This window comes from Notechis scutatus, chromosome 4 (genome assembly GCF_049901735.1).
Source record: "Notechis scutatus isolate UNSWTSFEM ecotype Mainland chromosome 4, rNotScu1.2, whole genome shotgun sequence".
In the NCBI taxonomy this organism is placed as follows: domain Eukaryota; kingdom Metazoa; phylum Chordata; class Lepidosauria; order Squamata; family Elapidae; genus Notechis; species Notechis scutatus.
In genome coordinates, this window is record NC_142012.1 from 23209015 (window position 1) to 23445166 (window position 236152).

Here is a 236152-nt window from a genome sequence, read left to right on the forward strand (position 1 = left end):
GTATCTCATCATGCCTCCACTTTTAAAATTTGCAAGGCAGCAGATTCTTAATTATTCACCTGAAAGTTTGGTGATATTGGCTCCAGACACAAATGCTACAGTAGTTTTTCCCAATCTGGTGCCAAGATATGATGGGCTAAAAATTACAATTATTATGGCGGTTGGAGATAATTCAAGATATTATACAGTATATCCTGAGGAGTCCAGTTTAAGTTGCCAAAAAAGGGAAAAAACTGAAAAATCGGTATGCTTGATTGTCATGAAACCAAGGGAATGAAGTGAAACTGAAACACATAGAACAAATGGCAACTTCAAATCTCAACAAATAAATGCTCTGTCCTACTGTACATATTGGCAAAAAAATCAGAAAATAAAATACAGGCTGAATAGTCAAGACCTTGTTGATGATCCAAACTCTGTCAAGGACCTTGGAATACTCATCTCTAATGATCTAAGTGCTAGAGCCCACTGTAACTACACAGCCAAAAAGGCATTAAGAGTTGTTAACCTAGTCTTACGTTGCTTTTTCTCTGGTAATATTACACTAATAACTAGAGCATAGAAAACATTTGCTAGACCAATACTCAAATACAGCTCATCAGTCTGGAACCCACATTACGTATCTGATATTAACACAGTTGAGAAAGTCCAGAAATATTTCACAAGAAGAGTTCTCCACTCCTCTACTCATTGCAGAATACCTTATGCCACCAGACTTGAAAATCTAGACCTAGAAAACCTAGAACTACGTCGCCTTCGGTCCAATCTAAGTATAGTATATAAAATCATACATTGCAATGTTCTACCTGTCAATGAATACTTCAGCTTCAACCATAACAATACAAGAGCAAACAATAGATACAAACTCAAGGTTAATCGCACAAAACTTGATTGCAGGAAATACGACTTCAGCAACAGTGGTCAATGTCTGGAATACTCTACCTGACTCTGTGGTTTCTTCCCCAAACCCCAAAAACTTTAACCTTAGACTGTCTACTATTGACTCACCCCTTTCCTAAGAGGTCTGTAGGGACCATGCATAAGTGCACCAATGTGCCTATCGTCCCTGTCCTATTGTTTCTTTTATTTTTCTTATATGTATCCATGTATTCATAACTATGTTTTTACTTATACCTATTATCTTGTAAGCAATTGACAAACCAAATAAAATAAATAAATAAAAAAGAAAAAGAAAAAAAGAGCGAAGGAATTATATTTGTGTGCTACACCATGATTTATAACTATAGTTTGTAGAATATGTTGGGTTTAATATAATATTAAGTCATAACTCATGGTTCATAAATTCAAGTGTCTAAATTTGTATCAATTATTAATTGCTGAAACAAAAAAAATGACCCATGGAATCTCTGCATACAATATACAATTTAGAAGCTGTACAACTACAATCTCCTCTTCTTTCTTCTATTTATTTACTGCATTTATTTACTTTTTTAATTGCTCAATGCAGTTTACAAGACTTCTTCCTTTTAATACAAATAATAGAATAGAGAAAACTTTATTGGCCAAGTATGATTGTACACATAAGGAATTTGTCTCCGATGCATAAGCTCTCAGTGTACATACCATCAAAAATGATAAATCATGACCATAATCATAATACAATTATCTTTTTATTACATAGCAACTTTTAATAAGTGCGTGTTGAGTCTGGTCTCTGGGTGTTATGTGAATTTTGTATGTGTATACTGTGTATATATGTACAATGACAACAAAGTAGTGTTATTATTATTTATAGAGATTGACCAGCAATAAATCACAAAGTAATCTGCAGCCCAACATTGTAAGTGGATCATAAGCTTCCTAACAGACAGGAAGCAGCAGGTGAAGCTAGGCAGAATCACATCCGATACCTGTACAATCAACACAGGGGCCCCTCAAGGCTGTGTGCTATCTCCACTTCTCTTCTCCCTATATACCAATGACCATATCTCAAACGATCCATCTGTTAAAATAGTGAAGTTTGCTGATGACACAACAGTGATTGGTCTCATTCAAGACAACGATGAATCTGCATACAGACAGGAGGTTATACGACTTGCCTCCTGGTGTAACCGGAACAATCTGGAACTGAACACACTCAAAACTGTAGAAATGGTGGTAGACTTTAGAAGAAACCCTCCCATACTACCACCTCTTACAATACTAGACAACACAGTATCAACAGTAGAGACCTTCACATTTCTAGGTTCTACTATATCACATGACCTAAAATGGACACCTAACATCAAAAACATCATCAAAAAAGCACAACAAAGAATGTTCTTTCTGTGCCAACTCAGAAAGCTCAAACTGGCCAAGGAGCTGCTAATACAGTTCTACAGAGGAATTATTGAGTCTATCATCTGCACCTCTATAACTGTCTGGTTTGGTTCTGCAACCCAACAGGACAGACACAGACTTCAGTGGATAATTAGGACTGCAGAAAAAACAATTACTACCCACCTGCCTTCAATTGAGGACCTGTATACTGCACGAGTCAAAAAGAGGGCTGTGAAAATATTTAGACCCCTCACATCCCAGACATAAACTGTTTCAACTCCTTCCCTCAAAATGACGCTATAGAGCACTGCACACCAGAACAACTAGACACAAGAACAGTTTTCCCCCCGAAAGCCACCACTCTGCTAAACAAATAATTCCCTCAACACTGTTCAACTATTTACAAAATGTACACTACTATTACTGTTAATCTTCTCATCACTCCTTATCACCCATCCCCTCCCACTTGTAATTGTAGGACTGTAACTTTGTTGCTTGTATCCTTATGATTTATATTGATTGTTTGCTAGTATGATTTGATTGCTTATTGTACCCTATGACTATTATTAAGTGTTGTACGTTACGATTCTTGATTCTTAACGAATGTACATTTTCTTTATGTATACTGAGAGTATTTACACCAAGATAAATTCCTTGTGTGTCCAATTACACATGGCCAATAAAGTATTCTATTCTATTCTATTCTATTCTATTCTATTCTATTCTATTCTATTCTATAAAGGTGGATACGCCTATCCTATAATATTATTTCAGTATTGGAATATTTGGTGATTTGGCCTTTGCTACACTGTATTGTCAACTCTGTACGTTTCATTACTGTGTGTGTATGACAGCCATCTTCGTAAGCCACCTAGAGCTAGAATTCACAAGTTGAGAAGCCACATAAGTTATTAAAATGTATATAATACAAATAAAAAAAGCACTTTCTAAAATCCTTCAGCTCTAGGAATTTCAAGTTAAAATATGGAGGCTGTCAAATTGGAGAAAAAATTGGCTAAAATTAATGTAAATTTAAAATAGACAGTTGTTAAAATTTACACCAGTTCCGATCATCCTTGAATATCTAGATTTTGGACCCATGACAGATGTCTCCAAAATGCCAGAAAATAAGTAGGCTAATTACAGACTACAAAGAATTAACTAAAGATTATTTTGAGGGGTGGAAGCAAGCAATTCCATCTAGTAATAGTAAGGTAAGGTAAATCTTCTTAATACCCTGGGTTTTATAATAACCATTGCCTCTGATTCCCCAGATAGTAACAAGTTGGTTATTGTAGCTAATATTAACAATTACCCACTAGAAGAAAGATTTATTATGCTACTTTTGTGCTCAGTGGCGCCAGAGTTATGTTCTAAAACTAGAAAAAAAAAAGATAAAATTTTTCCCTAAGAGAAAGGTGGAATCAGTGACTCATGCTGGAATCAGCTTACAGTGTCACTTCCAGGTAACTACATATTCACTAGAAAAACACGTCCTTTGATAGTTGAGGGAACATGCTTTGGAATTCCTGGAGGATAAAAGGGATATCCATTTCTGTTTTGCCTAATAATTATTTTTAATCTTACTTTTATATTTAGAAAATAAAAAGAATCAGAGGTATTGAGGTAAGATGCATTGTATGTTTTGGGTTATCTAAGTACAGCCAGCACCATTTATCTTTTGTATTGTTTAAGCAGCAGGAATGAAATCACAGATTTTCCAGCTGCCTATGTTTTAAACTTTTTAGGTCATTTAGAGTTAGGATGACATTATATTTAGAGTAGACCTATTAAACTAATATACTTCATTTAGCAAATTTCAGTAGATTTATTTTAATAATGATAACGTCTGAATCCTGCTCTGTATGTTTTTCTCCCCAGATCTGTCTGGAGATGTGATAGCATCTATACTTGCTTAGGCTTAGAAGAGGCCTAAGCAGTAAGTCAACATTCAGTCAACAGCAGTAATAAAATATGCTGAAACTTTTCCCGAACAGCTTTGCATTTTCTAAGCATGTTTCTGCTTAAAATGAACTATTGAATGGGCATTTTCTTGTCTTCATCCTATCATAGCTTCCACTGGGATGGGATGTTGGTTGATACAGGGGTCTGAATAATGAAATCTGTTTGTTTTTTCCTCTCCATTTTTTTTTGAAAATTTTATTTGGGTTTTCACAAAAACAAAATACAAATAAAACATCTTTTTTGAAAATAGCATGGTCCCAGGTTATCACTTCTTCATACAGACACAAAACTCAATTTCATGCTCATTTTTATATTCTATTCCATATCTTATTACCATTTTATATTTTCTACATAGTTTTTCCCTTCTTCTAATTTTCTCAACTTTGTTTTGATTATCTCAATTCAAATCATTATATTTATACTTTTGTCTGTCCTGTTACAATTTCACATTATCTTTTCTTATTAAACAAATTTTTCCCTGTAGTTACCAATTAGAGTATGAAACCTTTATATCCTTTAATTTTATCCATTCAAGCTCTTATTTAAGCTTCAATGTATAGCTTTAAGATTATAGCATTCAATATAATACATAACTTCTAATCGAATTCTGCTTGGTACATTCTTAAAATAGACACTATATTCTTAAAAAGAAATATATATATATATATATATATATATATATATATATATATATATATATATATATATATATATATATATATATATATATATATTTATATATATAAAACACATTCCATTCCAATTCAATGTCTATCATTAATATGCATTAAAATCTTAACATATATTAACATTTTTCAATTGAATATCATATCCTTGAGAACACTTATAAACATTAAAATCTTAACATCCATTTTAGTTAATTCTTTTTTTTCCATATTTCTCACTTATATTTTTTATAAATCATTACTAATAATTAAAATGTTCCCTTTTAATTCTCTCAATCATTTTAATTCATTTATTTATTAACAAACATCCCACTGCATTACAATAAATATTTTATCCATCATCATATTTTCTAAAGTTATTTCTATTTGTAATATAACAAAGCTATCTTATGTACCTTTGCAGAATCCCTTTTACAATTAAATTTTCACACATTGCCTCTAAACAAACTTAGGTTACAATCCTTATATCTTTTCCCTGTTTCTCCATTTCTTGTTTCTGTCTTTTACAACTTCTTTTCCTGGTTCGGGGTGCTCCAGCGGCGAGCACGGATCGAAGCCTCGGAGAGACGAGGTTTCGGTTTGTCACCGAAGAAGCTCAAACCGGAAGTCCCTATTTTTCATACATAACTGACTTAGTGAAACATTCTGAAGTTCCTTGTGAAGATTATTTTCTATTTAATTTTTATGAACCTGACCGGAGGTAAAAAAGAAGTCAAAATGGTAGTTGAGGCAGTTTTATTTATGCATTTATAATCCCACCATTATTATATTGACAAATAACTCAAGACGGTGAACATATTTTACACATCTTCCCCTCACATTTTCGTCGAAAACAACCCTGTGAGGTGGATTGGATTGAGAATGAGTGACTGGCCGAAAGTCACCCAGCTTTCATGGCTAAGGCTGGACCTGAACTCATGGTTTTCATCTTTCTAGACTTGTATCTTAACCTTTACATTAAACTGGGTCAAACCCCAAACACTCTGGAAGTGGACACATCCAAGTCAAATATATTTATGATGCAATAAGACAATTTACTACTTACATGTCTTTTATGGATAATCTGAAAACTTCCAATATTCAACTTCTCTTCTGAAACAGAGTATTGACTATCAAAGTCTCAATTAAAAAAAAGTAAAATCAGATTCAATTTATGGTAAATATTTGACATTTTATTTTAATCTTATTTTTTTCATGAAATATTTAAACATAAGTAAGTAATTTACTTATGTTGGGAAATAATGTTCACCATATCCAATGGTATTCTTACATAAGTGTCCCAAATTAATAAAATGAAAAGTAACACCTGAAAAACAACAACACCTGATGACTCTGTGGGAGAAATAAATCAATATAATGATCTTGCATGAACTCTATTGTTTACACTGCCATTTAGGTTTTTCAAATCATACACTGTTCTGGATTGTAAAGGCATTCCAATCTATTTATTACTAAGCACTGAAACATTGATTCTTTCATACTTTCCATAAAATAAATAAAAAACCACAATTTAAAATGGTTAAACACTTTTTAAAGGCAGTCTCTTAGTGAGAAAATTATCAGGTCAATTTCAATTTTTTGCAATGATGAGGATTCACAAAAATTCACACACACACACACACACACACATATGGTTTCCTCTGTTCTTGATTAGCAATGCTAATATTTACAGAAACAATATTTCAAATGTAATAGTTAAAAGTTTATTCTTTTACAGATAATTTTCAAATCACAATATATTTAAATTTAACAGAATTAAGACTATTTCATGACAACTGCTGCACTATTACAGCTGTAACAAACAAGAGATGGTAAGTTGTTTGGACAAATTTCTATAAAAATATTCTGTTTAAAGATTCAATAAGTCGGTTCTGAAAGCAATTTCTAGTCCCCCCCAACTTGATTTTAAATATTCCATGGTCCAGAAAAACTAGTAAGTCAAATTAATTCTTGAACTGAAATAATTATATTTTAAATGTATCAGCAACTCAAATGATATTGTTCATCCATATAATTTCAAACTCATAATTTGAGTTAATAAGTGCAGATTTTATATATACAACAGCTTTTTTTCTCTTGCTGGATAGACAAAGCTCAATTGACAATTCTTAGAATTACATCATTTTAATGCTTTATAGCTTCTTCCAGTCAAGGTAAAGTTCTGTAAAAAATGATAAATTGAAAAAAACTACTTAACTGAAAAAAATGCCGTAAACAGATACAATATTTGGGGCATGAGCAGAATTAAAATGTTGCTGTACTCTTAAGAGAAGGGTGTTTGGAGATACTTCAAGCTTTTCTGGTCATATTTGTGGAGAAGGAACTGTTAGAAGACCTGTTGGTTTGATTTTGTTTATACCACCATCCAGAATGCAAATTCTTGGATATTTATTTTTCACCAGATGAGCTGTGAACTGAAGTAGAAATATTTTACGTTAGAATGATGCATATATATTGTTTCAATACCTGACTTAGGACTACATTTTTTGTTGCTAAGTGAGACAGTTCAATGAATTTTGCTCTATTTTACAACTTTTCTTGCCACAGTTCTTAAGTGAATTGCTGAACTTATGAAGTTAATAATACGCTTGTTAAGTGAATCTGGCTATACATTGAGGACTACCTATATGCAACTATATAAGAAAAACTAAGGTCTAAGATTAAACTTACTACAGCTTTTGCATACTCCTATTATCAAAGAACAATCTTTACTTACTAAATTATTCCTAAGTAATCTTTATGTTTGTTTTATACAGGAAGTACTACAGAACCTTTACATACTTTTTTCAAGCTGAAGTGATTCAGTTTTAATGAGTCTTCTACCACCATCCTATTATCACCCACTTTATCCATACATAGTACTTGTAGAGCAAATGTGTTGACTCACTTCCCACTTGAAAATTATCCTGAATGTTTAACGTTTGCATGCTTAGATCTGGAGAACTGAATTTGAAGATACATAATTTTTTTTTAATTTGACTGATTTCAATTTATTCTATTGGAACAGGAGTGTCAAACTGATGTCATGGTGGCGTCAACATGATGTATTGGGATTTTTTACCCCTTTGCTAAACTGGGTGTGGGCGTGGCCAGCACATGATGCATCCGGCCCATGATCTGGGAGTTTGACAGCCCTGTATTAGAATATGTTAATGCTTTATTATATTTATTTAATATTTATATATGTATTTCATTAATTTATACCCCATCTTTATTATTTTTTTAAATCTCAAGACAGTGAACATACTGTACCCATGAACATTGTGTACTGTACCTTCCTCCTCCTACTTTCCTCACAACAATTCTGTGAGGTGAGTTGTACTGTGAGAGATTGATCCAAAGTCACCCACCTGCTTTCATGTTTAAGTGGGATCTCTACATTCAGTTAAAAGCAGACCAACATGTTTGTTTTCAGTGATAAATGTGTAAATTCAGAAACAATACAAATATTTTCCAAAGCAATGGGAAATGTTGTTGACTTTCAGATTTCACTATGAATCTTATAATTCTTATAACCAATATTCAATTGGTAGACAACATGTGTTATTACAGCTTTTATGGTTTTCTTTTTTATATAATTTTCATTAAGTATTTTTATAAAGTTAAAAGATGAACACCAAGCAGTACAAAAAGAAAGAAATTAAGAAAAAAGTGTTGAAAGCAACAGAAAGAAAAACAAAACAAAAATACTTAAGTGATTTCCAATATTCTCTTTTTTTTTAAACAAATTTTATTCAGTTTTTCACATTAAAAACAAAAATCTCTTTTTAGTGGACAACATATTTCCGGGTCATCACCTTTACATACAAATATGACAGCAATTATACATTCATATATGCATACTTAATTCTATTATTACCTTTTCTATTCCTAATTTTCAGTAAGGAGAGAAACAAACACATTAATTCTAGCCTCTTTCATTAATCTCAATCGAAACATCTTTTTGTTTCATTTCAATTATTTCAAATATAATCCTTTAATATTTATTTTAAAAATAAAGATAAACAATATGTGTTTGTCTAATAATAATAATAATAATAATAGTTACCAATGTCTCTCCTTGCTTTTAATAGTCTATATTAACTTATTTAGTTGATTCTTTAGTCTGTCATATTCCCTTTCAATTACACATTCTTTTTATAAATTCTAGATTAATATAAATTTTAACACTAAAGAAAAAAAAACAAGTATAGGTTTCCCCTCTTTTACTGCTTTGAGTGTGACACCTCAATGATTAAAATATACCTTTATTCCCTTATCTTGATTCCCAATAAACCATTATTTTTAAGAAGTTACAATAATAATTACATCTTTTCATTTGGATTCCGCAGCATATTTCCCCCCCTTAATTTTTAATAAAAGTTATCAGTATCTATATTACCCTATGCTTCTCCTCCCCTTCTTTTCCCCATATCTTTTCTCATTCCAGTTTATATCCCTCTCTTTCTTAATATCTTCCTTTCCCCTTTTCTGCTGGGTCTTTCTGCCTTTCCCGACTTCACAGGTATTCCCCCTTTTGATTGCCTTCTTTTTAACCTTCCTTCTTTCTCCACTTCTTTGTAGTGTTCTTTGTGTTAATTGTCTATTTAAAATGTCTTCTCCTTGAATCGACTCTTCCTCCTCTGAAGCTCTTTCTTCTTGTTCTTCAATCGCCATTTCCATTTTTTCTAACACAGAGCAAAGTGATTCGCCTCTTTCCTGTAGTAATTCTCTCATATTTTTAAGTTCCATTTTTAATTCACGAAGAGATATCATCATTACACACTCTTGTATTTTATGATCGTTAAAGTCCACAAAAAAACCACTTTTACTTTTCTTCTTTCAATTTTCTAAAGTTCTCAATTATTCCAGCCAAGGGTCTATACCAAAAACACCAATCAATCCCACAGTCAGTCTTTCCTTGCTTTTTTCTTTATTCTGGTTCTGCTTTTACTTTCTAAGATTCTTACTTTGTTTCAATATTTCTTTAGTGTTATATCTCAAGTTTTTGTCAAAAGGTGGCACTCTCCATTATACAAAGTCTTCACCTTTTCCCCCTATTTTTTTGTTTAGGGTTTTTTGAACCTCAATATTCCAGCACAGTCCAGTCTCCAATTTGTAAACTTTATTATTATTATTATTTGACAATCTTAAGTCCAGCTTTATTTTATGCCTGTTTATTCCCAAAATATTTTAGTCCAATTTAGTTAAATCTTTAGTTCCAGCCTCTTCCTTTCCCGGTTCGAAGCCCCGCTTAGCTGTCAAAAATATTTTCTTTTTTCTTTTCCTGTCCCTTTATAATTTCGCCGCTCACTTTTCTTTTCTTAAAAATTCCATGTTACCTTAATCCCGGGGTACTTTTGTTTATTTATATTGCCCAGTTGTCCCGGTTCAGATGTTATCCACCTCTTTCTTCCCTCCTGCACAAAGCTTAGTCCAGCTGAGTCCTCCTCTTCGGGGTGGCCATTTTAAACCACCGCTGCAGTCGTCTTTGGGGGGAAAAAGACCAAGCCCAGGAGGGGAGATGTGGCTCCCCTCAACCTGGCTTGCGGCTTCCCCTTATTCTGCCGCCCCTCCAAGGCAGCTTCAGCCCCTAATCGTAATAATCGGGGCTCTCCAACAAAAGAGCTCGGACCATAGCCGCAGTCGCGATCTACGGTCCGTCAGCGAGGAGGCTCTGCCTTCTTCGTGATTTCCAATATTCTTTAAAGCAGTTATACACATATTTGAAATAGTTTTCCCCCTTCTAATTTACATAACATGGTTTTATTTTTGCCATATTAACCCCTCCCCTATTATAGTTTTCAAGAAAATAGTCTTAGTTTTTGCCTGAAAATAGTAGGAAAATCCTTCATTTGCTTAATGAAAGTAATGGAACCCCAATTCATTATAATTCTAGAATAAGCTCATGAGGGAGTATCTCCCATATCTATTTATAGTTGCATCACAGAGGAAGCTTTATGCCTCCTCTGTGATGCAACTATATGGATAATCATTTTAGAATTGATCACATAATTCAGCTATGATGTTAACTCATGTTAAACCATATTCTATAATATTTGTAGTATATAATATTAAACAAAATCCCTATGCAGAGCTGACAAAAGCAATACATGCCTATTTAAACTAACAACAAAAATATTTTGACCTCAGCTGACAATTAAAAAGGAAAAGCAGTACAAAAACTACTGTAAATCTATGGTTTCTCGATCTGAAAACTAGGGATTAGTTTGCCTTAAACAATAAAGATATAATTTTGTTATGTTTCATAATAAATATTTTTGTGTTGAACAAATACAAGATAATATCTATTGGTACTTGATGAAAGCTAAAAGAAAAATCCTTTCAAAGGTTTTCATGTAAGTCTTTGGGGACTGGAGATATAGTACCATGATCTATATCTAGCTGTTACTTGTATAGGCAAGTAATACAGCTGATAACAGTCAGAGGTAATTGTTCTTAAAAGCTTTAGTGAAGAAGAAAGCCAAGGAATTTTGGCATCACTCTTCTTATTTAACTGGGGCCAAATCAGTACAGGATAAACACAGCAGGACTTTGTGGCCAATAGCAAGAAGAGCTTCAGAAGATCACATTTGTGGGGTAGGGGTACAAGATGAACAGGCCAACCTTGGAGCTCTTTTCTCGTTCTTTTCATGAGAAAGTCATTCCTGTCCCCAAACCCTAAAACTATCTATGAAGGGTCTATTTATATATACTGAGCATCAACATGTTAGGTCTATGATGTTAAACTATGCAATTAGCAAGTTACATTAAGCCATAAATTGTCATTGCAGAGATAAGCAAGAAAGGCACCCAGTCATAAGGAATGAGAGATAAATCACAGTGCATATTTAATTCAGCAAATTTATTTTGCTATAAGCAATTCTGTTTGTTAATGGATGAACTATATTCCAATCTTTTGCTGTTTTTGTGAGTCATTCAGTTAGAATTTAGCCACAATCTCTGTGTTCTGCATGTGTAATGCTGTAGTGAAACTGAATTTGGGGTTCTTCTTCCTTCTCCTAGATGCTTAGGAGAAGAGAGGAAGGGAAGGCACTTAGATCAACATATCCCTGATCATTCATATATATCAGAGGTGTCAAACTCAAGGCCTGCGGGCTGGATCTGGCTGATGATTTTGGTTGGATCTAGCCCATGTGGCCATCCTGGAAACTGTAAGGGGCTGGCCTGCGTCACTTCGGCCCAGCCCACGCCATCCCGGCATGCATGTGTGTTTCCCACCCCCTGCCTCACCTCACTTCATGCTGTGGGACGAGCCTCCCATCCACTGCCCCACCCAACAGAGACCCCAGATTCAGGGGTGGGATTCTACAGGTTCGCACCTATTCGCTAGAACCGGTTGTTAACATTCTAAGCAGTTCAGAGAACCGGTTGTTAGAAGAAATTACTGGCCTAATCCTGTAAGGAAGGCAGGAAGGAAACATTCTGGTGTTGCTTAAAGAAACTGCCTCTCCGTTAACCCTTATTACATTCTTGGCAAGACTAGACTTCCTGTCTCTGGAACTTCTCTGGAGTTTTTTTGCCTCCTTTGCTGGTACTTTGCTTGTGTGGAGTGACCATTCAAAGTTACAATGGCACTGAAAAAAGTGACTTATGATCATTTTTCACACTTACGACTGTTGCAGCATCTCCACAGTCTTGAGAGGCCAGGAGAGGAGATGCGTGCCTCAATGTGAGTGATGTTGAGTTGGCCACACCCAGCCAGTCAAATGACCACTAAGCCACACCTACCAACTAAGCCACGCCCACAGAACCGGTTGTTAAAAAAATTGAATCCCACCCCTGCCCAGATTCCCTTCTCAACCCTGCCTGGCCCCCACAATCACCAGCCATGTGAGCGATGTCAAGCTGGCCACACCCAGTCAGCTGCAACCATCCCAGCCCCGCCCCTCCTCTCCCCTCCGACCACCAGAGGACAACCACAATGTTGATCCAACCCTCAATGAAATTGAGTTTGACACTGATATATATCATGGTTTAGCACAGCCTGTCCAATCCAAGGCCTACAGGCTCCATGAGGGCCTGAACAGCTAGTAAGGTGGCACCACAAGATCGCAAACTTTTAACACTGTATGATTTTTAGTGATTGTTATCATATTACATATATTTATATGCAGCCCAAGACAATTCCTCTTCACTTGATGTGACCCAGGCAAACCAAAAGTTCGACATGCCTGGCATAGCATATCCCCCAAATACTAAGTTCTATTTTTCCAAAAGGCAACTGCAATTGCCGATGTCTCATAAAATCTAATGAATCTTGTGCTGTGTGGTTGTTCTTTTGCAATGCCTAAGTAATTGATGGAGCTTTGACAAATGACCCTTTTAGAACTCCTGAAGAGATGATGAGCTCAAACTGCCATCATGCTGGGAGACACATAGCAACAAAGCAGATGAGAATCTGTGACAACTGGTCAAATACGGTGTTTGCTAGCTGGGTGGTCTGGGGTAGGAAGAAGAAATACTAAAGGCTTGATTTGAAAAAAGAAACGTAATTGAACATTTTGACAAAAAAAAAAAAAAGACAGATCTTGCAAAAACAATTCAGAAAACTATGAACTGGGATGAACAGACATGAAAGAAAGAGTTTTGTATACCTGCAGCTTTTTCATATTTTCATCTGGAAATAGAAAAAAAAACTACCACTAGTACATATTAACGTAAATACCATTCCATAAAATAGGAAATATAATAAATCAGATCTAGGCTTGATCTAAAATACTACTGAAAAAACAAAAAGAGAAGAATTGAGACCTTTATGCATATGTAACATTTCCTATTCAGTTTTTGAGGGTGGGGGTGGGTAGGAAATCAGTTGCATTTTTCTATCACCTAGCTTGCACATGGATGAAGGGATATATGCTTAAACAAGAGAAACTGTCATCATAGGATTGCATTTTTCACATTAAGGTATTATTGAATCAGTATGTTATTATTGCTAATTTATTTTTACAATCTTTAATACAGGGTCTGATTTAAACAATATAGAACCTAAGGAACATAAGGAAAGCAACAGCAATGAACAATATGACTTTATTTCAATTCTATATTGAAAGGTAAATTAAAAACCAAAAAGTTAAATGAAAACTAGGGTCAAAGGTGAATGTTCTCTAATTACTGTTGCTAAGATAATCTGTGAATGTGATCAGCAGCCAAATTTCTGACAAGTTAAACAGCAACAGAGCATGTGAATAATCAAAGAGACTAAAATCAGAATAGTGATAGGTCATTTTCCAGTACTGTTTGATTTCTTACCTCCAAGGTCAGAACATAACTCTTACATTGATTCTTTAACAAAACAAAAACTTAAAGGGTTATTTCTGGCATGTATTACCTCTGGCTGGAGGGGAAGAAAGAATCATTCCAAATATTTACATTTTAAGTTTCATATATACCTCCTTTAGAGGGAAGAACCTTAGTTTTCCATTGCAAAATTATAGTAGTAAAATAGGAAAACTTTCCATTATAGGTGTGCTTCAGAGCAGAGGAATTTAAGTTTTGCATAAATAAAAGGATTTCCCCAAACCCATATTTAAATCATACCATCTTTGTAGACACAAAGAGACATAAAATTATATATTTCTCTTCAAACCCTCTAGATAAGCTAAATTACAGGTGGAAAAGGGAGGGAGAATTTTATCACCAAGTATTCTAGCTTCTTCTTACAGTTAATTCTTTTTAATGAGCCCCTCCAATCATGTAGCTTTGGGGGAGAAATGTTGAAATAATATATTGCTTGCTAGGTGTTTTTTTTTCTGTAGATGGGAGACAATATAAGTATCTTATGGCAATCTATGAGACTACACTACAGGATTTAATAACTCTGCATTCTGTGATTAGCAGCACAATTCAAATGCCTTAAATTAGTTTTCACTTGTAATTCATTAAATCCTGCACTTATTCCTTGTCTTGGGATTTATCTTGCAAGCTACCATGACATCCAAGCCTACCATGATAAGTTAAGCTGAATAGAGAAAAATGAGTTGGTAGTTGCTGGGGAGGGAGTATATAGCTACTACTCCAGCCTTCTAGTGTCATAGATAGAACCAGAAAAGATATCAAAAAGGTGCCCTTTCTTACAATTCTGTGAAAAAGGATGTACCCCTTTTGGCTTTTTTAAACTTTTGCATTATCTTTGGCACTGAATGTTACTAAACCTTCATGCGGGTTGTATTGATGCATAAGGGAACTGCACCAAAGTTTGGCCTTTGATTCGTATTTTGATAGACAAAGTAGTAGTCCGTTTATTTTAATGTTGCAGGGTTTATTAGTTTTTGTAAGTCATGTTGAGCAGTATTGAGTGATGTTGAATTCAACTGAAGTGAATACTTTATTTGGCCAAATGTGATTAGACACACAAGGAATTTGTCTCCTGTGCAGAAGCTTCAGTGTACATCCAAAGCAACAGAGTAATGTACTGTAATCATCATGATCATCATATCATTAGGATGGAGTAAAGAAGATAATACATCCATGTTACATGTATAAATATACATGGACAATAGACAGCACTATGAGAATTAGGTGTTTGGCAGAATGAGGGCATGAGGGAAAAAACTGTTCCTATGTCTAGTTGTTTTGTCATGCAATGCCCTGTCCCAAAGGAAGAAGTTGTAACAATTTCTCCAAGATGTGAGGGGTCTACAGATATCTTCTCAGCCCTCCTTCTGACCTGTGCAATATAAAGGTTTTCTATGGAAGGCAGGCTGGTTGCAATTTTTTTTTTTTTTTTGCAGTCTTAACTATCTGTTGGAGTCTGTACCTGTCCTCTTTGGTTGCTGTACCATACCAGACATTTATTGATGTGGCCAATAAATTGAAGTAAACAGAAATTTTATTTATTTAATATCATTATGTGTGTCTATATGTTTTCAAGTCAGGGTTGAGTCCTGGTGACTGCCTGGACTAGTTCTTGCAGTTTTCTTGGCAAAATTTATGAGAAGTTATCATTGCCATCTTCTTGGGGTTTAGAGCAGAGGTCTCCAAATTTGGCAATTTTAAAACTTGTGGACTTCAACTCCCAGAATTCTCCAGCCAGCATAGATTTAACACAATGTTAAAGCATAGCTAGCTGGAGAATTCTGGGAGTTGAAGTCTACAAGTCTTAAAGTTGCCAAGTTTGGAGAGCCCTGGTTTAGAGAGAGAGAGAGAGAGAGTAATTGGCCCAAGGTCACTCAGCTGGCTTTTGTGTCTAATGTGGAACTATAATTCACGTCTCCTGGTTTCTACCTTGGAGCCTTGACTTCCTACATCAATTTGGTTCTTGCAACAGCATTTATACTTTGACCCAAAATTAACTGATTCTGTGAGGTGCACAGAGCAAACCAAAAGTAGACCAGCTCAGAGTTAAAACAATGAGCATAACGTAATAGATGGACACTCCAAGTGGACTAGAACTATAAGCTGTAGCTGTGTTGCATTTATAATGTAACTGCTATTCAGTCTTTCTTAGTCCTGTCCTGGGTTGTTGTTTTTTTGGTGTCCATCATTACACTTACACAATAGTTTAGCTTTCCTACACCATAAAGATGACTGGAAAACTGGTTTCACTGCTTTTCCCCATCTGAGGGTGGGGGTGGGGATAATGCAAGTTTTAAGGCTGAATGTAGACAACTATATGGCTTCCAATTGCTTCCACAAGTTTTCAGCTTTTGTTTTTACAAGTGAACTTGTAGGGGGAAAAGAAGCAAAAAAAAAAAAAATTAAATAGAGTTGACTGTATGTTACATATTTATTTTTACATACATACGTAGTCAATAAGATGCTTCCAAATTGGACTTTCATTCTTCAATTATTCTGCCTCATGGATATTTTATAGAACAATCTCTTCTATTTTAACCCTTCCCTTCTTACCACTTCTATTTCCACCCTCTCTCTGCCCCCAAAAAGAAAAGGTCACGAGAACACAGTAATCCTCTGTTTAGAAACATCCATAAAAAGAGGACGGTAGAATGAGAACGACACAATGTTAAAATAATTCAATAAATTAATAACTTTTGCAATTGCAACTCTCCTCTTCTTAAAATCCAATTAATTTAAATATAAAGTTCCAAAATATGAAATTAATCTAAGGAAATGGGGAAAGCTTGCAAGAACACTGTTATATACATTTATTTGTCTTTCCTGAATATGCCAATATGGTTTTTCATATATAATTCACTTCAAAATATTTCTATAGGTGGTCTTAACTTATAACAATTCATTTAGTGACCATTTGAAGTTACAATGGCACTGAAAAAAGTGAGTTATGACTATTTTTCACACTTACGACTGTTACAGCACCCCATGGCCATGTGATCAAAATTCAGACACTTGGCAATTGATTTATATTTATGATTTTTGCAGTGTCTTGGGATTATGTGATCACCTTTTACAAAACAGAAAGCATTAAAAAAGTTTCTCAGATGTGGCTTGGAATTTAAAACAAGTAAAAGCAATCTAAAGGAGTTCAACTCTACAAACATCAAGGTAATGAGTGAGATAAGTAGTAAGGAACAAACTATGACAAAAATGCACTATTTGTTCACTCGAGATAAAAGAAACATTCCCTAAATTCTCAACTGGTAAGGAATGTACCCCTTCCACTCCATAATTTCAAGTAGAAACGGCAGGTTAAAAAAAAGACTTCAGCTCACAAGCATTTTAAAGTTCCTATTAATCTAGGTAGATAGAAAATATGATAAGAAAGAAACCTACCATACAGTAAAATCAAGTATATTATTTTAGATTTGAGATCTACTTTATGGATTTATTTTTTAACAAAGTAGACACATTTTCAAAATAATCACTCCACTCTTGCAAAGCACAAAAATCTCAACATTATCGAAGATTGTAATAAGTGAATTTTGTAACATTCATGCTATTTAGTTAGAATGAAAAAGTCTATGAGTCTTTTCTTAACAGGCTAAAAACACATCATCACTATTGTCAGAGGAGAGGGTCAACATATACCTTATCTCCTTGTTATCATTCGGCATTCACTTATAATATACTTATGATGCTTGTATGATTATAATTGTAATACATATTAAACTATGGGAAAAAATGAAGTACCTGCTGTTTATATACTGTTTCTCATCTTAGCTTTCCATGATTTATGTTAACTTATGCAAATAATCAGACAAATATAATTTTCAAAAATCTCCGAACCTTTTAAAACCTTTTACAGATGTTTCAAGTTTCTTATCTTAGTAATAATGTTTTGTTATCTGCTTTAACTAATTGATCTGGCCAACTGACAAGATTCATGACTTCACCTTGACTATTTATGCTTCAACAGATAACCTATGTCTGAAACTTTACAAAGCTGTTTATCCCCATGGGGACTTCTGTAATTCTATAAAAATAAACGTTCCCAAACAACTAAGTTATGTATAATTGGAAAACAAGAAGACAACACATTTTGTGGAAGAAGTGTGGCTTCAAAAAGTCTGCACCATATTTACAAATTTTGAAATATTTCAATTTCTTGTAGCATGTTCTTTTCCACCCTTTAGTGGATTTCACTTACTGGTTAAAAAACAAAACAAAAATAATTGTTTTGGTTTTCCCATGCTCAGCTATGAGAGTATGTTGTTCTATTTTCTGTTCTAACTCTGGGTTATCTCCACAATAACCTCAATGAGATTGACTTGGTTCCAGAGTTGGATTAGCTGATTTGGCACACACTAATGAATGCTGCTATGTGTGTCTACTGTGTAGTATTGTTATTTTGGGCCACTGACCCAATAATTTTCCACTGAAAATGTGCTTTAAAGTTAATTTCCCAGTACTTATGATGCTATGAAACAAATGATTTTCTTTAGTTATCAGCTAAATGAATAGTTCCCACATGGAAAGGTCACCAAACATATTTAAAAATCAATCAGTTTTATAGAAGGAAGAGATGCATTTTTAGGCCAGGAATGTGTCATCCTGCCTTATTTCATCATCAGAATTTTTTAAAAAAACAACCGACACACATTTTTGGGGAGATGAAATCCCATCAATTACACTTCTAAAAATATACTAGCAACCATTCTAATGGAATTATAAAATAATATATTAATTATTTAAAAATGACTCCAGCTAATGACTTAGAAACAGGTAATTAATTTTTACAGGGCAAAATAAATGAATGGTGATAAAAAGTTCACACTCCCTAAGCGCCAGTGGTTATAAAAACAGGGTAAAATTCATTTGTTTAATCTTCACTATATCTGGAATGGGCTTGAATTCAAGAACCTGTTGTTTCTAGAATCACAGAACAAAATTTCTAAATGTTACTGTCACCAGATTAAAAAAGTTAAAAACTGGCTATCTCTTTTAAAAGAAGAACACTTCTTATTAACAATCTTATCAGTTCAAATCAGAGTCCCCTTATTTGTTGATTTAGTCTTAATACTCAGAAAATAATTAATGTCATAAATCACATCACATAAAGCAAGTAACTTACGTGTATATCCAGTCAATCAGTTCCTGATACTGCTCTGATGGACAGTCTCAAAGGTAAAACTGCTGTGACACTGGACAACTTTCTTTGCTAATTTTGTAATTTGTACATCAGGGTCCCCAACCCCCCATTCCATGGCCCAGTACCAGTCCACGGCCTGTGGAACTGGGCCACACAAGTGGCAGATGAGTGCGTGAACCTCCATTTTTGAAAGCGGTGGATACGCACAGGGGTGGGATTCAAATTTTTTAACAACTGGTTCTGTGGGCGTGTCTTAGTTGGTGGTGTGGCTTGGTGGTCATGTGATTGGGTGGACATGGCTTGGTGGTCATGTTATTGGCTGGGTCATGTTATTGGCTGGGTCATGTTATTGGCTGGGTTTTTTCTCTGTTACCTCATGAATATTACATTGTGTTTTTACTATATTACTTATTATACCCATGTTTTCCTGAAAATAAGATCCTTTATTGTATTTTTTTGCCACCAAAAAAGGCACCACGTCTTATTTTGGGTGGGGTATGTGTTCCACTGACTCACCTCACTTGCGTGCCCCCAACCTCTTTTTCGCTGTCAGAGGCTTTCAGGAATTTCTTCTACGCTGGCAAGACTTTCCTGAAAGCTTCTGCAGCTGATAACAGAGCTCCGGATCAATCTGGAACTCTGTTATCGGCTGCAGAGGCCTTCAGGAAAGGCCTTGCCATATGCAGAAGAAATGGGCCGGCAGGGCAGGTGTCGGAGTATGCAAGGTCTGGCTGCAACACATTTTTACATTTGTAAATTGTCTGTAAAACTGCAATCCAGGTACTGTACTATTTACCAACCCTTGTTCTGAACAATAAACATACTTTCTCCCCAAGCAACTTACCTGTGCTGCATTCTTTGACACGTGTCCTACTATCACCACAACTCTCCCTTTAAAGCTCTGAAGTGTGGAAGTCGCAGGGCACTGGATGAATTCTCCTTCAGCAGTAAAAGCTGAACCAAATGGGATATTAATACTTCCTGGTATATGTCCACGATTAAAACTAGACAAAACATTTTAGTTAAGGAAACAGGAGGAGGAGGAGGAGGAGCACAAGAGCAAAACATTACAACTGTTGCCATATATTTTATTTATTCAATTTCTATAGCCTCCCATCTTAGCAAGTGACTTTGGGTGGCTCACAATTCAAAAGCATATATTACAGTTAAAAATCTTAAAAACATTTTAAAACAATAAAAACCATTAAAACACTAAAAAAACATACCCAGCATTAGACTGTAGCATTCTCCTGACAACTAATGACCTGGAAAAACTCTGGGAGGAACCCTGTCTCGTTGTGATTCTCCCCTTAAAAGCAGCATTTACGTGTATACTGGTTAATCAACATAAAGATAGGAAACTAAGCTACTGTATTCCGTGCCAGAGTTATTTTGCAGCTATCACTTATGGTTTTCATAGAACACCAGATAAAGGAAGCCCCAACAAGAGAAGTTCAACCAAATTCTGCTTCAACCAGAAACTGTTTTTCTACAAATGATAACTAGAACAAAGGAAATTGTTACGCTAAAACAGGAGTAAGCAACTCTATTAGAAACCTGGTGCTTTGGATTTCTTATAGGACTATGTAACTTAGACATCCACCTGCCAAAGGGACCCAAAGGTATTTAACCTCATCATATCTAGGAATACGTGATTCCCCCCGTTTTCTCTTTCCTCCTAATGACTCTGCATGCAACTCACTGGTTTTTGCTTCAGCAGATTTGCTCTGTCTTGCATAGTTTTTACTGATTTTCAATTTGTAAAAATTCTGACGCAGGCCCCCTTTCTTTAAAATACATAGCTTCCTATAACCAAGTAAAGTTATTATGGAGTTCAAGGTGACTTTTCAGAGCAAGGGAGATGAAGTGAGATCCTTAGTAACTGATGAAGACTCTGGGCCATAACTTTCCAACTTCTGTGTTAGGATCTTTAAGATGTAATCATAGAAATACTGGCTGACAATAAATTCCATGGGTAATAATGGAGGTTCCTTTTCAATATTCATGTATAATATTCACCATTAATATTGTTAGGATCTTTTTCATTCTTATGTTAAGTGTAACAATCATGCTCTCCTCTGCACTTGTACAAGGAATATATTTGTAATACATGTTACTAAATCTGATGTGTTTCTAAGGTTTTTTTTTTTAAAAAAAAATACCTACAGTTCAGCTTCATATTGAATGGATATTAATACAGGTTTTAATATTTTAAATTGCATGTCATTTTGCATTACTATTCCTATCTGACTATAAAATATTACAAACAAGAGTACATTAATAATGCTTGATATTCCAATTTCACCTACTGAGCACAGATGGTTTATGTGTTAAAAATCAAGGTAATGACTTTTCATTCAAGTTATTGCAACACTATGATAAATTCTAAAATCCCTTAGGAAGGCTTACAGCTAATCTAGGATTAATACTAGTTTGAATACCTCTTAAAACAACTTGTGTAAGCAGTTCCATTTGGATGACTGTCAAGATTATAACCATGAGGAGCGTAACAGCAACATTTGCTTGAGATCAACAAAAAGCTGACCCATCCCACTAGTTAAAATAATTCATTAATTTCATCTAGCTCAGGGCTGTCAAACTCACGGCTCGCAGACCAGATGCGTCACGCGCTGTTTAGCAATGGGGGAAAAAGTCCCGATATGTCACATGACTCTGCCGTGACGCCATGAGTTTGACACCCCTGATCTAGTTGGAGGGAATAATTCTTTTACTTTGGAGAACTACAGCAAAATTTTCAAATAAATCTACATCTTTATCATTGATAGTATAATAGTGATTAAAAATAGGAGAGCCCTTTCTGACAACTGTATCAATACATCCTTGATAAAAAGAAAATCATTTATGTTCTGTTTCTGCAATTATTTTAGCACGTCACTGTGCATGCTTTTGAAATGTTCACTCCAATCTTATACGGCATCTTAACCATTCTAGGAGTGAGCTGACTATAAGTAGCAGAAATAGACCCAACAGAACTAAAGGACTGTTAAGAATTTCACTGAGATCCTCAACAAAAGCAATGAAATACCACTGTCACTTTTGTAACATAATTAGCAAACTCTATTTTTTAAAAAATGCTGACTACTGCAAAAGAAATCACTTAAATGCTATGCTCTTATTTCACTTACATTATCCTACACCATGCCACCTTTTAACATGAAGAAAAAAAATAATTCTCTATAGCTTATACCTGCAATACAAATCAGATTATTTTTAGCTTAGCTTCCAAATATTTTATATGGCAACCACAACTAAAATAAGAATAGAAGCTCCAGCTTGTTAGGTTTGGCCTGATTTTCCAATCATTTTGTTATTAATTATACTATTTCTAAATGTGCTGGATGAAAATTATTAGGCGTGAATACAGGTGTAATCAAAGTACGAGATGATGACCACAATTAAACTTTAATCACGAAAGTCAGTAACACTGACTCAAAAATAATGGCTAAATTATTTGACTGTGTGGTTTGGGTAGAAGCACACCATATCTGGGTTCCAAATCTCTATATGAGCACTGATATAATAGTATGTTGGAAAGATGTTTGGAGATAGGAGGAAGAGCTGTAAAGTAGGCAACAGTCAAGTAAGAGCACCTGAGACTGCAGAAGAAATGGGGAAGTGGCAAACATCTCAGAGACCGAGTTTTTTTGGATTACAAAAGTAAGGTGGGGGAAGGGATGTACTTTCGGACTTGTAAGATTATTTTAATGACACTTTACAATAAAGATAGACTGAGCATTCCTCTTCCTGCTTCTTTTTGTAATACCTCAAAGGGCTGAGATGAAAACATAGACATATAGGACAATGAGACTCCCATCTAGTGGTTGACTAGATGTGTGCAGTTTACATATGGTATCCAATAAAAACAAGTTTATGAGCTTTGGAAATTGAATCTCGTTCTTATTTTCCAAGCAATTGCCTAAAGTTTCATAATGCTTCATCAAGCTGAGTACTATTTAAACTGCCTGGAGACTGTATGGATTGACCTTTTGCCTTCTGTTGTAGGTAAGCTTTTCATTTTAGCTGAAAAAGCTTCCAGATAAAGCTTTTATTGTGAAATGACCTGCTTTTCCTTAATAGAATTTTATTCCAAAATGTTTTCCTATTGCTTCTTCCAACTTTTCCCTATTTACATAAAAAAAACTTTTTAGATAGGAAGAGAAATAGCTGCACAATACTTTTATACTGGTAAAATTAAATTATTCCTAAATCAGGAAATGTTTTTAATTTTTTTAGACTGTACTAAGACATGCAAAATTATAAGTAGGATTCTGGGCCTGAGAAATCTGTAAGACAGTTCTATTGTTGAGAATAAATCATCTTTTGCCTTACACCACAGAAGCAATTTTTTTCACTACTGTGAAAACAGCACTTGGCTTTCAAATGAATTCCAGGGAGTACATCCCAAAAAGTGGGAAGAGCTGGGAAAATTAATTAACATTTAATTTGGGTTAACCGAACACTGCTGGTGTGATTATTCCTTATGTCTAATTAAATATAATTCATCAGAAAATGGGGAACTCTTAGGGTTCCCAAGGATTGCAAGTTGTAGGTTCTTGTTATAAGTAGAACAAACAGATTCACAGTTAATGAGAGAAAAACAAAGTGGTCTCTGTGAACTGAGAAATGCCTTCTGTGCTTGGGACATAGTTCTCCGCTGTCTATGGAATTAAACTCCCTCAAGATACTGCTTCTTTTTGTAGTACTTCCTATTTTGGGTATATTTCACTGATCTATTAAAAGCCTACCTCTGGGTTTAACAGCAAATCTTACAGATGAAATGTTATTAACTATACACACCCGCTATCTTGGCAAGAAAAGCTGCCTGTTAATTTCAACAAAGAGTTATTAGAACTGCTCAAGTTTCTGTGAGATTTTCTTTTTTCTTTTTTAAGTTTTTATTGGTTTTTAAAAACAAACATAAACAAACAAAACATAAAAACATCAAACCATCTTCTATATATGTACATACAGTGTGCCGGTTGGTTTACAAATTGTTTTGTGCTTCCATTTCGTAGTCTGAGATTTTCTTAACATGTCGTGCAGGCAAAATTAAAAGCTTTCCTTATAAATGAATCTGGCTTAAAAAGATTAAACTACTGCCAGAGAAAAAGCTTCAGAAAACTAAATAATGAACAGCCAATAGACTAACACAGTGAAGCTTGGCCTTGCAAACCTCAACAAGCACATGAATACATATACAGAAAGAATAGTTATACGTGATCACTGTTGTTTTAGTAAGATAATAAAACATACTGAGGGTTGGGTTTTGGCTTGTTTTCAAGTCATGGCAATAAAGGTGTGACTAAGAAAAGGGTGTTTCAATTTAAAAGTAATTCAGTTCTAAATGTTTCTAAGTCTCTAGCACTAAAAATAAAATTATCAGTTCTAATTAATAATACCTGCCACAAGAAAGAACACAGGATTTCTCATTGGGTCTTACTGAAAAGCAGACATGTAGGGTCTGAGAAGATATGCTGAGTAATGGAAGCTGTGTGGAATGAAGGAAAACTAAGTAACTGATAGAAAGATAATAGATAATCCAGAACCTAGGGGAGAAATGAGAAAAAATAGGATCATAGTTTTTCTTAATCCTTTCTTGGATAATATGAATTGCCCAAGAGTTTCAGTAACCATTGTTGCAGTGAGTGAAGGAAAGTAGATTTGTTAGCTATTTATACCTGACATAGAAGGGAGCATAAAGTCTATTGGTAGTATTGTATGGACCTTGTCTTGAAACTTCCAAAATAGTCCAGTTGTTAGACTTAGGGATGGAAAAGACATTCTACATTCAGCCAAGGATTTCTATATTAATTTTTGCAAGCCACTATTTATGTATTTATTTCTCTATCACGTTTACATAGAGTTTACACCAGCGGTGGTATTCAGCAGGTACTGACCAGTTCTGGAGAACCGGTAGTGGAAATTTTGAGTAGTTTAAATACCACCTCTGATCAGGGGTGGGATTTTACCAGTTTGGACTGGTTACAGCTGGTTTGCCGAAGTGGTATTTCAACTGACAGGCTGACCCCTCCCCTCCCCTCCCTCCCCTCCCAGGAGTCTCCATGCGGCCCATTTTCGATGGAGGTAAGTGCAGGGTCTGCGCAGAGGCTCTGGGAGGGGGGGAAAACCAGGCTTTCTGGAAATCTGGAAATGAGCCTGTTTCCGACTTCTGGAGGGCCTCCAGAGGCCGGGGGAGGCTATTTCTGCCCTCCCAGGGCCTGGGGGAGGCCTCTGGACCCTTGGGAGGGCAAAAACGGCCTCCCCTGGTCTCTGGAGACCCACCGGAAGAAGGAAACAGGAAGTTCCAGTAGGTCCCGCCCACCATGGCCCCACCCACCCAGCAACCAGGCAGCGAACCAGTTGCTGGGATTTTTGAATCCCATCCCTGCCTCTAACTGGAGATTTTACAGTATCTTTCCCCTGTCACACCCACCAAGCCACACCCACAGAACCAGTAGTAAAAAAAATTGAATCCTACTACTGGTTTACACATGACTCTGGGATACTGCTCATCTCAATGTATCACACAAGGTTAATAGTATGGAGATAAAAAACCAAGAAATACTTAATTTGGAGTTGTTCTTGCTGTGGTCTGTTATGTTTTACTCTGTTACAACTCTCTAGCATCACTGATACTAGGATAATTAATTCTGTTTCAGGCTGGTATGTTTGTTTGTATTTTTGTTGTTGTTAAAAATGAACATAGAAAAGAGAAAGTAAAGGTAGATTGTCTTCTCCTTGATGTCTGATTTTCTAAGTATTGATGCCCCTCCCCCCCCCAATAATGGATTAAACATAGTTCAGTCCGATGACTCCCGATCAGTGATTCCTCCAATTAGTGGGAAGTTTTTCTCCCATTTCTCATAAAATACTTTTTCGACCAGAAACTGTGACAATGACAAAAACAGTGAGAAATGATTAAGCCACGACTTTCAGCATAGAAGGATACTCATCACTGTTCCGAATGTCAACAATAAGCAACTTTGGTTTGGTCGACTTTGTCTTCTTTGTTGGCGTTTTAGAATGGCCAGGTCCTGTCAGGTCACAGAGGTCGATCAAATCTTCAGCCGAGATTCGTGGTGACACTTCAGATTTCAGATCATTTAATTTGATAGAATCTCTAGACTTTTCAACGAAGAAATGAAGTACAACAAAAGTTATTATTTGCATTGACCATTTCTGTGAGTTTGTGAACATTCTGTAAGGAAATTTATTTCCCCAACTATCTGGCAAGCTATGTGTCATGACTGCCACTCTTCTCCAATAGCCTTTTTCTGGAGGGGAGGCATGTCATGGCCACCATTCTGCTTCTTGCTTCGCATCGGATCTTGCCAGCCTGACATTTGCAACAGGGGAGGGGAGAGATTGGAATGTGGGTAGTTAAGGCGGGGTTGGGATTGGAGCCATGCGGGCCCAGAGTATGTGTTGCAGTAATCCAGTACAAAGTCAGCAAAAGGAATGTGGAGGTAGGAAAGGCGTGAACACAGGGTCAGTGTCCAAACAACCTGAGAACTTTAAATTGGACATTGACTGATAACAGGAGGGTGCCCAGGGAAAAGGGGAACTTAATTGCATTTTTTTCATGCCAAGCCAACAGATTCTACCTGCTCATCTAATCTGTAACCACTTTGTTCTCAGTAAAGTATACTCTTGGGGAAAAAAATAAACCAGGAGTCTTGTGTTAATTAAAATAAGTGGGATGGATGAGATTATGACTGTTCTATCTTTCAATTTTATGTCACAATTTTCCTCCAAAGCCCATGGAGACTTAATAAATCCAGTATCTCCAACTTTTAAAAACAATGTTAGGCAACTTTCATTTAAACTATAGCTTTTAATTGCTTAATAGCATCTAATCAATATTACTTCTACACTGTATCTACATTATATTACTGATACTTTGTAGATACCCTGCAGCAGATTTGTTAGTTTGGTCAGTCAATAAAAGTGGCTTAACCAAGACTTGAGCATGTTTTTTAAGTTGGTTCCTTCATAAATAATATTAACCACATCTTAAGCAAGAAAACAATTCAAAGCAATAGTATCTTTTTAAAATTCTATTTGCTCTATCATTCTGACATTCAATATACATATCCAAATAAATTAATTCTAGATGATTCTTTTTCTTTTAGAAATACAGCTTATTATATATTGTATTGTCCTAGATACTTTGGTGGAGAGAAAAAAAATTATGGCTTTGCACATGGAATTTGTTTAAACTATACATACAAAGAATATGGCTTGACCTGACTATGAATTTTAAAAACATAACCTTGGGCCATGTCCCTCAAGGAGAAGGAGAAAGTGAACAATCTGGTGAAAACAATTATTAAAGATGGCTTTGTGGGTACAATTCGGGTTTCTTGTATTCCTTTAGTTCATGGGGCTCACAGGGCACATGGAGTCTACAATACTCCCAAATTAAAATGCTACTTAGAAATATTTAACAAAGTAGAAATACAATAAAACCAGGCATGATATTCCCCTCTGAAAAAGAGGCCAAAAGAGACCCCCCCACCTCGCGCCAAGAAATCGCTGCCCAGCTCCCCTTTCCTGCCGCTTAGCGGCCTCCGCCGCACCACCTGCCCGGGCGCCGCCGCCGCACCGCCCGCCCGGCTCCGCGCCCGCCGCCCGCCCTCCACTCACGCCCGCCGCCCTCGCACCGCCCGCCTGGCTCCGCGCCCGCCCGCACCGCCCGGGCTCCGCTCAGGTATCCGGCTGGGGCTGTCAGGAGTTGCTACCGCTGGCGCGCTCAGCGCGGCTCCAGTCCCGCGTTGCCTCGGGAAGGGAAAGGCAAAACCAGGAGCCGCTGCTGCCGTTGCAAAGCGCCGCCGCGACTCTTCCTTTTTGCCTTTCCCTTCCTGAGGCAACGCGGGACTGGAGCCACCCAGAGCTGCGCCAGCGGTAGCAACTCCTGACTCGGGGCCTCCGAGGGGAGGGGAAGGAGGAGAAGAAGGGGGGGAAGGGGGGGCGATTCCCCAAAAAATCAGAATTCCGATTTTAATCGGAAGAATATCATGTCTGTAAAACATGGATATTAGTAAATAATAATATATTTATTTACCAACCACCATGAAGTTTGTGATGAATCTTGCACAAGTTTGGTCCTTTGGTTTAACTCAGGAGTCTCCAAACTTGGCAATATTAAGACTTGTGGATTTTAATTCCCAGAATTCTGTAGCCAGCAGGAGTTGAAGTGCACAAGTTATAAAATTGCTAAGCAGTGAGGATTGTTTGGCACTGTGGTGGAGCAAGCTAAAGTGATATCAGCTATTAGAGGCAGCATTCAGGGAAGTGATAAGTAAGAGTAAGATGTGAGATACTGCTTTGTGTATTAATTTGATGGTAGGCCAGGAGGAAGCTCAGAAAAAGATGATGGACACACCCACCTACCCCGCCCCCTACGTATATACACAGCCCATCCACACCTTCACATAAATACTCATTCTCACACAGACATACATAAATACTGAAAAGAAATGAACAAATTCATGACAATGTTTTTATACACTGTTATATCTAGTTCCTATTTGACCTTAACATGTTGATGTATTAATAAAAAGTGTGGTTTTCTAAATCAATATATAGTCCGCAAGGTTTCTTATGTATGGTTTAGTGGTCTCCATTTCTATTTGAGTTTGACACCACTGCTAATTGTCTATATTTGGGGAAAGAACAATAGTTCAGTAGAAGGAGACACCACTGAACAATAAAATTCTCAGATTAAGTTCTTGGCATTTCAAAGTGAAAACGTAACAAATTTTAAGTTCATTGGTGATGCTAAAAATAGCAGGAAGACAATTGAAAACAACGGGTTAGTTGGCCAAATATATTGGAACAAATGTTATCTAAAACTCTATGCAGAAGATTCCGAGAGTGACTTTATTCTGCATTCTTTACTGCAATTGTATAGAGGTAGATACACAGAAAACAAAACTTTGTTCACAAAAAATATTCATAACTCTGAAAAACCCTTATTTTTTGCTATAAGCAAATTTTGCAATAGTTACCTGAAAAATTGCAGCTATTTTAAGTGCACTAAGCCCTAATTATTTCCCACTTAATAAGAAAGGAAACCACTTCAAACATTTCTCATGAAGTATGGTGTGTGTTAAGATGGAGAAAGCCACATAAAGAAACAAATATAAGAGAGTCCTGCTGCTGAAGCAGTATTTATTTTTCATCTGTATAACACCATCCACATTTGCTTTTTCTCTGTGGTGGTGAGTCCAGGAGTCTACTTTAGGAAGTGATTAGCACACCGAGGGAAAATTCTGCTCATGGCAAGAAAGGAATTACAAATAATAAATCTAATACTACATTAGCAAAATTCAGAAGGTATTCTGAAGGTATTCACTGAAGGTATTCTGCTGATAAGAATGTTATGTGCTAAAATCTCATTGCCTGTGGGCTTTGTTTAATAATTCTGAGCATTTTGCTGGACTTGGAACTGCATGACTGGCAAATGTGTATTTGCTTATGAGAAGAATATGCAACAAAACTTTCAGATTTTTTTCCCAGTAATAAAGTATATCTATCTCCTTTTAAAAATGAAATTATTGCATATACTCAAAAGAAGTAAGGCAGATTTTTATGAGAAAATAAGGGGCAGGGGACATGGAGATATTTCAGTGATTCTGAAAGATTTAGGGATACACACACACACACACAAATATACATACATACATATTATGCAATATTTGCTATGTAATTTCTATCGATATTATAAAGTACGTTCCTCAGGCAAATCAAAAATTTTAAACCACCGTTAAATGCTGATTAAAGTTAGTCTCTTAATACTGAATAAATAAAATAGGTAGGAAATCAGTTCTAAATTGAAAAAAATGCACTACTTGGCACAATTTCTTTGTTTAAACTTAACTAAACTAGATTAGACTAGACTAAAATTAAACTAAACCTAAACTAAATTATTGATACAAAGGTGGAAAGAATGTTCAAGTCTTGTTAACAGAATCAAAACAAAGGCAAAGGAAATTAGCATATTTCTAAATGGAAAGAGACAAAATTGACAAAACTGTTTCCATGAGATGCTTAAGTCATTCCCATGACAATATTTTTTTTCAAAGTGTATTTCCATCGGTTAAAGAAGATAACAAATATACCACTTCATAGTACCAGTGGTAAGCCGACTGGAATGACAAATGATGGATTGACAGTAATAAATTATACTGAAAATAAAATGTAGCCTTAAAAAAAACATTTTTCAAATTCTTCAGGAGGGGGGAATTAGTTCTTTGAGGGACGAAAAACATACTTAGAAGCTCCATGATGAGACCAATATAATCTTGAACAACAAAAGCAGTAGAAAAATAAGGGATGGGGAGAAAACCTGGCACTAGATGAAATACTAACACTGGCACTTTCTTCAGAGAACATTTAGGATCAAAATGATAGTGAAATATAAATAAAGTTCACATGACTATAAGTCAAAAAATAGCTCAACCGTTCAAAGTGCTTAGTGAGTCAGGGAAAGCAAAGTATTACTTCCTAAAGCTATAGTTTATTAAAATAGTTTGCTCATATAAACAGAGCTTTCCTTCAATTTGTAAACAATTAGAAGCTAACATGAATAATTACCAGTATGTGAAAAAAAGTGAATGTGTATTAAAAACATGCTTGGCTATTGATTAATTCAAACAATTTCCCCATTTCTCATTACTATTTTATTTCAGGGAAATGGAATATGCATTATTATAGTCATAGGCCATGTTGTCCTACATAGGCTGCTAGAAATCAGTGTGACAAAACCATGGGGACAGGGAAAAACACTACAATTGCTTAATTAAATGCAATTAGTTTTACTATTCCCATATATTTAATATTTTGTTTATATTTCATTGAAGCCACAATTTGGTAACAATTTTAGAGTTGCCCTGAAAGTTGGACTCAAGATTCTAGATGGTTGCATGACCTTAAGTTCTCAAATTATCCACTCCTGGTTTAAATTGATTCTCCTCGTCACAGGAGTTAATTAATTAACCAGACTGTGGGAATTAATTAGCCAGATTGTGCTATGTTTATTAGAATTTAGTACCTTTGTTGCTATATAATTCCATATAAAGCAAAACAAGTGATGAGATGCTGCATGACACAAAGAATATGAATTAAGCTCCTTTAATTGTCAGTTTTTGAACTGTGAATTCACAGTTAGAGGATTGGCACTACACAATAACTCAGACTAGAATGTTCCAGAACTTAAGATTTTTGAGCAAAAGTCTTGCTCATGCTGTGACATGGCATATGAAAAGGGTGAGATCTTTCCACCTGCCATAGCAGATCAAAATTGAGGCACTATCCTTAAATTCAAGCAGGCAAAATGAATAGTGGAGAGCTGAATTCAGAGATCCCTCATCAATCACATGACAGTAACCAGCTGTTCTTCACGATAATTTACATGGTTCATCTATGGGTGATTAACCATATAGTATCTGTTACCCAAATGCAGGTAGCCTTGGATAATATAAGAATATACTGCACTTCAGAGACAATATTCTGTCAATCAAAATCTTGGCAGAATCATGCCAATAATGCCTAATGTTTGCAACCAGGACGATGGCTTAGTGAATCTATGAAAGAACTATATGTTTAAAAAATGCTATTCATACTACTACTGCTTGAATGGAATGTTCTGAAAGCTGAAATTGTTTTGCCAAATCATAGACAATGTTATCTAATTGAATAGACACTGCAGTGAAATTGGAACGTTCTGCTTCTGTCTAGCATATACAGTGAAGAAGTGTGTCTATGAAAAAAAAAAGACGGAAAACAATCACCTTTTGATGTCAAGAGCATTTAGAAAGTCCTGTAGATGGATCCTGAAAGAAAATGGGAGGGACCAGTTCCTGGTACTCATAGAGCAGAGGTGTCAAACTCAAGGCCGGGGGGCTGGATATGGTCTGCAGGGTGCTTAGATCTGGCCCATGAGGCCACCCTGGAAATAGCAAAGGACCGCGGTGCCTCTGCCAGTGAAAACGGAGCTCGGGAGCCTGTTTTCACTGGCAAAGCGCTCGGGCCCCACAGTCGAACCTGACTGACATCAAGCTGGCCACACCCAACCTGGCCATGCTCCTGTCCCCCTGAGGTCAAACACAACCCTGATGAGGCCCAAAATGAAATCAAGTTTGACACCCCTGACATGGAGAATTCTGGAGATAAATAAAACTATTTTCCTCTAAAAAGTGGTAATGATTATTAGCAGAAGAAATGAAAATTCACTCACCAACATTGATTGTTACCAATAATGCTAGTGTCTTCAAAGGGAGAAGATGGTTTGCATAGCTGCCCAGTAGTTCATAAAGTGCTCCAAGCAGCAGAGAGACGATGAAAAGTTTCAACTTGAAACTGTGTGGTTGGCACATTCAGAAACAACTGAGGCTATTCAAAAACTGTTAATAGTTGGATAAAAGACCGAGTGGGAGGGAGACACAGAGGTGGGGGGGAGAGATTGATAGAATTGTGAAAAAAAAAGTTGCTGAAAGATAATACTTTGAAGGCAAGAAGAAAAGTTCCTTCTACCTTGTCAACAAGAACATGGGAAGATAAGCAAAGAAAAAAGATATGGTAAGCAAAATAGAGAACGTAATTGCTGCTGCTTAGGCTTTCTGTGCTGGGCATTGTACTTACTAAAGAGGAAAAGGTCAGATATAAATAACACATAATAAATCTAAGAATGAGTAAATGTGGATGGAAAACTAAAATAGGAGGCTCCACCTGGCCAAAGACAAAAAGAAAAACGCATGGCAGAACAGGAATACTGCCAGGATCATCAAACAATCAATGTACATTTCATCATGGCAATTAATCTTGGAAATGACCCTGGTGGTCAGCAGCTGTAGAGGCCAAGGGTATATAAATGTGTACTTTTGCACAATTGGAAAGTATCTCCCAATGAGTTGGCACCAAGACCGCTTTTAATATAATATTGGAAACATGAAGCGTTTTGTATTTTAATCTGATATTGGAAACATGAAGATATTTAATTGTTGAATGGGATAGTATAGAAATTATTTTATAAATGAACAAACAAATAAAGTCCCACCATTAACAGATGGGGGTCAGTATGTTACATCTTCACAGAGTAAAAATTAGTAGTAGAACAGATCGGCAAAATATGGTTTTTATCACCAAATGAACAGACATCAGTAAATACATCAATCCCACAGTTCTGTAAGAAGGTTGAATTTTGTGCTATTCGGTTTCTGAATTATGATGTCACTATTAGAATGTTAATGAGGACCCTGACCTGCTATAACTGGAAGAAGGTACCCAGCATATTAAACACTGCTGAGAATTCTAGCTGGTTAATATGATGCTTGTGAACCATGGAATAATGTAGTTTCTATAGCTTAACAATGTTCCTCACTCATACTGCATGCTTTTGCAATCAGTGAAATAGATGGGGGCAAAGAAAAAAAAAAGAAAGAAGAAAAGAAACGGAACAAGAAAAGGTAAGATAGCAGTGCAATACTAGGTCTTGAGAGACTTCACATGATGACTGGAAAATAGGCTAATGCCCAATTGACAAGAAGATGTACAATAAGCCTGGAATTAGTAGATAAATGATATGACATGAACATGTACCAAAGTTAACTAAAAGACAAAACTATTGACCAGTCATCTAAATACAGGTATATTGTAATTTACCGTAAATACAAATGAATAGTCATGACTTCTGGAAAGTTTGTAAATATTCTGGTGTCATAGCAAGGCTTATTGGGATAATACAGATTTACCCAACCAGAAACAAAGGTACTATCTATAATCAAGCAGAGTGGGAAAAAAAAAAAGTCAGGAGAATTTGGTAAGTCCCATCAATGAAACCAGTATTCTTCAATTAAACAGAAATACTGAGGCCAGTGAGATAAACTAAATTTTAGAAAATGACATATCTCAGAGATCTAAAATAACTTGAAAGCCTCTAGTTTTTGGAGACAATAGTCTCTATGATATAACCTAGGCAGTTGTTTTTTTTTTAAAACAAGTTTTATTAATTTTTAAAACACACAAATCATCATTATTCATTACATGTTTAAACCTTTTTTCATTGTAAATTTAACAAGTCAGATAAATTATGATTCTGTTTTAAACCATTTTCACATAACATACAAAAACCTCTTATTCAATTTCTCTTTACTTCTCTTTACTCTTATTCAATATCATTATTATTATTTCATCTATTTCTTTCTGACTTAGTTACCATTATTCTCATTCTATATTTCTGCAAGTTTTTACTAATTCTCCCCCCCAAAAAAACATATACACACAACACACAAAACATAAAAAAAATCTTTTTGGAAAGTAACTTGGACCCAGGTATCTCTCTCTTCATGGACTTCAATTATATTCATGCTCATCTTACATATCATTACTTATTTTATTTGCCATTCTAAGTCTTCTATATTAACTTCTCCACATATTTCACTCTTCTTAATTCTATCTTAATTAATCATCTTAGTTTGAATCATTATATTTGTATCTTTTGTCCATTCTTTATCATCCCTTTGTCTCATTCCTTATAAAAAGAAGAAAAGAAGTTTCTCCTGAAATCATTAATCAGAGTATGATGCCTTTCTATCTCCCCCTAAATTAATCAAATTAACCTTTAAAATAACATCCAATACCCAATCCGATTTTGCTTGGTACATTCTATCTAACTAGTACATCCAGAATAATTAAATACATAATTAGACAATAAATCCAGATATTAAAAACAAATACTATAATAAAAATTTTATAATAACATCAATACCATAATCTTATTAAACTCTTTAATTAAAACAGTATTCTAAACCTCCCCTATTATTAAATTTTAAAACCAATCATTATTAAACATTTTAACATTTTAATCTCTTATCAACTCTTAAACCATTACAATATTACCATCTCATCTTATGTACCTTGCAAAATCTTTTTGAAGAAATTATACTTTATCTATTATCCCTAAAAAAAAATTGCTTTTTTCCATTTAATTTCAAAACATTGTAGCTTTTCTCCACCTTTTCCCTTTCTTTCTTCTCCCAACAAGCCTTTCTACCCCCCCTTCTTCTAGCCTCTGCCTTACTGGCTTCCCTTCTCTGTCGTGTTCCTTTTCCATTTTGTTTACTATCATCATATTGATTTTGCACCTTATTTTTCCCTTTCTTAAATGTTTTTTTAGATCTTAAGTCCTTTAGTTCTCTTCTTTTCTCTCTTCCTTCTTTCTTGATCAAATTCTGAGATTCATTAAAAATGGCTTCTTCCTTTCTTTCTTGTTCCTCTGCTGTCTTCATCTGTTGTAATGTTTGTTGATAGTTAGTAAGCGCCATTTCTAAAAAGAGGAAAGCTTCTTCCACACCATCTTTACCATTTTTTTTTGCTTGCTCATATTCTTTTCTCAGTTCCTCAACAGAAAAAGCCATTATAAATCTTTTCTTTTCTTTTCCCCTTCTTTCTTCTTACAACAACCAGAATATTCCAAAGAAAATAAAAAAAATAAAGCAGTCCCAAAGTTATCAGTCAGTCCAAACCAAGGCAGAGTTCTCACTTTCTCCTTCTGGGGTAATATCAATCAAAGAAAAAGAAAGTCCAAATCTGTTTAAAATCTTATTACAATATATTCTAGTCTTCAAATCCTTAAGGCATCTCCTCCAACAAAGTCTTAGCATACAAATATTTTCTTTTAATCCTCTCTCTTCCCACTCATCGCTTAAAACCAATTTTCACCTAAAAAAATAGGTTTCTTAATATCCAGTTATTTATTCCGTGAGGAAAAGAGGGTAAGCTATCCTTTCAGCACCATCAAACTGCCGCTTTTTTCCTCTTCTGGCAGGTATTATTCAGAAAGTCATACTTTTCAGGAATTTTATTAAATATGTCTTAGAGTCCTAGGAGCCAAGAAAAACTTTCTCCTTTCAAGCACTTTCTCCACTTCCTCCTGCGCATTCTTACCCGGCTGCCAGCTTCTTTGTGGCGGCCATTACGGACCGCCGCTGCACCGTCCTGGGAAAAGGGGTTCTACCGGTCGGGGAGGGGGTCTGCAACACCCCCACACCCCTCTCCGGATCCCCCCTACCTTCAGCTGCCCCTGCAGGGCAGCCTAGCTCTGTACCCGTCTGGGTCGGAGCCCCAAAAGCGGCTAGCGCGGCAGGGATCGCGCAGCTTCGCAAATCCCTGCCGCTCGCGAAGCCGACAAACCGGAAGTCCCAACCTAGGCAGTTTTGACAAAGATATGGGTTTGATGGTCCCCTAGATAGGAGAAGCAGAAAATGAATTGGATAACAAAATAATATCGAAAAGAGGGAAATGACCATTATATGATAACAAAAAGTTATTATTTAAAGAACCTTAATGCCTATTTTAAATGTGTTCTACCCATTAAGATAGGAACTTGATCACTCTTAGAACTAGATTTTTGGAATAATTGTTAATTGGATGGTCTGGATCGCAACTGATGAAAAGAATAATTTAATGGGACACAATGGAAAGATGGAATGTAATTTACTTCTGCTGTAGGAAACTGTTGCTAGATTTGCCAGCAGTTCTCTTTGTGACTAGTTGTTGCTACATAATGCCAATATGTTTGGCTATTGAATGTAACTTTTGCAAATTAATCTTCAGTATCATTGGTTTTAGAGCATACTAAGTAATAAATCTTCTGTTGTAGGCTAATGTGTGAGCTGGCATGCCAACTTTGAGATATTGAATTTATTTATCAGAAGTACAGGCTCCTGCCAAATACTCCACATACAGAATCTATTTAAAAAACTATTTTCCATTTGAAATGCAGAAGCAAACTAAAGAAGGGCTAGGCCTTTCCCTTACTCAAGCAGACCTGATATAATAGGATTTGGAGATGGGTGAGGAATCAAACTCCTTCCTATACATTGTAAAGAATCTCTGTCTGACTCAAGGCAGTAACATTGACAAGAACTTTGACCATGAATCCTTAGCCATTTTCTAAGAAACTCTGGGATGTGAATTGACATTGCTGTCGAACCTTGTACCACCTTGATCTTCAGATAGGAAAAAGGGACTGTTTTGATTTTTCTGCCCTGTAAAGACCAAATATCCTCTGAAGGTAGAAGTTGGCTTGACCCAAACTTTTATTTCCTCAACAGTCACTACAAAAATGTGCTTGCAAACTTATTCAGAATGTGTTTGCTTTTGAAATCTTTCTTGTCATAGCCTTCTTATGATATAATATCTATTCATAATTTTACAAGGAAATGATGTCTAACAAAAAATTGAGAGAGCTAACATTTCCCCCTTCATTTGTATATAATTCAATCAAGAATGGAATAGTGTTTAAATAAATAATGTATAAGTTACACATATTTGTCACAGGGTAGTTACACATATTTGTCACAGGGTAGTTATACATAATATGAATCATTATGACACTGCTAACTCATTAAGTTTTGGAAGCATACAAACTATTTCAAATTCTAAATATTTTGGGTTTGGAGCAAATAGTTCCAGTGCTGATGTTCTTCCAACCTTCCTGAAATGTTCCAACCTTGATATGGACCAGCTGTTTCAAACTCAAAGCAGGTATGTTGAACTTGAATCCTTTCACATTCCAAATGTTCTTCACACCACTATTTGGTTCCTTAAGTTTACATTTTGGTTCATTTTATCACACCCACTCACTACGATTAAGTGCATCAACTCAACTCAACTCACTCAATGTTTGTATTTTTATTTCATTTTTTTAGTTTTAAAAATGTTTGTTTAACTTTGTATATTTTATATTTTTAGGTTTTAAAATTAATTGTATTTGACCCTTCTTATGCTGATCTATGAGGGAAGATTTGATTTGATTTCACTATAAAGTGTTAGTATTTTATTATACTACTTACCCATCCACAGTTCTTCAAGGTTTTTTGATGCATGAGGCAAAGTACAAATGTAATTCCAACATTCTTGAAAATATGACATATATAGATAGTGCCAACACTTTATACACTTACTGGTTGAGACTCTTAGCCACACCCACTCATTTTTCTTGTATAGTATGATATCAAAACGTATAGGAATTAATTATTAAGCTCTTAGATTAGGAACATAATGTAATTAAGGTTCAAATCCATCTGTAGCAATGAAAATTTCATGGACAACGTAAATCATCACTATCTTTCAGGCTTGTGATTTGGAAGAAAGGGAGGATTTAAACTCAATGAATGAATAAATAAATTGAATTCTAAACAGCCCTAAAACATTTAAATGTTTTATTCTGTTCTAATGAAAGACAACTAAATAACTCACAAGGTCACTCCTCGATGCATCCTGATAGTCTGATGAGAAACAAGATATTAGACTTCTTGTAGAGTTGCCTTCACTGGTTTGTTTGGGATGTTGTGCATATTGTCTGTATGTAGCACTCTTGGGAGTCCAGCAGAAAAGATTAATTGATTCATGGACACACCGTTCAATGTCAATTTCTGGAAAGAAGACACCAATGAAAAAATGAAAGACAAGAAGTGAGTATTTGAGTAATAAGAAGAAAAACTGAAGTTGACAAGCACTTAAAAAAAACACATTCTAAAATAATTTTTTTTAAACATACCTATGTAAATATGATAAAATAAAGATGAAACATTTCTCTTCTACTGGAATGTAGCAAAAAAAACAACAACACCAAGACTTAAGACACAAATCAGATGAAGTATAGAGTTTAAACCACAGTATGTAATTACAGTTTGTGGGCATTCTGCAATGTAATTAGGGTAAAATGTGGCAAAATCAGAAAAAAAGGTTAGAGGAACTAAGACAACTAAGAAATTGACAAAAAATGAAGCAAATTAAAGCAAAGTCTCTGAATTTTTAAGTCACCTAGGATCACTTCCAGGAAGCACATAAATTGAATAAAGAAATACAATTTGCAATCAAGGTGGCTGGTTTTCACCACTTGTCAAAACTGCATAATAAAATTGGAAAATAAAAACTAGAAAACTGTAAACAATGTGGTACAATTAGCAACAAAGTTTTTATAATAATAATAGGCCAATATAAAAAGAAGCGCTGTGAGTATGAATGGTTAGAATAATCTCTTATTGACCTTTTGAAAATATTTATATAAATTGTATAACCATGTTTATATGTCTATTAATATTAACTTTTTTTCAACTTATGAAAATTTGTTTCTTCTATTTTGGAGTAGTGTCCTATCTTTCTACAAAATCACTGTAGTCTTAACAATATGCCCGGTGTGTCTGAAATCAGAACAAAGATATATTGGAAGGACACCACTTTTTGTGGTTGGTTGGGAGAAGAAAGCCTAAAAATGCTTAATAACATAATAATAAACTTTCAATAAAATTCAAATTCTCTCCTTTACCAGATTCAGAATTCATAGCAATCTAACCTTGAAATTATCTACATTATCTATAAAAATTAAGGAAGTCTGTTTAATAAATTTACTCACTGGAGATTTAATAATTTTCACTAAAAAAACCAAACCTACTGAGTTTTCCAAAAACAGAACTTGTATTTGTACTTAATATTTCTCATTTGATACACTTCTCATACTTCTCGTACGAAGTTATCAGAGATAGGAAAAACTTGAACTGCACATAGCAATCCATATTGTATTAATTTATAGAGGCTTTTCAAAGATAGTTGATAACACAAGGCAAACACAGAAAACAAAGAACACTTTTTTGAGGGAAAACAATCTTTCTGCAAAGGCTGATCACAGGAAAAAAGTAATTTAAAAATAGCAAAATGTTATATGAATAGCACTGGAAAAAATGAACCATGCAGTCTCACATAACTTGGAGTTCTTTTAGTCCACTTTAAAGCCTGCTCCTTTGAAATGAATTGCCAAGCAAGGGGAAATTTAGGAATGATCAATGGTTTGCCCATCTCAAAATTGGCTTTAAAAACTGGACTGATCTCTCAGCCTCAAACAGTTTATTTCCCATGGATAACCCAGATATAAACCAATCTACCATCTAACCAAATTCAGGCTTGACACCTAGGTTAAGTTACTCTGTGTAGAACACAAATAATCTAGTGCTCCAGAATAATACCGTGTTTCTCATATAATAAGGCCAGGTCTTTTTTTTTTTTTTTGAGCCCCGAAGAAATGGTTAGGCCGTCTTTTCGTGTGTGTGTGTGTGTGACTTAATTCCCCCCCCCCCCCTTGCATCTTCAGGCGGGCGGGCGGCGATGGCTTGGATGTTGACCTCGGCGTTGGTGGGGCACTTCGTATCGGGGTCAACGCAGGCAGCACCATATCCGGATATGCAACAAAAGTACTTCCTAATGGCAAGCCCCCCCACCATTCTCCCCATTTCACATGTTTTAATATAGGCCTTAATTTGGGGGGAGGGGCTTAATTTCATTTTGTGCCTATAAAACATGCTGGGACTTCCTATTGGGGGAGAAACAGGGTATTGTTGGAGAAACAGGGTAATAAAAAAGGAACATAGATATGACCTGCAGAAATTCTTCCCCTGTGTATTTTGTTTTGGGATATATAATTCATAATTTATCTGATTTTAAGCAGTGATCTGCCTGAAGAGATCCCATCATATGCTCCATTATAAATCCAAAATGCTTTTCCAGCTTTGCAATTACTGCAAATACCTATTTCTTTGGATATATCTGTTTCTTTGGATGTGATGCAAAGAAAAAGAAGTTTGTAAAGCACTTTTCCCTTTGAAAATGATTATGATATCCTCTGGATCAGAGGCTGCACACCAGACAGTCTGAGGAGCCAACTGGCAAACAGCCACTGGAATAGAACTGGAAGGCAACGAGGCTGAGCAGGAAGGGCTGACTAAGATAATGAGGGACTAAGCACTGGCAGGATGCCTACCAGAGGAACATACTGGCAGCTACAGAAACCAAAACAAAGATGAGCAGCATGTTTTGTTGGGAGCAGACGACAACAAAAACCTCTAATCCAGTCTATTGGACTGGATTTATAGAATAACTGAGTTTAGGTAGTTCAAAATTAGCCATTACTAATCAAATGATCTGTATGAAATACAATTCAAAGCATGACTCAATGTGAAGGGCTGAAGAAATCCCTCTCTCTCTCTCCCCCCCCTCTCCCTCTCCCTCTCTCTCACAGCCTTCCAGTTTGCAGAGAGAAAGCGTTTAAGAAATTCATTAGAAATTGAGGTATAAGAAGTAACGGTACTGCTGCCAAAAGATTCTTAACCAAGCACAGATGAAGAACCCATCAAACTATTTAAAGAAATAGTTTAAATGCTGCTTTGTGTCAACACCTATAAAACTGTGGCGTAGAGATTGGGAAAGATCCCTATTCCTATTCTAAAAAAGCGAAATATTTGCAAGATGATATGCAAACTATCAAACCATTGTAATAATTAAGAAAGAACAGATACATATATAAACACAGAAATGACAGATGAACAAGCCAGTTTCAGGAAAAAAAATAAGGGGCATGAGATTGTTTAACTAATATAAGATGGATAATCGAGAGCAAGAGAACATAAGAAGGATCTTTATCTATGCATTATTGATTACAGGAGCTTTGATTGGCAAGATCATACCAGGATGCAAAATATATTAAGGCATGGATGTATTCTGATTCTTCTTCTTAGGAATCATTATAATGGACAGAATGAAAGAACTGGATTTGAAAAAACAGACTGGAAAACTAACTAAGGGAATGAGACACAATCTGGATTACTACCCATATCTGTTTAGTTTGTAAAGATTTTACAGACACAATACAATGGCTGTAATGAAAGAGATTGCAGCTGAAATAAAAATTGAAGGACAAAACATCAACTGCCCGAAATTCTGTAGAGATTCTCAGTCATCCAGGTCATAGTTGTCCCAACGTGCTTTTTTAAGGAGTCTACTGGACTTTCTTATTTTTTCTTTTTCTTTGAGGATGTTTTGCTTCTCATCCAAGAAGCTTCTTCAGCTCTGACAGGACATGGGGAATGGAAGGATTTATATTCCTTGCAGATAGCTGGTCATTTGCATCCTTTTAGAGCAGGGGTCCCCAACCGCCGGTCCGTGGACCGGTACCGGTCCGTGGAACAAGTCTTACCGGGCCGCTGGTTGCTGGGCGCCGCCATCTTTTTTTGGTAAAAAGTGCTTCCGGTGAGCTTTTCCGGGTAGAAAGCTCACCGGAAGCACTTTTTCATCAAAAAAAGATGGCAGCGCCAGCGCTTCCGGTGAGCTTTTCCGGGTAGAAAGCCATTTCTACCCAAAAAAGCTCACCGGAAGCGCTGGCGCCATCTTTTTCGTCAAAAAAAGATGGCGGCACCCAGCTGATGCCGGTACCGGGCCGCGGCGTCAAAAAGGTTGGGGATCACTGTTTTAGAGGGTCACTGAAGCACTTAGAGGTCATCTGAATAGTGCGCTCCTGGTTCCTATAGTCTACAATTTTTTCCCCTCTGTAAATACATTCTACACCATTCAAAGGGTGTTCATCCCAAATTGTATAGCTAAAAGTCTGTAGAGATTCTCTGCAATCCAGGTCATCCACAATCCTGTCAGAGCAGAAGCAGCTTCTTGGATAAGAAATGAAACGTCCTCAAAGAAAAAGAAAAAACAAGGGAGTCTAGCTGCCTCCTAAAAAAGCACCTTTGAGACAACCATGATCTGGATGACTGACTAAAACATTAATCAGCATTGTTTTATAAACATCATGCAGATCAGGTGGAAAACATGAATAATTACAAGAATGATCAGCCTTAAGTTAAATGGCATCTATTTTGCAGTTCATGGCATTACAGAATGTTTTTGATAAACAGGTGTGTGGAAACAAATCACTTTCCTTCTCTACCAAAACCAGGTTTTCTACCTCATACTTGGCTGCAAGCTATTCAGTATTGGCAGCTGTGAATAGCTTTCGTTTCATAATTTCATTATACACCTTTGATGAAGTTTTGCGATCTGTTGTATAAACATATCTGCTTCTTGCTGCTGGTCAAAGCCATCAGACATACGTAATTCAAAAATTCATAAAGATAAACAAAACTCTTGTACAAACATCCAATTCTTATGTCTATCTGTGGAACAGAAATTGTAAAAAAAAACCACAACCTAATGTTCTGTGTCTAGTTCCTCCATGAAACACTGAGCTAGCTATTTGATACTTATTCAGAAAAAGTTAGCTCCATTACCACTTGCTACTGGAACTGTTTACATATTTGAGCTATTTTTAGTATCTGTACATTTCTTGATACTTCATGATGCAGTTGCTGCAAACTAAGTATGTTTTAGAACACATGGAGGCACACATGTAGCACCTTTCTACAAAGCACCCATATATTTTCATTGAATGTTGCTACAGCTATGGAAGAGAGCTTCAGGTTTCTGGGAAAATATGAGCCACCCAGAGTTGGTTATAAAATGAGGATGGGGTATAAATGTTTAAATCAATCAGTCAGTGCCTTAAGGACATGTAAAAATCTGCTAAATGCTTCAAATTACTCTTTTGAGTCTTTAAATTGTAAGTGTGCCACTGTCCTATTCTACATTGTCTAGATTCAAGAAACAAATAATTTTAATCATCAATATTAGAAAGAAATACTTAATATTCAAAGGAAACCTCTTATTCCCTCTCTTTAAATCGAATGAGCCATGGCAGGGCTTTCTTTTTCACAGGAAGCACCTGTGAAAAAAGTGACATTGGGGAAAAAATGTGTAAATGTGTAAAAAAATGTGCAAGTGAGATTTGCTAAAACGTCTCTCTTTACTGGCCAATATCTACAACACAAACAAAAGTATGAATAGAGAATTTTAAACTGGCAGTGACATTTTGGGGAAGATCAGGTAACATGCTAATTAAGAAGTATGGTTAGGATTAAATTATGCATGCTATAAGTAAAATATCTGCTGTTTTGGCTAAAGAATTCCAAGGGGAAATAGTTGATTCTTGAAAATGTCCTTCTGTAACTCTGTTTTGAGAAATATAAACTACATTTTATTAAATTCTGGGCTTTCTATGGAAATAACAGCTTGAAACTTAAAGCTTCATTTCATATTTATGTGTGTACAGGTGAGTGTTGTGGCTCCGGGCTTGGATTCAGCTCCTGTGGCTGATATGAGTTCAAGTGAGGAGGACATGGCAGAAAAATATGAGCCGGCAGGGCTCAGTGATGGGAATAGTAACCAGGATGAGGAGATGGATGTGACAAAGGAAGACAGACCTGAAGTATTAGAATTGTCAGGACCTTTGACCTCCTCTGGTTCCTTATCTGATCAACAGCCGGGAATGGCTGATAGGGAAGTTTTGAGAGAGTCTTCTAGTGGAGATGAGAACTTGGAAAACTTGTGGTTAAATGTAAGGAACAGAAGGCGATTAAGGAGGCAAACCCAGTTAGAACGAAGGAGGAGGGCGAGTCAATAATTAAGGAAATTAGCACGTTGCCTCAATGAGTATAAAAGGACACAGCTGGGCTGGTAAAATTTGCCAGGAACAAAGTGACTTATTGCGTGAAGACGTTACAGCAGAAGCTCTGAGGCTTGAGATTTTTGCCAGGACTGGTTTGCCGAACAGAGCAAAGATTGTTGCTGTGGATTGTGATTTATGACAGCCGTTATCTTGTGAGACTTCTTTCTGTTTGATTTACTTTTGAAACGGCTGCTTTCTGTTTTGCTCGCTTGAATTTTGAAGGGGAGTCATAACAGGTGAGTATGTCTGTGTACATGTCACTACAACCATACAAGGTGAATACGAGTTTTCAATTCCAGGATTACATCAAATGCTGATGCAGAATACAGTTCATGTGAATACTTCCCTTCCATGAAGCCTGTCTTTTCCTCACACCAAAGGAGAATCAGATTGAATGGCAATGAAACCATTTTGACTGCAGTGTGCAACTGAATTAATTTACCCTAGCTGCTGAACTTTGGTGACACGAGACACTGAGGACCTGCACAAAAGCCTTCTTGGAGTGTTCTCACCCAAACCTTGTTCCAAGGAAACAAACACGAAACAGAAGTAACAGAACACCTTTTAATGATTCTTTACGAATTCCGTTCCTTCACGGTTAAATGGCTATTTCAAACTAATTGTCTTGGATAAGAACAAGCCTTGCCAAGCTGTGCAAGGCTTCCAAGAACACTAGATAAAGTTACTAAGAAATATTTCAAACACAAAAAGTCTCCAAACACCAACCAAGATATTCCGAACGTCCTCCAGGCTTGAGTACAAAAACTTCTTTGCTTCCTGCAAAGAACTCCAGTTTCTCAGCTGGCTTTTATCTCTTAAGGGAGGGGCCATTACCTTGCAGCCTTACTCCCAAGTCGCTTTGCTGCTGCAGCTGCTCTTTCCTTTGATCAGCCCTGCGCGCATGTGCACTGGGCACAGGCTCCTCGGGGACCTCTTCATCACTGCTGCCAGCCTCCACAAGCTCCAAAACAGTATTCCACTCCCTGATGGTCCTGGCCCCATACCTTCATCACACACAGGCCCCTCATATGAGTCCTCGCACTCTGAGACCTCAGCCATCCGCACCTGTTGCCGGTGAACCACAACACGGGGCCTTTTGCAGACCACCAAATTCATATGGTCAGTCCTGGTTCAAATTGTCTTTTTCATCTGGCCTTGCCAATGTCTACGGTAAGTAGGAATTCTGAAAATTATATTTATGCACACCAGTTTGGCAGCAGTTATTCTACACTGTGATCTCAAGTGTATGGCACATCTCCTTTGAAGAGAGACTTGATGTAAACTCTTAGGTATTTTTTTGAATGACAGTTAAGGAGAAATCACTACAGCATACCAATGACTACAACGTCAATTCAGTTACACATAAATTCACAGAATGAACTATTTCAGAACTCTAGTTCAACTAAGAATGGCTCTTTAAAATCTTAGTTAGGAGCCAGTCCCAATCATTTAACAAAGATCCTTAGTTCTTAGATGGTTTTAAAAGCTTTAGTTGGGATGCCAAGATTATTTAAATAAGATGTTAAAAAGCAAACCAGGGCTCACTGGAATTCTGGTTCTTTACCAAAAATAGAATTATTCCTAAAAGAGGCCCCTTAATGCCGTAATTCCCCCCCCCTTACTATTATCTAGGGCATACTTCTTACCCAGGAATTTTCTCATGTAGTAATTTCAACTTGTCTTGCATCTTTCTTAGAAATAAATCCCAGAACCTTTGAGATTATAGTCTATGTTCAGAAATTTCATAAGAAATTTGCAATCTAGTATGAGTCTAGTATTACCCCAAAACATTGTACAAACACTTCAGTTTGATGCTAAGTTAGATTTGTTTTGGCTTGAGTGCCCTTCATATATGTCTGGGAATGACCAGGAGAGATAGGAGGTAGAACTACATTCAACAGGTAAAAGATGTAGTCTGGACATTCAACAGGTAAAAGATGTTTCGGCCCACAGAAGGGAAGATGGCATGGGAAACATTTTAGAAAAGAAAGCTCAGAATCTCCTTAGATTTACAAAGAGTAAAAAGAAAGAACGAGAGGTTTACTTTCAGTCTTGCAAGGTTCTTAATCATACAATAAAGCTAGTTAGTATTCCTGGTTGTGCTTCTTGTCTGCACTGCTTTGCAGAGCTAACAATTCTCATAGCAACTTAGAGCCCCAGGATTATAGGCAGAGATGGTATTCAGGAGGTTCTGACCAGTTCTGGAGAACCAGTAGCGGAAATTTTGAGTAGTTTGGAGAAGCGGCAAATACCAGGATACATGGCCTTATATATTAGCATAGCCACAATTAATTCAGGTACCTCATATTATTAACATATACACATAAAAGTGCATAAAAAAGAACTGAAGTACACTTACATAACTTACCTCTTTCAATTTAAAAAAGGCTACCTGCAGCCAAGTAAAAATCTATTCAGTACAATGTAATTACCTGTTCACACTAATTCTTTCCTATTCAAATTTTAGAAATTAGGAATATATATCAAGCAGAACAAAGGAGAGCCAAGGAAGATATAAGACTGATAAAGATAATACTGTACCTGGTAAATCAGAAAACAGCAAAATGCACTCGTTGAATCCATTGGAGAGAAGACGATCCCTCAGCTGCTGTAGAATAGCCACCCCAATGCAGAATGGGAAGGAAGAATTTCCCAGTAGTAACGTATCCCACAGATGAAAGATTTTGTGCAAAGGAAAGACATCTGCAAGGCAGCCAGCAAAGAAATATCAATTGGGGAAGAATAAGCTTTCAGGTTTGTTTCTTTGTTTCTGTAATGCTAAAAAGGTAATCAGGCAACAAGCACAAGAGAGTACAAAAGATTTAGAGAGATTTCTTTTTCCCTCCTAGAATGCAGATAGCAAGGGAAGATTCCCCAATCCACAATAAATATAAATGAGAAGAGCCTCTAAACCAGTTTCTATTGTGTATCTTATCTTAGATAGCAATGTATGGCATTATGCAAAAGAAAGGCCAAAGCACGAGGGTTTTAACAGTGATCATTCATGAAACCCAATCATATCTGGATTGCAAAATGTACTAAGGGACAGTGTCTTGAAACCAATTAATATATTTCACCAGGCAGCAATGAAAATAGCACTGAAGAAATAGAACTTGGGTAAAAATTAAAAGAACACGAGCAAAAGATGAAGAAGACAACATACTTTAAGAATGAAAGCAAACATACATATCCCAGGAAAATGTTGCAGGATCCAATAGGTCACCGGAACTGGAGATTTTGTCTTCTGAGTTTTCAGATTCATGATGGAGACCATCCTCAGGGAATTTCTCTCTACCAGAATGGTTACAGAAGACTAAACCTCTGGTCCCAATGACCAACCCAGATTGGATCCTGCAACATACATTTCACCTATTCACCAAGGTTGAGTTTCAGTACAGTTTCATCAATGGCCCAAAATAAGTAGTTCATCTAAATATTTGGGAGGTAGGCAAAAGCACATTAGTCCGATCTTTTCCTAGTAATTCTTAATATGATAATACCAAAGAGTGTTGACAAGTAGGGTTGGCAACTCATCATCAGTAATTTGGAAATACTCCTTTAGGAACGGTCACAAGAATGTGACAACAGTATCCATCCAGGACCATTTAGAACTACCACATCTTCTCATGGGATCATGCAATGTTTTCTAAGGATATCACATTATCTTAAGAGAAGTCCTAGCTGCTTTAAAGAGTTTTGTTCACATCTATTTAAGCTTCAGAGCATCCTTATGGAATCTGGATTCAGAAACACTGCACAACCCATGTCACACTCAATTTAGGCATGGCTATCAGTATCAGAAAATACCTGAAGTACTATTTTTGGAATACTGAAGATTGTTAGATGGTCCTGCTGTCTTCTTCCAATCCAGATACCTTGTTTAAAGTCAGTGCTGCATTCAACTAATGAGACTGTATATGTTTATTATTCTTTTTAATTTAAACTGATGCAAGGTTCTATCATTTCCTGATCTGGGCAATGTAATTATAATAAAGTGGAACAGAGAAATCACTTGGAGGAACTAAATGTTTCATTAGTTCACATGTTACGCAAATAAGAATTTAACGTGAAGGACTTCCTTCTTAGTCCTCTCATATAGCTGGAATGAATTGTAAACCCCATCTGCCCATTTTATCTAAACTAGGGACTTGTGATGTAACGGTAGTTTTTATCAGTTTTAAAACTAGTCAATCTTGATTCTGTTTGCCTATTTCAGATGAAATCACAGCATTGATGAAGAAAAAAGCAGAAATACTAGCTTCTAAAATTCTTCTTTGGATAAAAATAAAGGGGAAAGTAGGATTCATGGTCACAAGTCTTGTTGAAGCCTGATGTTAAAATCAAGCAGTATTCTTAAATCTGGCACCCTTGGAATTTGATGGACTGGGCAAAACTGTAAGTTGAAGCACAACATTTCTTGAGAACAGGTTTTAGGGAAGTTGCATACATCGTAGTTTATCTTGAAATACTGTTATGTCCATTGGTAAAATGTAATTTCATAATATTGGATTAGATTAGATTACACATACAAACACACACACACATACAAGGGGTCCTTGGTGCTCTCTGAGTTTGCTTGTTTTCTTGCAGAGGTTTCATTACCCTTAACTAGTTAACATCATCAGTGCTACCATAGTAAGGAGTGCTGTTTGCTGTCAGTTTATATTCTGGTGATTTGCCCTGTCAGTGTTGGTAGGGACAGTCTTCGAGATTCTTTGGTTGGACTGTTTACCGATGGCTCTTTGGCCATTTCTTAATTGGGGTATTGCTTACTTGATTGTTGTCCTGAAGTTAACCTTAGACTTAATCTATGCTGATCTGAGTGCTGATTGCTGGTGGAGAGGTGCTACAGTCTTTTCCTCTTTGGGGCTGATTGATTGCCTCTTTTGCATGGTCTATAGATTTTATTAATGCCTATGTGTCTATTAATGGCTGTTTTATCAGAGTGCCAGGCTTCTAGAAATTCCTTGGCATTTTTGGACTTGGCCTGATCTAGGATTGTTATATTTTCCCAATTGAAACTATGATTAAATCTGTCTATATGTTGTAAAATTAAAGAATTTTCTTCATGTCTTCTGACCAGTTCTGAAGAACCGGTAGCAGAAATTTTGAGTAGTTCAGAATACCACCTCTGACTGGCCCCGCCCCCAATCTATTCTCTGCCTCCTAAGTCCCAGCTGATTGGCTGGGTCTTCTTTTATTGTCCTGCATAGGAGAACGGGGTTGGAAAGCAGGTTAGTGGGGTGGGGAACGAATGGGATTTTGCAGTATCCTTCCCCTGCCACGGCCACCAAGCCATGCCCACAGAACCAGCAGTAAAAATTTTTGAATCCCACCACTGCTTCTGACTGCCAGTTGGGTGTTCATGGATATGTTCTGCCAGTCTTCTGCCTATACATGTACTCTGTGTGTGTGTGTGTGTGTGTGTGTGTGTGTGTGTGTGTGTGTATAACATCAATAACACTCCAAGTCCTTTATAAATTAGAACAGTAGCTTGTACTGCTGAAGATATTTCTTTTTGTAACATGTTGATTTACAACTCTCCAAGGCAACAAAATATCCACTTTAATATTATTAATGAAATATATACTGCCACATTCATTGATTTGATGCCACATACAGGAGGAGATGTAGTGTGATCTTATAATCGCTCCACAGTTACTGGTTGACATTAACATAACAAGGAAATAGGGCCAAATAATGTTGCATTTATTTAAAAGATGATGTTCTATAATATGAACCTCAATTCCTAGAGGAAGCCAAGATCCAGAGGTTAATGCAGCACTTTTCCTCTACAGCTGGCATTTTCTGAATTTAACTACACCATGTTAGGCTAATTGTGATCAAGCCTTTGGGTAATGGTTACTTTATAATTAGATATTTTAAATTTGAAATCACACCAGAATTCACAGTATGTAACAGTACTGTGTCATTTATAACAGTAGGTGTTATAAAATCCACTTTTTCTTTAGAAAAATCATTTACTGTTTATAATTTGTAGACATACTGCAAATCTCATGTTAAGTATGAGTCTTATTCCACACATTTGGAGATGTCTATAGAATAATTTCTGGAGAATTATGCACAATTCATTTACTAAAATGAGTGCAACATATTGATATAGTTTTTCAACATACTAATATATTTCTGAAGAACAAATTGAAAATTTAACTGAACATAAAAGTGAGAATTTCGTGGAACATGTAAATGGCAGATAGAGCAGCAAGGGGAGATATTCAGGATGAAAATATATCATCTTGAAATATATATGATGAAATAATTCTATTTTGCACTAATATTGCTTGATATGCAAAGTTATACCCATATTGCTTAAAATGCACAGTTATATTTATTCACTGGGTATATATAAACATCAATGAGTATTTAGTGTTTAATGATAATTATTGCCCTAAATTGGAGACTGCCAAATAAAAATATTAAAACGTGCCTATGATAAAGAATGAAAAATGAGAAAAGATACTTACGTGTGAACATTGTAAGAAACCAAGGAATAGCATATAGCTATAACAACAACAAGGGAGAAAAAAATATGTTGTTAAGAGTAGATCATTGTTAATTTTCAATCACATCAGTGCTGGAATATCTGTAAGCCTAACTGATAACATACAGGAGAAGTTTAAATCAGGATTGTAGTTTTAAATCTTTATTATGACATCCTACCCAATCTAGAATTCAAAATATTTGAACCAGAGTCTGATTATATTTTAGTGCTGCATATAAGACAGCCCTCACATAATGATCACTCAATCTGCAACTGTTTAAACTTAACGATGGTGCTGAATTGATAATAGTGTATTATTATATATATTTTTTCACAAATATTGTAATTATGATTTTAAAACCTATTTGCTTGAATTCAGGGTTTTTAAAATAAGCTTAAGCTTCAGAAAATCCATCCTAGTGTGCACTATCTCTAGATAGCCATTAACCGAGGAGGTAATTCTGCTTCTTCCATCTACGGTTTCTACTTTCATCAACAACTACTTTAATATTCTTTGGTGTGGGGAGGACTTCCTGAACTTTTCTTAGTGCACACTGCCCCCTACTGGTCTCACCAGGTATAAGCAAATTAACAGCACAGCTCCCTTTCTTGCCAAGCAATTATAAGATAACAGGTATAAGTATAAACATAGTTATGGATACATGAAATGGATACATACAAGAAAAATTAAAAAAGAAACAATAGGACAGGGACGGTAGGCATGTTGGTGTGCTTATGCACGCCCCCTACAGACCTCTTAGGAAAGGGGTGAGGTCAATAGTATCCCTTTATTGTTCTTCACTATACAATGGGCAGTAATAAAGTGTGATCCATAATTAACAGAATAGTTATATGTTTCTGCATTAGGATGTTCCGTCCAAAATAATCCTTTGAATATTCCCCTTTTTAAGGATTTTTTTTTTCAAATTGCTCAACAGAGAACAATTTGGGAATACAGAATAAAAATCAATCTCATTTTATACCACTGTTTTCCTTCTGTATTTTTAATCGGTATATTTGATTTTTATTTTCAGGTGCAATGAAATCTCATAAAAATCAAGAGGTAGTGCCTGCCTGATCCTTCTTATAATTTCCATATCATTTCTTTAAGAAGAGATTGGACAACCTTTTGTCTGAAAGAGTTTCCCGCAAGAGCAGGGGATTGGACTAGAAGACTTTCAAAGTCTCTTCCAACTCTGTTATTATATTATTCATAGACAAAATTAAGGTAAGGGAGCATACATGGAACATCCTCTTCAAGCAGGAGGAACCCTAGGAGGAGGGTTGATTAATCAATGATCTGACAGGATTAATTCTCAAGCATGAAAATAGTATTGCTAAGTGTATATACTTCACTGTGATGCATTCTGGAAATATTTTGTTGAAAATCATATCAAATGGCACATCTTGCAGAATTTGACTGCTTGATAGCTGCTATCAAGAATTTGATTGATCCTTGCATTGAATTTGTTTTGGACCACAGTATGTGGATATAGATGATTCAACATTCTGCTTTTTCTGCCTGTATTAAAATATATAGGCCGCGGTGGCGCAATGAGCCGTGGTGGCGCGGTGGTTAGATTGCAACACTGCAGGCTATTTCTGCTGCCTGCTGGCTACCTGCAATTTGGCAGTTCAAATCTCACCAGGCTCAAGGTTGACTCAGCCTTCTGTTCTTCTGAGGTGGGTAAAATGAGGACCCAGATTGTTGGGGGCAATAGGCTGACTCTGTAAACCGCTTAAAGAGGGCTTTAAAGCACTGTAAAGCGGTATATAAGTTTAAGTGCTACTGCTAAGTGGTATAAGAAGCATTTGCACTTACATCTGGGATAAAACCAATTTCATTGAGGTGGTTACTCAGTTCAGGATCATGGAATGCAATCATCTGGGAGAATACTGTAAGATATTCTGGAAGAAAGATAAAACAGTAAGATTATTCAGAAATGATTTCAGCAAAAATTCAGCCTCGTGGATTTTGCTTTATGGAATCACCATTGCAACAGAATTCCAGGAAAGAGTTAATAAACTCAAAATATTTACTCCTAAAATAATTCACAGCAGAAAAGCAAAATCACAGCAACACCACCAGGAACACTATAAAAACTATGAATAGAATCAAAATAAGAAATCAATGCGTTGCTTTATTATGGATTTCAAAACAAACTGCATACTGCAATTCAGCAACTGCAGCTGTTTCAAGTTAGTAGTAGCTGCAGCTTTGCTGTTTTTAAAAAAAATTGTGGTATGGTATTTTCCAATTGATCTCAAAGCAGATTATAAATTTAAAACTATAAAAGATAAATCATGTATGTAGGCTTTTAAATGCTTGTTTTAAATGAGATTTATAGCAGAAAACCTACCTTGAATAACATGAGAATTATCCTTTAGAAAGAAATTATAGAGATATTTTGGTATAAAAGCAGACATGCAGGAATAGGCCAAAGCTAAAAAAAAAAAAAAAGAAGAGAGCTTTTTATCCAACCATTACAATTGTTAGAACAAAATGAAAACAATCTTACACTGTTCCTATTAAATAATTCTGTAAAACTTAAAAATACAGGTAGTCCTTGACTTACAACTGATTCATTTAGTGAACATTCAAAGTTACAACATTGCTGAAAAAAGTGACCGATGACCATTTGTCACAGTTGCAACTGTTTAAGCAGTCAGGTGATCAAAATTCCGATGCTTGGCAACTTGCATGCATTTGTGACCGTTGCAATGTACTGGGACCATGTGATCACCTTTTGTGACCTTCTGACACACAACATCAATGAGGAAGTCATATTCCTTAACAATTGGGTTACAATCAATTAATCAATCAAACAGAAGAGAGCTGGAAGGGACTTTGGAGATCTTTTAGTCCAACCCACTACTCAAGCAGGATATCCTATACCATTTCGCACAAATGATTACCCAGTCTCTTCTTCAAGATCGCCAGTGATGAAGCAACTACAACCTCTGTTCTATGCAAGCTGTTCCACTGATTAATTATCCTCACTGTTAGGAAGTTTCTCCTTAATTCCAGGTTGCTAACGCTGTAAGGTTTCTAACTTAACACCTGCAGTGATTTCACTTAATAATTGTGGCAAGAAATGCTGTAAAATGGGACAAAAAAAATCTTTCAAAGATTAAGCAAACTTATAAATACACTACAGTTGGTCCAGATTTAAATATGTATAAAAGAACATTTATACTCTTAACAGTGGAATTCAGCTAATATGCCTTAGTCTAAATCCAAATGAGGGTGAAGTTTCGTTCTCCAAGATTGTAGGTTTACTTTCCAAATGTTTCATTACCAGGCTAGGTAACATCTTCAGTTGAGTTTAGGGGATGTCAGTGTTAGTGTTCTGCTGTTTACCTCAAGGTGTGAGTGTGTCAAGTGATCATCCTACACCTAAGTTACAGATATTCGCCACTATTGCTAGATCCAAGTCTCAGAAATCTTATTGGAAATGCAACAAACAGAATTCTTCATTAACATTTATATCCCACAAAAAGGTGAAAAATTACATAAACCCCCATGCATAGACCAAGTATGACAAAACAGCTATTAGCTGAAGTTCTATAATTTATCTGATTTCACTATCTAACTTATTTCTTTCTTTCTTCAATATGGTCGCCTATTATTCACTGAGTGATTCTGGGTAGCTAATTCAGAGTAAAAACACTTGACTAAACTAAAGCTATTTAAAACATTCCATGCTAGAGGCAAATCACACCTCACATGGTCAAAGGGCATAAAATAATATCCTGGTCCAATACTGGGAGAAGAAGCAGGGGTCTTTCTAAAAGTAACCCAGATTGGGGCAATCTGAATCTCAAGGGATGTGATCCCATAGGGTAGACAGAAATGTCCTATTTCCTGACTGCCATAAGGTGACCCTAGTTCAGTGATCCCCAACCTTTTTTATGCCGCGGCCCGGTACCGGCATCAGCTGGGCGCCACGGCCCGGTACCGGCATCAGCTGGGCGCCGCCATCTTTTTTTGATGAAAAAGTGCTTCTGGTGACCTCACCGGAAGCACTTTTTCATCAAAAGATGGCGGCGCCAGCTGCTCGGTGAGCTTTTCCGGGTAGAAATGGCTTTCTACCCGGAAAAGCTCACCGAAGCGCTGGCGCCGCCATCTTTTTGATGAAAAAGTGCTTCCGGTGAGCTTTCTACCCGGAAAAGCTCACCGGAAGCACTTTTTCATCAAAAAAAGATGGCGGTGCCCAGCAACCAGCGGCCCGGTAGGACTTGTTCCGCGGACCGGTACCGATCCGCGGACCGGTGGTTGGGGATCCCTGCCCTAGTTAACTAGTTAACTAACTAACCCAGAGTATGCCAATAACTGCAGTTATCCCAGCCTCATGCCATGTATTGTGAGCAAACTCATGAACTGCTCTGTAATATGCATGAACCTTGTGAAACCGAGACATAGAGCTAATCTGGGTTTCATACACTGCATGCATGAATTCAACATTCATAAAGACAAAGCTTACCTTCATTGTTGAAATTCAGATACAGGAAAGGTGCACAAAGGGAATCAAGACCTACAGGGAGATACTAATATTATCAAAAATACTGCTATCAAAAATAAACAATCAACAGAGTTTGAGAATATCCAGAAGAGAAAGATGCACATTGTTATACAGTCAAATATTCTGCAGAAGGTATACAGTAGGCCACTTGCAAAACTATCATATGTGAGGCAGTCACCAAGTAAATTGTTACATAAATCCATGGATTTGGAGGGGTGGCCATTTATGACTATCTTCTGAAAAGCTTCATATATTAAACAAATCTAAAATCAGAAATTTGGAGCTTAATCCTACCACACTTATAAGAAGACTCAATGCTTTCAGTCATAAATACTAGAGTAGCTTCTCTGAAAAAATATGATCCATCCCAATAATCTGGATCATTCTTAGCTCTAAGCCAAAATGTGAGATATGGGGCCCTAGCCATCGGCTTGAGAACAGTTCTTCTCAGATATGCATAGTTATATTCAGGATATGTGGATAGAGTTATATTTGAATATTACTCTCTTTAGCTATTAAAATAACACTACAGTTCTAACTAAGAAAGAATACCTGCCAAAGGTCCCCACTTATCAAGACATATGACTGAAACTGAGCATTCTCTGGAATGGCTGGTTTCCCCTTTCCATAAGGGCACCCAACTCTCCCTGGGCACTCTTCCACCTGGGCACTCTTCCGCTCTTCTTCAAGGCCTTTAAGATTTGATTGATGTGGAGCTTCTATCCCTCAGAAATGATCTTATTATTCCTTAACTTGATTGCATTCTTAACTGCAGTTATATTCTATAATAGTTTTATTATACATTATTATTTTACTTTGAATGTTATATTGACTTTGACTGTTCGTCTTGTATTCTGTCTGTCTATCTATCTATCATCTATCTATCTATCTATCTATCTATCTATCTATCTATCTATCTATCTATCTATCTATCTATCTATATGGAGCCTCGGTGGCACAGCCTTCCATCCTTCTGAGGTGGGTAAAATGAGGACTCAAATTGTTGGGGGCAATATGCTGACTCTGTAAACTGCTTTGAGAGGGCTGTAAAGCACTATAAAGCGGTATATAAGTCTAAGTGCTATTGCTATAGTGCTTAGAGTTAATTGACCAAAGTGGTGTATAATTCTATAAATCAATTATTAAACTTACTCATTGAAAGCAATGCAAGAACCAACTGTTTATACTGCAAGTATACATACATACATATATGCATACATACATACAAACACACTAGACACACACGCGCGCACACACACACACAGAGTTTTAAAAAGAGCCGATAGAAGGAACTAAGACTAATTACCACATCATTTGTACATTTTAGCTTATTTACTAGGCAAAATGTATAAGGAAAAATATATTAAAAACTTGAAAAAGGTAATTGCTAGTCACAAGAGCCAGCTGGACTAACCTTGCCAGTATACAAGATCAGGATGAGAAACTACCCAGGCTTTCAAAACCCGCCTAAATTTTGCATGGCCTTCTGGCGACGACAGTAGTTCATCATACTGATGACAGCGAGGGATGTCAACTTCAATCTATAATGTAAGCCACAAGAAGAAGCATAGGACAAGCCATAAAAGAAGACTAGGTGCCCAATGCATCTGAATTTCTACAGTTCAAATTGAGGAAAAAGAAGGCTTATTCTAGGCTCCAAATATCAGGCCTGGGAATATTTGGGAATGCATTTTCTAATGAGTATAAATAGCTTGAATAGAAAGACAAGATAGGAAAACATAGAGAGAAACAATGTAAAGACTCACTATGTGTTCCTTAGATGCTAATTGAATGCCAGTGTTTCATACTTTACCTTGCAATAGTGCTCAAATCTTATTTTCCAATCAAGATCAATTTGTATTTCTATTCCTTGTAGCAATGGACTTACAAAGGACCTAAAAATGCTGACCCAAACTCTCCAAAAACTTGAAATATAATTACTAGGACTTTTCCCTTGACCCCAATTACAGATTGAACTGAAACAAGAGCATCTGAAGTAATAAAATCCTATTCTATGCACTTGAGAAAAGATCAAAAGGCAGAGTTCTGTCATAGGAGAAATATGGGGGTTTATTTGCCCTTTATGCATAATATTCAATTTCAAGAAGATTAAAGCCATTAAAGCCAAAGAAAGGCAGAATGAAACCAAGTTTTTGTTTTCTTTATGATCTTACATATGGGGATGCATATGGGGATAAACTAGAAATGGGTATAATGGGTATAATTTCATGGCCATCACCACCATTAGTTTTATTATAGTCTTTCAACTAAAAAGCTCAAGAATAAAACTTTGTAAATATATAATACATTGCAGGCATAAAGAAATAGAAGTTCTGCTTAACTTTAACAAAAATCTGTCCTATTAATTCTATTCCTATAGGCTACAGATGATCTTCCATAGCTAAATATTTAAAAAGTTACTGAATAAATGATACAACTCCAACGATTTGACTACATGTGATACTGCATTATAGAATTGGCTCTTACACAAAACATAAGAACTCTATAAGATGTGTCAACCTTCTGATTGCTTAAGAGGCGGTTATGGGTGCTTCTCATTTGACACATTTTACACTTTGTTATGTAAGCTTCATTGATTACCACTATGCCTCTTGGTTCAGTTCTTACAAAGTTGTTCATGGCTTGGGACCTGGTTAGTTTTACTATTATCTCTCTATATTTGTATCTCTGGCCTATTAGATTTGACAGGACAAAGTCCTGTTCATCAGGGAGTATCATCTGGCAGGACCCAGGAAGGGTTTCTTTTCAGTTTTATCATCCATCTCTGGAACAATATTCCACCTAGAGACTAGACTTCTCCTGACCGTGCTAACTTTTCATAAATCCTTGAAGATTTGGTATTGTTATGGAGTCTTGGGAGATGGTTGAGCCTGTATAATGGTTTATTCTTAGGTTGGCTATCCTTTCATTTTGGCTGCTGTATAAGTTGTTTATAAGTTATGGTTGGCTATATTAATTTGGAAAGAAAGAAAGAAAGAAAGAAAGAAAGAAAGAAAGAAAGAAAGAAAGAAAGAAAGAAAGAAAGAAAGAAAGAAAGAAAGAAAGAAAGAAAGAAAGAAAGAAAGAAAGAAAGAAAGAAAGAAAGAAAGAAAGAAAAAAAATCCAAACTGTACCCAAGGTTTCATTCCAAATATGCTAAACAGAGTAATGATAGTTCCATTGTGATGGAATTTCTATAGTAGCAATGCTATTTTATTAATAAATAGTAGTAAGTAGTATTTGGAAATAATTCAATGTGTCGGGCACAAAAAAAATCAGAAAGCAAGATGGTTCACGTAACACTCTCTACAAGAATCTGAACTACCAATGGTCAGAGTAAATTGGCGGTAGATAAAGAGGCAACGGAATTCAAGGTGGACTGGACTTACATCTCTCATGGGAGTGAAAAGACTTGAGACTGATGATGCACTTGATGCCTCCCTTGGGCTCAGCCTGGTCATCTTGTACATAATCATTCCAAAGGCTTATGGCACTTAAAAGTAACAAAAATCTTACCTGTCTGTCTGTAGGAATAGGAGTGTCCTTATCAATAGAATCATATTTTGCTTGAATATCTCCCTAAAATGAAGACACTGTAAGTTTTAGTGTAACACTGCCAAACAACAGAAACATATCAGAAACAACCAACAGACTATTAAACTAGATAGCATCACTGCAACATACAAACCTACCAAAGCTCCACAGAACATCTTAATTAAACAACAATAACAAAAAACCCTTGTAGCAGTTCAAGAAGAAAAAACAGGAGTCATCTACAACATATAGTGTAAAGACTACTATACAACCACTACAGGACAAACAGAAGGCTAGTAGTGTGTGTCCATCAGCACAACTAGCAGTCAGACGACATGATGAAAACCTCCTTAATTTCAAAATACATGGACCGAGTTAGCATATTTCAACTGACAAACTATGGGCAACCTAGATCAATATAAATTTTAAAATGCTAGGGAATTCCTTGAAGCTTGGCACTCAAGATAAACCAGCTACCCACAGGCACATAGGGATAAACAATATTTACACATCATTCAAAATAGACAATTAAAAATGCTAAAAAAAAACAGAACACTTCCACTTTGCAATCAACACCCATATAAGATGGGATTAACACCAGGATTAACACCCAATAAATACAGTAGCAATAGCCTAATCAAAGAATTACCAACTGAGACAATCAAGCAATAACCATCTACTCAAAGAGATACTAAGGAGAAAACAATTTGCCACCATCACTGACAGGGCAAGCTATTGTGACCTATGTTACCTAGTCAGGTAATGAAATGTCTGCAAGCAAAGCACCAAACCCAGAGACCACCAAGAACTCTACTGAAAGTATTAGTTAAGACTCTACTAAGAAATTATTCATCCAGAGCTCAGATACTACCTCAAAGAAGAGGTGATAATCAGGAATGGCAAACTGTAAATGTAGTTTACTTAAAAATTCAAAATGTCAGCTATTATCCCTACCTATCTACTCCTCTGACTCAACCTTTATCTATTTTCATGATGCACCTTCATAGATTGGGTCCAAAAAAGTTGTCCTGTCGTATCATTACTACAGTTTAGGTCAAAATTATAGATTCTGCTTTTTCATTAATATTTTGTAGTCACTTGTGATTTTATGTGCACAGCCAATTTCCAATGCTTTGTGGAAGGTAGGGTTGGCATATTGCATATACAGTACAAGAGAAAACAATTCTTGTGTCTTTCTTACTCTTACCTCTACTCCAAGTAACGCTGCCCAGGTTAAACCTCTCATTAGAGGTGGAATGTCAACTCTGGCTTCTTTCCAAATTTGATTTTTTTTATAAGGATAGGCCTAGAAACAACACATCAATCTGGTATTGGTAATACTTCCATATTTTTAATAGGACCTAACATTTCTATGCTGTTAACCTTTTGTATTTTGTAATAATTTATATACATGCACTGAAAGATGCTATAGACCAAATGCACTGACGAATATAAAAAGAAATATGAATACAGCTAAAATTCATGGCAAAATTCATCAAGGGAAATTAGATAAAACCAAGATTATGATAGCATTTGAAGTTTTATTAAACTATACACCTTCAGTAGTCTGTCAAATAGGACAATCCTGTTTAGCTGATATTCAGTATCCCGCTCTCGAATAATAAGAGGAAGTTTGGCAGCAGCAGATAATTCATTGTTACTATTTGAATGGGGTATATTTGACTGGCTGAAAAAAACCCAGAGAAAATAGTTCTTGAAGTATTATGTCTTAAACAGTAGAAATAATCATAAAATAAACTAGGAAATGAAATAACTGAAACTATCACTTTGTGTATATAGTAGAAAACAAATCCAATTTCCTTTTTATGAATTAAAGCTTGACTAATTTATGATAAAATACCTTTGTATAAGAATAGAATACAAATACTTTGTACTATATATCAGGAAACATAATACAACTACTATTAATCACTGCTCATGGTTGACCTATAAGGATCAATAGATGGTTTAATAAACTTTCAGAATTTCAATATCTTCTAATCAGATTCAGTCAAAAGCAGATGTGATATTCAGCAGGTTCTGACCAGTTCTGGAGAACTGGTAGCAGAAATTTTGACTAGTTCAGAGAACCGGCAAGTATCACCTCTGACTGAGGTTTTTTCCCCTGCCACACCCACCAAGCCACGCCCACAGAACTGGTAGTTAAAAAAATTGAATCCCACCACTGGTCAAAAGCAGTAATGGATCAAGCTCTACTATAAAATATTTTACTGCTTCACAAGTCTGATTCTGGGAATAATATTAAGATACTTCTAGATTTCACATGAGTAAATGTGTATGATGAAATTAACAAATTAATCTACACTAATTGCAGTAGATCTACTTTAAACAACTCTGGAACCACTAAAGACTCTTACGCTAGTATTTTGCTTCCAAAGATCAACCAGTCAATTTCCAGGGAATCTGAAAGATTCCTATCCTCTCAAACATAAAATGTGTTTTATATACTTACTCATCTTCAAGCAATGGATAAAATGCTTCTCCACCAACATCTTTTAATCTCTATAAAAAGAATACACATTTTCAGTTAGAAAAATACCCATTTAATATAGACAACCATTAACAAAATAATGCTTTATTATTTATTTATTAAATTTATTTACTGCTTGTCTTGTTTTGAAACTACTCTTTCAATACATTAATCTGATCTTGGTTCAAAATGACTGGATTATTTGTGGCAAACAGAGCCAGCATGTTTATGCAGTCTAGGTGGTTGAAGATGACACCAGCACGTTCCCCAAAATTCTGGAGCTCATGCAAGGATCAGTGCAGCATATTTATTCCATGATCCATATTATCTGTGACAAAGGAAGAGAATTTGAATGGGAAGAAAAGGCATGAATGTAGAAGGCAGGCTGGTTAGTTCGATGTTGTTTATGAATAGTAAGAGATTGAGGGTTAGGTTGGAGAGTAATACTTTTAGAAGGACTAGAATTTCAGCAGGCCCTCCATCCACTCTGTAAATATGCTGTGGGTAAAATATAGATAAGATCTCAGGTCTACGAAAGGTATGCAATGTAAAGATGAGTCTCATTGTGCAAGGCAAAGACCATTCTGGTAATAATGGTTATAGAGCTTAGTCAAACATATTTAAAATATATAAATGATCCATATTCTACTTCAAGGAATCATAACATCTTACATTCCTGAGCTGACACAGTGATAGTGTCACAGTTGTATCATCCAAAAGGAAACTTCTATCACGCCCTTGTCCAAAGCTCTCCCCATCTTCAAACAAAAAACTAGAAGTAAAAAAAAAGTTTCAACAAAACAACAAGCAGTAGCTTATGTAGGTTTTTCCTCCCCTCCTTTTTCAATAAAACTGTACTTTCATTGTATTTGAAAGACTTGATCATTCTTCAGTTTCAATATATTTAGGGACATAATCTTATTCTGTTTCTGCTTGTCAGTTAACATAATTTACAAATAAAAATAGTATATTTGAGAAGTTGAGACACTAATCAAAATAAGTACAGTTAATTTTGCAAATGCAAACAATGAAAAAGTAATTCTGATATGCAAACCATTTTAAAGTGAAAAACTCTTGATTTTCACATCATCAGAAATCAGCTTTTGCTGTTGTCTGTCATCAAATACATAGGCAGGCATTTCTATTTCAAGTTGTTAGCTACCTACAGGCACCTATCCCTTAATTTTAATCAAATTGTTTAGCTGCATGATCTTAAACATGCAGCTAAGTCATTGACTGGGATGGGCGGCTATAAAAGTGGAATTAAATAAATAAATAAAATTAATACAATTACATGTTTAGCTGAGAAATATTTGAACTGAACCTGTGTGTGTGCAAAGAGCGCCTCTGAAGACCTTTCTATAAATTCCCATTCAATTTGAAAGAAATAGAAAGTGAAAATATAGTGAATAATATGACTAGACTTTCAAACTATTGGCTTTTTTTCCAATTTAGAAGCCAGTTTCATTTTACCATTGCTATATTTCTTTCTTGCTTTTATTCCCAAAAGCAGAGTGTTCTCCCTCCCCTTCCCCCTGTATATCTTACATAGGAAGTGTACAGATGGGAGGCTTGGAATGAATGATATCCTTGTTGACAAGCTCCTTCTCCAAATCACCTCCAGCCAAGCACCAGAGATAATACACTTCTTCAATTGTCCTTTCTGCTAGGTAATCAGAACTTTCCTCTATTAATAGAATTCAACAAAGACATCTATTAAAGACAATTATTGTATCAATTGTCCAGCAACTTTCTTTTCCCTTTATTCAAAAACATGTATTTTATATTTCCCCCCCTAAAATCTGAACGAAAATTTTGTAGATAAAATCTTCCCTTCTGTTATCAAATAAAAATAATATTTTATCTACAAAGCAGTAGGGAAAATTTATAACAAAAGGATCGTTTCCGTAACAATTCGTTAGCTATTCAATAAATACAAGAGAAAGAACTCTGTTAATATTTCATTTGTTCATGAAATGAGTTTTATCGTCAGTCTCGTGTTCTATAAGGCAATAACAAAATAGAATGGAGAATGAGTATTAAATTAATCCAAAATGTTTATGTCTGTTCCATAAACTATACTAAGAATACTATCACCCCCTTCTCTAAGCCAGTGTCTTCAGAAAAATTCAACTTAAATCATCATTATCTTGAATCTAATGGCTAATGCCCATGATAGACGGGGACAGTAAGAACTATAGATTTCTGTGGAGGATACCTGCCTAGCCACGCTTTAAGCATGTATGCATGACAAAAAAATTTCTACTGAATGCATCTGAAAATCTATTAAAAAGTAACAATAACTTATCAAACAGAATAGCAATAGCAATAGATTTATATACCACTTTACAGTGCTTTACCTCTCTAAATGGTTTTATAGAGCCAGCATATTGCCCCCAACAATTTAAGTCCTTCTTTTACCCACCTCAAAAGGATGGGAGGCTGAGTTCAACCTTGGTACTGGTGAGATTTGAACTGCCAAATTGCAGGTAGCTGGCAGTCAGCAGAAGTAGCCTGCAGTACTGCACTCTAACCACTGTGCCGAATAATGTAATTAACCATTAATTCATCCAAAGTAGCACTATTTAAAAAGTCACAACTCTTTCAGGTCTCATTCACTATCTACTATATATTTAATTGAAAAGGCTGGGGACTGAACATATCACTCTTGGATCTGTTGGATCTGTTGGTAGTTAATGTTTTTTTCTTGTATGCTACCAAGTGATCATTTTCCTTACAGTTGGCTGTAGTCTAACTGCATAGCAAATATTTAATTAAAATTTATAGCCTGGGATTGAGTCGACATAACTACCGTAGGAATGAAACATTCATGTGAGCATCTGAAACCTGCAAATTATCAGGATGCAAAAGAATTATTAGTTATAAAGAGTTATAGGTCAAAGAACTTTAAAATTAAACAAGTATATATTCTATCCTTTGGTTTCAGAAGAAAGAGGACAATACTAATAAACATGGATAAAAATTATTTATTGTATCCTGACTATTATTTTTACAAATAATTCAAGGCAGGGAACATATCCACCACTCTTTCCTCATACTTTCCCTACAACAGCAACCCTATGAGGTAAATTGGGCTGAGAGGGAGTAACCGGCCTACAGTCACCCAGCTGGATTCATGGCTAAGGTGGGACTCACCATCTCCTGCTTTCTAGTCTGGTAACACTAATACTAGGGAAATAGCTGGGATCTGGTGTCTTACCTTGAAATAGCTGATTAATATCCTCAGGAAGAGATAAATTAGCACATCTTAGATTAGGTGAGAAAAAACTGACAGGTGTATGGAAGGTTGGATATAAAGGTGAGATTTCACTGAACACTGAATCATTCAATAGTTTTCCAGGAGTAGGCCTGGTAAAACAGAAAAAGGAAGCAAAGGCAAAAATATAACAAAAATTCCAACAATGTATATTTTATATACATATTCATTCATATGGTCCTATGCACTTTTCCTCAGATGTAATACATATAAACTTATTTTTCACAAACTGCACTTTCTGTTTTCATTGCATGTATTTTAATTAGCAATGAAAGCAAATCCCCCAGCGATATATTTTGCAAACTCATAGTCAATACTCAAGGCCACTTATTTATCCATTTAACCGCTCCCGCTCACAAGAATAATCCATTTGTGCATGCAGCATGGATCAAAAGTAGACACATGACTCCTGCCTCAATGTCTCATTAAATTAAAATTGATGGTATAATTTTACAACCCACCCTCACCCCTAAGTCATGCTTTGCTGCCTCGTCATGGTTTGGCGTATATGTGTGCATTGCTGCTGAGAGCAATGACTAAAAAAATGCCAGGAGCACATTCCAAGTATATATAATCCCAAAAGGGTCAGCCATAATGTGAAAGTCAGTCAGGCTCCTCAGCTAAACCAGGCAGACATTTATACTGGTCAGCAGTGATACAGGAAGAATTTGGAGGAAGAAGATTACTTTATGAGAACAGCAAAGGAATTTCATACTGTTTAAGAGAAGGCAGTGGTAAACTATTCCTGTATACTACAAAAGCCACCCAGGAATAAAATATAAAATGGCTGATGATCCAGGGGCAGATGTCACTGGATGGCACTTCGCATACTACTGAGGAAAGCTGAGGATCTTTTGGAACACTAATGTATTTATGATGTGGCTAGATTAAAGGCTTTAGCATACTACAGACAGGTAGTCCTCAAGTTACGACCACAATTGAGCCCAACATTTATATCGCTAAGTGAAACATATTTAAAGTGACTTTGCCCAATTTTACAACTTTTCTTACCACAGTTGTTAAGTGAATCATTGCATTTGTTAAGTTAGTAATATGATTGTTAAGTGAATCCGGATTCCCCATTGACTTTGCTCGTCAGAAGGTCGCAAAAGCTGATCACACCACCCTGACACGGCAACCGTCATAAATATGAACCAGTTGCCAAGCATCTGAATTTTGATCACATGACCATGGGGATGCTGCAACAGTCAAAAGTGTGAAAAATAGTCATGTCACTTTTTTCAGTGCTGTTGTAACTTTGAATGGTGACTAAATGAACTGTTGTAAGTTGAGGACTGCCTGTATAGTTGATAATGTTATCCATGTGGAAAAAGAAAAATCAAATCGCTAAGACAGAATAACAATTTTGCATGAATGCAGGGAAACTCAACACAGTGAAAGATGAAATGAATTGAGTACACATTGATATGTCAGGCATCATCAATTTGAGATGGACCAGGCCTGGACATTTTCAATCAGAGATCTCACTGTTTTGTTATTGAGCACTGCTTGCATAGTTACGAGAAGTATAGTAGGAATGCTTCTGGAATATAATATAATCAAAGATCAAACAATATCAATTAGCAATAAAGGAAACTATTTGTAGTTTAGGGCTGAAATGGGATCCTTGCTGCTTTCTGAGCTTGGTTATTATTCTTTCTGGGTTGTTTATTGTTTATGTTGGCCATACAACTTGCAAATCTACAATATATTTCTAGATGTTAACTAGAATTATTAAATGTTACTGAAGTTTTTTGTTTAAAAAAAGTCACAAGTCATGGTTGCTTGATATTTATTATTTGTTTTTGGTCTACCCAAGACAAAAAACCTCCTAAACATAATGGACATACAGTTTTCAAAGCAGACTTGTATCTCTACAATTTTCATTTTATAAAATACAGACAAACAAATTTTATATGTAACACTTGTAGTTTTGCTCATTTTGAGTCTAATTACTTAATATATTTGTAAGGTCGCATACCGTTTGGAAGGTTGGAATGTAAGGCACTTCTTAAGTAGAGCTAAAATATTTTCAGGAACTTCCTAAAATATAAATTTCAATTTAGTTAACTCAATTATTTAGATCAAATCAATACAGATGGGTTATATGGTTTAACCAAAAAATGGGCATCTTATAATAGCCATAAACACACACAGTAAATATAAATAAATTGAAACCAATAACTAATCGAAGTTGCAAAACCGGGAGAAATTGTAATAGCCATGATGAAAAATATATAAATAATAGATTAAAAACTTAATAAAGTAAGATCAATAAATGAACCAATATGACTAATTAAAAGTTAAATAAATTAAGGATGGCAAATATCCAACTATATGCTCTTTGAAAAGGTTTCACGTTCAGTCACACCCAGATCGAGTTGGAGCAAATCTTAATTCTAAAGAGACAGTTTCAACCAGGCTGGAGCAACATCTGAGAAATGTGCCTCTGGCCTACAATTCAAATAGGGTATATTTGCATGTTATATACAAAGACTAAGCAAAACATGCCAAAATATAGGCACTTTCTTTCAAAATGAATTAAAGATAAATATCATTCTGATTTACAACCAAGAAGAGGGGTATAAATTGTATCTGCTACACTTTAGGGCTGAACAAAATCGACTAAATATACTGCAGCAGATTTTCAATCAATCTCTATTATGCACACGGGCCATTACCCAGCAGATTTTTTAGATTACATGCCAATTCAGAAAAAGCAGAAACAGTTTAATATAGCAGATAGGAATGAATATCCAGTAACTGTGTATATTCAGAGAGTAATCAAGCTGAGGATCAAGGAGTTTCTTTAAAGACATTGTTACTAAATCTTTTGGTTTAGGCTTCCAGAAAAAATCCACTATGAATGATAATTAGTCATTGTGGGTATAAGTAAGCAATTCTAACCTTCAGAATGTCCAAGCATCCATGTTCCTCAGCTAGCACTGTTATGATGTCATCAACAGATCCTGTATGTATGAATGAGTTATTAATAATTCTCAAGAAAACAGCAAATACTTTTCACGTTTTTCAAGATTTATTACCACAGCATGAAATCTTGAACTTAAAAGCTTCTTCTTACATTCATAAAAATAGTTTTTTCCTCTTTTATGTGCGTGCACACATTGTTTCTCTTCTATCTGGTCTCTTAAAAGCAAAACACCCATATCAGAAATGTGTGGAATATATGTACAAAGTGGATAATCTAGCAAATAGAAGGGTGAGTTTTGCTAGATCTTGTTCAGATTTCAATATTTGATGATAAGGGGCATTATTCAAAACTCCAGGTAGGCACACTTACCAGCACACCAAACTGGCTCTCATGTATACAAAGAAATAACATTATTGCAATTATTCTATACTAATCAAAAAAATACAACCCAGTAATTTTGAAAGTGTCCTCATTTTATATCTCAAAGGAATTTCAAAATATTTTCTCTTAGAAAATGTCCTTCTCTATGGTGAAAGCTGATATTCTGGATGCCACCAATCCACATTATAAATTCCATTCTGGTATCTGAGATTAAAATTATTTGAGCATCTTAAGCACAACAATGAAAATCAACTTGTGGTTTTGTTTATATAGTACACCAGGAATAGACAACTTTTTCAATTTGTCAGCAAATTCATAACTTTGAGAGAATGTCATGGATTTTCAAACAACATGACTGCTTTATGAAGTCTTCTGTACTTATAAGATGACTTTAGGGAATAACCAATAGCCAATATCAGTAAAAGGTATTGAACAAAAGGCAAAATGATAACATTATTTTCTATTACCTCCTCTTTGCCCATGGTATACTCTCTACTATGTTTGTTTTTATATATTTTTTCAGGATAAGTTGGCAAACTTACAAACAAAGCATTGGCGGCTGCTACTCATTATTTTTACTTTTTTTCTGGGGGCCTAGTTTCATTCTTGAAAATAAAGATGCTAGAAGTTGGCATTTTGCTCAGATGCACAACAGCTTCCCACATCTTTTTTTTTAAATTAAAATCCTGGGGTGAGTAGAAATCTGGGTAAAGTTGCTTATACAGTATTAAATATACAAGATATAAATATGTTCCATAATATGGATGGTCTGATAAGCCCAAAAAACTGTAGGGTGGCTCCTCTTTGTTCAAAACAGTACAAAAATAAATCAATTGTAGCAAATTCAAGAAAAGATTAATAAATATTACATGTGGTTTCATTTCAGATGTCAGGGTTCAGAAGGATGCCCTAATTCATGAGCCTCAAACCAGGTTTCAAAAGACATCCAATTATTTATTAGGGGCAACATGTCGGCACTTTTCCCAAGTGCAGTTGGCTCTGCCCTACGTAATTTACTGCCCACCTATGACCCTGTTTCCTCTCTCTTCCCAGGGCGTGTCATAAATCACATTCTCCAATGAAGCACTTTCACAGGCTGTAGAAAACACGCCTCTCTGGCTGGCTCTGGTAACCTGGGACACAATCTGGACAAAGATATGCATGGAATGTGCTTTGGTCATAGCAACAGAACTGCTTCATCCGATCTTCCCACCACCACCTTCTTATGGCAACTCAAGAGCAAGCCAGGAATGCTTTATGAGTTGACAACAGATATTTCTTCACAGATATGAAATGTAGCTATTACATACAGGCCCAGTGTTTGCAAAAGAGATGATACAACATCAACCACAGTCCAGAAATAAGGTTACAATACATAAAAGAAATACTGAAACTATTTTATAGGTAGTCAACACTTATTTCATTCCAGGACCAGTGAAATTTGTTTTTCATATATCATCGTATAAAATGCCCTAACAACCTGAAGTTAAGAGCAATGATACTCCACTGCTTTTATGAGTAGAGCTGACTAAATGCATTTCCAATTTTCAGATACACTAAAAAATTCCAGAGCTTGAATAATGACTTGGTGCTCATTTGGGATTTTATGAAGCCTTCAATGATCTGCGGTTATTTGTACATTACTCACCAAGATTAAGTATCAGTTTTAGTCTCTCAGCTACATCCAAACTCTGAAACAGTTTTCTGCCCTAAAGCCAACAATAAAGAGGGTGATTAATGAAGCATTATTATGAACCGCACAGCCATTGTGTGTACTTAAATCATGTATTAACTGAGACATCCGTGAGGATAATTATTTTTAAATAGACCTCAGTTAAAAACGTGCATAGTCCTAGAAGATTTGTATGCCTATCTCAAGGTTATGCTGAATTATGCTGAACAGCTTCTATCCCAGGGCAGCAGTTCTTTTGAATTCTGCTGTATAGTGAGTGCAGTGTGGGTGTAGTGTCGGGATTTTCGGTTCAATGTGTGAAGGGTGAAGGATGTGTGTTTGTGTTTATTTTCATGGTCATGGTTATGATGTGCACTGAAGATGGTGTTTGATTTCGTTGTACAAGGTACAATGACAATGACAATAACAGTAAACTAAACTAAACTAATTTCCTCTGGACCATACCATAGGAGAAAGGGGAAAGGGCAATGCAACATTGCAGTGTTTTCTAAACATTAATTTTTGTCTTAAATTAAATGATTCAAAAAAAGTTCATTGCTAGAACAAAAATATACCAAGCATGGTTCTCAAATATTTGAATATTTCTCAAATATTTGAAAAAAAGAGAGCATTTCTGAAGCTGGGGCTTTATCATTATCATCACTATTGCTTAACGACTTTGAAAGTTCTGATGAAGTTGAAAGTTGTGGTCCAACTATGGTTCTCCTCAAAAGCATAAAAACACATGTTACATACCATGCAAAGTTCAAATAATATAATACCAAGAGACCACACATCTGATTTAGGACCAGAACGCAGGAACTTTTCACTCTGCATGTGATCACTGCATTTAATAATTCCTTGTGCAATTACTTCAGGGGCCAGATACGATGGGTACCTAAAAATGAGTATCATCTTATTAAAATATTAAAAAACAAATAAATAGAAAGGTGATGCTAAGACATTCCTGGTCACACCTTGAAAAGAAACATTATTTATGTACCATATGGAGATTGATTTTATAATTTCTTAGTCCCACAACACTATTGTTTACTGAACCAGACAATGGGATAAATTAACTTATGCTTCAAACTTTGTTAAACTTTGTTTAAAAATTTATTATTCAGGAGAGGTAATGACAAACAAACTTCACAATTCACTTGCCAATGCCTATCTTTTTCTTTAATGAACAGTCATAATGACAGAACTTTAAAAAAAAACATAGTCTGTCATTAAAGTCAATTTGTAGGTCCAATAGGTTTTACAGGTAGGCCATGGAAATTGAGAATTGACGTGGTCAAAGCATGCTTTTAAAGGTCCAGTCTAAAGGACAACAAATAGGTTTTTTTTCCAAACTACTCATAGTTTTCAGAGTGTTCTTTCTATTATACAATTCCCTAAGTTGCTATTTTCTCCTTTTTTATCCCATAAATATTATTTCATCATTGTTAACATGATTTCATTAATGCAATAACGTATGCGAGTGTCAGGGTCTATCTGCCTCTCTCTCACACTCTCATTCTCATTGATGGCCCCATCAGAAGCTGGTTTGGAAGAGGAACATGAGCCAGAACTGGGGCCATTAGACAGGAGTGACATGAATCCTCAGGAGTGTCCAGCAGGGCTGGGCTTCAAAAATTTTAGCAAAGGGTTCTCTGCCTGGTTGCTGGGTGCCCATGGCCATGGCGTGGCCTAGTTGGCCTCCTGCACCATGGCGGGGGGGGGCATTTTTGCCCTTCCTGGGCTCCGGAAGCTTTCCTTGAGCTTCTGGGAGGGTGAAAATGGCCTCCCTGGGCTCCGGGGGATCTCTGGAAGCTGGAAACGGGCCTGTTTCTGGCCTTCCTGAACTTCTGGGAGGCCTGTTTCTGCCTTCCTTGAGCATCCGTGTGCTCCCTGCACTTACCTGCATCCAAAACGAGCTGTGTGGGGACTTCTGGGAGGACAGGCAGGGCCAGCCAGGAGTGGGATTTCTCCAAACTGCACAGAATCTTAGCTAAGGGCTCTCCCGAACCCCTGCAAAACCCCAGCAGCCCACTCCTGGTGACCAGAGAGCCCAGGAGGTAAGGAGGACACAGTCATGGGGTCTGTTTGGCATCAGGAGGAGCAGTCAACTGGACTGTCAACCTCCTGCACTAACCAGAGCAGGGGAGAATTGGCTGCTGATGTTTAGCATCAATGAGTGGCAACAGACTGCCTCCAATGAGGAACAGCTGCCATCATAATAGAAAGTGATGTTTTTATGATTCTAATGAGAAAAGACTTTACTAAGTGATTTTATTCTATGCATACACAGTATTTCTTGAATATTGGAAGAGCAATAAATAATTAGTCAAATGTACTAGAAAGTTACGCTTCTAATGTTCTTATATGATTTATGGTTGTTTTAAAACAACTTACCCTATTGGAAAGTCAACATCTGCACCATAAGCAGTCATATGATAAAGGCCAAATTTTGACAGTTTAGTATGCCCCTGTTAAAAGAAAATAAACCATTTAACTACTCGACAAAGTTTTCTGCCTTGTACATTAGAAATAAACATCAATACAAATCTTTGAAGTTCCAATTCCTATGGACAGAATTGGAAAAAAGACTTCCTGTGGTTTAAAATTATCTTCTTTTGTAAAAAGAAATACTTTTCGCACATGCAAAACATTTGTTTTTTAACAATCCACTATATCAAAATGTACCAAAACATACTATGATGTTTCGTCCTTATTTATACACATGTTTATCCAGAGTTTGTGACCTTCACTAAGAAATAAATTGTGATTAATCAAAACTGAAGGTAACATTTTGAACTCCTCACTTGAGGATAGAAAAATGTTATTTGTGACAATGTCCAAGCAGAGCCGTTATTGCTTGAGTGAGTGAACAATTGTTTGTTTCATTGGCACATTCCAGCATAAGGCACACATACAACTTTTATACCCATGATATATGAGAAAACAAATTATCCTAAGGAAGGTATTATTATATAGATTAGGAATGGATCGCCTTTATGGAAAAACACTACTTTAGGAGAAATTGAAAACATCTCTTTTGGGCTAGACAGATTTATTGGAAAGAAAATGGAAAAGGGTGAATCCTTTTAATATGCCTATTTCCCAGGCACACTTTTCACTCTAATAGTCAAACACACCTTTTGTCTTCCTCTCTTTCTCCTCCAAATCCATCTACACACATACACATACATGCTCAAACACATGCATTCAGCCACTTAATTGCACTTAGTCAGATGTGCCATTCATCTTTCCTTCCATGCTGAATGGCTGGGAACAGGCATCATTTTCTTCCAGTCCTAAAAATACAGGTAGTCCCTGTTTTACAACAATTCATTTCGTGACTGTTCAAAGTTACAATGGCACTGAAAAAAGTGACTTATGCCCACTTTTCACAGTTACAACCTTTGCAGCATCCCCATGGTCATGTGATCAAAATTCAGATATTTGACAACTGATTCATATTTATGATCATTGCTGTGGTCCAAGGTCATGTGATCACCTTCTGTGAACTTCTGACAAGCAAAGTCAATGAGGAAGCTAGGTTCATTTAACAACCGGGTTACTAATTTATCAACTGCAGTGATTCCCTTAACAATAGTGGCAAGAAAAATTGTAAAATGGGACAAAACTCACATAACAAATGTGTCACTTAACAACAGAAAATTTGGGCTCAGTTGTGGTCATAAATTGAGGACTACCTGTAAAGGAGCGAATGGGGTGGTGGTGAAATTAGAATTGCTCACATACGCCTTTTCCTCAGGCCTCTGACCTCCATGTATAAATATATAATAGAAGACTAATAGACAAAGACTCACCTCTCCGTCCATGAGGATATTATGAGGTGAGAGAGCTCGGTGGACTATTCCATGCTCATTAAGATACTGCAAGCCTTGTAGCACTTCAAAGGCGATGGATAAAGTTCTAAAAGGACTGCAATGAAAGATTGCCAGGTTAGAATACTTCTGAGGCAACAATATTGTTGGCTGATGTTTTCATACCACGTTCTAAAAGATTTTGTAATCTGTTATATTTAATACATTGTGAGTTAGTTTGAGGAGGCGTTTGACAACCAGGAGGCCTTTCATTAAGAAAACAAATAAAAGCAAGGATTGTGATAGGTGATAGATTTAAAAATCTAAGATTTCTTTCTCGCTTGAAGACTTCATTGTCTCTGTAACTCAGAGTGACATCAATAGCACAATTTTATTTCTGCAAGTCAAAATTCAAGCTAAGTTCAGTGATTTATTCCAAAGTAAGTATTGCCAAAACAAGCAACTACATTTCACACAAAAAATGATGGCTAACTTCTTAAAATAGGTGGTTAATGGTCCCATAGAGCATGGAGCATCTTCTCCAAACCCATTTATTCATATTACAAGAAGCAAGAATCATACTTTACACATTAGTTTTAGCTGCCAGGAGTACACGGTAATACAAAAAGCATTTCATCCTCCCACTGCCCTCTATAACAATCAACCTAGATATGTCAGAGACTAATCCAAAGGATGATATGACCTGATCAAAACATTGGTAGAAAATGCCCAGCTAAAACGTAGAAATTTTATATGCTGGGGCATATAAATCCGTACATGTAGTTGGCAGGTGAACTACACCATGCCTGAGGTCCTTTCTAACACTTTACTGCAGGGGTCTTCAAACTTGACAGCTTTAAGACTTGTGGACTTTAACTCCCAGAATTCCTCCTCCAGTCATGTTAGCTCAGGAATTCTGGGAGTTGAAGTCCACAAGTCTTAAACTTGCCAAGTTTGAAGACCTTTTCTCTACTGAGAGCATTATTACACACTTGGGATGCTTTATTTGATCCCCAGATTTATGAAATGTGTAAATGGGAAACTGTACATCTCCAAGACACTAGAGGGCCTCCTTTGCATATATATTGTCCACAAAAGATAACTGTGAAAGGCCTTTCCCAAGTCATTTCAGGAGTCAATATAGGCTTAATTTCATACTCCCCACAGCTTAAATTATAAACATGACATGAACTGTTAAGTAAAAGTTGTAATGGATTAACTGAGGATTTCATTATGAGCCAATAAAGGCATTATTAACGTTCCCCTGGATCTGCCAAATCTTCTATGGGCGTCTAGATCTACCTTATGCTAGAACATGTGCAGGTTATGGGAAGAAATCACATTTTTTCATATTGTTTTGCCCATGAGTCAAGAACTCTATCAATAATTACTTAAAGGAAAATAGGGAATGACATAAGCAGACAAGACGACTCTAAAGTTTCTTTTTTTTAAAGTGCATCTGTTTGTTTGCATAAGATCCAAAGCTTAAAACAACTCTAATTAGATGCAGAGATATTGCAGAGTTTACAAGTAAGCTTAAAATCATACTACTTGTGTAATGAATGTATTCACATACATCAATAGGCAATTTCTGGATACAAAGACTCAAAAAATAGATCTTTTTAATTATCAGCCCTAAGTCTTATTTTACACAAATACACTGAAGGTTTTGTCTCACTCTTATCTCAAAAATATAGATTTAATTCAATTCTATGTATAAAAACCAGTTAGTGGTCAGCACAAAACATGAAAATACAGAATTTGCCACCCAATTCTATAACAGAAAGTTAATTTATCTTTCTTTTCACCAATAAGAAATTTCAATAATGTGGGAAAATAGTAGGCTGCCTGTTTAAAAAAAAAAGATTAATATGCTAAATAATTTCCTACTGCTTCTGGCTATTTAAAATTAATGTGGGTTTCTGAGCCTCACTTCCTAATTCCTGTAGCAAGAACATAAAGACAAAAAAGAAGCTAAAATTGTTTTACATGCTATTATTTATCCATCAAACTCAGTACTTCTAGTTTTCATGTCAAAGGTCTTTTCTCAGATTTAATTGGAATTTTCTATTTGTAAAGGATCTATTTATTATATGTGCCTTTCAGGTTATTTCCTTTGAGAGTATGAATTTGCAAAGAACAGAAAATTAAAGAAATGAAAGGCACAAGGTAAGAAAACACAACAAAAATAAATCTAAGCTTGATTGATCCTATATGGAATTGACAAACACTCAGGCTGCCATTTAATATTCAAGGTCTAATTTGCCCGGTCCACCCTGTGGTGGAAGTGTGTAAAGAGATCCATTTTGAGTGGGGAAAAAAGTAGACTTCAGAAACTGGATTAGCAACAGACATTTCTCTATGTCTGTTAGGGATATCATTTAGGGATAATTTTTACTTATTTCCTACCCCCACTTTAATCTTTCAGAATAAAAAATTACATGAGTGCAATTTTAAATATACGTTGTTTAAACAAAATATACCTTTATGAGATGGAAATATATCCTGTGTCCATCTGAAACTAACAGCCAATGCAAAGAAGCAGAACATTACAGGAAGAATAATTCATGCTTTCAAAACATGACCTCAAATGACCTAGGTAGGAGGACTGGTAATAACACCTCATTCACTGAAGGAAATGTTAGTAAAGAAAAACAAAACTGGCTATAAAGGAAAGCAAAATTTTCTAATGTTAAAGATTCAGCAGTGACTATTTCACCAGCATTGTACAAATGTTGTGTGTAATGGGGGTTGACTTCTTGAATCCCTATGGTAGTTCACAGTGAGCCTGTGTTTATTGGATTATTAATACAAAATTGTAATAGTGAGAACATTTTAAAGGTATTCATACCTGCTTCTTACTAACTTTAAACTTTCGTTGTAGAATATAGATGTATTTAATTTCTATAATCCAAAATTGATCAGGAATTTAGAATATGCAAAAATGCCAAAGAATGGATATTTTGTACTGGAATCTAGATTTGGATCTGTATTTTAGTTTAGAATACAAAGAGGCTTTTTTATAAAGCCATTCATATTTTAAATTTATTTTGTCCTCTTTTCTATTTGTGCATTGCAGGATTTTATAATTATGTGTTCCTGTACTAGCAATTAGAATAGAATTCTTTATTCTTTATTGGCCAAGTGTGATTGGACACACAAGGAATTTGTCTTGATGCAAATAATCTCAGTGTACATAAAAGAAAAGATACATTCCTCAAGGACCAACAATTACTTGAAGTAAACAAGCAATTATATTAATCAATAATAACTTGTCCATCTCATTTTTGTTGTACTTGTTTGCCTGGATTTTAAACAGATGTTTCTCCAGTAATTCTTGAAGAAAGGAATCATTGAACCAGTGACATTTCATAGACCAGGAAAACACTTTTTTATTTGTTTTTCTTTCTGATTACAACCCTTTGAATTCCAAGAATCCTTTAAAAACTTTTTCCAACAGAAATGAAGACCTACTTGACAATAAAAATTACTCTCTAGAAAGTGCTTCCAGATACTTAAAATACTTGGAACTGAATCATTTTGAGTTTGGAATTGAGTTTCTTTGTGCTTTTTCAGCTGCAATTATTTTTAAAATAGCAATCCATTCATACTATTAGCTATGTTTTAATGTATATCCCCCCCTAAATAATTCCTAACAGGAAATTTCTAATTCATCATAGTTTTTTTCTTTCCTTAGAACTACATTTGATGTTGCATAAAATGACCCTGTGTACTATGCTCTAGCTTAAAATTGCACAAAACAACAAATTTGTCCGAGGGTATCCTGGACTGCTTCTTGTACTTTATCCTTTAATGTGAATCCAAATGTATTACATCAATTTAATAACATTTAAAGCCATGGATTAATGAAAAAGTGTTGATACAGCAGACTGATAGGGTTATACTCTCAGTTTTCAACACAACACTATTATAACAGAAGAAAAAAGTGAGTATAAAGCCTGCCTAACCTTTTGTAACAAACACAATATGATATGATCAAGAAAAACAGATGTCGAGTAGGAAGATCTAAGGTAGGGCAGTGGTTAAATATTTTGTTTTTCATTATTAGCCAACCTAGTTCAAGAGAGACATTAACAACCACATAAGTTCCCTAGTTTCCTAGCAGTGCTGAGTTACAACTCCCATCACATTCAGCAAGAAGCATATGAGGCTATATGAGGCCAAGCAACATCAATATCTTTTTCATCTTTTGCAAAGACGAAATTACACAATGTCATAGTAGTCCTAGGCTGAATGGGAGGACAGCATTTATTTTACCCAATTTCTTGCATATAAGTGCCCATAAAACCAGATAACAGTCAGTTGACAGAGGCAGTGAATACATACCATTAGAAACTAAGAACACTGAATAAAATTAGAATAAAAACACTTATTTTTTAGAGTTAAAAATAAGGAAGATTGGGAATATTATACAGTTTGGGAAAAATGGTATCAGTGGATAAACAATAAGAATCAGAAATGTACAGATTAGAAAGAGATAGGTATTGTTAGGTATAACATTGATACCAAATATGGTTTGGGTGAATAAATATATAAAACTTAGATATCATGGTTTAAGTGCTTATCACTTTAAGCACAATGCAGCAGGCAATTAGCCGATTAAGGGTGCGGTTAGAAGTTACTATATAAGGAAGCATTAGAAGCTGGAAAGCTTGCTGCTACTGACTGTCTGGCTGTAACTGTGTGCTGCTGCGACTAACTGTGATTACTGACTGTGAGTGCCTGTGACTGAACTGTTTTTGTTTGCTACTGTTTGCTGATTTACTGCGTAATTCTACTGATTATCCAGCGTTTGTTTCTCTGAAGAGTGAAACCGGAGGAGGAGAAGATATCTTTATCGGCTGATAAAGATATTGCAAGGACTCTTAACTTGGACTATACTAGTGAGTCTTACTGGATGGAAATACTGTGAATGACTTAATGGACTGAATGAAAATGCTTTAAACTCTAACTGGATTAAAAACTATTTAAACTACAAACAGTGTTTGTGTTCAGTGTGTGTATACTCTGGGGCCCTTCCGCTCTCCTTTGGTTGCCTGGTTTGACTACTGCTGCAATACTCTTCTAGGGGTTAATTTCCAAACCCTAACATTGGTTATGGGCCCAGCAGCATAGTCTAACTAACCAGGATATAGCAGAGAGAGTTGGTGTGAGTTGCACATTACTGTAAAAACAAACTGTTTTAATTAGTTTAAAATAGTCAAAATATCTGAGAGTAATGGCACAAGTAAATTTGTCACAACTGTCCATGATATCCAGGCTGGATGGAACAAACTATGTTTCATGGTCAATGAAATGTAGTTTACTTCTACGCAGAGAAGGTTTGTGGGACATTATAGCAAACCCACCAGATGTGAGTAGCTGGGATCCTGCTAATGATGATGATAAAGAAAAGTTACAAGACTTTAAACTGAAGAATGAGCAGGCTTTATGCATCATAGGACTGACTCTCTGTGATCAGCAGCTTGTCCATATTCGTGGAGAAGAAAATGCTGCAAACTGCTGGGAGAACCTCAGGAAGATTTATGTTCGGGACAGTGTAGGAGCACATATAAATCTTACACGGAAGCTTTTTCGAACGCATCTTCAGAGGAATGGAGATATGTTAGTTCATTTAAACTGTATGAAGAGCATTTTTCAAGATTTGCAAGAAAAAGAGCTTATATTTAATGAACTGCAACAAGTCTACATAATATTATCTTCATTAGATCAAAGCTATGATGACTATGTGACTTCGTTAGAGGTATTGCCAAAAGAAAGCCTCTCATTAACCGAGATTACAGGCAGGCTACTAGAAGAAGCCAGAAGAAGGCGTGAGCGTGACGAGATGAGAGAAGATAAGAAAGAAGAGAAATTATCTTCAAAGCCTGTAAGAAACCAGCTAAGCAAAGTACAGCACCTGGAAGAAGAGAATTTATTTTCGACGGCATACACAATTAAAAAATGTTTTAATTGTGGAGGCAGAGGACATTTGGCAAGATTCTGAAAAAGAGAAAAAGCCAGAATGTAAAAAGCCAAAGAAAGCATTTGAACTAGCCACGTTTAGCAACTCTGATGTGAAGAATAATTTATGGGTGGTTGACAGTGGCGCATCCCACTGCATCACAAGAGATAAGACAAAATTTATAAAAATGTCTACAAGTTCTCAACATATATCTCTTGCCAATGGCTGGAACCTGAAAGCGAAAGGTCAAGGTTTTGCACGTTGTCCGTACATAAACCAGGATATAAAAATGTTGTATGTACCGCAACTAAAGTTTAATTTGCTTTCAGTAAGGGTATTAGATAAATTAGGTTATGTAATTACTTTTAAAGATAATAATTGCATAATTGAAAAAGATAACAAAAGGGTAACTGCAGCTTTAAATGGAACATTATATGTCTTAGATAATAGTAAGAAAGGGGAGGCTCAAACTGTATTTAATAATATAAAGCCTCATGAAGAATGTATCCATTTATTGCATAGGCGTTTGGGGCATGTAAATTTTAAAATGCTAAAACGTACAGTTGAGTTATCTGAAGGAATAAGGTTAAAACCTTGTGATAAATATTTGCGTTGTAATGTTTGCTGTGAAGATAAGAGCAAGGTATTGCCTGCAAATAGGCTAAATGGTTTCAAAACAAAAGAACCTTTAGAAGTAGTATTTGCAGACATCATAGGTCCAAAGAAACCCAGTATGGGGGTGCTAGATATATACTGAGCATTATGGACCATTATTCTAGATATGGGTTTTGCTATTTAATGAAAAGCAAAACTGAAACATATCAACATTTTTCAATTGGCTTAGGTTTGCTGAAAGAAAGTCTAAAAGGCAACTGATAACCCTGGTGACAGATAATGGCACGGAATTTATTAATAACAAATTCCAGAACAGACTTAAGGTAGCTGGAATAGAGCATAAGAAGTCTGCTCCATACAGGCCAGAACATAACGCTTTTATTGAAAGAAGAGGCCAAACACTACAGGCAATGGTTAGAACAATGTTAAATGATTCTGGGTTACCTGATTCTTTGTGGGGGAGGCTACAATGTGTGCTAATAACATATTGAACAACGTTGTTAATATAACAACAGGTGAAATACCATTCACCAGATGGCATGGCAGGAAACCTGATCTAAGTTACCTGCACACATTTGGTGCACCAGCATGGGTGCATATTCCTGCACAACTCAGAAAAAAAGGGCAACATAGAGCTAAAAGATTTTTCTTCGTTGGTTATCAGGCAAACCATAGGGCATATAGATTTTGGGAGAAAGGCACATCTAAAGTGTTATGTAGTGCTAGTGCCCAATTTCTAGAACATGAAGGATGGGAGAAATTAGAACAGGATGCCAATAAAGATGTAATTATTGAATCCTATAGAAATCCCATTAGTTATCCCTGTAACTTTAAAAATAAAGTAAAGAGACAAATACAGGATGAAATAGTGCCCATAAAGGAAGAAACAGATTCAATAGCTGAACAGGATGAGGAAGATGAACAGGTAGTAGTTCAACAAAGTCCTCCTGTAAGCCCTGTAATTCCCAGAAGAACTACACGTGTATCTAGACCGCCTGATAGGTACCAGGCTAACACAGTGTGTCAGATTAAAAAAGTATCCTAATAAGGAAAAAGAAAAATGGTATGCAGCAATGAATAAGGAACTAAATTCATTAAGAGATATGAAGGTGTATGAAAATGCCAAATTACCTGCAGGAAAGAAATCCATTGGCTGCAAATGGATATTTAAGGTAAAAATAGATAAAGATGGTAATTTAATTCATAAGGCAAGGTTAGTAGCCCAAGGTTTTAGGCAGAATGCTAATGACTACGATGAGGTGTTTGCACCTAGTCTTAAGGCAGCAACCTTGAGGGCAACTTTAGTGTGGGCAGCTAGTAAAAACTATATAGTTAACCATCTAGATGTGGAAACTGCTTACTTGCACGCCCCATTAAAACATATTATTTATATGAAAAAACCTGTTGGTATTAAAAGTGAAAATAAGGATAATAATGATTGTTGGTTGTTAAAGAAAAGTCTCTATGGTCTTAAACAATCAGGCTATGAATGGAACCAGTATATTGTAAAGGAACTAAACAATATAGGATTTAAAGCTGGTTTAGCCGATCCATGTCTGTTTAAGAGGGAGACAAATGGGAACGTATCATTATTATTACTATTCACAGATGACATTGCATTGATAACTGAAACTAATGATGAAGCAAATAAAATAATAACATCATTAGGAAAGAGAATAAAGATCAAGCAATTAGGGGAGATAAAGAAGTATCTCGGTTTGAATATAAAGAAAACACGGAAAGGTTTTAAGATATCTCAGGAAGATAAGATAAGCAAATTGCTAAAAGATTACAAGATGGAGCTTTGTAAGCCAGCTAAGACTCCAATGAGTCAGGAGTTTAGCAACACTGATGTACAAAGCCCTGAGTTTGATAAGGTGATTTATCAATCTTTAATTGGTAGTTTGAGTTATATTAGTAATTGGTCTAGACCAGATATATCGTACTGCGTGAATCAGTTGGCTAGATTCAATTCTGCACCATGTGAAAGACACTGGAATGCAGCTAAGAGGATATTAAGATATCTTAAAAAGACAATGAATTATTCATTGTATTTAGAACCAAAGGGTGATTTAATTTTGAGTGCTTATGCAGATGCTAGCTTTGCATCAGAAAGAGACACTAGAAAGTCGACTTCAGGAACAGCCATAATGCTGGGTAAGACATTAATAGGCTGGAAGTCAATAAGACAACAGCATATAAGTTTGTCTACTATGGAGGCAGAATTCTCCTGTTTATCATTGTTATGTACAGAGTTAATAATGTATAAACAAATGTTAATTGATATAGGTATAACTGTAGATTATCCTATAATTATACATGAAGATAATCAGGCAGCAATTCAAATGGCCACAAATATTGGAGTAAAAACAAGGAGCAAGCATACAGATCTAAGATACCTAAACGTGAGACAATCTGTAAGAAGTAAGATGATTCAGCTAGAGTACTGTATGTCGGAGGACAATTTAGCTGATAATTTTACTAAAGCCCAAGGTGCCAGTAAGCACCAGGAGTGTTGTGAAAAATATGGGGTTAGATTGTAAGGTATTATATATTTATTTCACCCAAAAGGGGAGTATGTTAGGTATAACATTGATACCAAATATGGTTTGGGTGAATAAATATATAAAACTTAGATATCATGGTTTAAGTGCTTATCACTTTAAGCACAATGCAGCAGGCAATTAGCCGATTAAGGGTGCGGTTAGAAGTTACTATATAAGGAAGCATTAGAAGCTGGAAAGCTTGCTGCTACTGACTGTCTGGCTGTAACTGTGTGCTGCTGCGACTAACTGTGATTACTGACTGTGAGTGCCTGTGACTGAACTGTTTTTGTTTGCTACTGTTTGCTGATTTACTGCGTAATTCTACTGATTATCCAGCGTTTGTTTCTCTGAAGAGTGAAACCGGAGGAGGAGAAGATATCTTTATCGGCTGATAAAGATATTGCAAGGACTCTTAACTTGGACTATACTAGTGAGTCTTACTGGATGGAAATACTGTGAATGACTTAATGGACTGAATGAAAATGCTTTAAACTCTAACTGGATTAAAAACTATTTAAACTACAAACAGTGTTTGTGTTCAGTGTGTGTATACTCTGGGGCCCTTCCGCTCTCCTTTGGTTGCCTGGTTTGACTACTGCTGCAATACTCTTCTAGGGGTTAATTTCCAAACCCTAACAGGTATATATGTATAGGAGAAATTAGAAATGTACTTAAATGTATTTGAAAAACAAATTGATACGTTTGTACTGTCAAAGACGATCAAGTTTCATACAAAGTTATTTTTTTAAATTTATTTGTATTTTAATGTTTTAAAGTTTCAATAAAGGGTTTTTTTGGAAAAAAGAAAAATAAACTAAGAACACTGAGTTATAACAGTGTACTACAGCAGGTGAAAGATTTTTCCAAAGAAGCCTATAAATCCAACTGAAAGAATGCCTATCTCAAATTTAAGACAACCTCCTGCCCCTAAGGAAAGATAAAATAAAAAAATACACTACAGCTATAATGCTTGCACTATAGACATAGTGAATACACTATAGAACAAGTGAAGAACTACTATAGAACCAGTTCAAGACAACCTCTATTCAACTTCAGCCATAGCAATCTGTAGAATAATGCAATCTATTTCATTATGGTGTAAGTGGTGATAGACAGTGCTGCAGCTGCCAACAAAGTCCATGCAGTCCTTAGGCTGCATCTATAGAGCATTAATATCAAGATCACAGGAAGTGAAAGTACCACACTATACTGTACCAGCAAGTCACACTTGGAGTACTGATGCGGTTCTGGTTACCATGATACAAAAGGCACCAGAAAGAGTGCAGGGAAGAGCAATAAAAATGATAAAGGGTCTGGAAGCTAAATTGTACGACAGACAGCTAAGACAACCAGGTACGTTTAGCTTAATAAAGAAAAGGCTTAGGGGTGACATGATAGCCATCTTCCAATACCCAAAGGGCTGTAATAGAGAAGAGGGAGTTGATTTGTTCTCCAAAGCATTGAAGGCAGGACAAAAAGTAATGGGTAGGTAGAATCTCATCAGAGGAAGATCCAATCTGGAACTAAGGAGACATTTCCTGACAGTGAGAACAATTAATCACTCGAAAAGCTTCCTTCCCGGAGTTGTGGGAACTCTATCGCTGGAGGTTTTTAAGAAAAGATTGGACATCTATTTGGGACTAAGGACTCCTGTTTTGGATTAGAAGACCTCCAACATTCCTTCCAGCCCTATGTTTCTATGATTCCTAGGTTTGCAGTAACTTATTTATTTATTAATTTTACACACTACTCATGACATGTTACACTAAAAAATAAACAATGTTAAAACCAGAAACAATTATATAAAAATACAGTAACAGAGATGGCAGTCACTCATCATCTCCCAAATGTTCTCTACTCAATGTCTATTTTTACCAGCTTTTTGAAGAGCAGTAGTGAGCATACTGACCTGACCTCAAGAGGAAACTGTTTGATAAAGTTAACTGATCCACATTCCTAAATCAACTATTCTCTCTCATACTATCATTCTTATCTCAAAAAACAAAACAACAACATAGTATCATGTAAACAGAGGTGTGGGGAGGAGTTGTTGTTGGTATCTATAGTTGGGTGTAAAACCAGCTCAAACAACATGTTCCTAAAGCAAGAAATGGCTGTTTGGCACATTGAATAGGTACATCTTACTCCCCAACATTTTGTTACAAGGCAATGCAATGCTTATAAAAATGCAATAAGCGAAGCCATCGTTAAAACATAATATTCAAACCAGCATCAAACAGTGAATTCAGATCTTTCTCAAGATTAAAGAAACCATAGCTTCTGACACTAAACCTAGGTTAACTATGATCCTTTTTTCCAGATATTTAAGATCATAGATCAGCTCAGAGCACTTGTAACACAATAGATGTGCTATCCCAATACAATATTTTCTGCTTTAGTTTTGAATTTTTTGTAATTCTATTTCAGTTCCAAATTTGTATTTATTAAAAAAATAAAATAATTAAGAAAAGGAGAGTTGGATTCTATATAAACAAATCATGACTAATGGGTTGGGTTTTTTCCCATTTCCTTTTCTATATTATGACCTCACTACAACAAATACTGTTTTGGAAATGAATTTCTGGAAAAGGAGTAAAAAGAAATAAATTCTAAAAAGATTACATACCCCAAAATGTGATTTGTCATACTTGGTGAGATTTAAATGGTTTACTTTCTTCCTGCATGTAGGCAGGTAACTTGTTACTCTTTTTCATTACATCATATTGTCTTGAACTTTAATTTATTCTCAGACTTTGATCATATTTCTCCATGTCCATGTATTCAACACTTAACTCGAGATTTTATTAAGACAAATAACATGGATCCATGACTGAGAATGAAAACAAAAACAACACATTTGTTTTGTAAAGAGAGAATAGATGTTTTTGATCTGTATGTTGATCAACCAAGTTCTCTCTGACAAGATTAATTTCTCTCTTTCAATTATTAAAAACAAAATCATTCTTCCTCTTTCAATGAAGAGCATAAACAGACTTTTTAATAAATAAAAATGATCAATTTTTCTGACTGCTCCCCTCTAGTGCTTGTTCATTTTCAGTAACACAACTTAGGGTACCAGTCTCAAGTGTGAGCATTACTTAGGGGTTCAATGCTCTAAATAAAATCACCATAAAGACAACCCTTGAATCCACATTAGTTTCTGCTCCTGAATACAAGAGTATTCAATTGCTCAAAAATATAATATAGATGTTCTCGACTTACAGTTCTTCATTTAGTGACAGTGAAAGAAGTGACTTATGACCATTTTTCACACTTATCACCATTGTTGCATCCCCATGGTAATGTGACTTACATTTGGATGCTTGACTCACATTTATGATTGTTGCAGTATCCCGGAATCATGAGATTTTCCTTTTGCGAACTTCTGACAAGCAAAGTCAATGTGGAAATCAGATTCACTTAACAATTGTGTTACTAATTTAAGAACTTAACAAATGTGATGAGAAAAGTCGTAAAATGGGGCAAAACTCACTTAACAAATTTCTCACTTAACAACAGAAATTTTGGGATCAATTGTGGTCATAAATTGAGGACCACCATTATGTACGTATATACAAAGTATTGAAAAATCTTCCTTTACATGACGCTTACCTCTCATTTGATTCTGCAAGATAGTACAACAGTAATGTTTTTACTGTTGAACAGAACAAAGATATCTAATTCAGAAAGTAGACAGTACTTCAATAAAAGCAAATAAAGTCTACTCATCCGAATCAGATCATGTTTTCCACCAAGCTAGTAAAGAGCTGCAGACATTGTCTGCTTCCGATCAAGGATTCTATGTATAACACATTATACCTCTGTATTTCTCTGATGGTTCACTGGTAATTTTTCAAAACCATAACCTCTGAAACATATGACAACTTTGTTTGAGTGAAGACATATTATGTTGACTTAGCTCAAAAATTTAGAACTGTCCACAAAGTCATTCAGGTGCCAAAAGTCTGCATACTCTTTTCCTAGATTTTAATTTCAAAGTTTCAAAAGGCAATTTTTAAAGCACCATATAAAGTACCATATGATGAAGAATAAAGTAAAAAATTGCCTTCTTTAAACCCTTGAAAAAAGCTTCCCATAAATGTTTGTGAAAATATAGGTAGTCCTTGTGTTAAAGAATGTCCAGTTTATGGACAACCTATAGTTAGTTATGGATGGGCTGTTGATTCAAAGTGGTAGATGGCACTCTCCCTCTATATCCCAGCCAGCAAACTATCCAAGCCACACAATGCCCCCATAAACACCACAAAGTAGTGAATGCATTTTTAACATACTGTGTAGCCTGTTTTCAGTAGTTCATGAAAAACTTGTGGAAGGAGAACACCATCCGTGATTTTACCTTGCAAATGCCCCTTCTGTTATATTATCCTTCAAACTCAAATGGGAGTAGAATTTATACAGTACAAAGGAAGATTTTTAAATGGTTTATGTATACATATTTATGAACAAAATGATGGAACAAGAGTACTGTAAATGGTAACTTTCACTCGTGATCTTTTCTCCCCTTATCTAAACTTTTAAAGAGCCACACACATTGACACACAGATTCTCTCCCTCTCTCTTCAAACTGATATTAATACCTGTTCCAACTTACATAAAATTCAAGTAAGAAGCAGATTGAGGATAGGAACTCATTCTTAGCAAAGGGACTGCCTGTATTATACTAATGGACAATACAAGTGGTAATAAAAATACATTAATTCTGAAATTCTGAAACACTTCATAATGCATTCTCTCTCTCCCTCCCTTTCTCCCCCCCCTCCCTATCTTCACACACATGCACACAAACATACATATACAGTATGTGTGCACATATTTATATATCTGCAGTATGTCTATTTACACATACATACACATACAGCAGAATGCTGCTAAATTAGTATTATGCACTATATATCAGGTTAAGATTGAGTACTTAAGACTTTTCATACATTTAAACTCAATACAAGTTCAAAGAACTTATACTATTTTGCTTAAACTATTTTTTCTTTTTTTGCTGAACAACCACAATTTATCTTTACCTACGAAGGGTGTTTAGGAAGGAAATAAAGAGTTCTAATACCACAGTACATGTATGAAAATAAGGTGTTTTTTGAGATTATAGACTGCAACAATACACCCACCAAATTACCACCCCAGACTTGACCAAGAGAAACAGAACAATCCAATGGGTTTATGGAAAAAGTCCTCATCTATTCAAAGGGGTAAACTTTGCTAACTAGGCATGCACAAAATTCCAGTGGACAGTACTACAATCTTTGTTTTTAATTGTTTTAGGCCAGTGATTCATCAAATGTTATAAAAATGATCTTAGACTATTTGAGACATTTAATTCACTTTTAAAACTCTAATCTGCTCTTCTAATTGTATCTCAGTGAAATATTGGATACCTCTAAGAAATAAATTGAAAATTAAAATACACACAGACAGGGAAAACAAACAAAATAGAAAAAAGAATAATCTTGCAAACTCATAATAGAAGACAAAATATACAGAAACATACAAATACCTAGCTCATATGTAATATATACAGTGATCAATGACTTCATATGTTTAGCTGCGAAAAAAGAATCAGACAGCTGGAAACCTGCTATTTTCCATTTTGCAAGGAAATATGCACTGTCCACTCTGGTATCTTCAATTTCAACACAGCCTAACAAATTTCTTGCTGACTTGACATCAGCTTATGTTACAGGTGCAAAGGACATTTTTTCTGACAAGTGTAATGAATTAATCTATAAACCATAAGGACAGCTTTCCTCATTCCATAACAGTTTCAGAAATTAATTGCAAAAGCATTCACATCAACTTTTGGCTGTTCTATCTTGAATCAATACAAACTAAATATATATGAAGCATTGGAAAATCTGTTGCAAAATTAATTCACCAAAATGGATTAAGGAACATAATGGAGTATTTCCCTTTCTTTAATTATTTCTGGCTATTCTATTGAAAGAGCTTACAAAAGAAAACAATGTTCATTTTAATTAAATGCAATACATTTTTTTTTCCTGGGCACACTATAATTTTCCTTGAGGTAAAATAGTATTTTTATTATACTGAAACCATGCCGCATTACTGGCTTGAGTATGATACAGAAAAGATATTTTATATGTATGTGCTGCTTAATGTGAATCTTAATCACTGGTATTATCTCTCTGTGTGTGCATGTGTGTGCATAAATGCAAACAGTGCTTTCATATAAATTTCTTTGGTAAGGATTTTTTAAAAGAATTTTGAAACATGTTTCCAGGTTTTAAGCTTTTTGAGGAACAATGGAAATAAAATATTGAAAATAAAAATTATGTTGCTTATGTGTACAGATGCATACATAAGCAAGAATATTCAAGCAAACCTTTTGGTGTATAAAATGCTTTGAAACCAAGGCTACGCTGAAGATACTAACTTTGCTTTTACATAAAACAGTGCAAAATTTTGATGCAAAAAATGTAAGGACCACTTCAGGATGGAGGGGGGCGGTCACTGCATTTAAAAGTGTTGTGACATTTGATTCTGTTCATATTGTTTTAAAGAGTTTGAGTTAACAGAATTATCTATAGTTAAGAGAAAAGAGACAAGACTATAATTCTCCTGCATAAGATTGTACTTAGGAATTTTTTCAGTAAATATAATAATACAAACACAATAAACTTAAGATCAATTTGCCATAGAAGTATTCTAAATAAATACAAGTAAAGAAATTTTTTTCATCACTACTCATAATTTAGACACTTAAAACTCTTTATAATCAATACACAAAGGAAGCTCTGTAATGCACACACAGATCTACCATAACTTCCAAGAAAATGTTTTTATGTTTATATTTTTCAAAGGCACAAATTTTAACCCCTAACACAAACAAAATATACTGGGAGAAATGTCTGGCAGGTTCCATCATTTTCATTAAAAAAACCAACACACAACTTTTCTCCTTTTACTGCAGAAGTAAATATCTGTTTTATTCTAAGCATGTGTTAATCTGGCTGCCAGAAGGATACACCAAAGCTGGAAGATGTCAGGTCTGAATCTATATAGACCTGTAAAGATAGTTAAATTTTTAAAAGAAAAAGTGTATCTGGACTTTTTCACTTAAAGTAGATAAACTTTCAGTTAGCATGTTTTCTTGCCATGTTTTTTCTTGATATCATACCTCACTGGTTTCCTGTCTTGAAGCAAATCTTCTAGGCTGTTTCTACAATGTTCAGCAACAACCACCAACCTCTCTGATGGAAAATATAGGGATGAACAAAGACAGTTTTAGTATAATAATATGCACATAGACACCAAACACTTTTACTTTAACATCTTGTCAAAATTAAAACCATATTATGACACACTGCATCATATAATGCAAAGAAGATGCCTACATAGTTATAACACAAGGAATCCATTGTGCTAGGATCATCAAAAGGATCCTTCTAGCCTCCAAAATACACCTATGATACCATGAGATGCATCCCATCTTAATTTTTTGTTTGTTTATTCGCAAACAAAATTAAAACTAGAATCTGGAATTCCACAAAGTAAAAATCTCCAAATTTAACCTTTGCTTCCAAGAATGCCCTTGGATTCGAGATAGGTCTCATAAGGATTATTAGAAATTTAAAAAATGGTGAGTTATAGTTATAGTTCAGCGCTTGCATTGAAATATGTCTGTCTGCTTGGCAGAGATAAGTTGGTTGCTGAGGTGTATTCTCAATGACTATAGAAAGGGGAGCAGCCTCATTAGGTTGCCTTGAGATATAAATTGGTATTTTATGACGAGCTGCCTTTATTGTGGCAGATAGTTGGTGAATAGGCAAATCTTCCTGCCCACAATTTTTTTTTGAATGTCAACATGTTCAAATACAGGTAGTCCTCGACTTACAACAGCTCATTTAACGACTGTTCGAAGTTACAACGGCACTGAAAAAAGTGACAGGACCATTTTTCACATTTATGACCACTGTAGTATCACCATGGTCATATCATCCAAATTCAACTGACTCTTATAGAGTCCCATAGTCACGCGATCACCTTTTGCGGACCTGACAAGCAAAATCAATGGGGAAGCCAGATTCACTTAATAGCTGAGTTACGAACTTAATAACTGCAGAGATTCACTTAACAATTCTGACAAGAAAGATAAAATTAGGCTCAATTGTGGTTGTAAGTCGAGAACTACCTGTATGAACACTTTGTTGAGAACTCTTACTTGGTGAATACTGAAGTTAACATATAGCTAGCAGTTATTTTTAATAACCAGTAAATCCAGATATTGTGTCACCAGTCAGATTTCATACACTTTTTTATCTACACTGCTCAAAAAAATAAAGGGAACACTTTAAACAACACAATGTAACTCCAAGTCAATCACACTTCTGTGAAATCAAATTGTCCACTTAGGTAGCAACACTGATTGACAATCAATTTCACATGCTGTTGTGCAAATGGAATAGACAACAGGTGGAAAGCATAGGCAGTTAGCAAGACATCCCCAATAAAGGAGTGGTTCTGCAGGTGGTGACCACAGACCACTTCTCAATTCCTATGCTTTCTGGCTGATGGTTTGGTCACTTTTGAATGCTGGCGGTGCTTTCACTCTAGTGGTAGCATGAGATGGAGTCTACAACCCACACAAGTGGCTCAGGTAGTGCAGCTCATCCAGGATGGCACATCAATGCGAGCTGTGGCAAGAAGGTTTGCTGTGTCTGTCAGCGTAGTGTCCAGAGCATGGAGGAACTACCAGGAGACAGGCCAGTACATCAGGAGACGTGAAGGAGGCTGTAGGAAGGCAACAACCCAGCATCAGGACCGCTACCTCTGCCTTTGTGCAAGGAGGGACAGAAGGAGCACTGCCAGAGCCCTGCAAAATGACCTCCAGCGGGCCACAAATGTGCATGTGGCTGCTCAAACAGTCAGAAACAGACTCCATGTGAGTGGTATGAGTTAAAGGGATAGCAATTTAGTGCTGAAATGAACAATAATTCTTGGTGAAACAGCTTATAACAAGATTGGTGAACATAATGGTTATGCCTTCAGCTATTCCTTTTCAATCTAAAATAAAAGACCATTTTTCCTGCTGGAACTTCTTAATGAACAGTCTTTCTAAATCTGCAACAATACTGCCACATTTCATACAAGCCGCATATAATGATTCCTGCTTTAACAAACAAAATGCTTAGTTATATAGGTTATGTTAGTTATACAACTAAAGCTAACTTTAATAAAACCCTCACTTAAAAAGAAACTAAACCTATCACGTTTCCCAAAGAGCATTTTATGTTAGGATATCAAGAAAACAATATACTGTAATCTATAATGAACATTAAATAGTATTTAGAAAACAGGAAAAAACTCAACCTTTGACCCAACTTTATATATAAAAATATATTATTCATAATGGAAAATTCACACATAATATACAACTTCTAAACAACTGGAAAGTACACAATATAAATAGAATATATGTAGCTGAGGAAAACCCGAAGAGCTATCATACACGCAACTAGCAATATTCTGGTGTTGATTATATGTAGTTTCTCAAATTCTCCTGCCCTTCAGATTTGTGAATTTCAACTTCTAGAATTCTCAGCAATAAGGATGTTTGTTGGGAATACTAGAAGTTAGTCCACAAAATTAGTTAATTATTCAGATAGGAACACTTGTGAAATAAATAAATAGAATTGCACAATAACCTCACTGCCAAATTGTACATATTGTTTGTTTGAACTGGTAAATAAGTACCACAGCTTTTATATCAGCTAAAAGCTATAGAGAATTGTAATTCTAACACAGACATTTTATACTCTTATAGTAACCCAGTTCATTATTTTCCCATTAAGAACTTATGTCAAACTACTTACATATGTATATGTATATGTATATATGTATATGTATATATATATATAACAGATACATTAAAAATCTTTGAGGTTTCAGGAGGTGGCACCACATGTTTGACTTTGGATAACAAAGCTAAGCAAGGTTAGGTCTGGTTAAAACTTAGATGTGAGACCACTTCAAAACAGAGGTCCTTAAGACAGCATCGGAACTCCATATTGGTTGTTTTGTTTTGCTAATTAATTTTATTTTAGGAATTTTAATTGGTTTGGGAACTGTTTGGGAATGTTTTCTGGACATTATATATTTATGTTGAGTGCAAAATTGCCAGGAGTGATTCAAGAGGGAAACAGTACAGAAATGGGATAAATAAATAGCCACTTACTTTTACTATTACAATGGCGTAATTGTTTTATCACTAAAGTATAACACTTAAAATGAGAAACAGTGGAATCTTTGATGTTTCCTATTCACCTCTTCTCTTTTTCTCTTTCATAGAAATATTTAAATAATTCATCTACAAGTAACTGTCAATCACTTCTTGAAATATAAAAAGTACCTAGTGTATAACATAATAGTGAGATGAATCAAACTTTTGGCTGATATGTCTATTGATTATGGCTTTTAGGCCCAATCTCAACAATATTCTCCATTGTCACTATATCTTTCCTTTCCTTGTCTGTATTTCAAAATGAAGTAAAGATCAATCCAGAGCAAACCTTTTTTTCCTTCTCTCTGCAACATTAACTAATATTGACTTTTAAGTTATACTTTAAAAAGTCACTGCGTGAATTAACTCAAAATGTAAAAAAAGAAATTAAATGGGATATCATTCAAAAAAATTAATAAAAGTGCGAATTGTTTTAAAACTATATTGTTAGTACTGTATAAAACTAAACTGTTAGTACTGTAGAAGGCCTAACACAGTCTTAATGCCTATCATGGAAAACTTTACTCCTTGGTATGCCATACAAAGGATATATTCCTCAATATTTGCTAGCAAAATGGAAAGAAAACATTCTCTTTACATGAATAATGGGCAAGATTCTCAGGTGGGATTTCGGTAATGGCAAAGGATTAAAATCATGCAATTCCAGGTGCCAATATCAAGTATACTTTTTACATAAATATTAATTGCATCAATGGCATACATAATGTTGCTTGCTTGATCTCATTCCATATGCTTAAACTCACACTGAAAAAAAGGGACAGGAAGTTAATAACTAACTTAACTCCATGCATTTAAAATGCACTGTGAACTAAATACTTCAGAATGTAGGCTATTGCTTCTGGTCTACCACAAAATGCCCTTAATTTTCATTAAAATCATGTTGGCTATACTGTGATTAGTTTCATGTTATGTGCACTCAACGACTATGGTTTGTAAACCATGATTTACGGCATAGCGTGATTTGTGCATCCATCTAGAGCTTTCCGTGAAAATAACAGCCAATTTGCTATATACACAGGCAGGCATATTAAAATCAACCAAGCCTAGTACAAAGTAAAAACTCAGCCAATCTAACATATATATCACAACCTTTTCTACAGTCAAAAGACAAGGCATATGGATTATTAGCTTACACCAACATTCCCTGACCTGGTGTCTTCCAGACATGCTGAATGATAGCTATTAATATCCAGGCTACACGGGATTAATGGGAATTATAACCAAGCTGTGGAGAGCCAGCAGCAACCATGTCATGTTATGACATCATCATGAAAATGGTGCAATTGTGTAATGACATTATGACGGTAGAAATACATCAGTCACCTAATGCAATTTTCTCCTACTTATGCTGAAGAAAGCAATGTATCTTAAAATACAATTTTTAAACCAGAAGAAATTAATATGTTTCACTACATTTTCATATGATGTGAAAAAGATGCAATTTAAATTGCATCATTCAATGATTTGCAATATTCTGAAGTCTATAAGGAATATATCAGGAGGTGTGAATGACAGCTGGCCCATCAATCTTACTATTATATGTGCCAGCAATACATTCTATAATTTAAGAATTGGGGGAGTAGGAAGTGGGGAAGAATTGTTGAGAGCGCCTTCTGTGAAGCACATTTCTTTTCAACTTCCAACATCAAAAGAGAGATTTAAGGAATTAAAGTGAAAGCAAAACCCACTGATGAAATACAGGACCTAGGAAATAAATGCAGTGAATGAAGTTCATACATTTAAAACCAAACAGAGCTCAGCAAAAAAAAGAAAGAAAGCTTGAAAGAGACAAAGGGGATAGAAGACAGAGTGTGAAAAAGAAAAGGAAATAGCTCAAAATTATCAGTGTAATCTGAACTACAGGATAACAAAGCCTGTAAGGAAACAGCAGCCACCTACATCTGTGTCTGTTATGTGTAACAATAGCGACAAGACTGAAATATGCTGCAACAGAGTCAGTCTGGAGGAAAGCAAACAACTGCCTTCGGGAAAAATAAATGTAGAAGTCTTTGAAGTCTCTAAAGTTCGGAAGAACATGAACAAAATAATTACTGTAACAGTCTTCCAATCACACCCAAAAAGTTATGGGGTTGAAAAGAACAATACACTTACCATGTTTTCCACGAGAAATATCCACGTACTGGCAAAGCCGGGGATGTGTGAGTGTCTTAAGAATCTGAAAGCGGCCCAGGATCTTTATGGAATTTGGAGTCAAAGGCAGACCATTGCTCCCACAAACATCATTTGGAAGAGCTGAAGCAAAAAAGGTGAAAGCGCCTAATTCTGAATCCTTTAAGGGAAACATGTCAGAAGTCTAGAACATGTGTGCCCCTGAAAGAGAAATGAAGAGGAATTGATGGAAGTAAGTTACATTCCTAGTTTTTACAACAGCAGTGAAACAAAATAAAAGCTGCTAAAAACAGATTAAAACCAAACAAAGATATTTATAAATCATGAGGTTACTTTAACATAGATTTCTTTTATATCATTCAGGCCACTCCAAACAGAAAACCCTAAATCTGAGATTATTCAGGTAGCCTTTAGAAAGAAATTATATGGATTAAACAAAATAGAGTGTATTTTATTTCCGTCATTACTGGTTCAAAAAGAAATAAAAGATAAAAGTATTTCACTTATAACAAAACCCAAAATATACCATTAATTTCCAGACAGAATAACTGTAAAAACAATTAGGAAAGTATTTAAAACAATCTCAAATAAATTTAACATTAAAAAGACAAAGACAATATATTAGCATTGAGATCTATCGAAAGAGTATATATTAATTTTTGCTTATACATTTTATTTATAAATCAAAAGAAAGCTGCTTTGATAGTACTGTACTGACTGTTTTTTAATTGGGAAATTAAAGTTGTATAGTTTGGGGCACTGATGCTTTAAACATGTCTATAAAAACAGCTTTCTCACTAATGGGATAGTAGTGGGTCTATCCCAGTAGTGGGATAGAAACACCCACTTCACACAGTGATCCTGAGTTTCAGGAATTGAAATTTCCATACCTGACAATATGCTGACAATTACACTGAAATATTTCGCCCTGAAAATTACAGTCTATGACTGTAATATTGTCTACTACCATATTACAGATATGTTCAGGTTCTGGGTGAAGATTATTTAGTATTAATATAATATTAAATATTAGGGTTAATTTAGCTGTTATGTATAATGAGGTGAAGTGTGAGTAATTCATTTCCTCCTTCACACTCCATGTATATCCATAAGCATCTCCATCCCATCCTTGACGAAGAGGCTAAGTATCCCATATAGAAGGAACATATTGCTCTTTAGCTAACAGAAGGCTATAGCAGTGCTTCCCTGTTATATCCTCTAAACAAACTCAAAGGGATTCAGTTTACAAAGCCTTTTGTGGACATGCACCACTGGAATATATGGGGGAGTTCAGATACTGTTTATTGATCAACCTCTCTATGGAATGAAGTTTTTAGTTTCAAGACCTAAAGCAGACATTCATAAAAGTAATTTTTTTTCACTATCTTTAGTTAATATTGTAATACACATAAATTTTATTATATCAAACAAAAGCTCCATTCAACAGGATCCATTTTATTTTTCAGCTAACATGGCTTACAATTGAAAGTATTGGAGAATATACGATGGTGACAATGAAACCTCTGGCATATATTAGTTTCCTTGGAACATTCTACAATATTTGTAATGAAAAGTAAATGAAGTCAGCATAACTTGGACCAAAATCTTTCCCATGGATAGGAATTAGTACCATTGTGGGCAAAATAAGTAGGCTTTATAAAAGCAAGCCTTGAGAGAAAGAAAACATTGGAAATCAAAGTGTTCAAAAGCAGGATAAACAAGAAATGAAAATGAAGCAGGATAGTTGAAATTCCTAAAGCAATTGGAAAAAAAAAGTTAAGAAATGAAAAGGGCAGTGGAGAATAAATAAAAATGGCATTGCAACTGAAGATGTAAAAGGCCCAGTGGAGAAAAGCAGGAAATGTTCAATTCTTGTTGCATGTTGAATAATGAAGTAACTCCTAATACAATATTTTCTTAACAAAAAGATGGAAAAACTTGTCTCAGTACAGTAAAAACTGCTTTTACTCTCTGGGAATAATTAATAAAAACAAAGGATAAAAAGTGAAAACTGCTAATGGTGACAGTACTTGGAAGGCAGAAAAAGAGACAGATCAGGCATTTAATGCAGCACATTATGATTTTGAGTTTTACTTCATTCCTCATCAAACAAATCAACCCAAGCCACTGTAGCTCCATTTAAAAATAAAAAATGTGCATGTGTTTTAAAACAGAATGCAACAATTTATAGTTTATAAGTTATATTCCTCAAAAATATAACTTTTCAGTCAACCAAGTCATATTGTATAAAATAGCTATGTTTGTAAGGGTTATTTAAAAATTGCATGTGATACTAATTTTTTACCCTTTATAACATTGGAAATCAAAGTGTTCCAGTCTGGTTTTAGAATTTAGAATTGCATTTAAGGTGGATCAGTTCTCAGGAATATACTTCTACAGCCTTTTACTTCCTCATGCATCTAATGCTGCATTTCTTTTTCCCTTATCCTTTACTATGCTTTTATTTCCCAAATCAATTAGGATTTGATTTCTCTTTTAAACAGAACAGTGGATACAATCAACATTCACAATTAAGTGTATTTTTCCTATCCACTGCTTTATGCTGGTCTGCACTTATCCATCACGTCAATCAACATAGTATGTAAAGATAAGAAAGTGTAATCTTAACCAAGCAAACACTCGGTGGGAGAATAATCAAGCATATCAGACAACGCTGTGTTGATCATAAGCAGCTCATAAGAATGAACTTCTATCGTTTATCTGTCAACAAGGATAATTTATATTTCTGCATTAAAAAAGACTCGGCCCAAAATTCTGTTTTTACGGAACAACCGAAACCCGCAAATACAGTGGTTTCGTTTCCCTTTTCGAATTGAAGAGTTTACACGTGAATCATAGTAAAAAAAAAAAAAAAGGGGGGGAGAGGGCTGATCTTGAACTGCATGTTTACCCACGATTAACTTAATTGCAGTTTTCTGAATTTCCCGGGACAGAAAGGCATTCGGAACCAGGAAGCCACTCGATATACGACTGGGGTATTCACACAACACCCAATGCTTGCATCCATTGTGTCTGACTCTTGTGGCTCAAGTAACCGGGAGAACAAAACCATATTCTCACACCGCAGGGCCGCCCACCCCCCCGTGCAAGGAGATGCACGTAAAGAAGTGCTCCCCGGCTCACCCTCCCATAAAATGCAAAAGCACCCAGCGCGGTCCCCACGCATCATCCCCGTCCAGCCTACCGATCCTTCTGCTCCAGCTGATCCTTCCTCCTCTTTGACTCCGCCCTCCAAAAAAGGCTCGTCCCACCTGACCGGCCAAACGCCAGGAGTTGAGCGCGCGTGCGCACGCGCCGCGCCGCGCATGGCATTTTTGGGGTCTGTCGTGATCGGCGCGTGCGCGTAGCCGTCCACCCTCCGAGCTCCTGTTCTTGCAAGTAGGGCAAGCGGGTAAGTGAGATGCGGTATGTGTTGGAAGGGGGGGGGGCTGTTTAGATGAGCGAAGGATGACCTTTACCGTTAAGAAGGCCGTGGATGACTGCGGAGGGGAGGCGCGTGCCTGGATTTCTGTTTGTTTGTTTTTTAATACCCCTGAGGGGGTGTCGCTCATCGGGGAGCTCTTCGGGCCCGTCCGTTGCTTTTGGGTACAAAGTCAGGCTTGCAGAGTCGGTGTGTGTGTGGGAATTCCCTCTTGATAAAAGCCGAAGAAACGGGTGGGTGGCTGGGAAGAGCCCGTCATAGGGGTGAGTGAGGTGGGTGGGTGACAGAAATATCCATATTCAAGCTCTCGCTTCTCCCCCCCCCTTTTTTTTTTCTTCCCAGCGCCTTCTTTCTTTCTTTCTTTCTTTTCTTTTTTATTTATTGTGTTGCTGTTTATTGGTATCTTGTGTATCTGGGGATAGATAGGTATTCAGGGAATGTATGGGAAAAAAAGTATGTGCTCTAAGAAGAGAGGAGGAGGAGGAGAAAGCGGTGAATGGGGGACGCCGAGGCTGTCAAGAATCCCGCGGATGCCTTGAGAGAATAATAAATATTAAATTGTGAGGGGGTTTTTTTGGGGGGGGGGGAGGAAAGGAAGGAGTTTATGAACAGCGATATTTCCTGAACTTGTTGCTTCATTTTCTTCTTTGAGATTTGCTTTCTCTTGTTGCAGTTGTATCTGGTTTTTTTTTCCTCTCCCTGGTCAAGCCAACCCACAGAAATAAAGATATACAGATGAGGAGAAAGTTTAATTCTAGTAGGACTTTGTTTTTCTTTTAAGATTTTTCACTTTCCATCCAAGAAGCTTGGAGGGAAGCTGAAGACGCTTCTTGCATGAGAAGAGAGAGGTCTCTAAAGAAAAGCCAGAAAGTCCAGTTGCCTCTTGAAAAAAAGCACCTTTCCTGGACGACTGAGAATCTCCATAGAAATTTAATGCGAGGAAGCACAGGATGCATTTAAATGGCCTTCAGTTGGAAACTAAACATTGGAAACTGGCTGTTTGATTAAAAAAAAAATCTTGCCACTTTGGGAGCTGCTGCTAGTTACTGGCCTAGATATGAAATAACCACAAAAAATATCTTTCTTCAGGCAGCTGTAATGAACATACTATATGCATGGATTCAAATGTCAGAATATTTGGCTTTTTAATGCAGTAACAAGTTTTGGATCCTATTTGCAGATTATTCATAAAATTCATAAAATAACTCTCTGAGATAGAACTTTTGCTTTGGAAGTGTTTATTCATAACTTTTGGTATGTGGTAATTGATGTTATTTCTTGTATAGAGTATTTGGTTTTCTGATAGCTGATTTTCCAGTTAGATGGCTGTAAACTTACTAATGAATGAATGAATGTGCCTGTGTATGTATATTCTATATTTACTTTATCCTCACTCTATTAATCTATTTACACCTGATCTTGCCTAATTCTATCCTATGTATACTAAATTCAATATGTGTGCCTTTAAGATCTCTTGCATTCTTGTGTGTGCAGATGTCACAATTCATTGGCTTAACACTCTTGATCTTTAATGAAGCCAAATTCTTAAAAGAAAAAAGGATTGATCAATATGATAGTGCAAGTGCATTTTCAAGGCTTGTTTTAATGGTGTCCAGGGATATTTGCATGGTTAACTCTGCCTCTCCTAATATCAGGTGGTCACAAAAGACAAATTTGGTGGGGAAGAGGAAGTAGAGTTGAGGGTCGTGTCTTCCACTGAACCTTGCAGTTTGAATCTCTTCTCTGGCAGTACCTGTTAAATGTGAGTGAAACTAACATTTGGTAGTCTAATACATTCCTTTGCATCAAATGGAAGGTTGTTTATATTACTGTGAATGAAATAAGATACTAATGTGCAAAATAAGGATCTAAGTCCAGTATATATCATCATATGAACAGAGCTTTAATAAAAGAAAAACAGTGGATGGAAGAGGGTGCTGAAATCAGTGCTTGATTATTTTTTCATATTAGTTCCTTCATCATCACCCTCTAAACTCTTTATCCAGGTCAGGAGAGCATTTTTCTCTCAGTAAGACATCTTCAAGTTAAGCTTCATATTGAAGGGAAGAAGTCAAAGACATTTTTGGTAAATGGCTGAAGTCAGTTCTAATAATAGATGACAGAGTGAGCTATATTTTATTAAATGTATTTATTAAATTTCTCTGCTTCTCACTTCTATGCTTTTATAGAATATAGAAATAGTAACTAAAATCTAATTTAATTCTCCCTATGAAAGTTTTACTATTGGTCATTCTAAGATTATTAAAGCTTTTATCCTTTTATTTCTAGCCCTTCCACTATGTGGCTATAGTGAAATAGTTTAGTAGAATACTTTGAACATATAACTGCCTTACATTCAAAAAATGACATCTTTGACAAATCAATTATTTAGAGTTTTTCTTTCATTTAGTGTAAGTGCTTTGCTAATATTTGGAAGGACATGAAAATAGGCTATTTTTAGAATTTTGTGACAAAATTGTAATGAAAAAAGGTGCATAAAAGAAAGAATAGAAAAACAGTATGAGTAGAGAAAAAGAAAAATATTTAAAGAAATGACTTTCCCATTATAACGAATATAAACAATTTTGGTAACTTATCGACTTCTTAAAGATCAACAATGATCTTTTCTTCCCATATCTAAGCTCTTAAAACATTGTCATTTCAGTCCTAGAAATAACATATCCATTTTAACCTTAATTAAATGAACCACCTTAATATTGCTTCTTTTTACTTTTAACAATCTTGATTTTTAGTCCCTTCAAATAATGTCCTAGAACTTGATTTCTTTTTATTTTTTATATATCTTTTCTCTCAATATTCTTCAAAGGATTAATTTGTTTGTATCTCCAATATAGAAACATTATCCAGATCACTCTATTGGGTTTTTTTTCCTATATCCCTGTTAATTATTAAGACATGAGCATCTTTCTTTGGCATGTCAAGTGTAGCATCTACAATTCTAATAGCTTTTCACTTTTAAATCCACTTTCAGATCAGTTTCATTCTTGTATAGTAAAACTTGTTCCTCTTCCATAACATCTTATCTATAGAGGCAGATGGTATTATTATCCACTGCATCAATTGTTAAAAAATATCCTTCAATATGTCAAATGTTAAAATATTTTTCTGTAGAAATAAAATAAAATTCTTTAATTGTAATATTTAGTTCCTTCCATATTTTGTATTACAACCTTTAAAGTCCCATCATATCATGTTTTAAGAATTCAAAACAAAGCTATTTTCCCTCAAGGAATTCTTATAATTAATTCCAATATCTCTTTTCAAATCCATCTGGACCCTTATTCCATTTGTAACATTCTGAAATCAATGTTCTAATAATCACTTTGCACCCCTCAAATAATTTTTAAGTCTTTAAATTTATATTTAGAACCTCTTTTGCTAAGAGTTGAAGAAAACTTACCTGGTGTTTTCAGACTTATTGGTTTAATGATTCCTAAAAGCTGAAAAGCAATTAACAAGCAATTTCTGAAAGTGCTTAGGAAGTAGAAGGAAGTTTTAGCAAGATGTTGATTGGTTTAACCATTCAATCGTGTCTGACTCTTGGTGACTATAAAGTTGGCGATTTTATAGGCAAGTGCTCTCCATGCTACCCCATTCAAGCAAAGCTTCTTTCAGTTGTTGAATGTTCAACTTTGTATCATATTTGATGTTATCAAGCCAGCGTGTTTGTTCCTTGCCCCTATTCCCTTTTTCTCTCAGAATTGTAAATCTAATGGACACTGCTGCCTTGGTGTCTTCATGAGGAGCATCTGCCTGGAGCACTTGTGGGTGATGTGAAATCATTCCCTTGTCCAGAGGGGAATTACAAAGGATTCTTCATTCCACCATGATTGTTGGAGTTGGCTTTAGTTCAATTCACCCTATTTCTACCCAGAAGCTGTATTATACAAATTATAATTTTTGTTATAAATCAATCTATAAAAATTCTTAATTTTAATGACTATAGTATATAACCTGTGTAAGGTAAGGCATTGACTCCTTTTCACCTTCCCTCACCCACTCTCTCTCTTCCATGTCTTCTCTGTTGGCTGCCAAGTGCAGGTAGTCCTTGACTTATGATCACAGTTGAGCCCAAATTTTCTATTACTAATTGAAACATTTGTTAAGAGAGTTTTGCCCCATTTTATGATCTTTCTTGCCACAGTTGTGAAGCGAGTCACAGCAGTTTTCATAAGTTGGTAACCTGGTTGTTAAGAGAGGCTGACTTTCCCATTGACTTTGCTTGTTACAAGGTTGTAAAAACATGGCCCCGGGACACAGCAATGGTCATAAATAAGAACCAATTGCCAAACATGATCATGAATTTCGATCACATGATTATTGGGGTGCCACAAAGATTGTAATTGGGAGAAATGGTCATAAGTATCTTTTTCCAGTGCCATTTTAACTTTGAACGGTGACTAAATGAGCTGTTGTAAGTCAAGGACTACCTGTATCCTGTCTTGCAGGGTGGCAAACATCCCCAGAACTGCAAGGCCCTGGGATCATTTGGCACACTGCGGCTCAAGCTTCCTGTCATGCCATCGCTCTGGGGCTGCAAGAAGCCCTGAGGTGCAGCTCAGTGCAAAACTTCCACCCCAGGAAGTTCCACCAGTGTGCAAAACTATCACTCAATAATTTGGCACAAAACTGCCATCCCAGGAAACCCCAGTCACCCCAGTTCAACCTCTCTTTCTTCCCTGCACTTCAAAACACCTGCCACCCTGCATTCTGGCACACAGCTCAGTTGACTTTTCTCAGTTGAGTCTTGCTCCTGCTGCTGTCAAGGCATACCTTCCCTGATCCTTCACAAGGCAGCTGCTGGCTACACAAGGCCATCTTACCCGTGGTATGTGACATGAGGAAGACTCATTAGAAGTGGGAGCAAGAATATAGTTGTGATGACCCGGAGTGTAACACAAACTTAACAAAATCCAAAATGTAAATAAATGTCCTTTAATGCCTCCAACTTGGCCCCACTGTTCAATAATTCTCAGTTGGAGATAAAACGTATTCAAAAGTAGTCTTCAAAAGAAAGCAATACAGTTCGAACTTAATAAGCAGATAGAGGTGAAATAAAAAACTAAAACAAGCTACAATGGAGGAATTTCCACAACGGACCAGGATAAGTAATCACCAACTTCAAGGAGATAATAAGGCACAGTCTGTTGGAAGGACGCCACCCAAGATAACTTCAGCCCAAAATAACACACGCTTTGCTTCTGGCAATGCTGTGTTTTAACCGTCTCTCTTATATACTATTCTCCCCAGCTGCAACCAATGAGGGGGATCATGGCCACCTCCTCTCTCGTAAGCCAAGTTGTTGCCTTTTCCGTTCCTCCCTGCGTGTCATAGGATGAAGATGGGATGGGCCTGGTTCTTCCTCTGACTGCCCAACCGGCCTCTGCCCTTTCCCAGCCTCCTCCACAATCTCCGGAGTCACACATCCACTCTCTGTCGGCTGTTCCTCCTCTCCCTCAGAGTCTGACTCTAACAAGGGCATGACAATAGTGAAGGTCAGCTAGGGAAGCAGGGGTTGCAGAGTGCAGGGAGGCAAAAAGGTATAAATGGGAGATAGGCGTATGAGGGTACTCCTGGAGTATTAAGTGCTGGTGCCAAGCACCCAAATTTTGGTCACATGACTGGAATACTGCAATAACTCCAGGGACAAGTTGTGTGTCTCTTCATTCAGTACTGCCCGAACGTCAAACATATTACTGCAAAGAGAACATTACATTTCTAGGAAAAAGCAGTGGATTGGAGTCAAAGCTCAGGATACACATTTTGCTACATACCATTCTGCCTGAATTAGCAGTTTTAATATTAGTTTCTTGTTCTATATTTTCTTTTTATTCTTTCCATGGAGTTAACAGATGACTTTTCTCTTGCATAAAGATGTGGTTCACTCCTTCATTTTTTTAAATTTTTAACTGCTCCACATTCAAATACAGAAAGATGTGACAGCATTTTTTTTCACATTTCACATTTTATATATAATTAAAACTATCAGGGTATATTCTCATCCTTGATTTTTCCCATCCCAATGTTTGTGGGAAAGCAATCTATAAAAAACAAAACTTTTCCTCTGAATTTTATTGAGTTCATATTCTTTGGGTAAGCATATTTTCAGGTGAGAGTGAAGACAATTTAGTAAGATCTTTGCAAATATAACATGTTTTCCATTTTAAAAAATGAAATGCTTTTTTCTAAGTTTTCACAGGTATGTTAAATCTATACAGGGGTTTTGTTTTTTATTATTTCTCTTCAAAAATCAAAATTTTATTATAAAAGAGTCATACTAATTTTTATTGTTTTTCTGCTGCGTTAATTCCTGGAAAAGGTGTAAGTTTTAATGAAATATCAATGAAATAACAGCTGCTGGAATTGAGTGTGCCTAGTTTAATGAAAAGAAGGACTAATGGGGACATGATAGCAGTGTTCCAATATCTCAGGGGCTCATACAAAGAAGAAGGAGTCAAGCTATTCTCCAAAGCACCTGAGGGATAGGACACAAAGCAATGGGTAGAAACTAATAAAGGAGAGAAGCAAGAACTAAGGAGAAATTTCCTGACAGAACAATTAATCAATGGAACAACTTGTGTCCAGAAGTTGTAGATGCTCCAACACTGGAGTTTTTAAGAAGAGATTGGACAATCATTTGTTTGAAATGTTATAGGGCATGGGTGTCAAACTCACTGCGTCACGTTGGTATCACATGATGTATTGCGATGCTTTTTGCCTTCCCGGAGCTGGGGTGGGCATGGTCTGTGCATGACTATAGTTGATAACTTGCAGCTGTTAAAGTATAAATCTTAACCAGGCAATGGTTAAGAAATTTGAATTTGTGCCGCAGCCATAGAGAGTGCCATAGCTATTAAATGTTTAGTGAATGTTTTTGTGGAATATTAGATGTCTTCCTTTTGCATAGAGATTCTGCAGTGGGATAGTAACTACCTTTAGTTTTGTAATGAGCTTCAAGTTCTTTAAATGTGAGTGGTTGGATTCAGAAAGGTAATAAGGATAATTCTGTTTACAGAAAGCTGCTTCCGGTGGAGGGATCTTTGCCAGTATTTTATGCTTTCCGCAGCCTTTAGCTCCCCAAAGGCTCTGGAGCCAACATATGCAGCTCTGGGTCACTTTATGAAAATTCTGTCTGTTGAACCTTTGTCTAAGTCCATTCCTGATGTTGCCCCCCCCCCCCCCCCCCCCCCCCCCCCCCCCCCCCCCCCCCCCCCCCCCCCCCCCCCCCCCCCCCCCCCCCCCCCCCCCCCCCCCCCCCCCCCCCCCCCCCCCCCCCCCCCCCCCCCCCCCCCCCCCCCCCCCCCCCCCCCCCCCCCCCCCCCCAAAAAGCCTAAAATCTTTATAGCTAAGATCCTATTTTTTCTGTATAGTTACCAGTTGCTACACAGTTTAGATGTATACTGTATATGGAGAAGGACTGCTGTTTGCTTATTTCTTGCTTATGGATTATCCATAGTCACCTGATTTATTTCAAAAGGAACAGAGCATTGTCTCAAATAATAGGAACATCCTAGACATGCTTCCCTCTTGTGAGTTAGAGAACTTTGGGATCAGATAGAGTCTCTGCTGTTGAAGAGAAGGTAAAAGAAAGAAAACAGGAATCTGTCCATAGAATCTTAGATGTTTCCAGAATACTGGATTTGGTATGCCTTGTGTCTAATCCAAATTGATGATGTTTATCAAAAAAAAAAAACTTTAGAAAGAGAGGGGGAGGGAGGGAGGGAGAGAGAGAGAGATTGATTTCTGTTGATTGAAAGAAAAAGTAAAATGTCTTTCAGATTAAACTTGATCCCCAGTGAACTCCCTGTACATTTTCATGTTGTTTTCTTGGCAGTAATATGGAAATAGCTTGCCATTGCTGTCTTGATGTTTTATTGACTTCTCCATGGTTCCAAGATTTCTTGGTGATTTCCCACACAGATGCTAACCAAATCCAGCTCTGGTTGACATCAGAATTGACCAGGGGCTTGCCACCTGCTCTAGGAGATCTATGATATATGAAATTTATATGTATGTATGTATGTATGTATGTATGTGTGTGTGTATGTATGTATTTAATATCTATACATAGAGCCTTCTAAAGTAAATTGAAAATCTAATTCTGTGAATTTTCTTGTTCCTGATTCCTAGGAAATTTGCCAAAAATATTGAAACGAATTGCATCTTTAAATCCAGTCTGACAGCCATTTTCAGATACTTCTGCAGTTTCCATTAACCTACTAAAGTCATCTGGATATTGTGAACGTTACTTCTTAAATATGCTTGATATCGAGCAGTGTGTTAATAAAAGTCCTATTTATGCAGGGTTTTATATTCTATTAACTTAGGATGGACCTGTAGATAATAAAATATGCTATCTTCAGCATATGTTAGACTAAGAGTTTGATATTAGTCGACCAAAGAAGCTTGCCTAATGATTAAGAATGCAGTGCCTATTGTCTATTCAAATAGAAGTTCTTATAATTACTCATAGGTAAATTGATTGATTTACATTTATTGAATTTTTTCTGGCACCCATTATTCAAAGGGCCTCAGAACAAATTTAACAAATTAGTTAAATTAATCCCAATTAAACAGATAGAAGCAATATTAAGAAATAGTGTGCATTTTTAATTCCTTAGAGTAGATTAATCAGGTGCTTTGTAGCAGAAATGTGTAAGCATTCTGTATTTTTTTTCATGATTGCCCATGTAAACAGTTAAGTAAATGATTAAATTTCCTTGCTAGTTTTATTTATTTATTTTTCATTTGTAAAATTTATTGGCCACCCATCTTACCTTACTTAAAAAGATAAAAACTATACAAAACCTAAAGGACATAAATAAAATACTGTATAGCTCCAAATACTGTGGCCAATTAAAAGATGGAGAAGCAGGGAGAGAGGGAAGGAGTAGAATGAGGGGGGAAGATGTGGGATCTGTTGTTAATCTATCAACCATTCACTCGTTTTAGTGAGGTCTCAAATAGTAATATTAACTGACATTATGTATTTCTGGATGTTTTCCTTTTCTGAACATTTCTCCTGTCATATTCATGGATGATTATAACAGTATACAGGTGAATATTGGAATGGCAGAGCTCATAGTGAATGTATTAATATGTCTTACAGATTTTTTCAGTAAAATATAGAATCTTAATTCTGATGGGGAGGAATCAAATCAGCTAGCCATGTGAATTCAAATATTTCATGGTTATTGTAAACAAAATCTAATTAAATTGAAGTGGGGTTTAATCTAATAAGAACATAACAGCTAGCTTATAGATGTGTTTGCTAGTCTCAGACTTTGAATTTAGGGTTAAATTAATAAATTGTGAACATGTGGATTCTAACTATATGCTTCAACATAGAAACCAAGATAAGAGAAATAAGAATGAGAAGAGAAATAAGAGACCTATAGTAGTTGTATCTTTGGATCTGTGATTAATTATGTTATGATGAGACTAAAAAGATACATTGTGGAAGGAAGAAAAAAGTTATAGTCCCATGTTTGCTGAAAACCAACAGAAGCATAGTAGTCTTGGATCAAACATAACATAAAGCGTACAATGGCCTTCCTTAACCTGAATATTTTAAGATGTTGAGATTTGAAAATATATCCAGAAACAAACCACACTGGAAATGTCTGGAATAGAAGAAATTGTAGTTAAGCAATTGTAGTTAGAAAAGAAGCAATCCTTATTTGCCTGTCATTCTTGCTATTGTTTACTCCACCAGAAGTTTGTATGAGTCAAGTTCTTAGTATGGTCAATGAAAATTAGTAAAAAGGTAACATTTGACTTTCAGAGGATGAATTTGGTAAAATATTTCAGAAAGAACTGGTAAAAGAAATTGGTGAGGGAAAGTGTGCGTATGTATAGCTTTACTAATAACTATTTTCTTTATTCCAAGATATAATTCTTAATTATCATTAATGCCAAGAGTTTTACAGCTTAGAAAATGCTTATCATAAAACACAAAACCTTTCACAAGGAAAATGATTTATCTTATAAGTTCTTGAGTTCAGTTGACTCAGTTTGTCCTTTACGTCTTTAAAAGTGGAGTGTATATTGTTATATGTAGAAAAAAACGTGGTTTACAGATGATAGGCATAGCAAAGTCTATACATAGCAAAGTCAGTGTGACAAGTTAATGTGAACTTTGAGTTCTAGGGAATAAAGTGAATATGTTTTATTATTATGTTCAATCTATTTAGTCAAAACAATGTTGGAAATAATTGCACTAATAACATGTTTATATTATCCTGTATTTTTTATCTAGGATTTTAGTCCGATCCTTGATGAAAATGGCAGCCAACAATGCAGTTTTGAATAGACTGGAGCAGAAAGGCGCTGAAGCAGATCAAATTATTGAATACCTTAAGCAGCAAGTTGCTCTTCTGAAAGAAAAAGCCAGTAAGGCATAACATTAAAATAGATTATTAATTATCCATTCTAAATCAGTGAGTAAAATCTAAACTGAACAACCTATTTCAGGTAATAGCTTTCCTATAAAAGACTATTATAACACATAATTTCCCACTTTTTTAAAGTTCAGAAGACAAGTTACCTGGTGTTAAAAGCTATCAATGGGTATATATGGCAGTGCCCTTTTAAAGAAACTGCTATAGTTATGGCTAATAGGTACCTGAATTAAAACTGTAATAACAGTAAGAAGGTAAATTATGGTTTTATAGTCAGTAGAATCATAGAGTTGAAAAGATTTATGTTATTCAGTCCCACTCATTTAGTGGAGAAACCCAAATTACAGCATCCTAAACAGATAGTTGTCAAACCTCCACTTGACTGCATGAAATGGTGAATTCACAGACTTTCTGTTGAACTGACTTTGCTGCTATGAATTATTTTCTAACATTCAGTCACAATCTGTAGCTTTCATCCATTAGTCTATTCTGTAGCTTACATCCAGTTGTCTATCCTGGAGTTTACATCCATTTGTCTATCCTGTAGCTTACATTCATTCCTGTATTATGGGATGAGAGAAGAGGTCTTTACCTTCTATGTGACACATTTAGTGATCTTTAAATAATGCTATCATATTATACCTCACTTATTTTTTCCTCAAGGCTAAACACACTCAACTTCTTCAATCTATCTGAATAAACTTATTGCCTTTCCCCAAGTTGTTTCGATTTCTGTGAATAATGCTTAAATGTGTTATGTCAGAAATATTGAGTTTGATTAATGCAGAATTAAGTGGAATGGTTATATTCTGTGAATCAGAAATTATCTTTCTCTTGATACAGCCTTAAATTACATTTGACTGTTTTGTAGCCACATCACTGTCCTGGTTCCAATTTAGCTTACACTCAGCTGCTTTAACAAGGATTTTTTTCAAAAAACAAACCAACCAACCAACTGCCACCATTAAACCAGATATTCCTGGTAATGATGCATTTGATTTTATGTCCCTAAGAAAAGAACTGCCATCTAGTCCACAATTGGAATTTGTTTTCTAATCAGCATGCTATTGTTTTGTTAGCTGTATACAAACTATTACATATCTTAAGGCAGTGGTCCCCAACCTTTTTTGTGCCAGGGACCAGTTTCACGCAGAAACACTTTTTCAAGGACCGGGGTGGGGGTGGGGGGGAGGAGTCCGAGTTTGGTGGTTTGCTTGCAGACGTTTCATTACCTGACTAGGTAACATCTGATGTTGTTACCTAGTCGGGTAATAAAACGTCTGCCAGCAAACCACCAAGTTCAGGGAGCGCCAATGCCTCCTCATTGCAACCCTGAGCGACAGATATTCTCTTCTATTGGGACATTTAAAACGGAGGGTTTCAGCTGCAGATTCAGGAACTGCACCGGGCTGAGGAGCGCCTTCAAAACTGAGCGCTGGGCGGTGGCGGCCCACGGCTGTCTCCGCGGCTCAGGACAAGTCCCTGCAGGACGGCTGAGAAGCCCCGCCTCTCGGCCCTGCCTCCCTCAGCCTCATCCCTCAGGTGTCTCCCTCCCTCCCTCAGCCTCATCCCTCAGGTGTCTGCTTCGTTCCTCTCTCAGTTGCTCTCTCGCTCCTCCACCAGCCCAGGAAGAAACTGCTTCAAAGAAGCCGGCAGAGTGGCTTTTCCTGTTGGCGCAGCTCCTCCGAAGCGCCCGTTCACCCCCACCCCGCCGCCCGCGGTTCAATCCAGTGCTCCGTTCTGCCTGCCTGCCTGCCTGCCTGCCTGCCTGCCTTTGTTTCTGGTTGTTTCGGAGCAGCTTCGGATGAGTAAAAGAGGCGAATAGTTATTATTCTCAGCCGAAGCTGCTCCGAAACAACCAGAAACGAAGGCAGGCAGGCAGGCAGAACGGAGCACTGGATTGAACCTGGATTGATTGGCGGCGGGGTGGGGGTGAACGGGCGCTTCGGGGGAGCTGCGCCGACAGGAAAAGCTACCCTGCCGGCTTCTTTGAAGCAGTTTCTTCCTGGGCTGGTGGAGGAGCGAGAGAGCGACTGAGAGAGGAACGAGGCGAGAGGAAACCGAAGCCACTGAGCCAGAGAGTAGGACAGGCTTTGGTTGCTTCCTCCCTCCCTTTCTTTCATTTGTGTCCTTGATCCCTGATCCCAGCAGCATTCACCGAAGGCGAAGAAAGCCGCCATTTTTTATTTTTATTTTCTTTGCGACCCGGTGCAAAGTGATCCACGGACCGGTACCGGTCCGCGGACCGGTGGTTGGGGACCCCTGATCTACAGTATTTGTACAATCTTAAGAAAGTTATCTGATAAGGTTAGTCTTATTACTTTTTTTGACAATCTATTTAAGCTTCCTTAATTATTACATTGTTTTCAGTAACCTTATATGATCTGTTTTAAGTTCTTTTTAGTTATCAATGTAGACTGGTTTGAAGTTTGCTGATTTTCTTTTATTTATGATAGGACACTATTCACTCTTCTCCAATCTGACACCTCATCAGTTTCTCAGTTTTTTCCTAAGGATTTGATTAGTTCCTTTAGTATCCTAGAATCTTCATCTCATCCCCAAGACTGAGACACATTCAAATAAATATTCTGTAATCATATATCCATTATTTCAAACTTCAATCCTGTTCCTCCTGTTACATACTTTTTGTTAAACTAGTCCGAACTGTTTGAAAATCTGTGCCTTGTCCAGATTACCAGTCAACATTTTGCTATCTTCACTGAGCTGGTATATATTCTTTTTCTTTACTTTTGAATGTGTCTAGCTCACTTTCATATCCTCAGTATGAATATTCTTCTTCACTAGTAACATTCTTCACTAACCTCAACTTATTCTGAGTTTTCCTGTCACCATTTGTGCACTGTTCCTTTGAGACTTGGCCTCTTTTATATTTACTTTTTATTTTCTCTAACTTGATGGAATGTTAGAAATAAATTATATAAAGGGACGGTCAATAGATAATTCTCTGAATATCAAACATTTAGCTAGGCAGGGGAAGCTGGCAAATGGAAGAGCCAACCAGAGACTGCTGAGAAAATATTTTCTCCCTTCCTTCAACTCCCCTACTGTTTTCCTATGGGAGAGGCTGTTGGGTAGCAGCTTGGAAATATTGTTTTCCAATCTGAGCTGCCCCCTCCACTTCTGGATATGCAACCTCAGAATGGAGATTAGCAGTCCATTCTGTGCTTCCCAGTGTATACAAATGCATGCAACCCAGAGAAGAATAGAAATACAGATAGATACTGATACTGATACATTTGGTTACATAGAAGAAAATACAACTTTTTATGGCCATTACTAGAAAAGCATTTAGGGGAAAAAATCTGCATCCTTTTCCTTTTTTATTTTCAAGCCTCTACTTAGTTTTTGTGTGTGTATGTTCTGAATTTTCTTTTTCTGCTGTCTTCCATATTTACAGTTCCTGAAGAAAGGGATTTACTTTTTCATCTCCTTTGTTAGGATCTCCCATTTATCTGATTTTTTAAAAAGTTACATCAAGATACATGTCTGACTACTCTGATTTTTTTGTAAAACAAAACCAAAATTGTATGTTCAACAGTATTATGGTTGCAATAATGGAGAATTTTTTTATTCTATTGTTCAGGATTTAATGCATGTGTACTTTTTTATGATCTGAAGAGATTTTATGGCCTAGAGTCAATAAACAAGGTTTCTACTTACAAATATGAAATGAAACTTTTCAACAGTTTCCACGTAGTTCTGAGATAATATCTCAAGAATCTGTCATCTTTTTTCCACTGCTGGTTTCTTGATATAGAACATGTAAACAATAAAGTGTTTAGCTATGCATTCCATTGGAATAGGCATATAACACGGTTCCAGCTTGTATTCCCACCAGAAACAAAGCACAATTTATTTCTTAGAATATATGCCAAGGAAAAGAGGAAAGAAGTGTGAATTGAATAAGGAGTCCCTTTTGTATATGTTATGGATTTAAGTGGAAAACACAGCGTACAGGAGATATTACTGCAGGGTTTTAATAACAATACTGAGTGGTAAAATATCTGTTTTAATATTTAGAAAAGCTGGAGTGAGTGCTGATATAGGCATTCCATAGGATCTGTCTACAGACACCTGTTCCTTGTTCCAAAATCTTTAATGGAAATAACATGGAACTTTTTGATTGCTTGTTGATGCATTTCCCATTATCATGACTTTTGTTTATGTCTGTTTGTTTTTATATCATGATACTATTTTTAAATCAGATATTTGAGCACTCATAATAGATTTATACGTGATTCCGGGAACTTTCATATTTGTAAATGTATCCAGTGTAACTCTATATTTTTAATATAAATGTTTAATCAAAGTACATAAGACACAAGCAATTAGGAGATTTCTCCATTTTCTTGAAGTTTTCAAAACAAGTGTTCTGTTATTCATATATAGCCCCTAGCAATGAAACTTTATGATATTTTTTTACAATTCAGCAGTGATTCTAATGAGAGTTCTGCCTCTTATAGTCTTGCAGGCATCTCTGAGGGAAGAGAAGAAACTACGTGTTGAAAATGCTAAACTTAAGAAAGAAATTGAAGTGCTAAAACAGGAATTGATCCAAGCAGAAATTCGAAATGGAGGTGAGAAATACTGTGTTTTGTGCAAACATACCTCATTATAGTGAGGACTATTTTTTGTAGTCAGTATTAAAAAAAAACATTAAAAGGAGCATTGAAGGAGGGCAGAATTGCATTTCTTTTGCTTAATGTATGAATAGGAAGTAAAAAAATCAGGAGGAAAAAGAAAGATACTTGTTACCGTATTGTCTATGCTTCTTTTCTCATGAATCTTGCAAAAGAGATTTTGGTGAAGGTTAAGAAATAGCCTGCATTGTAGTATATCAGACAGAAGTTATATTGGCAAACTTGAATGTTTTGTTTGTTTTTAAAGACCAAGTTGATACAACTTGCAGAGAAGGATTGAAAATGTTGAAAAGTGTTATGGTCAGGTCTGATATTTTTCATACAATACAGTAGACATTCATAAATATATTCAGTTTATAACTTGTATCCTTTGGTTCTTTTTGATATATAGTTATATCTCAACTATTATATAGTTATTAACTCATTATAATCAACCTGACTAAAAAAAATCTGGATTAAAATATCACATGAAGATCAGTGATTTCACACTTTGGTTTGTCTTGGTTTTGATTATGATCTTCTTTGTGATTTTCTTTACCATTAATTGTCATGATATGAAAAAAAATTCAGAAGGCTTAAAATGTAATGCATATAAATATAAGCAAGTGCTTGGAAACATGGAAGAAAACATTTTTTCATTTAACAATGTACTTTTATTCCAACAGATTTCACAAAGTAAGTTTAAATATCAGAAATAAGATGTTAATTAATTGGAATGAATCTTTTGTGTTTAACTTTAGTGAAGCAAATATCTGTGCCACCTAGTGACACGGCTTCTGCAGTTTCATTTATGAAGGATCTCTCTCAAACATCATCTGCTGCCGAAGCTCTATCTGATCCTAAGGAACAAATCAAGGGACCCAGTGAAGAAAAGAAGAAGAAAGACAGAACAGAAAAGAAAGGTAATAAGTTATTAGAGACTTCGGCAGGATCATTTTCTAACTCAGCTCTATACATTAATACCATTTGCATTTCTCTCAACTGCTCTCAGGCTTGTAACTATCCTTTCCTCATTCTGTAAATGGAAATTGGACTGTGTTTTGCCAGTTTTCAGATTTTTCATCCTTTTTGTTTATAGCTATGCTTCGGAAATTAAAGGGATTACTGGATAAACAGGAAGAATGATTTATTTTTGATGTCATGTTTATTGTTAGAGTAAATAATGCTGTGTTTTTTACAACTATGCTTTTTATTACAGTTGTTGATATAATTGTAAAGTTTTTGGTCTTAATACTTTACATAAGGGAGTTTTTGTAATGAAAAAAATAATAATAGGTAGTTTTGTGAAGTGAATTGCATCAGAGGATTTATTAATTTGATTTCCTTCCTTTTTGTAGGAGAAAAGAAAGAAAAAAAGCAATCAGCTGCAAATGATGATTCAAAGCCTTTAGATGTTTCTCGGCTTGATCTTCGTATTGGTTGTATTATGACAGCAAAGAAACACCCAGATGCTGATAGTCTTTATATTGAGGAAGTTGATGTTGGAGAAGCAAATCTAAGAACTGTTGCCAGTGGTTTGGTGAAACATGTTCCTTTAGAAGAGGTATAAAAGAAATATCTCTAATGCATTAGCAATATTTTTATTTATTATTGTTCATCATTTATTTATAGTATGTTCCAGTTAAATGCTGAAATCTTAAAATCTTGAGAACTTGAACTTGAGGCTTAGTGTGTCAATTTCGGGCTGCAATTAGCCCCCGGGCCAGACTTTGGACATGCTTGCTTTATGGTGTAGCATGCTTGGCTTTTCTTATATAGTGAAGAATCTACAACAACCTAAATCCAATACGGTCATTTCTGGAATATTGTTTCTTGTTAAAAAAAAAAGTTATCTAAACCACTCTGCATTTGTATTGGTTAAAATGTTCAAGGACAAAAAAGGCAAAAATAAAAACTTGGATATAAAGCAATTTGAGAAAAAGGGTTAAAAAGCAAAATTGGTGGGACTTCCGGTTTGAAGGGCTTCGGCGACAGACAGGAATCTGCGATCGTGCGCGGTTTCTGCCTGGGCTTGCCGCTGGAGCGCCCCGAGCCGGCTGATTTCAGGGCTAAGCCACCCCGTAGAGGGGGAGACTGCCAGCAGGGTCGAGGAGAGCCGCATCTCTCCTCAGCTGGTCAAACTCCCTTTCCTGAAGGCGGTAGGAGCAGTGGTCAGAAATGGCCACCTCAAAGAAGTACTCAACCGGAAAAGAACGTGCAGGAGGAAGATAAGAAGTGAAAGTTTTGGCTGACTGGGCTAAGTTGAAAAAGCAATAACTAAGGTACCCTGGAATTTAAATTCTAGAAGAAATAACATCGCTCCCAAAGAAGAGTCAGAAGCAGTGAAAGAAAGTGAAAAGGGAAAGGTTTGGCTTTTTTTTTTCTTCTCTCTCCTTCCTTATATTGACAATTAAGAATAAGAAATTGGAAAAATCCGCTTTGGCATCAATAGGCAATTAAGCTGAAAATATAACTAAATGCCAAAGGGACAATAAATATTTCTGGACATTAAAAACTTTTTCTTCTATAAGCAGGAAGGGAGAGAAAAAGAATAAGGGCAGGATCTGGAAGAGGGAGGAGACTGCCTGGACTTTAAAAGAATCTAAAGTAAAATCTCAATAAGACTTCTAAAAGATACGTTTTAACTGAAACTTTGCAACTAAATAGTAATCCCAGGAAGAGAAAGTGGGGGGAAAAAAGAAAGAGCAAAAAGAAAAAGTTTGTGTGTATTTGGATTACTTGGTGACTTTTGGATTTTTGGCTATTTGAGTGACTAAATCAATCGGGTGGTTGTTTAAAAATTTCTACAATGACATTACTTTTGGATGAATTGAAAATGGAACTTAAAAAGTACAAAGAAGATGCACAAGAAGGGAAGGGTTCCTTTGGCTTTGTTTTTCAATTCTTAGAAATGGAGATTTGGAACTATGAGAAACAACAAGAAAAGACTGCAAAACAAAAAGACTGGGACAAAGAAGAAGCCATCTTTAATGAACAAGTAACTGTGTGGGGAAGAAAAAGGAAAGGGGGGGAAAGAGGATGGAAAATTTAAGACTTAAAAAAACAACCAAAGAAAAGAATAATTCGAAAAATAAGTATAATACTGGAAAGCAACAGAAAAGGGGAATACAGAAGAGAGAAATAGAGGTAGAGAGACAAAGCGGTAAAAAGGGGAGGGAGAAGAAGAGAGGGAAGAAGGAAAGGAAAATAAGTTACAAAGGTCCGGAACAAGATATAAAGAAACAGGACCTATTTAGAGATAATGGGTGAAAATTTAACTGAAAGGGGGATTCTGTAAAGGTACATGAGATTGTGTTGTTATATTTGAAATAGAAATAACTAGAAAATTGGAAACAACATATGATTAGAATGAGGGATAGAATGGTTAGTGTAACTTAGTGAAATGTTTGTGAATAAAGTAAATGAAATAAAATAAATGAGAAAATTGAATTAGGAAGGAATGGGAACACTTTAATTAGTCAATGTTTTATAAAATATAAGTGAAGAGGGGGGGAATTGATTATGGAAAGTTTATAATTGTTCCCATAGAAGTATGATATTTAATTGAAAAGTAACGTGAAAAATCTTAAGACTTTAATGAATATTAATATTAATGATAGAATTGAATTGGAATGGAATGTTGTTTTAACTATATACATTTATAATTTTTTCTTTTTTTCTAAGAATACTGTGTGTAGTTTAAGAATGTATCAAACAGAATCTGAATGGAAGCTATGTGTTATATTGAGTGTTATAATTTTAGGGGAAAGATATAAAGGCGTCATACTCCAATCAGTAACTACAGGAGAAATTTTGTTTAATGAGAAAAGATAATAAACAATTGAAACAGGACAGACAAAAAATATAAATATAATGATTTGAATTGAGATGAAATAAATACAATAAAATTGAGGAAATTAAAAGAGGGGAGAAGCTATGTAGAAAATGTAAAATTGTAATAAGATATGGAATAGAATATAAAAATGAGCATGAACCTGAAATTGTCTGCACGAAGAAATGTAACCCGGGATTATGCTGCTTTCAAAAAAAGATGTTTTAATTGTGTTTCTTTTCTTTTTGTGAAAACTCAAATAAAATTTACAAAAAAAAAAAAAGCAAAATTGGTCAAAAAATACACACTGTACACATACACACACACACACACCTTTTTTTGCCCAGCTACAAGATTTCTCTTTTCCAGTATTGTACCAGATTGATTCTTGCTGTTGTTACCATATATCATAATAAATTATGTTACATTTTTGTTTATATTTTCTCAGATAATACATAATAAAAATACGTGTTTTTAATTCAAATGTCATTTTAGTTTATTTTGGAATTTTGGCATATTACTTTTGATTTTTTTTCACAACCACCATATATGGTAAAAAGTTCTTTCTTATGCCATTTCCAACATTTATTGATACAATATTTATCTGTCCTGACAATTGTTGACAGACTTATAAATCAGCTATAGAATATTTTGTACCAGTTTTTCCTTAAATTGTAGCTTGATGCAAATTTTATTAATTTTTTCCATATGTCTTCTCATTGAAGCATGGTTGCATTTTGAACAGAATTCCCATGTACTAAAATTTAATTTCCTTGGACAAAGCTGTTGATTGCATTGTCCCTGGTGGAGTCAGTTGCCTTATTTTCTTTGTGCTCTTCTTCCCTAGAGGTGGTCTCAGCAGGTGGCAGTACCTTCTTTGGGCTGGAAAGCTCAGCAGAGTTGGGTCTCCATTTATGAATGGAGACCATCTGGAAATTGTATGTCGGGAAATTGAAAACATGCTCTAAAAGAAGTCAGTGGCAACTGCTTCCATAGCAATTCCAAAAAACCTATATGTCTAAATGAAGTCACCAGGTGTCACATCAAAGGGGGCTTTTCTTTTTTCCCTTTCAAATCTGGATTGGAACAGAAGCCCTTAGAGTTTAAACAATGTCTTGGAAGGCATATTATGTGCAACCGTTTCAATGTAATTTGTTCCAAACATTTGTTCTATCCTGACATTTGGGATTTGTAAATATGCATACCATATTATATCCTGAGTGGTAAACCACCTGGACATATTTGTTATATTTTCCTTAATTAGTTTAAAATTCTTAATTTATCAATTGAAAGTTGACTTTTGACCACTAAGAATGGAAATCAACTAAAATACTGCTTCAACCATCATCCAGCACATCAGTACACAATGCTAATGTTTTTATTGCTGCTTATTGCATTTGTATGCTAGAGGACCATTTAATCTTTAATTAGATATTTCCTGGTTGCATTGTTGGATTAGTGAAAGAAAAAAATATTTTTGTCTATTTTTGCTCCATGTTCTATGCATTAATCTTTTCATACTAGTTCATTTGGTAGAAACGTGAAAAGGCCTCAGTAAATTCCATTTTTGTCTTTTAATTTCTGTATAGATGCAAAACCGGATGGCTGTATTTCTCTGCAACCTAAAACCAGTTAAAATGAGAGGAGTGGTGTCCCAAGCCATGCTGATGTGTGCTAGCACACCAGAAAAGGTGGAAATTATAATTCCTCCTAACGGAGTTGTTCCTGGAGAAAAAATTACATTTGAAGGTTTTTCAGGTAAGCAGAAATGTCTTGAAGATTGAACAGAAATTGATGAGAAATTTTTTATATGAATTATGGAAACACTTATAATGTGGTTTTAAATGTGTGCATTATCTGTGCCTGAAAAAAGCTCTAATTTAAACAAAAATGAAAATCAGATTTTAGGAATGACTGTTTACTAATTGGTAATGCTACGAAGGAGGCAGAGGAAGAGAGAAGTAATACAGAGTATCTATTGTGTACTATATTATTATGCATGTCTTAAAGAATGTTTTAAAGAGTATGTTTTCCTAGCTATCTGTATCTAAAGTCACAACTAGTTTATATCATGAGGTTAGTATTGAATAATGTTGTTCCTTTGTTCTTCCCTTTTATTTACTTACCAAATTTTTGTGTTCTAGACCTTCTTCAATCCAATATGTAAATTGTGGATCATGTATAAAATCCCTCAGTCTTCAAAGGGGAAATAGAATACGTTTCAAAGGATGATAAAACTAGTAAAAATGTTTTCAATAATCAGTTTCGCTCAAATAACTTTACTTTTTAAAAATAATTGCTTCTATAATAAATACAGGTATTCTTAGACTTACAATAGTTCATTTAGTGACTGTTCAAAGTTACAGCGGCAGAGAAAAAAGTGGCTAATAACAATTTTTCACACTTATGACCATTGTAGCATTCCCATGGTCATCTGATCAAAATTCAGACATTGGCAACTGACTAATATTTATGACTGTTGCAATGTCCCAGGGTCATGTGATCACCTTTTGTGACCTTCTGTCAAGCAAAGTCAATGGGGAACCTAGGTTTGCTTAACTGTGAAGTGAACATGCTACTAATTTAACAACTGCAGTGATTCATTTAACAACTCTGGGCAGAAAGTTCGTAAAATGGGTCAAAACTCACTTAACAAATGTCTTGCTTAGCAACAGAAATTTTGGGCTCAATTGTGGTCGTAAATTGACGGTTACCTGTATAGGCAAGCATGGGAAATTTTGATATTATCCTAGATTAAATAAAAATTATTTAGTGGAGAATCAACCAAAAAGGAGAACAGAAATGGCAAAACCACTTTGGAATTATCAATGAGATACTGTATGTGTTATTTTTCAGTATGATATGAAATGAAAAGTGGAAAAAATAATATATTTCTTCTGATAAGATTAGATTTTTTTAAAAAGTTTTAAAATGAGACAAAGTTTGTAACTATTTTATATTCCAGAATTAATTTTAGGGAAAGCAGTGTTTTCTTAGTTACAGAAGTGGAATGGGGAAAAAAAACCACTAAAATCCAGGTTTAATATTATAAAAGTAGGTTTTCCTGTTTTCTTATGTGATAAAATATAGAAGCTTGCACATTGTATACTTGATACAATGGTACAATGCCATTGATACTTGGTACAATGCCATCAAAGCCATTATTGGTTATTATATAGGATTGTAGCTTGGCTAATAGAAGAGTGAAAATATATAGCTGAACAAGAGTGCTAACAGAATTTTATTAAGGCATAGTCTCTTGTGGCAGTTCTGCAGGTTTCTTAACAAAAAAGTGGTAGCACTACCTTTGAAATTGAGTTTGAGAGAAAAGCATAGGAGGGCAAGCCATGTTTGGTTATAATTAGTTGGGGGTTCCATAAAAATGAAGTTATATGTTAAGACAGATTTAAAAGTCTAGTGTGGTAGGTAACCTCAAAACCTGAACTAATAGATTTCACAGTCACAAAAGTTATTTTTGCTATCACGTAGCATATGGAGTAGTGGGAAAAAATAGTTACTTAGAGGTATCATAGTGTCAAAACTTATATTCATAATTTCATTATCTGTATTCAGTATTTTCTTCTTTGCTAGATTAGAAAATTTATATATGTTGTTGTTGTGTATATGTACATATGTACTGAGCACACAGTTCGTTTTCTTGTAGTTTGCAACTAATTTTTCATATTTTATTTAAATGTTGCAATGCATATTGTAGAATGGTGTCTATCTAGTAAGGTAATATAGTTTGCTATATACAGGTAGCATATAGCTAGAATATTTATTGTCCTAGACCAGGAGTGTCAAACTCACGACATCACGGCAGCGTCACGCGATGTATCAGGACTTTCCCCCCCTTTGCTAAACCAGGCATGGACGTGGCCAGTGCGTGACACATCTGGCCCCCGGGCTGTGAGTTTTACAGCCCTGTCCTAGACAATTAAATCACCATTTCCAAAAGGCATAGCAAAAATCCTTAATTAACTTACTAGTAAATCCATTTGAAGGCTTTCCATGGTGTTTTGGATCTCCCCACATTTCAGGACTGTGCGCACACTAATAGGTTTGTCATAATCACCACTGAAATTTTGCTTATTCAGATTCTAGAAACTTTCATCACATTTTTCAGGAGGTTATAGAAAATGTCATAATACTGGCATATGATTGTTCCTTTTTTCTGCCTTTCTTCAACAAAACATTCTCTTTAAATAAAACATTGGGAGCTTCTGCTGCTTAGTGAGTTTCTTTTTACAGATGTTTATGGCCCTGTTGCAATTGGATATGTTTTTATAGTGGTTTTAGACTGATGGATTGTTGTTTCCTTTTTTGTTATATTTTATTGCCATTTTGATTTATAAAGTGCCTTTTAAAAGTCCAATTTATAAGTTCAGTTTTTTATAAACGGACAGGAAGCAGGGGGAAATGCTGTATCTCTCCCACTGTTGCCACAAACTTAGCAAACTGCATTACATACATGATTCAGAGGTTGCCATTACAAATTAACTGTTGTTATGAAAGATACAGAATTTGTGAATGGGATTCCCTTTTGATGGGAAACCTGAAATAACTGTGGATTTTTAATAGTCTCAAATGAAGGATTTATAACTTACCTCTGATAAGTTTGGTCTTTCAAGACTATCTTAGCTGCAAAATAAGACAGTGCTCTCTAAAGCACTAAAGAAAAATAAATGCACGCAAATCTGGTGGCTATGAAATAAAGGCGCCAGCATTTTATAATAAACTTCAACATACTAAAGATTGAAAAACAGCATTATATTTGATCATTTTTCTAATTTCTTCACCTTATTATTTAATATCTCTTACAATTATGGCAGAATAGTGGTTTGCTTTAGCAATGTAATAAAAAGCTATCGTTGCTGCATTTATATCACCGGAAATACTTTTTTTTAGACTTGTCTTTCTGATAAGATGCTGAAGGAAGATTGTCCCATATTGGGTGGAAAGTGCTGTTTACTTGCTAATGATTCTTTCATTAAAGCAGGCATCCCTCTTGCCTCTTCAATGCTGATTTGCTTTCAGTGCATGGTTTCGTCAGAGCAGCACTATAGATTGATGTTTATTAATAACAGTATTTTGAATCTCCAAGAATTTTCTCCAATTTTTCTTGTAGATGTCTTTCAAGAGGCTTGTTTCTCTTGAAAAGAAACGGATGAGAAGGGAGGGTTTTATGGAGCATACACCATGGTGTTCTGGTAATGTTTAAAAGTGGTGCCTGTGCTAATCTAATACAAGCTCGCCACAGATCCCAGGAGAGTTTGCCTGGGTATTCCAAAGCAAGTTTTAATAAAATCCAGAAGGTTGTTGTATAATAAAAGCCAGATTTTAATTTATTCTTGAAAACTAAATTCAGTTTTGTAATATTTGCATTTTAAAGACTTGCCTGCTCTTTTGGTTTGATATATATTTTCTTTTGCATAAAGGGGCTTTTATTTTATTTGAGAAAAATTACTTGAGGAGATATCATTTTAGTTACTTATTTTTCTCTCTAAAAGATAACCTGTTGGTCTGAGAAAGTATTAATTATTTATGGCTTATGCACTGAAACTTCTCTTTTGTTCCCAAGCCACAAATCCAAAAAGTTCAAGTCACCAGATAGTTTAGTAGAAACCATTTTAATCCAGAGTTCATGGCCCTATGGCTATTTAAGTGTCCAGCTTCTTGTCTGACCTTTAAAATGTGCCATTTTAAAAATTTCTAGTGCAACATTAGAGTAGATCAGTAGAAAGATGCACTAGTGTTTAATATATAACTAAGATAAAAGTGAGATTTCTTTCTATCCACCAATAACAGTTTTGGTGGGCAGATAATATACTCATGTATAAACATCTGTCAATAGTTGATTTTCTTTGTCGAAAACTATTTGTTAATCTGAATACCAATTTGTCAGGTATGAAGAACCAGACCCACATATGTAGAGTACAAATTAGAGCTACTTTATTGCTCAATGCCTATTTCACAGGAATCCTCACACAGTGGCAACTTGCCTGTGGGAAACACTAGATAAAGTCCATCCAATAACATTCAAGGGGGAGTCAGACTTTGTCCTCTGGTGCTTACATAACAACTCTGGACTATTTCCCCATTTGACCGCTCCTCCCATCCAAAACAGTTGTTCTCCAACACAATTCTATTATACTTGCTGTAATTTTTTTATGTTTTACAGGTGCTAAATTATTTAAATCTCTGGATTCCAGAAGAATATTAGGCTTATATCTAAAAAAACAACAACACAATATTCCTTCCATATTGCAGCATATTTTTTCCTGCCTTCTAAAATAGCTTCAGTAACTACTGTTTCTAAATGAAATAATAGCGAAAAATGTATTTGGTTCAGAAGGTGGTTGAAGTTCCCACTGACTGCTAAAAGTCACATACAATGCCTAATGCAGCATTACTTTGAAGTCTAGTACTAAGTGCTAGCAAGTACTGATAGGAAGAACCTATTAATATGCATGTGTAGCTTCAGAATATTTTGTAGATATTTGTTTGGTCACTTGTAGTAAGAGAATGATAGGCCAGGTAGATGTTTGAGCTATTTTTCCTTTGATATGCATCTTTTCTTGCAAACAGGAAATCACTAGCATGATTTCTTTGTCTGTTAACCTATATATCATCAAGTACCTGACAGATAACTAAATTGTCTCTTGTTCTAATGGGCTATGAATAAAATTCAAATGTGTAGAATGTCTGGATTTAGTTCCAATAATATATACCTAATACAAGGACTTTCAGATGGTAGATGAATTCCTTCTTTTAGAAGATATGCTTATAGTAAGCTCACTGATTGCTGTGTGAGTCCCGTAATAAGGAAATAAGGAATAAAGCATTACTGCTACTCTGCATGGTCTTGCACATTCCTGATGGGAAGCAGAACACCTAGCTCACTTAAATGGTTTTCATAATCTTACTCTTGGGCATTGTACTATTCTACTGCTGTGCTGTAACCTCAGGATCATTTGCAACAAAAAGTGGCATAACTCTTACTATCCCATGACTTTAGGTTACATGGAGAAGGCTGCCTTATTTTATTCTTAATTATTTTGAACATACTTGAGTGATATTGCAGATACTATTTGAAGATAATATTAAATTAGTTTGCCAGACCTAAGTAGGATTGATTATTAATTTTCATAGATACCATTCATTGCTGCCGGCTGGAATGTGAAATCAGTTTTAAACCATTCTTTTATATATTGGCTAGAAGCCAAGTCGGTTTTAACTGTGGTTAATAATCTTTCTGCGGGTATGTTGTAATAATTAGTCATAGAGACGAAGTTCACAATGTTTTGATTGTTCTTTGATTGATATTGGGATGGATGGGTGGACGGATAAACAAATACCTTTTTTGAACTTTGACCATTGCACAGTCCTGGCACTACCAGGCCATGGCCTATTCTCAACCAGGCTGCACGAGTAAGTTTGCTGTGCGCACATGTGCCTGTTTACCAGCGCTATGTGAACGTGTGCATTGGCCCACCCATCGAATTGCCTGGTTCCTCCCTCTTCCCACCAGACCGCCAAGCCACAAAATTTGGGAACTGCTGGTGTAAATCACTTCCTTTATGTTGTGAAAGAATATGAGTTCAAATTCTTAGTTTCACTTTCTTATCTTCCCTTTTTTTTTTAAAAAAAGGTGAACCTGAGAAAGAACTTAATCCCAAGAAGAAAATATGGGAGCAGATCCAACCTGATCTTCAGACTAATGACCAATGTATTGCTACATACAAAGGAGTGCCATTTGAAGTGAAAGGAAAAGGTGTGTGCAGAGCTCTTTCAATGGCCAACAGTGGAATCAAATAAATGAAAGCAAGCTTGGAAAAGTTTGAGATAATTTTGAAGGGAAAAACATGAACATAAATAAATATTGCCTCACTAAAAACCATGTCTCATTCATTTTATTACAACCTTACAGGTGATCTTGGCTGACTTTAAAAAATGTAGTAATATCAGGCCTGGTTAGTATTTCAATACAAGACACCCAGGGATTACCACACTAGATAAGGAAGTTGGAGAAGTTCCTGAAAGAAGGGAAAGACAGCGTCTGTCCTGTGGTGAGAAAACTGAAATAATCTATAAGTTACTGGGAGTCAGCCTCACCTTGAAAAAAACATATACCAAAAATATAAACTTTCATAGTTAATTGCTTGTATAAAACTGAAAAAGCATTTATTAGGGCTATAGGTAAGTGGTAGAGGGTGCATGCATGCCCATACCCTTTAGTTCATTTTGTAGTATCTGTAAGCAGGGTTGGAAACTAGTTTGGAACTAGAATTCCCACCTCCCAAAGTAGTATGTTGCTAATGCATGAAAATTAAGTAGTTAGACTAGTGAAATTTATTACAGAGTATATTAATACCCTAGTTTGAACGATTCTAATAATACATAGCCCAAAGAAATGGCCAATACAAGGTCCAGAGAAAAAAATGGAAATAGTGTAAATAATAGATGAATTCATGGTTAGGGCTCCTATGAAAGCAATTATAGAAGGAATTCTTAAGAAATAGATATGCTTTCTATCATTAAAATCCATTTAAATCACTGAAAGGAAACAAACGACTAAAAAGTTGCTGAAAATTAAAACCACTAAAAATAGCAGCTGTGTGAAATAACACTTTAGCTCCATGTGCATGGAAAGAATGCTTCATCTTTGGTGCCTTCTTAAAAACTAACGACGTATGGACACTATCCAGTCATCTAGAGGCTGGTTATTCTGACCACAAGCTTTATCTCCACTCTCAGCCCTTACCTATTGAGCAGGAGAGCTCTGAAGGCTCTCTTTCCATACTGAAGACACAAGACAAATAGATATTGTTTCTGAAAAAAGCAGATATCATTTTCTGGAAATGTAGCTGGATTAGTGCACAAAATATAGATATTTTAAAACCAACTTGAGAGTTGAATATATGACATTTATATTTTATCCTGGATATACTGGGTGAAATTAAGTAGTTTTCAATAGTATACTGCAATCTGATAATATGGAAATTGAATCTGAAAAAAATAACTGTATCCCAAAACGTGCTTGGGTCTTGAACCCTGGTTGTCAGCCTCCAACTGATGAGTTCGACATCTTTAATCGTTGAGTCATCATGCCTCCAAAAGAGTGAATTATAAAAGCAGCAAAGAATTCAGAATTTGGAAATGGTAAGTTATTTAAATGAATAGCATTGTTTATTTCACATGAAGGGTCTGGAAACTGTTTTGTTTTAGAATCTCCATAATTTTTCTTAAAGCTTTTAGGTTTTCATGTTTTAGAAAACTAGTGTGATTGTCAATAAAAATGCATTTTTGCTGAACTAACTGCATTACTTTATGTAGTGTGTCTGAGGCACTATGCAAATATTTGCCTATAGTAAATGATGATTTTTCAATCTTGTCTGCATGAGTAAATAAAATGACAGTGTAAGTCTTCCAATTAGGCCCAAGGATTTCCTGCAAAGTAAAAAAAAAAAAAAAAGGACATTGGCTTAATAATTATTTTACATATATGATTTTATCTTTTTGAATATATAAGCCAACCATTGGCTTTGATCTGAAATGGAATATTTCTATTTCCTGCCTCTTATTGTTGGAAAATCTGAACTCTTTCAAAGGAACTTTTGGGAAGTATAGGTTTGATAAAAATGAGAATCCAAGTAATTCTATGTGATTCTAAACCTTTTCAATGCAAAATTTGATTTAACTCATTATCACTTAACAATTGCCTAAGCGAGACAAACAGTATATGTAGAACAAGCCATATATATTTCTCTGAACTTTACAGGAAAAAGGATGCAATAAAACTAGATTAATAAACATTTAAATTTATCATGCTTATAACTAGCCTCCCCTCCCTTAGAATGAACATGCTGTCCTGTGGTCCAACTGAAGATTATAGTAAATGTATTAGCATATCTTTCACGGTTCTATCAGAACATATTCTATGTTAGAATTTTAGTCCTTGGAATCCAATTGTAAACTTGCTTGCCTTTATTAAAATGTGTATTTGTTCAGATCTATCACCACAGAACATTTTACTTCAGTGTAAGAACTGGATTTGGATGAATTCACATACAAACACACATCTCATTTTTAAAATTCAAAATATTTTGAATTCAAAATGTTTTACTTTAATTCCCAGCCCAGTATTCTAATGTGCAATTTCTATTGTAGCTTGTATGTTAAGTTCTCTGAGCATTGAACCCTGGTTATGGGGGCAATTTATATAACACTTATTTCTCATGCACGTTACCTCAATCAGTTGTATGGTGGGAGTTTCCTCTTCTTCACACAGTACAACATCAGCTCTTTGAATCCAAAGTGCCAAGTGCAGACCTTGCTCTCCAAAGTGCTGAGCTACGGCATCTTTGATGTCTTTCTGGACCTGCTCTTTGCTGAGGCTGCTGTGAGGATATCCAGGAGTGTCCAGCACACGGACTTGCATGGTTAGTTCTCTTCCTTGCTGACGCCCAAACTCTGAAATGTTACAGCTGCGGCCTAGGCAGCAGGATGTAGTCACAGAGCATGGGGAAAAAAAACTGGCGAAGTCTGTGCTGCCCAGAAGAGTGTTTCCTGCTGAACTTTTCCCACTTTGTGTTCTTCCAAGAAGGAGGAGGTTGATGCTCATCTTTCTATTGTCAGACATTGTATTTCCCTCTTGAAATCCCTGAGATGAAAAGTGGATAGTAATATCATTTAGGAAATGTAGCAGCACTATACAGACTTTGCTACTATACATTGGAGCTGAGCTTAATTGGTTAGGAAGATCATTTGAAGAAGGAAGCTATTGAATTGCTATTCCTAGTAATTAAAACAATAGCACTGGACTTTGTTCCACAATCTTTGAGCAAATGTGTGGACCTCTTTGTTCAACATTACATTTTTTAAATTTGATATGTCAATCACTTACAAGGTATAAGTATAAACATGAGTATGAATACAGGAAATAGGTATGAATAAATGGGAACAATAGAACAGGCACGATTGTGCACTTATGCATGCCCCTTACAGACCTCTTAGGAATGGGGTGAGGTCAATAGTAGACAGTTTAAGGTTGAAGAAGTGGGGGTTAGAGGATGTAACAACAGAGTCAGGTAGTGCATTCCAGGCAATAACCACTCTGTTGCTGAAGTCGTACTTTCTGCAATCAAGTTTGGAGCAGTTTACATTGAGTTTGTATCTGTTGTGTGCTCTTGTATTGTTGTGGAAGTATTGAATACAATTCTTGTATTGAAGCTGAAGTAGTCATTGACTGGTAGGACTTTGTAGCAGATAATTTTGTGTACTATGCTTAAGTCCAACTGTAGACAGCATAGTTCAAGGTTGTCCAAGCCCAAAATCTCAAGCCTGGTCATACAGAATATTCTGTTGTGAGCAGAGGAGTATAGTACTCTTCTCGTGAAATACTTCTGGACTCAGTCAATTGTATTAATGTCCGATATACAGTGCAGATATTTAGCTGTTTGCCCATAAATTTACTTATTTACATTAAAATATTCCAAAAAAGTACCAAATGATTACAGGACCATGTCTGGATCAATAAAATCTTCATTTTTTTTATACCTACAACAAAGAAAATCTGATGGGGTCCAGTATTTTTAATGAATCAATTTTAATCTCATATTCATGACACCATTTTATCATTTTTAAGAACATGAAGCATATCTTTAAAGTGGACTGGGCTATTCCAAACGAACTAAAGAACTGAAGTCCCCAACAATGCCCACTTTAAAAATAAATATTGTCTAATTTCATAGAGATATGTTATGGGTTTTACTTATGTCACAGATTTCATCAAATAAGGAAGCATCTCATAAATGAAAACATTGCCAGTGCTGTGAACTGGAAAGATCGTACTAAAGTTGCATATATCCCAACTTTAATTGGTTTAAAGTTATAATCCTATTCTATAAGACTTTCTAATAAAATGTTTCATCATCTATTTTTAGAATAGAATGTTTTCCAAATAGTTAACTATTCATGAATCTTATTATTTAAACCCAATATTTACCACAATATGATTCCAATATATTTTCACTGCCCACACTTCTGGAAATAAAATACCTTTCTTACTATATATTGTTCCAAGAACTTGTCAAGACTGCAAGAGAAATAGATAATAACTTTCCAGCAGAACTATAAAGAATAATAATCTACTATATTTTCATTCCATATATTAATAGCTTATGAAATATGTGCCAAATTATATTTTTGCAAATAAGATGAATTAAATCCACTTTCCTCAAATGGCAATCTTAAATAGCTAAAGAAAACTTTAGTGGTCCAATATTTATAAGTCACCTATTGATCTGAAAGAGAATGTATTTCCTTAGTATTAACATAGGAATACCTGTAAGAACACAAATTAAATCAGGAACGATATTCATTTTTTATAGAAAATGATTAACTCACTGAGTGCAACCATCCCTTTCCCTTATCTCCTCCTCATTTTTACCCTACAGTTATATTATTCTAGGCAAAAGTGTTCAGAATACTAGATTGCCAAAGTCAATGTGAAGTATGTGTAGTTTTTTTAAAAAAATATGTGTGCAGCATCATCAAGCAGCAGAAGTCAAGCTATCAAAATAAATGTGGCAGGCACATTAGATGTTTTAGATCATAAGGGATCATTCAACATCTCAAAAATGCTCAGTAAAGCCTGATCTAGTATGATCTTTTGTCCTTTACTCTTGAAGAGCAATGAGGAATACATTGGAAGCTTTCATTTCTCAATTTAAGTATCTATAGAGTTCTCCCACTGAAAATAGAGATTATTTTAATCTAAATTAGTCTTATTTTTTGCTCATTCGGGGCTTACTGGGCTGATGATTAAGAAAGTCTACTATAAATTGTATACACACAGTCACATATTCACATATACTGGACATTCTACACACACACAGGCACACTATTCTGAAAGAAGCTAGCCCTTAATTTATAACTACACAAGAAAATCTGCCTCCTCAACATATTCTCAGTAAACCGTAAACAAAACTCATCTTTAAAGCAGTGCATTTAGGGTGGGAAATCAATATTTAGGTAGGAATAGGGTCAAGCAGCAATCTGATTTTCAGGTGCCGTCCAAAACTTACTTACTCTATTGTGCCATATACTTCTGCTCTGCTTCTATGTTGTCAACTTGTACTTTGAAGCAGATCTTTATAATGTACCACCTGGAATCTTTATCAAAGTTAATGAGTTACAGAATGATCCTTATTTAGAAATGATGGAAGTGCTCAATCTGTCACTTATAATTTCTTGTCCTGAAATTGTAAGCCTGATCTTACCTGAAAGTCATTTTTCAGCCAGTATTTTCAATACTTCGATGGTTTGAAGAGCAGTTAACCTTAAAGAAGGGAGCTTTTTCCTTTTCCCCTCCTTCTTTCTACTATTTTGAGTTACCTGTTTTTTTATATATATTTTACATAAGTAATACATAAGTAATAATATTGATTTTCCCACAAACCAGAGTAGCAACCAGAGTAGCAATTTACAATATATAACATTAGACTAAAGGCTGCAAATATAAGAACCAAAATGATTCCCTTTATAAACAGTTAGAATTTAATAAAGATTAAAATGAGTTTTAAAACAAAACAAAAAAAATGCTTCGGTTGATTTGGCCTGCTTAGGAAACAAATGCCACAAAAATAATATAAGTCTATGTTGTTGATATAGTCTATACCAGGGAATACCAAACTTTTGGACCTCAAACTCATACTTTTAAATCCTGATGTACTAATCTATGCTCTCATCAACAGGGTGTGGACTGATGATGGAACACTAGGACACACCATATACCAGAAGAAAACACACACCAACCACTACCTCAACGCCAAATCCCACCACCACCCAGCACAGATAAACTCCGTGGCCAAAACACTAATTGCCAGAACCAAACGCCTGGCAGACAAGACACACATAAAGACTGAACTATGCACCCTGACTAAAGTACTGACAGCTAACGGCTTCCACAAAAGCAAAATCACTGGCCTGATCCACAAAAACACACTGAGACATAATGGAGACCTAGAAGATGAACAGACCTATGGAACAGCTGTCCTGCCCTACACAAGAGGTACTACAGACAAAATCAGTAAGATACTACACAGGCATCACATCAAGACTGCCTTCAAAACAGAAAGAAAAAGAGCAGCCATCCTAAGAAACCCCAAAGATAAAGATAAAATTGACCTGGAGAACCAAGGCATATATGAAGTCCCCTGTGCATCATGTCCTGCCACATACATTGGACAGACCAATAGAAGAATAAGTACCCACCTGGGTGAACACAAAAATGCAGTAAAAAAACTGGAACACACTTCCTCACTAGTCCAACACATGAAAGTAACAGGTCATAGCATCGGCTTCAATGGCACCAAAATCCTAGCCACTATAGAAAACCCTAGCTACAGAATTATCAGAGAAGCCTTAGAGATTGAAAAAAGACCTGAAAGCGTGAATAGAAGAAATGACTCTACCGAACTGTCAGTTATCTGGAAGCCTGCACTCAGAAACAAAAATCTCTACACCACAAGCCAGGCAAACACCTGGGCACAAACAGACCCCCCCGATACCTCCAGCTCAAACACACCCCAACCAGGCACCCAGATGAAACCGAGCTTCCTAATAAATGATAGCTGTCTGTTTACTCAGAGCCAAGCCGCACTAAAAGCCTCCAGTACAGGAAACACAATGTTGCCAGCCAATCAAGACAAAAAAAAAAGCTACAAAACAGACAGAAGATATTAGAAACACCAATCAAGCAGAACACAGCAAATTCCAAGACCAATAAACACAGACCAAGACTCCCAAACAATCAGGATGAAGAAAAAACCATTCTGGCACAGCAGTAGGCTAGCACCAAATTTAAAACAGAAACGGCTGTGAAAGTCTGACTCACAGACAAACACAATACAGAAGCCTGATGATGGCAGATGAGATTCTGCTGAAACGTTGCTACAACTTTAAAAGCACAACTATAACGACGTGGGTAAATACCCGAACAAAGCTGAATACCATATAGATAGATAGATGATAGATAGATAGATAGATAGATAGATAGATAGATAGATAGATATGTATATAGATATATGTATGCTTATTTAATTATAACAAAAAATATAACAAGAAAAGCAGAGCCTCCCCACCCAATCTGGTCTCCTGTCATTTCATATCTCCCTCAAGTCAGAGGAAACTTCTCTCTCCTTTGCCAGGTGTGGCTGCCTGGGGTTGGGAGAGGGAAGGAGGCCTGGGCTGGAAGCCTTCCCCCACCTGGAAACCTCCCCCCCACCCCGGGTCTTCAACACCTGGCTTGCTTCTCCACTACTGCCTCCTCCTCCAGCACCTCTTTCTCTGGGTAGGGCGATTATGAACTAACCAAGTGGCTACACTGATATCCCAGCTGCTCTCTTTCCCACGGTAAGACTTGGCGTGTGGAGAAAGGAGTTGGCAGCTGCTACTTGGTGCTCCCGTGGGTGAGGCGAAGTCATCCCAGTCCCAGTTAAAACATAACAGCCACAAACCCAGAGTCCAAGCCGAGAGGGGTCGCTTCCCCCTGCCGGGAAGAGCGGCAGCCCATGGTCCACCGGTTGGCGACTGCTGGTCTATACTAACAAAATCTTGAAAGTTTGACAGAAAGTTTGATCTTTCTCCATTTTGTGTTTCATTCTCATGCTTTCCTGTTTTCTTAGGTAAGGTCATATTTTACTATTATTACTACATTTATGTTGGAAGGACTTACCAAGGCGCTTTCAAGTTGAAAGGATTAGCTGGTGATATCAGCATTGCCATGCGTTGCCTGGGGGGGAGGTCACCTTCAGGTCCCTGTTATTTTGCCACCAAAATAGTACCTATTTACCTATTTGCATTTGCATGCTTTCAAACTGCTAGGAGGGCAGGAGCTGGGACAAATTGACAGGAGCTCATTCTGTGATGTGGCTTGTGCTCTTGGGTTTTGAATGGTGAAGTTATTGACCTCTAAATCAGGAGTGTCAAACTCGATTTCATTGAGGGCCACATCATGATTGAGTTTGACCTCGGCTGGGGTGGGCATGGCCAGGGTGGGCACGGCCAGCTCGACATCACTCGTGTTGGGTGCACCGTGATGGCCCAAGTGCTCTGCCAGTGAAAACAGGCTTCTGAGCTCCATTTTCAGCTGTGAAGGCCTCCTGCAACCCTCTGCCAGCAAAAGAGCTTGTTTTTGTTGGCAGACACACTGCAGTTCAGTTCTTCACTGTTTCCAAGACAGCCCCATGGCCCACATCTAAGCATCCCATGGGTCAGATCCAGCCCATTAGTCTTGAGGTTGACACCCCTGCTTTAAATGTTCTTCTGTCTCAGTACTCTAACCTCGTGAGCCACCGCAGCCCCTATATTTTACCAATGATAACTATATAATTTTTCTAAGGTCTTCTCTATATTTCTCTACATCAAATACATTCACACAGATCTTCCACTGGCACAGACACTGACAAAACCATGCTTCAGTGTTTGGGGTGATGTGAGGAGGAAATATAGGCTGGTCTTGAAGCAAGAGTGAAAAAAAACACTAACAGCTAATTTAGGCTACCCATCAATGTTCTTATCCTGTATCCATATTGCTGCACCATATTGCTGTTCTCCCATTCTCCATATCTACTCAGCTATCCCAAAGATCTCCACACCTCGCTTCCTAGCTTCAACTCTCAGAGATGTCCCAACTGTGTCTGTTGAGGTAATTCCCCATTAGGAGAATGAGTGCATACAGGGAGACGTATTTGAGAGTAGTGTTTGAATAATACACACACAGCACACAGATACACTGTACAGTAAATGTCCAATTATACAAAGAGCTCATTCATTGTTCTGTTTAAAGTCAGCAAGCTTCTTGGCATCGTCCTCATTTTCTGGATCCCAATCATTTACATCCGGTGGGTCTTGAACTACATTCCATAAACCTTCTCTACACAGAAGTAGACTGCACTTCATAGACCAGGAAACATAGTTTGTTCCATCCAACCGGGTTATCAGTGATAGACTTGTTGAAGTGTCTTGTGCCATCTTTACCAGGATAGTAACCCACAATTAAACAGTAAACAGCTGTCTGTATACAGAACTGTGCATTCACACCAACTCTCAGTTATCTGAGCCTGGTATGGCCTAGGCCCATAACCAGTGTTGAGGTAATTCCCCATTAGGAGAATAAGTGCATACAGTGCATACACTGTATGCTTCAGTGTCTTACTATGTCTTCAAAAGTGAAGCTGAGAAGAAGAGACCCTAAAACTGAGAAGAAGAGTCCATATCTCTAGATCCACTTATATGATCTAGCCATACCACCCATTCTTTGCAGCTGAAGTTTTCTTTGAATTCTTGGCTGCTACCACTGCACATATAGGCTGGGCTACCATTGTAGTCACATGTGCAGGTGCCCCAATTTTCCTTGAATCTGTCTTGCTGCTATGATATGCAAATCTCTGGCAGCAAATAGTGTCATTGTTTCTCTAAGCACAAAGTGGCTGCTTTTCTAAGCAAGTACAAAGGGCAAACAAGAAAATAAGTGGGGCATGTAAAATACCCTATTCCTGGATTTTTAAAGCTTTTTTTGTTTAAATTTTTGGAATAAGTGTGGTGTGTGAGGGAGAACAATAAATGAAAAGAATGAAATTACTCTGTCTCTTGGGATTTTTTAGCAGGTGCCAGAAAGTTTCCTCTTCTGTGAAGATCTTGCATGCATATGTAATATTATTTTTTAACTGTGTGTAGATGTAGTTGTGATAAATAAAATACAAAATTGTTTAAAAGTACTTTCATTTCTTAATTCATAGTCTCTTTTTGTTATGTTTTTATTTCAATGAACAGATACTAAGAGGATAACAATTTAAAGATACAAATAATTATACAAACTGTTTGAGTTTATAAAAATAGATGACATTACATTCCCTAAATTTGAAAGTCTGGCAACTATTCTATCTGACATAAAAATGAACATGCTAGTACATTAATGAATAGTGAATATTTGCTTGAATTTCTGTGTGTTTATAAGAATCGTGGTGACCTAGTGGTTAGAATGCTGTACTGAAGGCTACTTGGACTGACTCCTGGCTGCCAGCAGTTCGGCAGTTCGATTCTCACTGGCTCATGGTTGATTTAGCCTTCCATCCTTCCAAGGTGGGTAAAATGAGGAACCAGGTTGTTGGGGGCAATATGTTGACTCTGTAAAACCACTTAGGGCTGTAAAGCACTGTGAAGCAGTCTAAGTGCTATTGGTATATATAGGCTACTCATTTCTCAAGGGACTGAAGGTGGTTTGTATAACATACAATACAAACAATTCACAATCTGAAGCAACCCCAGCACCATTAGCTCAGTATCTACTACCGAAACACATTGCGAATAAGAATATGTTTCTCCATTCCAGAGCCTACTGCCAAGGGCTAGAAGGATAGAACATATCTCTTAAATATTAATTGGTGATAGCATCCAACTCAAACCAATTGCTTCCATCCTACCCATTGGCACAGAGGCCACTGATGTCATGAAATCTGATCAATAGTCTCCCAGGAATCTGCTTCCTATAAAAAATGAATGTGGATTCTGTAAGCCAAAAATAGTGATTTTTTGATCAAGTTACTTTTTATGCACAGTCAGAATTTAATTGGTTTAATTCCTCATTCACAGTGTTGTGTGAACTCAGCCATTCCGTTGGGAAGACGGGTGTAACTGTGAGAGCTATTCAGTGTACTAGTTTGCTATTCCAGGTTACATTAATTTAAGACAGGCATTGTGAAATTACATGTTAAGCTATGCTGCTCCAACTCAGAACAATGGCAATTCTCCACAATGAGTATCATAACATGAAAGATGCTCAGAGACATCTGGAAGATCTTATGACCGCATGAGTAGAAGGATTTAAGAAACTTTTCTTCCTGTGGGGATATGACAGGCCAAACATGAAGTTGATTTGTGTTACTATACTCAAGATGCCTTCCTTCAGGAAAGGAGTCTTCCCCAAGGTGGCAGCATATGCCTGTATCACAGGTATCAGTGCAACTAGATTGAAATTTCTTTTGTTCCATTTATAGTAAGTTTTGCACTATTAAAAACTGTACCTTAACACGTAAAATGATTTCTGGAAAAAGAGGTTTTTTCAAAAGAATTTGGGAGCACAGTACTGGAAAAACTCTTTATCAAATGTAAGTTGTACATTTTTCTTTACAAGTTAATTTTCAAAAAATTAATACATTTGTGAAATTTGGTTCTACATATTCATGGTAAAGGAGATCGCATCTATAGAGCTTAATCTATTTCTTCCAGATTGACAATTTTGATCTTTGGTCAGGTTACTTCTTGATTATTGATATGTTATTGCTTTCATCTCATGTATGATTTTTAGTACTTGTTTTGCAAAATAAAAGACTTAAATATCCTGCACTTTTTCTTTCCTTAATATATTTCTTAAATTTCTTAGATACAATTGCTCATCTCATTCAATAATAAAGTTCAGCTAAAAAGCATTTTCCTATACTTATATTGTTTATGGTTGCATATATTTCCTATAGGGACACAGTGGCTCAGTGGCTAAGATGCTGAGCTTGTCGATCAGAAAGGTTAGCAGTTTGGCGGTTTGAATCCCTAGTGTCCCGTAATGGAGTGAGCTCCCGTTACTTGTCCCAGCTTCTGCCAACTAGCAGTTCGAAAGCATGTAAAAATGTAAGTAGAAAGGGACCACTTTGGTGGGAAGGTAACAATGTTCTGTGCACCTTCAGCGTTTAGTCATGCCAGCCACATGACCACATAGATGTCTTTGGACAGTGCTGGCTCTTCACTTTGTAACGGAGTTGAGCACCACCCCCAGAGTCAAAAATGACTAGCACATATGTGTGAAGGGAACCTTTACCTTTATATTTCCTACTCTCCAGATATGTCAGATATAATTTCCATCACTCTAGCGCACAAGTTGTAATCCAGGTCACCTAAAAGTCACCTGAAAGCAAATGGCTGATCCAGAAAACCAGAATGTTTTCAATGTATATAAACATCTTATTTATAACTCATGTTATTGCCACCCATAGTTTTATTCTTTTGAATTCTTGGTTCCCATACATTCCAGCTCCTTCACTGCAGACAAGCAGCCTGATTTAGCTGAGTGATAATGCCACAGTAAACAATTTAAGATGTGCTCTTGCAAGCTTTATACTCTCTGATGGGAAATAAAGAGACATGAATGGATGACTAGCACTTACAGATGGTGACTCCATTTTATTGTTGCTAAATACTGATAGCATCCTATATTGGAAACAGAATATAGTGTGTGTGTGTTCACTCCTTTGAAATCCAAGTTCCAATGTTGTTCTCCAAAAAGGAAATGTATGCCTTCTGAGAAGAAATATAATGCATTAATCTTGAAAAAAGCCTACAATTCCTACTTTCACATAACACTTCACAGCAGTTGCTCTTATGGGAAATCCAATGGCACTTTCTAAAGAAGTCTGTGAGAAAGCATGGTAGCCTGTCATTGAATGTTGGCAAGAACAGTCAAAAGCCATAAAAACATACCCCGGACTATCTTGTATCCAAACATCGTATATATAACTAAGTTGTCTGAAATGCTATAGGGTTGGACTAGAAAACCTCCAAGGTCCCTTCCAACTCTTTTATTCTACATTCTATTCAATTTAATCATTTTTATTTAAGACATAGGTGCATGGTAATCATACTTAATGTTTATGTGGAACGGGGGCAACAAAGTTCAAAGCAATGGTAAGAAGTGAAGCCATGGCACTTTCTTCAGCACAGATGCAGTACCTGTTTTTCTTCTTTTGGGCAGATCTTCTTTTCTTTATTGTTTTTTTTTTTAAAGGACGTTACTTTAGGACCTTACAAACAGTTACATTTCCCCCTCAAAACTGCAGGAAACTGCAGGACGATTGGCAGTAAGGTTCCAGAGGATTTGAGGGACTGCAAATAAAAGCCCAGCTCCTGGTTTAAGATAAATAACACCAAAAGGAATTCTTTTAGAATTATCATATCAATAATAAGATAGAAAAACAGAACTCTCTTTTGCAGGGAAGGAAACTTTTTGGGGGAAATTGGGTAACAGATTTTGGCATAGTCTAAAGGAATATATGACTCCAAAAGAGTTAGGCAATGACTTCAAGCTCTAGTGACCTCTTTGGCCTTTCTCCAAATTACCATTTTCTATCTTTTAAAAAATGGCCTTATCCAGATTCTTTTGGCTGAACCTTTTGCCATTTTATTAAACCTCAGGGGCCCTTCTTTCTCACAGCCTTCAGCTTTCGATCGTTCTTTATTTCCTGCTGTTTTTTCATTGACAACCTTGCTAAAATACACTGCTATACTTTTCTTTGCAATCTAGAAAAAGCATTGTTTGCTAATAATGATGATAGTTTGCATAATTTACTAAATAATTTGTTAAACCTGTAGTGTTGCCTTTCAGTTTTATATTAAATTGTTATGTAAATTGTTCATGTGTCTCCATATATTTCCTTAGTTGTGAGACCAGGGAAAAGAATTGAGAATCTCTCCTAACTGTCATATGTTATGGGTAGTCCTTGACTTATGACACAATTGGGACCAGCATTTCCATTGCAAGTTATTGTTATGCTAAAGTGAGTTATCACAGGCCCAATTTTATGACCATTATTACTGCAGTCATTCAATCAATCAAGCATCCCCCAATTGACCTTTTGTCAGAAACTAGCTGGGAAGATTGTAAATCGTGATCATGTGAATGCAGGTACAATGGGACAATTCATTGCACCCAACTCACCATGGCCAACTCTCTACAGCAAACTTGCTGTGGCCAATTCGTGTGGCCAACTCACTGTGAGACAACTCACCATAGCCAACTCATCATGGGACAATTCAACAAATACAACAGTTAAATTAATTTCAATGTAATCATGGCCAATAATAATAAAATAAAATAAGTAAATCCAGAAATACAAGAACTACATTAATTTCTATACAAACATGTCACCAATAATGAAAATAACTGAATAAAATGATGAAATACAAAGTTGAATTGTCCCATGCTGAATTGTCCTGTGGTGAGTTGGTTGTGGCAAATTGTCCATGGTGAGTTGTCCTCATTGAGTTGGCTGTCTCATAAACCCAACTGCAGGATGCCACAACCAGTTATAAATATAAGCTGGTTGCCCAGTGCTCAAATTGCAGTCATGTGAACACAGGGGTGTACAGTGGTTTTAACTGTGATGACAGTGCATAATTTCCTTTTTCCAACAGATCATAAATAAAAGATTACCTATAGTAAAAGCATGATTCAGTAGAACTGGGATTTGGTTACATATGCTGGGTAGATTGGGAAAAATGTACCACAACTGTTCAATACTGTCTCTACTATATAAGCAAAGAATGTTGCATATGGTATGGTTATCATCTTTTCTATCTTATTAAAATATGTGAAAACATTGACTGCTCAAAACTATGGTGTATGACAGAGACCATGGCATATGAATGTAAGAAGAGTAAATGTTTAAAAAGGAATAAATAAAACAAAGGATCTGTTGTCTGCAAAACTATGAAAAGGGAAGGAAATACTATGTCTCATGCAACTGATAAATGCATGCAAGGAAATGAAGGTGTAGGTTTAATTATAAAGGAAAGGATTAACAGTGTTAGATAATATAAACTGGTGTCATAGATGACAATTAAATGTTATACTCCAGTGAATGGTGATAATGAAAGAACTATACATGATTTTGAACTATATTGTGAAACAGTCTAAATCAATGAAATCCCAGGGAAAATATTATTCTAATGGCGAGAGAATACAGAAAAAGTGAATGGGCCATTTGGAAAACTGAAAAATGAATGAGAATGGAAGTGTTTGGTAAGTATCTGCTTTGAATATGATCTGTTTGGTCTGAACATGTCTATTCATATGTATACATAGCAAAGAAATGAGTATAAATTGATTATTGTTTTAATATTTTTGATTAATGAAGGATACAAGGGTGATGAGACGTTCTGAATTGTGAGATATAATATGTTTGAGGCAATCTTAAAAGTGGATCTAAGGAAGAAATGGACATGGAAAAAAAGAAATTAAAGAAACAAGGTTGAAAACAGGATGACTACAAGTAGAGTCCTGTTTGTAAATGTATTAAAAGATATTAATGTCTCTAAAAAATAAATGGAAAGTTGGTTTAGAGCAAGAAGATGTGAAAGGAGCGTTTAGAGATTTGTATGGGAATAATGTGATATGTTCAGTGGAACTCAAATAATTGCTACAAATGTTAGCATCCTGTTGAATATGTTAAGACTACAGATGTACATGGTGTAATTGGAGAAATGTTAAAATATGGGTGTATTTATCGAGTAGCTGTGTGAATTATTTCACATGAATGTCAATGCCTAATGATTGGACGAATGACACTATTGTTCCTCTATGCAAAGTGAAAGGTAGAAAAAGTGATTGCAAAAACTATAGGAGGATTATTTTGTTACCTGTACCTGGCAAAGTGTCTGGCAGAATTGGACTGAAAGAATAAAAAGAGTGACAATGAGCAAAACATAGAAAGTACAGAACTAAATCACTAGTGAAAACCAAGTTTATGTTCTTCAGCAGGACACTGAATGTATCAAAATGATGAGAAAGTTTGTTATATGTTGATTTTCAGAAAGTATATGATAAAGTGAGAAGGTTTGAAATATGGTATGCTTTACTATGAATATGGAGTTAAAAGTTAGTTGCCGAATTTGACAATAGTGGGAAAGAAAGAAAGAAAAAAAGAAAGAAAGAAAGAAAGAAAGGGGGAAGATAGAAAGAAAGAGAGAGACAGAAAGAATGTGATAGAAAGAAAGAAAGAAAGAAAGAAAGAAAGAAAGAAAGAAAGAAAGAAAGAAAGAAAGAAAGAAAGAAAGAAAGAAAGAAAGAAAGAAAGAAAAATAACCAATAATCTAATGCTGAGCAAGCAGTAAAATATAAATATGTGATGTCCCACAAAAAAATATTTTGGTGACATCACAGCCTTATTGATAAAGGACATGGGTGTTTATGTACTTTGATGAGCAGACAATGCTGTGTTATTGGCTGAGGCTCACAGTGAATTCAATTTGTGCTGAATGATAGATCAATGAAGTACGTGGATTTGAAATTACTACATCAAAAGCAGTAGATTCAAAATGAATTGGTAATGATATGAGGATCGGTTGAGTGACAAATATGAAAAAAGTGCACTGAGGAGGTTTGAAAGTATAAAGAAGATGAATGAGGATCCAATCTAAAAGCAAATATATAAGGGAAGCATCAAAGGGTTCAGAAGAAGTCTAAGGAGAGGAAGTCTCAAAGAGAGGAATACTGAGAAATTCATATTTGGATAGATTTTTTGAAATCTTTAAAAAGTAAAACTGAGTATTTTAATGGATAAAAGGCAATGTGTTCATCTGTGTATACTTGTGATGAAAGCAAGGAAGGTTTTCAAGAATGGAATAGCATGGAATGATAGAACGAATGGTCGTGCTATAAACTATATCCAGCCATGTTTCTGCCATTTTTCTTATGCTTTTAATTCATTGTGCTTACTACTTTTTACCATTTTTCCTTTGTATTGTATGGTGCTGCTTACCCCAAAAATGAATAGTTTAATAGGTAGATAGGTATTGAATTGTTTTATAAAGTGACAGGAAGAATATTTATTTATAGTAATTTAAATAGGAAAATAAAATAAATAAATATTCAAAAAGCTTGACACCCTGAATTTCCTATATTATAATATTTGGTAGAAATTTAGGACATAATACTTGACTTAGTTTAAAATATTTTTATATTTAAAGCTTTCTAATGACCCTAGTACATTTTCCCTATGCATCATACAGTTCCAAACCACTGCAAATGTAATATATTAAAAAATGCAATATGGAAATTTGCAAACCAATGTGGATTTCTTTGGCAATGTAATAGTTGAAGATCTGCTATAGCTGGAATGTTAAAAAAAAACAACCCTACAATTTATATAAATCGGAGGGAGTGGATTCATGGTCCAAGTGCAAGGCTTGCAGTTCAAGACTCCTTGAGAGTTTATGTCTAAGTTCCAGCAAGTTCAACCTACTTTTCTGTGTTTAGGAAAGCGGATAAATTGAGCAGCAAATTTTTTGTTCAGGTAACTGTTTCCCAAAAGACCAAACAACTTTTATTCTTGGATTTAACTGCATGTAACTATAGATAAGTTTAAAATCTAAGACTGCACTCTTAGTTCTGCATGGATAAAAACAGATTTTGACTTGGTCTAGGCTAAACGAAGAGCATTGGCCAGGATTAATCCCTGTCTACATATGAACTTCAAGGAATCATTAGAGGTAAAAAATATACTGGAGGTAATTTTATTTTCTGTTTCTGGGATATATATATATTTAATATAGTTACAGTACTTAAAATTAAATCCCAATATATTAATATATGTTATTTTGGAGGTATTGTTCAAAGTTCCCAGGAGCTCCAAAATTACAAGAATTCCAGCAAAATAAACATTTATGTTAAGGAAATATTAAGGAACTGGCAGCAGCATGATGAGATCTGGTTGTATTATGTTGCTATGTCATAAACAGTCCCTTAACTTGAGCACATATTTTCCTGTATTAGTATGGTGACTAAGTGATGCCTGAGAAAAGTATGACTACTTTTCTATCTATCTATTGGTCCGGATGGAATATGTGCCTACTTCTTAAAAAAGCTATCTACTGGCATAGCCGAACTTCTAAGCATAATCTTTGAAAAATCTTTCAGGACCAGCTCCTTGCCTAACCTATGGTCACAAGCCACGGTCATCCTCATCTTCAAAAAGGGAGACCCCAGCCTAGTTGAAAATTACAGACCAATCTCTTTATGCTGCATCACCTGTAAAGTCATGGAATCAATTATTAACCAATCCATTATTCTCCACTTAGAGACAAACAACCTACTCTCTAATAAACTATTTGGTTTCAGAAAAAAAACTATCCTGTAATCTGCAACTCTTACACTGCAAAAACATATGGACTATACAACTCAATCAGGGCAAAGCAATAGATGCAATCTTCATAGACTTCTGTAAAGCCTTTGATTCAGTGGTACACAACAAACTACTCCTAAAACTAAGATCCTATGGTATCTCTGGACACCTGCATAACTGGATGGAAGCATTCCTGTCAAACAGACAACAAATGGTCAAAATTGGAAACGTCCTGTCAAATTCTGTACCTGTCAACAGTGGTGTCCCCCAATGCAGTGTTCTAGGACCAATCTATTCATACTGTACATAAATGACCTCTGTGAGTCTGCGTTCTCTTCGCTGATGATGTAAAGCTATTCAACACCACAGGCAATACTGCTACCCTTCAAAAAGACCTTGACTATGTATCAGAATGGTCCAACAAATGGCAACTTCAAATCTCAACAAATAAATGCTCTGTCTCACATACTGGCAAAAAAAATCAGAAAATAAAATACAAGCTGAATAGTCAAGACCTTGTTGGTGATCCAAACTCTGTCAAGGATCTAGGAATTTTCATCTCAAATGATCTAAGTGCTAGAGCCCACTGTAACTACATAGCCAAAAAGGTATTAAGAGTTGTTAACCTAATTCTACATAGCTTTTTCTCTGGTAATATCACACTACTAACTAGAGCATACAAAACATTTGCTAGACCAGTACTCGAATACAGCTCATCAGTCTGGAACCCACATTACGTATCTGATATTAACACAGTTGAGAAAGTCCAGAAATATTTCACAAGAAGAGTTCTCCACTCCTCTACTTGTTGCAGAATACTTGTTGCCACCAGACGTGAAATTCTAGACCTAGAAAACCTAGAACTACACCGTCTTCGGTCCGATCGAAGTATAGTATATAAAATCATACATTGCAATGTCTTACCTGTCAATGAATACTTCAGCTTCAACCATAACAATACAAGAGCACACAATAGATACAAACTCAAGGTTAACCGCACCAAACTTGATTGCAGGAAATACGACTTCAGCAACAGAGTGGTCAATGTCTGGAATACTCTACCTGACTCTGTAGTTTCTTCCCCAAACCCCAAAAACGTTAACCTTAGACTGTCTCCTATTGACCTCCTATTGACCTACAGACCTTCCTAGAGGTCTGTAGGGGGCATGCATAAGCGCACCAACATGCCTACCGTCCCTGTCCTATTGTTTCTTTTATTTTTCTTATATGTATCCATTTCATGTATTCATAGCTATGTTTATTCTTATACCTATTATCTTGTAAGCAATTGACAAATCAAATAAAATAAAAATAAAATAAAAAATACTTTACTGAATATATGGATATGGATACAGCAAGCATATCCTTGCCAGAGTCAAAGGCTCTTTCCCATTTCTCCCACTATATATCAATGGAGATTGTGTCGAAAGAGTTCATAGTTTTAAATTTCTAGGAACTCATATTTCCGACAACCTTACTTGGTTGGTCCACACTATGGCCACTGCAAAGAAGGCCCAACAGTACCTGCACTTTTTGAGGTTGCTGAAAAAGAGTGGTCTGGGTGAGAATTTGCTGGTTACTTTTTACTGTTCTACCATCGAGAGCATTTTGGCATAATGTGTAATGGTGTGGTATGCTGGATGCTCTGCAGTGGATAAGAAGATGCTTCAGAGAGTTATAAACACAGCACAAAAAAATCATCTTTCTTCTTTGAAAGAGATTGTGAAGACCAGATTCCTCTCTAGAACACTAAAAATCTCCACAGACTATTCTTATCCTGGACATTCGTATTTTGAACAGTTACCATCAGGGAGGCATTATAGGTGTCTTAAAATGAGGACTAATAGATTGAGAAACAGTTTTTTTTCCCAAGGCAGTAATTGTCTTGAATCAAACAGTCCATTTGTGTTTTAGTCCTATTATTATTATTATTATTATTATTATTATTATTATTATTATTATTATTATTATTATTATTATTATTATTATTATTATTATTATTATTTACTTTGTAGTATGATTGTGGTGTTTGGGGCACAGACCTGGAGTAGCTTTCAAATTTCATTGTAGGGTGGAATGCAATGACAATAAAGGTATTCTATTTATCATATGTAGTTCAGTGATTGAGATGCTACAAGATCAAGAAACTATGAGTTCATGAGTTTTCTCTTAAGCACAAAAGCTGGCTGGGTGGACCAGTTATCTTTCCTCAGCTAAACTCAGCTCACCTCCCATGTTGCTGTGGGGAAAATAGAAGAGTAGAACTTCATGGCTTGTGACAACTTTGGACTTACTGTCAAAAACCAAGACTGAAGTCATGCACCGGCCTGCTCCCTGTGCATCATACACAGAAAAATCACAGTCAAATAGAACAGGGGTGTCAAACTCACGGCATCATGGCAGCATAACATGATGTATTGGGATTTTTTCCCCCTTTGCTAAACCAGGCAGGGGCGGGGATGTATCCAGCCTGCAGGCTGTGAGTTTGACACCCCTGAAATAAAAGAAACTATAGGCAATGAACCAGTTTCATTGTTTTGTCAGTATCCTCTCCTAAGCAATAAATATTAATGCAGAAGATAATTGCAGAATAACAAAGACAAGCTTTTGTGCTTCATTGTGTAAGAACATTGAGGAATCAGCTCATTAACAAGGTCTACAAAGCAGTGGAATATACCATACTTCTGTACACCTATGAAATGTGCACTGGGTATTGAAGCCATGGAAGATAGTTCAACCATTTCCAAATGATTTGTCTTTGCAGGGTGTTAGTATCAGATGGAGCACTAAAGTACCAGACATTGAAGTTATGTGTCTTACCCTAATCCAGGGATCGCCAACCTTTGGGATCTCAGGGACCACCAAACTCATACTTTTAAATCCCGAGGACCACTAACACGAATTTTTTTAAAAAGTTAATATATTTAATAGATGATAGATAGATAGATAGATAGATAGATAGATAGATAGATAGATAGATAGTATTCAGCTTTGTTCGGGTATTTTCCTATGTCATTATAGTTGTGCTTTTAAAGTTGTAGTGACGTTTCAGCAGAATTTCATCTGCCATTATCAGGCTTCTGCTTTATATTCGTCTGTGAGTCAGGCTTTCACAGCCATTTCTGTTTTAAATTTGGTGCTAGCTTACTGCTGTGTTAAAATGGTTTTTTCTTCATCCTGATTGGTTGGGAGTCTTGGTCTGTGTTTATTGATCTTGAGTTTGCTGTGTTCTGCTTGATTGGCGTTTCTAATATCTTCTGTCTGTTTTGTAGCTTTTTTTGTCTTGATTGGTGGCAACATTGTGTTTCCTGTATTGGAGGCTTTTAGTGCGGCTTGGCTCTGAGTAAACAGACAGCTATCATTTATTAGGAAGCTCGGTTTCATCTGGGTGCCTGGTTGGGGTGTGTTTGAGCTGGAGGTATCAGGGGGGGTCTGTTTGTGCCCAGGTGTTTGCTTGGCTTGTGGTGTGGAGATTTTTTTGTTTGTGAGTGCAGGCTTCCAAATAATTGACAGTCCGGTGGAGTCATCTCTTCTATTCATATACTTTCAGGTCTTTTTTCAATCTCTATGGCTTCTCTGATAATTCTGTAGCTAGGGTTTTCTATAGTGGCTAGGGTTTTGGTGCCATTGAAGTCGATGCTATGACCTGTTGCTTTCATGTGTTGGACTAGTGAGGAAGTGTGTTCCAGCTTTTTTACTGCATTTTTGTGTTCATCCAGGTGGGTACTTATTCTTCTATTGGTCCAATGTATGTGGCAGGGCATGATGCACAGGGGACTTCATATATGCCTTGGTTCTCCAGGTCAATTTTATCTTTGGGGTTTCTTAGGATGGCTGCTATTTTTCTGTCTGTTTTGAAGGCAGTCTTGATGTGATGCCTGTGTAGTATCTTACTGATTTTGTCTGTAGTACCTCTTGTGTAGGGCAGGACAGCTGTTCCATAGGTCTGTTCATCTTCTAGGTCTCCATTATGTCTCAGTGTGTTTTTGTGGATCAGACCAGTGATTTTGCTTTTGTTGAAGCCGCTAGCTGTCAGTACTTTAGTCAGGGTGCATAGTTCAGTCTTTATGTGTGTCTTGTCTGCCAGGCGTTTGGTTCTGGCAATTAGTGTTTTGGCCACGGAGTTTATCTGTGCTGGGTGGTGGTGGGATTTGGCATTGAGGTAGCGGTTGGTGTGTGTTTTCTTCTGGTATATGGTGTGTCCTAGTGTTCCATCATCAGTCCACACCCTGTTGATGAGAGCATAGACCAGGTTGATAGTCATGTCATTCATGTTCCAGATGAGCACATACTCAAACAGCTGCTTTGGTGGGAATTCTCTGCTGGAAGATGCTTGCTTGGAATGCAGAAGAAACATTTCAAAGACACATTAAAGGCCTCAGTGATAATGCAAAATTGAAGCAAAGTTGCACTGCTGAAGCATAACATAAGCATGAGCTGTGTGTGACCTAGAATATAATTTGAAATATAAATCTAAAATATAATTTGGATGATGTTTAAGTCAGATATATTATCTCATAGGCCAAAAGTCAGAGAAATCAAAATAAACAATTTTTATGTTCTGATCTGCATATTAGTATGAGTCAGAGTTCACAAAAAATGAAATCCAAAAGTATTTTTTATTCCCTATAATATAATGTGTTTCCTTTTTTCTTCTTTGATATATAATACTTTCCTTCTTTTCCATCATTTTCTTACAAACATTGAATATTAAGATGTAAATCCTTTGGAAAGTTTAATTTTTAAATCTGTCTTGAATATTTGTACAAGATGTTCTTTCTTTCAATCATAATTTTTGGAAGGAATGATTATCTTGTTCATTTGTCCCAAAACTATTTTTATAATCTGGCTCCAACATAAGAAATGAAAATCAAATAAATTTGATAGGTTTTGTAAATAACCAGGTAACAGATTCTGAAAAAAGAGTGAGATAAGTTGATTTTTGACAATTTACTAGCCACAACTAACTAGATTTTTTCCCCCTTAAGTAATGCCTTACAAAATTAAATTGATTGCATTTGTCCCTTTTGCTAGTCAGAATACTGCTCCATTTTCAGTGCAATCACTTCTCTAAATAATGATAATAATACTTCATGCATATTGAAAGAATCCTGCAAGACATTGAAATCCATGCTTATTCTTAAATACAAAAAAATTAAAGTATATTGTTCATTGATTCACATAAATAATGAGAAGCTCGGGGCCTGATTTCTACAGTAAATCTCATATTGATTGCTAAAAGTTTGTATCTAAATGAACTTTTGATGAAGGTGAATCTTGTGAATACATATTTGTGGCTACCATCTTGACTTTTTTGACCCCTATGTAGATGTCCCTGCTGTATTTGATTTTCTTATGTTGCTATTGATGGAGACCCATTTTAAATTTAAATTCCATTCTAGAATAACATTTCCATTTCTGGAGATTTGCTCTCAACTAGCCTTTAGCTACATGCCTCTTACAGCTGAAAACAAGCAAACCAGCTGTCTCACCTCTGCAAGATTTCCCTCCAGTGAGTCTATTTCTGCTGTCTGATGTCACATGGAGCTGCTGCTGAATAGGGACAGAAGGCACTATTAGCTTTCAATCATTAAGTTTTCCATTGAGGAGAGTAAAATCTTAGTAATGTGCCCATGTGTATAGTAAATTACCTTTCACACACAAGTGCCTACCCTTGCAAGTGAGGTTATGGGTAGTATTGTCTTAAGCTTCACTGACTGAGCAATTGTTCGTGACTTATTAAACTTTAAGAAGCATACTTTGCCACATTTTGTTTTTAGAAGACTAAGTGCCTTTTATTTTATATCCTCATTAATCCATGCCCCTCTTTTAAGTCCGCTGAGAAAGATGTAAAGTTTTTTTAAAAAATATTTCCCGAGAGTCACGTTTTCATTCTCCCATTCTCATCACAGGATTTTTATCTAAGATTCACCAAATAGGAAACATGTGCTCAGGGCTTAATAATTCTACTGCTATGAACAAAGAATTCCAAAGATTTGGTGTAAAGGGTTTGCTAACTGAAAGTAAAAAAACGATTATGTAGTCTTTCAATTCAAGTTTTCTTTATTTTTTTGACAAGGCAGATGGAACAAGGGAAAATATTTTTCTTTTTTATTTATTTACTTATTAAATTTGTATAACTACCTATCTCACAAAAATAATCTTATAAACAAACAAACAAACAAATAAATATTATAACAATCAATATATGGATCCTAGGCACAGAGGAGATAAAATGGCCACCTTAGCAATGGAGCCATCTCAATCTGTTTCTGGTTGCCTGGGAGCTCCAGGCCTGAAAATTTAACCAGATCTTAAGGGATATCAAAAGTCCAATCGGGAGGTGACTAGGGCATGAGTGATTATGCATGGGCCCTGATGATCCAGATATAGACTCAATTGCTATAACAGAGAGAGAGGTCTAGCCATGACTGCCACCTGCTCATCAAACAAGAGTCATGAGTCCAGAAGGAGTCCCCCAGGTTGCATACTGACTTTGTCTGTGGTAGTGTCATCCCATGTAGCACCAAAGATGGCATAGTCTTAGAGTCAGTGGGATCCAAAATTCAGAGCCACTTAGTCTTACCAGGATTCAGCTGAAGCCTATGGTTCCCCACCCAGACCCTACAGCCACAGAAAGTTATCGAAATAGTTAATAACAGATGTTATCAGTTTAAATGCCACAATGGAGTTGCCTCATGCTGAAGGTATCTAATGGACTAAAAGAAGATTCTACATCACCCCGTGTGCACCTTGCTTCCTTCTTCGCCATCTTTGTCAATTTTGACATTACTTTTAATGCTAATATTTATTATTTTACTCTGTTGCTTTTACTTATGGCAAGCCACTTACTGTCACCTCTGGGCACGCTTGGGGGCATATAAATTTCTAAATAAATAAATAATCTAGTTTAAGGTATTTTACAAAAGGACAAATGTTGTAACCCAGTTTTTAATAAAATGTAGAGGTTATTAATTGATTTTTCTGTATGATGCAATGTTCAAATGGCTTTTACAAACTTACAGGCATGTAGTAGCAGCATTATAGTAAATAGATGTTTAATACATAAACCAGCAATTACACGAACACTTGCCATGCATTTTAAGCTCCCTCCTTACATTATCGTTTCCATACAACCCTGCTTGAAGAGTCAGCTTATTGAAGAAACAAGGAATATTAATCTGTGCAGAACTCTGTGAATGCATAATATCTGAGAAATATTGTAACTCATTGTATGCAACTCTAGTGTAATAAACTAAGAATATTTGTAGGATGAGCCATCTATTGTTCTCTTCCACCCACACCCCAGTACACAGAAATCATTATAAAGATTTATTTTTTCATATTTCATTCTTATGTTTCATTTTTGCTTCTCCTTCAGGAACTCAAGGCTGTATATACGGTACTCCCACCCCCAGTTTTATTCCCCAAACAATAATACAATAGAGTAGATTAGAGTAAGACACATAACTGCACACATGACTCCCAGAGAGTTTCCTTCAACCATTAGTTTACCAATCAGTCTAACACCATATCTATTACATTTATGGCTGAATTATGGTTACTGACTAAAGCCAAAATAAGCTAACTATACTTAGTCTTAATACTGCTGTACTGAATACAATTTAAATTGTTCTTTAGAAGCTATATATGTTTTGTTGGAAAAGTTAATGAACTAAAAAGTTAATTGTTAATAAGCCCATGCACAGTTTTTCTTTAGGACCCATGCATTCATGCGGGAAGTTGGAGGCAGAAAAAAATGACCCTGATTTGATTGTTCCCTCACAAAGCCATTCTCCCAACATTATACTATGGGAAAAGACAAGATGTTAGAAATATGTAAAGGAAAATTAGATCAAATTAAATTGGATTATGGAGCAAACATCATTAATTGCATGTTAGTGTACTGCAGCTTTTTTGTTTTATTAGGGAAGCTAGAAAAGCTTCACTGGGCTTCAGATTTGAATCCAGAGAAAGGATTTCACACTGGTTATATAACCATCAATATTTGTTACTGCATTTTTGAGGAGGAAGTAATTTTTAATAGATCTGAAATGCATATGAAGTGTCTTCCTAAAGAGACCCACAATAGACATATATTTTCCCCATTGTCCCAGTTCACCTCTATGCCACTCATGAATCAAGGTAACTGTTTACCACCTTCAATACTGAAGGAGAACTGGATATTCTCCATAGTATGTATCGTCTTTTTCAGAAGTTTCTACTGATCAATATCCAGTAAAAAAAAAAAAAAAAAGCAAACTTGCTGTCTCTAGTGAGGTTCCTCAAAGTCAGAGATGATGAATATTGGCATTTTTCTCGTTGCATATCAAGCAGTTTCTGTGCTTTCTGAAGTTTGTTATTATCACAATGTTTCTTTCTCTGGCAGCAACCCTTCACACATACTTCACTTCCCATTAAAGTTAACAGACTTGATGGATATTTTCAAAACAATTCAGATTCTATATCCTTGGAGCCAAAGGAAATTATCTGTCTGCAGAACATGTCAGGCTGGATATGAACTGGAGGAAGTGCTTATATATATGAAGTGCTTATATATAGATGAGATTCTGCCGAAACGTTGCTACAACTTTAAAAGCACAACTATAATGACGTGGGAAAATACCCGAACAAAGCTGAATAACACACACACACACACACACACACACACATATATGGTATTCAGCTTTGTTCGGGTATTTTCCCACGTCATTATAGTTGTGCTTCCAAAGTTGTAGCAACGTTTTGGCAGAATCTCATCTGCCATCTGTATTGTGTTCGTTTGTGAGTCAGCCGTTTCAGTTTTAAATTTGGGGCTAGCCTATTGCTGTGCCAGAATGTTTTTTTCTTAATCCTGATTGGTTGGGAGTCTTGGTCTGTGTTTATTGGTCTTGGAGTTTGCTGTGTTCTGCTTGATTGGTGTTTCTAATATTTTCTGTCTGTTTGTAGCTTTTTTTGTCTTGATTGGCTGGCAACATTGTGTTTCCTGTATTGGAGGCTTTTAGTCCGGCTTGGCTCTGAGTCTGAGTAATTGGCTCTGAGTAAACACACTAAAGCCGAATACCATACATATAAATACCCATGAAAACTTAAGAATGAATATATATATATATATATATATATATATATATATATATATATATATATATATATATATATATATATATATGAAGTATCTAGGCAACGTTTCGATGAAGTCTCATTCATCATCTTCAGGCTTGTGTCTTCCGCTCTGTGCTTCTCAGAGTGATGTGAGCTTGCAGCTGCTTCTTCCTTTTAACTGCTAGTGGGGGTGTGACTTGATTGGGTGGGGGCTTGGCTGTGTTCTGATTGGGTGGGGTGTGTTCTCATTGGTTGGGGGTTGGCTGTGTTCTGATTGGTTGGGGGTTGGCTGTGTTCTGATTGGCTGGAGGTGTGTTCTGTTCAGGTGGGGCTTGGTTGTGCTCAGGTTAGTCTTAGTTGCTGTGGGATTTGAGCTGGTGAGCTGTGATCTTGCTGTTTGGCTTCGAGTTCGTGGTTGTGCTGCATCTTCATGGTGGGGTCAGTTCGCTTCATGTATGGCTCGGAGGGGTTTGAAGTGGGCAGTGATGCAGCTGCAGTGTGGCTTCTGGTCCGTGGTCGTGTCTCATCTTCTGTGTGGGTGTGAGTCTGCTTTTTACGTGGAAGTGTGGTGGTGGCATCTTGTGTGGGTCTGGTGGGTGTGGGTCTGGTGTCATTCTTCATGTTAGGTACTCGTCTGTTCATGAGAGGCGGGTTTCCAAATGGCTGGTAGGCGGAGGTGTCATCTCTTTTATTCATGCTGTGTTGGTGTTTTTCTATCTCTATGGCTTCTCTGATTATTCTGTTGTTGAAGTGTTCGGTTTTGGCAATAGTTCTGGTATTTTTAAAGTCAATCTCATGTCCTGTGGCTTTGAGGTGTTGGACCAGGGAAGAGGTCGGTTCTTCTTTTTGATTGAGTTCTTATGTTCTTCAATGTGTGCACTTATTCTTCTGTTAGTTTGTCCAATGTATGTGGTGGGGCAGGCGGTGCACGGGATTTCGTATACTCCTTGGTTTTCTAACTCGATTAACAGAAGACTAACAGAAAAATAAGTGCACGCATTGAAGAACATAAGAACTCAATCAAAAAAGAAGATATATATTTGTTTTCTGAGGTTCTCGCGGGTATTTGTATGTGGATATTGGGTTATTCGGGTTTTCTCCCGCGTAAGATTGGAAGTATCTAGGCAACGTTTCGATGAAGTCTCATTCATCATCTTCAGGCTTCTGTCTTCAGCTCTGTGCTTCTCAGAGTGACGTGAGCTTGCAGCTGCTTCTTCCTTTTAACTGCTAGTGGGGTGTGACTTGATTGGGTGGGGGCTTGGATGTGTTCTGATTGGGTGGGGTGTGTTCTCATTGGTTGGGGGTTGGCTGTGTTCTGATTGGTTGGGGGGTTGGCTATGTTCTGATTGGCTGGGGATGTGTTCTGTTCAGGTGGGGGCTACGCATAAGTGTGGTGGTAGCATTTTGTGTGGCCCTCATGGGTGTGGGTCTGGTGTCATTCTTTATGTTAGGTACTCATTTGTTAATGAGGGCGAGTTTCCAAATGGCTGGTAGGCGGGAGGTTTCATCTCATTTATTCATGCTGCGTGGGCATTTTTCTATCTCTATGGCTTCTCTGATTATTCTGTTGTTGAAGTGTTTGGTTTTGGCGATAGTTTTGGTATTTTTAAAGTCAATCTCATGTCCTGTGGCTTTGAGGTGTTGGACCAGGGAAGAGGTCGGTTCTTCTTTTTTGATTGAGTTCTTGTGTTCTTCAATACGTGCACTTATTCTTCTGTTAGTTTGTCTGATGTATGTGGTGGGACAGGCAGTGCAAGGGATTTCGTATACTCCTTGGTTTTCTAATTTTGTCTTTAGGGTTTCTTAGGATGGTGGATATTTTTCTGTTTGTGCAGAATGCTGTTTTAATGTTGTGTTTTTGGAGGATCTTGATGATTTTGTCTGTAGTGGTTCAGTTCGAAGCCGGGAGAAAGACACTGGAAACATGGAGGCTGATTAGAAAGATGATTTAATGATGAACAGAACCACATAGGTTCTGGTGCAACTGACCACATGGAGTTGAAAGTGCAGATATTTATACCTTGTCTTGGGCTTTGCACTTGAACTTCCTGTTCCTGTGCAAGAACATGTATTCCATTGGCTGTTGTCAGACTCCCATTGTGCCATGAACAATCCTAGGAGTTTGTCTGAGCTAGGTTTGGTTGAAGTTTGGTCTGCTGATGCAACGAAGGGGCTTATTGGGCAATTCCTATTGTGGCTGAGGGCTAATCCTACCTTTGTTCAGACCTTGCTGCAGGGAATTTTCTTATGAATAGAGCTAGCTATCTCTTTATCTCTTAAGTGCTGACATCTGCTATGGGCTATTAAGGAAGGTGGGGGTTGCTTCCAAGAGCATGTTTTTCCATTTCTCATCCAGGGAAATATAATATTCTTCCTTTTTAATATTTCTCAAAATATTTCATTCTTCTAGGAGAGAGGTAGATGCTAACTTTCTACAGTAGGTCAACTCAGTTCTCATAATTTACAATAAAAAACCCAAAATCTTTCCAAGATCCTAATACTTGCAACATATAATTTTATTATGTGGAAGTTAAAAACTAATGCTGAATTAAGCCTACAAGTTTCTTTTTTAGAAATCAAATTCTTTAGTGATCCATTTTTATGGATAGGTTTGTGAATGTAGAGGGGGTGGGGAGAAATTGCTTTGGCTTTATATCTAATAATGTAATTCCAAGATGCTGATATTTATTTATGTATCTTTCTTTCCTGCCTTATTCCCAGGACTCAACGCAGCATATTCATATTGTTTTCTCCTGACAACCCTGTGAGATCAGTTAGGTTTAGAGACAGTGACTAGTTCAAGGCTTTTCAGTAAATGTTATGATTGGTAAGATACTTGAAATCTTGATCTCTCATGATAAAGGAGACAATTATGTCCATGAAATGACACTTCAGAGGTGTAATGTAAGTCACTTCTTCATAAAAGCTGATTCTGTTTAAATCAGCATTTATGGATTTTAATATAAAAAGTTCATGTGCCTTTATGGCTATATATATATTTTATTATGAGTACTATATGAGAAGTGAGATGTGAGTGGGATGGTAATGTGGTTTTATCTTTTCTTTTTAAATGTGGCTTTATCTTAGAGATAGTCGTGGTCTTTCAAAAGTTTCCGTAAAAATTAGTTTGATTTAGAGGTGGTCTCATTTAGAGAGCCCTTCCATCCAGGATCTTAATCTTCAGTCAGATGTAGGAAAAATAAAAAGGACCTTCTTGCCTTTAACCCAGGAACACTGAATATAAAACATGTAAAAACAGGAGTAAAAACTGTACAGTAAAAACTGTACAATGTTTTGGACAGGAACTGAGGAAGGTTGCAGGATCCAATCTGGGTCAGTCACTGGGACCAGAAGTTTAATCTTCCAAGCTTTTGGATTCATGTTGGAGCCCATCTATCATGCCCCTGTCAGAATCTGATTCCAAGGGGGAGGCTGAGCAGCTGACAGGGAATGGGAGTGTGGCTCCAGTGGCTGTGGAAGAAACTGGGGAAGGGCAAAGTGTTTAAAAAGGGAGGTTGCACATAGCAACTCATGGGAAGGAAATCGTGCGTTATCTTTTATGATCGAGGCTTATCTGGATTCCTGGCATCTTCCCAACCGTGTGTGTTTTGTTGACCTTTGAAGTCTGCAATTCCTTATCCTACCCTGTCCAATTAATTGCTGCAGTGTGGTTTGTGTGGATTTTTATTTACAGTTTTATGTACTTTGTTTTTGGACTGAATTTCCTTCATTTAAAGACTGTTCTTGGGAGAGTTTTTTCTCCAGCTGAAGGTAACTGGACACCAGGGGCAAAGTTGGAGGAATTAAAGGGACTTTTCTTACTTATGTGACTGTGTTGCCTTTGTGCCACACCCCAGGTTATCACACCATCCTCAGGGAACTTCTCTATATCAGAAAGTATAGAGAAAAATTCTGGGAGGATGGGCTCCAACACTGAGTCTGAAAGTTCAGAAAACTAAACCTCTGGTCCCAATGACCAACCCAGATTGGACTCAATATTTTGGGACATGTATATTTGCCTTCATTTGTGAAGAAAGTTTTAATGGGAAATTCCCTTTTTAAACAATATCACTACATTTCTAGATAGAGAAAGGAGCATATTTGTACTAATATGAGTGAATAATGCCTCTGATTAAATAGGCCTAGACAGAAAATTTAGAAAATTAAATAGTGGCCAAACATATTGGGCCACGGTTGAATGGTAAGTAGATTGATGATATCGCATTAAAAGATTATATGGGAAACCAATTTTGGGAAACCAAGTATTATTTCTGGACCACTTGGGCTTCCCAGAATGAGGCCACTTACCAGATACTCTAGGGCAGTGTTTTTCAACCTTGGCAACTTTAAAATATGTGGACTTTAATTGTTTGAATTCCCCAGCCAGCACTGAATTGAAGTCCACACATCTTAAAATGGCCAAGGCTGAGAAAACACTGCTCTAGGAAATACCGCTAAGCCATATTAAAATACACAACTGCATGTGAAAGTAGTGTCGTTTTTGCTTAAAATTCAGAATCTGTAGGCGTGTACACACACACATTAAAAATATTGTAAATTGCAATTTTCAAGAAAGATTGGTAACTATCAATGATTCTGGATAGGGTTGCTCTTTGATTTCTCTTTAATTTTTCCTGGTTCTCAAATGTTCATATAAATTATCAATAGCATTGACCTGCAGTTTCTTATTAGGTAGCATCACCTCAGGATAAATGCAGATATGTTGACTTATCTATTCACTAAGTTCATAGTAGTCCAAGTGAACTTATCATGTCCCTCCTTCTATATTCACAGATGTCAACTCGTGAAGCTTCCCTGACCTGCTTCCAAGTTGCCATAGGCAGGGGGATGGGAAATCTCACCTCACAGCTGCACCAAGGCATTTATTCCTCAGTCATAACAAGATGCATTTTGGTTGAGCAAGTCAAGTCCATCTCTGTGGATACCAGCAATGCCTGGAGGGAGTGATTTACGCAACCTGCGAAATTACCTCGTTGGGGAATGTGATCAAGTGACACACTTTGGGAGGGAGGGGGAAACAGGGTCAAAGGCAAGGCATGAAGGGGTTGAAGTCAGAGCTGGCTTCACCTAGGTAATGCTGACATGGTGCTCCTAATAAAAGACTGGTTTCTATTGCCAGATGGCTTGAGACTCTTAATTGTGTTAGGGCACTGGTCGGAACTCTGACAACAGAAGTCTTAACCAAAGAGTAGTGCAGACAATCTTTATTCATGGCTCATGGCAGACTTCCCCAGTCTTATATTCCCGATGTTTTGAGTTCAACTCACAGAATCTTTATGCTTACAACCAATCTTACGAAATGAAGTCTAATAAAACAAGAGCTCTATAGATCAGGGATGGTACTTATTGGCTGTTTCAAATAACATAATGCAGCAAAAAAGGAATGGTATTTTTGTTTTTTCCATTTGGTACTGTGGAGAAACAAACACTCCAACTTTGGGCATTTCCTAGACATCAGTTTGACTAAATCATCAACAATTTAATGTTTATGTTTAATAAATAACAGCTATTTCTCCAATGAAATTAAGTCATATTAGTGGCAATGATTTAGTGTGATTATCCCTCATAATTTTTCTCTTGGTAAAAAGAATATGCAGAAATGGTTGGAGCTACTGTATCTGTCCTGATCTCTCTAATGAATGCTGGGTTTTTCTAATTTATACAGAAATTCCCTCAATTGTTTCTTTTTCTTTCCATTCATAGCACTGTAGCTTCCACGAGAAACGGGATCCATAAACTGAACTCCATTGCCTTGAATGGAGAGAGGCAACTGGAAATAAAACTGAAATAATGTCTTCCTGCATATTCTCTCCATCATCTTGTTCAAGATTCAAAGCAATTATAGTGCAATTTCCAGTTTTTCATACACAAAGAGGTTCATATGGAAACTATAGAGTTATTAGACCCTCATGTGGTTGTGGTTTAATTTCTTGTACATTGGGGTTTTACCTCAGCTGCCTTTATACCTTTCCTTATGTTATTTTGACGTGCAGTTTGACAGCGTTTTCATATTTCTTTAACCACCTAGAGTTTTGATAGCAGGATGAAACAATATATAAATAAATGAATAAGCACTGTTATGTGATGGTCATATCAGTTTGAATATTATTTGCAACAATGGTGGCTTACAGCCGAACTTAGCTGCTCTGGAAAAGCTCAGTTATTATTAAGGCAACTAGCGGAACACTGGGGGAAATCCAGTGAAACAGAACTCTTCACTGTGGCAGTCTTTTGAAAGAAGCCCAGCTTTTTTCTCTCATCATAAAAGAGGACACCTGTTTTTTTGCTCTGTCAACTTTTCTGAAGGACAGCTCCCATGCCAAATCCCAAAGCTTTCCTAGGCTCCACTTCCTTTCACTCCCACTGCAGTGTCTTTGGCTTCCCATGGCTCCAACAAACTCTTAACAGCAGGCACATTCCTTTCTAAAGCCAACCAAAACAAATAACCCCACACCTACTAAACAAAGCCACCTCTCCTGTTGAGCACACCTCGGTCTCCCAGAGAATGAATGAATCACACATGACAGATGTTAGTCACATCACTCAAGGCCCTTTTGGAAGAAGACCCAAGGGACTTTGGACAGGAGAAAACAGAATGCATCCCAGATGGAGGAATGTGATTAATTTTGGTTTGTGAACAATGCCATTGTTAACCATAAATTTCATTTGCAATCTAATGTTTTCTTGTTGGCAAGTCTGCCTGTGCTCTCATTTATGTTCTCTGGCACATACCTTACCATTGCCTTACTGGATGCTATCTTTTTGAGTACCACACAAGCAAGGTTAACCTAAAGTGAAAGCCCTCAAGCCCCCAAATTCATCTGCAGATATTTTTTATTCATGTGTGATTTTATGACTGTGTATAAACCACATCTTTTAAGGGTCCAAGTCTAACTGTGTTATGTAAAAAACATATCAATTTTATAATGCACATCTTAAAATGGGGGTTGAAAGACTGGAATCAGAATATTGAATAGCAGTATCATCTAAAAAGCTGTCAGAATAGCCTCTGGACAGCTATACTTTAATAGCCTTGCAAAGAAAAGAGAAGACTTAGAGAAGATAATATTTGTAGCTCAAGGTTGAACTGTGCAATCCTTGGTTTTCTCTGAGCTTCATTGTTTTTTTGGTTTTTTTTGGCAGACATTTCATTACCAAGTTAGGTAATATCATCAGTGCTAGTACTGACCACTATCACTGATAATCAGCGCTGATGATGTTACTTAGTTTGATAATGAAATGTCTGTCAGAAAACAACTAAACTCAGCATTTCTTCATGTCATCATTAATTTGCTGGAGTAGAATTCATTTGAATGGCTTTTGATAGGAAGAAGTCAGTTAATACCTGAAAGATTATTTTCTGTAAATGCTGAATACTTAACTGACTTGATATTCTTAAGTGCCCTTTGGGATTTCACATCTTCTGGTTGTGAATCCCCCCCCCCTCATTTGTGATAGACTTGCCCAAAAATTTACAAGGGCTGGGAGAATATATATATGTATTTCCCATGTAAGATTGAGAGTATCTTGGTGACGTTTCAACGAGGTCCCACTCGCCAACTTCAGGCTGGTGCTTTCAGCTTCGTGCTTGTGCGAGCAAAGCGTTATCTGAGCTGCCGTCTCTCTATAAATACTGGTGGAGAGGTTGGCTGTGTTGTCATTTAAAGTCAATCTCATGTCCTGTGGCTTTGAGGTGCTGGACCAGGGAAGAGGTCGGTTCTTCTTTTTTGATTGAGTTCTTGTGTTCTTCAATGCGTGCGCTAATTCTTTTGTTGGTTTGTCCGATGTATGTGTTGGGGCAGGCGGTGCATGGGATTTCGTATACTCCTTGGTTTTCTAACTCGATTCTGTCTTTAGGGTTTCTTAGGATGGTGGATATTTTTCTGTTTGTGCAGAATGCTGTCTTAATGTTGTGTTTTTGGAGGATCTTGCTGATTTTGTCTGTAGTGCCTTTTATATATGGGAGGAGGGCTTTGCCGTTCTCTTGTTCTCTGTCTTTAATTTTGGTTGGGGTTTGTTTTTGGATTAGGTGGGTAATCTTCTTTCTTTGGAATCCATTGGCTGTTAGTACGTTAGTGAGAGTGTGTAGTTCGGTTTTTTGGTGTTGTTCGTCACCTAAGCATTTTGTTCTGGAGATGATATATATGATCCTTCATATAAGGAAGGAAGAAGAAAAATATATAGAATGCCCCAAGCTAGGGAATTTGTATACGTCGCCAGCAGATTTTAGGAAAAAGAAAGGGATAGCAGTATATGTGAAAGACAATATGAAAGCAGAGTCAATTTGGATAGACCCCAATGGAAGAATTCTGGTGTTACAAATTTGGATTAAATCAATTCCAATTCTACTGGTGGTAATCTATGCCCCTAATGATAACCAAAAGGAATTTTTTAAACAATTACATGGGAAATTAGTGGAATTAGATAAAAGGAATATTAGCATCTTGGGGGATTTCAATGCTATTGTGGATCACCAGAAAGATCACAGTAATGGGGGGGAAAAGAAGAAAAAAAGAGAACTACCAAAAACATGTGAAGAAATGATGATTGAACTAAATTTGATAGACATGTGGAGGAAATTAAACCCCAAGAAAAAGCAATTTACATTTTACTCCAACCCTCACCAATCATGGACACGAATCGATATGGTGTGGATGAATGGTGAATTAGTAAATGAATGAAAAGAGATTGAAATTTTACCGAATGAATGGGAAGATCACAACCCAATTCAGATAGTGTGGAAAGGCAGGAAGAAACCAAGGAAAAGGTGGACCTTAAATACACAGCTAATTAAAGAGAAAGAATTTATGAATAAACTTGACGAGGAATAAGACTACTTTTTAAAAGAAAATAATAATGAGGCAACTACAAAACAGAATATTTGGGATACAATGAAGGCAATAATAAGAGGCACAACGATATCATACACTGCTAAAAGAAATAAAGAAAAATATGCCCAACAAAATAAATTAGAACAAAGAATCAAAGAATCAAAGAATTAGAAATCCAGCTGCAAAACACCCCAAAAGATTGCAAATTGAAAAAACAGATGATAATAACTAAACATAAATTAAATTTAATCGAACAAGAAGGAATGGTTTCAAAGTTAAATACAGACAGACAGATATTTTTTGAACAGGCCAATAAACCAGGAGGGTGGTTGGCCTATACACTTAAAAAAGAAAAACAAAAAAGATTGATCTACCAATTAATAGATGAGAATGGGGATGCCCAACAAGGGATAGAACAGAAAAAAGAAATTGCATGTAAATTTTTTGAAGATCTTTATAAAAAGAAGGAGGTAAATGAGGATATGATAAGAAACTATTTGGGTACTACTAAAGATAAAATAATCAAGGAGGAGATGAAGGAAATGTTAATTAGAGATATTATGTGGCCCGAGTTAAAAGCAGAAATAGAAAACCAAAAGAACACGGGATACCAGGGGAACTTTATAAGAAAATAGGAGAAAAAATAGGACCTCTCATGGTGGAAGTATATAATAAGGTTCTATTAGCAGCAAGAATGCCGGATTCATGGAAGGAGACATTGATATCGTTGATTCTGAAAGAAGATTCAGATTTACGACATATACAAAATTATAGACCAATGCCCTGTTAAATACCAATTATAAAATATTTACCACAATTATAGCAAATAGATTGAAAAAAATATTGAATGAATATATACATAAAGATCAAAACTGATTTCTTCCTAATAGACAAATTAGGAAACAATTTAAGAATAGTATTAAATGTTTTGGAATACTACGAAGCCCATCCGGAAAAACAAATAGCCCTTGTATTCTTGGATGCACAGAAGGCCTTTGACAATCTAAATTGGCAATTCCTAATCCAACAAATTTACAGTATGAATTTAGGCACTAAATTTGAAAACATCATGACTACAATTTATGATTCACAAAAGGCGAATATTATAATTAATGGAGAGTACACGTGCTCAATAAAAATAGAGAAAGGAGTCAGGCAGGGATGTCCATTATCTCCCCTGCTCTTCATATTATCTTTGGAAACATTGTTTACACGAATTAGGCAGAACCCAGGAATAAAAGGACTAAAAATTAAAAAAGAAGAATATAAACTCCAGTCATTTGTGGATGTTATGGTATTTTTCATAGAGGAACCAATTGAAACAGGTCAAGAACTACTGAAAGAGTTAGACCAATTTGGGGAAGTTGCAGGACTTAAAATTAATAGGGAAAAAATGAAATTAATAATTAAAAATTTAACAGAAAAACAAAAACTAAAATTGGAAAGAATAATGGGATTACAAATCATAAAAAAGTTAAATACTTAGGAATTTGGTTGATGGTTCAATGCAAAACTCTAATGGAAAATAATTATAATAAATTATTACAGCAAATCAAAAAAGATTTAGAGATATGGGTTAAATTGCAAATCTCCTTATTAGGGAGGATTGCCACTATAAAAATGAATATTCTGCCCAAATTTATTTACTTATTCCAAACAATATCAATAAAAATACATAAAAATTACTTTGTGGAACTTAACAAGATAATTACCAAATTTATCTGGCAAGGGAAAAAACCGAGGATAACCTAAAAGCAATGCAAGATATGAAGAGCAGGGGAGGTATGGCACTCCCAAATTGGGAATAGAAACTATAGTGCAGCCTCCTTACTTTGGTTGAAAGAGTGGGTAAATCTGTCGAATAAAAGGATCTTATTTTTAGAAGGCCACGATTTACAGAGGGGATGGCACGCATTTTTATGGCACAGAGGAAAAATTAAGCAGAAGTATTTCCACAGACACATAATTAGAGATTCCTTATTGGCTAATTAGAACAAAATAAAAAAAACATTATTTAAAAATCCCAATCTGGATCTCAACGATGGAGGCGATTATGCATCCAAATAATCTAGATCTTAATAAAATGATAAAATACAAAGACCTTCTTGATGCGCAAGGAACTTTAAAATCATGGCAAGATCTCCAAGAACAAGGGCTACAAGTAGACCAGTGGGCTTATTTGCAAATTCAAAATAGATATAGCCAGGACAAGAAATTTTTTGGAATTTATACTAAGGCACAACAATTACATAAAATCCTATTAGGTCCAGATAAAAAAAATATAACTAAATTTTATAATTACTTATTAGAGATGGAATTAGAAGAGGAAGTAGTCAAAGGCAACATGATAGCTTGGAGCAGAAACATAGGACGTAGCATTACATTATTAGAATGGGAAAAGGTTTGTACAAGGAATAATAAAATTACAAAATCAGCAGCATATAAAGAAAATGCCTATAAAATGTTTTATAGATGGCATCTCTCGCCCTTGAGAATAGCAAAAATGTCTCCTAACATGAATCCAAATTGCTGGGAATGTAAAAAGAAACAGGGAACATTCTTGCATATGTGGTGGTCCTGTACTGAAGCCCAAAGATACTGGCATAGAATTAAAAAATGGTTTGAGGAAATAACGGTGGAGCAAATTGAATTAAAATCAGAATTCTTCCTATTGGGGATATTTAATAGACAAATTTCTAAAAATGTCAAATATATAATACTGCATATCCTTACTGCAGCCAGAATAACCTTTGCACAGTGTTGGAAACAAGCAGATATTCCAACAGAGGAAATGGTTATTCAGAAGATAACAGCCTGTGCAGAGATGGATAAGTTAACCTTAGCACTTAAGGAAAAAGAAACATCAGAATATTATAGAAGCTGGGAATGCTGGTATGACTGGATAGAACAAAACTAGAAAATATATTAGTAAACAACGTAAAATGTAAAAGAGGTGGTAATTATATATTCGCAATAAGATGTATTTGTAAATATATCACCAATATTGATAACAAACAAGGAACCATAGACTGTCGATAGCAGAATTGTTAGTTTTTAATCATTTTCCTTTTTCCTTTTCCTTTTCCTTTTCCTTTTTTTTCTTTTGTGTGTTGTGTATGTGTTTGTTTGATATTTTAGTTTTATAATCAATAAAGTTTTTTTTAAAAAAAATACCCGAACAAAGCTGAATACCATACATGTAAGTACCCGCGAAAACTTAAGAAAACATATATATATATATATACACATACACACACACACATACACATATATACATTAATATATAAAAAATAAAGTTGAATGGGTTTTTATGCATATAAATAAAAAGAAACATAAAAATATAAAATAGGATGAAGAAAAAAAGAAAAAAGATGAAAAGAAAGAAAAAAGAAAAGAAAAAGAAACAAGAAAAAAAAGATATGGCTTTCAATCTTTTTTAGGGCAGTTACATTCAAGCTTATTTTCTGTTCTTTTCCTTTAAAATTTTGGACATATTCTTTTCCTCCCATATTCAACCCTTTTAGCTAACAAAAGCAAAGATGACCCAGGCCATTTTTAATCAGCACAAAGTTTTATTTAAAAACTGTGCTTTTGGACTAACTTTTCTACAGGCCTCCCAGAGACTGGCAAATTTTATTCAGCAAATCCACCAAATATGCATTGTATTGATTTCTTGCTCACCACTGATTCTTCTTACACCATTCATTTCAAGAAAGGTTTTTTGACATGAGAATGCCAACATTGGAAAAGCACTGGTTGTGAAATTTCCTTCTTGAAGAACAAAGAAGATTTTTTAAAAATCAGATTCTACTGCTGAATCTCCCTTGGAAGCTGATTTTTGTCTGTCCTCTTAGAGGAAAGGATTGGGAAAATCCCATGACCTTTTGGATTTATTAGTGCAGAACTGGTAATAGCCCTATTGGCCAATGTACAGTGGCAGTGGAAATCCCACTGTACAGTGGAAATACTTGCCCCAAGGAAAAAATGAAGCAGAAAGGCTGAGATATACAGAAGAACTAGCTGATCATCTTGAAATAAATGGAGATATATGGCATCTGAGAGAGCATCCCCATGGTCCAGAAGCTTAAAATAAAGGAAGCCAACCATTGGAAAGAAGAAAAAACACAATAGGAAAAAAGGCAGAGACTACAGAGAAAAAAAAGGCGTGTAGTGGCACAGATGCTGGTTTAGAAACCAAGAAATCATGTGTTCTAGTCCCGTCTTAGCCATGAAAGCTGACTGGGTGACTTTGGGCCAGAAATTTGCTATGGGCTGGAAGGTGTTGACTGGTAGGCCCACCAGCACATGAACCCTCTCTACACCTCACCACTCCCAGGTCCACTTACCTTCCCATTACCTTGCTCCATCTTGTACATGGGAGTTATTTGGAGAAGCAGCATTCAGAACAATCACAAGAATGACGGCATTTGCTAGTGTTCTCTCTTTATGAGATGGAAATGGTTGTGAAGCTAGCATTCTGAAAGGCTCTGAACCACAACTGATCCCAGCTGAAACACACGCTGATGGCAAATCTGAAATCCTGCTGGACTTGTCTCACAAAGGGCCACCTTTTCTTGTGGGTCCAGCCAGATCTCAGTAATACATGTTAGTTCAAGCACCCTCTCGTTGATGATTAAATCACAAACGAGAAAGCCCTTATTATAAACAAACCTAGCATTTAGAGGCAGCAGTGGAAAATCAAGGCCTCTAAAGATTGTTGGCTTTCTAAACTTTGTTGTTTTGTAAACTTTGGCAAATATATTGAAAGATTTCTGAAGGCTGAAACTTAATAGGGTGGAAAATACCACAGTTACACATAGCAGAACCCACCTGTATCACCTACTTGAAAACAATGGAATTTTATTGGAATAACAAGACTGGGCAAAAACTCATTCAAATGAATTCTACTCCAACAAATTAATGATGACATGAAGGAATAGTTTTAGAATGAAAACAAATAGATGAATTAGATTAAAACAATCCATCCAGGCATCTTTATGTGCAAGAACGCCTCTGCTTCCTCCAATGAGATACCCCCACAATTAATTATGCCACAGCAATGGCCCCAGTGTGTCTAGTCAATTCAATCATTTCCCAAACTACAAGGAAATGCTCTTGGTAGGTCTTTTCCAGGGAAACACTTGGGATCATCTTGATTAAAGCATTCTGATATGGATTTGAAAAATGAATTCTGAGGTCTTTGAACCAGTGTGTCACATTAACTATGGGAGGCAGAAAATCAGCTGGTAACAGTTAGTAGTCAAAATCTTTGCCTCCATCTGGCTTGTTGCCTGCCACACTCTCATAGGGTAACAAAAGACAGACAAGACTTAAGACATACGGCTCAACTCAGCAGTATGTTGGCAAGATTGGAGATGAAACAAAGGGTGGTGGGTTTTGTATTCTTTTGTTGAGGTAAGTATAAATTACAACAGTATTTTCTTTGTGGCTCTGTCCAGGTTTCTTTTTAATAAATAAGCAATTCCAGGAATGATTATTTAAGTAATATTTTCTAAGCTATCTTGGAATTTTTTTTCATTGATTTTTAGCAACAAAACTTTTCATAAAAATGGTACTCCTGGCTAAAATTTCAATGACATATCAACTTTAGAATGCTGTTTGGCAATATCTTTTTCCATCTCTGAAATGCTAAGTATCATTTTTGATCAATTTTACAAAACAGCTTTTTAAAAAATGTATTGTTTTTGGAAGAAATCTTCCCATACAATGTTGTTGACAATCAACAAAGCCTTCCAAGAACAGAGTCCTTTCTTAAAAGTTAATTACTGTAATCCCTGAAGAATCTGTGTTTCTAGATCAAAGCAAAACAAGAAAGGACCTTTTCTTGCAGTTGATGAAACTTTTCCCAAAATGATTCCACAGAACTTATAAGATTGCCTGATAGAATAGAATTTACAAACAAGGTTCAGTCACAAAGACCAAACTGTTCTTGTTATTTTTGAAAGTATTGCAATATGAAATGTCATGCTGCCAGCGTATTCATAGAAATGTAATTGCAAACATATCCATATAGGGACTGGCAATACTGTTTCACTATTTCAGTAAATTTGGCCACTTTGCACAAATAATTGTGCTATTTTGTACATGATGTCCATCATGGACAGTCTTCTATTATCGCATTTATTTTTAGTCTAACATTGGGTCGTCAGGAGTGTAAACGAAATGGGGAGCTGACAATCACTTCCAGAACAGAGTGGCTGGTCACCATGTGTTAGTCAGATGTACAGTGTAGCTGCAAAGGCCCATGTAAGGGGGGACCAGGTCCAGGGTCTTGATGAGAGAGGCAGAGCGCCTGGGGAGGTGGGTGGAGAGACACCTCCTTCCATCAGGGCAGACCATATATCGACAATGTCCAGGCCAACTGGTTGAGTCAGTCCACAGTAGACCAAGCAGAGTGGAGTCTCCACCCCTCTCTGTTTCGGGACTTGTCATGCCGATTCAGTCCTCCAACTATAGACCTCTGTGCCACCCATCAGAATGCCTAGGTGGGCAGGTTCTTCACCAGGTTTCCGACCCAGGGAGCAGAGAGGATGTGCTTCGGAGCACCTGGCCTCCGGGTCTCCTCTATGCCTCTCCCCCTCTTCCCATTATTCCGGCTGTAATTCAGAAGTTGTTGGAGGAAAAGGCGGAGCTAATTCTCCTGGTGACCCATTGGCCCAGGAGACCCTGGTTTGCAGATCTAGTGAACCTGTCTGTGGCCCAGCCATGGAAGATCCCGGCTTCCAGGATCTCCCTGCATCAGGGGGCATTACTTCACCCGAACCCCCAGTGGTTTAGAGCTCAAAGCTAGATGTGGAAATCAAAAAACCTGGTGGCAGAAACAAGAAACAAGCTGTACTAGAGGACCAATTAATGAGAAACACAACAAAGCTTTCAAGAAAGGATCATTTAGAACCCTCTAAACCAGGGGTGTCCAACCTTGGCAACTTTAAGCCTGGAGGACTTCAACTCTCAGAATGCCCCAGCCAGCAAAGCTGGCTGGGGCATTCTGGGAGTTGAAGTCCTCCAGGCTTAAAGTTGCCAAGGTTGGACACCCCTGCTCTAAACCTTATGCTATTCAAGCTATGGTGAACTCAAGGCAGGGCATGAGAATACTTCATTAAGATTGGACACAGTGGTGCTATGCTACTGGTACGGACTGGTTCAGCTGAACTGGTAGTGGAAAAAAAAGCCTCCCATTATCAGCAGAGAGGAGGGAAAAAAAGCCTGACTAATCAACTGAGAGGAGGAAGAAGATAAAAGCGCACGTTCGGCCCTCCCACCTGCCCCTGCGCTTTCCTCTTTATTCTCTCAGCTGATTGGTGCTGCAGGCATTAGCTGGTATGGGGAAAGCTGCACACACACACACACACGTTAGGTGTGCGTGCACACATGCGCAGTCACTGAACCGGTAGTGGAACAAGTAGGATCCCACTGCTGGTTGGACATAAGGGTGGATCTTATAAAATTAGATAATTTTATACTGTATACAAAGATAGAATAACACAGAAATAAATGATGAGTGAAAACAGACAAGAGAATCTGCAATTCTTCCCTTTTATTTTCTTTCTTTTTATTGTAACCCAAGAATAGCCCCATAGAGAGACAGGTGGCAAATAAATTTAACAAATAAATACATTCTGTCTATTTTTTTTTCTGGCTTTAGTCATTTTCTGACTTTACGCTGGCAATCTGTAGGGGGCAACAGTTTTTTATGAGGGAAAAAATCGTCTCTGTTCTTCCTCTATTAATTTGAATGTCTTTGCCTGCTCTTCCTATAAACAATGTGTTTTACGTCAAGAGAGGATCTTAAAATAAAAATAGTACCTGTATTTTTTCTGATTTTTTTTTCCTGTGCAACAAAATCAACCTTAGTAAGCTTAAGGCATTCTGAAAATAAAAGCAATCCCTGTAAGAAATATAACTGCTATTTTTTGAGTGAAAAATTGTCCCAGAGCATAAATTTTAAGAGCTGTTTTTGGCAAGCAGTACTTTGGTCACAGAGTTGCAATGTAGACTTTGCCAGTTACTTCTGGGGATATTTAAAATTTCACACCGGTCTTTTAATTAACTGAAGCAAATTTCCCCTGCTAGGTAACTTTCAAATTTGCTACATATTAAATCCCATAGCACTCATAAGTTGGACATTTTTTAAATAGATTATGGTGTGCTATATTCTAGATACGGTATGTATGACAGTACTAAGTTACAGAAAATTTAATGAACATTAACACTAACATTAAGAAGAGTGTAAAATTGGATAGATACCTTCATTCATAATGAACTAATATTCTAAAAGGACAAGGCTTTTAAGTTAGAAAGTGTTGCTAATTAGCTGGATAATCTTTATTTTAAGAAATAACAAGGTCTAACAAAATTTCTAGCAATGATCTGTTGGGAATTGACAGTTAAGTAATGAAGGCAATGAGCATTCCCCAGTGTTATTCTTCAACATTTCATCCAGAGGTTTTATTAAGCAGTAATAACAAATAGCCATGCCTATTCCCAATTTTCAGTGAAATTATCAGATTCCTGTAAAATAATATGAATATAAAACTCAAAAGTGGATGTTTCTCTCCCAAATTCTCCTCCCTACTATTTTTAGTCAGAACAATAAGCAATAGTTTTTTTAAAGACACGCTATGGCTACTTTAATGTATAGATTGGGCAATAGAGAAGAAAGGCCAATGCTTACAGAGGTCTAGTTTGTTAAAACTCATAGTATTCCAGCTGTTATTTCGCTTCAATTTAATTCTTAAGGGTAATCATTTATTTAAAGATTAATCTTGAGAATCTTTTCATAAACAAAATATTCCACTTATTATGATTCAGTGAGTTCTTGAAACATATCACAACCCCACTTCAATTTTTAGCTTGTGTTCTATTTATTTTTCTTATTAACCAGAAAGGATAAAATAATGAGCAAAATGATATCTGATAAGAGAAGAAAATTTTCTATGGGATGGGAAATCAGTATTGGTAATCAACAAACAAACTAAATTGCATGAACACACATGCACGCATGCATGCACGGATGGACACACATATACACACACACAAACACACACACACACACACACACACACAGAGAGAGATATTTTTATTTCTAGCATATCTTTGAGCCTATGCCGAGCTTTTCTCTTTATCTGGGAAAGAAATGTTAGAAGAATTTAATGTATCTCATTTGTTTTTATAATTTCACAGCAATAAAACTCTCAATGTCACATTGGGGATGTCACACAGAAGATCAACTCATTCTCAATATTCTAGAGTGCAGAACATAAAATAATAGATTGCAGTTGAAAGCTGGCTGAGCTGATCTTTCAGGCAGAAGGAATGGTTGAAGGAAACTTCCTATTACTAACAGCAGTTTGACAGTAGGACTTTCTCTTCATGGAGAGAGAGAGCCAACCACATCTAGGCAGCCATTGATCTAGCAGGGAAGTTTTAATCTGAATTTCTTCGATTTGAGACAATGTCTAAAACAGCCTTTCCTATGATTCTAATTTTACAATTCTAAGATTCTTGTTGCTGAACAAAAATAGAACTTTAAAGATTAAAAAAAAACAAAAAAAAACCTCCAGACTTTTCGTCAGAATACAGGAAACTGATTTCTTCACATCCAGTGTGGATCAGTATAGGAAAATTAGCTACATATTAGTGATACATGATGCTATAGAACAGACAAGTTATACACCTGTATTGCATTAATTCTATGAATATGCCATAAATACATCTCAAAGTTTCCATGAAGTAGAAATAAGTGCAGGCAGAACATTGTTGGGATTAAGCCTAAGCATCAGGTATCACTGGTATGTCATGGCTTCTTTGATTACCATTACGGTTATTTGTTCAAGCACAGTTACAAACAGCTTTTCCAAATAGTTGTACAAATGAATCTATTTGGCACTTGTAAAAATAGACATGTCAATACCACAGGAAATTTCAAGGACTGAAAATGTTGTCTTTGTTTGCCTTCTTTAATTAAAACAGGATGAATTCAGACATGGAAATTTGGCAAACACTGGCTTGATATGGTCAAATTGCTTTAAAATATGTTGAAATTTCCTACAAAAGCTGCTCTGGGATGGCCCATCCAATAGACATACAGAATGTTTTTTTTCTGGATGCCAGGCCTGCAGGGAGTTTCTGATCCGCCAGCGCTAAGACGCAGGGGGAGTACGGAGAAAACATCCACTGTAAAAGACACAGGGAAGCAGAAACAAAGGATGAATCCTGTGGACAAAAACCAAAATCATCTAGCTAGCGTCCTGTCAGTGTGTGAGATATTTGAGGGCTGTTTGGAAACTGAAATATGGAAACTGAAAGAGTTTTTGCTGTGTGAGCAAGAAGGAGACAGCAAGGAGCCTGGGCATGGCTTAGCTCAACTGTTCTGTACTAAAGCTGGTTGCTGCTGTGAAATAAAACTGAAACTGAAACTCCTCTCCTCTGCTTGTGTTTTGTATTTGGAAGAGATTTCTTTTCAGGTGGGGAGGGGGAGTAGAACTCCTCAGTATCAGAGCATGTTAATAATAATATACGAAATACTAATGCTCTGATGGTCATTTAAAAAAAAATCATTTCTAAGTGAGCACCTAGAAGCCAAGCAGAACATACGTGCCAAATTTCAAGTTTGTAGGCTTTACGGTTCTGGAGATTTTATGATGATGTGTGAGTGGTGTTTCGCTTTTTAATATATAGATGTATATATTGTGGCAGTTCCAAGATTACTTACATTACAGTTCAAGGAGCAGAGAAACTGTTGCTGCAGTGCAGAGCTGAGATGCTGGTCGAATGCATTTTTGTTATAATTGTATGCCCAATTAGTGGAACCAATTGTACCTACCAAATGAGATGGCATTATTTGCATCCAATGTCACACTGCTGAACACACTGAAGAGTAAAAGGGAAGGTCTGTGTGCTGTTAATGAGAATAAACACATGGAAGGCTGGGTGGGGGGAAGCAAACTGATTAACTTTATAAAAGAATTATGCATATGGGTTCCTGCTGGCCAGCAATTTGGAAATACAGTGATGGATATAATCCATCAACATCAACAGTGGTGTCCCCCAAGGCAGTGTTCTAGGACCAACTATCTTCATACTCTACATAAATGACTTCTGTGATCATATTAAGAGCAACTGCGTTCTCTTTGCTGATGATGTAAAGCTATTCAACACCACAGACAATACTGCTACCCTTCAAAAAGACCTTGACTGTGTATCAGAATGGTCAAACAAATGGCAACTTCAAATCTCAACAAATAAATGATCTGTCCTACATATTGGCAAAAAAAAATCAGAAAATAAAATACAAGCTGAATAGTCAAGACCTTGTTGGTGATCCAAACTCTGTCAAGGATCTTGGAGTACTCACTCTAATGATCTAAGTGCTAGAGCCCACTGTAACTACATAGCCAAAAAGGCATTAAGAGTTGTTAACCTAATCTTATGTAGCTTTTTCTCTGGTAATATTACACTACTAACTACAGCATACAAAACATTTGCTAGGCCAATACTCGAATACAGCTCATCAGTCTGGAACCCACATTACGTATCTGATATTAACACAGTTGAGAAAGTCCAGGAATATTTCACAAGAAGAGTTCTCCACACCTCTACTCGTTGCAGAATACCTTATGCCACCAGACTTGAAATTCTAGACCTAAAAAACCTAGAACTATACCACCTTCGGTCTGATCAATCACCAGAATATGTTTACTCCACATCCTATTCCAATAGCTAGAGCAAAATACTATCTTTTGAAAACTATTGAATAAGAAGCTAGACAATTCTTTTTCTAAAAAAGACTTTTCTTGCTTTTTTCTGCAGCAAAAGTATTAAACAGATGAACCAAGTCTTGAATTCAGTCTTGAAACTGAGTTGCCGCCAAATTGAAATCAGTATAGATAATCCATTTCCTTAAAGAATGTCTTGAATTGGGCAGCCAATAAGAAGAATGAAAGAGAGTATGGGTTGCATTATTCATCCTCGGATGAATAATTAAGTAATTCATCATGATGCCATGTTCTGTCTTTAGTTAAAATTTGGGCTCCTGGCAAAAGTACTGAATTTTGTCTGATTAATGTTTTTGTTTACACTTAAATGTGAAAGAATTCAGAAGTTTTTTTTAAATTCCAAAAGATATAAAACATATATTAAAAAGTTAAGAATCTTCAGAGTAAAAATAAAAAGAAATTCCTGCTTTGATGAATAAATGTCATTTGATAGCTTTTAAGGATGAAAGACAAACCTCTTATTGTGTAAGTCTGATAACATCAATGGTGCTGTGTCATCAGTCAATTTTGTTCAAAGACTGAATGGTGTGGTAGACAGAACTATAGATACCAATCAACCCAAACTTGTAAATATAATAATGTCACTTATTGATTTCTATAGACTTATAATGCATTTCATCTGAAAAAGTAAGAAATTGCCTATTTCTTCCAACAGAGTTTACCCATTTATTTCAACCCATCAGACTTTAAGTTTTTTAGAAACATTATTATTCTTTCCACTAGATTGTACTAAGCATATATTATTTAAAATACCCATTGAGTAAATAAAAAAGATCAAGAATTGTTGCCACATTCCCCCCTGTGAACAGACATAAAACATTCTGATGAGAATTTGGAGTGTTGTTTTTCTGTACTGTATGGCCATGACCATGGTCTGAAGACAGTGGGCTGGGTAGGAATTGCTAGGGTATAGATAGACATCTACACAATTGTGTGCTAAGTAAAACCAGGGCATCCCACTTGTGAGTTGAAAATGTGGCTACAGTAAAGAAGAAAATTTTAAAAATCAAAGGATTGGGTGATTCTTAGTGTCTTTGCTGTGCAATGTTAGAATAGAATGTATGATTTCAGGATGATTCACTGGAAATGGATGGTTCAGGGAGGCAAGATGAAGTGAGGTACATTTAGTAGTGAACTCAGAGGAAACATAGTTAATATTGCTAGATAACTTGTATCTTAGTCTGGTTTTTTTTAAAAGAAAAATCTATAATATTATAGTTACACTGTTGAATGGATTAGTTAACTAACTGACTACTGTGGGGTTTCTTTTCTATTGGACTCAAATTTAAAAAAAACAAACAGTTTAAAGGAGAAACAGGCTTGGCATTTCTAGTCATATTCAGGGGTGGGATTCTACCGGTTCAGACCAGTTCTATAGAACTGGTTGTTATGATTCTACGCAGTTCAGAGAACTGGCAAATCGTGTTCCTGGCTGGCCCCTCCCCTCCAAGTCAGTCCTTATTGCACATACATGACATCGATATCACTGACTGCGTTCTCCCCTGCCCAGTCATTCCAAAAGGTATTTCCTTTTTTTCCTCCCAATGATCAGCTGTGCCAGGATCCTATTGGGCGCACATGGGGGGAGGCAGGCAGGGGGGTACTGCGCGGCCCCCCTGCACTGCACACCCACCCAGTCACATGGCCACACTCACTTAGCCATGCCCACTGAGCCATGCCCACCTAGCCATGCCCACCTAGCCATTCCCACCGAGCCACACTCACAGAACCGGTTGTTAAAAAATTTGAATCCCACCCCTGGTCATTCATCAGTTAATGGTGGATCCTTAGTAGGTTTATTGATTTCAGCAACATGGAGTATACTTTTGTGAGCAATCTAAATCACCTGACCCTTTAAGGTTTTGCATACTACCCATGTGGATTGTCATCTTAATTTTAATATATTGGTTCTACCCTTCTTATCTCTGCAAGAAATAGAAATAAAAATATAATTTCTAAAGCCTTATAAAAAAGCAACACAGTTATTAAGTGAATCTGGTTTTCCCACTGACTTTGCTCAACAGAAAGTGGCACAAGGTGGCCACATAACCCCAGAGCAATGCAGCTGTCATAAATGTGAGTCAGTTGCTGATCATCTGAATTCTGATCATGTGACCATGGGGAATGCCACAATGGAAAAATAGCCATAAGAAACTTTTTTTCAGTGCCTTTGAAGAGTTACTAAATGAACAGTTCAAGTCAAGGATTACTTGTATAAATTTTTTTAGGTAAAGATAAACTTGCCATCTCAGCAGTGGAGCCATAAGGAGAATTCATTTTGCAACAGTGCCAGCATGAACATAAAATGAAGTCTGTTTCTCTTCATGTTTCCACAATCAAATGTCCATTTTTTAATTTAAAAAATAGTATCTTAAAACATAATAGTGTACTCAGTTTCTGTCCTTTACTGTATGAAATGGCCATTGGTGCATTGTTCAAAATGAGCATTGATTAGGAAAGATTGAGGAAGAAAAAAAAATCTACTTTCTCTGTACATGGTTTTACACAGTTCTGTGAATGAAGAAGCTGTATTCAATTATGGTTTAACTTGTGTGTGGGGGGGGAGTGAGGGTGTGTGTGTGTCGGTGTGTTTAATGGTACTGCAGCCTTCTGTAGCATGTCCGCAGGCAGTCATTTTTGCTAACAAAGCAGTATAAACCCACATTATATGTTGCAATGTAGCAAAGTTTAGCTGTAACATGATGATGGTGGACACAAGCATTCAATATCTTGACAGGTGTTGCATCCCATCAAAACCACCTTTCTTTGTACCACATCAATTCGTACAAGTAAAGCATTAGAGATCGACTTGAACTCTTCCCAAAATTATGGTGGAATGAATTTGATCACTATCATAATGAGAAACAACACCAGTGATGTTTCTGAACATTCCAGATGTTCTTGCTGACCTCTGTCATTTTTAATCAATACAATTTAATCACACACATTTAGCACATGTATTCATAGCAGTGTACTGTATATGCTCAGGGAGAAATCCATACAATAGATGTGATGTGTGAGCCAACTATTGTGTTGATGGAACACATTTCATCTGAATCTCATTTCCATGAAACTATCTCCATTGAAAGCCCTTTCCATTTTTTTTTATCATTTAGGGTTTCACTTTTTTTGAAAAAAAAATCAGCATTTTTGTATAAAATGAAAAGCATTTGTTTAAATGATTAAATGTCTGCAAATCAATCAGATTGCAGCAACTTTATAAGCATTTATAAACCAAGTTTATTTCAATACTACAGTTTGAACAAGACCGAAGATTCCTTAATTTTCAAGTAACATGCAAAAATGCTTCAGCCGCTTAGCTTTTTATAATGTAACTTGGGATAAACTTCAGGCTGTATGTATATTTTAAGAATGTTGCTAGTACAGGTAGCGCTCGACTTATGACCCTGATTGAGTCCAAAATTCTGTTGCTAAGTGTTGCCCCATTTTATGAACTTTCTTTTCACAGTTGTTAAGTGAATCACTGCAGTTGTTAAATTAGTGACACAGTTGTTAAATGAATCTGTTTTCCTCATTGATTTCATTTGTCAGAAGGAAACAAAAGAATCACATGACCATAGGACATTGCAACTGTCATAAATATGAGTCAGTTTCCAAGTGTCTGAATGTTCAGAATGTAATTGTGGGGATACTGCAACAGTCGTAAGTGTGAAAAGCAGTCATAAGTCACTTTTTTCATGCCATTGTAACTTTGAATAGTTATTAAACAAATTGTTGTAAGTCAAGAACCAACTGTATGGATTTCCTGTCTGGCCACTCACAGAGGGTCACATTAGGTAATCATACCTCTTCAGCCCTTATTCTTAACACTGGTACACCCCAGGGTTGCATGTTGAGTCCCTTACTCTACACTCTTTATGTGCATGACTGCATTTCCACTCATGCTAGTAATACTATTACTAAATTTGCAGATGATACAACAGTGGTGGGACTCATCTCCAGGGGGGATGAGTCTACCTACTGAGATGAGGTGGACTGGTTGCTTTTATGGTGTGGAGACAATAACTTGGTCCTCAAGGAGACCGAATGGAGCAAGTGGCCAGTTTTAAGTTTCTGGGTGTTACCATAAAAGAGGACCTGACCTGGGGTGCTCACATTGCAGCATTGGTCAAAAGGGCCAAGCAGAGATTATACTACCTGAGACTTCTCAGAAAACAACAACTGAATGAAAAACTGCTGGTGACTTTCTACCGCTGCACCATAGAGAGTATCTTAACTTACTGCACCTTTGCATGGTTTGCCAATTGCACAGTGGCAGATAGGACAGCACTCCAGAGGGTTAATATCATTGCCCAGAAGATCACTGGTTGCCCTCTCCCCTCTTTGGAAGAGCTTTATAGCTCCCGCTGCCTTAAGAAAGTTCAAAACATTCTCAAAGATCCATCTCATCCTGGGAACTCTTTTTTTGAACTATTACCATCTGGCAGACAGTACAGAATAATAAAAACAGGCACAAATAGGCTGAAAAGCAGCTTCTATCCCAGGGCAGTAGCTCTGTTGAATTCTACTGTATAGTGCAGTGTTGGTGTGGTGTCAGGGTTTTCAAGTCAATGTGTGGAGTGTGAAGGATATGTGTTTGTGTTTAGCATGGTCCAAAAGGAATGAGAAAATTATTTCCTTCTGAGAATGGTCCATTTGTTGGGCTCAGATACCCATTGCTCGGCTTTGCCCTTAGATATTTTGAAGTAAGTTATCCCAGTTATCTTACACTCAAGAGATAAAACAGCAAGGAAAAGGGATGCAAAATTCTATCCATGTTTGGAGAATTTGACTAAAATAGAAGATACCTTTTTCTGCATGATGGCACATAACACAATAAGGAATATCCTTGAAAAATAGGAAAATTAATATTTCTTCATTAATCATCCAGCCAGCTTTCTCATTAAGCATAATTAGAATGGGACAAATAAGCAGGGGTGGTAAAACTATTAAAAATACAGTAAAACTGCAGAATCAATTATAAGTGTTACTTTACTTGCTTCAGGAAGGTTTTGTTTATCCCAGCTCTGTAATCTTGGCACTTAGACATCACTAAATTAAACATAGCTGGTCTTTATTTGTTATACAGAAGATTCATTTTCAAATGCATTATCCATATTGGTAATATTATTATCATTATCATCACATAAACTATATTTTAGGCTTTCCTATGTTTATTACATTGTTGGCCATGTAACCATAGGTCGTCTATGTCATTTGCAGTTTTGAAATTGAAATGATTTCTTAAGTAAACAAATAAATCCTAACAAACCAAAATTGATATTCAAATGTATATCCTTTGTATGCTTCAAATTACCTTGTATTCATTGGGCATGGAATGTATAGTGGCAAAGAACTATTTTTCCACAGAGCAGAAAGATAGAACAATTGAATGATACAGTATTGTTCTTATAATGAATTTTTGTTGTACACAATATCTTCCTATAACATAATAATTGACAGTCATTCCTATCATTCGCTGAATATAACAAAATGCCCTAATAATAGGCTGGATTTAGGATTAGTAATAAATAGTTGATGTAGCTGTTATTTCCTTCTGCTTTAGAAGAAGTCACAAAAAGAAACTTTCCTCTATATCTCACCTGACCACAGTATGTCAAATGGTCATCTGTTCTGGCAGCACCTATTTTAATCCAAGTGGTCTACTGTATAGCAAGTGTCTAGAAAAACTTCCCTAATTAGGCTATTCTATGCCGGAATGGAGAGTCCAAGGAGGAGGGCCCTACTCTAGAGTGAGACACATAATTATGCTAGTAACTGGCTATATCAAGATAGTTCAAATATAATTCTCCCAACAATTATACCAAATAAAATTTTCCTCACATAGAATTATTTATTTCTTAAAAAAAACAACACCATGCTGTTTAGCAGATGAATCTATTGCCTTGGTTATTTCTGGTGATTATTCCTAAGAGTAGGAGACACATTATATATACTGAAATCTATTCCAGGAAATATTAATTGGCATTCTCAGAGCTAAAATTACACTAACACAATTTTATCTGTTTCTTGTCATTCCTTTAACTGGGCAGCTGTAAACAGTTCATTCGGAGTTTCATCCACAAAGAAAGGGGCAAAATCTTCAAGCTGCAAGGGAGACATGTGCTAACTATTAATGTTACATCTGTGTATGCTTTTCATTTTGCATGTATATAGAAAAATATGCAAATAAATATATACATAGGCAATGCTATTCTTGAGCCCTAAATGACTATGATAAATAGTGCCAACTTTCTTAGGAGAACAATATTTGTTTTCTGTTGTTTGTTGTTTATTTGGTAAATCTACTCTAGCTCCCTAAACAAAGAGGTCCAACAATAACAAAGAACTGGTTTGTTTGCCTGGCTATTCTATATCAAAAACTTTTTCAGAAGGACTAGCTGGTTTGTTTATGTGCCCTAAGGTTAGTTTTTAACTCCTACTGACCACATATGTATCTGCAGGGCATTCTTCATTACTTTAGAATATGGGCTCATTTGGAACTACTCTCTAAGGGAGAGCTTACCTAATGTAATGGTATGTGGGAAAGATCTTGGAAATTAGGATGAGAGAAGAAGAAGGAGAAGGAGAAGGAGAAGGAGAAGGAGAAGGAGAAGGAGAAGGAGAAGGAGAAGGAGAAGGAGAAGAAGAAGAAGAAGAAGAAGAAGAAGAAGAAGAAGAAGAAGAAGAAGAAGAAGAAGAAGAAGAAGAAGAAGAAGAAGAAGAAGAAGAAGAAGAAGAAGAAGAAGAAGAAGAAGAAGAAGAAGAAGAAGAAGAAGAAGAAGAATTAAATGTGTATGAACTACATGTACTTTATGAAGAAATGGACATGGAGCTTATTACACAGAGATGACTATTGGCCTGTATAGTTTTAAAAGAGGGATAAAAGGTCTTGGAAATATGAAACAGGATATAAATTCCATTTGAAGCAAAGAAGCAAGAAGGATATGCCTCCATCTCTGTATTTGCAATGATCTGACAAACAAATTCCAGAATTAGGATATGTGAGCCTGACCTAACAGGCTCTGTGACTTTAGTTAAATCTCTTTGACTTATTTACTAACACAATGTTCTCAGCGTCCATTGAATATTTTGATGTAAATTCATTTTTGTTTGCACTATATAATAAAAAGGATAAAAGATATGATCAATAATGCTGTTAACTGACAGTTTTGGAGATTTCTCTAAATATAAAATCAATGTCCAAAATAATTACTAAATATTAACCTCAAGAACAGAAAATTTCTTGCAGGAAAAATCTGGCTTTCAGATAACCCGGTTAATAAAATATCCTGGTTTATACTTGTCAAATAATAATAAAAAACATATTAAAATAACTATGTTACATTAGTCAAGAAATCAAAATAAATCTCAAACGATGGAGAAATTTAAAGTGTTCCTTAATTGAACCAATTGTAATAATCAGAATTAAGGTCTATTCAAGAAAACTGTTTCAAATGGATCAATTTCACTCTCAGAGAAAAATTTATACAGACCAGGAAGGAACATAGAAGTAAATTCAAAATTTTACAAGATTCAAAAGGCAGGGAACATCTTGCTTTTCTAAATTTTATGGATCCAAATTTCAGAAAATGACACACATTCTTTCATTTTAGTTTCCTTATCCTTTTGCAGCTAGGTTAACATAATGAATAAAATTCTTCATGGAGCAGGCCTAGCTAAAGGGTTTCATAGATGTTTGTCGTATAAGAATATGAAAGAAGACAAAAACTTAAAAGGACAAGTTTGACAAAGTTTGATAAAGCATGGAATTCCATAACCAAAATAATAAGCTCAGTGATGCAATTGTTAGTTCTTGATCCTGGTTTGCATGTGGGAAACAAATACAGTAAGACAAATGTAATGTAATGTAATTAAATAAAAAGAATCTTATAATTTATTGAGATACATGTTCATGGCTATAAGGATGAATTTTGCTGATGAATTTTGCCTAACTTTTGAGGAAAGATAGAATATGTGCAATATCTGATTGAGAACTAAAACATGGGACAACAAACAACAATGACAAAAACAAGAGTTTCTTTCCACATACTGGTAGAAGATTAACCAAACTTAAGCAAGAATGATTTCCATACATGAAACACATCATGCAGCAAGACAAATACAAACAGAGTATGGTTTTTAAGGGGGTTTAAATGTTTGTAAACACTGCAAATCAATTGGAGTATATAGAGAAAGGAGAAGTTAGAGACTAAATACCTATCTACGTTTCCCAAGCAGTTTTCTTCTTTCTTTTTCTTTCTTTTCTCTTTATTATTCACAAATAATATAGTAGCAATTTTTTTACAAAATTCTTCAACTAAAAAAATTGTACCCTTGCAGATTGCCATTTATAGAACCAGTTCTGTGCAGCAGAACAACCTATTTTCAAGAAGTATACGTAGCATTATCATGTTGACTAATTTGGTATTATTGCACCATATGTTTGTAAGGTGCTATGCAGATTTTAAAAAAGTTTCAGCCAAAATATCTCAAACAGAGAAGGAAAAGGAAGAAATATTAATGTTTTACTTGAAAAAAATGGTATCAGTGTAAATCAAAACCCCTTTGGCAAATATTGAATATGATTGAGTGTGATTTCAATCAAGTCAGAGTATTTATCTCTTAAGCCAAATGTTATAAATGTTCTAAGCCACCCAGAGTCACTTATGTGTGAGTTGGGCAACTATATAAATTTGTTTAATAAATAAGTAAATAAGCCAAAGTTTATTTAGTATAATGGCAAAATTTCTCTAATTCCATGCACAGATCCTTGTTATTGTTGTTCAATTCTGCATTTCACAAAAATGACTAAGGATGGATATCGTATCTTCTGCATGTGAAACATATGTTCTGCTACTGAATTATGGTCCCTACACTAGTACAAGCACCTTTTCAAACTCAAAACATCTGTCTCACAGCTAGTCAGCTTTAGATGTTTGTAGTATTTATAGTGAGCACATGAGACATCTGGGGAAAAGTCTTTTTTGTATCAACAACTAACTCACCATGTTCTCGGTAGGCTAAAGACACCCAAAATAGGAAGAGAATTTACTTATCAGATTCTTATTACTCAGATCTTTTTTGGCCAATGTAGGACAGACATTAGAACTGAGTAGAAGTGCTTTTAACATCAGATTCAATATTTTTTCTCCTTTTTGAATTTTAGTTTCAGTTTATTTTTCATTTTTGATTGTGCATTAAACTGTATATATGAATACGTATTTCTGTGCACATTTTATAGAACACATTTTAAATGACACCTATGAATTTTTAAAAACTAATTAAAGCAAGTAACTTTTCTTGCTTTCTACAAGAATTTTAATAGTTTGCTTTATTTGATGAAGGAGAGCAAAATTCCAGGGGGAAAATACGTTTGTCGCTCATTCAACATGACCATACCAATGCATGATGCTTAGACAAAGAGAATAATTGGAGACTAATATATTATCCAACTTTTGGGGCAGGAGAAATAAATTCAGACTGGCCCAAAGTATTAATATTTGGATTCTTGTGTTAAAGAAGTGAAGGTTTGATAAGTCATCCATATAGAAATGAAACTAATGGAACTTCAGGAAGTTGTGGTTGATCCCAGTTTCAGAAACTTATTATTTTTAATGTTTTCTAGATAAAATAATAGATAAATGAATACGAATTAAAACAACTTCATGAATGCATTCCTTCAATAAGATAACTTATAGTAGCAGAACAGAATTTAAGGAAAAAAATATTGAAAACAGATACGGTGATCATCTGGAAATCTCTACAAGAAAGGTTCAAGAAGTGTTTATTGATCAGGCATGTGTACTCAAATGGAAGGCTGCCATCAACACAGCAGATGTTAAATCTACAGAAAGGTAGAAAAAAAAACATCTAGTTTTTTTTAAAGTGTAGAACTCTTTTAAAAGTAATAGAAATGAACTCCAGAATACTAAAACCTTGAACATCAAACAAGAAGCAGATGCATCTTCATCAGATGAAAGGAAATTGTGGGCTTAAAGCAGACCAAGTGAAAATGTAGAAGCAGAGAGGGTCAGAGATGCTTCAGAGGAGACTTTGGATCATGATAAGCCTTTTACCACATTAGATTGTAGCAAGATTCAACATTAGCAGTAACAACAATACTGTTAGATAACAGTGTCCTACTGTATTTTAAAAGTAAGACTTGATGTCCAGGCAAATTTTCAAATTTTCTATTATACTTGCTGAAAAACTGTTTCATGATATATGAGAGGAAACAAAAACATAAAACAGATGCCATTTTTATATCAGTTGTCAGAAAAGCTGCAAAGCTTTAAATAAAGTTTATCGATTTCTATTATATTTATTTATGTATTTATTCATTCATATATATTTCACATTTCTTAACTGCCCATCTCTCTCAGAGAGGGGTTCTGGGTAGTGTTCAATATCATCAAACACTTATTTGATTTACATAGTTACCCAATTCAGAATAAAGCAAAGTGACACACAAATGAGAAATGTTGTGAAGTACAAAATATAATAAATCTAACACTATCAAGATAATTATCTAATGGTATTATGGGCTAGGGATTAAAGCTGGGCTCTCAATCTATTTCATTAATTTAATATTTCATGCAAAATCTTAAATGCAAATACTCATTAGTTGGTTTAGAATCATCTCATCCCTGAATTAAATGTGCCATGCCGGTCAGAGAAGAGCAAAGATATTTAATGAATTACGTCTCCAAGGGACTAAAATACATTCTTGTATTTATTTATGTGGTGTTATAATTTAACTGCTCTATTTATTTATTTGAATAAAGCAAAACTGTTTTTTCTTACTCTTATAAGAGGAATTATAGTTGTTTGTGAATCTGGGGCAACTGAAAGTATAGTGTTTATTATTGTTATGAGGTAATTCTAAACCTACTTTTAAATATGTTGAAGGTCCAAACTACATCTTGGCTGATATGTACGTGAAATATAACCCCTGATATCCTTCATCTCAACTCTTGTCTAGAAAATATCTGGACTGCCAGGCCAAAGAGTATGCATAGTTTGTATACCTTGCATTTATTGTGATCTTACTTTAGATGACAGCCAGGCTGTGATCTGAAAATGTTTATAATGCTGGATCTTTGAATATATGTATAAATGCATATGGCACAGACAGAATTAAGATAGAAAGAGACACACAAATCCATGTTGCTGCTGCTGCTGCTGCTATAATTATTTCCTTTGCTGGTGAAATAAAGAAACCAGTTGCTCCCTTCCTTAAAAATGGCTTCCCTTCTGACTAAACCAAAGGAAGGCTTTGATTCATCTTTCCCCACAGCGGCCTCTTTTCAACTTACATGGAAAATGTATTTTGTAAATTGTATTCACTGATGGTTGCATATAGTAATTGCAGGAATATTTCAGCCTAGGAAATAGAAGAAAATTGGTCTTCATCTCTAATTTAAAGTGAAATAGACAGGAAATACCTTATTTTAAGCTTAAAGTGTGCATACGGATTTTCAGAAGGGAACTCTAAGACCTTAATATGATCCACATTAAAAAAAATAGCTTAGTAGTTTAATCAGCTTTTTCCCATATGGCCTTAAGATAGTTCCCAATAATATACATATGAGCAAATGTACCTTTTTTTTTTTTTATTAAATAGATTATTTAAACATTTTCTTTCTTTTTCTCTTTTCCCAAAAAGTAAGATGGTTATTGGAACATGAAAAAATTAATTCAAAGAGACACTGCCAGGTTCAAATAACATCTCTAGTTTTTGATATTTTGCTCAGAGTTATAGACTTGGGCTTAGGACTTTTCCTTGCTTCAGCTGTGGTGGGGTCATGATTTCAAGCAGAGCTTTCCTTTAAATAAAAACTAATGGCAGGAGGGTATGGACGTTATTAAAAACATAAGTCATAATGATCAATTTGGATAAATAAAGCTTCTGTAATTATTTACAAGACGCATTGCAAAGGCCTTGAGGGCTCTATTTTATTATGAACATCATATTTAGTACATCATGGAATAGGTTCTGACATGTTTTGAATTCTTCAGAAGACACACAACCATTTTATACTGTGAGAAAAACCATTTAAGTGCATGTCCCTGCTGAGAACAAGTCAAAATTACCATCTTTGCCATAAGAAAATGGTAGAGCTGATCATTGACTGGGATCAAAAATTCCATTGCTAAGCAAGGCAATTACTGAGTGAGTTGCACTAGATTTTATGACCATTTTTGGTATGGTTGCTAAATGAATCACTGTCATTTTTAAATGATTATATGGTTATTAAGCAAATTCCGCTTCCCCAATTGACTTTGCTTGTCAGAAGCCAGACGGGTCACAAATAGCAATAGCACTTAAACTTATATACCGCTTCACAGTGCTTTTCAGCCCTCTCTAAGTGGTTTAGAGTCAGCATATTGCCCCCAACAATCTGGGTCCTTGTTTTACCGACTTCGGAAGGATGGAAGGCTGAGTCAACCTTGAGCCTGATGAGATTTAAACTGCCAAATTGCAGGCAGCCGGGAGTCAGCAGAAGTAGCCTGCAGTACTGCACTCTAACCATTGAGCCACCATGGCTCAAATGGCAATCACATGGCCTTCTGCAAACATAATATTTATTTATTTATTTATTTATTTGATTTGCCAATTGTTTACAAGATAATAAGTATAAGTGTATACATAGTTGTGAATACATGAAATGGGTACATATAAGAAAAATAAAAGAATAAGAGAAACAATAGGACAGGGACGGTAGGCACGTTGGTGCGCTTATGCACGCCCCCTACAGACCTCTTAGGAAAGGGGTGAGGTCAATAGTAGACAGTCTAAGGTTAAAGTTTTTGGGGTTTGGGGAAGAGACTACAGAGTCGGGTAGAGTATTCCAGACATTGACCACTCTATTGCTGAAGTCGTATTTCCTGCAATCAAGTTTGGTGCGGTTTACTTTGAGTTTGTATCTATTGTGTGCTCTTGTGTTGTTATGGTTGAAGCTGAAGTATTCATTGACAGGTAGGACATTGCAATGTATGATTTTATATACCATGCTTAAGTCAGACCGAAGACGGCGTAATTCAAGGTTTTCTAGTTCTAGAATTTCAAGTCTGGTGGCATAAGGTATTCTACAACGAGTAGAAGAGTGGAGAACTCTTCTTGTGAAATATTTCTGGACTTTCTCAATTGTGCTAATATCAGATACGTAATGAGGGTTCCAGACTGATGAACTGTATTCGAGTATTGGTCTAGCAAATGTTTTGTATGATCTGGTTAGTAGTGTGATATTACCAGAGAAAAAGCTACGTAGGATTAGGTTAACAACTCTTAATGCCTTTTTGGCTATGTAGTTGCAGTGGGCTCTAGCACTTAGATCATTAGAGGTGAGTATTCCAAGGTCCTTTACAGAGCTTGGGTCATCAACAAGATCTTGACTTGTATTTTATTTTCTGATTTTTTTTGCCAATATGTAAGACAGAGCATTTATTTGTTGAGATTTGAAGTTGCCATTTGTTTGACCATTCAGATACATAGTCAAGATCTTTTTGAAGGGTAGCAGTATTGTCTGTGGTATTGAACAGCTTTACATCATCAGCGAAGAGAACGCAATTGCTCTTAATATGATCACAGAGGTCGTTTATGTAGAGTATGAAGAGAGTTGGTCCTAGAACACTGCCCTGGGGGACACCACTATTGACAGGTACTGGATTTGATAGGACGCTCCCGATTTTGACCATTTGTTGTCTGTTTGCCAGGAATGCTTCTATCCAGTTATTCAGTTGTCCAGAGATACCATAGGATTTTATTTTTAGGAGTAGTTTGTCGTGTACCACTGAATCAAAGGCTTTACAGAAGTCTATGTAGATTGCGTCTATTGCTTTGCCCTGGTCGAGTTGTGTCGTCCATATGTTTTTGCAGTGTAAGAGTTGCAGATTACAGGATAGTTTTTTTCTGAAACCAAATTGTTTATTGGAGAGTAGGTGGAGGATGATGGATTGGTTAATAATTGATTCCATGACTTTACAGGTGACGCAGCATAAGGAGATTGGTCTGTAATTTTCAACTAGGCTTGGGTCTCCCTTTTTGAAGATGGGGATGACTGTGGCTTGTGACCATAGGTTAGGCAAGGAGCTGGTCCTGAAAGATTTTTCAAAGATTATGCTTAGAGGTTTGGCTATTCATGTGAGCATGAGGATGCTGTGATTGTTGCAAGAAAGTGAACGTGGAAAATACAAACAAAGCATTTTCAGTGGTGCTAGGAGCACAAAAACTTCATGAGCATGGCTGAACATAATTATCTTATGTTTGGTATACATGTTTTCTGCTGTGATCGGAAAGTCAAGGTATTGATTCAAAGCTTGTAGTAGAACATGACTAATTCTATGCTGTGTATTTGATGTCCTTCAGTGATAGCCACAATTGTTGTAAGCCATTCAGAATCATCTCAAAGAGAGATGGGCAGCAATCAAATATAATAAATAAATAGAAATATATGAATAAACTTAAGCTAGTAAGATAAGAAAATACATTCTATTGAATAGATATGAGCAGCTTGTGAGATACAGGAAGCTTGTGAGATACAGGAAGCTTGTAAAACTAATATCTACCAAGGGAATCTTACATGTTTAGAGAGATGTAATATATGCCTCAAACAGAAAACAACTCACCGTAGTCAAGATATTTGAAGTGTTTTTGAAAGAGATAATTCATTTTTCAATGGTTCAATTTGGCCATCATGATTTTGGATCTTGTTTGTCTTTCGGAGCATCAGAAGCAAGAAAAACATACTGATGGATAAATTTATAGGAAAATATAATTGACATAATATTCTCCTAGCTTGGGATCTGGTAAAGGAATTTTTCTATAGGACAGAAAGACTTAATAAATTATTTTATAACATCAGCACACATTAAATTTGTGACCCAGAGTTACATACAGAGTGGAAGGCATTCTTTCTATATCTGCCAATATTTCAGATTCAGAAATAGGAATGTGATCGTTTAAATTTGCCTTAAATGTAAAATATAATAAATATTTTTGCTGCCACCCAGCTTTATTTCCCAAGTCCTAATAAAATTAACTTTGTATAGATCCAAAAAAAACCAGGAAATCAAATTAATTATTTCCTTAGCTTCTATTTTAAAAAAAAAGCTTTGAGGTTCATATTTCTTTGTTTTACGGCTCAAAATTTAACCCACTAAAGCCACATTTCCTAAAAAAGAAAATGTATTAGGTGCATATAGATTGTGTCTTGCATGATGTCTCTCAGAGCAGGGGTCTCCAACTTTGGCAACTTTAAAACTTGTAGACTTCAACTCCCAGAATTCCTCAGCCAGCAAAGCTTGCTTAAAGTTGCCAAGGTTGGAGACCCCTGTCTCAGAGGAGTCTTATAGGTTTAGTTCATCTATGCCACATAACTAAACCCACCACATAAACAACAAACTCCTTCTTCCAAACTCCTGTCCTTTTTTATACTTGTGCAGATAACTTCAATCTTGTTTATGGATTATGCACTGTTGCTTCTTATAGACTACTTTGATTCTGGACACCTTGTTAACTTTCTATTCTGCTGGTTACTGAGGCTTATTCCAAGGTTGGACTGGTAGAAGCTAAAAGGACTCTAACTTTCTTAAACAAAATTGCTGTAAGCACAAGCATACTAATATTTGTAATAGTACAGCAGCTTCTGATTTTTTAAAAAATACTTCATTTCCACTTTTATTCTTCTGACATTTGGTTTATAATAAAGAGAATATTATAATGTCTTCTAATTTCCTATCACATGGTAACAGACCTGAGAAGGGCAAAACTTTTTCAAATCTTCCTCCTAGCAAGTACTAAAGTCTAGTCTTTGAGGCAAAGGGAATTCAAACTCAATTTAAAATATAGGTAAGAGTCAATTGAATTAGAGATAGTTATCATGTTATCATTTGCAGTCTTTGCCTTTAATTGACTGCAAAAAGATGGTACTTTCAGCAACTGGAGAAACTTAAATCCTCTTTTGATCAAACAGACGTTAAAGATGTGTAGAGATGATGACTGTGAATAGAAACAACCTTTCGGAGAGGAACAATATATCTATAGTTCTTGGGGTCTCATGTTAAAAATGTGACAGTCTGGGAAATCAAGCCAGTTGGTAACTATGGTTGTGTTTTATCAATTTCAATGCATAATACAAGAAAGAAAAGTTGGAACTACCTTATAGTTGCTTATTAACCATGAACACCTGGACCATATGTAGCCTATCTGTTCACATATCTCCCTATTTCAGCAAAGCATTTTGTATTTCTTTCTAAATAAAAGAAATTATGCCTAAATATACACATCCAAATATTGTAACAAATACAATTTTTCCTGGTAATTGGACCTTTTTTTAAATCATTTTTGGAGATAAAGTTTTTGTTTGTTTAAGGAAATATTCTTATGACTCACCAAACTCAAATACTTCAATCCTTCCTTATGCTTTTGCCAAGCATTTGAATCTCTGCATTTTTCAATCTAAAATATCAAAATTAAAAGATGTGAACAGAGTCCTGTGTAGTTTTCAAATAGGTTGCACTGGCTTGCTGGTTTATAATTTTATTGATTGATTGATTTATTTATTTATTTATTTATTTATTTATTTATTTATTTATTTATTTATTTATTTATTTATTTATTTATGTCAATTGCTTACAAGATAATAGATATAAGTAAAAACATAGTTATGAATACATGGTTACATATAAGAAAAAAAATAAAAAAATAAAAGAAACAATAGGACAGGGACGGTAGGCACGTTGGTGCACTTATGCACGCCCCCTACAGACCACTTAGGAAAGAGGTGAGGTCAATAGTAGACAGTCTAAGGTTAAAGTTTTGGGGGTTTGTGGAAGAAACCACAGAGTCAGGTAGAGTGTTCCAGACATTGACCGCTCTGTTGCTGAAGTCGTATTTCCTGCAATCAAGTTTGGTGCGATTAACCTTGAGTTTGTCTCTATTGTTTGCTCTTGTGTTGTTATGGTTGTGAAGAAATAATTGTGTCCATGGATTTTGGTTCTCCCTAATTAAAGTTATGTCTATTCTAGTGTATTATAGACTGTATATAAAGCTACAAACAGAGATTAAATAATGTCATTGAATTATATCACTAGCTACCGTATGTGAACTGCTAGAAAACAACAACAGATGATTTATAGACAGTAGAAAAAGTTACTGAAAATTTTTGTAGCCCAGTTATGGAAACTATTGAAGCACTTCCATTTCTCAGTCACTGACACATCTATAGTTGCCAGAATATATGATTCTGATGAAAATGGAATTACCTGTCAGTCCTTTGAGGTAGGCTAGCCTTGGACAACAAAGTTATAAATAATAAAACTATTTTTTATTTACTGTTGCCCTAACAGAATCTTGCAAATCTGAATATGCCTCCCTAGTTTTATTCTAGGGAAATAGGGAGGATCAAATCTGAGACACTTTCTCAAACAACATTCCTGCTTTATGCTTATATTTCTCTTGTCTCAATGTTATCTTGGCTGCAGTTTTTCCTCCTGTTCCTCAAGGTTACTCTCACAGGCTATTGTATTACCAAGGTTGATGCTAGTTCCAAACATATTTATGAAACAGGGCCACCTGGTCCCAGTGCCATTAAGTCACAATAAACAGCAAGTAGAAATAGAAGATATGTTTGCCAAACAAATGGAATCAAGACTAAGATACTCTCTCTCTCTCTCTCTCCCTCCCTCCCTCCCTCCCTCTCTCTCTCTCTCTCTCTGTAGGTTTTCAATGAATAATTCAATCAAGTGACCTTTTATAGAAATTGGCAGATCACTTATATGGTCCTTCAAACTGTGCAAGCCAGCAGTAGTTCTGTTTGAAAAAGACAAAGCTGAAGAACTCTAGCAGAGTTTATGTTATAAAACTATGACAACATTAATAAATTCCATGAATTATTTTCACCAAAAACAGTCTTACACTAGACACAGATTGTTTTTTCAGGGAATACACACATACATATACATACCTACACATGTATTCCATTTTTGCCTGTTATTTGACAGCCAAAAGGGCCAACAATAAGTGAAAATGAATTCATAATAACATAATCTAATAGCATAATTGTTTTTGAAAACAAGCTTGTATTTTGTGGATAATAGTCAGGAACTTCTGGCTGTCCAAGTGAGACATGCTGTAATTAAAGTTTTCTATCCTTGCTCTGCTGTATGCATAACATTTCTAATTTTCAGGCCAGAAATAGCCCAGACTTTCAAGTTGTTGAGGAACCATTCCCATGTGATGTTTGAATTTAGAAAAAAAGGAGAAGGAGGGAGACAGAAGGAGTGCCCATTGACAATCAGGGCCAATTATAATAGGAAATGCTGAAAAGAAAAGAACAATTTTTTTCTCATAATCTACTGTGATCTTCGGGAAAATCCTTCATCAATCCTATTTTTACGTAGACAAAAGTTTCTACTCAATGAAAACTTTTTTGTTTAAGCTGACATTCCCTCATAGGTCAATTTTTCTTTCAGACTACAAATGGAAAGGGTAAACCTGGTCTTCTCACCCTACATTTTGTTTTTAAATATTATTATTCAAATAAAAAAGCAAATTTCCATGGTTGATAAAGTAGGTTGAGAGATAAAAGTTTGGTGCAGATGGGTAGGAAGGTGTGTGTGTGTGTGTGTGTGTGTGTGTGTGTGTGTATGTATGTGTGTGTAGGCAGGTAGGTGAATATGCAGTTTCCTGGGGAAGCAGGAAAGCGCATAAAATTAACTGTGCATCTATGCATATGTGCAACTGTGCAACTGTGCATATGTGGAAAAATCAAAGCAAGTTTGTGGCTGTGTGTTTGCATGTGAAAGTGACCAAAAATGGTATTTGATTCAAAGGTACATTAAAACAAACAAAAAATGAGGTGAAGGCCACATTGAGCTTCGAATGTCAGGGTGGAAACATGCTAACAAAATGTACCAGGGAGAGGCAAAAACTGAGCAGGTGTTGGTTTCATTTATCTGTAAATATAATTGAATTAGATACATTGGTATAGTTACCAAGTATTTAATATTTTTCTGTTCTATCATATTTAAAAAAAGAAGTGTCTCAAAATGGGTTTTGTGGACCACATTAAATCTACACCTTTTATGTTTTCCATCTCTGGTGTTAAGATAATGTTAAGGTTATCACATTTCTTCCCCCCCGCCCCCCGCCCCTAAAATTCACTATACAGCATTTTCTTTTCCTACCTCAAGAGAAATAATATTTTGTGACAAAAATAAGATCTATCTAGGTGTGAAGAGGGCATTTTTCCTAAATGCGTGCAGACTTTTGAAGATCAAAGCTTCCTAAACAACCTTAATGTTCCACAATTTTTTCAGCTAGGAGCCTCATCTGGAAATTTTAACAATGCATTATGGATGCTTTCATTAAAATCACTAGCACAGTGGAAATGTTATTTTCAAAAAAGAAGCTCAAGTATCATATTGCCCACTTAGTCAATTGACCAATTTGCAGTTCTTTGTTCTTTTTGGTGTCACAAGTGAGAAGTGTTTCTCTGTGTGTTAGCTTGGAAAAATTTGGAAAATATTTTCCCTGTAACACTTCAAAGCTGCATTCATGTTCTCCTACCTCTTTGATAACATAGAAGCACCATTTCTATCTGATTGATTGACTGTGATTGATTGACTGTATGCAATCAATTGTGGGATGCAGTAGCTAAGATGCTGAGCTAGTCGATCAGAAAGGGCAGCAGCTTGGTGGTTTGAATCCCTAGCACTACGTAACAGAGTGAGTTCCCGTTACTTTTCCCAGCTTCTGCCAACCTAGCAGTTCGAAAGCATATAAAATGCAAGTAGAAAACTAGAAAACTAGGGACCTTTACCTTACATAGATATATTTTCTCTATATTTTCCTAACCTTGTCTTTCAGAACTTCCAACAGTGCCTCCATTACCACTGTAACTGAATAACTATAGATACCACTATAACTACTTTCCCTCTCTTTCGTTCCACTTTTACTAGCATTAGAACCTTCTCCAGAGAGCTAGGTCTTCCTATAATGTGGTGACCATTTGTTCCTTAAGTGAATACTTTGGATTCACTTGTTCAACAATCCATCAGTTTGTTTTCTTGGCTGTCCAGAATATTTTCTGGAGTCTTGTCCAACACTAAATTTCAAAGATGTCAATATTTCCTTTCCTGCTTCTTCAAAGTCCATCTTTCACTTCCATTGAGTGTCACAGGGCATGCCATGCACGCTTCTCATCTTTAGGTGCTTTCATAAAGCCATTTTTTTGGTCCTGTTTGATATAGTCAAAAATATTCATTCTACCTCAAGGTCTTTCAAAAACAATCAAATGGCCTATCCTCTGATCTTTTCTCCTTTCCCTCTTTTTCTGCCAGCTACTATATTTGTCCTACCGCAAACTCATAGTTGAATCATTTGCTGAAAATACACATAATAAATTTGATATGTAAGAATAATAATTTAAATTATTCATGTCTTATTTTTAACTTTGATTAAATAACTCAACTTTATATTCCTTTGTTTTATTTCTAACAGTATTCATCTTTAATTCAATCAACTATTGTAGTATTTCTCTTCAATTCTTCTTTAACCCATTGCCATAGATTTCTTCAAGGTTTTAAGTCTTTTTTGTAGATCCAAAAGAAAATATTTTCTTGGTTTATCATTTGAATACTGTGGCTTTTTTTAATTTTTAAAACTTCAATCAAGTTTTTAAAAAAATATCTTGTAAAGCTTCTTTTTTCAATCATTGTCTTGGCCTGCCATTTGCAATTCTACTTTCATGTTTTTTCCTGTCTTGTTGGATACTTTTGTTTCACATCTGACATTCCTTCATTAACATCTTTTAGTGAAGCAGACATCATTACTGGCAGTGTTGATATTGCAGTAACTAAATTCTGGATCCATTCTCTGAAGATTTCCTTTAATATTTCTGATGTTATAGTATTTTGTGTCATTTTTTTCAAGTGCTATTACTAACTGACACCAAGAACAAGTTTGTATTTTTTCTTTTGCTTAAAATATTTGCCCCCTCTAATGATAAGTTAAAAATAATCATTTATTGTTATGATGACTTACAATAGTCAGGATAATCAAAACTCTGTTTCTATAAGAAGCTATTCATTTTTAAAAGTTAATTTAAAAATCTTATAACAAAAGTCAATATTCCAAGTTTATCTGGATTCTTAAACCATTTTTATAACTTTCTTAGATCAAAATCTTATTTGGCCTTAGGTATTTATTTAAATTTCTTTAAGTTCTTAAGCACATGATTAATTTTTTTTTCTTTTGTTCTGACTTGAAGATAAACAGATCCAATGAAAAATTTTCAGACTTTATTCAGAGTTCATTCAGAAGGTCTCTAATAACTTTAAAGTGATTTATAGACTTTTTAAAAATGGAGATGCCAGTAACACACATTTACTGCAGCTCTTCTCAGTTTTATCACATTAATTAGATTTTTAGCATTTTTATTGTACCTAATTCCTACTTAATTAATATTGTCTGGATGAGACAATTGTGAAAACAAATACAGAGATAAAGGATGTTGTATGAAATGAATAGTTATGGAAAAAGAAAGAAATGCAGGAGCATCTTCCTCTTTTGAAGCTGCAAAACATCCAAGAATAGAGGATCACTTTGTATGAAATGGAACTGTAAGTAAAATAAATTTACCTGCTGCCTCCAACAAATTTGAGGCATTAGAATGGGCCTTCCAAACAAAGCTGGCAAACAATTACTAGAACTTTTTCCACTTGTCAGGGAAGAGCAAAACAATAGCCAGGATCGTTGTATGGGCTTCCATTCTCTGTTGCCAATAATCTGCCCATATACCTCTGCAAATGAAGCCCAAAAATAGCAAGCAGAATTGGAACACAGAGAGGCTACGATCAGAAAACTCAACTGAGTTTATGGCAAAACAATATCTCCTCATGGTGCAAATTGTTAATATTTGAACAGCTTTCAGATATAAAACACAAATTGGAGGCTTTGAAAAAAGATATAGTGTTTTTGGTTTAAAAAAGCAAGAACTTCTTAGATCTTTTATTCCTGCAAAACCTCTTGTAACAGACACGATCAACCCTCTCACATTCTGGGAAAGTGAGCAAAGAGTCAAGAAAGTAGCTAAATAATTTGTTAAATAGCTGCAGCTTTCAAATAATAACTTTCCATTTCTTGATAAGTCAAAGAAAGGGCATTTTATAAACATCAAAGGTTTCTTGGACAATTTTTGAAAATCATTAGAAAATGAGGTTTGCAAACTTAATGTCTTTGAAAAGGATTTGCTGGAGTTGTGATCAAGATGGCTGATCCTGTGGCCTTCAAAATCACTATTGTGAAGTCTCCTAATGAGTCTCCTGGAGGACATCCTGCAGTTTCCTGGAGGATATGTGGGGAGTTTCCTGTCTTCTCTTTATCTGAAAAGGTTCCAAGGTACCAGTTTAGTCACAGGTGTTAGCTGGTCTTCCGGACATTAGCAGACCCGAGATACAAATCCACAAACCAACATACAGAGATGTAGGTAGTTTATTTTGTACATGTAACTCACATCCCATCCGGCAGTAACGGTTTGAAATCCAAACTAGATTAGCACTGGAAGCATTTGCCTTCCAACGCAATTATAGCATTACCCCACCCTCCTAATTGCAACTACCTCCTGCGAACTGCCCTATCCTAAATCCCCACGTAACAAACATTCCCTAATATGGCTACTTAGGCTTTTATTCCCATATCCTGCCTCAGTAGCCTATAACACTCTGCATCCTATCTACCACCGTCCCGTGAGAACCCTGTCATAACAAACATCTATCTCACCACTCCACAAAGCATCCAGCGATGTCCTTGGGGAATCCCTTGTGCAGCCTCCACGCTCCAGGTACCAATGTGAGCCAGCGTTGCGAGGCAGTGTTTGGGAGCCCCCATTCAGCCATCAATTCCCACTGATCAGGTTTGATGTCACATGTTGGAGGGATCTGGGTGCAGAGCTCTACTACTGATGGGTGACTGCATTTGGAGCCCGACAACAGGTTCCATGGGTTTTCTGCAGTTTACTGTATCTCCGCCTGAAGTCCCATGCAATATGATATTTCAAAGTAACTTTAATGTTATGTTTTTACAATTTGATGTCTTCCAGGTACTTTGGATTACAATTCCTACACACCACTACCTTCATGGACAATTAAAATCATTCTACTGCATGTCAGTAGAAATGATTATGGTTAACATAGTGAATTTTGTTTTATTCAGAAAAGTCCTGAGCTTTGTATTTTACAGACTGTAATCACCTACTCACCCAATGTTGAAAAATATGTGCCTTATAAAGCTAAAGCCAAGCTTCTGAATCATATTTGAGATGTGTGTGAGAAAGTATGTATTACACATTTAATTGTCAGGTGCAAGAAATCAAGAACTAGGGTTTTCAAATGAGTACAAGTTTATTCCATGCTACCTCTAAACAAGAATCTAAACTACTAACAGTGAACGCAAATTGGTGGCAGATAAGAATTAACAGAATTCAAGGAGGGCCAAAAGGACTCCAAACTCATGACATGCTTGACTGCTCTTTCACCTTCAACCTGATCATCTCCTACATTATACTGTGGATGTCTTAGCATTATTCTGTCAATGCAAAAGTGCTATTAAACATAATCCAATGTTATTTAATCACAATTAGGAGTCTGAAACTCACTGCTTCAAATCTATAACAAGTTTTAATAGATGGAAAGTAAGGCATTTTCAGAGACTGTACAACAAGTACATAACACTAGATTTTCTGCTTATGGAACAAATGTTATAAATATTGCATTCTTCCAGTTTGGGAAAATATTCCAGTATAAAATGAGTCTCATTCTCAGGAGGGAGACAAAATTGTAAATATTCATGTCAGCCGACTATGTTTTTCTCAGTTTCATTTCTATCCGTTTTAATTGCATCCTTTGAACCACCAGAAGCTATTCTTCACTTTGTTTTTTAAACATTTCAAATGCTCATCGAATGATTTGTCGTTCTTTAGATCTGCTAAGAATATTTCCTTCCTTTCATCTTTCTCCATAAGTCACAACAGCCTATGAAGCCCCATATAAATACAAAACTTGATGAACAAATCCTGTTGTGAGTGTGACTGATACATCAGGATTGTGGTGGCTCAGAAGAAACTGCCAAAAGAAGAGAAGAAAAAGGAAGGGTTCTTAAAGAGCATTTTCTTACATTCTGCTTTTTTCTCTACCATCCAAACTGTAAATCTTTATGTTTTGAAAATATTGACTGGGACTGCTTGCTTGTAAATGGGAAGGGAATCCCCCCCCCCCCTAATACTGTAAACATGTTAAACTTTGAACCATTTTTGTAATACGTGCATCATGAAAGTTCTTGGTGTTTTCCCACAAATGCAGGTCCACTTTTTGTTGTTAATTAACTGAATATTAATAGTTTAGTTGGGATAGCAGTTGACTGACCAATTTGTAGCCCAAGCCTGACATTGTGGGCTGAGAAAAAGTCTCTGGCCTAAGTCCCTCAGTTGGCTTTCACGCTTAAAGTGGGACTAGAACTCACAGTCTCCTATTTTTTTAACCTAGTGCTTAACCACTAGATTAAACTGGGTCTCCAATGTGCATTGGACAATGTGTGCCAATAATTCCAGAAATAAATATTACATTCAAATACCATGAATACTGCAAAAAATCATTGTTATTTAATTTGAACTTTTAAAGTGGACTTTTATATTGGCAACCACCCTTATTTCATGAGCATAAAATAACATGAATTCAGGACTAAACCTTGTCTTCATTTAAATAGAAAGCAAAAATAATTGACAAAACAAACCGGAAGAGTTTTACTAAATTTTCACAACAAACTTCTGCAACAAAATACAAAACATTTCTCTTCGCCAAACACTAAAATTTGATTTTGAAAATAATAAGATAGACTTAATGGAATAGCAATAGCACAGACACATACCACTTTACAATACTTTACAGCCCCCTCTACACAGTTTACAGAGTCACCATATTGCCCCCAACAATTTGGTCCTCCTTTTACCCATCTTGGAAGGAGGGGAGGCTGAGTCAACCTTAAACCTGGTGAGATTCAAACCCCCAAATTGCAAGCAGCCAGCAATCAGCAGAAGTAGCCTACAGTACTGCACTCTAACTACTGCACCACCCTGGGTCTTAATGTTTGTGTTGAACAAATACATCTCTGAAAGATATATAGGTATAGATATATATTAGGTCCAAATTATAGAAATACAGAATGGGTTAGCTCACTAAAAATGAGGACTGGGAGAAATTCTTACTTTTTTAAGAATAATAAACTTTAACAAAACAGAAATAATTTGCATAGTCTGAGGAGGTTAAATAAGGGAAAGACTAAGGTTGATGGAATGCAGATTAATTAACTAAATATGTTTTGCTCTTTGGAGCTTCTGATCATTAGATTAGAGCAATCTTCTTCAGCTTGTTTCCTGAATGGCTTTTGGATTAGGGAAGTTGAAGTCCAACACATCTGGAGGGCATGAAGTTGGACAAAGATGGATTAGAGAAAAGAACATTGCCTCCTCATTGTTGAGTATTATGTGTACTTTGATATCCAGATACCCAGAAGCAAATATAAAGAACATAAGGGGAGGCATCCAAATACAGCACACAAGTTCCTCTAAGTAAGTCTTCCTTTGTGTGGTATTATGGGGAAAAATGCAACAAACGAAGGAGGAGCGGATGAACAAGTTGTAGTAATCAATACAAACATTCCAAGAAAATACAAAACATCAGGCTATTTGCCCACGGGCCAAAAATCTGTTAGCACAAGAAATAAGTTTAACCTTTTTAAAAAAAAAAAAAATAACAGGGCTTGTGCTAATGGAACTGCTTGATGAACTTGTGCCAGTCTGTTTAATTGATCTGAACTTCTTTAATCTATATGAGCACTTCATTTCCATTCCTTTGATGTTTGTGTATATGTGTGTGTGTGTAATTTTGCATATGCAATCCTTTGTTTGGAATAAAGCAGCCATCGCTAGCCTTATTTCTTTCTCTCTTTCTTTGTTAGATTGATTTCTATAGATGCCGATTTCAGAAGTTACTCTTGATGGCGTACCTCATGAAACATTAAAGATAATTAAAACAGTTATAATGGTACAATATTTATATGTCTCCAAGTAAAAGCCTTATTATGGATATTAATACAGCCAGGAAATGGGGCCCTTGACACCTTTGGAGCCTCAGACTCAAGCACAGTTCTAAAAGTCTCTAAAAAGTTCAGGAAGGTGTAATAAAATGTTTTCATTAAATTTTGGATTTCCAGAGTCCTAGACATCATGAAAACCAATTTGTGAAAGACTGCAGCTTTTACAAACTTTCAACTATCTGTCTTGAGCAAAAGAAAATAAAAGGAATTGCTGATGCATACACTACAACTTATTCACCCATGCCTAAAAATACTGTGATAGAAATATATGTTAATGTTAATAGGCAACTGTTACTGAATTGTCAACTTCATATCAAACCTTTTATTGCTTTCCAAAATAATTTGGAAAATAATTTAACTTGTTTTTCTCCCTCCATTGCAGGTAGTTAGCAAGATGTGTAGCAGAGATGGGCAGGTATACAATGAGGTGTCACAATTCAGTTATAATAATGAAAGGAAAGCATCTAAGGAATCAACAGTTATACGTAATTTTGCTTAAGTGTGATGGTGAAAAGGAAGTAAGCATATGGCTACTCTTTTGAATTGGATGCAGAACCTGAGAATAATGTTAAAATATGCATTGAGTAGTAATTTCCTCAAGTAGAGGAAAGTAATTTGCTCAACCAGTTTTGTAGATTTTTGTGGACTACTGTACATATACACATGGTACCATGGCATTTTGTTCATGTTTTAGTTTCAGGTAACTTTAGTTTAACAGAAGGAAATCTAATGTGAGTTAATGAATTAATATATTTTAAAATATTATGAATTGTGATATAATTAATGCTTGAAACTTTCATACATCTGTGAGGGCATCTTGAAAAGTTTTGCAGGTACCACATGCTCCTATTGTATTGTATTGTAAAGAAACTTGAAATATCTTTGTCATATACTTTTAAAGTTTGTTCTTAGCTTTTCATTTTATGATACTCAATATGTATTAAATGGATGAAAGAATGCATATTCAGCACATTGATAGATATGCAGAACTAATTATTTTGGGCGGAGGGAAGAATTAAAGATATAAAGATATTTAAAATTGATTTAAATATTTCAGTTGAAGATAATCTTCATTTTTGATTACATATGCCCACACTCTGAAACTGTGTTCAGTATTTTGGCTATAAATCTACGCATCAGGAATAAAACTCATTTAAGTTAATGTGGTCTTAAATATGAGTAAAATGTATTGAGATGAACATCTGCTAAAACTTTCTATTCCCCTTCAGCAATACTACAGCAAAGTTTCTGATCCATTTGATATGTTTGCATATTCAAAGTTTCCATTTGTTGCACAAAAGAATGCTGCTAACACTGGTGAATTTCATTTTATTGCTTTAAGTCCAATTTATCCATCCTTTTGAATTGTTCATAGTTTACAATATGGATGCAACCACAACTAAACTGTTCCTGATTTCACTTGAAGACATTTGGCTACATAGGTGTGCTTGAGTACCTAAAAGCTGATTATCAGGAGATGATATTGCAAAAGGGGCAAAGCAAAAAGCTTTGAGAAAAAAAAAATGAATCTTTTTCTGCATATACAGATTAACCCCAAACTTGCATGTATCTATACGGTAGAGCCCCCAAGCCATGTCTAACATGATTATGTTTTCTCTGCTGCAAATTTTTATGCACCAGAAATAAAGCATTTTTCCCAGTAAAGGATATCATTTGTGGAACTCTTCAAACATTCAGACGTTGCATAATGCTTCTCTATTCCCTAATCACAGGTTCTATGTAACCTCAAGACAAACTGATATTTTCTCTACCCTTCTTCATAATTTCTTTTTTATTTTGTTTTATCAATAAAAATAAAATGCAGAACAGAAAAAAAAACTTACATCTAACACTAACAACAACAAAAAAGGAAAAAAAAATCTGTACAAAAAAAGAAAACATGATCTAAATATCAAATAAATGTAACATTAAACATATAGAATCTACCCCAGTTGGATAATGAGAAAAAAAATGATTACTCTTCTCCTTCACATAATGCGTCTACAAATAGTTATAAGCTTTTCCACGTGTTTTACCAAAAAGACTATATTAAATTAACAAATATTCCAGGTGAGGGGATTTCTATCTGATAATCAAATCGACCCAAGATCTGATCATAGTATAGTAGTAAACAAAACAAAACAAAACAAAAAAAAAACCCACAGTCAACAAGTTAGCCCAGACCCTTCTTCATTTTTAAAAAATTCCATTTTTATCTTCCACAGAATTAAATCATGCAAATTACTTTAGTTTTGTTCTTGAGTCCCGCCAAGGCTTAGCTATAAATTTCAGAAAGTTTTGGAGAACAACAAATGTACTCATTTGCTACACTCTCCTCATGGGTGGAGCTGCGGGTTCACAGGTGTTTGGGAGATCCTCTAAGCCAGGGGTCTCCAACCTTGGCAACTTTAAGACTTGTGGACTTCAACTCCCAGAGTTCCTCAGCCAGCTTTGCTGGAACTCTGGGAGTTGAAGTCCACAAGTCTTAAAGTTGCCAAGGTTGGAGACCCCTGCTCTAAGCTAAGATTCTGCACAGTTCAGAGAACCCCTAAATCCCACTCCTGACTGGCTCCACCCACCCCTCCCCTTCCCTCTCCTCTCAGGAGTCCCCACATGGCCTGTTTTGGATGTAGGTAAGTGCAGGGGGAAGGGGGCATGTGGAGGGGGAAGGCGAAAAATGGGCCTCCCAGAAGTTCAAGAAGGCTGGAAATGGGCCCGTCTCTGGAGCCTGGGGAGGCTGTTTTTGCCCTGCCGGAGGCTCAAGGAAAGCGTCTGGAGCCCAGGGAGGGCAAAAATCCCCCCCCCCTGTGGTTCAGGAGGCTGACTAGGGCACACCCACCATGGCCACACCCACCCAGCAACAGGGCAGAGAACCTGTTGCTAAATTTTTTGAACCCCACCCCTGTACTACTGGCTCATTTTTCTTTCCCTCTTTTCTGGCAGTGCTTAAAATGTGGCAGATGGTTGCAATGTATTAGCTTCTTGTTCTGTGTTGTTATTGGTTGATTAAGCATTCCTATGGTTTTAGAATGTTAGATGGGTGACCTGCATATGTTAATTCTTGCAGGCTCTCTGGTGATAAATTCTTTTAGGAATCTCAGTAAAGCAAGCAGTTGAAAAAAAAAAAACCTACTCATGACTGAGGGTTCTTGATCAAGAGGAAAAAATACAACAGGGGTAAGGAACAAGCTTGTGGCTTTCATTAAACAAGAGCTAATCCTGGTATGGCTGCTTCAAAAAGACACTTGTTAGCAGCTGGTCATCTAGGCATGAGTATGATTTGGTTACATGCTCTGTAGGGAACACAGGGGATTAGGTTTTAGTACATTGGATGTAGCTTTGAAGGCCTGGACTGGGACCATTTCAGGTTTGTCAGTAGCCCACAGCTGTCTCAACAACAACTGGCAATCACAGATACTAGCACTGCATATATCCTTTGGAGCCTTAGAAGAGTCCTCCCTGAAGACCAAGAAAGCAGAACTCCCTGGCAGCTGGTTAAAAAAAAAAAGAGGGTCATCTAGGTTTGTGCAGAAGAAGATGCTGCTGGCAGAGACAGATGAAACACTGGAGTGAAATTTACAATTATACTGCTTATCAGCTGTTTGCCAATGCAAGGCTTTCTACAGCACAGTTGCTGTAGGCTTTGTGGTAGCATGGCAGTGGGGGACTTGGTGTCCCTTGCTCAGACAGCAGCAGCAGTAATGTTAACAGGGACATATATGCCCCAGACTGGCCTTTTAGTAACGGAGTGACAATGCAGGTAGCCAGATGAGGTCTACTTCAGGTTTCTTCAAGATTATGGCTACCTGGGAGTCAGCTCTCAATAGCAGCAGGAGCTGGAGCATACCAGTGGTCCTGCAAAAGGACCAACCTACATCCTATGATTTCCTGTAGTCCATTTGTGCAGCAGCCATTTGGGTTGATGGGTTTTTAGATAGGAGGCATTGATAGATTGGAGTTACCTGGGGTGTTACGTTTTGTTTTTCTTTGAGTAAGAAATGTGGATTGCAACCCTAATTTACTTATGCTCTACAGGAGTATAGTTTTAAGATTCCTCCCAATTACCCAGGTGAGGTTGGTATGAATGATATGTTGTTTGGTGATCTACTGACCACAAGGGAGGAGGAGGGTATAGATAGAGACATAAGGTTCTACTCAGTGTCACCTCTTTGTCTAACAATCTGCCAGTGCTTTGTCAAATAGATTGTTAAGCTAACATTCCCCCTTCTGCTATGCTTTCCAGACACACGTGCATACTACTTACACTCTGATTTTTCTTCTACTTGGATCTGTTTATCCCCATAAGGAACCTTGGCGGCGCAGTGGTTGAAGTGCAGTACTGCAAGCTACTCCTACTGCAATTTGGCAGATCGAATCCCACCAGGCTCAAGGTTGACTCAGCCTTCCATCCTTCCAAGGTGGGTAAAATGAGGACCCAAATTGTTGGGGGCAATATGCTGACTCTGTAAACCACTTTGAGAGGTCTGTAAAGCACTATAAAGAGGTATATAAATCTAAGTGCTATTGCTATAAATTATTTCCTACAAATAGACTTCCTTTCTGTTGTAGTTATAAACCTGCTTCACTAATCCTTGACCAGGTTTGAATCCATTCTCAACAGCACACACAAACATACAAAGCACTTCAATCTTTAAAAAAATTCTTCAGTTTGTATTTTATTTAGATTACGATTACTTTACAAAACATCATTTTTTAAATTAAAGACTATTTCTTTGTTTGTACTTGTGTAACAATTTAGAACTGGTTGTTCAATAAAGTGCTAAATTAATTTTGGAAATCTCAATTTGTTTTCAGAATTCACCAAGATATTACATTACATGGCACTGAAGGTTGTTCCAGCAACATCACAAATGCCCTAAAAGATTGGAAGCCCTAAAAAGTGTGATTCCTGGGGGTTACTATTATTAGTAATGAGTCTTAACTCTTACAAAATACACATTACAAAGACTCTAGTGCTTGCAGAGTTGTTAAAGCAACCATTCCGGTACCAGATTCTATGCTATAATGAAGGCTACTATTGGTGCAATTTTCACCTGCATATAGAAAAGATAAAGTTTGTATTTTGACAAAAGTAGGAAGGAATGGCAATTATCTCCAATTCTGAATTTTTCACAAAGTTTAGTGAATCTGGGTTCTGCTCTGGCTTAAACAGTATAATACATAGGTTCTCAACCTTTTCTTCATCATGGACCCCCTTTAAATACCTTTTGTGGCTATGGATCATGGCCAGAGACCTCCAGTCTTAACTCAAGATTTAAATCTTAACATTTCTTCAAGCCTCCGGGGACCCCTGTGATGACATTGTGGCCTTCAGGAGTCCGTGGACCACAGGTTGAGAACCCCAGGTATAATACATAAATTCATATAACAAGCCATATGATAATTCATATGATCATACTCTCACCAAGGGCAAACTATAATACCATCACTACATTTTACATTGCTAATATAGAAACACATAATTCCTGCTGCTGGCATGAAGATAGCCAAACAGGTTCCTCCACCATATTCAGAAGCCCACGTGTTTACATCCTGAGAACTATAGTGCATACTATTTTCAACTTTCTCTCAATGAATCATTCTGCTGTTTTGTTTTGCTATTTTTTTATTGTGTGTGTGTGTTTAATGCAAGTTGCCTTATAAGAATTATATTTATTTTTAAAAGAGTAATATATATAATTGGAATGAATGAATAAATGAATGAATGTAAAGATTGCTAATGGATAAATTCAATGAAATTTAATTTCACTATTTTTGGTGTCTTGAGCTCCTCAAACACAAACATTTATTTTTAAAAAGCCTGCTTATTATCAGTTGCAATTACACATGAAATACGAAATTGCTCAGATGACTATCACACAGTAAAATCTTATTTTATGTCTTGAACACTAAGTTCATAATAGGCCTGATGGAAATCTCTTTCATAGCATAATCCCAGATATAAATTGCTCAGAAGTAAGACTCATTTTTTCCAAAAGCCTTACTCTCTAATGAGTCCACTATGCTCATAAATTTCTACTGAAGAGGTTAGTTTTCACTTTTCATATTTTAAACAGAATCCTTCAAAATCCCCAATTAATCATTTCATTGTAGATCTGGCATTTCCTAGATCAGCAGTTTGTAAGAGGATTTTCTTCCTATTAAGGAGAACATTGACCAAATATGTAAATGTGGTTTTGAGGACCTAACTAGCTATTTCCAGTCCCATACATGGATTGTTTCAGAAACCAAATGGACTTGTGATTGAAGCCTTCTGGATAGTTGCCTAACTTTAATTCTGAAACACTAATTAAAAATTGGCACAGTCTGTAAATACAAGTCTTTTTAATGTCCCTGAAATCTAATCTGCTATTGTAGTCATCTTGAGGCCTCAAAGAATTGTTAAAGAATAAGTTAATTTATTGTGGTTTTGGTTATTAGGAGCGTACTATTATAAACAAGTGTAGGCTATTGATGCAACATTTTCCACACACACACTAAACAGTTAACTCTGTCTATCCAATTTGTTTTTATATTTCACTAAACCAAAGAAACAAATGGCAGAAATCAGAAGACTAAATAGTAAAAGAAAATTTTATTGCTTTTCTTTCCTCTTGTTCATGAATTAGAATTGGGTAAGGAGAAGCACATTGTTTCTTTTCATCTGTTATAGTCCTCATTGCTCAATATGTTGGAAGCAATAAGGCAAAGCACAGGTTTTCATTTATACAGACAAACTAACATGAGCAGATTTGTAGCCCTTTCAATAGCAAATGGGTTAAACAAAGAGATGACATCAATATGGTAAATTATAAGAGTTTACTTTTATAAAGTCTATATAAGACTTTAATGTTGTTGAAAGAAATGTCCATCTGGGTTCAGTTCCAAGTGGGAAGAAAGATACTGGAAGCAGGGGGCTGATTGGAAAGATGGTTGAATTGTGAAGCAGGACAACCAAGCAGGTGGGATTCTGGGCAGCTGACCACATGGAGTGGAGAGTAAGAGAGATTTATATCCTCTGAACTTGCTTCCTGATGCTGTGGCAAGAAATCTATCCTGATTGGTTGTCAGACTCCCATGGGACCATGCAGGGATAACTTTATAGGTTGTCTTGCATCCCAAGCTTGGTTGAATCTTGCTGGGTGCTGTAATGAAGTGGCTTTGGGCAATTCCTATTATGACTTAATGTCTTTGTCCTTGTTTCGATCTGAGTGAGGGCTAATCCCATCACAAAAAGACATTAAGAGTTGTTAATCTGATCCAACGTAGCTTCTTCACTGGTAATATCACACTACTAACTAGAGCATACAAAACATTTGCTAGACCAATACTCAAATACAGTTCATCAGTCTGGAACCCATATCATGTATCTGATATTAACACAATTGAAAAAGTCCAGAAATATTTCACAAGAAGAGTTCTCCGCTTCTCTACTCATTGCAGAATACCTTATGCCACCAGACTTGAAACTCTAGATCTAGAAAATCTAGAACTACGCCGCCTCCGGTCCGATCTAAATATAGTATATAAAATCATACATTGCAATGTCCTACCTGCAAATGAATACTTCAGCTTCAGTCATAACAACACAAGAGCACACAATAGATACAAACTCAAAGTTAACTGAACCAAACTTGACTGCAGGAAATACGACTTCAGCAACAGAGTGGTCAATGTTTGGAATACTCTAACTGACTCTGTGGTTTCTTCCCCAAACCCCCAAAACTTTAACCTTAGACTGTGTACTATTGACCTCATCCCCTTCCTAAGAAGTCTGTAGGGGGTGTGCATAAGCGCACCAATCGTGCCTACCCTTGCTGTCCTATTGTTTCTTTTTATTTTTCTTATAAGTATCTATCTCATGTATTCAAAAATACGTTTATTCTTATACCTGTATCTTGTAAGCAATTGACAAATCAAATAAATACTAAAAAAATACTAAATACCCTGGAGCTGAAGGTCTTTTGTGCTGTAGATAAGATGTCTTTTGTGTTTTGGGGTATTAACAAAGGTGGGGGCTGCTTTCCACGAGCATGTTTCTCCTTTTCTCATCCAGGGAGGTATAATATTGTGCCTTTTTAATATTTCCTAGAATATTTCATTTTTCTAGGAGAAGGGTGGTTGCTAACTTTCTACAAAATACTGGCTCTGACATATTACTTAAAGACATACAGTAGTATAGCTCACATACTATAAAAATATGCAGCTGTGTCTTTCAAATTAGTATAATAAGGATAAATAGAAATATAAAGGACAGGTAAACTGTCAGAAGAACTATGAAAGGAAAAATGATTTGTTTGAAAAAGAGGATACATTGCTCAAATTAAAAAAAAAAATGTAACAGGGTTTAACAAACCAAATGCAGGTTTGAAATAAGTCAAGCCAAGAAAGAATTTAAAGGCTACAGCCTATTATTAAGTAATAATAGGGATGTCATTTCAAACAGGAAATTTGTTTGAGAGTGAACAGATTTAAAGATTCTGGATAATTTATTTCCAGCAGTTTTCATTAAAGATACTGTGGACAGACTGAGACCTGATCAACTGTTTGGAAATAAAAAAATCTGTTGAAATACGACAGGAAAAGAAAAAAACAAAAACATGTCATTTTAAAAATAATATATTTATTACAGTTATACTTTTTGGTTTTTTAAAAAAACTTTTAGGTTATTTTTAATAGTAGTTTCATGTATGTAATTTTCCTCATCTTAGAATCAATTTTTAAATAAATGGGAGATAGGATAACATTGATTATTTTTTGAATGATAAAATTATGGAATGCTTTGGATGAATCAGTGCTACATCTAATACTTTTTAAATAAACAATACATATTTCTTTTACCTTTATCAACGAGAGACTTGGTCTCCTCAGTTCTTTATCATAATTTAAAATATTATTTATGATTTTGTTATGAAAATGGAAAAGTTAAGTAAAATGGAATTAGGACCCTTATTGATGAATGACTTCAAGATATAATTTAGTATGAATAATAATAAATACGAACAAATTATATAGACTGATTTATGGTTAAGGCACCAGGCTAGAAGCCAAGAAATTGTGAGTTTTAGTTCTGCCTTAACCCATGAAATCCAGCTGGTCACTTGGGCAAGTCATTCATCTAGGATATAGAAACACATAGTGTTTAAGACTTAAAGGACATTTTATGGGCTAGAAAACAGGTAAAGAGAAGCTTAAGAGCTAGACCTGTTCTTCACTTGATACAGTTCCCCTCAGGATTGGCTACTGCACTATTTCTGTCATGTTGGTAGAAATCCTCCTCTTTCCTTCCTTGCTTGCATGTCCTTGGCTCTATAACACAGAAAAGACTTGGCTTCCCTGTCTGTTAACAGAGAACAAGGAACTGGAACAGTCTTTCTGAACTTCCTTGTAGTATGTTTCCAACATCCTGCCCTATGGCTGACCTTTATGTCTGAAGCTTTTAGTATGCCTAGCTCTCTTTCTGGCAAATCTCTTGGTTAAAAAGCATGGTCAGGTGGCTTCCTGGCTAGAAGTGATGTTGTTAATTGGACACACAGAACAGAAATGAGTTTTCAGGATGATTTCATTCCACTTTTGCCCTGTATTCAGTCTGTATATTCCTGGCCTCCAGAAGCATTGTTCTTCTGAGAGTAAAACATCCAACTTACCTTTGAAAAGGTTATTTGCAGCTGGTCGGATATGCAGCCCAAAAGTTTCTGGTGGGCATCTCCTGAGAGCCAGGGATTTCAGTGTGCGATTGTGTTGCATTCTGAAGAAATACAGCATGCTGCTATTCAAAGTCAATTTATTCCAACACAGAGCTTTTTCTTTCCTTACTAGGAAGGATAGAAAATAGCGTTCAAAATCCCCTTGTAATCTTGCTTCTTCTGGTTAATATCTGGATTCCACTCACTTTAAATGCTTTTATTTCATCTTAAGATTTGGTCATTGGTTTTCATCTTAAAACCAACTTGAGTAGAGAGCTGTCTTTATACCTCCTCATAGAAGCCAAACTAATGAGAGCCTTGCACACACACACCAAAAATTAGTTTCAGCAACAACTGTTTTGTAAGATGAAGTTTTGGCACCACCATTCTGTATCTTCTCCAACAGATTATGTTAAAAATATAGCCTAATGTACTTAGTTTTGCTCCAAGTATTTCATGCTTGGAAGTCTAGGTTTCTGTAAGCATTAGATTTTAGTTCCTGTTAAGAAAAATGCTTTCAAGAGGTTTACTTATCTGAAAGATCTCATATCTCTTCCCAATGCTCTTTTCACATCTCACAATTTGTGTCCACTTGCACATTATCTGAAAAAAAATGACATAAGTAAATCTGGAGATGGCTCCCATAACTGTTTTTACCCAAGTCTTGTTCAAATCAAACAAACGCAAGTATGTATAAAAGCAAACTGTTTCAATGTGGTTCTGTGAATTCTGTGCATTCACAGCCAAGAGTCATTCAAAACTAATTGTCCCAGATAAGAGCAAACCCTTTCAAGGTTGTGAACAAAAGACTAATTGCAGATAAATATCCAAAGCCAGAAGTTTCAAAATCAAAGTAAGCAGGGCTTCAATGAGGACTCTGAGTAGAAAGAACTTCTTTGCTTCCTGCAAAGAAGCCAATCCTGAAGGCTGGCTTATATACTTTATGGGAGGGGCCATCACCTTCCAGCATTATTCCTGAGTCGCCCATGCTGCTTCAGCTGCTGTTTCCTTCGGGCAGCCCTGCATGCACGCGGACCAAGCATAGGCTCCCCGGAATCCTCTTCATCACTGCTGCCAGACTCTACAACCTCTGAAGGCAGCACCCCACTCTCCGATAGTCCTGGTCCCATCCCTGCATCACACGCAGGCCCCTTGTCTGAGTCCTTGCTGTCAGAGACCTCAGTCGTCTGCACCTGTTGCCAGCGAACCACAACAATAACGATAGCCAATGTTAGATATGCTAACCATATTTTCGACCATCTTAAATTTTTGGATCCCCCCACTGTATTTATATATAAATCACTCATTCCATTCTCCAGGGAAAAGAAGTTGGTCCTTATAATGTGGAGGTTTATAGAAATGAAAACATGCTTGATCATCTAGTGCTTGAGGATATAAACCAGCCTAGTTTTGGGAGTTCTTTTGAGTTATGTTTATTTGTGGTCTTTCCTATTTTTTATCTATCTATCTATCTATCTATCTATCTATCTATCTATCTATCTATCTATTTATGAAAGTTTATATGGACAATTAACTCACTCTCAGTCACTCCAGGAGACTTATGAAGAAAAAATTCAAAAGTAAAACAATTAAAAGCAATATTCCTTCCCTCCCAATCCCATGGCAATGATAATCAAGCTACAAAATAAGCCACTTGATCAGCTCCATCCCACCCCAGGACTGTTGACAAAACCAGGTTTCAGGGTCTTGCAAAAGCGTGTCAAAGTTTTACATCCATTGGGATGATGTTGCACAGGGAGGGAGCTACCTTGGAGAAGGACTTTCTTCTTGGTCCTACCAGACGAACTTTCTTAGAAGAGGGAACTCACAGTCTCCCTGCTCTGGTGAGTAGAGTAGATGTGACCAGAAAAAAAATAGTCCTTCATATAGCCTGATCCCAAGCCATGGAGGGCTATAAAAGTAAAAACAGCACCTTGAATTGGACCTGGAAAGAAATTAGCAGCCAATGCAGCTCCAGCAGGAGAAATGGGATATGTACACATCTGGGTCTGCACAAAACCATGCGGGCTGCAGTATTTTGAATCAAATGAAAGTTCAGGATACTTTTAAGGACAGCCCCATGTAGAATATTTTGCAATAGTCAAGACTGGAGATGACTAGGGCGTGAATGTCTGTGAGCTTCTTAAGACTTTTTGTTTGGTTCTTTTTAATTGCAGTGTATTTTTATTGGGTTGAAATTACCTTGGACTGATGAAAAATAATTCACCCTGATATAAAGTAAATAAATTATAACATATCTCTGCAACTTTCTTTTTCCATATACTGCACTGGCTGTCGATGATCCAAGTTGTTTTAAATTTTTTATTTTACTGGTTTATTATCTTTGTTTATCACTCATATACACCATTCATTAAAATAAAGTATACAATATTTACGGTTATAATTAATCATGCAATGATTAATGCAGTTAATAAATAAAATATGGGCTAGGGAGACAAAAAGGAAAATGATATAATCAAGGTATAATCAAGGGAAGAGTTGGAAAAATACATTTTAATTTGTGGGTAAAGAACTCTATGGAACATATCTGCCTCAACTCCTAGGAAGTGTGTTCTCCATTGAGTATTACTTCAGGTGATGATCACACTGGGTGGGGTTATTTTAAGTGGGGGAGTCCTTCAAATCAATGTTGACTCCTGGCACCTGGACACAAGTCCTTTTAGTTTTATTGCAAGATTTTGGAAATGGTTTGCAATTGCTTGTTTCCTAGGGCTAAGTGAAAATCATTGGCCCAAAGTTACCCAGCTAGCTTTGTGTCTAAACAGGGCTAGAATTCACAGTCACCCAGTTTCTAGCCTAATGCCTTAACCACTATACCAAACTGGGTCTCTTACTAACACTTATCAATCCCTTACAAAATAAATTTTATAAATCACTAGCTGTACTGTCTTCTGACTAGAAAAGGACATGAACATTATATCAAGGGCAATTATTTTTCAATAGAAGATTAATCCTACCTTAATTGCACTGAAGAACATCTATGGGATTAATTTTAACACATATGACTAATAACTCTACCTTCTTCTCTCCTTTGATGTTATATTTGTTTCTATACAAAAGCATATAACATGAGTTCTGCTTAAGCTAATGAAAGGTTCTGTCGCAGATTTGCAAATCCTCATATTCTCAGAACTGTACATGTTTATGATAGACATTTTTGTAGCTGTGGCCAGCTTTGTACTGCTTATTTTTTTCCCTTTTTTGGTGTTTCCATTGTGAATGTACTTGGACTGCAGAAATCCAGATGACCCTTAGCAGAAAACTAGCAATTTTTTTGGTATTTATTTCCTATATTCATCATTTTCTGGCTCAGATACTGTAAGCTTACCTTTGTTCACTCATTCCATCCCCAATAGGAAAGAGGAGCAGACTAAAAAAAAAAGGGACAAGAGTATTTGCCTGAGGAGTCACCAAGGCAAGGGTCTTACTTCTAGCAGTACAGCTATGAAGCCAACAGATATTGTTCAAATCTGGTTTGTTAACAACCTATAGAAATAATTTACTTTGAAGAAAGCCATTCAGTATCAGATACATCTTTTAAAAGTAACACTAAGCCAACCAGATTTTGAGATCTAATGTTTTCTTTATTCATATTATTATGAATTCATGAATTTTGTATGATGTATATTCATATAATAATTTTAGCATTTTATTTTTATGCGTTTGTGTCTTAAGGATGGATGGATGGATGTGTTTGGGGACCAGGGCAGTTTTGCTCATACTGAATCATAAGTCCACGCTATCCAGTGTTCCTATGCATCTGCTTTTTAAAATTACATTTTCATTTGCAATTTCCACTAAGATAATAAACCTAACTTAGCCCCTAACATAACTTTGATCTGCGAAGACAATAATCTCTAAGGATAAAATATGATTATATTTCCACACACAATATTTTGTTTTTCTTGGCATCAAGTTAGTAGATCTGTAAAATCAAGAATGTAGGCCTTGGGATTTGCATAGCTTGCCTAATGGGTATAAACATAGGGACCACCAAGGATAATTTACAAGTTGTCCTTAGAGGATGCAAAGCCACAAAATAGAAGGGCTTTTTAAAAAATTGCTCCAGAACATATTAATTTTCCAGTGCTGATTCTGGCTTTATTAAATATTTTGAATTCATGACAGCATTTGCAATCAATACTTTATGAATTGGGTAGAAGGCTTGATTCAAACATTGAACATTGAGAGATTTGTTAAAAAATAATTACTTTCTAGTACAAAAGAAATTAAAAAAACACTACATGTATCTGGAACAATGAGCGTTTATAACTATTCCAGTTCAATAATGCAGAGTCTAGAAGTGCACGCTCAGCATTTCTGGAAAAACAGGGAACATTAATTTTTCCCCTGGCCTAATAGCTCTATACATTTTTTGTTAGGTGTGGGTTGTGTTAGCTTACTTTAATCATTTAAAATCAGAAACACAATTGTTTTAATGGCTTTGGAATAAAACTCTCTAAATACTTATTAAATACCTAAAACAAGAGTTAGCAATTATGTTAGAAATGCCTCCCTCTCACAATGTTTTCCTAACTTCATGAGGCTGGCAAACTGGAATTTTTATTATTTCATACCTGACATCACATGTTTTCCCTTAAGATCTTAGAAAACAAAAATCTGGCTTTGTCATCAAGTTTGGGGCTATGATTGCATGCTTGACCTCTGTGGTCTTTTTTTGAGTGTTTGGGAATCTTCTTGGCTGCTATTTATACGTTATTGATGTTGTTTTTAATTCTGATTGTCTTTTCATTTTTTTATCCTATTTTAATTGTGAACCACCCATAATCATGTATATGGGATAGGCGGCCAATAAATTTACCAAATTCTTTCTTTTTCAAAAAGTTTTAAATTATTTTTTTATGTATCTTGTCAGGGCACAGGTATTATATATTATAATTGTATTACAGGAGCCTCTGTGGCACAGTGGTTAGAGTGTAGTACTGCAAGCTACTTCTGCAGCCCACTGCCTACAATTTGGCAGTTCAAATCCCACCAGGCTCCAGGTTGATTTAGTCTTCCATCTTTCCAAGGTGGGTAAAATGAGAGGACCCAAATTGTTGGGGGCAATATGCTGACTCTGCTTAGAAAGGGCTGTAAAGCACTATAAAGTGGTATATAAGTCTAAGTGCTATTGCTATTACCTAGGTATAATGCAGAAGCTGGAATGATATTGCTAGCGTCTCATCTATTTCAATTTTTTTGTTCAGTAACTAAGTTGTGTCTGACTCTTCATGACCCCATGTGTGATAGCATACCAGGATCCCCTTTCTTTCACTTAATATTTCAAAGTATTTCTTTAATATGTGAAATTCATGACTTTGATTGCTGGCAATAATTAAAAACAGCATAAAACACACACACAACAATGAAAACAAAAGCACCCATGTTATCAACAGCTGAGGTACAACAAATCACCAAATACAAATTAGTCCAACTATTTCACAGACCTTGATCACATATCTGATCCCCAGTCCTGCTGACAAAGCCATGTCTTTAAGGCCTTGCAGAAGTCAATCTAATCTTTGGAGGAAGGATGTTCTGAAGGGTAGACAAATGACTTATATAAACCTCTTTCCCAGTCTCTCAAAGGATGTTTATTATTCACAGTGGTTGCAAAGCTCTTGCCAAGTTTTTATTTATTTATTTATTTATTTATTTATTTGATTTGCCAATTGTTTACAAGATAATAAGTATAAGTGTATACATAGTTGTGAATACATGAAATGGGTACATATAAGAAAAATAAAAGAATAAGAGAAACAATAGGACAGGGACGGTAGGCACGTTGGTGCGCTTATGCACGCCCCTACAAACCTCTTAGGAAAGGGGTGAGGTCAATAGTAGACAGTCTAAGGTTAAAGTTTTTGGGGTTTGGGGAAGAGACTACAGAGTCGGGTAGAGTATTCCAGACATTGACCACTCTATTGCTGAAGTCGTATTTCCTGCAATCAAGTTTGGTGCGGTTTACTTTGAGTTTGTATCTATTGTGTGCTCTTGTGTTGTTATGGTTGAAGCTGAAGTATTCATTGACAGGTAGGACATTGCAATGTATGATTTTATATACCATGCTTAAGTCAGACCGAAGACGGCGTAATTCAAGGTTTTCTAGTTCTAGAATTTCAAGTCTGGTGGCATAAGGTATTCTACAATGAGTAGAAGAGTGGAGAACTCTTCTTGTGAAATATTTCTGGACTTTCTCAATTGTGCTAATATCAGATACGTAATGAGGGTTCCAGACTGATGAACTGTATTCGAGTATTGGTCTAGCAAATGTTTTGTATGATCTGGTTAGTAGTGTGATATTACCAGAGAAAAAGCTACGTAGGATTAGGTTAACAACTCTTAATGCCTTTTTGGCTATGTAGTTGCAGTGGGCTCTAGCACTTAGATCATTAGAGGTGAGTATTCCAAGGTCCTTTACAGAGCTTGGGTCATCAACAAGATCTTGACTTGTATTTTATTTTCTGATTTTTTTTGCCAATATGTAAGACAGAGCATTTATTTGTTGAGATTTGAAGTTGCCATTTGTTTGACCATTCAGATACATAGTCAAGATCTTTTTGTAGGGTAGCAGTATTGTCTGTGGTATTGAACAGCTTTACATCATCAGCAAAGAGAACATAGTTGCTCTTAATATGATCACAGAGGTCATTTATGTAGACTATGAAGAGAGTTGGTCCTAGAACACTGCCTTGCGGGACACCACTATTGACAGGTACAGAATTTGATAGGACACTCCCAATTTTGACCATTTGTTGTCTGTTTGACAGGAATGCTTCTATCCAGTTATGCAGTTGTCCAGAGATACCATAAGATTTTAGTTTTAGTAGTTTGTCCTGTACCACTGAATCAAAGGCTTTACAGAATTCTATGTAGATTGCATCTATTGTTTTGCCCTGATCGAGTTGTGTAGTCCATATGTTTCTGCAGTGTAAGAGTTGCAGATTACAGGATAGTTTTTTTTCTGAAACCAAATTGTTTATTGGACAGTAGGTTGTTTGTCTCTAAGTGGAGGATAATGGATTGGTTAATAATTGATTCCATGTTACAGGTGACGCACCATAAGAAGATTGGTCTGTAATTTTCAACTAGGCTGGGGTTTCCCTTTTTGAAGATGGGGATGACCATGGCTTGTGACCATAGGTTAGGCAAGGAGCTGGTCCTGAAAGATTTTTCAAAGATTATGCTTACAGGTTCGGCTATGGCAGTGGATAGCTTTTTTAAGAAGTAGACACATATTCCATCCGGTCCAATAGATAGAGATGGTTTTAGATTACGTAGTGCTTTTTCAACATTGTCTTCTGTAAAATCGATATGTATTAGATCGTTGTAGTTTTCTGTGGTTCAACTAGGAAATACTGGGCATGATCCATTGCTGTTTACAAATACTGAGCCAAAGAATGTGTTAAAGATGTTGGCTTTGATGGTGTTGTCGTTGCAGTCTTTACAATTAGGTCCTATCAGGGGTGGGATGGACCTTGAGTCTTTTAGTTTGTTGTTTACAAAATTGTAAAAAGCATGGGTGGAATTGGTGCATAAAAGGTTTTCCTCTTGTTTAATGTGATAATTGGTGCATTCAGTCTTTATCTGGTGGCATAAATTTTTGTATTGGCTTTTGAAATTGGCAACGTGACCAAATTTGTTTTTCCGCCAGAGTGATCTCTTTTTGGATTGAAGTTTCCTTATTGTTATGGGTAATCTGTTTTCTTTTGTTTTGGGAATTGTTGTTGGTACATATAGTTTGATGACTCTTTTGACTTCAAGTAAAAATATGTTGTAATGGTCTTCAACAGTATTGCATCTAGTGAATAGAGATTGCCAATCAAGGGATGAGACATCGTTATCTATAAGATCATAGTTGCCTTTTTTGAAGTTATAATTGGGGATTACATCATTGTGATGATTTTTGTGTGGGTGTATGTTGAGACAAAAGTCAATCATATTGGTGGTCACTGTTGTAAAAGGGTTCTTTAGTTTGTATTCTGTAAATTAAATTCAAACTATTGCAGAAGATGAGATCGAGGCAGTTGTTTAGTCTAGTATTGTTGGTTACTAGTTGTTCCAGTCCCAGATTTGTAACAGCATTGTAGAAGGTTGCATGTATGGGTTCAGTTGTACATTCATTTAGGGTCCAGTCAATATGAGGTAGATTGAAGTCACCAAGAAAGATAAAAGCGTGTGGGCAGGATGTTGCCCATGTTAGTAGTGAATTTAAGTTGTTTACATGTTCGATGTCATAATCAGGGGCTCTGTAACATAGTAAGAATCGAAATGTGATATTTAAGGATAGTTCACAGATGATGATCTCAGGAAGAGCAAGCTCCTGGGTAACTTGGATGTTTTTTAGATGTAAGGGCTTTTTATAGAAGATAGCAACACCATCTCCTCTATGAATTTCATGATCTGATTGGTAAACATGATAGTCTCTTACTGTGGTAATGGAGTCAGGGAGAGATGCATTGAGCCATGTTTCACAGACAAATACGATGTCGAATTTAGCCATATTTAGTAAGAGGAGAAATTCAGGTATTTTATTCACAAGGCTTCTTGCATTGAGCAGCTTGCATTTAAGGCCAGCAGTAGTTGGAATTGAGGTAGTTAGGGGAGTGAGTGCCTAGTCTTGGGTGATGGTGGATTGGTTGAGGTAGGGTTGTGGTTGAAGGTTAAAGCTGAGTTGCGGATTGTGTAACTTACTTTTGATACAGTCAGCACGGTAGTCAATGTATAGATCCTTCTCTCCATTGTCTAGATGTTTTTTGAGTTCAGTGAGGAGTATATGGGAGTGGGCACGTTGCTGTATGGTTAGGTCAGGGCGAGAACAGAGGATCTTATGGTTGTTGTTGCTTTTGGCAAGTGAATTTATAGTATAAATGAATTTACGTTTGCTTGATTCATTTTTGCAAATGACCCTGCAGAAGCGTGGGGCCACAGAGCCGTCTCTGTTTTTGAGCTCTCGGCCAATGCGGGAAATGTCAAGTATTTCATCAGGGGAGATGGTTGATGTTTGAGAATCACTGATGATGTTTCAGACAGTTGTGATGTCATCATTGTCATTATGTCCTCTAGACCAAATAAGATGGTGTTTGGACGTTTCCATTCACACTCAACAGCTTCTCTGATGAGGATTGGGATATCATTATTTGTTTGATTTATGTTTTCTTGTTGATTGGGTTGTGGATTGGGTTGTGGTTGTTGGGTAGAGATGTGGTTTGTAGCTATTGGATGTTCATGTTTTTGCGTTGTGTCTTTTTTTTCAAGGTTGGATAATCTTTCTTTTAAAGCATCCAGGGATAATATAATAATAATAATAATAATAATAATAATAATAATAATAATAATAATAATAATAATAATAATAATAATAATAATAATAATAATAATAATATGTAGCAGTTCAACCTAACAGGGATGTCAGAAAGTGAGAAAAAAATAAGTTGTCAGTTTGACCAATATTCAAATCTTATCCAGGCTCAGAAGCCAGAAAAGCTAAGGCAACAAAGGCAAGCCAGATAGAAAAAGTGAGACTGAAAAATGGGAACTGAAGTGAATAAGATCCAGAGGTTTGTGAAAAGAATCGCTGGAAACAATAAAAGGAGGCAAATGATGTTTAATGAGAAAGGCCTGGAGGTTTGAGTGGAAGGAATGAAATATGAACTTGTTTCTTTTGATAATGTTCAGTGAGGTTGGAACATTTGGTGGAATATATGCTATGAAATAGTGTTTGTTGTCTTTTCTACTCAACAACAACAAAAATACACTAGAATTAAAGGTAGGATTTTCTGCTGCTTGTTTTTCTGAAATGTCTGAACCAACTAACTCGAGTAAGTTTGAAAGAATTGCAACAATTGAGCTACCTCTATATATGTGAAGTTTCTTTGCTTTCCAAGGACTGGACAAACTACAAAGTAGTAGATAATTGTATACAATGCAACACACATAAAGTCTGTGTAACTTAGCAATAGGCTGTTGCTCTGGGTTAACTTCTTTCCAAGTTGATGCAGCTACTTAAATACTACTGATATACTCAGTCCTTAAAACAAATCTGGAAGTTTGTAAAGTGGCATATAATCTTTGTTGCCTCTAAATATTTTGCATTAGGTGGCTGCCTCATTGTGGCCACTCATGTTTGGGTTGTTATTGAAGTCCAGGCATGAATTGTACCACAATGCATTTGTGTGTGTGGCCCTGGCTGTTGGCTGATAGCACTTTCTTGCCTATAATAATTGTATATGAGGTGACAGTGTGGTGGAATCACCAGTGGAAGGAGAGGAATCCCCTCTCAGGAAAGTAAAGAGATGCCAGGGGAGAAAATATGTGATGTAAAGTCCTTAAGTCCATATCTCCCTTTTTCCAGAGGAAAGCAGGCTTTTGGTGAGATAGAACAGAATAGAATAGAATTCTTTATTGGCCAAGTGTGATTGGACACACAAAGAATTTGATTGGTGCAAATGCTCTCAGTATACATAAAAGAAAAGTCAAGAATCATAAGGTACAACACTTAATGATAGAGATAGGGTACAATAAGCAATCAAATCATATTAGGAAACAGTCAATATACAGTAAATTGTAAGGATACAAGCAACAAAGTTACAGCCATACAGTCACAAGTGGAGGAGGGAATGGGTGATAAGGAGTGATGAGAAGATTAACAGTAATAGTAGTACAGACTTTGTAATAGTTGAACAGTGTTGAGGGAATTATTTGTTTAGCTGAGTGATGACTTTCATGAAAAAACTGTCCTTGTGTTTAGTTGTTCTGATGTGCTCTATAGTGTCATTTTGAGGGAAGGAGTTGAAACAGTTTATGTCTGGGATGTGAGGTGTCTGTAAATATTTTCACAGCCCTCTTTTTGACTCGTGTAGTATACAAGTCCTCAATTGAAGGCAGGTTGGTAGTAATTGTTTTTTCTGCAGTCCTAATTATTCTCTGAAGTCTGTGTCTGTCCTGTTGGGTTGCAGAACCAAACCAGACAGTTATAGAGGTGCAGATGATAGACTCAGTAATTCCTCTGTAGAACTGTATTAGCAGTTCCTTGGGCAGTTTGAGCTTTCTGAGTTGGCACAGAAAGAACATTCTTTGTTGTGCTTTTTTGATGACAGGATTTTGGATGAACAAATTTACACTTTAACCTGACCGTCTGACTAATTGTTCTGTGCCAAACCAAATGTTAACCTGGATCAGGATTCTGTTTCTATTTCAAAAACTAATTAATCATGTTTCTTACAGGGAGGAAAAGAAGGTGATAATATTTTTAACTCCAAATGTGTGTGTTTTTTTAAAATAAAGTTTTATTTGGGTTTTCACACATACAAAATACAAGTAAAACATCTTTTTTTGAAAATAGCATGGTCCCGGGTTGAACTTCTTTATACAGACACAAAACTGAATTTCATGCTCCTTTTTGTATTCTATTCCATATCTTATACTATTTTACATTTTCTATATAGTTTTTCCCCTCTTTTGATTTTCTCGATTTTAATTTGATTATCTCATCTCAATTCAAATCATTATATTTATACTTTTGTCTGTTCTGTTTCAATTTCATATTATCTTTTCTCATTAAACAAGTTTTCTCCTGTAGTTACTAATTGGAATATGACACCTTATCTTTTAATTACATCCATTCAACTCTTATTTAAACTTCAATATATACCTTAAGTTTATGACCTTCAATATAATACATAATACATAACTTCCAATCGAATTCTGCTTGGTACATTTGTATAATACACACTATATTCTTTTTTAAAAAAAGATTGTAAATATATGCAATTATAAACCCTCATTCCGTTCCAGTTCAGTTCTATCATTAATAATAATTAAAATCTTAACATCTTTAACACTTCTTTTCAATTAAATATCATACTTCCTTAAAACAATATAATCTCCATAATTAATTTTTCCCTTATTTCTCTTCACATATGTTTTATAAATCATTAAATATACCTTTTATTACATTTATTTATTGACAAGCATTCCACTGAATTATGATAGCTATTTTATCAGACATTTTAATCATACATTGTTTCATATTTTCTAAAATTATTTCTGTTTCTAATATAACCATACTATCTTATGTACCTTTGCAGAATCCCTTTTTCCATTAAATTTTCACCCATTATCTCTAAATAGGCCCTGTTTCTTTGTATTTTGTTTCTGTCCTTTATGACTTCTTTTCCTTTCTTTCTTTCCTCTCATCTTCTCCTTCCCCTTTTTACCCCCTTGTCTCTCTATTTCTAATTCTCTCTTCTGCATTTCCCTCTTCTGTTGCTTTCTGATTTTATACTTATTTTTCACTCTATTTTTTTTTTGGAATTGCTTTTCCCAATCTTAAACTTTCCATTCTCTTTCCCCCTTTTCCTCCCCCCCCCCATCTAAGATTACTTGTTCATTAAAGATGGTTTCTTCTTTGTCGCAATCTTCTTGTTCTGCAGGCATTTCTTGTTGTTTCTCATAATTCCAAATCTCCATTTCTGAAAACTGAAATATGAAGCCAAAAGAACCTCTCCCTTCTTGTGCATCTTCTTTGTACTTTTTAAGTTCCATTTTCAGTTCTTCTAAAAGTGGAGCCATTTTAGACAGTTTTAAACAACCACCCAATTGATTTAGTCATTCAAAACAATAACCAAGAATCAAGAAATCATCAAGTAATTCGAGTTATATCTTATTTCTTTTTTGACTTTCTCTTCCTGGGGTTTTTGTTGCGATATTTCAGTTAGAATGTATCTTTTGGAAGTCTTGTTGAGATTTTGCTATAAGTTCTTTTTTAATTCCAGGCAGTCTCCTCCCTTCCAAATCCTGCCCTTTTATTCTTTCTCTCTCCTTTCCTGTTTTCAAAAGCTTTTAATTATCCAGAAATCTTTATTATCCCTTTAACTTTTTATTTTCAGCATTAAATGCCTATTGATGTCAAAGTGGATTTTTTTCCAATTTCTTACTTAAGTCTCTTAGCTGTCAGTATAGGAAAAGGAGAGAAAAACCCAAATCTTTTCCCTTTTCTTTCTCCTTCGCAGCTTAAAAATCTTCTTAGGGAACAATGTTATTGTTTTTTAATAGTTTCAATTCCAGGGTACCTTATTTGTTGCTTTTGCTGGTTGACCCGGTCAACCAAAACTTTCTCCTCTTATCTTCCTCCTGCACATTCTTTTCTGGTCGAGTTCTTCTTTGTGGTGGCCATTTCTGACCACCGCTGCAACTGCCTTCGGGAAAGGGAGTAATGGCCAGCTGGGGAGGAGAGATGCAGCTCTCCTCAACCCTGCAGGCAGTCTCCCCCCTCTTCACCACCTCTACGGGGTGGCTTAGCCCCGAAGCCAGCCGGCTCAGGGCGCTCCAGTGGCGAGCACAGATCAAAGCCTCGCAGAGACGAGGTTTCGGTCTGTCGCTGAAGAAGCTCAAACCGGAAGCCAAATGTGTTTTTGTTGTTAAAAGAACAAACCAAACCTAAGATACTATAGCTATAGAAATGATTACTTCACCAAAATTTGCATGTTCTGTTCTGCCATCTTTCAAAGTACAAAACTGGCAAGATGTATCTAAGCTTAGAATGGAATTTGAATTAAAAAGATTCAGAGAAAAGTTAAACATCAATATTTTACATAGGTTTATCCAAAAACATGTTATAAATTTATATGTGAATGGATTTGCAAAATTGCAAATCCTATAGGACAGAATTTTCTTTCAGCTGAAAATTGATGTATACTGTAAGATATGTCCCAAGTTTGCTCTCTTTTTCACTCTTTGTGTGTGTGTGTGTGTGTGTGTGTGTGCATATGTATATATGTATAGATACACACACACACTGTTTATATATAATCATATGCATATACATTGTATACTAGAGAAAATTAGATGAGAGAATTTATGATCAGAAAAATTTCATAAGGAAGAGAACATCTGGAAAAATAACAGGTGTTATTAATGTAACCACCCCCAATGTATATATTAGATGTAGTTGTGTGCTGAAGATCTGTTTATGAAGAATAGTTGTGAATGAAAGAACACATGTGGATATTCAGAAAAAAGATATCCTAGAACACTGCCTAACGTAGATAGGAAAACATATTGAATGTATATTGTTCAGTGATTTACCAGTTGTTTTACCAATGTTGTCAACTCAGACAGCTGTCCAGTTCTATTACCACTGCAAAGGCTTGCACACCCTATCAATTAGTATTGTATAAGAAGATGAACCCCTGAGCAAAAATAGCCCAAGAAAAGTGACTGTGTAAGATGTCTCTTCCAACTGCTGAAGTAGTTAACCAACAATATAATTTTGTAAAACTGAAATGTAATGTACACAATAGCTTAAGTGTGGCACATTATAACATCTTGAATATCACACATGTGCACACACACTGTGGTTTTTTAAAAACATTATTTCAGGATACTGTACAATGCAGAGCTTCAGATATATTTACATTCTGTCAATCCTCCCCACACACATATTTAGAATTAGTTTGTAGTGAAATATATTCTGTCTCTGTCTTTGCCTCTCTTTCTGCCTCTCTGTGCCTGTCTGCCTGCCTGCCTGCCTCTCTCTCTCTCTCTCTCTCTCTCTCTCTCTCTCTAGCAAATGATTGATACTTTGTTTAAACAAACTTCGCTGTTATAAACTATATAGGAAATAATTTCCTTTCTCTCTTTTTCTTTCTTTCTTTTTTCTCATTAATGCTAGGGGAAATTACAGAATATGTGTTTAAAATATGATTAACAACATTTTCCTTCTGAGAAATGAAGAACTCCCTTAGGGGGACTGTTTTAATTAAATTTAATTTTGAGTATGAGGTGGCCGTTTTACAGTAAGTCTTTAAAGGTGGTCTTTAGGAAAATGTTTAATTGTGGTATGTCTCAAAAATGCCCTGATTATAACAGCAGGTAAAAGGTGAAAGAGTTATAATATTGTAAAAGAAACCAGAGAATCTGTCAGATGATGACCTGACCCTCAAACTATCCTTAATAATTATTTAACTTGTCAGTTAAGAGTGTTTGTATTGTGATAAATTAGCCATATGCTAACTTTTATATTTTGTTGTATTTAATTAATATGTTTACCCCATTGCATTTTTAGATTTGTGTATGTCTGCATCTTTTAAAAAGTTTTCTAACTTTTAAAATTATTAATTGTCATTTATTTTATGCTGGTTTATGTAATAACAGCACATATGAAAGTATGGCAAGATGATTGGTCAACTATTTTGATCTTTTGACCTGAAAATTAATTTAGGATTTAACATTCATATGACTCTATGAAGACATTATTTTGGTATTAATGACCCAATCATTTCCCCACCAGAGTTAGGTAAGTGAAAGGGACCGTCAGTTAAGGCAGAAAAAGCAAAGCACTCAACTGTGTTATTCCAAGGAGAAAATAAGTGAAGCATCACATTTTCAGAAACCTGGCCAAGTAACACACATTAAATCTGACTGTGTCCCAGTGCTCTCCCAAGAGGCTTCCTGTACAGATGTTATTGGGACATTAATAGCACCAGGAAAAATACTATATATAAGAATAAAACCTGCTTCTCTGTGAACTAAATTGAAGGTGGGCCAGGAGACTTGGGTTTAAGATCTCTATGGCACATGTTCCTCAAACAATTGTTATAAGCACTTGTTTAAAAATTTTATGAACTATGAAAGTAGCTGGGAGAGACTGCACAGCCATGGAAAGGTCACATCCTAAATACATTGCTGGAACACTATTGGGAAGTTTGCAGTGACATGTGGACCTAAAACAAGGCTTCTTCTTTGACATTTCCTGCTATAGCTTTTAACATCTGCGTTAGATCCCTTTTCCCTCTTCACGTCAAGTACATGCAGAGTTCTATAGTAGGCATTTCATCACCAAATGGGTGTCTTAATATACATTCCTTAAATTCAGAGCCATAAATCATTAAATTTAGAAAGATTGGGGAAAGGATGAGACTGGATTATAGGGACTCTTCCCCTACTCTTTCTGTCTTGATTATGGACATACTGTAGCAAAAAACCACACTATTATTAAATCAATGATATATTGCTGCATTTACATATTTATGACTTCTAATTTCTACAGATGCCATTCGTGATCATGCTTGAAAACCATACAACTGTTGCCACTGTAAAACTTCTAATGAAGCACACATCCACAGAAAGGTCCACACATAAAAAATATTTTGCAATAACTCTGATGTGTTGTAGATGTATTTTATTTGTTGAAATAGATGAATTTGAATCTAATCTAATATTTAGTACTATCATTGCATCTTTTGCCCACATAGTGATTACTAGCAATCTTTCCAAATTGATATTCTGTAGATGTGCTACCTTACAAATGTCATCATCCTCATCATAGTAGCTTCATTACAAGAAGCAGATCGCTGTAGCCATTTGATTGAAAATTGCCTTTCCCTCTCTCCCACCCCTTGTTCAAAGATAGTGAAGGTAGAAAGAAAGAAAGAAAGAAAAACCAGTGACTATAATATGTTGTTGCACCACAGAGACTCTTCTACTGCGTGTCTCTGTTGATACTGAAATTGTAGGTCACCCTGAATTATTTTTCCCTCAAAACAGCATATCCATTCCCCTGGGTAAAGTTCAGTTTACTTTGCCATCTATGAGCTTGCTTCAATCATCAATAGTGATGGAAAGGGAAGGTAAAGGAGAAGAGTTATGTTCCTTATATTCATTTGGAAGCTATTATACAGGAAGTGTCAGATCTAGACAAGAAGGGTTTCCTCTCGATGTTCCATGTTCAAGTAATGCCAAAAAATGCTGTTATATGATACACCTGTCCAAAGACAGCCTTTTCTCTGCACAGCTGCAGCATCACTGGCCACCAAGACGGCATCTGGTATTATCAAGTGGGAATAGGGTTCATGCATAGTAATGGATTCATTTGGGCTTGCTTTTCACTGATTCAGCAATTCCAGACACAGATCCATCTGTCAGCAAACAGTCAGGGATAGTTGATGAATGCTGTTTGGAGAAGTGATGCTGCCTGTTGTATCATGATGCCATATTTGCCTTTGGCCTTTAGAGAAAAAGAGAATCTGAAAAGCAATTACAATTGAAGAAACACTAAGAGATTTAAGATAATGAAGGGTGCCACTGTTCCGATTCTCCAAAACCAAGAAACAGAAATAAAAGGTTTGATTAACTGCTTTTAATTCTGGCAGAATTAAATCCTGGAAACCTTGGCACATAGCAACCAAAACAAAGGCAGCAATAACCGTTGCTGCTTCCCCACCTATTTAACCCTGCCCCTGCATACACCTGCCCCACCCACATGGCTGTTGTACTTCTAGAGAGGCTTGAGAGGCCTGGAATCTTTCTGTTGGGCCTAGTTCTTTCTTATGCTGTTGGCCTGCTCTCTAGCTGATTGTCGGCTGGCAGCTTCTTCATTGTCCACCTCCCACGCCATGAGTCTATTGTTTTTTCAATATCCCTGTAAGCCTTCCCCCCCAAAGGGCAACCCTGAGATGGTCTGCCAGAGCTTCGCTGTTTCGAGGGTTGACAATGGGTTCTGACTGAAAAAAAGACCTTATACTCTCTTCATTGTCTAAGGACGTGTTTTGTTTTTTTTAAAATTATTTTGCAGCTTTTGTTTTGTACTGATGGATCTTCCTTCTTTTTCTAGAACTCGGGCAGTCTAGTCTGGAAGAACAATTTCTTAACTATCTGTAGGCATGGATTTGTGTCTGTTGTCTATGGAGATTCTCAGTAATCCCGGTCGTGGCTGTCCCAAAGGTGCTCCCAAAGGTGCTCCCAAAGAGGCAAATTGACTTTCTTGTTTTTCTTTGAAAATGTTTCATTTCTCATCGAAGAAGCTTCTTCAGCTCTGAGTTCCAGGGAAGGGAATCATCTTCAAAGAAAAACAAGAAAGTCCACTTGCCTCTTGAAAAGGCAACTTTGGGACACTTGTGTCTATTGCAGAGAAGAAGATACTTCTCTTTCCTGAAAAAGCAGGGTTTTGTTTAAAAAAAAATCAGAACTACCTTATTTCTAAGATATTTGGTCATTGTGTCTTATGAACTATTGATGGAACAGGCTGATGTGAAGGCAATCATACATTCCTACTCCATCTTATCTTCATAGTGGCATAACTTTGTGAGCTTCCTAACTTGCAATCTTTTTGTAGTGTGTTCCATAGTATTTCTTGCTACAAATACATCCATGGGCCTACTCCTTGGGATGTATTCCAGCCTCAATTTCTTTGTCAAGCTACACAGTTAGCAAAGTCTCCAATACACTTTGACAAAGAGTTTCCGCTATTGCTTTTAAGATGGTGTCATTGCCTTCTCAAGTCATTTTTAGAGAATAGGAACAAGGAAATGCTTTTGGGTGAGATCCTGCTGCACAGCAAGCCACCTTCTGGCAAGGGTTTAAAATTAATTTCTCTAGAGTTAGAGAAAATTAATAACATTTGTATGTCTTTGTCTCCATCTATAAACATCCTAGCTGCTTGAATACCCCTATTTCTGGAAAGTCACATACATATAGATGATTTATGAGGAATACAATTGTTTTGTAAGGGTAAAAAAGAAAACAAAAAAGATTGTTTCATAGTTTAGCATTCCTTGAAACTTAAATTTCAGGCTTGGCACTGTTTTCATTAAAGTTGGCAGGGGTTTTACCATCAACTTCAACAAAATTAAGCAAATATTTTTGAAATCCTGGCCAGATGGTGGAAAGAATTGTGGGCTGGGATCCAAAGAGCTATGTACAGAATCCTATACATTTAAGAGAACTTCAGAGGTGTTCTAATCAGAATCTCTGAAGACTTGAAAATCTGGAATAGAGAAAATCTTCAAGATTACCTTCCACTTTTAGAATAAAAATCAGTAGTTGTACAAACCTACTCAGGGAAGAACTGAGACATAAGTGAAAATATTGTTTAAGACCAAGATTTGCACCATTGTGCTTAAGCAGGGGTGTCAATATCCTCAAAGCATTGTCACGTGACATATTGGGACTTTTCCCCCCTTTGCTAAACCAGGCATGGGTGTGGCCAGCGTGTGATGCATCCAGTCCACGGGCTGTGAGTTTGACAGCCCTGTGCTGAAATAAAGCAAGGAATAAAGAACAAGTGAAATACATCCCTCTATATACCACTTCTATGAAAAAAATGTTCTTCTGCCTCAATCTTCATTCTGATACAGTCACCACTCCCAGGCTTTCTTTCTTATAATCCTGATTTCACAGCTCATAGTCAACTAATTCAGAAAAAAGTGAATAAATGGAAAATATAACTGGTTGTATAAATCAAACTAGAGAATCTATTGAGGCATTTCAATCCCATAAATTCCAAACAGTACAGCCAATTGTAAGAGATGCTGGGATCATATTCTAGTAATGTTTAAGTAGATACTTGAATAAATGAGCTATCTTGGGCGCAATAATGTTTGAGGGGGGGGTCTGAACAAGACTTCTTGAACCACTTGGCAAGTCTTTCAGCCTATACATTATATCCAAGTTTCCTCTAATTCATCTGAAAATAACCTAGTGCAAAAAATTTTCCACATGGGGATCTCTGAGTTTGGAGGACTAGAATTCTATTATCTCATCTCTTTAGATTTCTCTTTAAATCACTTTAAAAATATTAAATATCTGTCATATTAAAGCGAGATTAGTTCATTTTTTTATTTTCATGATAACTGCCACCTCAGAGAATATGTTAAAAAGGGTTGGCAGTCACCTTTATTGTGTTCTTAGGACAAATATTCTTGAGGTGGCTCAAAGCAGATTTCTGAGGTCTATACTTGATACACCTGGAGGCAGAGCTATTGTTCCAGCTGTTTCTAAAATTGAAGTTAAGCTGATGTTACATTTTTTTAAAGTTCCAGATCTTCCCTTCATGTTTACTCCCTTAACATTGGCTGATGAGCTTCCATTAAAGTTGAAAAATTTCATAGAATAAATATTAATGGCAGGTGGCTTATCAGCAAGGATTGTTCATTCCCTGTCATGCCAAATATGCAAAAATTAAATGATATCAGGTTTCAGGGGGAAACTCTGGTTTGGCTTTAGAGGACCTAGATGACAAAGGGCTTCTGGGAATTTCCTCACTTCAGTTTTCCAGGTGAATAAAGCTTTTTTTCCTTCCTCCTTGGACTAGCCTTTTGCAAGTATTGCAGGGAAAATATCCAATGCAGAAATAAGTTAGTCCATCTGAAACTGGGAATACTCAAAAAGTTCAATGTGTGTTGTGATATTGTAGAATCTATAGGAACATCCACAAATGCTTAAATTTACCCCAGTTTCATCCTAGAAGAATATATATCCATATGTCCTAGAAGAACATATATCCCTATTCTATATCCCTTTACTTTTTTCATACTTGAAATCTTCTATAATCCTGATTGAAGCAAAATACAGTAGAAGCTCTGGTCATGGCCATAATTCGCTCTGGTCATGACTTCGGTCGCAATCCAATTTGGTCGTGACCTGAACCTTTAAACAAACACAAAGCAGCTAAGTCCGAGGAGCCAAATGTTTAAAGAAGCCAAATTATGGAGCGTTTGGGTCATGACCAAATCAGGTTGCGACCAAAGTTATGGAACGAATTATGGTCGTGACCAAAGGTTCTACTGTACTGTGTAGTTACAGTGAAAATAGAGCATCAATCAATGCTAGGCCTCCAATAGTTAAAACTCAATTTATTTGTTGACTTCCTTGATATCATCCCATGTTTTATTTCATGTTGTTATCTTTACTACTATTTAATATTCCTGGATTTTGGCTGTAGTAAGGAGGAAAAGGACAATATGTTGGAAATTTAAAAGAGTAAGGGGACATGCATATTTGGCCTACTATTGCTTTAATGTTCATAAGCTTGCTAATATGGTTTGGCGATGTGTAGTATGATTTAATGACATGGACATGAGTTTGAATTGTGTGTGGCAAATAAGATCCTTCTTTTGGGATGGAAAATTAGTGCCACCCCAGATTCACATTCTTGCAATGACGATCTGTGTTTGTTCTCTGCTTATGAACTGATTCTTTACTGTTTTAAGCAAAAGACAGATCAGACTAAAGACAAAGATTATTCAATGTGTCAAAACTTTAATGATGAGTTCCAAAACACTGCTGTTTTCTATATATTACAACATGATCTTGTTTCTTTGCTTTCTCTGTTTTGGGAAGGAGTATATCTCTTTTCATTCCTGGATACCACAGCAATTTCCATAATCACATTTAATCTCTTTTATTATGCTTTGTTTCATTGTAATTAACATTGATGTAGAATTCACCCTAACTACCTAAGATCATTTTGTGTTTTAGAAACTGATATTCTCCCAGCGCCAAAAGAACCACCCTAATTAGGTTCAGTGGCTAAAGATTTGTTTCCTAACTAAACGTAAAGATTTCAAAAGTGAACTTCTAATTTTAATATACATTGCCATGGACTGAAAGAGGAACAAAGGAAAAATATGTAGAGAAATATCCCAACCTGAGTATAAACTCATCATTGTAGAGGAAATATTTCATTCTATGATGACTGACAAGGAATGACATGGAAGAGATCTTTAATAGCAGTATGTTTAAAAGTATTTTCTACAAAATAATAATTTTGTTTGGCTCACACAGTTTCTTTTTGCTTTTTCACAAGTCTAACATGCATGATAAAATGTCCCTCCATGTTTTTTCTATAGCAGGCAGTGAAGTAAAATTTAAAATCAGATAATCCAAATCTTCTTTTCTTTGCATCTTGGATAATCTTATATTAAAGATTTCCCAAGATAAAAAGATTTATCCCTTTCCCCCCCACCTGTCATACAAATTTGGATATTTTTTTTTGCAACTGTTTAAATGATGCCTCTGTTCTAAAAAAGTTATTGTTCATGTTTTGACTATTGTACATTGTACGGAGTAATTTCTCATAAGATGGGCATACATTTGATAAATAAACAAATAGTCTGGAATACGAATAATGTTTTAAGGAACACATTCCTTTTTACCAGAGGAATTCTGCCCAAATAATGACAATTTTAATTTTTCCCAATTTAAATCCATACATTCAGTCCATATTTTTACATAGTTATTTTGAAGTAGCAAACAATTCATGTTATGATAATACCAAATATTTCATTTTTTTCTCAATCTCAAAACCAGTTTTTACAGACAACTCTTTTGCATATTCTTCATTGGTATGCATATTCTTTACTTATTAATTATAAGTCCAGAAAATGTACCATATTTTCTTAGTTTTTCAATCTACTCTTCCTAAAGAGTTCTCCAAAATTAAAACCAAATTATGGGCAAATGTCTATAGTTTATAAACTTTTTAAAATTTTTCACTCTAACAATTCTCCCATCTCTCTCTCTCTCTCTCTCTCTTTTGCAAAAGTAATAAAGTAATAAAGTTTTGCCTAAGGACCTTTGTTCTGGAAATTTTGATTAAAATCTTCTCAAACTATTGTCCATAAGCAATATTGGACAATATTTGAAAGTTGACAGCTAATGATATTTAAAATATAATATATACATGTACATACACCGATATATGCACCATGTGAACAAAACTCCAAAATAATGCTTTGAAAGCATTAAATTAGAAATTTTGAGATAAACAACTAAGCATTTGGATGCAATCATTTCACATTTGCAATCATTTGGAGATAATTATGAATTTGAATGTTACTTATTTCAAGCGTTCACTCTGAAAATGAAAAATTGTCAACATTTCTAAGGTTTATTTAAAAAGTATATTTTTGCTTAAGGAATAGTTGAAGGGGAATAACAACGAAGTTTTCTTTTATGCAACTGAACAGAATTAAGAAAAACTGTTTCTGGACTTTATCTGTTTAAATAGACTTAAAATAGTTGAAAAGCAAATATCTGGGTTTTTTAGAATCATTCCTTTTTTTCTGATAATAACTGAGAACAAATAACAAAGAGATGAAACCTATTCAAAGTTAGCTATTGTAAGTATGGATCGTCTCATTTGATACCTTTACAATGCTGCAGCTGGGATGGATTCCTCACATGTGAAGAAATATCAGATGAGGCTAATCTTTCAGTAAATGATTGCTTATTAGGTTATTTCTCATGTAATGTGAACAGCACCAGCTTATTTTATTCTAACACACTTAATTTATTCTTGCTAGGATGCACTTAAGTAGTGTATTTGCTAATTTGGTATCTTCTGAATAACTGCCATTTCCTTAAATTATGCTAACAGGGTCAAAAGTGAGAAGTCAAAGGGCTCAAACTATGCCAGAAAGAGGAATATTTCAGGCCTTTTCTGAAATATGTTTATATATTTCTAAGATATTCAAATCTCTCCATGCTACAGTTGTTAACCTTTCAGTCAAACAAAGTTACTGAGAGTTCTGTTTGTTCTAAGTGCTGTGAGTTTCTCCTCATCTTTGTTCTTCCCTTTGTAGAGTTGCTCTAGCTATGTTATTCTGAATTTTCCAGCTTTTATGTAAGAAAATCCCTTCAGATTTTGCTGCACAACTCACATGTTCAATCGATTTCAAATAATTCTGAAGTCCCTGCCCACTGGTGTTTAGCTAGTAATTGGGTTTTTGTCTTTTTCTTTTAATAAAAAATTCTATGTAGTTGCAAGCAACCATTATCTATTGTTTAAGAGAACACACGTAATGGTCTTTATCCTTTACCATGTGCTTACTTCCACTAATGGAACTAATGATGGTTGCAATTTCCAGAGGTCACACAATCACCTTTTGTTACTTTCTGACAAGCAAAGTCAATGGGGAAATCAGATTCACTTTACAACTGTGTTACTAACTTACCAACTGTAGTGTTCCTCTTAACAACTGTTGCAAGAAAAGTTATAAAATTCACTTAGCAACAGAAATGTTGGGCTCAGTTGTAGTTGCAACTTGAAGACTATCTGTACGCTATTCACCATGCTCAGTAGCCTTGCTTTTTATGGTACCAACATTGGATAAGATCTGTACGCTATTCACCATGCTCAGTAGCCTTGCTTTTTATGGTACCAACATTGGATAAGATCTATTTTTCTCTTACAGAGGACATGCCTTCCTTAGTAAGGAACAATAAGGAACAGCTGGACCAAAGGAAGATTCCCTGATCTTCTGGAAAAGCTCATATATTTCAAGGAGTATGCAATCCTCAATATTATCTCAATTTGAAGCTGATTCATAAGTTTCTACTGTTGCTAAAAGGCAGCACATTTGTCATAAGCTGACAAATTTAAAATGATTAAATTTGTTTGCTGCCCATCTCACCATGAGGTGATTCTGGACAGTTTACATTGTTAAAAAGAATAAAACATTACCACAAAGTATTTACAACCTGAATAAAATTACTATAAGCTGTTCTAAAAATACAAATTATCAGCTATAACTGAAAGATGGGAAGAGAAAGAGTAAGTTGAGCAGGGGGGAGGTAGGATCTCTTATTAATAAATCAACTACCTCCAGTGTGATGGTCCCCCATTGGAGCCCCAAGCCAATTGGCAGAGACAGGTCTTCAATCTATTGTGGAAGGACAGGAGGATGGGAGCTGACCTCACTTCATGGAGGAAAGATGTTCCAAAGGGTGGAGCCATGGCAGAGAAGGCTCTTCTCCTGGACCCCACCAACCAGATTTCCCTGGCTAACAGGGCCGATAGCACATCCCCTCTGCCATATATCCCATCAATCAGGGAATGGATGGTTCACAACAGGTAAAAACAACATCCGATAAAAGCAACATAAAAATCCCAATATAAATTGGTATTAATTGGTATCGGTAAATCATAAAGTTGCTTAATGAGGCAAATTCAAAGTGAAATCTCAGGTTTCATTTTTATTGTTTCCATGTGGTAGTGTGATTCTGAAGCTCAAAGGCATCATTTTCAAATTCTCATATATATCTTGTCCAAGAAGATAATTCATGGCCATTAATATTTATGTCCACATAGTTTGGGTATTAGGACATTTACATAAACATAAACTATTAACTAACAGAAGATTGATCTTTCTGTATACATTATCCCTTTGCCACACTCCCTAATTTTTTGTAAATCTTGGTGGTTATAACTGCAGAGAATTAAATCTGACTTCTTGTTAATCCTGAGAGTGTCATAAAATTGTAATGCCTTTATTATTTAGTGTGTTCTATACATCAAGAATAGTTTTTTGTCTGTTATCCCAAGCCCTAGAGCCTTTTTAATGATGTTAAAGGATGCATGTTCCCCTTGAGTATCTCCGTGCTGCTTAAATAAACTTGTGTGGTGGCACAGAATGAGTTCAAGAGCAATTTTTGGGGGAATCTGCAAATTATACACTCTCAGATGCTGCCATATGATTGGCTCTTCAATAGCCAGACTTCTGTTTCTCTCATAATATTCCATTAATGTACATTTCTTAATTTCACCATGGTAATTTTCACAGAAACTATGCAGTTTTTTTCTTCTGAAACTATGGCTAGCTGGGATCACCTTTCGGTTACATTCCATTAGTTTGCTCACTTCCCCATAACATATTTAGATAAAATATGCAGAGGAGACAAATTTTTGATGAACGTTGTGTGGTCAAAATTTCCATCCAAATAAATATTAGATTTCTATTTTTCTGTGAAAAGGGAGACATGTTGTCAGGGACAATTCCTATTTTCTAATATTTTCCTAGAAAGCCATAGAGCCTGTGAATTTCAGGGCTGGTTTGTTTTTCTTTACTGTGAGCACATTTCAAGAGAAAGCACAGGGCTGCAGTATTTTACAGAGGTTGACTTCTTGTTGAAATTGTTTATAAAGGATCTTTAAAACAAAGAGGTGCAGAGGTGAGCCTGATAGATGCCAAGGGAATTATCCACAGACACATGATGCCTACAGGTCCTGGAGATTTACAGATCACACTAACACAAATTTTCAAGAGAGAGCATTTAGGCCATCAAGTTCAATTCCCTGTTAATATGGGAATCCATATCAAATCATCCCAGACAGTTAGCCTCCACCTGCTAACATCCAGTGAAGAAGAGTCCCTACAGTCTTCCATCAAACAGTTAGTATGTTTTTTCTTTTTATTTTGAATACAATTAACTCCTCCTCCTCCTCCTCCTCCTCCATCATTTATTTTCCTGACACCAGCTCTGATCTGCCTCTCTGTATCTGTTTTCTATTCTCTTTTCTATTCCTGCAGTGTCTTGTTTTCAGGGCTTTTTCTGTAATCAATTGGTTTGGTTGGATTTCCCCAATATTTGCCCTCACTAAAATGGTTTGCAGTTATGATTTTAATACTTTCTTTTTAGGATTTTCCACCCATCTTGGGCTCCCATTCACATTGTTTTCTCCTGATAAAGGATCCTATTTATTATGTTTATGAAAACATGTTTTTCTGAAGTTTGACTACATTCATTTTTAGTTTCAGAGATTCCAGTATTATATTATGACTTTCCTCCAGGGTTTCTGCCTCTTTCACTCCCTCAATTACTGTATAAACCTGAAGTCAAGGATAATAGATTCTTCTGTGCCTCTGTCCACACACTGAATGAGAAACCTATCAGTGAGACAAATCAGGAATTTCCTGAAAGAACCATGCTTGGCAGAGTGTTTTCCTTTCTCTATAATAGTCCTTTGGGTTCAAAGAAGACACTCTGTTATACAGTTTCTCTTTGAGGATGAAGAAGGCTCCTAGTCCAAGTCTAAAAGCAGAGTCTAGAATGGATGTGTGTGTGTGCACTGGAAGTTCACCATCATAGCAACTGTGGTTGTTATTTTGTGATGTTCCTCATGATTTTTTATTAGTTTTTGGAGGCACTTGTCCTCAAAACTGGCAGAGGTTTCATAGCACAGGGCTTACCAGCAAGTGTAGCTTCTAGTTTCATAGTGGAAG

General features: G+C 36.0%; 3 protein-coding genes across 11 annotated transcripts; 1 reads left to right on the forward strand and 2 right to left on the reverse strand.

Annotated features, from left to right (window-relative positions):
* Window positions 1-6081: 6081 nt before the first annotated feature.
* On the reverse strand, window positions 6082-98724 carry TBCK (TBC1 domain containing kinase). Of its 3 annotated transcripts, none has more exons than XM_026668655.2 (26): window positions 98671-98724; window positions 95448-95666; window positions 90213-90285; window positions 73922-74036; window positions 72501-72574; window positions 70860-71001; window positions 70080-70140; window positions 68026-68087; window positions 67100-67161; window positions 65062-65210; window positions 63390-63528; window positions 62514-62613; window positions 61824-61873; window positions 60908-61037; window positions 60558-60656; window positions 59333-59395; window positions 57231-57357; window positions 55778-55828; window positions 53654-53737; window positions 53116-53201; window positions 51277-51313; window positions 47333-47494; window positions 38668-38843; window positions 26354-26529; window positions 20228-20387; window positions 6082-7345 (listed from the first exon to the last, which is right to left on the reverse strand). In XM_026668655.2, exons 2-26 carry the CDS (start codon window positions 95638-95640, stop codon window positions 7235-7237), a joined length of 2682 nt encoding a protein of 893 aa, XP_026524440.1. In that variant the 5' UTR covers window positions 95641-95666; window positions 98671-98724; the 3' UTR covers window positions 6082-7234. The 3 variants fall into 3 exon arrangements, with proteins under 3 accessions (XP_026524440.1, XP_026524441.1, XP_087819064.1); XM_026668656.2 differs by having other exon boundaries at window positions 98610-98684; XM_087962938.1 differs by lacking the exon at window positions 6082-7345 and adding an exon at window positions 17510-17590.
* Window positions 98725-98755: 31 nt separating this feature from the next.
* Window positions 98756-125697, forward strand: AIMP1 (aminoacyl tRNA synthetase complex interacting multifunctional protein 1). Of its 7 annotated transcripts, none has more exons than XM_026668660.2 (8): window positions 98757-98877; window positions 100563-100669; window positions 109187-109320; window positions 113813-113926; window positions 114730-114891; window positions 115327-115532; window positions 119390-119558; window positions 125452-125697. In XM_026668660.2, coding segments are annotated over exons 2-8 (954 nt in total). In that variant the 5' UTR covers window positions 98757-98877; window positions 100563-100667; the 3' UTR covers window positions 125619-125697. The 7 variants fall into 7 exon arrangements, with proteins under 7 accessions (XP_026524447.1, XP_026524445.1, XP_087819069.1 ...); XM_087962943.1 differs by having other exon boundaries at window positions 98867-99071; XM_087962939.1 differs by lacking the exon at window positions 98757-98877 and adding an exon at window positions 99580-99664.
* Window positions 125698-126139: 442 nt separating this feature from the next.
* On the reverse strand, window positions 126140-130935 carry GIMD1 (GIMAP family P-loop NTPase domain containing 1). The gene is made up of 3 exons (XM_026668632.2): window positions 130893-130935; window positions 128050-128463; window positions 126140-127250 (listed from the first exon to the last, which is right to left on the reverse strand). Exons 2-3 carry the CDS (start codon window positions 128440-128442, stop codon window positions 126990-126992), a joined length of 654 nt encoding a protein of 217 aa, XP_026524417.1. The 5' UTR covers window positions 128443-128463; window positions 130893-130935; the 3' UTR covers window positions 126140-126989.
* Window positions 130936-236152: the final 105217 nt, after the last annotated feature.

Excerpts from the sequence above, each read along its gene's own strand:
- GIMD1 (XM_026668632.2), bottom strand. The coding sequence starts at position 128,442 with ATGTCTGACAATAGAAAGATGAGCATCAACCTCCTCCTTCTTGGAAGA. Across the intron at positions 127,251-128,049 it reads CCACCATACAACTGATTGAG|GAAATCCTTGGGCCTAATTG; the intron begins GTAACGTGCATG and ends TTTACTTTGCAG.
- AIMP1 (XM_026668660.2), top strand. Across the intron at positions 109,321-113,812 it reads TCTTCTGAAAGAAAAAGCCA|TCTTGCAGGCATCTCTGAGG; the intron begins GTAAGGCATAAC and ends TGCCTCTTATAG. Across the intron at positions 114,892-115,326 it reads AGACAGAACAGAAAAGAAAG|GAGAAAAGAAAGAAAAAAAG; the intron begins GTAATAAGTTAT and ends TCCTTTTTGTAG.
- TBCK (XM_026668655.2), bottom strand. The coding sequence starts at position 95,640 with ATGTTTCCCTTAAAGGATTCAGAATTAGGCGCTTTCACCTTTTTTGCT. Across the intron at positions 67,162-68,025 it reads GATGCTTGGACATTCTGAAG|GAAGTTCCTGAAAATATTTT; the intron begins GTTAGAATTGCT and ends TTTATATTTTAG. Across the intron at positions 61,874-62,513 it reads CACTGTGTCAGCTCAGGAAT|AGATTAAAAGATGTTGGTGG; the intron begins GTAAGATGTTAT and ends TTCTTTTTATAG.